The sequence below is a fragment of the Zootoca vivipara genome, chromosome Z (assembly GCF_963506605.1).
Source record: "Zootoca vivipara chromosome Z, rZooViv1.1, whole genome shotgun sequence".
NCBI lineage: Eukaryota > Metazoa > Chordata > Lepidosauria > Squamata > Lacertidae > Zootoca > Zootoca vivipara.
In genome coordinates, this window is record NC_083294.1 from 14,535,518 (window position 1) to 14,800,258 (window position 264,741).

The following is a 264,741-nucleotide window of genomic DNA, read 5'->3' on the forward strand; positions in this document are numbered from 1 at the left end:
GTAAGCTTCATTCATTTAATAGTAAATCTGCTCCTGCCTGCTTTTGTTGTTGTTGTTTAGTCGTGTCCAACTCTTCGTGACCCCATGGACTAGAGCACGCCAGGCACTCCTGTCTTCCACAGCCTCACGCATTTTGGTCAAGCTCATGTTGGTAGCTTCAAGAACACTGTCCAACCATCTGGTCCTCTGTCGTCCCCTTCTCCTTGTGCCCTCCATCTTTCCCAACATCAGGGTCTTTTCCAGGGAGTCTTCTCTTCTCATGAGGTGGCCAAAGTATTGGAGCCTCAGGTTCACGATCTGTCCTTCCAGTGAGCACTCAGGGCTGATTTCCTTAAGAATGGATAGGTTTGGTCTTCTTGCAGTCCATGGGACTCTCAAGAGTCTCCTCCAGCACCAAAATTCAAAAGCATCAATTCTTCGGCGATCAGCCTTCTTTATGGTCCAGCTCTCACTTCCATACATCACTACTGGGAAAACCATAGCTAGAAAGCATCAAAATTTGAGTACTATAATGTGGTCTGTGTTGGGCTCCCCTTGTGCCTAATCAGGATGCTTCAGCTGATGAAAAAACTGCAGCTAAACTATTGATGGGGACAGCCCATCGCCAGCGCATAACAACAGCGCTCAAAAGTCTGCCCTGGTTGCCTATATTCTACTGGGCCAGGTTCAAGTTTCTTAATTCATGAGGCCCTTAGCATCTTGGGTCCAGGATACCTCAGGGGAATAGTGGGGGAGCAGGGGGTGCTGTTGCCCCAGGTGCACAATCTAAGGGGGCACGAACCAGCCCCCTCATGCTCTGCTTGCAGCGGGATCTGGAGAGCACAGAGGATGAAGATCAATGATCACATGAGTGCTCGCCCGTTGGTGGTGGGGGCTGGGGAGTGCAGAGGGTGAAGAGTATCCTCTGTACCCCATACCCCCAGCATGTGTGCAATCCTCCCCTGCTTGGGGTGTGCGCATGCACACTCGCCCGGGACACTGGCAAGCAGCACTACGCCCCTGGCTGTTTGTGGGTCCCCTGTGACTTGGATCCACAACTCAGGAGTCATGCTGCGTTCAGTATTGTAGGTCCAAGTCTGTGGAACTTCTTCCCATCTGAGATCAGACAGGCCTGTTTGAAAAACACTTATCTATTTCAGCAATGGGACGCAGGTCACACTGTGGGTTAAACCACAGAGCCTAGGCTCGGGCTTGCCAATCAGAAGGTCGGCAATGTGCTGCTCTGGTTCACCAGAAGCGGCTTAGTCATGCTGGCCACATGACCCGGAAGCTGTACACCGTCTCCCTCAGCCAGTAAAGCGAGATGAGCGCCACAACCCCAGAGTCGTCCGCGACTGGACCCAGTGGTCAGGGGTCCCTTTACCTTTACCTAGTCCAGCAAGGTTTTTTTTTAATTTGAAGCCTGGTTTTATATTTTGAACTTATTTTTTTACCTTTTTTCTGCACTGTTTTAAATTTTCAGACAACTGAGATAAGAGGCAGGATGAAACATAACCCAGATAAATGGTTATTATTTTGAATTACGAGGGTGCACTATAATCTTTTCAGTGTTTTCAGTGTTCCACTGGCCCTGGAAGCACACCTAAAGTTGGAGAAAAACAAAGGGGCACCTTTTAAACTTTTCCCTGTTGACAAGTGATCTTCTGAGTGATGCTTGAAATATATACCGTAGTAGGAAAGCCACCCCCTTCCTGGCTTTCCATTTTAACCATTTCCTGCCCACCTGGTCTGCAAAAATAAAGACCAAGAACTACAGCAAGATTGTTGTCCTGCCTGGGGTTCTGGATAAGTTTAATATTCTCCAGTGAATAACCCAGAGAGTTTGAGGTGGGGTAGGGGTAGGGCAGCAAAGTTGAGTGATGAACCCCAGACAATGGGAATGGCCCAGTTAATCGCTTTGGGGCAAAAAGGACACCTGCACCCAGGGATTAAGAGAGCCATCCAGGAGGGACAATGAGAGATCAGAGGCTTCATGCTCTCCCCCTCCCAGCTAAAAAAACTAATTGAAAGAGGATTTCCCTCAGAGATAAGGGAAGGGGTGGAAAAGGATTTCTAAAGCAGGAGGGGTTGTGTTTGTGTGTGGGGTGTGTGTGTGTGGAATTAAGAGATGGGTACAAGCACTTTACAGAATGTACCAAACTGTACCAGAATCTTTCATCAGTTAATTGGTTAAAAGTTTGGGGCTGCATCCGGCAATGTTTACTTGGAGGAAACCCATTGAAATTAATGGATCAAATATATGAACATAAGAAGAGTCTGCTGGATCAGGCCAATGGCCCATCTAGCCCAGCATGCTGTTCTCACAGTGGCCAACCAGATGCCCCAGCAGGGAAAAACTCAAGCAAGACCCATACAGAGCAATTATCCTCCTGCTGTGGCTTCCTGCAACCGGTATTAATCTTTTCTGCCTCTGACCTTGGAGACAGAGCACAGCCATCCTGGCTAATAGCCATTGATGACCCTCTCCTCCGTGAATTTGTCCAGGCCATCTAGACTGGTGGCCGTCCTTTTATTCTGTGAGAGTGTTCCAAAGCTTACCTAATGGGCTGCATGAAGAACTTTATTTTGTCTGCCCTTAATCTTCCAAAGTCCGGCTTCATTGGATATCCATGAGTTCTAGTGTTATGAGAGAGGAATGATAATGTTTTCCCATCCACTTTCCCCAGGCCATACGTAATTTTCTAAACCTCTATCATGCCAGGTCTATCATGGTATCCACTTCTCACAGCAGCCAACTAGATGCCTATTAAGGGGAAGCTTACATGCGGGTGGCGCTGTGGTCTAAACTAATCAGAAGGTCAGTGGTTCAAATTCCCGCAACGGGGCAAGCTCCCGTTGCTTGATCTCTGCTCCTGCCAACCTAGCAGTTCGAAAGCACATCAAAGTGCAAGTAGATAAATAGGTACCGCTACAGCGGGAAGGTAAACGGAGTTTCCGTGTGCTGCTCTGGTTCGCCAGAAGTGGCTTTGTCATGCTGGCCACATGACCCAGAAGCTGTACACTGGCTCCTTCAGCCAATAACGCGAGATGAGCGCTGCAACCCCAGAGTTGTCCGCGACTGGACATAATGGTCAGGGGTCCCTTTACCTTTACATGCAGGACCTGGGTGGAACAGCACTCTCCCTGCTTGTGATTTCCAGAATCTGGCATTCAGAGACATGCTGCCTTAAACACTGCAGTTTTTAATTTTTTTTTATTTTAAACTATTTGGATATGAATGTTTAGATTTTTTATATATGCCGGTTTGCACACATACAATGCAACCTTTGCAAAACAGAGTGAGAATTTTTCATTGTGATTACATTCAGTTTCGCTTAAGCACCCACTGCTCTGGTAGAATCTTGCCCAGCTGTTTTGCCTTTCATGTCATAAAGACGAGTGGAAATACACATATACACACCCCAGCCCAAATCGTTGTAGAGGAAAGTGTTGGTGAATGGGTGTGTGTGTGTTCAAACCCCCCTCCCTTGAATCCTATCAATAAATTATAAATACGGTGAAGGGAAATAAGATCCCAATAAATCAGTGTATTGTCAAATGAAAATACTTAAGAGTTAAATAATGCTTGGGCCACCAGCAGCGAATCTCTCTCCCCCACCCTGAGCTATACTTTGCTAATACAAATTACTGTAAATAAGAAGGGGAGAGCGAGTGTGATTTAAGCACACAGGTTGCTTATGAGGAGGCATGCAAGGGAGGAGACCTATCTCCTTTCGTTTAAGAATGACATAGAAAACCTATTTTCATTTCAAAGAATGTTTGGTACATGACCCACACTGTGAGTCTCTTCATGTTTGTTTGGTAGTAAATCTGTGTGCAGCAGGGATTGCTCCCATGCAAGGCTGTGATCCTTATCCAATCTACCTGGGAGTAAGCCCCATTGACTTCAATATGGCTCATTTCTGAGTAAGATCCAAGCCTTTGGCTCTTCAGATGTTGCTGGACTAAAGTTCCTATCAGTTCCAGCAAGCATTGCCAAAGGATGATGGGAGTTGGAGTTCAGCAACATCTGGAGGCCCAAGGGTTCCTCACATCTGATCTACCATATCTGAATGAATTCCATGGGGCTTACCGTACTTACTGCCAGGTAGAGGGAGAAATCTGAAGCAGTTCTGTGCTTAAAAGCCTCATAAACTTGAAAGCCTTGTTATCTCTTGCTAGAGTAAAATGGGTTCATAAATTACCTTGGTGCTCTGGAAGTAAAGGATGTGGGGTGGGGAGAACTGAACTCAATTCACATTTAAAGGTGAACCCACCTAATTCACACTTTCTGAAACAATACATAAACTGAAAAGCAGGCATCCTTTGGAATTCACAATTCTCAGAATTTTGCAATGCAATTCTCTAGCCAAGTAGTGTGCACAAAAATTCACAAACAAGGGTACGGAATGCAGATAAACACACCTGTTAGGGAAAATAAATGTACAAAATACATTTTGCTAGGGAAGAACTGCTTTACAAAAACTGTGTACTGTATATTGGAACTGCATACAAAAATGTGTGTTGGGGGAAATTCAAGTTAAAATGATGAACATTCATGAGAATTTTTTTTTTTTTGCAGAAACGGAGCAGGAAATGTGAAAAACTGAATTTAAGATTGAAAAATTGAGTGGGGGCAGGAGAGATGGATTGGTATATTCAGCACCACTCCTGTGCGCCTGGAAAGATGGCTTAGAATTGCAACCTCAGGCATCAGTGAACCCTATCCAGAGATGTGCGCGTCCAAAAGGACAGGTGGTCAGATGTAGACGCCCAGAGGATGGATGGACGTAAAGATAAATACGACACAACTAAAGTTTGATTGTATAAATGTAAGTTTATTTGAGAGGTGCACAGACTTGTATGTTTGTTTTTATTTCTGTATATGTATTAATTTTATTGCTGTATGTACCTAACTCAGAAACATTTAAATAAAAAATGATATTGTGAGGGACAGGGGATATCGCGAAGTCCCTCCCCTCCTGAGTTCAAGCCCGTCCCCGAGCAAAGGGGAAAGCAGGGAGAGTTCCGATTCCAGTGGGGAAGCAGGAAGTCGTGTCCGAGGCTCAGGCAAGGTAGAGGAGCCAGGGTCCCAGGTGGGACAGGAAGGGGCAAGTAAGGGGGGAAGACCCATCCCCCCAACTCCAGAATTACGCAGGAAGAGGAGGGGCAAGAGGATGGGTCTGCCAAAGCTTTTGTGTTGGAGAAAGACGCGCCAAAAGCCATTAGGAGGTTCTGAAACCGACTGACAACATCGCTCCGTGTAAATAGCAATGACTTGAGCACTGTAAATACGCAGCACCAATAAAAGAATAAAATGCAGAGCTGCGTAGCGTCGTTACTCTGAAGTAGTCCACTCCGGCCACTGTGACAGCAACCTCCTAATCATTTTTGGGCTACTTTGGAGTTGCCGGGATGAGCGTGTCAGAGGCGGAGAAGTGGCGGCAGATCGCTGAGCAAGCCCAGCTAGAACTGCAACAGCTGTCGCTGCAGGCGCAGGGAGAATTGAAGGCAGCTAAAGAGGAGACTAAGAAGGTCCAGGACGACCGGCTACAACTTGCGGAACAGGTGAGAGAGCTCCAGGAAAAAGAGCAGCATTTAAGGGCGGTGGCGGTAGACCTCCAAAACAAGCTGGATGCAGAGAAAAACAAGGCGGGAGGGGCACCCCAAGTCCAAGTGCTGCCAGGAAGGAGAGCCGGGACCCTAGTAAGCAAGTTCAATGGAGACCCGAAGGAGTTTCAGGGCTTTGAGACTGAGATTGTGTATGCTCTTGAGCTGCACCACGATGAGTTCCCTGATGATGAGCACAGAGTAGCGTTTATTGTGGAGCACCTTACAGGGGCGGCCAGGGAGTGGCTAAGACCGTTAATTGCAACAAGGAATCCTTGCATGAAGAATGTCAAACTATTTCTAGAAGGTTTGAAAACGATGTATTCGTCCGATAGTCATATGGACCAGACTAAGGAGGAACTTCATAATTTACGCCAAGGAAATATGACAGTTCGCGCGTATTGGGCGAAATTCACCATGCTGGTGCACAGATTGGGGTGGGATCTGGAGTCTGCCCCAATGCAAGCGGCGTTTTACTTGGGGTTGCATGAGGAGGTGAAGGATGAGCTCTCGAGAGGTCCAAAGCCCAGTAATATGGATCAACTGAGCAAAGCGGCTCTGGCGGTGGGGGTGAGGCAGGAATCCAGATGGAGCGACAAGCAAGCAACGCGCGCAAAGCGGGCTTGGTTCCCACGGTCGCAGGAGAAGCCACTCCCTCAACAACCCTTTCAAGCCACGCCTGGGGCCAGTCAGGACCAGGAACCCATGCAGATTGATAGCGCGCGCGCGCGGGCTTTTCAAACCCCAGCGGCGCCAAGACGCAAGGAGGGAAGGGGTGGGAATTGCTTTCTCTGCAACTCCCCCCAGCATCTCGTCAGAGACTGCCCACATCGCAGGGAGTGGCAAGGAAAGGCGGGAACGGTTGTGCCCTCCCCCACTGACGCAGCACCACAGCAGGGAAACGGGAAAGCCTGGCTGCAGGAGACAAGGGGCGGCAGCCAGGCACAGTCAGCAGACAACAGCCCCAGCCCACCCACCCGCACAGAGAGGAGCAGAGCCAGCCCACCCCTCCCAGAGCAGGAGTGGTTCTAGAAGTGACGCTCACGCTCCCAAATGGCTATCCATTGACGGTCCTCGCCCTAATTGACAGTGGTGCCTCAGCCAACTTCTTCTCGAGAAACTTTGCAGAAGAGCACCAGATCCAGCTTCTGCAGCTGGATTTTCCTCTGCACGTGGCAACCATTGACGGCAGAGAGCTGCTGGGAGGGGCCATCACTCATCAAACCCCCCCCATGAGAATGACGGTTGGAAGGCACTCAGAGACACTGGCATTCAACGTCACCACCATCTCAGACCCCCCAATCGTTTTGGGCATGAGCTGGCTGGCGCGCCACGACCCCTCCATAAGTTGGCATCAGAGATGCATCACTTTTGGATCGGACTTTTGCCTGGAACATTGCATGCAGCACCAACCAGGGGAGGGGCCTCCGATAGCCACGGTGGCCACCATGCACGTCAAAGGGGGTGAGGCGATACCCAAACCATACTGGGACCTGCAGGAGGTCTTCAGTGAAGCGGAGTCCGACCACCTGCCCCCACACAGGCCTTTTGACTGCCAGATCAACCTGGTGCCTGGGGCAACTATACCCCCAGCCAAGCTGTACGCCATGTCAGACCAGGAACTGGAGGATCTGCGCGCTTTTATCGACAAGAACCTCAAGCGGGGGTTCATCAGAGAAAGCAAGGCAGCAGGGGGCAGCCCGGTCTTCTGGGTGGACAAGAAAGACACGCAACAGCGCCGTCTTGTGGTGGATTTTAGACGGCTGAATTCGGTGACAGAGCCAGTGGCTTTCCCCATGCCCAGAGTGGATGATCTCCTGACAGCGGCACGCAGAGGCAAGATTTTCACCAAGCTAGACCTGAGGGGGGCGTACAACTTGATCAGGATCCGGGAAGGCGATGAGTGGAAAACCACGATGTTCACGCCTCTGGGCTCTTTTGAATATCTGGTGATGCCCTTCGGGTTGCAAGGGGGCTCAGCATGCTTCCAGGCCTTCATGCACCACGTCCTGGGGTCCCTACTCTTCAGGAAAGGCTTGGTCTTTCTGGATGACATCCTTATTTACTCCAACGACCCAGTGCAGCACGTGAAGGACGTCAGGGAGGTGTTACAGCGCCTGAAGGAGAACCACCTGTATGTGAAGCTGGAGAAGTGCAAGTTTCACACCAAGGAGGTGGACTTCCTGGGCTACAAGCTGTCAGACAAGGGGCTGGCAATGGACAAGGACAAGGTGCAGACCATCCTGGACTGGCACAGCCCCAGGACGCGCAAAGATGCCCAACGCCTACTAGGCTTTGCCAACTTCTACAGGAAGTTCATCAAGAACTTCTCTCGAGTTACGGCTCCCATCACTGACTGCCTGAGAGGCAAGCAGAAGTTCAGGTGGACACCAGAGGCGCAAGCAGCGTTCGAAAGCCTCAAGAGGGTGTTCGCCTCAGACCAGAACCTGTTCCACGTGGTTCAGGACGCGCCCCTACGCATTGAAACAGATGCTTCTGATAAGGCTGTGGGCGCCATTTTGTTGCAACTGGACGCCAACAGAGAGTGGAGACCCTGTGCCTTCTTCTCCAGGAAGTTGACCCAGCCCGAGCGAAACTACACAGTTTTTGATCGGGAACTTCTTGCGATCCACGCGGCGTTCCAGCACTGGAGACACTTCCTGGTGGGCGCCAAGCACCCCATCCAGGTGTGCACAGACCACAAGAACCTGGAGTTCTGGAGAACTGCCAGGGTGCTCAACCAGCGGCAGATACGGTGGGCGGAGTTCTTCTCGAACTTCAACTTCTCCATACACTACATCCCAGGAGAGCAGAATGTCAGGGCGGATGCCCTCTCCCGCAAGCCAGAGTACATGGAGGAGGAGGCGCCACCAGCCCCAAGGCACATTTTCCCCCCGTCGGCATGGTCCTGCGGAGCAGCAGTGGTGAGCGAGGCAGAACTCACAGCACTGACGGCAGCGGATGAATTTGCCAACCGCATCTTCAGAGAACTGAGAGGGGGGAGGGAGCAGGCAAAAGACTTTGCAGAACGCAGAGGGCTGCTTTTCTACAAGGGTGCGCTGTACCTACCCACCACCCAGCTTCGACGTACGGTCCTCAAGCAGATGCACGACAACCCTACAGCGGGGCATTTTGGAAGGGACAAGACCACTCACCTAGTCATGAGACACTTCTGGTGGCCAGGGGTGAGGGAAGATGTTCGAGACTATGTAAGGGGCTGTACCACCTGCCAGCGGGCGAAGGTGGTCAGAGCAGCGCCACCAGGGTTGCTGGAGCCCTTAGCCACACCACACAGGCCGTGGGAAGTGGTGTCCATGGACTTCATCACGGATCTGCCTTCGTCCAGGGGTAAGACTGCAGTGTTGGTGGTGGTGGACCTCATGTCCAAAATGTGTCACTTTATACCGTGTGCCAGGGCAGTCTCGGCAGAAGAGACAGCCAAACTGTTTGTTGATCACATTTTCAGACTGCATGGATTACCTTTAAGGGTTATTTCGGATCGTGGCCGCCAATTTGTTTCCAGGTTCTGGCGGCGGCTCATGAACCTCCTGCAGGTGGAGGTCAGCTTGTCGACGGCTAGACACCCGCAGACCAACGGACAAGCGGAGAGGGTCAACGCCATTCTGCAGCAGTACCTGAGATGCTACGTCAGCCAGCGGCAAACGGACTGGGTGGATCGCTTGCCACTAGCAGAATTTGCCTACAACAATGCAGTGCACGTCTCCACAGGGGTGTCGCCCTTTAAGGCCAATTACGGGCGCGACCTCAGATCTTTCCCAGAGAGGGAGAGGGAGGAGGAGGAGGAGGGCCCACAGGCTGAGGATTGGGCAGAGGAACTGGAGACGGTGCACCAGCAGCTCAGAGAACACTTGGAGAGGGCCAAGGAAGCGTACAAAAAGGGGGCAGATCGCCACAGGCGACAAGGGGAGGTCATCAGGGTGGGGGACAAGGTGTGGTTGTCCTCGGAGGGCCTTCCCACCAGAGGGAGGTGCAAAAAGCTGGCACCCAAATGGCTGGGCCCCTTCACGGTCACGCAACAGGTCAACCCGGTGGCATACAGGCTGGCACTGCCAGAGGACATGAGGGTGCATCCAGTGTTTCATAGATCGCTGCTGTCGCCGTACAGGGAAAGCAGCAGGCTCAGAGACAGCGAACAAACCCCCGAGGGAGGGGGGGAGAGGGAAAGCAGGGAGCAACTCAATGAGGCCACGGCCATCCTGGATTCAAGGTGGGGGGTGGGGGGCCTGGAGTACCTCATGGCATGGGAGGATGCTCCACCGTCCCAGAATGAATGGGTTCCCGCCACTCAGATACAGGAGGAATTCTTGGTGGAAGAATTTCACGCCCTCTTTCCCCACAGACCCAAGCCCTGGCACATGGAAAGGGAGGGGGAGGAGGAGGAGGCACGGGAGAACAGCTCACCATGGCGCTGGGAAGCGGAGTTTGAGGAACCAGAGGATGAGGTATGGGTGTCGCCAAGATCCACCCAGTCAGAGGAAGGAGCAGCTTGGCAAAACATTTTTACCCCCACCAGCTCTGACGCCACGGACTTTTTGGGATTCCCGTCCTCCCAGGCGGAAGGGGGGGGCTCGCAGGACTGGGGGGAGGTGTTCACACCAACGGGCTCGGAGAGCACCGAGTTTTTAGGCTTCCAGTCGTCACCGACACATGGGGGGGGCCTGGGGAGGGGTGAAGGAGAGCTTGGGAGGGGGGTGGATGTGAGGGACAGGGGATATCGCGAAGTCCCTCCCCTCCTGAGTTCAAGCCCGTCCCCGAGCAAAGGGGAAAGCAGGGAGAGTTCCGATTCCAGTGGGGAAGCAGGAAGTCGTGTCCGAGGCTCAGGCAAGGTAGAGGAGCCAGGGTCCCAGGTGGGACAGGAAGGGGCAAGTAAGGGGGGAAGACCCATCCCCCCAACTCCAGAATTACGCAGGAAGAGGAGGGGCAAGAGGATGGGTCTGCCAAAGCTTTTGTGTTGGAGAAAGACGCGCCAAAAGCCATTAGGAGGTTCTGAAACCGACTGACAACATCGCTCCGTGTAAATAGCAATGACTTGAGCACTGTAAATACGCAGCACCAATAAAAGAATAAAATGCAGAGCTGCGTAGCGTCGTTACTCTGAAGTAGTCCACTCCGGCCACTGTGACAGATATGATAAAAAAAAAGAGGATGGATTCCATCAGCTTTCTTTCAGTCCGAGAAATATTTATTCTTGCAATGTTGACAGAACAATATCCAAATGAAAGAATATGTATGGAAATATCCACTTAAAACGAAGACTAGAGCCACAGCAGTTAGACAGAGAATATAGAAGGTCCCAAGATCAATTCTGAATGACATCACCTGGTAGGACAAGGAAAGCCACTGCCAGTCAGTGTAGACAACACTGAGCAAGATAGACCAACGGTCTGATTCAGTGTAAGAAAACTATCCCATCTTTGGTAAATTTATTTCATCCCACTGGGCACACCTTATAAAAATCCAGAGAGGAGTGGCTATCGGCCATGGTCCATAACTGAGCTTCTGTGGTTAGAGGCGGCAGCTATCCTCCAAAGATCAGCTGATGTTGCCTTTTATGTTCTGAGGAGCTGCTTCCCAGAAGCTTAGGTTTGTATGCAGTAGACCTTTGCTCCGAAGCAGCTAGATAGCTCTTATGGAGGAGCAGATAAATTGAATGGCGGGAGTTTGAGAAGATGCTGTATTTATCAGCAACTGCTAATCTTGGTACCCACCTGCTACCTACCTGCTGCTAATCTTGGTATTCCAGTGGAGGGTGAAGAAGGCGCTGCCCCACTGACCTCAATTCTGCCCTCAGCTGGTCTCCACCTGCCTGCCTCCTTGCTTACAACCAATACGGGAGGTGGCACAGCCCATCAGCTTCCTCCTCCTCCTTAGTCTCATTGTAAGAAGAACCTGCTGGATCAGGCCAATGGACCACTAGTCCAGAATCCTCTTCTCACAGCAGCCAACTAGAAGCCCCCATGGGAAGCCCACAAGCAGGACCTGGGCACAAGAGCCCTCTCCCCACTGTAGATTCCAGCAACTGGTGTTCAGTAGCATTGCTGCCTCCAGCTGTTGAGGCAGAGCAAGGCTTTCCTGGCTGGTAGCCTTTTGAAAGCCCTCTCCTCCATGAATTTGTCTGATCTATTTTAAAACCATCCAAGATAGTGGCCACCACTGCCTATTGTGGAACAAGTTCCATAGTTTTAACTCTTTGCTGCATGAAGTACATGTTGTGTGTTGCCCTCATAGAATTCCACAGGGAGAACGGAAGCAAAACCAGTCTCCTTAACCTGTTCTGCAAGACCCAATTGAATTACCACCTTTTGCATGGAAGCCTCAACGAGGATGGTCTTCCTTGCTCATTGTACAAATGGGGGCCACCAATAGGGCAGTTGCATGTATGTGAACTTGTGGCCCTTCAGATGTTGAACTACAACTCCCATCAGCCCTGCTGTTGGCTGTGCTTGCTTGGGCTGATGGGAGATGCAGCTTAGCAATTTCTGGAAGGCCAGAGGTTATCTCAGTCATAAGAGGTCCACAGTTCTGGGGCCACCACTGAGCAAGACAACCTAACGTAGGCAGCCAAGGAGGACCCCCCCCCAAAGTAGATCTTAGCAAATGCACCAGGATTAAGCTGGTGAAGGCAATCTACAAAATATAGAGGCTACAGCCTGCTTCAGGGATTTCGAGCTCTGCTTTATCAGGGTTCTTGTTCATAAAAATATTGGAGAAAGCTCATTGAAGGCACTGATACTGGAAGAACTTGACAGCGAAAGAGATGGGGATTTTAAACATAGAGCTAAATATAGTTTTAATTTCCAGAACATCAGGAGAAAGTGTAGAGAGGGCTGTAAGAAATGTGGGTGGTGCTGATGGTAAGGATGGGCGTAGGAGTAAACATTAATGGAAATATACGGTTCTGTAAAAGCGAAACCATCCAGAGTTGGTTCTGGATGCCAAGTCCCCCCCCCCCGACTTTCCTGCAGCTCTTAGTGCAGGGGTGGGGGTGGCAGAGATAAAGAGATGAAAAATCGATTGCTCGATTTGGTAACATTTCAAGCACTTAGAATACTTATTCCCTGACACCAGACTGCTTATGAAAAACCCGGCTCCAAGAGGCGCCATTCTTAATGGCCGGCCCAGTTCCAAGGGCCTAGCGAAAGTAGGTTGCCCCACCCACTCGATATTTAAAGGGGGGGGTGAGTGGGAGAACTAGGGCTGCATGAAAGCCAGTTTCCATAATTCATATTATGGACATTTCCACTAGGGAGCCGCTATCTCATGTGTACTTACAGATACATTTAAGAAAATGCATCCTCCCCAGCTTCTCTCCCTTGGACCATTTATGAGTCTCGGGTTGGACGAGCCACAATGCTCCTGTCTTCAATTAAAGGACACCTTTGGGTTCATTATCACACAATTGCTCCCTGAGAAACCTACCAAATGCTCTTTTGGCAGCAAGCTTGGAAGATGAATTAGGAGGAAGTCTTCTCCGTAATGTCCTCCCCCCCCCTTATTCCCCATCATCAGCATTTATACCTCCTCTTCCCTGTTGCATACCAACCGTCCGTCATCATCCCCCCCCCCCCGGCTTTTCTTCTCTTCTGCCCAAGTGGCTATTACCATTCCCATCTTTCAATATGTGCCTCTCGATTCTCTGGAGGTGTATTGAGGAGATGCCATACCCAACCCCTCCTTTCTTCCGGCTTTCAACCGGGCCCCCGAGTTGCCACTTTTGCAGATGGGGTCGTGTGTGTGTGTGTGTTTTTAAAAAGAGTGAGTGAACAGATGCCAGGCTGGTTGGGGAGGTAAATGGGTGGGGCGGGGGGGGTGTGTGGAGAGAGAGAGGGGAGGATGAAGCTTGATAGTGGTTTCATTCTTTTCTTTCAGAAATTCAGGGTATGACCTAATCTGGGTTGGGAAACCAGTTGAAACTTTCTCTAATCCCAAAAAAGAAAAAGGGACAAATTCAATCTAGTTTGACAGAAGGGGGGTATTTTTTTTGGGGGGGGATAAATAAGGGGACAGACAGGCACACACACATGCACACACACACACATACATACATACATAATTTTATTTGTATGCCTCCTTTCCATAGGTCAAATCATGCTCAAGGTGGCTTACAATATGAACAGAACACACCACAAGATAGGAAAAGTAGTCATAAACAAGAAATAAAACATCAAAAAAATACACAACCAAATCCATTCATTCTCTCTCTCTCTCTCTCTCTCTCTCTCTCTCTCTCTCTCTCTCTCTCTCTCTCTCTCTCACACACACACACACACACACACACACACACACACACACACACACAGAGAGAGAGAGAGAGAGAGAGAGAGAGAGAGAGAGAGAGAGAGAGAGAGTGCTACTAAGAGTGGTAATGGTAATCTTCAGGAAAGAGTTTTATGCCAAGAACTCGGGGGGAATACAGCAGCAGTTTGCAGCATAATCTGAGCCACAACCAACCCATGGAGGAAGCCTTATTGGGTTCAATAGGGTTTACTTCCAGGTAAGTGGGGCTAGACCTGAAATTAGGAGGGTTCTGGCTGGGAAAGGAGGGAGGAGAAATTAGAGTGGTAGGCAGAAAAAATGCCACCAAGCTTGAGATGCAGAGAAGAGCAGCAGGAAATCATCTGAGGAGTTTTGTTTTTTTGCTTATAACATGCCTCCTTTTAGCGAGATGATTCTTTGCTCTGGGGCTGTTTCATACTTTGGGGAGGGGAAAGGAGAGACCACCTTTGCAGCTCTGCAGTTGCAAGATACCCTAGGTGTGAAATTTCGGCACAGTTCCGAAAGAATGAAAGGTCTCTTGATTGGGAGCTAACAGCACTATAATATAGCTTTTTAAAAAGCTAGTCACACACACAAACCCACAAAAAAGATAAAATAGAGAGGATGGGGAGGCATACTTTTTTTCTTTTTTAAAAAATGCTGCTTCTGAATGACATCTTCCCCCCCCCCCCGTACTGTAATGGAGCAGTGATAAAAAACAGACTTTTAATACTTAACCCACAAGTTTCCTTGTGGATTTGCTTTATTATAGAGAGAGTGTAAAATGCAACTGTCAGTCAAATAAAAAGAACAATTTTTCATTTGTTTAAAACACATCATGCTCAATATTATCCAATTGCATTTACCTATAGTTAGACATTTCAAGCATTATAAAGAAATCAGGGAGGGGGAAGGATCCTAGAACAATAACTTCAGTACAGTTCAAAACGGAATGTCCCGCAGGTCAATTAAAAATGTCAAGAAAAAATAGCTTTACTTCCCGTTATTATTATTTTTTTCTCCTTTAAAAATACACTGTTATCTGTACAAGAAAACACTACAAGTAAACATTGGAAACCATAATATCCCTTTTATTAAATCAAAAAAGTATTCAGCGGCATACCTGGGGTTAATACTAGATTTATTTTTTTATTATTTCTCTAGGTAAAATTTCGACAAATATTAAGATAAGAAAATACTTATAAACGAAGAAAAAATTGAGGGGGGTGGGGGAAGCAAACACACACACACACCCTGGAATTAAAAAATAGTTACTACTATTTCATATGACTTAATGTTCCACAGTGTTTGTTAAAAGTACTAATAATAGCAGTTTTATCTTAATATTAAAAATAAGAGTATTTCTGAAATAGACAAAAAGTATTTTGTTTTTGTGTGTTTTTCGTTTTAGACAAAGCTTGGAGGTCTTAGATACACAGATGCAACCAGAAAATGGAGAACATGGAAAGCAGAATAAAATTGCTAAAAAAAATTAAAACACATCTTTTTATATTACCCCTTTAGATCTCTAAAAATTATACAGCCCCCCCTACAAAAATTCCCCCCTTGATAACCAGCCTGACAGCAAACAGTAACTGTCTTGATAAAAGAATTCACACAATTAATTACAATAACATATCATAGTTCAGTTTCTTTTCTTTCTTTTCTTAAAAATGCAATAAAATAAAAAAGAGCCAAGATACAAGAAATTAGAAGTCATATATTTAATGAATTTACATATTTAAGAATATTTAAATACTGTTTTTCAAAAATTTCTTTTTTTTAAAATTTGTTACATATCACCTAAGACTTCCAAGCCTTTTTGTTGCAACAGAAAAGATTAAAATGAAAAACACAAGGTGGAAGAAAGGGAGGTGGAATACACACAATAAGGGGGGGGGGACTAAAAACACTTGTTGAAATGTCACAGCTCTGGGGTAAGATTTGATGACGGTTATTCTCTGGCTTCTCCCCCTAACCCCAAAAAAGGAACCTGGAGTTTTGCTTATTTTCTTACTCTCTCTCTCTTCTTTTCCTTATAAAATTTGGAAAACAAACAAAAAGCCCCCCCCCAAATAATTAACATTCCCCCCAAACAGATTACCCAGCAAAGTCCATAAAGTTAAGTACATTACTAATTGTTCCTGATTCTTAGAAAAAAGTTCAATGTAGATTATCCTAACAACTAGTGTTTCACCAAAAAAACCAAAGCAAGATTTCTTCATCAAAATGGTGCAAATCTAGAAACCCTCTGTTACAAAAAGGTTTGTTTCCACAATGATTCCGAGAGAGCAAGAGAGAGAAAGGGGGGGGGGGAGGGGGGAAATAACAAACAAAGAAGAGCCAAGGATGTTGTTCTACTGCTCCTGCAAATTGGGAGAAGGGGGGGCAGGGAAGAGAGAGACAAAATGAAAAACCACTGTTAAGAAAGAAAACTTTCAAGAACATCTTAGAACACAAGAACCACCTGGCTGGATCAGACCGGGAAGGCACACCTAGATTAGAGGTGGCTAACCAGTGTGGATTTCCAGATGTCGTTAGGCTGCAATTCCCACCAGTCTCCAGTGAGTATGGCTGGTGCTCAGGTGTGATGCAGCAGTTAGAAGGCCAAAGGGTCGCCCTACCCTGATCTGAGAAGTAGCTTCCCTGCTGCATGCAAGAGGTGGAAGGATGCCTCTATTTGGAAGACATTATTTTGCGGGAATGGCAGCAGCTCCCAGCCCCACGTGGAGATGCCAGTGGGGATCGAACCTGGGAACTTCTACATACTATCTGAGAGCCAACTCTCTGACTTATAGAAGACACCTGAAGGCAGCCCTGTATTGGGAAGTTTTAAATGTCTGATGTTTTAGTATGTTTCAACATATGCTGTGAGCCACACAGAGTGGGTGGGTTATAAATTAAATTAAATTAAAAATTCAAAGTAGATGCTCTACTACTGAATTGCAGCCCCTCAGGGTGGGGGCTGTAAGGCAGGGGAGTGGGTAAGAGCACCCCCTCTTCTCCAGTTAGCAGACTCCTACCTTAAAAAGCTAAAGTGTAAGAGCAAAGTGTAACTTCAATTTCAATTCAGAGGAGTGCAAACAAACCTCAGCTCTCAGAAAAATGGGGAAAACAGAAAATCAGGTGCTTGCCAGCAGGGAGCCCATTACTTAGAAACACAAGCTACACCATTAACAATTCTGGCCTTTGCTTTCACCAGGTCCAGAAGAGGCTAAGACAAGTTTGCAAAACTTCACGTAATAAGAGCCAGCTGAATGAGGCTAATGGTCCTTCTAGTCTAGCCTCTGGTTCACAGTGGCCACACGGATGCCTGTGGGAAACAGGATCTGAGCACAAGCCCTCTCTCCTCCTGCAGCTTCCAGAAACTGGTATTCAGAAGGGCCACTGCTTCTGCAGAGGCAGAGCATAACCATCATGGCAAGTAGCCATCAACAGCCCCTCTCCTCCACGAATTTGCCCAATCCTCTTTTAAAGCCATCCAGGTTGGTGACCATCACTGCCCCCTGTGGGAGTGAGTTCCACAGTTTCACTATGCCCTGTGTGAAGAAGGCTGTCCATGAGTTCCAGTGCTATGAGAAAGGGAGAAAAAGCTAAGTTTCGAGTTTTAAACTAAGTTAAACTTTGGTAAACTAGGTTTGGAAAGCAGTCACCCCTTCCAGAAACCCAGGCAGAAATTGTTTCAAAAACTGGGAGGTGATTCTTTGGGAGCGGGCAGTTGCTGATATGTCACAAGCGATCTTGTAAGATACACAGGGCTGGTTTTTTCTGTGGAATTATTTCAAGACTAAACTATGCAAGGAAACAGCTATCAGGAAGAAGGGTGTAGATACAGCAGGAAGAAGTGAGACCCACCTGGTTGTGGGCCTGGCCTTGCCCTAATGTCTGCCCATAATAAGCAGCCTGCTGTCTGTAATACTCTGCCCAGGCCATCGTGTAGTCAGGCTGGGAGCTGGCTTGAGACACAGCAGTGGCAGCATGACCTGGAGGGATAGGAGGTGGAGAGAGAGCAACAAAGAGTCAAGCATCAGAGGAAGCAAGTAAGAAAATACTCAAATGCACCCACCAAACCCTGATCTCGCCCCTTTCCAAATACAGGACCCAGGGCAGGCATCCTTTAATCATGATTAGCCCCCCCCAACAACCCCCAGGGTTAAGATCCCAAACATGCACAGTAAAGCATGTCCTCAGCCCAGAACCCTGGTGAGCTACTGACAGTGTCTGACTCAGAGTACATCCGCTTCTTATATTCCTACTTAAATCAGACTCACAAGGACTAGATTCTTTATTTTTAGGAGAAAGGCTACAACACTGTGGCAGAACATCTGTTTTGCAATACAGAAGGTGCTAGGTTTAATTCACAATGACTCAGGCCCCAAATACCTGGAAGATTACCTCCATACCCTACCTCCATACCCTACAGATTCTTTCTTGGGTGCCAAGACTGGCTGCAAGAGAAATGCTGAGAGCAGAGAAACCCCTTGCACATTGCATTCATAGACCTGACAAAGGCATTTGACCTCATCAACCAAAGACTCTTTACACAGCTTAACAAGACAGGATGTCCACCTAACCCCCACAAGATGACTGTGTCCTTCCACAAAAAACGGGTGCAGCACCGTCCAGAAATCCAGCTCATCCTCCAGTGACTTCCCTATAAAGAGTGGTGTGAAGCAGGGCTGTGCTCTCAACCCCAACTCCCTTGGACATATTCTTCTTCTTGTTACTCTCAAGAAAAAGCCATGACTTTAGCTCAACTGCAGACGGTGTGTACATCCACTCAAGGAGCAATGGGGGTTTGTTCACCCTGGCAAGTCTCTGCGCCAAGACAAAAGTGGTGCATCCAAGATGTTGTTTGCAGATGATGCAGCCTTGACAGCGCACTCTGGGGAAACTCTACAGAAACCACCTACCATTTTGCCTGAGTCTGCAGGGAGTTCGGCCTCACCATCAGCCTAGCAAACACCAACATCTTGGGTCAGGATGTCACCAGCACTCCATGCATCAGCACTGGCAACCACAGGCTTGAGGTGGTAGATGACTTTGTCTACCTGGGCTCCACCATAACCAGCAACCTCTCCACTGATGCTGAGCTAGACAAGCGTATTGGCAAGGCAGCTACAGCAATGGCTTGCTTCTCCGAAGGGATATGGGAGAATATGATGCTAATGTCCAATACCAAGATGAAGGTCTACCAAGCTTACATATTGAGCTTTATGGTAGTGAGACATGCACAGCTAACACCTGCCAGAAGTGCAGCTTCAATGCCTTCCACATGCACTACATCAGGAAGGTTTTAGGGATCACATGTCCAGCAGAGTCTCAAAAGAATATGTGCTCTTCCAGGCAGGCTCCCAAAGGACATGCTCTACAATGAGCTGGTTTCATGAACCAGGCTTGTTGGCAGACCAACTCTGTGTTACAAAGATGTCTGCAAATGTGACATGAAGGCTGACAACATCAACCCTGCCATGTGGGAATCCCTTGCAGATGACCACAGTGCCTGGAGACAGTCAGGTCATGCATCAATAGCAGTGACCAGAGGAGGAATGACCACTGGGAGGAGTGAAGAGAGAAGCAACGCCCTGGTGCATCTGCAGCAGCACAACCAGATGCATTCATCTGCCCCAGCTGCAACAAAACATGTCTCTTCTGTTTTGGTTTCTACAGCCACAGAAGGAGCTGTAACTCTCCAACAGTTTGACTTCACCCCCAAAGGAGCACTCCTTCATTGTCTTCTGAGGTAGACTGGGTGCCAACAAAAATGTTGTAGATGAACTTCTTCATCCTGGGTTTTGACACTTTAGATGTATATTTTTGGAACCCAGCTTATTTCTGTAGTGGCAGGTTGCTTTAAAGTGCTTTTAATTTTGTGTTTTAATTCTTGTAACCTACCCTGGGACCTTAGGGTGAAGGGTGGGTAAACTAGTAATAATAACAGCCCACCTGTCCCTGTAACCTGTGAGGAAGGTTAGGCTGAGAGGTAGCAACTGGCCCATAGTCACCTAGTGAGCTTCATGGCCAAGTGGGGATTTGAACCCTGGTCTCTCCCAGGTCCTAGTTCAACACTCTTAATTACTGCAACACACCCACTCCACTCCACCCCACCCACTCATTTTCACTCACTCTGTTTCTTGTAATAGTCTTCCCACGCCTTGCTGTAGTCTGGTTGGCTGTTCTGCTGTTGGCTCTGTTGACCTGTACGAGACACCGTGGAGAGAGGAAAGAAGGAGAAGAAAGAATAATGGGTGGGAGGTGCAGAGAACAGTGCTTCTTGCACTTGGGGGGTGTTATCGGGTTGTTGTTTTATTTTGATTATGTATTTTGTGGTTTTATATTTTGAGTTTATTCTGTGAACCACTCTGAGACCTCAGAGTATAGGGCAGTGTATCAATTCAATAAATAATAATAACAACACAACAACACAACAAACATACACAACACTAGCCCTGCATGATAGGCAAGTAGGCCCCCAAAGTAGCTCATGGTGAACCTTCCTCTAAAAAAGCAAACATAGTTCTGATTACAGGTAGGTAGCCATGTTGGTCTGACGTAGTCAAAACAAAATAAAAAAATCCTTTCAGTAGCACCTTAGAGACCAACTAAGTTTGTCATAGGTATGAGCTTTTGTGTGTATCTGAAGAAGTGTGCATGCACACGAAAGCTCATCCCTATGACAAACTTAGTTGGTCTCTAAGGTGCTACTGGAAGGATTTTCATAGTTCTGAATAAAGGGCTGAATTAAACAGGAGCACAGGAAGCTGTTAATGTCCGGCCACTGGTTCATCTAGAGCAGCACTGTGTACTCTGACTGGCAGTGACTCTCTGGAATTTCAGACAAGCATATTTCCTAGACCCACCTGGAGATTGAACTTGGGACCTTTTGCATGCAAATGATATTCTCAAATGCTGAGCTACAACCTGACTACCAGTCAGGAGACATGTCCGTAACAGAGTTTATGAAGAAGGCTTCCCTCTATAGAGCTGGCATTCTTGATTTTTAATGTAAAGGGGGCAATAAAAATTAATAGCACTTTCTGACCACCTAACTACCCCGCACACACCCTGTTGCAATGGGAAGCTTTTGAAGCAGGGGTGGTTGTGTGGTGGTGGAAGAGGAGGACAGTGATGTGCAGGGCAGCAAAGTCCTAACTTGAAGAGTGTTGAGGGCTTGACCAAAGCATTCTCTTCCAAGGAGAGTGACACAGAGTCTGCAGCAAGGCTGACGGGACATGCTGAAACACCATGTTCCATGGCAAAGTGTTTTCACCCCACCTAATTTACTGAAGGTGGGGAAATTAAAATCTAGAGGAAATGTGCGGGAGGGCTGTGGAGAGGAGAAGTGCCCCCTCTGCTCAGAGGCAGAAGGGGAAAGAAGTGGGCACTTGTTGTTAGTTCTGATGAGCAGAGCTCTGAGCGCGATTCAGTCTCGATCTTAAAGACAATGGAATTATAAGGGTGGGGAAGTGGGAAGCCCAAGTTAATAGGTTGCTACAGATATGCCTAACACGCAAACCTGAGCTCATGGTTTGTCTTGCTCCAGACAAACAATAAGCTGTAGCCAATTTTTGTTGGTGGTGGACTATTGGTGGTTTGGCTGGAGTGGCACAAACCACCTAGATTTGGACATAAGGTTAAGCTAAACCATGGCTTCGTTGTGAGTTGTGTGGCAAGCAGGATGACCAGAGAGAGAATGGGAAGGAATTAAGTGGTTGTGATTTTAGCCAAAGTTTAGCTAAAGTGCTAGTAGAAAACTGGGCTGCTGCATGACAGGGAACTCCAGATATTGTATGTTTGAAGTCATGCTTCCTTTACGAGTCCCAGGGTGGGCAACCTGTAGCCCTCCATATGCTGTTGGACCATGACTCCCACCCAGCATAGCCAATGGTAAATGGGAGGTGGTAGCCCAGTGACATATGGAGGGTAAGAGGTCCCCCACAGCTGAGCCCAATCAACTTAAATGTGGGCGATCCTTGCACCCGTCAACCCCTGCAACCTCTACAATTACAATACACTTACTTGGAACCTGCTGCCCAGGCTGCTGCCACGTCGGATAGGTGCCACCCCAACCCTGTGTCATGAACGCCTGAGGACCGCTGTGGGAGACAAGGCCATTAGCAACAGAGGAGTGAAAATGAGGTGGTTGGTGAGTTGGGATTAATGTTTGTTGAAAAGTGCTGAAACTGAACATGCTGTGTAAGAGATTAGGTGTGGATGAGTTTCACTACTGACATATTGGTATAAAAAGGCACTGGTTCCAGTGGAGCATTTTCTTAGAACCTTTCCCATGCCCAGATGCTGCTGTACTACAACTCCCATTAGTCCCAGCAAGCATGGGCAATAGCCAGGAATGATGGGAGTTAAAGTCCAGCAACATCAGGAGAGCTAAAGGTCTCCCACCTTGATTTAAGTCAATGGTAAGACGGCCTCCTGCCCAAGCAATGATCCAATGGAAGGAACCAATGAGATTTATGACAGGGAAGGGAAGTCCATGCTATGATTATCAACCTTCTAAGGCTGCATGTGCCTACAGGCATCCCAGTAAAGCTTGGGAGGGCCACAGTCCTTGCCCCCGACTCCCATCCCATCTCCCAGAGCCTCAAAATTACAAGCTTTAATTAAGTTCATCAGGGCAGTGCACAGACTTCTTGTTCTTCTGCAAAAGCATTGAAGACCAAGGATGCTGCTCAATCACACATACAATCCTATTTGAGGGCAGGGGAGCAACCTAACGGTGAAGGGAAAGCAGGGAAGTAAACTACTTACTTTTGGTGAGGTGTAGCAGGTGCCTGATTGAAGGGGCTCTGGCCAAAACCTCCAGGACCACCCAGACCAGTACCCTGGAGAAAAAACAAACAGGTAATTTATTCACCACTCTGACTGGACTTAGTGAGACTGCACCTGAGATTTAAGGTGCTGAGGAAGGCTTCTCAAAATGGAGAATTTAATTCTCTTACATGTTTACAGATTTATAAATAGCTTCGTTCTGAGGGGGTACAAGATAAAAGTAGGGTAAGCAATGCAGAGCCCACTTTATATATATAAAAAAGCAGCAGTAGAATCATTCCCTGAAACCTCTAAGAGCAATACAGTGGTACCTCAGGTTAAGAACTTAATTCGTTCTGGAGGTCCGTTCTTAACCTGAAACTGTTCTTAACCTGAGGTACCACTTTAGCTAATGGGGCCTCCCACTGCCGCCATGGGGCAATTTCTGTGCTCACCCTGAAGCAAAGTTCTTAAGCCAAGGTACTATTTCTGGATTAGCAGAGTCTGTAGCCTGAGGTACCACTGTAAATCCCTATATTACGGATTTTAGAAAAACAGTAAAAACGCTATCTGCATATATGCAATTAATATCACATGAGGGATTGGGCCGCCCACTGGGTAAGGCCTTCTGAAATAAATATGCATTCAAATGGGCGGCTGAGCATTGTGACGTTAGTTGCCTCTCTGATTGCAGCTGGCAATTAATCCCAGAGTTCTTATGCAAGATGCACAGGACGTGCTGAATGGGGCTGTTGGGTTTCCCCAGCACTGGCTCTAGGCTTCAGAACAGTTTTTGTATCTGTACACTGGGAACAATGGTGCCCCACGTCACTTCCTGGGACTCAGCATCCAGCAAAAACGCCCACCATCTTTGCAAATTAAAAAAAGCCTCAAGTACTGAAGGAGAATGACCATGGTGGATGTTTTGATCCTGGCGGGGGGTTTTTTTTCTAGACCAGGCACAGGCAAACTCCTGCCCTCCAGATGTTTTGGAACTACAATTCCCATCATCCCTAGCTAACAGGAGCAGTGGTCAGGGATGATGGGAATTGTAGTCTCAAAACATCTGGAGGGCCGAGTTTGCCTATGCCTGTTATAGACCAATTGGATGGTGATTTGCAAGAGGTTGGACTAGATGGCCCTTGGGGTCCTTAATCCAACTCTACAATTATATTATTCTATTATTTCAATACTTATCACTTCTTTCTAGCTGTATACTGTAACAGTGACATTGTTTTGCTAGTCTTGTTCTTCATTTGACTGCAATTTCCAAAATAAAAGATGATGAAGAAGAAAGTAGATGGGGAAGGGAGAGCAACTTACACCAACTTTCTCATCTATGAGATGTCTCGCAAGCTCAATCTGCTGGGAGATGCCCCGAATGGTGAATATCCGTACATTAGGGTCCGTGTTGGGAGGCGGGTTTCTCTGGAGCTCTACATGGGCTCCAGAATGTTGGTTTATGCTCTTGATATTCTCTCCCCCTGCAAAGAAGAAAGAGGGGAGAAAGAAAAAGGAGATGGAACCTGATCAGACTTTTACTTTGTATATTCAGCAGCAATCATGAGTGCATGAAAGAGAAGCAGGAAGATCCAGCCACATGGATGAGATCTGTCCTCATCACACTGCCATGTCCTTCAACTATCTTGGACTACAACTCCCACCATGCCCCAGTAGCAACAAACACACAGTGATAAACCAGCGTTTCCCAACTTTTTTTGGCCCACCACCCTGCTCTGTGGTTCTATAAACTCACCCCAGTGCCCCCTATAAAAAGCATTATTCAGAATAGCAGTTTGCACAATCCACTAAGAGAGCTAACAACACAATAAAATTCAAAACAGTAACAATTAATGGCACATTTATTCAAAACACAGTTAAAACTATTTAGTTTTAATTTAACCAACGTAATTGATTAGACTGGATCCAGTGATGCCCCCCCCTTTTCAAATAGTCACTTACATCTCCAGCTCCCACTGCCACCCATTTGCCTCTTAGTGCCCCCCTGAATCTGGCGTGATAGTAAATTAAAGAAGGGCTGTTTGCTCAGTGGCAGAGCACCTTCCTTGCATGCAGAAAGTGCCAGGGTCAATCCCCAGAATCTCCAGGTAAGGCCAGAAATGTTTGCTGCCTGAAACCATGGAACAGTGCTGCTGGCAATAGGCGTAGGTGGACCAACGGTCTGAATCAGTAAGGTAGCTCCCTATGTACCATATTTAAATCGGCCCTTAATTCAGAACCACGAGGACTGGAATCTTAGTTCATTTTTAGGGGAAGGACCACAGCTCAGTGGCAGAGCAGCTGCTTTGCATGCAGAAGGCCCCAGGTTCAATCCTCACTGGAATCTCCAGGTAGGACTGGAAACATTCCCTGCTTGAAACCATGCTGCCAGTCAGTGTGGACAATACTGAGAAAGATGGACCAGTGGTCTGACTCAAGCATAAAGCAGCTTGCTATGTTCCTGAATCGGTAGCCAGTGCAAATTACAGTGGTGCCTCGCTTAACGAATGCCCTGCTTAATGAAATTTCCGCTTAACGAAAGGATTTTTCGAGCGGAGGTTGCCTCGCTAGACGAATCCGTTTTATGAAAAATTCGTCTAGCGAATCGCGGTTTCCCATAGGAATGCATTGAAATTCAATTAATGCATTCCTATGGGCAAAAAAAATAAAAAAAATTCAATGCATTCCTATAGGATTCGCTAGACGAATTTTTTGTTATAAGAAAAGAATTAAATTCGTCTAGCGAGGCACCACTGTAGAAGGAAAAAGTAAGGTTAGAAGAGAGCAACCCCTCAGGGGACCTAATCTGCAGCTTCCTTTTGTAGGTGAATAAGCAGGTGAACGGGCACTGGTGCAATTAGCTGCTCCCTCAAAGTGAAATCATGCACCCAGAGCACAATTTATCCCAGCAAATTCCCAGAAGAGGTCTTTGGTTATCTGAGATAGAGCTGGTGGGATGTCTGCTGATAGCGATGGAAACTCTGAAGATGCTACCTTTGTTGTTGTTTTTTTTTTAAAAAAAGAGTGTGAAACAGTAGCAGCTTGTACTAGGGTGGAGCAAGACTAATGAAAGTTTGGTTTGACTTGGCGGGCCAGGAGGAGAAAAAGGCAGCAGCACACATACGCTCTTGGAGGAGGGTCTCTGTCTCTTAATGAAATTTGCTTAACAAAGGCAGCGGCTACAATGGGCCAATTCTTCTTCTGTCGGAATTTCACACAAGAGGGGAGGTTAGCCTCAGCTTGCAGAGAGGGAGACAAAAGGGGTGGGGAGTTGTGATATGCTTGACCCCTCCTGGTCCTGGATACAGCCACCAGTCAAAACCCAAGGCAACAGGGTGGAGAGGGCACTCTGGCGATCCAAGCGGACAAAACCAATTAGTTGAGCATCTGCGGCAGCTTGCTCTGTTCTGCCAACCCCCTTTCCGATGGGTCAGCGCAAGTAACTGGAGCAAATCCCAACCTGGCAGCTACCAGGCATAAACACGTACACTGAGTTGATATCCGTGCAAAGCAAGCAATTCCACCTAGCACAGAACGAAACGGCTGCTGCTACTCCCGACTCTTAAGAAAACCATCCAATCTGACCAAATGTATAATAAGAGGCTCACGGCCGGATCAGGCCAGCGGTCCACCGAGGCTAGCATCCTGTTCTCACAGTGGCCAACCAGATGCCTCAGTGAGGAAACCCTCAAGCAAGACTCCAGCACAAGAACATTCTCTCCCCCTCCTAGAGTTTGCAGCAACTGGTGTTCAGAAGCATTGCAATCAAGTAAATGGTTAGAAAAATCTTCCTGGACTATAACCAATTCAGGCTTCGAGCAGTAGATTAGATGTTATTTTATTACAATCATAACCTGCCCCAACTCCCAAAAGGAAGCCAGGGCAGCAAACATACCTGTGATTAAAAATAAAAATGAAAAGAAAATGTAGGTAAGAAGTTTAACAACTTCTACAAAGATTAAAATGTCTAAAAAACACATTTACGAACAGACTTTACCAAATCATTCCTCTCTGGGTAGGCCTGCCGAAATGGAAAGGTTTGCATGGAGATGGTGCCTGCCTAATGTCAAGAGACAGGGAGTTCCAAAGACTCCCACACTAAAGGAACAACTCATAATGAATGCAGAGCAGAGACTGTGTGGCTGTTGTAGAAGTGGAAATTCTACAGACTGAAGGGACTTACTTGCCACACTTCCATTTACATCTTTTATACACACAAATGCAAGCTTGTGAAGGAGAAAAGTTGAAGCAACAGCCTCTTCATGGGCATGCATGCTTTTTTCTGCATGTACAATTTAAAAGATGGTGGGGCAAGTATTGTAACTGTAAATCCCCCCCCAAGTGATCAACAGGCACGGCTAGCTTTACGTTTGGGGGAGTCTTTGGGCAAGGCTGCCTCCGCGGGGGGCCCTCCTTCAGTGAGTCCGCCTTCACACTGCATTCAGGATCCCTCTTTGGTTTGTTACTACCAACACAGTTCATTCGTAAGCAATACAATTCCAAAGGGACTTTGCTAAAAAGAAGACTTAAGGCATTATCTTGCAGCTCAATTTACTAAGTCATCACATCGCTCAAAAACAGCCCGTCAGTTAAAATTGGCTCATAATGAAACGCCGCCAGCGAGCCCACTATTTGAAATAGGTTGTTAGGACGTTAGGATGTCATGAAACTTAAATACACCATTATCCTCTTTCTTTTAGGAAGCTTCTTGTTTGGATGTTAAATGTGTAAGCGAGCGTCACCTTTTCCCCCCTCTGCCCCTTGAGAAGTCCACCCATCGGCCTTGGACCTTTTGCCCTCCCAGAGGCATTCAAAAGGGGAATCTCACTCCCAAAGACATTTCCTTCGAGGAAGGAGAAACGAGGACAGATAATTAGCCAGCTACTCAATAAAACGCCTGCTTATGCCTCTCAGTGCCGCGTTAATTTGAGTATGAGATTCTTTGAAAAGAAAACAGGGGGAAAAAGAGTGTGGTTCTCCGTTTCAAAATAATTAAATTCTATCTAAGGGCTAGGAGTGAGGAATTCTGCGAAGCTGGCTGGGGACGGACTACTGATCTCTCAATAGAGGAGAAAAGCGGTACAATGGAGGCAGTGATTGGTCACAGACTCACTTTTGTCTGACCATTGCCTCTGGTCAAAACCAAGTTTTGCAGCGTTCTCCCCCTTGCCGCCCAAAGCACTACAAAAACTGAATGGAGGAAATATTTGTTGCTGCAAATATGAAAACGCACCACAGGCATTGATAGTGAGTTTCAACTCTCTGGGAACGTCTAGCTTCCTCCCATCACCATTCTGAGCAACTCCCAACCCACACAGAGGAAGCGCCTTCAAGGGAAACACAATTATGAGGGGGGATGACATGACGTTGTGCTGCCCAATGCCAGAAGTTTCACCTCTGTTCACGAGCGAGGGTCACCCGCTTCGAACATGGCGCCTTTCTGCACAGACCCATTCAACAGAAGAGCTTCCATTCTTCCACCTGACCACGGATGCATGTGGGTGGGTGGGGGAGCGACTGAGCAGGCGAGGCCCCCCGCAGCTGGACGTGAAATTGTAAAGCAATTAATCAAACGGGGCTAAAAGGCAATGTTGACAAGAGAAGGGGCTGGCCACGCTATCTGTCAAGACTGCTGCGTTTATCATGGAAATCCAATGGGGCCCCGGAGAGGCAGCTGTCTGTCTCTGCAGCAGTGGCACACACAGGAGGGAGGAAGACTTGACCACTGCAAAACGGGCTGACCCCAGACCTCACGCCACCATTACCCTTTTAGACAAGAAGGACCAGGAGTAACGATTATATAGTGAGGATATTTAAAATATAGACCAATAAATTGGAAACTGATGCAGAAATGTAATGGGCTGCAGACTGGAAAAATGAGAGAACGTAACTGGCAGCTCCAACTGGTCCATACATTCACCTGATACATTTACAGTCTATGTTCCGCAATCTTAAAGGGTTGTGAGCAAAGAGGCAGTCTCGCTGCCTGCTATTGTAATACACTGATTCCTTTTCCTGGGAAACTCAATGCCCAAGTCTAGGCGTCACCTAGAAGCTCTGGAACTGCTGCTGCTGGGCAGCGGTCACAGTGTTGGACTTAGGGGACCTAGTTCAAATCCCCTCCCACCCACGAAGCTCACTATCTTGTTTTATAGGGTTCTTATCAAAGGAGGGGTGGCTGTTTCATGTACCTAAGGCTCCTCTGAAGCAGAATGAAAAGATAGCAAATAGTGTCCCAAAAATGTATTCTTAGAGCAGCAGAGCCTGAACCCCATGAAAAAAAAGGAGCCAGGCAGGTCACTCAAGGAAGGGAGTTTCACAGAGTTTGGGGGCCACCACAGAAAAGGCCCTGCACATTGCAACTCTGTCAGCTGCCTGGTTTTTTTTAAAAAAAAACAACAACAACCCCAGAAGGCAGTTTGAGCATGTAGGCCTGTTTCCACTGGGGGAGGGCAAAGAGATGCTATTGATTGATTGCCTTTATATCCTGCATTTCTTCCAAGTTGGGATTTGGCTTCCAACACTTAAAAACATCATTATAAAATACAGTAGCCCCTTGGCCTATTTTACCCTCGGGTAAAGTAAACTTTACCAGCAATTCAAATCCAGTTTGCCCCAACAGCAGCCCAGTGATCAGCATCACCTACTCCTGAATTTCCAAAGGTCCATCTGAGCAAGGAAATATTAGCTTGCCAGTGGAAGGAAAACAAAGAGGGAGTTAGTCTGACCTCTTGGGAGGAACTCCGCAATATGGAAGCAGCCACCAAGTCTCCCTCTCGTGTCACCACCAACCATGTCTCTGATGCTGATGGAAGACTGAGAGAAGGCTGACATCAGAACACTGGGAAAACTTCCAATATCTGGTAATGCAGAACCACCTCCCACTTTTAAAGTACTGAGTTTTAAGATTTCCATGCATTTAGTTCTGTTCCCTACAGTCAGTTGGACTAGACGCCACTTGGGTTCCTTTCAACTTTACAATTCTATGATTCATGCTGCTTACCTTTGCCTATGACCAGGCCGCATTTGTCAGCTGGCACTGTGTAGGTGATTTCATGCATGCCCCCAGGGGTTCCAACACTCCAGTCTCCGCGGCTGCGCCCTCTTCCCCGAGCCACAGTGAGGCTTCCAAAACCATCACGCTCCTTGAAGAAGAAAGAGGGCACACCTGTTAACATGTTTACGGTCCTCCTGGGACTTGTCATTTGCTGCATTGCCATACACTCAGACAACAGCCTTGCTGCCCAATGGATCTGTTGAGCTGCTTAAAATCAGAATTTGCCAACCTGGTGCCTGCCTGATGTTTTGGTCTACAACCCCCATCAGTCCCTTCTTTAATAGCAAGACCCAGTGAAACCCCAAGGATTCTACACACAGCCACAATATCTGTGTTTACAAGTCCCTCCTATCCTGGATAACGGGCAACAAGTCTGTTGGCCTTCTGTGACTGTGGTGTGGACCAGCTACTCTCCAAGGTCTTTATTTCTGACAGAAAGTGGGTTCATCCTCCTTTCCAAGTTTCTAGTCAAGGGAAACAGGTTTGAAAATGGGAAAGCAGTGTCCAAGTGCTGCAATTTTTGGACAGGTATTTTGCCGAAAGATTTTCAGACTAAATTTACCGCACCAGCATTCACCAGGGCCAACTTAAGGACGTGTGAATTTATTTGCTCTACTAGCAAGTCTCTTGATAGTATGCAGAAGAGATAACAACATCCATGTTTCTCAGCTTCAATATATGCAAATGAATGAAAGGTGGTATCAGCCAACCTGATAACTCACCCAGCTAGTGAATTCCCCCCCCCCTCAAAAATCACCACTTAAGTATGTAACTACCTACACTACCAGCGCTTATAGGAAAAGGGTCATGGCTCAGTGGTAGAGCACTTAGCTTTGCATGTAGAAGATCTCAGGTTAACTCCCCAACATCTCCAGGCAGGGCTTGGAGTGACTGCTTGAAAACCCCATGAGCGGCTGCCAGTCAGTGTAGACAATACTGAGCAAGATGGTCCAGTGCTCTGACTCAGCAGGTTGGTTCTTTTTTAATTCAACCTTTTATTCAGAACTGTATGAGGACTAGAATCTTAGTTAATTTTGAGGTGAAAGGCCATAGCTCAGGGGTACAGAACCTGCTTTGCATTTGGAAGGTCCCAGCTTCAATCCTAGGCATCATCTCCTGGTGGGACTGGAATGAATTGTCCAGTCTAATACTCTGGACAACTGCTACCAGTCAGCATGGATAATATTGAACTATAATATTGAGCTACATAGACCAATTGTCTGATTCAGTGTAATAATAATAATAATAATAATAATAATAATAATTTATACCCTGCCCATCTGGCTGAGCTTCCCCAGCCACTCTGGGTGGCTTCCAACAGAATATTAAAACAGAATAAAACACCAAACATTAAAAACTTTCCTAAACAGCTTTGTGTAGGGTTAGGGCCACAGTTAAATAGCAGAACATCTGCTTAGAATGCAGGAGGTTGCAGTTTCAATCCCCCCAATGGCATATCCAGGTAGAGATGGGAATGTTCATCTGCCTGAAACCCTGGAGAGCTACTGCCAGTCAGTGTAGAAAGCACCAATCCAGACAGATCAGTGGCCTTACTCTGCATCTGAAACTTTCCTATGTCCCACCTACCTGCGCAGTGATAATGAGTTCGTTGATTATGTGAGCTGCGTGCTGACACCGATCTGGAAGGCCCATGACCTGCGCAACTCTTTCCGGACTAATCCCATCATCTGTGGAGCAAGAGGAGACAGACCCTAAACTAAATACAAATACAAAGTGGGAAAAGGCAGGGATACAAATACAAAGTGGGAAAAGGCAGGGAGGAAGGAGCTTCCCATGAGAGAAGGGAAATAAACAGGCCACATGTCCACTCAGTGCCACCAATATATGCACATCTGGCTCATACAAGACTATATGGAACCTCCATTCTCAATAAAGATGGAACTTAAAATGGGAGAATACTTTTATTATTTGCAAATGGAATCTCTGTCTGTGTTAATACTTTATCATCCCTTTGGAGTTGTGTTGTATCTTTGTAATTTGGTCCTTCAAGGCTGTGACACTTTTAGGGTTTAACTTTTAATTCTTCATTTTAGTTACTTTTTGTTATGTCTGCATTTTTGTTGTTAACAAATCAATAAAACCAACCAATCAATAAAAAAGGAAATTTTAAAAAGGGATAAAACATGCCTCCAGGACTATAGCTGAGGAAGCAATATTTATATGGTGGCAACAAGAAACAGGGGCAAAATCTCCCAGAGGAAAGGACTGCCACATCACATGAGGAATTTAAGGCTATGCAAGCTGGCACTGGAGAAAAAACAAAATACGATACAGTACCTTGGAACAGAACCTGCCCTTGCCCCAGGCATACAGACTTACAATTTTGTAATTGTTTTAACATTTTTATTGTGTGATGTTATTTAATGCTTTTATTTTAAAATGCAACATACGCTGGTGAAATTAAGCTCCTGTTGCTTTGGACTGATTTACAGTGCCCCTCGCCAAAGTGTTCCCTTGTGCTCTGATCTCCTCCCCAGATCTTTGGCTGTGGGCCTTGCACTGAAATGAGATGGGGATGTGACTGTAAGCTCAGGGGTGCAACACCTGCTCAGCATACAGAAAGCCCCTGGGTTCAATACTCCTGCCATCTTATAGGCAGGGCTAGAAAAGACACCCTGCAAGAAGTCCCTGGAGAACTGCTGCCATTTGGTGGTGGCAGTACTGAGTTCAGTGAACCGACTTTATATAAAGGCTATGTTCTCAACTTTGGGAAAGGGGCATAGCTTGGTGGCAGGCTCAATTCTCAGCATTTCCAGATACAATTGAGAATATCCCCTGCCTAAAACGCTGGAGAGCTGTTGCCAGTCAGTATACAGACACTATCTGAGCTGAGTGAAGCAATGATATAAAACAGATTCCCTGGGAGGGAGAGAGAAAATGGTTGCCAGTTACAGGCTATACACTAAAAAATAGACAGACCTGGTTTAAATTGAATCCTAACACCAGCATCATTCTGGATCTTCTTTATCATCTCTCCATTTCTTCCTATTACGATTCCCACTGCAAACCTAGGCACTGAGACCTAGCAGGAAGAAAGAAAAGCAGTGAGAGGAAGCAGACCCAGAAAGGTAGCACACAAGACACCCCGTTAGCTACATCAGGCAGCTTGAATACCAAGCCAAGAGACACATTCACATACTTAAGAAAAAACATTGCTACCACTTTCTGGAACAGAAAGCAAATCATCCCATGTTAAGTCCAGCTCTGCAATTCCCAGAGGCAGTCACGCACGTATCAGGAAGGGGGGAAATCTAAGCATTGTTTGCCCCACTTTATACCTCAGATTTGAACCCTACACTCCACATCCAAAGCTGCACATTCTGGGGATGGGAAAATGGGAAACCTTAAAAGCCTAGTAGTTAGATGTGGCCCTTTCAGGCTTCTCTGTCTGACCATTGGGACATGCTGGCTGGGGCTGATGAGAGTTGTAGTCCTAAACATCTGGAGGGCACTGGGCTGGGGGAAGACTGTTAACACTGTTTCGTGCATGTAGTGCAGCCTCTTTACCAAACTTTTTTTCTGTATTTCTGGAAATTTGAAGGGCTGGGAAGGCAGGATGATGAACCCAGAGTAAGAAGGGAGGTCAATGCCTCCTTGTCCCACCGGCACTGGCTGATGCTCCTCAGGGAGCATATTCCTCCAGACTCAACCTTGGCGATCCAGTGGAAGTCAAAAGGGTGACAAAGTCCAGACAAGGATGAAGTTGACATCACTGGACAAGATGAATGCACCAAGGGACTGGCCTACTACTACATTCTTTTGCTTAGCATTTGCTTATACTCTATTGCACACACCCATACCCCAAAATAGCAGACGTTGGTGTCATCAGCCCAATCCTGCAGAATCAGGTCTTCCGATAAGAAATTCAGCCAGTGTTTTCTATTTTAACCTTCAAAGGTTTGCTTTAAAATTGTCTTGGCCACCAGCCTTATGCTGACAATTAAGAAAGCATGTTCTTTAATAAGCTAGCTGATGACAGGTTTAAAATTTTTTACTATGGTTTTTATAATTGTTGTTAACTGCACTGATACTTATTTCTATGAAACTGCAGTAGAGAAGCATTTTTTATACTGTATATAAATGTGAAATTTTCACAGCCACCTAAAACTATGCAAGTACAGTAACACTCAGCAAATGAATGAATAAACATGGTGATGATGATAATGATAATAATAATAATAATCTCCCCACTCCCTATTTTTCCCCAGGGAGAAGATTCCTACTGCAGGGTGTTGAACTAGATGACACCTTGAGTACCTTCCAACTCTACAATTATATGATTCTGTAACATACAAGACATGTCCATACCTCTATGCTGCCTCCACCCATTCTGGAAGTAAAGTCGTTGCGTACGCCTCTGAAGTCCGCCTGGTCTTTCTCTCGAATGATCTCCAGTACCATCTCTCGTGCTTGCTGTACAAATGCAGGAAGAGGAAAACAAGCTGATTACAGATTCTTTGGACCCTAGCAATAAAATGTGATCCCTACCTCCTAACAGGAGTGGCTTCTCCACAAGCTAACCACTTCCCCCAAAGCAGGGGTATTCCATTCCGCCATTTCTCTTCTGACACACTCAACATTCCATGACTATTGCGCATGCTCAGTCAACCCTGTTTGGGATGCTGTTTCTTCCCCTTCCCTTAGAGCAGCGATCCCCAGACTACGGCCCGTGGGCCGGATACGGCCCAAAGGGCTCATTTATCCGGTCCGCAGCGACCCCCGCTGCCCACTCTTACCGGCGCGGCTGCCCACTTCCAGATTGCAGGAGCGCCGGAAATAGCACATGCGCAAGCATCATTTCCGGGTTGGAGGAGGCCCGTGCGCATGCGCACAAGCTATTTCCAGTGCTCCTGTGACCCGGAAGTGCGCCGGAAATAGTGTGTGCGCACACATATTAGCGCATGCGCAACCACCCTCCGGCCCGCCGCGTGATCAGCACTGCAGGCACCAGCCCGAAGCCCGATAAGTTTGGAGACCCCTGCCTTAGAGCTTGGGGTTTTGTTTGGTTTGTTGTTCTGGTTTTGCCAGAAGATACCTCCCTTTTCATTCAGTGGCTTCATCTGCATCAGCCCGTTACCACCCGTGTCAAATATTTACAGCATGCAACAACACTGCCCCACCCCCACTAGTTGAGTAGACTCTTGCAAACTTGCAAGCTCTAGTTTCTGGTGGCGGCGGCAGGAGGGGGGGGACTATATCTAACTTCCTGAACTCTCTCTTAAGCTTTCATGAACAAAGCAAAAGTTTGTTTCTAGACCTTGTGGAGGTACGTTTAAAAATATTCAACATCCACAAAAAGCTTACACTGTTTAAGAAACTGAGCTTTCAGATTTGGCCCTCCCTCAGGACCACTTTTCCAGGCCACCGATCCGTAGTTAACCTCCTGCCATAACCTCACTTCCATTTCCAAAATGCACTATCACTTTATTCGAGATCCAAAGGCCTCTTCTCAAAAAGAAGATCACACCTATTACACTTCTCTCCTGCTAATCTCCCAAGGCTCTCAAGGCAGCATATATGGATGGGTTCCCCTATTTTTTATTATCCTCAAAGCAACCATGTGAGGCAGGATTAAGAATACAAGAAGAGCCCAGCTGCTAGTCGAGCACCCTGCCGGCCAACCTATTGGAAGCCTGCAAGCAGGACATGAGTGCAACAGCACTTTCTCCTCCTGTGGTCCCTGGCACCAGCTATTCAGCATATGGCCTCTGACAGTGGAGGTAGAACACAGACTTCAGGGTTAGGTTGGCCCAAGGTTCTCCAAGGAGCTTCGTGGCTGAAGTGGGGAGTGATCCAAACCTAGGGCTCCCCTCACCGAAGAACATAAGATGAGCCCTGCTGGATCAGGCCAAAGACCTATCTAGACCAACATCCTGATCTCACAGTGGCCACCCAGATGCTTCTGCGAAGCCTACAAGCAGGACCCAAGCCCAAGAGCAGCACTGTCTCCACCCTGTGATTCCAGCAATGGATAACCCCAAGCCTGAAACAGTTTTCCAGCACGCCACACTCAGTTTCTTTATTGCAATTTCATGAAGCATGCAGAGGCAGCTTTATCACCGCAGTGCAAGGATTTTCATACTATTCTGTGCCCAAGCTCTAATTGTGTGGGTCACTAATGTAAAGGCAGGGTGGGTGTGGGGGGTGCACGATGTAGATGGGGAAAGAACTGTTGGGCCCATAGGCTTGAGATGCCCCCACCCAACTCCATCGTACACACACACACACACACACACACACACACACACACACACGATACAAGAGACTGCAGCTCACAAATACTGCCAACTGTGCCATTGTTCCAAATCCTCCTAACGTTCCATCAGCACAACGGCAAATCCTCTTTGATACACACCTGTACTTTAAAAGCATCGCCGGTAATCCGGAGAGGTTTATCCGCTCCAGTCGGCAAAGGGCCATCTTGGATCATAATCATTTTCACGCCTGTTCGTTCCTGCAGACGTACCAATGGCGATGGGGAGGGAGAGAGATATATATAGTGCCACAAAAAATAAATGGAAATGCCAAAACAGGCAGAAAGGCTAAGAAAATAGGAAAGGAGGGGGATATTAAAAAGCACAGATAAGCAATAGGAGCCCCCCCCCCCGCCCCAACCACCGCTGCAGCTATGGACATTTATGTAGTTAAGTGGCTTGGTCTAGCCAGGTTTTCCTGATGACTCCATAAAAGAAATGCAAGCAATCATGAAATGAAGAGAGGAAAGCAGACAAGGAAGCCACACTTTACCACCACCACCCAAACACATGCAATTTCACTTTGACCATTAAAAAGCTAGTGGTCATGGTGCATCCATAGAATTGTAGAGTAGGAAGGAACCCCCAATGGTCATCTAGTCCAGCCCCTTGTAATGCAGGAATTCAATATATTTTATATAAAACTCTGCAGGGGTGGAAACATTGTTGCCAACATAAACTGTTGCAGGTACCAAACAACCCAAAATAAACTGCACACTTATACTGGCTATAGCTGAATGCTTCCTTCTAACCTTGCTTTGTGGGGGTGGGGTGGGGGATCATGTGGGTGCACCCACACACAGGCACACCCAATTCAAGGTGCTGGCTTTGACCTAAACAGCCTTATTTAGTTATAAAAATATGTACTGTATATACTGCCTGCTGAATTTCTATCAGCAAAGCAATCCACTGGACTTGGCTAATTACACTAAAGGCTTGGTTTCTCTTTATCAAGTGAACCTCGCTAATTCAGAGAATGATTAACAATGCTCCTGCAGATGATCTCAGTGATCAAGTGTTCAGGGTATCCCCGAGATACCCCAGACGTAACTTGTTGCCCGGGTTTTGTGAATTAATAGATTGTGTAGCTCAGGGCATCAATGCATCAAGGACTGTCTCTCTGTACAAAATGAGTGGTGTCTGAGGCCCATCTAGATCAGCCTGCTGCTCTCTCGGTGGCTAACCAGATGCCCACTATGGGAAGCCTGCAAGCAAAATAGGAGCACAATAGCACTCTCCCTATCTGCAGTTCCCAGCAACTGGTATTCAGAGACATCCTGTCTCCAACAGCGGAGGCAGAAAATAGAGCCACCATGGCTAGTAGCCACAGACTCCTCCTACTAGCACCTGCCCGAAGCTGCATCCTGCCCACCTGTAGCTGCTTGATGGTTTCTCCACCTTTGCCAATGACGAGGCCCACTTTGGATGCCGGAATGAGGATCTCTTGGATTGTGCTGTTGCCGTCCACGTCGTTGTGGAACCCAGGCCCATTCCGACAGCGGTCCACAATCTGCCCCAGGAGCCGCTTTGCTTGTCTTTGGGGGGTGGGGTGTGTGGAAGGGAGAGAACAGAGGGGGAGAGAGAAATAGCCTCTAGGAAAACAGCTATTATATTGCAAACACCCCCATCTCGCTGGGTGTAAGGGGTGGGGACTACCACTGGAATACAGGAAGATTGAGGGGGCGGGGGAGGAGAGGGGGAAAAAAAGAGAGAAATGACAGGATACAGAAGGGAGAAAATAACCAGCGGCCATGATGGCAACTCTCTGCTTTGGATCAGATTCCCCTCTCTCAGGCACACCCCATTTTGGAGTAGGAGAGAGTGGAGAAGGAGCTCACAAAGTCCAACCAGCACCTCAAATGCTTCCTTTTCACTGAGGTGGCTTTTCCTACCTGATACACCTTCCCATCACCTTGTCCACTTGTAGCTCAAGTGGAAGAGCATCTGTCTTGCATGCAGAAGGTCCAGGTATGATTCCCTAGCATCTCCAGGAAGCCCTAGAGAGACCTCCTGCCTGAAAGGCTAGAGAGCCACTGCCTGTCAGTGTAGACCACACTGGGCTAGAGTCAGTGTTTAAGCTTGCTGCTTAAAATCATTCCTTTATTTAGAACCACGAGGTCAGGAATCCTTTTGTTAAAAGAGAAGGGCCACAGCTCAGTGGCAGAGCACTTGCTTTGCATGCAGAAAGTCCCAGGCTCAATTCCTGGCAATTCCCAGGCAGGGCTGGGAAAGTCCCTTTGCTCTCAAACCTCTCTAGCCACTGCCAGACAGTGTTGGCAAAACTGAGCTAGATGGAGCCATGGTCTGACTCTGTATAAGGCAGCTTCCTGTGTTCAGTCCCTGATGCTTCTGGTCCCTATGGCATCAGTTAGCCTCTGGTGAACTGACACCTAGCTCACCCAGCAGCACACAAAAGGAGAAAGACACCATCCTTCCACCTTTGCATTTGTGCAGGTTTTGAACAGGATGAAACTCAAGTGAGTCACTTGCAGCAGCAAAAGGAATGCACTCTCTCTCTTCTCACTTAGCTCTGAAGAAACAGACCTTTAAGCAGAAAGCCACAAAGTCTCCGCCCAGGTACTCTGTGCAACAAATGCATAATGCACCTCAATTTTTCTGGATCTTACAGCTTCTTTGCCTTACAGTTTTCCTTTTGCTCCAAAACAAAAAATACTGGAGGAAGGGTAGAGGTGAGATGGGAGCCCACTTCAGTACCAGCACAAAATAAATACGCAAAAATTCCAACCAGACTGCTTTGCCCTCTAACATGCACCTCTCAGTTATATTTATCCTTACAACTACGGAAGAAGAAAAAGAAAATCCAGGAAACCTCAATGCTTTTTTTCAATCATCCAAAAGCAACTGAAAAAAAGGAAAGAAAAGAAAGATCCCAACAGATGGATTTGGAAAAAACCCACCTACCCAAAGGCTGCGGGAGAGAAAGAGCAGCTCCATATGGCTAAGTGGGTTCCTGTTAAAGCCAAAGGCTCGTGGCTCCAAGTCCCAGCGGGGAGGTGGTCGTCAAAATGGCTTGGGAAGAGGCAAGCTCAGCTCCTGGGGAGGGGGAGGGAGGAAACACTGACCCTAAATTTTTCTATAGGGCAAGAGAGAAAGAGAAAGAGAGCAGAATCCCCACCCCCCACCCCCACCTGGGCTGTTGGGTGGAACATACAGTACTTGCAAGGGGCTTTGGGAGGGGCAGGAGGTGAGGGGGGAAATAGCCAGCAGCACCTAGGAGAATGTCTCACACCAAAGGAAGTGGCCGGTGGTGATGGTGGTGTTAACTGACACATGCCCAGCCCCAAATGGAAGCATTTTGATCTGCAGGTTTCTGCAGAACCAATGCCTCATAAGTTAATAACCACTTAAGAAGAGCCTGTTGGTTCAGGGCAATGGCCCACCTAATCCAGCTTCCTGCTCTCACAGTGGTCACCTAGATGCCCCAGTGGAAAGCCCCTCACAAGAAGGATGTGAGAGCAACAGCAACTCTCCCAGCTTGTGATTTCCAACAACTGGCATTGAGAGGCAACCTGCTCTTGATACTGGAGGTATAAAATCAGAACAGCCATGCCGGATTCAGGCCAGTAGCCTATCTGGTCCAGCATCCTGCCCTCTGAATGGTCAACTAGATGCCTCATGGAAAACCTGCAAGCAGAAGCTGAGTGCAACAGCACTCTTCCCTCCTCCGGTTTCCAGCAACTGGTATTCAGACTGCACACAGGCAGACCATAGCCATCAATAGCCTTCTCCCTCTGATGAGGAGGATAATTAGTTGATTGAGGCATGTTTCTGGTAGTGCCCTTTTTAGACTGAGAAGGTAGATGAAGGAGGCCACTTGGGCATGCAGTCATCCTGGGGAAAACAAGAACACCCTCATTTGATCAGATGTGGCCAATGAAAACTAGCCACTAGGCCAGGGGTCCAAAAACCCATCCACCTAGGCAAGTGTTTTTCACACTCGAAGAACTGGGGTTGCCAAAGCAATGCTCCCACCCAGATGTCTCTTGGGACTCCCATTTCCCCTCACCTTTGAGGATTGTCCTTACTGGCTTCTGGGTGTTAAATACTCAACAACATCTGGCGAATGCCACACCGTCTGGAAGGATACATTTTCTTCCCCCAAGAGAGCAGTGATTAAAGCATTGGACTAAAGACATGGGAGATCAGGCTTCAAATACCGACTTGGATGGACCTCCAGTAAAAAGGAATGGTGGATTGTCATTCTACCAGAAGATAAAATTATGTGGTGATTGATGATACTCAGACAGACATTCTGGATATTAAATCACTCTGGAAAATAAGGGTGACTGAGTGGGAGAATCCTCATATGCTTTGATTGAGGCTGTTCTCTGCTATCTGTGCCTGGGAATTGGACAGGGGTCAGAACAAGCTGAAGAGCGAGTACCTGACACTACATAAGACGTACACCTTTATTAGTATAAAATCTGTATCCTCTCTTTCTTAAACACTTTCAGGATAAGAAAAACTATCTCGGATAGATTTATCTGTCTGCTGGTGAAAATCTGCAATTGGAAATCCTGTAAAAACTACTTTCTGTCGTTAAGAGTAACAAAGGGAAAATGGGTCTAAGCTTGATTTATGGATGACAATAAAGATTAAATGGATGAGGCAATTATTTCTTTTCCTTCTTTTGGGGGAAAATGAAACTGAAAGTAGAGAACCCTCAGTGGGGAAAGAATCTTGCTGTGGCTGTGACAGTGCTCTTAAGGTGGAACCTTAAGGGGGAGTTGGAACTTTTAAAGAAAATGAGTTACAAATAACATCAAAAACATCAAACGTATCCAGTACAGCAAATATATCTTTGACTTTTCCAGTGACTGTTGGGATCATTCAAAAGTTGTTGGCTGAACAATTAAAAATGATCAGATCAATGTTTGATGAATCAGAGGGTGATGAAATAGAAAATATCCAGAGACTTCAGACCAAATCAATGAAAAGCTGGCAGGACTGGATGATGAAATAGTAAAATGGGGGAAAGCAGATGATGAAATGGGATTGCCTTCTATCCAAGGATTTGGAGGAGAGGATGGAATCATTAATAGAGAGATGGAGAGTCACCTGCATTTGACACTGATGGCGCTGCAAGAAAAATAAGCCTATGGAAAACCCCAATCCTGGCCTTTCTTCAGTTTTAGCAGAGAGAAAGTATTCTGCATATGATTTGGAGTGAATTTAGAGAATGATGCTAATAAATTCATGGTGCTTTCTCTGGAAAAAAATGAAAAGGGAAGCTCCTAAAGGAGGAGATCCAGAAACTATCGTAAACATAAAATGGAAAACAGGAAATTGAATTTGAACACATGGAACTGGGTATGAATTGAAGAATATATAGTATGGGGAGGGGGAAATTAATTTTATTAATAGGGATAAAGTTAATTATTAGTAATAATAATTTGGGAATCCCTCCTGAATATTTCATGGGAAGAAGAAATGAATGATTAAGACACTTTGACTTAGAATATGGTTTGACAGAAAGTGGAGATGAATATTAACACTGACGGAATGTCGTTAATAATCTTTTTCTTATGTAACCAACAGACAGAAAATTGGAAGTTTATTTTCTCTATCTTTAATGTTTCTTTCCCCTTTGTTTTTCCCCTCTTGTCTTTTCTTGTTTCCCCTCCCCCCCTTTTTCTTCATGTTTCTTTTGGAATACTAGGTTTGGGGGTCTTTATTAAGCTCCAGGAATTAAGTATTTATGGGGTGGTGGGTGGCTGATGGAGGACCCTGGGTGGAATAAAGGGAAGTGTTGGTCTCCCAGGGTGAGAGGCTAGGAGGAAAAAATGAGGGATTCCAAGTGAGAGCTAGGAGGGACTGCTATCCTCTATAGGTGGTGGGGGCTAAGAATCGCCTCCAGGAGAGGACTCAGTATTCTACTTGGTTCTCTTTGTAGTTTCTGTAGCTATTATCTTATTGATAAACAATGTATTCAAATACCCACTTGGACATGAACTTCACTGGGTGGTGGCCTTGGGCCAGCCACTGCCACTCTCAACCTATCTCACGGGAGTGGTGTGGGGATTAAATGAAAACTAGGACCTGGGAGAACAGGGCTCAAATTCCCCCCTCAGCGATGAAGCTCACTGGATGGCCTTAATCTAGTTACTTCCTCTCTCAACTTAACCTACCTCTCGGGGTTGTGGTGGTGGGGAAATGGGGAGCAGGAGACAATGTATGCCACCTTGAGCTCCTTGGAGGAAAAGTGGGATATAAAAATGTAATAATAATAAAAAACTCTTGCACCTGCTGTCCCCCCCCCATTCCTCTGCTGCTGCCTTTCCTTAACCGATTGTCCTCAACGGCAGAAAGAGGTTCTCTTTGCTCACCAGGAGTGTGTGTGTGTGGGGGAGGGCTTGGAAATGTTTCTTCTCTTCAACAAACCACTGTTCAAGTGAGCCAAGACCTTTGGATGCCTCTGTAACAGGCTTTTTTATAAAAAAAAATTACACAAAAGGGAGAGAGATCCTTTGTGCTGCTCTAGGAGGTTTGAGAGAGTATTGAGGAGTAAAAGCAGGAACGAGACATGGCTGACATGCTTCGAGAGGTCCAGACTATGGGAAGCCCGGAAAAAAATAATAATTAATAATTAGGATTACAATTTGGTTCTTTTCTTTTAGTTTATTGTTTTCAATTGGAGTATGATCATATATTAATGGGCAGTTTGTACTGGAAAATTAATAAAAATGATTTTAAAAAAGAGAGAGAGAGAGAGTATTGAGGGGCCTCCCCTCATTAACACTATAGCTTGAAGATGGTGAGCCACACCAGTCTTCGGGAGCTTCTTTTCTTCATCAAGCTACAATGCAAGTGAGAGAAGACCCTGGGTGTCTCACTCAAGCCCCCGGGTGTCTCTCCATTTACTTTCCCAATACTTCGGTGCAAAAAAAAAAAAAAGAGGACTTGGTGGGCGGGCAAGCAAAGTAAATAAACATGAGCATAAAAAGAGCTTGCTGGATCAGTCCAATGATCCATCTAGTGCAACATCCTGCTCTCTCTCATAGTGACCAGTCAGACACCTGTGGGGAAACCTGCAAGGAGGACCAGAGCTCTAGAACACTCTCCTCTCTTGTGGTTTCTAGCAACTACGATAGTATTCAGAAGCACTGTGGAAGCAAAACAGAGTCATCACGGCTAGTAACCATTCTCTTCCATGAATTTGTCCAATCCCTTTTTAAAGCCATACAATCACTGCCTCTTGTGGAAGCAGGTTCCACAGTTTTAACTATGCGCTGCATGAAGAAGTCCTTTATTTTATCTGTCCAGAATATTCCAACAACCAGTTTTGTTGGATGTCTGAAAGTTCTCATGTTACAAGAGAGGGAGCAAAACTTTTCTGCATCCACTTTCTCTATGCAATCCATACTTCTATAAATCAGTTTTTATCAACAGAAAGAGAGGCTCCCCTGAAAGCTGAACCCTCCTCCAAGTGGTGCTGCTCACCACTTGCCATTAATAACAAGAGTTGCATGTCAGAAGGCCAGTTAAATGCTTCTCTGGGGTCTTCTCTGCAACACCAGGGTAACTTTTCAACCCTTAAAAGGGTGCCCTCGTTCAAGCAAACTCACTTGAGAGTTTTTGTAGAGGACCACAAAGTCAGTCTACGCTGCGAAATGGAGGTAAACAGCCCTTCGATGGGCCAAACTGTTGAGCTATTATGTATGAGATAGAAGTTTTTGGAGCAGAGTGAGTCTATGCTGGCTATAAAGAGGATAGCAAGCAACTGAAGAGAAGAAAGGGGGTAAGAGAAAAACAAAAAACGAAGAGGGAAGAGGACTAAGGGGGAAAAGTGGAGGCAACCATTGTATATGCCAATTAGAAAAAACTCACTCAATGCTCTCTGGCGTTCCGGTCAGCACGCAGGGTCTCTCTGGCATCCCGCCACTGTCTGTAAAAGACAAAGCAAAAGAAAAGAAAGATCAACAGGTACTGGGTATCTGATAATTCTCAGCAGCCTATCAGTTTCCAGCTGGTTGAATAAAAAAGGCTTGATTACTTCAGTGCATTCTATGTTGGGCTGCCCTTGGGCTTGGTTTAGAAGTTCCAACTGGTGCAGAACACAGAGGCCAGGCTGCTCATGGGGGCACCTGGCTGACAGCATGCGACACCTTTGTTGAAACATCTGCACTGGCTGCCCACCCACCACCGAGCCAAGTCCAAGGCAAATTAGTCTTGTACTAATTTACAAAGCCTCAAATAACTTAATAAACTTAAATAAATAAAGCACACACAGAGACACTCTGCCTGGCTATGTGTAAAACAGACTTTGGCTTTTGGAAGCACAGAATCTTGAGTTCTGTCCCCTGTATAAATCATCCAAACAAGCAAGCAAATTCTGCACACATTCCCTTCAGTGTCCTTGTTTTAGACTCGATATTGTTACTCATGGGGAACAAAGTGATGCCAGGCTTATACTAAAGCTCGCGTGTGCAACGAAAAAAACTCACCTGGCATTGAACAACTTAGGACCGAGGTTGCTATATCCATTGTCAGCCCTACTCAAGAGTAGACCCCTTGAAAATTAATGGACCTAAGAGAGTTGGTCAAGTTTATTGATTTATCAGTCAACTCTGAGTAGGACTAACAATGGCTGCAACACCATGGATCCAAAATTGTTCAGGGCTTTTAAAGCCGTCTCTAGATTGCCCCCTTCTATGGAGAAAGGAAAGTACTGATTTTGGGAGAGGAATGTGGGGCATATTTTTTCCCATTGGGATTGATCCTTCTTGTGAATGGAGAGGGAGAAGGCTCTGGCCCTGGCAAGAAGCCTTGCAGAAGAGTACTTTTGGAGTCTAATAGGATGTTTTACAGGACATTTCTATTATTCTAGCTTTTAAGTTGGTCAGGCCATTTTATATTTAATATACCAATGTAAAAGACTAACAGGTGTGTGTAATCTTAGTGCTGCCTTGGTTCTTTGGGAAGCTGGAGGTGGTGAGGGGGTGAAATAACCTTACCTGGCGCAATCTGAATTTTGCAGCCTGACTCTGCCTGAATCCGAGAAATCTGCTCACCACCCCGGCCGATAACTGAAATAAAATTTGGAATTGATCAGGATTTTGCTGCTGCCAACAGAATAGAATATTGCTGGGTTTTTATTATTTCAAGAGCAAGATGTGAACAAGCACATGACTGAAGTTTTGCATTCAACTATGTAGGGAGCATTTGTAAACTTAAATGTCTGGAAGAAGATGAGATGAAGATGCAATGCTCTGAAATCACAAGTTTCAGGTCTCCCGCCCACCTATCTGTTAAGTAAGTGCAACACCTTCAGTCAACAAAAAAATGACCACTCCCAGTCAACTCTGCTAAACCAATACTGTAGCTAAGTTTCAAATTCTGCTGGCAGGCCATCCTGCTTGTGGCTTTTGGGGCATCTGGAGTGAACAGGATGCTGGACTAGATGGGCCTCTAGCTTGATCCATCAGGGCTTCTCTTAAGTTCTACATGCATGCCTGGAAGCAGGATGCCTTTGAATACCAGTTGCTGGGAGTGCACTCAGCTTGATGACTTCCCACAGGCATCTGGTTCATCAGTGCGAGATCCAGATGCTGGACAAGATAAGCCACCTTTGGCTAGATCCAGCTGCAGGGCTCTTCTTACGTTCTACCACCACTACCTCCGAGTACTAGTTGCTAGGAACTACAGGTGGGGAATGTGCTGCTCAGGTCCTGTTTGTGGGTTTCACAGTGTGGGTGTCACAGTGGCACCTGGTTGGCCACTGTGAGAACAGAAAGCCAGACTGGGTGGGCCCCTTTGGCCTGATCCAGCAGGGCTCCTGGGACCCTGAGCAGGCAAGCACATGCTTCACACCACCAAGCTGCACACCCTCCCCCTTGAAATAGCCCTTCAATGGTATATCCTACCCCCCTACATACACCCCAAACCATTTCTCCTCTGCTCACCCCCTCCAACCCCCACATTACCGGCAAAGTTGGCCATCAAGGTCTTTAACTACAGGCCACTGTAGCACTCAGGAAGTAACTAAATTATCCTCAATTGATTTTAAGGTTCACGTGGAAAGCATTTCCCCCGAAATTGCCACGTTCTCAGCAGCATTAACAGAAATCCACGCTGTTATGCTGAGCACTACCTATCATAATATATATTAGTCTTCAGATGGAAGGAGTGTTCACAAAGGCCCCGTATGAAGGGAAGAGAAAAATTGCTGCAAACTGGAATACTTACTGAATCCAACCATTTTATCAGGCACTTTGAATTCTTCGGTTATTACCCTGAAGAAAAGAGAAAAGGGAAGACTCATCATGACAGATAGACATCGTCGCCTTTTCCAATAACATCAACTGTCACAGGACATTTAGGAAATTGAGTTTCCATCCCCAGAAAGTGAAGTAGGAACTAGTTCCAATATTATGGAAAACTGGGTGATGAAGAATGGAGCTTTTAGCCAGTAGTCCCTACCAGCTTCCTACAAGGGTGACTGGAAAGGTGCCCCCAAACCAGTCAGCCCATGCCTTAAGTGCTGTCGGGAAGGGCTTGGTCTTGCCCCATCTCAGGGCATGAAGCACATTACAGACATGGGCATGGGCTTTTCAATGTGGTGGTGCACCAACTCTAATGTGGTGGCCTTGGTACCAATGCTGCTGAGTTTACAAGGCCAGCTGAAAGGACACTTCTTTGCCCAGGATTTTGCAGGGGTTTGATTCTGTTTGGCTGGCTGCAAATTAACAGCTAGCCCATCTGTACTACTGAGGAGGAGAGGAAAGTAATATAAAACATATATTGCTGATTGTGGAAAAACAACAACCTGAAAGTAGGTTGTGCCCAGGATCCTATTCCAAAGGCAAAAACTAGGCTGGGGTCCAAAAAGGCAGGCTGTTTTTGAGTATACATCTGGTGGGTGGGGGATGGCTTTGGGATTGCAGTTCTTGAATACCACCAGAACACACATCATGCTACACGGCAACCTGCTTTCTAAACCAACTGGGAAGGGCCACAGCTCTCCCAACAGCATTCTCCAGGTAGGAATTTTTGGTAAACCACTTCAAGGGTTTTTATACAATCAAGCAGTGAACAATTTCACCAAATAAGTAACTCAATAATAGGACTAGGGAAGTCCTCTGACCTCACACATGTGAGAGCTGCTGACAGTCAGAAAAGGCAATACTGAGCTAGATGAATTAATGGTAAAAGGTAATTTCCTATTTGGAAAGAGACATAGCTCAGTGCCAAAGCACCCACGGTGCATGCAGAAGTTCTCAAGGCTCCAAACCTGACAGCATTCTCATGTAGGACTGGGAATGTCCCCGGTCCCAATCCTGCTGCCAGTCAGAGTGGACAATACTGCACTAGATAGATAACTCGCCTGATACTGTGCATACACATACAAACACAACACTCTTACTGATAGCCTTTCAAAAGAAGCCTATGCTTTGGCACAAAAACCTGTTGTTTCAAGGTTTTCGTGGGTTTTCCCCCCAAACTCCATTTGGTTACCCTAAGCAGCTTCATGAATCTCGGCCTGACACAACGTTTAAGTCAATGCAGACCGTCCTTTCTGTGTTACCCACTGCGTACGCCTGCCTCATCTCTATCCAAACAAATGCATGCAATATCCAGGAACACAAGCAGAAAACTTCAGTCTTGGGGCGGGGGGGGGGAGGGTGTGGGAAGAGGAGAAACTGAGCCTACGCAGTTCTGCCACGTTCTCAACCTCTGACTCCCTAACACTCCAGTACAGATGGCAGATCAATAAACAATTAGAAGTGATCAATAAATAATAAAACATAACCCACTGCTTACCTTTGATGTACCAGGGCCCCTAACTGGTTACCTACTGTGTCGGAGAAGAGAGAGAAAAGAAAAAAATCAAAGCATTAGTACGGATAAACTAACTTCATCTCTATAGCGGGGGGAAAAAAGAGTTCTTACCATTTTCATCAAGGGGGGAAAAGAGAGCGAGAGAGAAAATAAAGGAGAAGCAGCGCTAAAAAACAGCAATTTAGGTTCAGTGGCTGAAATGTGTTACGTGGAACAAGAAACAGGAGGGGATTTCTTGATCAACAACAGCGGAGAAGCGAAGTGTCCAGCTGAACGCAGGATAGGAAATTGATCCGCCTTGCTCCCATGTGGTGAGAGGCATGGGGAGGGGGAGAAATCCAGCACCTCAGGATCCCAGAATCCCTAGAAAAGTGCAGCCCACCCCAACCCCCCCAAATTAAACCCAATGTAAAAAATAATAATAAAAGATCAAGCAGATTGGTACAGCATTTAAAAGGTGGGGAGAAGAAGAAGCCATAATACACAAGAGATTTGGAAGGATTTAGTCTAATCAAATGCACTGAGAGAGAACAGAGAGAGAGGGAGAGATTGAGGAGGGGTTTGGGAGTGGGGACTTGCAACATACTTCTCTGGGTCTCTCTTAACTGTGCTCCATGGAGCCAATTTACCCGAAGACCTGTTAAAGGAATAGGGCTGTTAAAGAACCTTGCATCATCACCAAGTTTTATGTGCTATGACATTTCTATTCAATACGACCAGGGGAAGAGCTATGTGCAAGGTTGTCTTCTGTGAGCGCACACATACCCCAATCAGAAAGTTTCCATTAGTTGTTGTCACTACAATTTATTACCTGCCCTTCACCCTAAAGCCCTTGGTTGGGTTACCATTATTAAACCACAACCTTAATGCTAAAACACAATATTGCATGATATCAGAAACAGTTTAACACAACTTAAAATTACAAAAAGAGGTGTATCCTAAAGATGTACATGTCTCAAGTATACACAACTTATTCTTGCATTTGCAGCAGGGTTGAATAGATGACACTTTGGGTCCCTTCCAACTCTACCATTCTAAGATTCTATGTGCCAAAAGCCAGGGTAAGGTGATGCGTCTTCTGCATTTGCCGGAAGATGCATAGTGAAGGCACCATATGCACCCACAACTTGGAAGCTTAATACCAGGGAGAGTCTGTAAGGAAGGATGCGGTGTTTCAGGTATTTGGGGTCTATGCTATTTAGGGCTTTAAACACTAAAGTGAGCACCTTGAATTAGGTCCAGAAACAAACCAATACATCTATTTAAAAACAAGGGTTATAAGAGATCTGAAGGGAACCCCAGCCAGCAATCTGGCCACTACATTTGAGACCAACTGAAGTTTCCAAGTTTCCAATGTTTTAGGCAAATAAACACAACAGGCGAAAAGATGGCCAATCTATTCCTGCTCTACATCAATCACTTCCTGACAATACAGGCCCCCAAAGTCATTGACCAAGTGCCGATATTTTTATTGCTCTGCATCTCTTAGAATGGGAGCTGCCACTGAGCAATCAACACCCTGATATGCTATTTGAAAGTTCCCATTGCAAAATGAAGGAGCTCGTATTGGCTTCTGATCAATCTCATGGGAGCAGCGTATGACAGAGCGGGGAAGCCGGTGGCCAGAGCAGAATATACGAGTGATGCAAACGTCTTTTTTAAATTGTGGAGAATGAGAATGCTGGGATTGGGGGGGGGGAGAGCTTGCTAGCTGCCATCCCAAATCCATGTCTGCTCTTCTCTACCCTGGACTGCAGAGGTTTAAAGGGATGCTCTGGACTGTCTTCTATCCACTAGAGCAGTGTTTCCCAACTGGGGGCCATATCCCCCCCCAGGATATTGGGACCACAGGTGAAAACTGCATAAATTGGGGGCACAGAGGGAAGTAAGAAGTGAAGGGGGACGACGACATTTTTTAAAAAATCCTCATTGGCTACCTATCCACTTGGCCAATCAAAGGTGTGTAAGGGGACAGCCCACCAGGGCCTAGCACTCCTTTTTGCCACATGCATTTTCTTTGAGCAGCCCTGGTTTGCTTCTGAACTGTGCCTAGCCGAGCAGGGTTGTCTGCTGCTGCTGACTTGCACCTAAATAAATAAATAAGTTTCTACTCAGCAGAAAGCTGCATTGAGTTCAGTGGGCCTTACTCTGAGGTAACGGTGTGTGGGGCTACAGTGTTTTATCTAGGCAGCCGGGGCTCCTCCGGATGACAATATCTTTTTGCACCAGGTCAGTGAGGACCACTTGCTTTTTTATTTTTCCCAATATATACATAACTCTCTTTGCACCTTTTGGACTGTGTCTGCAGGTTTCCTCCTCTGTATCAAATAACTAGGGTCACATGAGTGTTGCTTACTTTAAATAATACACGGAAGGTGGATCTCCCTCGGAAGGTTCTGGACTCTCCTTCCTTGGGAGGGTTCTAAGCAGGGCTTGGATGGAGACCTGGCATGGATGCTTTAGCTGTGTTTCCTACATTGCAGGGGGTTGCACTAGAAAGATGACCCTTGGGGTCCCTTTCAGCTCTATGATTCTATGTTTTTGTTGCTTCAACAATATTTCGTTATGTTCCTATCATTTCATGTAATTGTATTTTGTAGAAATTATAAAAATTATAAATAAAACATGTTCTATTTACAAACAAAACATTTAAATAGCATCCTTTCTACCAGTAAGGGGGGGGGCAGATGGCCGTAGCCAGGATTTTTGTTAGGGGGCAGAACCTCATATTTGTATTGATTTTTACTTATGGGGTGCAGCTAGTCCTCTCCCCCCCCCTTGGCTACACTGGGGGCTGGGCACAGGAAGGAAACAAGGTTGGAAGAGGGCTATGGTCAGAAAAAGGTTGGGAAACACTGAACTAAAGGACAGAGGGGCTCTTACGCTAGCAGCTTAGTGAGTTTCAATGCTGTGCAACACAGAGATGCAACACTATGATGGCACTAAAAGAAACTCATCCAAATGGTGCAATCTACTGGACAATCATCACCTGTTTATGCGCACTCTAGTGCAATGATGTTCCTTTGGGACAAAATGTTTTGCTGGTGGAACAAGTATTACATACACACACAAACACAAACACCCCACATCGATTCTTGAAACAGACTGTGGGGAAAATTTGAAATTGCTAACATTCTACTACTGATCCAAGAACTATTCAGCAATATAGAAATAACAGTCCGAGAAGGTTTAAATGGCGATATGACTGATGCTTTTAAAATGTCATGAGGAGTGAAACAAGCTTGCATTCTGGCTCCCACTCTTTTAAACTTTCATATTAATGATTTGGTGCCAACGCAAATTCCCCATCCCTAGTAATTAGGAACAGAAATATCTCAATATTAATGTAGACAGATGATTTAGTGCTCCTTTCCCAACTGGGCCTCAAAAATCTCTTGGAGGTGTTCAGCACAAAATGTAAACAGGAAGGCCCATCTATAAATTACTCATTATGTTTGGCAAACACAGTCCTAGGTATAAATGGTGTTCAAATCAAGAAGCCATAGGACAACTTGCTCATTTAGATGCCCGGGTGTACTCTTGAGTAAACTCCTCGGTTGGAAGTGTCAAATGGAGGCAGTGCAATTTAAAGCACTGAAAACCATAAGGACATAGATGAAGTTTTATTACAATAAGGGAGGGCAGCTGATTGAATCTGCCCTAAATATATTTGGTAGCAAGTGCTTGCTCAAATGTTCTGTATAGCACTGAAATCTGGGGCTCTGATTTGAACTCCATTAAAGTTTTGGAAACTGTGCAAAATATTTTTGGGGGAAGCTATACTCTCTACCAGACCTTTTTTTCCAGCTGGAACTCACTGGAACTCAGTTCTGGCACCTCTCATGTGGGCACCATTGCCATTATAAGAGAACAAGGGAGGCATTCTTGGTGAGTCCCAGCACCTCTTTTTCTAGAAAAATAGCACTGCTCTCTACCATCAGATCAGCAGCTCTTTTTCATACAGAATCCAGGTAGTCAACAATTAAGGCAAGAGCAGACTGCACTCAGTTAATCTTTTTTTTAAAAAAAAGGCTTCTATGGCTATTGAGCCTCTTCCTGCGTTGTGCTATACAGAATTGGGTGATAACCAACTCCAGAAAGCAGCTTGTCAAGGTGTTTTGGACTATTACTATTTTCAAGAACTGAGCTCTGCATTGTCAACTGAGGGATTGGCTCTTCTGAATATAGCAATCCAGAAGGGACCTACAACTAATTAGAAACACAATTTTTTTTCCTTGGTACCCACACTTGCGAACTAGAGCTAGTTATCTAACTCTGACTAGTTTCCTTAAGAAATGCTTTCATTGAACTGTGTTTCTAAGTGATGCCCACAGCAGTCTTGGATGGTCACTACAACAAGGTCCCATACACAGGGAGATTTTGCATTTGTATTCATGTCACGTTTGCAGACATGAAGGCTGGCAACATCAACTCGGCCAAGTGAGAATCCTTTGCAGACAGCCACAGTGCCTGGAGACTGACAGCCAGGTTGTGTATCCATAGCAGTGTCCAGAGGAGGAATGACCATTGAGAGGAGTGCAGAGAGAAGAAATGCCACGGTGCATCTGCAACCGCGCAACCAGATGCCTTCATCTGCCCCAGCTGCAACAAAACATGTCTCTCCCATATCAGTCTCTACAGCCACAGCAGGCACTGCAACCTTCCAACAGTTTGACTTCAACCCCAAAGGCACACTTCTCCACAGTCTCCCGGGACAGACGGATGCCAACAACCAGAGGCACCAATAAGCTCATCCAGTGTGATTTCAGATTAAACTTCCAAATCACTACAACAATTTATAGTGATTTCATCTAACTCCCCTTTCCCTGATGTTTTCTTCTCTCTAGTATAGCATGTATGTTGGCAAATTAGGTTTTAAAAAGGCAAAATATTGGAGCTGTCAGAGAGGGAAACTGTTTTAGTGCTCAGGAACTTGGCAATGTCTATTTTTATTATGGATTATTATATCATGGATATATGTTCTGTATTCTTTTATTAATACTATTACCTAATACAAGTTTGTCATGGCCTTTGGCTAGAGCAATAAAATATGAACTTGACCAACGAGGGTTCTACAGGTTTCCTATAATGAATGAGAAGCAAGTGATGGGTATTGTATCCAACTACTGGTAAGTTTTGCTCAAAGTAGACTTACTGAACTTAATGGACGTAAGCCTACATATGTACATATGAACAGATCATACTACTTCAACCCACAGTTGGCTCATATTTTTAATGGACCATAGATTTTTAAATATTGGTTTTTTAAAATTGCTGCAAGTAGAAAATAAGTGCATCAAGGAACAGAAGGCTGAGTCAGAACCAAAACTACAGTTTCCTACTTGCAAGAGCATCTGTCTATTCTCATATTTGAACAGGGTAGCAAAGTCCACTATCTCATGTCAAGGTTCTGCCAGAATTCAGAGCAACCTTACGCAAAACATGTTCAAAAGATCACCTTTTCCCTCACCTCTATAACACAAACCCTGCAAGACATGGAAGCATGTGCAAGCAGTTAAGACTAGAAGGCAGTTATCCTTCCTGACAGCCCTTGTGGAGGAAATAAATTAAAAGAACATCAGAGCCCAAGGTTGCAAGGTACAGACAATCTAAAGCTCTATTTGCTGTCAAACAAGCCCATTTTGCTCTGAAAAGAGTTAGGCTAATAGAGAAGCAAACCTCTGGCTTTTTTTTTTTAACAGGGAGGGGATCGTTCAGAATGCAAGCTGCCATTTACTATCGAGGCAGAAAAAAATTTCCCCATCAGCCTCCAAAATAGAAGGGTCGGCTGAACTTGCAGCCCCCATCATCGTGTATGCGCTCTTTCCCCTCCCCACTTTTACATCTAGCGGGCACAATTTTAAGTTTAACGGCTGTCATTTTACTGCAAAATAAGGGAAAACGTTGCATAAAAATCGGCCCCATTTTCCAGGAGCAGCCCCCATCATTCAAAAAAAAAAAAAGTCTGAGTCTACCTCAATTGAGATTTACTCTGAAGAAAAGACAATCAACATCCATAGGATGGATTCATTTTTGTTTTGTCTAAATGAAAACATTTTTGACAAGTGTTGAAAAGAGGTCAGTGGCCAACCACAGCAGACTTGGACCACTTTGACCTTCTCCTATCTTCACTATGGGACATAGTCGCAGTGGCCTTTGAGGCTCTTAGCTCCTGCTTGTTTCAAGACATGCAGACAGGCACATTTTGCAGCACATAATTTAAAAAGGGGGGAATCTGTTCTGTGTTCCCAGCTCCATTACAAGCCCAGGTCAGTTCAGCCAATTCCAGCTACTGCTGTACATTAAGGATACTTTAAGGGAAGGAGGTGGGTGTTAAGACTGCATCTTCAATATGGCCAATAAAAACCCCTCCACTCTCTCTTCTCCCCTTCCCCCAACACCCTAAGAACTTGTTACAACCAGCACACTGCTGTTAAGCGCCTCATGCATAATCCTCCATCAATCAGCTGCCCATTTACAGAAATGGATAGGTATGCTGTTAAAAGTCATATCTGACGCTGAAGCTCATTGCTGCTCATCCCAGCCATGGTTAGGAAAGCCGGCCCAAGAATATGCACGAGTAATAGAGGTGAAGAAAAGGAACAATGAGATTTCGAATGCAAGCAAGACAAGGGCCCCCTTTTTCTCTTGTTGTCCCCCTGCCCCCCAGACAGCTTCAGCAGGAACAAAATAGGTAAATGTCAGTTCAAAAAGTTCCCAGAACTTTTCCCACTGATGCAAAAAATTCAGGCTTATTTGCACTGGGGGGAATATAATTTAGCATGCTTTAATAAATGAAACTAAAAACTTTGAAGCACTGCCATGCTAGCTAGATGTACTTAGGAAAAAAAGGTGGTTCCCCCCCCCTCAAAAAGGAGAAAACAGAACATCATAATAATCTCCCAGTTTAAGAAATTTCCTCACCCCACATGGTAGCTCAATCTTCATACAGCCAGGGGTACTTCCTAGTTAGCTCCCTGCCAGCAACGGGGCTGCTGTGGAACCTTCTCTATGGCCCTTATTTCTCTTTCAAGTGAAGATCTTCATTATACTAGTCTGTATCTTTCTTGCAGTTACTTAACTCTTCTTATTTAAGGAACTGTTTGTTTGCATACTACATTGTGGTGGCAACCATTTTACTTGTTTTATAATTGTATATATTGTTGCAACCTGCCCTAGGGCTCTATGGCAAAGGGTGGGCAAGAAATCATGCAAGAAATCAAATAAATAAATGAATAGAACAGGGATCAGCAACAGCCTCCAGAAGGCTTGGGATCTGGGTGAAAGGGGTGCATTGTGTAGCAAATTCTCTACATTTTCAAAGCTAAGCAGGGTCAAGTATGGTTTCACATTGGATGGGAGACAGCGTATTGAGATTACTACATGACACTCAACTTCTAACTCTACAATTCTATGAATTCTGAATTTTGCAGTTGCATTAATGGTTTTTTAAAAATCAATGTTATTGTCAATTGTTATAAAATGGTTATTGATTGCTTGAGTAGTCTGTTGACTGCAAATAAAATGATGGTAACGGTAAAATCCTTAATAAAATCAAACAAATCGGGGGCCGTCTTCTCCCTTGCTGAAATCAGGCTTGAAAGAAGAACCTGTAGCCAAGAGGTTGCAGAATGCGTGCTTGGCTGCACTGAGTGCTTGTCGGGCCCACAACCGTCTCTCCTGTTCACAAATGTGCCCAGGAAACCTTGATGAACACAGTCATAACTGAACAACTCCAGGGCCACCAGCTGTTCCATGTGACAACGAAAGTTAAAATGTAGAAAGCACATATAGCTGACTGGTGCTGAAATGTATTATAATTTAAGTCAGTGCCTAGTTGGGTAGTCTGATACATTTGTGAAGTTTTTGTTTCAGAAATAATTACAGGGAGCTGCTGCCCACAAAAACACTCAAAATGTCTTTTTTGCCAAGCATGAAATGGAGAGCACATTGTAGCAAGCCAAGAGGGGGAAGGGGGGGCTCACCCCATAAAAATTACAGTATTTTGTTTGAGCTTAGAAATAAAGTAAAACTCACTACAAATGAAGAAAAGAGACAAAAAGAGTTCAGAGAACGCACCTCCTTTCAATGCATTTAGGATCTCACAGTGAGCTAGCAGAACATTTGCAGTTAGCCTCAGACAACAGGGCAAAAGCATTTACACACCATGAACTTAAATATGCCTCAAGCATTCAGGAACTAATCATAGAGGAATACAGGTTTGATGGGGGACCTGAGACCTGCCAGTGACCTATAACTCCCATCATCCAGGTTGGTTGCAGCTGACAGGAGTACAGCGTTTAACAATATATGGAGGGTGAAACAGTCCCCCAGCCCTGATCTAAAAAGAGGCATCCTGCCATCCCGATTGTACCAAGGAATTCTGTTACTTAGATCAGATATGGGGATATATGTGGCCTTCCAGATATCGCTGGATTCCAACTTCTATCATCCCTGGTTATTGGCCACTATTGGTGGCTGCAGGGGCTGAAGGGAGCTGGGGTCCAACAGTATATGAAGGACCCACAAATATCCCCCAATTCTTGTTTGCACTAACTAAACTTAAGCATTTTGAAAACCTGTAACAGGGCAGCAATATCCAGAATTTAGAACATTTAAACATTTCACTTTACATTCTGAAACCACTCTTATTTTCCCCTCCAATCTTTCCCAAACTCACTAATGGTTCCAGTATTGGGCAGGGTGTGTGTGTGTGTGTGTGTGTGTGTGTGTGTGTGTGTGTGTCAGATGTGGGTATGTATTCTCATTTTTAAATCAAGGTTTCCAAGCACATACCAAGCACACCCCCTATTTGGGGAAGGGACTCAAATTTAAGAAAATGGGGGAGATGGCCCAGAGTTGTTGATCTTTATTTGCAGAGGATTGCCCAGTGTTGTTGAGCTTTTTAAAGGTGGGATTGCTGAAAATCGCTCACCCGCACGAGCCACAAAATCTGCCTCCCATCTGCCCCATCACCTTCAGAAGCTGCCTATTGCCCGCCCAACTGACAGAGCATCAGCCAATCAACACCACCCATTGATGCAGCAACAAATAACACACACAATAGCTACTGACAGCCGCGGCAGCAACCAATCAAATGTCCACCCTATGCACTACCCATGTATAAAGTGACCCCCACTTCTTGGCATGATTTTTAAAGAAAAAAGCATAGCCTTATACACAGAAAAGTACAGTACGCTGATTTGGCCAACTTATTTCTGATTGCAGCCCCTCATGTGGCTGCAGTCAGTGGATGCCACTCCAAGAGGGGTTTTCTGGGAATCCCCGGATGCAGAAAAGTCTCTACACACCTGGCTCTTTGAAACCAGCCAATAAGATAAAATCACAGCAGGTTGAACAGACCACATTTAGTCAGGGTAGTAAGCTTTCAAATACCAATCTCAGGAGGGGAGAATTGTTGCATGCAGCTCCTGCTTGTGGGCTTCCCACTGATTTGCTACTATAAGAACAGAAGGTTGGACTAAATGGGCCAGGGCTCTTATTATGTTCTGTTCACTTGGGTTAACATGAGCCAGTTCAATGGTGTTTACCAGCCAACCTATCTATGGTCCCACACACAGTCATGCTAGTCACATAATGAGTTAGGGGTATATCAGCCTATGGAAACCAACAGACTAATAGGACATACCTAACTCTGCAGCCATTGAGTTTGAACCAGCAGACTCCTGCTGCCCTCTCCCCTCCCCTCGCTTCCCAGGCACAGCTTCAACTGAATTTCACCATCAATTAATCAAGGGAACATTCAATCTAGCGTCATCAGCATTGCCAAAACCTACTTGTCATTTGACAAGCCCTGCCAGCCAGGTGCAAAGTTTTGATCAGTAATGTTTAACTACCACGGTTCTGTTTTTTCTGGGAAAAGAGTAAAGTGGCTTTCCAGACATAGTGACTGTGGAAGACATTATTCTCTTAATCACTTCTGGCATTCCAGTGTTAATCTGCTTTAAAAAAAAATAATTTTATTTATAAACTTTAACAAATAAACAACAATTCAAATTTAGCAATCCATCATTCCTCCTACAACTTCCCCTCCCTCCCTCCACGGTTCCCTCAAAATTTCAATTTATGCTGTATACTCTATACTTTCACCTTATCTCACAATAAAAACAAAAAGTTCTCCCCTACTGCTGCTCTTACTCAAATCCTATTTGCGTTAACATTTTTACACTGAGTTTAAAAGTATTCTGCAAACATTTTCCAATCTTCTTTAAAATCAGTCTCTTTCTTATCTCTAATTTTACATGTCAAAACTTGCCAATTCTACATATTCTATCCATTTCAGCTGCCAATCTCCTTTGGTAGGTACCACCTCATCACACCCTTTTTGTGTGTATAAGATGCTACCATTCCGTAAAGAAATAGATTGATCTGTTTTGGAGTGGGGGGGATATCTGCTCCAGTTATCCCTAGTAAAAAAGCTTCCGGTCTTTTGGGGAAAGTTATCATAAATTCTAACTCATTATAAATCATCCTTAGGTACTTTGCATATTCACCACATGTGGCAAAATGAACCATCTTTATACAGGGATGTCCAACAGGTCAATTGGGATTGACTGGTCGATCCCCGGGAGGTTCTGGTCGATCGCTGTTGATCATGGGCTCCTTTTCCTTTGCTTTTACCTAACAGCAGCCGCCTCCGCCCTCCATTTTCACATGGAACGGAAGTCGGAGTTTTTGCTGTGAGGCAGATTGCTTCCATAGCTATATTTGCTGAAACCCCCAAAAAGGGACATTCTCTCCTAAAAAAAAAGCTCAGCAACTTAGACCCAAGGGGTAGATCACTGTTTCCTTTGAGTAGATCGCAGTCTCTTGGGAGTTGGACGTCCCTGTTCTACTACAATGCTATTCTATTAATTTGCGATAAGCACTCTGGCAGTGGACATCATGCCACCAAACCCCTCCCCAAAATATTATGAGTAATAGCAAGTATCAAAAGGCAAAACAGAAGAAAACAGAGACTTACTTCCATCATCCAGGGGCCGTTTTACTCCGTAACCGTACACTGAAGGGTCCACAAGCGGTGTGGAATTATTCAAGTGAGGGATCTCACCAATTTTAGCAGCCATTTGCTGTAGAGAAAGAAATAAGAAGTTTGGAACAACACGAGCAAACTAGTTTACTTCTTATGTGGCTGAAACAGCAAGAAACAGCTTTTACAGCAATATATATATATTGCGGGGTGGCGTGGGGAATCAAAATTTCATCGTGCTAGAGTGTGACCAAAAGACACACGATGCAGCATGAGTGAGAGACGGAATCCAAGGCTATGCAGATGGCGGCAGGTTTATAAAGGCAGGAGAAGGAACTGATTAGTTAATGGACTGAGCCAACCAGAGCACAGTACGGATTACCTGGGACCTTGGTGGGTTTGCTCCCATAGATGACGCAGATACCGCCAACAAAGACATAACAAGTTGCACCCCTCCAGGGCCACTGCAACATCATACTCTCCCGCTGCTCGTGCCCATTTTCCTGACTAAATTAATTAGAGGTGCCTGTTCCAAGATTCTGTTAACAGTTGAGCAACAGGCTGAAAGCAACACCCACAGAGATGCTTTAGGAGCACATAGGACCATGGTCTGGCTCACAACTCAGCCATGATCAGCTGGAGGTCTCCTCCACATGGGAGGTGTACAAGTCACAACTGTGGTGGGGTATACAGGGAGTGTCCACCCAGAGGGTATGGTGCAGCAGTGAGGGGCTATGGGAGCAACATGACACAGTTTCACTTATGTTTCAAAGGGCAACTAGTGCAAAGGAACAATGCCATTTTGGTGGCTCAGCCAGAGGGAACCAACCCCACACTGGCAACCAAGAAACTGAATTGATGTCACATGCCGAAAAAAATACTAGGAAGCCCAGCTAGTCTCAACCAGAGACTCCCCAGGCACCTTGGCTACACCAAGGGGTGGCTAACACGGCACCTGCAGGCACCAGTGTGCCTGTCACTATCTCCAATGGCACCCATTAACAATTTCAGTAAATACCCCCTCAAAAATCCAAAATGCATTTAAGACTTTTTGCTCTCCTTGCTCAGTTCCTGTTTGCACTGACTCAGCCTATCAAACATTAATGTCATACCCTACCCACCCACAGCTGTCATTCTCCCAATGTGGAAACCCATACATGCTGCTCTCTCACCCCAGAACAGCCACAACACATCATGTGTCAGGATCAAGCTAATAGCTGACAAATCCTGAGCATCTTCTAATACCAGAACACACGGGGTGGGGTACTAAGAACTCTCCCTCTCTATATAAAATAGTAACAGGGCTAAACACATTTTTACAAATGCAGTATTAAAATAGAAGACTTATTGGAGGTGTCAGGAACACAAAAGAGACTTGCTTATGATGTTCTTAAAAAAAAGGTAAAGGACCCCTGATAGTTAAGTCCAGTCACAAACAACTCTGGGGTTGCAGCGCTCATCTCGCTTTACTGGCCGAGGGAGCCAGCGTTTGTCTGCAGACAGTTTTTCTGGGTCATGTGGCCAGCATGACTAAGCCACTTTTGGCAAAACTAGAGCAGCACACGGAAACACCTTTTACCTTCCCGCTGGAGCGGTACCTATTTATCTACTTGCACTTTGGCGTGCTTTCGAACTGCTAGGTTGGCAGAAGCTGGGACCGAGCAAGTGGAGCTCACCCCGTCGCCGGCAAGCCCTAGGCTCAGTGGTTTAGACCACAGCACCACCCGCGTCCCTTACGATGTTCTACAAGCACATAAAAACAGAAGCCACCTTATCACACCAGGCAACCCTGAGAACTGCAAAGCTGTTGCTGAGACATCTCTTTTTCCACTTTAATTTGTCCCCCCCCCTTTTAAAGTATGGTAGTAATGAGAAACCTGCGACCCCTGGGATGTTACGGGGAATCCAACTCCCATCAGCCCCTGCAGCTAGCATGGCCAATGGTCAGGGATGGTGAAAAGTGGAGTCCAGCAACATTTGATCCCTGATCTAGCTTGCAGCATCATTCCCTACTGCTCGCAAGAGATCGAAGAAGCCCTCTTATTTAGAAGATGCAATCCTCATGAGAGAAGAGGTGACCTCTTCTTAGATCAGGGAACTGTGTGGCCTTCCAGACCATGTTGGGACTCCAATTCCCATCTGCCCCAGACAGCATAGCCCAGCCCAAGCCCCAATACCTCTCCAGCTCACACAACCCAGAGGGGCATTAGGGCTTCCTTAAAACTGCTCAGCTGGGGGAGGCAAGCCTCCCGTTCCCCAGCTGAGCAAGCCCCCATATCACTCTGACTCAAGCAAGCTGGTGGGACAAGGGGCTTCTTCAAAGGCTTAGGCAGGCAGAGCCTGAGAAGTGCTTGCTGTGGCTGGGAAATATATCATCCAAAACCGATGTTAAGTCCATTTTAGTCACTCTTTAATGACCCCTTGCACACTCTTTGAATACAAGTGACAACCATTTTAGGTCCGTCCAAATGATGTATGATCACTAGCGCACAGGTCCTTTTGGACATGGAAGAGGGAAGCATGTAGTGGAATGGGGGGAGGGGCAAAACACATTTATGCGAGATCTGCCAATACATGTGGGGGCCAGGAACAGAACCCCCATGTGAAATGGTTGTTGCCTATAGAAACGTACATACCGGTATAACCTTTCCTGACTTCTCAAACTATGGTTTACACTGTCTGCTTCCCACTGTGTTAAGGCTGTGTTAAGGCTCACATTAAACCACAAGGTATCTGAAGAAGTGTGCATGCACACGAAAGCTTATACCAAGAACAAACTTAGTTGGTCTCTAAGGTGCTACCGGACAATTTTTTAAAACGTCAAACCAACATGGCTACCTACCTGAATTAAACTACAGTTCCCTGTTATAGCTGGAGAACTCTGGCTTAGCATTGGTTTATGAATGAGACAGATAAAACCAGTATCTCCTGTCCTATTACAGAATCATAGAACTGTAGAGTTGGAAGGCACCCCAAAGGTCATCATCCAATTCCTTGCAATGCAGGAATCTCAACTACCCTGGTTAGATGAGATTAAACCACACCTCCCCACTTGCAAACTGCCCTTGCAGTGAGAATAGAATAGAGACACAAAGGGAGTGAGGAGTGAGCAGCACAGCCATGATACATCAGTAGTAGCAGGGAAAAGAGCTTACATAGACAGAGACAGACCCATAAAATTGCTGCCCCAAACATCTGCCTTAAAGTACATTCCTCTAGGAAGAACCCCAACCTTCTGATCCACCCACAAAAAAGTCCATACCAACAACATACAACCTACATTCGAAATCAGCAAGAGCAGCATCGTTCAGGCTTCCTAAGAAACAAGAGTTATGTCAGCTAACTCAATTATCTGAGACTTGTGATGTCCAGGATAAAGGGGGGTGCGGGGGAGAAAAAGACTAGAAGTTCATGAGTGCCTGTCACAATAGAGGACGGCTGTCACAATGGAATTGTCACAAAGGAATGAGCTGTGGGGTCTCCCAAGGATCTGCTCTGGGACCTGTGCTATTAAACCGGGTTCAAAAATAGTGTCAGAAACTCAAGATATATAAGCTGGGCGCCAAATGGCTCCTTAAACCAAGGTTAGTTGCCAAAACAAAACATCTAGTTGCCATTTATGGGCAAGATGGCTCTAAAGTCTTCTTTTTCATAGACTGACTGTGACTGATCAGTTAAACATCTGGCTAGTTCTGATGACAACCCTGGGCTAGGTTAAGAACTTTGAGAACTTAAAGAAGAAAAGTCATTTTATCCAGGGACAGTCCACATATATATTGGTCTATTCCTACCTCTTTTTCTTAATGGCAACATGGACCATTCATAATATAAGAATATTCTTCACAACTGAGAGCAAAGTAATGGGGTGGGGTAAGTGCAGACAAGCTACTTTTAGTCCAGCATCCTGTCTTCACAGTGTCCAGCCCAGGTGCCCATGGGGAACCAGCAAGCAGTTCAAGCACAAGAGTTCTCTTCTTTGGTTTCCAGCAACTGGTATTCAGAAGTACTGCTGCCTCCAATGGTGGCAGCACAGCATAATCATTGCAGCTACCGGTAATAGCCATCAATAGCCCTCTCCTCCATGAATTTGTCTAATGAATTTGTCTAATGAAAACAGTGTTGTTGTTTTATTAAAAAAACAGGATGGTGAAAACTCAACCAGACTATGAAGCACTCTAAAGGACCTCTCTGAACTAGATGAACAGGTGTCAAAAATAACAGATTTTAAGTAAGAGTAAAGTAATGCATACCAAGCAGTAGTAAATCCCTAACTCAACTTACACACTGATGGGGGTCTGAACTGAGAGTAGTTGACCATGGAAAAGGATTTGGAGTCATGGTGAATAATACCACCATTATCATTATTTAAATAATTTATAGAAGAAATACTTCTGAAATTCATTTCAAAAAGAAATGCCAAAGCGCTTCAATAAATAGTTCAAGGAAATCAAAGTTTGCATGTTGGTATTTGGCAAGATCACCACTACGATTATTACACAGACTCTCAGAATCACTTATTAATGAAACATTTTTGGCAAGCCTAGTGGATACTAGGGGACTCAAACCCATACCTCATCCACCACCTATCTGCACATTGTGGGTTGAGCCTGAGAAACCCTGGTTTTCCCATAGCCAAAGATGAAGGAGTTGAAACCCAAGTTTCTCAAGCCACCTCCCACAGATTATGTGGCCTCCTCAGCTACAATGCAGGTCACTGATAGAGGTCAAGTATGTATGTGCAACATACCAGTTCAAAAGCACAAACCTGCTGTCAGAATAGAAAGCAGTTTTATGGCCCAACAAGATTCTAAGGCAACTCCATACATCTTTTCACATACCCTCTAGAGCAGCAGCCTCCAACTTTTACAGACGTGGGACCCACCTTTAACCCAACCACAATGCTCAAGGCCGCTTGCAATATGAATCATTTACATGATTGCAAACATAACAGAAGTAGCCATAAACAAGAAATAAAACACATCAAAGGGTACACAACAAAACTGAACAAATTCCCACATAATTCATTTTAAGATCTAAAAATAAAGATACAATAAATAATATCAATGACAACAACAACACCCCACTAAACAATACCCCAAGATTCTGTTCACCTCCCAGGTCAGATGGGGAAAGTCTTGCAAGGTAGGGAGCAGGTCTTCCAGACCTCAAAGCTAAACATGTTTGGAGACCCATTCCTTTTTTTCTACCATAGATGCACTGTGTTAGGGCTGCTGATCCAGCCCACCTTAGATCAGTCCACGAGTCTTTTTTGGATGGAAGGAGGGTCTCAACACATCAGCTGAAGAACAGTGCTCTAGAGAGCATGGGTAGGCAAACTAAGGCCCAGGGGCCAGATCCGGCCCAATCGCCTTCTAAATCCGACCTGCGGACGGTCCAGGAATGAGTGGAATGTGTCCTTTATTTAAAATGCATCTCTGGGTTATTTGCGGGGCCTGCCTGGTGTTTTTACATGAGTAGAATGTGTGCTTTTATTTAAAATGTACCTCTGGGCTATTTGTGGGGCACAGGAATTCGTTCATTTCTCCCCCCAAAATATAGTCCAGCCCACGACATGGTCTAAGGGCGGTGGACTGGCCCACAGCTGAAAAAGGTTGCTGACCCCTGCTCTAGAGTCCACAAGGGTCCTTTCAACCAAAAAAGTTATTTAACACACATACTATGTGGTATCAGCCAGGCATTACATAGAAGCTGACACGTCCCAAGAAGGGCAAAAAGTAGCAGGAAAAAATAAAAAAGTTCAGATTTCAGGGATGCAGGGGGTTGGATTAAATGAGCTTTTGGGTCCCCCTTCCAACCCTACAATTCTATGAGGTTTATCCTCAGTTATACTGCCACAGAGCTTGGGGGCATATTTGCAGTTACAGAACACTACTAGTCCTCCAGCATTTATCATAATGTCATCCACTGTAGACAGTGCACTCACCCAAATCCCCCTTTCACCCTCTCTACTTTCAAGAAGATCATTAAGAGGCCTTAAGGAGTTCCCAGATTGCTGCCCCCTCCGCAATGGATAACAGAGGGCAAGGCACAAGAACTTCAATCTCTGCTGATTTCCACTTTCTGTCTTCCCATCTTTCATTTTCCTTTCCAAAACACCAGACCAGACCAGATCTCTTGAGAAAGATTCTAGACTGGTTTGTGCCCCACAAGCAGTTATGATTATGAAGCCAATATGTCTTCTGGCAACTAACAGATATTTGGTGGCACAACTATTCACAGGCCAGAGCAGAAATTGGGAGCTCCCCAGTTTTCTACAACTCTCATCATCCAACCCTAATTGAACATGCTGGCTGAGGCTGATGGGCTGCAGATTCCCCTTCCCTAGCCTAGAGTCTATTTCCTCAAGGTGTGTGAAGTATTACAGTCAATTAACAATGATATTATGTACAGCACCCTCCCCCCCCAACACCCAAAAATAGAGATTACTGGGAATTGTAATGTAAGCCAGGTAGAATGCAGCTCTACCATTCTCAAGCAAACAGAAAGATCTGTTGAAACATACATGTATGGCAGAGATATAAAGCAGAGCCTTTTGTGAGGTAGCACAAAAGCAATATAAATCTGCTCTATGGGAGAGAGGCCCGGCACCTTATGCTCTTTCTTAAGTAAGGTAAAGGTAAAGGGACCCCTGACCATTAGGTCCAGTCATGACCGACTCTGGGGTTGCGGCGCTCATCTCGCATTATTGGCCGAGGGAGCCGGCGTATAGCTTCCAGGTCATGTGGCCAGCATGACAAAGCCGCTTCTGGCAAACCAGAGCAGCACATGGAAACACCGTTTACCTTCCCGCTATAGCGGTTCCTATTTATCTACTTGCATTTTGATGTGCTTTCGAACTGCTAGGTTGGCAGGAGCTGGGACCAAGCAACGGGAGCTCACCCCGTCACAGGGATTCGAACCACCGACCTTCTGATCAGCAAGCCCTAGGCTCAGTGGTTTAACCCACAGCGCCACCTGGGCCCCTCTTAAGTATGGAGGGCCAAAAGTTGAACGGGTGCTAAATACAGTACTGTACTGGTCAACACATCAACTGGTGGTGGTGGCTTAAGAGTTTGGCATAGGGTTGTCATGGCATAGCACATGGGGGGGAGTTTAACCCTTTCCTGCCCTGCCCACAGTCCCAACCAGAATATGTCAATGGAAAATAAGGCAAATTTATTTCAGGAACTGTTTGGGCTCTATTGAGAATCTGATCACACCCACAGCATACATTTAAAGCACAATAAACCACAAAACTGGTCCCAAAGAATTTTGAAAACTGTAGTTTGTTAAAGGTAATGGAACGTGTAGAACTGTGAGGAGTATAGTTCCCAGGATTCTTGGCTGTGTGTGCTTTAAATATATGAGGTGTATGAAGCCTGACTGAGAGAACTGCAGTCCACAAAAGCTTATACCACAACAAATCTGTCTTTTAAGATGCCACAGGAATCTGAGCTGCCACAGATGCTGGACATCTCCTAGTTCTGACCCCTATCATCTGACCCCTACTCTCTCCATTTCTCTCCAGGAGCCCCCCCCCCCAAAAGAACCCAAGAATCTCTGACAAACACATCCCACTCACCCCCTGAAGGGATAAAACCAAATGAAAACAGTGAACAGAAAGACAAAATTGCCAGCATCTTAATTCCATTACACAAATCTGTGTGCTGAGGCCCAACTCAGGAATACTGCTTACAGTTCCAGATGCTGTATCTCAAGGAGGATACAGCACAGCTGGAAAAGACATAGAAAAGGACAACTCTTCTATGAGGAAAGGCTACAATGAGATTATTGAGAATGTTTGTCTTAAAAAGTATATGCGTAATGTGCAGGGAGAGGGGAGATACCTCCACTGTCAGAGGCAGTAAACCTCTGAATACCAGTTGTGAGGAATGGCAAGTGGTGTTTGAGTATTGTTGCACTCGGGTCTTGCTTATGAGCTTCCCAAAGGCAGCTGCTTGACCATGGTGAGAATAGGATGCTCAACTAGATGTCACTCTGCCGTAACATAGGTTTAGACTCACAGGGGGTGGGGAGCTAGCAATAGCTACTTGCCATCTTGGTTGTATGGCAGGGGCAGCAAAACTGTGGCCCTCCAGATGTTCTTGGATTCCAACTCCTATTAGCTCTAGAGAGCATGGCAAATGGTCGCAGTGATGGGATCATAGTCCAACAATATATGCGACCCAAAAATTGAAGAAGGCTGGCTAAGGGGGTGGAAGGTACACCACATGGTTTACAATAACAAAGGCCCTGCGAGGGCATGATTTCCCATTGATTACCCCACCCACCCATTCCCTAGGGAGCTACCTCACTGTGTCCTAATGGTAGGGCCAGCTCCAGGGTCAATGCTCACACATTCCTAACTCAAGAATTCAACTCAGCCACCTCTGCTGTATGTTACCTCCAAGTTCAGGAGAGGTACTGTACCAGCTTGCTAAGAAGCAACATCAAGGATACTACTGCCTTCATACAGTATATTTCTTTGCTTCCCAGAGACATCTTGGGAAGATATCTAAAGAGCAAAGCATCTGCCTTGCATGCAGAAGGCCCCTGGTTCAATTTGCAGCAGCATCTCCAGGTGGAGCTGGAGACAGAATCCTGTCCAAAACTCTACAGAACTGCTACCAATCAGTGTAGACAAGACTAAATGGACCACTGGTCTGACTTTGTATCAACCAGCTTTCTATGATCCCAGGAAGGGCTCTGGCTCTGTTGCAGAGCATCCACCTTGCATGCAGAACATCCCAGATTCAATTCCTGGCATCTCCAGGTAGGGCTGCAGCTTTCTACGTTACTGCCCACTGTGAGAAAACAGGCTGCTGCTCTTGTGTCCTTGATCCTGCAAGGCTCAGTTTTTACTAAGCCCTCCTAGGAACAGAACATTCATGTCCAAAGGCAGTCCACCTGGCAGGTGGATGTGGCAATAGCAGAAAAGGGTTGCTGTTTTCACCCCCAGGTTATAGGGCTCCCCAAGATGCTTTGGTCTTACTGGTTTGGGTGGAGGGGAAAATAGAATGCCTGTTGATTCTATGTCCAGCAGGACTCTTTTAGAAGTTCCTGTAAAAACAAACAAAAAACCAAGAGAGACATCTACTTCCTCAACTGGACGTTTACATCTGGCTGCAGAGCAAAAGCAGAGGAGCCCAGCAAGGCAATCCCCCCGTTTCTGCATAGAGACCAGCAGTCTTTGGTTCCCTCTCAACCGTCACCCAGTGGCAGCTTGAAACTGTTATATTCCCACCCACCACCCATTCTTCTTTCCTCTTGCATCATGTATTTTCGATAGCAAGCCTGTGAGGGTAGAGGCTGTCTTACTACTGACCTTTGTTAAGTTGCTCTGTGAGGCTGCCCCCCCACACACACACAATGGAACAGGGTAAAGAAAACTCTCTAAATAAAATAGATGAAAACATCAGCGGCATAATAAAACTTTCAGTTTTATTCAACAAAGCCCTTTTGGTTGTATTAACCATAACAAATGTTATGTTAACTGTCCAGAGGCAGTGTACCTTACAAAAAGCAACTGCTGGAGAGGGCCATTGCCCCTTATCTTGCCTGGGGTGGGGCTCCCAAACAGGGCAATGTGGTGGTGCTATGAAAATTATTATTATTTATTAAATTTGTATACCCGCAGGTCGCAGGGCGGTTCACGTAATAAAATCACAATATAAAATCACAAAATACATAATCAAAAGAAAAGCAAGAACAACCCAATAATACCCCAACACATTTTAAAAGGGCATTGAATATCATATTGGCCACTGTCATGAAAACCATGACACTGCCCAATATAGACATTTTGGGACCAAGCAAGCAAAGCTCCATGACAGCTTTTTTTTAGCTACAACAAGCAAAGACTTCATGCCCACAGGCAGTCTACCTTTGGAGAACAGTTGCTGAAGGAGGGAAACGGGTAGAGAGGGAAGCCACGTAAGGGAGAAGGGCCGATTTTTTTTGGGGGGGGGGCTTCCCAAAAAGCACCTGAGCTTGAAAAAGAGGCTGCTGGGCTAGTCCTCCATGTCAGAGGCAGTCTATCAGCAGCGCGGCGGTGGGGGGGGGGGAAGCTGGAGGTGAGGACATGCAAAAGAGAAGGAACACTGCTTCAATTCCTGCATTGCCGAGAGCTGGAGTATATGACCTTTGGGGTTACTCCCAACTCTACAATTCTATGACTCTATGAAACATCCTGCTTTGGGAGGGGGCTTCCAAAGTGGAATCTGAGTTGGGAAACATGGGGGGGGGGTAGTGTTAGAAACTCAAATACGTAGGATAATTGCCAAATGGCACCTTAAACCTAGGTTATGGTCACCACAACAGAATATCTAATGGAAAATCTAATGGCAGTGGAATTTAGTACAGTAGTAGTAGTATTCATTTCATTTCTATACTGCTTTATATTTTAATGAAAAAATCTTTAATGAAAAAGTCATTTACAACACATTAAAACATCAAACAAAACAATCCAGAATACAACAAATTCAAGTTTCAAGGAAGATATTTCAGAGCCTTCTCTAAGTGACATTTTGCTTTCCCCATATTTATTTATCTACTCATAGCCGCCCCAAGGCAGAAGTACTCTACCATGTCGGACTAGGACCTGAGAGATGATCAGAGTTTAAATCCCCACTAAGTCATGATGCTCACTGGGTGACCTTGGGCCAGTCACAGCCTCTTAACCTACCTCATAGGATTGCTGTAGGGATTATATTGGGGGGGGGGGTGAACCACGAAGAACAAAGTGGGATATAAATGCAATAAATAAGCTCTTCCGCTTACCTGCTTAAGAAAGCTGGAGCGGCCTGTCAGATGGAGATGTCAGTTACCAACCTGACATCCAATGATTTCCACATGGTCACAATTGGACCTGCACCAGTTGCAAAATGCACATGGCGAATTTCTAACATGGGTATGTGTGGCCAACATTAATTATACTCAGGGTTAGACCCACTGAAAATTATTTGGCATGAGTAGCTTGACTGATTTCAATGAGTCTGCTTTGAGTATTATTATCAATAAATTGTAGTTAAGCTTACTACCAATCCTTCACCAGCAGGTCCCAGATTTGGTTCAAACAATTTAAAAATCAGAATTAATAACAATTAAATTGTAAACAATATTACAATCACAGTAATGGGGTGATCACCCAAAGGCCACTTAGGCAGCCTACAACATCCTAGGCCAAAGAGACCCACAGCTGGGCTCTTCTTGGATTCTTAACTTGAAAACCTGGAGAGCTGCAGGTAGTCTGTGTAGAAAATACAGTGGTACCTCTACTTACGAATTTAATGCGTTCCGAACACACATTTGTAAGTCAAAAAAAAAACTGTAAGTCGAATCCCATAGGAATGCAATGGGAGAAAACATTCGTAAGTCGAAGCAACCCTATCTAAAAATTCGTAAGTAGAAAAAATCCTATCTAAACCGCATCCAAGATGGCGGATGGAGCTCCATTTGTAAGTAGAAAAATTTGTAAGTAGAGTTATTCGTAAGTAGATGTACCACTGTACTGTGCTAGATAAACTGCAAAAGTCTGACTCAGTACAAGGCAGCTCCCCATTTAATTCAAAACCCTGAGGACTGGAACCTTGCTGTAACTTTAGGGGAAGGGCCCCTAAAGTTCATCATCAAAGCACGTGCTTTAAAGGTCCCAGGTTCAATCCTCAAGACATCTCCAAGTAGGACTGAGAAACACTCCCTTCCCAACACCCTGGGGAACTGCTGCCAGTCACTGTAGCTAGACCAAGGGTCCATGGCTCAGTGACAAGAGTATGCATGCACAAGACTCCAGGCTCAACCAAAGCAGCATCTCCAGGTAGGGCTGGGAACTCTCCCCTGCCTGAGGCATTACTGAGTTAAGACAGATCACAATACAAGGCATATCTTCCTGTGTTCCTAGTTTTAAAACCATGACCCTACTCCTATGCAGTTTGGTCACAAACCGAAAAGGCTTCTCCACACCTGACACACAGCATTAATATATGTCACCCTTTCCCACACTGGTCTCCCATCTCGCAAAAGGAAGCACGACAGGTGGCCTCTGCCTTCTCCCATATGCCTCGTCCAGGCCTGCCCCAGACCAGCCTTCTGACCTTGATGGACCAACAGTCTGATTCAGTATAAGGCAGCTCTGTAAGTCCCTCTTCAAATCAGCTTTTATTTCAGAACCATAAGGACTGGAATCTTAGTTCATTTTGGGATAAGGCTGCAGCACAGTGTTTGAACATACAGTATGTTTAAAAGCAGGCATCCCCAAACTGCGGCCCTCCAGATGTTTTGGCCTACAACTCCCATGATCCCTAGCTAACAGGACCAGTGGTCAGGGATGATGGGAATTGTAGTCCAAAACATCTGGAGGGCTGAAGTTTGGGTATGCCTGTTTAAAAGTCCCAGGTTCAATTCCCTGCAGCATCTCCAGGTAGGGCTTGGAACTGCTCCCTGTCTGAAACCCTGGAGAGCCACCCCCTGTCAGTGCAGACAATCCTATCCAATACTACCCTAATAATCTTACTGTAAGGCAGCTTCCTATGTTCCTATATTATGGGGAATGGTTGTAAATCGGTTGCATGCAGAAGGCCCCAGGTTCAATCTTCAGGAGCATCTCCAGCCACACCTGGGAAAAGACCACCTGCCAGAAACTGCTGAAAGCTGCTGCCTATCAGTGTAGACCAAGATAAACAGACTCCAATGTTCCAACTCAGGAAGTTACCTTATGCCTCATTGTGTACCATGGGGGAAAATGTTTCCCCACACCTGACACACATCCTTTCCCACAATGGCTTCCCTTCTCCCAGGAGGAGGTGTGATGGGCCCACCTTCCATATGCCTACTCCTCCTCCTGGCCTGGCTTAGCCTACCCCAGCCCAGCCCACTGAGCTAAACAGGACAATGTTCTTACTTGGTAGAAGACAGCTTCCTCATGCCCCCACTTCTCATCCCTTTATTCAGAACCACAAGGACTAGAATCTTGCTTTCCTCTTTAAGAGAAAGAACTGTGGCTTGGTGTCTCCAAGTCCATTCCCCCATGCCCACATCTCCAGGTGGGGTTGCGAAAGGTCCCTGCCTCAAAGCCCCGAAGAGCCACAGCCTGCCAGTGTAGGCAACGCCGAGCTAGAGGGCCCCCGGCAGTCTGCCTCCTTTGGGAAAAGAGGCCACAGTTCAGTGTCAAGAACGTTTCCTTTACAAAGGACCGGCGAGTCCCCCCCCCCAACACACACACACACCAATCCGCCTGAAACGCTGGACAGCCTCTGCCTGCCAGTGCAGGCAACACTGAGTTAGATCCACGCCAGAGAGCTCGGGAAGTTGCCTCGCGTGCCACGCTATGGCCCCTGGATGGGTTGCAGTTCGGGGCAGACCCCTGGAAAGGACCAAAAACGCCTCCCCGCGCCGGCCTCCCTTCCTCCCACACACCCCAGGAGGAGGCCCGAGGGGCTACCTTTCCCCACTTCTCCATATGCTGCCTCCTCCTGCTGCCAAGGCCGAGGCGCGCGGGGTGGCGAGGTGAGGCGAGGGGCCGGGCCGGGCCCTCCTCGCCGTCTGCCATGCGGCCTTCGCCCCCACCCACCCGATCTTACCTGGCGGACGCGGTGCAGCGCGTCGACGAAGCCCTCGCTCTTCCCCGCCCCCGCGGGTGCCGCGCTCGGCCCCAGAGCCAGCTCCGCCATGACGCGCGCGCCGCCGCCGCCTCGGCCCAGGCCTCCTCCCGCTGCCGCCGCCGCCTCGACCTCCTCCTTCCTCCTGGGCCTCCTCCTCCCTCCTGGGCCTCCCCCCGCCCGGCCGCTCTTGCTGGCCGCTCACTCACTCAGCCTCTCCTCCGTCCAGCGCCCGGGGGCTCAATCTCGCTTCGCCTTCCTCTCCCTCCCCCCCTTCTCCCTCTCCCTCTTTCTCTCTCCGCCTGGGGACCCGTACCCGGAAAGGGAAATCCCGCCCCTCGCTTCCGCCCGATACAGGAAGTAGAAGGAGGGAGGGGCAGCCAGGGAGAGGAGCGACAGGCCGGGAAAGAGGCGCGGCGCTAGCAGAGCGAACCTCTGCTTCCGGGGGAGGCAGGCGGGAGGAGGAGAGGACACGTGACCAGGGCGGGCTCCGCGTGGCTTGTCAGGAAGGGCCCAGATAGGAGGAGCCTAGGAGAGGAAGGGGAAGGGAGGAGACGGGAGGGGGAGGAGCCTTAGAGAGGATCCTTCCCCCTCCTTTATACTTCACATTACTATGCATATGTATTTGCGGTACTCAAAAGCACACCCACTGTGGGCTTGTTGTTTTTTAATCTAGTTTTAACGTTGACCACGTTTCTGTTTGCATGATCCAGGGCAGCTGCAGGACTCAGGCCTGTTGCAGCGCTTTCAGTCATCTTTTATATTTATATGATGATAATGATGGTGGTGTATTCAACCTACAGAACTCAAACTTTGGAATGACATCATTTGTATACTGTAATTTAAATAATAATATTTATGCCAGCTGAGCTGCAGGGCTCAGACTTGTTGCAGCTTTTGTATTAACATTTTATATTCAGGTAATTTAAACAACAAGAAGAACAATATTGTTGCATGCTGCCCAAGTCACTGAGCTGTGCAAAATTCCAAGGGTTCCAGGTGCTTATGCCATGTTCGGTTTCCTTGGAAGCAGGGATGGTGGATACTAGTGTTTTTAGGATATATGGGTAAATTTACACAAATTTACCCTGGTCTACCAAGGTTCAACACTGTAGCCCAGGGGTCAGCAAACTTTTTCAGCAGGGGGGCGGTCCACTGTCCCTCAAACTTGGGGGGGGGAGACTAGTTTGTCTACCCATGCTGTCTAGCCACAAACTTTCCTCCCCAATCAACCAAAAGAAATGGTGGGGGGCGTAATTCAAATGGTGTACTTCAAAAGGTGGCAAGGTGACCATCCTGCTCATTCCACTGAATGGAGTTCTGGGCCCATTCACTAGTTTTTGACATAGCTCCTCCCCCCTCGAGTCACAGCACAGCTGTGAGTGTTCACTTAGGTGCCTCACCCTGCCACTTTTCAATGGGTTTTTTACCCTTCTCCTAACAAACTTACCGGTATATATAAATAACATCCTTGCCAGCCAGCTCCCCCTGCCACCCCCAACTAACCCCCCAGGGGTGAATGCGGGTGAAGATGCTCCCTCAGGATTACAAGGACAAAGTCATTTAGGGCTTTAAAGGTCAAAACCAACACTTTGAATTGTGCTCAGAAACATACTGGGAACGTATCTAGGTTGGTGGCCATCATTGCTGTCACGGTCCGGTCGGCGGGCGTCAGGACCAGAGGCAAGATGGTGGTGTAGAAGCAGGAACAGGTGCAGGGCTGAGGGTCCAGCAGCAGGCAGTCGCAGGGTCAAGGAGCAAGGCAGAGACGAAGGTCCAAGGAGCAAGAGGCAAGGCGAAGGCTCAAGGAGCAAGAGGCAAGGCGAAGGCTCAAGGAGCAAGAGGCAAGGCGAAGGCTCAAGGAACAGGAAGCAAGGCGAAGGTTCAAGGAACAAGAAGCAAGGCGAAGGTTCAAGGAACAAGAAGCAAGGCGAAGGTTCAAGGAACAAGAAGCAAGGCGAAGGTTCAAGGAACAAGAAGCAAGGCGAAGGTTCAAGGAACAAGAAGCAAGGCGAAGGTTCAAGGAACAAGAAGCAAGGCGAAGGTTCAAGGAACAAGAAGCAAGGCGAAGGTTCAAGGAACAAGAAGCAAGGCGAAGGTTCAAGGAACAAGAAGCAAGGCGTCGGCAAGGCAAGGGTCCAAGGAGCAAGGATCAAGGCGTCAGCAAGGCAAGGGTCCACGGAGCAAGGATCAAGACGTTGGCAAGGCAAGGGTCCACGGAGCAAGGATCAAGACGTCGGCAAGGCAAGGGTCCACGGAGCAAGGATCAAGATGTCGGCAAGGCAAGGGTCCATGGAGCAAGGATCAAGACGTCGGCAAGGCAAGGGTCCACGGAGCAAGGATCAAGACGCCAGATGCAACCAGGCAGGGATAGCGTTGTTGTGGCAAAGAGCTGAAGGGAAATGCGGAGCTTTTATCCCTCCCAGCTCCTGCCACCAGGTGCAGTGAGGTATCAAGTGGCATCACCTGAGTGACCACTCCTTGCCTCTCCAGCACAAGCTGAGGCAGACCCCAGTCCTGCAAAGCACTACAGGCCCCAGAGCCTGACTCCTGCCCATACTCCTGACAATTGCTTTAGTCTTCCAACATTCATGGAGTTGCCCTTTAGTTCAACATTTTTACTACAGGTCTTTTCAGTGCTGTTTTTCTAGAAAAAGAGGTGCCAGAGCTCACAATGAACTTCTCCCTTGTTCTCTTAGAATGGCAATGGCGTCAACCTGAGAGGTGCTGGAGTTAAGTTCTGGTGAGCTCCGCCTGAAAAAAAAAAGCCCTGTGTCTTTCACAAAGCATGTCAGATACAGTAAATAGTAAAGGTTGGTGCCTATTTCGGCTGCTAGGGTGGAAAACAGGGAGCCCAAACAGGTGGAGCCAGAGCCAATGAGAGGGAGGAGCCAACTAATTCTAGTTTGGTCCACATCCTCCTCCCTAGTGAGCAACACTGAGACTATGGAGGTGGAAGCCAATAGGCCGGTCAACCCCTGGATGAGATGTAAAAAAAAGAAGGCAACTGGTTGGGAGCTGGCTGAGGGCAGACAGGTTGGCAGGGCAATGCTCCATTCACCCCAACGGACCAGCCTCCACTGCAGATAACCAATCAGGCCACTCTGCCAAACTATAGGGTGGCAATGACCAGGGCCAGAATAATCCTGGTCAGGCCACGCAGGAGAGCAAGAAGAACTCCATTTTGTATATTCAATTCTAAATCTCTCTGTTTACAGGCACAGCATGTTTGCACATCTAATGCAAAGATCTAACCACACACAGCACTTCTAAGAAATTCTAGCATAAACCACAAGAGCAAGAGGATGCAGCCCACCGCAAATTCTAAGTAGAGCACAACCACAATTGTGCCTGTAAAATTCCACATAGACACGTGTATGAAGGTACCAGGTACATAACGCCACCTAGTAGAGTTGGGCGGGTGACTTTGCATCTTGGGGTGCTCTCTCTTGATTGGTTGATGAAGTACTGCAGAAAGGCTGATCTTCACTTCACTCTGTCAAAAAGGTATAAAAGCACTCTGTGTATGCCCATGGGTTGGGCAGAATGAGAAACTCATTCTCACTGCCACCATTTATTGCAATAAATGTTTTAATAAATCTGTTTTATAATATGTACAACTGCCTGAGATTTCGTCTGGTCAATTTGGGAAGCCAATCATCCATATTACATTTCTGGTGTCCTAACATTTCTGGTGTCGTGCGTGACTCGGATGAGGGCATTTCCCTGAACCAGAGGCAGTCCCCTTTTGCCCCACTGGACAGGGCGCAGATTCCTAACGGCGCCTCTGGTCTGGTGCACACCGGCAGACTTTTTCCGGAGGATCAGAGGTGGCCCTTGAGTTTCCGTGCCCTGGACGAAGAGGCAAAAGGACCGAGGTTGGAAGGGAAGAACAGGAAAAGCCGGCTGGGGTAAGTAGAAAGGGAAAAGGTACCTTGAAGGGAATTGGCCCCCTTTAATGAGGGGAAGGGAGATCCTGATCACATCTCCAGCGTGTTGGTAGTACTCAGTTAATTAGAGGTCAACTGGGAAAACCATGCGCTTTGGGTAAGAGGCAAAGGGAGGAGGAAAATGTGTATGTTAGTAGCCAGTAGGGAGGAGGTCCCCTGACAAATAGATACTTAGGAAACAAGGAAAAACTGGGAGGTAGAGTGTGGTAAAGTGTCCAATGCATGGTATGTGTGGCAAAGTTTGCAGTGCATGCTCTGGTTGAATGAGGGGATACTTTACAGGGCCATAAATGGGAGGAGTATGGTCAAGAGGAGGGAAAAATGTGATTTCCCTAGAATTCATGATAGATAAATTCAGAATGCTATAAAAGAAATTTAATTTACAAGTCCTGCCAACAACAAGTTCAGAGAAAAAAAGGTGGTGCAAACCAGTATTCCCCCAAAGAGAAGAAAGGCATTGTGAGAAAGAAGATGAAGAGAAAGGCAGTGGTTAAACAGCAACAAATGATGGCTCAAGGACCAGTGAGGAACCAGAAGGGGTTCAAAGGTCACTGGTGAAGGTCAGTTGCTAGGACGGAGATGTCTCGGTCAATGTAAAAGAGGAAGGAAGAGTGTTTGGAGAAAGATGGGACAAGGGGGTCCCAGCAGAAGAGAGTTCGTCGGTTTGGCAGGCATGGCAAGGAGCCATGGTCAAGGTGACTTAAGAGTTACCTGCATCTGGACTTTGTTATAAACATAGGCACCCAGTATTCTGTTTTTAAATATCCTTGAAACAGCACCAAAAAGCCAAAAGAAGCATCAGACTGATTTTATGCCTAAAAGGGCTGTACAAACAGACAGCGGAGGATTGGTTCAGAAAAAATCATCTCTGCAACCTTTAGAATGCTATTCACCACACTAGAAATGAGGCTACCCCCCCCCCCCCACAGGAAACTGACAAAATGCCAGTAACGGTGCTCAGAAAATGTTTTCACATGCTGCAGCTGGCTTCAAAAGAAAAGAAAAGGGGAAAAAATCATGTACTTAAGTAGTTCACAACGCAAGAGACAATAGATTTTATTTGAACAATTAACATCTTTTCCCCAAGTCCTGTTAGAACTGTGCAGACTTTAGTTTTTGGGGAAACTTACAAGAATGGGGAAAAAGAGACATTTGAGTCCTTCAAAAAGCAAACTACGTTTAAAGGGTTTAACCCTCCTATCTGCAACCCCATTTCATATGTTTTTGTGACAGCAACATGTTGGAAAATTTGTAGAAGTGCATATTTTAATGAAATGGATGTCTGTCAACTAAAGAATTTAGGATAAGGTAGAAGGAAGTTATATTGAATTGAGATTTGTGTGTAAAGACATTGTTTGAATCTAACACTACGTTGGAAGACAGGCTGCAACATCTCAATAACTCTCAAACCTCCGGCAGAGATGTGTGGCGTAACCCCCCTTATTTGGTTACACAAGCGATTCTGCATGATTTGTATTTGCACAACTTGTTTTCTCCTGCAACCTGCACTTAGAGACTGTGGCTGTGCCTGGCTGGTGTTGCCATTTCGGACATTCTATTGTGTGACATTGTGTGACCAAAGACCGTTGCTGTGAAAGTAGGGAGAAAAAGATGTTATGCTTTGGAGGTCCACGTTTCAGCTTACAAAAACACTACTGCTCTAAATGCTTTGACTTTAAAAAAATTTATGTCTCACGGAAACAGCCCGTTGCTACAAAGCAGCTGTAAGTTTTTTCTTCTTCTAGAAACCACAAGACTTTGCATAATTTGAAAAACAGGCTTCAGTATCCTAGCAGAACTCAGCCGTCGGCAGCTGGATGGGAGGCAAATACGGATTTAAAGGACCCCTCCTTAACCCTGCACATGCATGAAGTTCTGTGGAAGGAAAGAGAAACCACGGGGAGATCCTGAAAGATGGACCAGACGTGGAACCCTGTTGCAAGCCTTGTGAAATTCGGCAAAGACTGCTGTAAGGCACTGCTGCTATATCCCAGAGATGACTTCTCAACTAACTGCTGCTACATCCCAGAGATGACTTCTGTGTGCCAGACACACCTCAATGTCCAATACGTGGGACACACTACCTCGGAGAGTTTGGTGGTGGACTAACCAGCAAGAAGTTCTAAAACAGCTGCGGCAGCTACAAGGACAATCTCTCTCTCCCCCCCCCCTCCTTTGTTTTTTATCTACAGGAAATCACTCGAGCGAACAGCGTGTAGCCTTGCGGAGCCTGACACGATGGTTCCAGCCTGACGCTAGCGAGTCCCTGAGTGAATCCTTGAAGGAAGGGAGACGAGACCCTCTTCATTCCTAGGTGGTGAGGTATCCATTCCATCCGGTGAAAGTGCCTGAGATGACCCCCTGGATCCACACCCTGCTGTACCTAATCAGGAGTGGGTACCCAGCGCACGGTGCACCAGTTTCCCCTTGCAGCGTCTGACCGGCAAAAGACGCCCAGCGCATGGGAAACCGAAGTAGCCCCTGCTGTGACACTCCGGACGCTGTCACTCGACGCACGGGTTGAGGAATGTCCATCTTATGCAGCACCAAACATCAAGGAGACAAGGAGACGCAGTAAATCTTAGACCCTTATATATGTATGTATGTATGTATATTTGTATGGGAGGCATCAATTGAGTGGGACCCACAGTAGAAGTCTACCTGCCCCCAAAGCAGTATCCTTAATTTGGAAGGAAGGGCAGTGTACCTGCCTCACTTGAGTGAACAGACCCAAAACAGTTTCAGAAATTGAACCATGGGGTGGGTTCCAGCAACTCCCTAGGTCATACAGATATTGGGAGGGTTCCAGCAACTCCCTAGGTGATACAGGGCTATAGCTGGGTTGGGGATGTAACTGGAAGAGTTGGCCAGGTGCACCCCTCAGTTCTGGCTTTGGAAATGATGGTAGCCCACTGATGTCTAATGTAAGCCTCTCCTGACTCTGGCAAACTGGAACAATAGCCATTCTTTCTGTAGCCAAATGCTCAGCTAGGACAAACCTCCAATTGTTATATATATCTTCCTGGCCTTTAGAACTGTGTAGGAACTCTTGAAACCCACTGATTTGCATTGAAGCCCAGTACTGAGCTGAGAGAGAACTGTGTATTTTCCTGCTGACATAAAGTTTTGGAAACAGTGGCCAAAGCCCCTTGGCTTTTAGATTTCCAGCAACTATAGTTACACACCCAGTATCTCTGAAGACTAGTGTGGCCATTATAGATTCATGGCCCACCTGAGAGAAAGAGCCCTTTGTTGCCAAAAGTCTGTATTGTGATTTCTAGGGGAGTGGGTGAATCACTATTGGGAAAAATCTGGATTTAAAACTCAGCTTTTGTTGTGCCTCTAATGGAAATGCAATGTAGTAGAAAGTGGCACTTGTGCTTCGACAAAAATGATGTTTGTATAATGCAAAAATGTGTTTCCAGTTAGGTCTAACACGAAGGCTAAAAAACTTCAACAGAAAATGCTTAGGAGTTATGGAAATAGATTAATCAAAAGCTGAACCAGGCTTAAATTCAGCAAGCATTTTTACTCTGGTTTATAGCATCAAGCTGAAGCAGGAAAAGAAAAAGAAAAAACTTTCATGGTTATTTTACACTGACAGTTCTGCAGACTGAATGCCTTAATCTACAGGCTCTCAGAGCTTGTGTATAGCCCTATGAATTAGCTGATGGTGTCTATCCTAACAATGAATTATCCTTTCCCCCTTAGGAAAGTTTCCAACCCCATGTGTATGTGTGGTAGCATTTTTAAGAAACTGCTTAGTAATGCACGTTATTCACAAGTTTTAGAAACACTAGCTTGTATACCTTAAATTAAGAAGTTTCAAAATGAAGGTCTGAATGTGCCAGGTAACAAAATTTAGGTCTGTTTGTAAAATATTTTGCTATTTGATTTAAGAAAAGCAATGTACTATGTCTTTAATGACTGCTAGTTCCTAGCACCTTCTTAGTTCTGGTGACCCTAAGAAACATTTAACAGCCTTGGTCAGGTATTTTAATTGTTCAGTAGAAAAGGCAGCCCCCACCCCAAAGTTCTCTATCTGCCTTGCACTATTTCCCTGGAAGTCAAAACCTAACATTTGAACAAGCTTCCAGTTAGCCTTCTTCTGCCCTACATACTTCTTTGAAGTCCCTCAATAAAGCATGAGGTTTTGGCCAGACTCTCAGGACTAGATGTAGCTGGCCAGGTAGCCCTTCTGAACTCCTCCTGCTGTGTGTACATCAATCAGGATCAACGCGTGGTGACCGATATTGGACGGATCAGGGAACTAACATCGGTATACAACCAGAGTAAACATGTTGAGAGTGATGTTAAAAACATTAAGAAGCAGGCTGACTTGTACCACAAGGTTAGCCTAGACGGTGAAGGTCTGCCCAGTGTATGGAGTTAGATTAGTTCTTGGCTCCCAGGTTGGTCATAGTTAAAAGAGATTCTGCTCGTAATATCAATTTTCTTTCTTATTGTCTTAGCCCTATGCAGAACCTTGGTTTGTAAAAAGCTTCTGGTAACCCTTCTGAGACAAGCTGAGTAACAAGCTGGGAAAAGTCAGCAGAAGCTTCCTCACTTACTTTGCTCTCTGTTGCCCATCCTTTGGCCTAACATTGGAGCATGGGAAGCTGCTGGCTCCTCTGTAGAATCATAGAGACCACAAGGGCCATCCAGTCCAACCCCCTACCAAGCAGGAAACACCAGGAAACACTGTAGTGCGATGGGTCAATCAAATGGAGATGCAGAAACACACCTGTTCTTCATCTCCATATTGAAGAGGAGGGAATATAGGGTGGCAATGACCAGGGCCAGAATAATCCTGGTCAGGCCACGCAGGAGAGCAAGAAGAACTCCATTTTGTATATTCAATTCTAAATCTCTCTGTTTACAGGCACAGCATGTTTGCACATCTAATGCAAAGATCTAACCACACACAGCACTTCTAAGAAATTCTAGCATAAACCACAAGAGCAAGAGGATGCAGCCCACCGCAAATTCTAAGTAGAGCACAACCACAATTGTGCCTGTAAAATTCCACATAGACACGTGTATGAAGGTACCAGGTACATAACGCCACCTAGTAGAGTTGGGCGGGTGACTTTGCATCTTGGGGTGCTCTCTCTTGATTGGTTGATGAAGTACTGCAGAAAGGCTGATCTTCACTTCACTCTGTCAAAAAGGTATAAAAGCACTCTGTGTATGCCCATGGGTTGGGCAGAATGAGAAACTCATTCTCACTGCCACCATTTATTGCAATAAATGTTTTAATAAATCTGTTTTATAATATGTACAACTGCCTGAGATTTCGTCTGGTCAATTTGGGAAGCCAATCATCCATATTACATTTCTGGTGTCCTAACAAAACCTCCAAATTACTGCCCCCCCATCTCTATTTTTTACTATTACAATCAGGATTTGGGCCCTAAAGTTCTAATCACCCTCTGATGATTGCACTAAGGAGTAAAGGTTGCCATATATCCAGAATTCCCCTGATATAGCTGATATTCGGCCCTAGTAAACAGCATCCGTGTTGAAATCACTTAAATGTCCGGAAAAATCCAGACATATGGCAGCCCATGTCAGAAATGTTGTTTTTGGCAAATTTCATTAAAAATAGCTGAAAAGCTCAACAACTTTGGGCAAAATAAAAAAAAGCTCTAAATGAACTTTTGTGTCACTTTTTTGAAATATGGCAACCCTACGATAGCTATGAGTACTAATTTGATTGTAATTGACATTGATAGCTCTGGGATTTGGTACCAACATGCCAATGTTGTGCACACCAGAAAATTCAAGCCACAGACAAATTCTATGCAGTCTGGTTAAGTTTTATTTCTTATGCAAAGATTAATGAACATGGATAAAAACCACCAAGTTCATAGAGTCTTTTCAAGGTCTTTTCAAAGACTTTTAACATATCTGCACTACACATTTAAACTATACATTGGCCACCTCATGAGAAGAGAAGACTCCCTGGAAAAGACCCTGATGTTGGGAAAGAAGGAGGGCAGAAGGAGAAGGGAACAACAGAGGACGAGATGGTTGGACAGTGTTCTCGAAGCTACGAACATGAGTTTGACCAAACTGCGGGAGGCAGTGGAAGACAGGAGTGCCTGGCGTGCTATGGTCCATGGGGTCACGAAGAGTTGGACACTAAACGACTAAACGATTAAACAACAACATTTAAACTGCTCTTTTTCTATAAAAATTGGTGCCGGAACTCACCATGAATGCCTCCCTTGTTCTCTTAGAATGGCAATGTCACCTACCTGAAGGGTGCCAGAAATGAGTCCCAGCAAGTGCTGACTGAAAAAAGCCCTGCGTTTAAAGCACATTTCATGAGCATGGCTTCCCCCACAAAATCTTGGGAACTACTTTATTCATTGCAGAGAAAAAAATCAAGTACTCTTAGCAAACTAAAGTTCTTGCAATTCTTTGGAGGGGAAGCAGTGTCCTTTAAATCGGCTTTAAATGTATTATACAGATGTGCCCATGTTTTGATACATACTTTTGTGGGAATTGAACACTGCACATTCCCATTCATTTTGTTGCATTGCTTGGTTTTTGTAAACTCAATAAAAATTGTTATAAAAATACATATTTATTACATATGTTATATATGTTTGTAATAAATGTGTATGTTATATACCTACATGTTCAAAATGTTTATGTGGAGTGTATGGGGTGTTAGAGGAGGGGTAGAATCTCTGGTGGGGGACATGTCATACTCCTGGGGTAGTCCCCCTTTGGTCCGCACCCTGCGCTCAGCTCTTACCTGTAGCTCCTAGAAGCTGTCAGCATAGGACAGCGGTCACACCCCAGTAACGTCTTTGATTGGCTGGCTAAACTAGGAAAGGGTTTCCATCTAGAAGGAAAACTCTGAGATCCTAAACCCCTGCTGCCTTGTGGTCCAGGACCTCTGTACACACTTCCCAGGTTTGCACCCCTGGGAGCTCACTTCAGTGCTGCTAACACAGCTGTTTGACTTCAACCTGGAGGAGCACTTCGTTGTTTCTCGAGACAGATGGATGCCAATAAAATATGTTTATATATTTATTTTGATTTATTTATGACACTTATTTCTTATCCATAGCCTTATGTATAGGGCTGAAATCATGGTGGCCATTTACCCATTGTCCCCCAGAAAGGAAGTGCATCACTCCTGAAAGAGGAGCACAAATCTGCACAAAAAAATTATGCACTCATTTATATCTATAGTTGCAAATTAGAAACAAATACTATAATGTAAAGAGAAATACATTTCCCTGTAATGGGGAAGAAAGTGACCAGGTGACCCATAGGCTTGCACTGTCTAGGTGAATTTCAAGCACTCTGATCTCTTTTCTTATCTTTAAGCTGGACTTGCACAAGGTGGCCTTCAAATGGAGAACACTTTGGAATAACAGACTGCCCTGTAAAAAGTCCTGGGATATGGTCTTGAAGGCACACAAGACCAGCATCTTGCTGAAGTTAAGCAGCTCTGGGTCTGATCAAAATCTGAATGGCAGACTACCTGGGAACTACACATACATCACCTAGAAGAGGAAGAAGAGGAAGAGGAAGAAGAGGAAGAGGAAGAGGAAGAGGAAGAAGAAGAAGAAGAAGAAGAAGAAGAAGAAGAAGAAGAAGAAGAAGAAGAAGAAGAAGAGTAGTTTGGATTTGATATCCCGCTTTATCACTACCCGAAGGAGTCTTAAAGCGGCTAACATTCTCCTTTTCCTTCCTCCCCCACAACAAACACTCTGTGAGGTGAGTGGGGCTGAGAGACTTCAGAGAAGTGTGACTAGCCCAAGATCACCCAGCAGATGCATGTGGAGGAACAGAGACACAATTCCATGACAAAAAAGGTCTAAAGGCAGAGCGGGTGGAGCAGGAAGAAAAGGAGGGGACTCGTTTGTAGAAAATTACTTGAAGAGAGGTTAAGGAAAGGCCTTGCTGCAGAGAAGAAGGGTCTCTGTGTATGACACTTTCAGATTTCTGATGGCAAGGTGGAAGAGGGGAGGAATTGGGTAGACGTAAAGGAGGAAGGGAGAAAATATGGTTGGGAGGGAGGTAGATGGGTGAGAGACAGTTTAGGGTTCTGGGGATGAGAAAGCTTGAGAGGAGAAGGAATTGGGGAGGGCAAGGAGGAAATGGATGGAGTTAAAGGGGACATTTCCAGGACTGTAGAGGAGCAAGAGGGGGCACTAAGATAAATGAAGGGGAATATGTCAGTGTCCTTTTCTTCCTTGTCTGTTCCTTGGCTGCTTCATAGGAGAGTGAGAAAGGATGACGAGCCCTCACTTATTCTGTAAAAGCTGCACACATTGCATTTTCACACCGGCACCATGTGTTGTGAAAATGAAGTCCTAGATCAGGGGTCAGCAAACTTTTTCAGCAGGGAGCTGGCCCACGGTCCCTCAGACCTTGTGGGGAGCCAGACTATATTTTGAAGGGGGTAAAAGAACGAATTCCTATGCCCCACAAATAAGCCAGATGCGTTTTAAATAAAAAGATACATTCTACTCATGTAAAAACACACTGATTCCCAGACCATCTGTGGGCCAGATTTAGAAGGCGATTGGGCTGGATCCAGCCCCCAGGCCTACCCATGTCCTAGATCAGGCATCCCTAAACTGCGGCCCTCCAGATGTTTTGGACTACAATTCCCATCATCCCTGACCACTGGTCCTGTTAGCTAGGGATCATGGGAGTTGTAGGTCAAAACATCTGGAGGGCCGCAGTTTGGGGATGCCTCTCCTAGATTCAATGTAGTAATTTAGAAGAGGTGTTTCATTAACTAGCAAATACCCATGTATGTACAACATACTTAACAACACAGCTCATACCCTCCAACCGCCCCAGTTTTTGTGGGACATCCTGGATTCACAGAAGCATTCCCAGCTTCTGTTTGGATCCGAGAATGTCCCACTTTCCACCTCCATAACCGCCGCTGCCGAGCTCGGGAGGAGGATGAGCTGGCAGAGCTTCTCCATGGCCACCACTGCCAGCCTCCTCCCTACTGCCAGCCTTCTCCATAGTGGCTGCTGGAGAATGGGCAGAACAGAGGTGTAGCTGGGGGCAGGGGGGTGCACTGGGTGCCAATCACCCAGGGGGCGACACTTAGCACGGGGCTTGCAGTGCGCCCAAGCCATGCATCTCTCCTAGGAATGACGCAATGGCTTGGGTGCCTGTTGGCTCCGTGCTGCCCAAAACAGCAGCGTGGGGCTTGCGTCCACCCGCCACATCCCCCTCAGCCGCCCTACAGCTGAGGGAGAGGAGGTCAGTGGACTGCATTAAAGCTCCGTGCTGCTTTTTTGAGCAGCGTGGGGCTGACCTGACTCAATACAAGGCAAATTCCTGTGTTCCACACCAGGCCTCAATTTAAAAAAAAACATTCCCTTTTTGCTGGCCCTGAAGTCTGAGTGGAGTGAGTTTGTACAGACCTAAAACATAATTCTTAGCACCTTCACTGAACAGTAGGTCCCAGAATCCTTTGCAGGGGGAAGCCATGACAGTTAAGCTGTATATTCATAGTGTAGATAATATGCACTACTAGTTGCAACCAGACAACTTCGAGTTACTTTTTGTTGTTTTGTGAGGAAAATGTGATGTCAAAAAGAGAGCTACAACGGTTGGCAACACGTGTTGAGACATATAGAGGGGCAAATGTGCATCAGGCAGGAAACTTGAAGCGGGAACCATGGCCACTTTCCAGGCCACCTTCCCCAAGAAACTCTGTTGTAAGGCAAGAGTGCTGTAAAATTACTTCAAGATCAGGAAGGAAAACGATCTGGCATTTGGGCACTCTTGACAACCCCAGGGCCTGTGGTGTGTCTGAAATGGATCAGCTAGGCAGCTGACAGCTTAAAGCTGACAGAAAGATTGACTGCGTTTTTGTGAGGAAAGAAAAACAGCGGCAAAATGAAGCTCGGGTGTGTTTGGGGGGGGGGAGCTGAGGGAATCAGACAGCATCAAATGGTAATTGAAAGAGGAGGAAATTACAGTTCTTAAACACTCCCCAGAAACAAATTTTTGATGTAAATCTTTTTTCTCTCATATATATATATATATATATATATATATATATATATATATATGACAAGAAAAGAAATCTTGATTCAACAACACTCTTCTCCTCACAAGAGCTTGCGCATACAGACATACACACCCCTTCCTCAACACACACACACACACACACACACACGCATTCAGGAGAATCAAAATTAGTTGTGACAGCTGAAATTCTGTACTCATCTAAGGACATTTTGACAGGGTACTTTAAAAAAATACACATAAGAAGAAAAGAGGAGAGTGGTTCGGCGTAGCGCTAGGGGGTGAGGGGGATGTGGGGGGGGATTCAAAGTGATACAAGACGCATAATTCGAACCTCCTTGGATTGCAAAGCTCCTTTTACCTAAGGGGCCTGCTGCCTTATTTTTATCCAAATGGCTCAATTACCTCAAAGCCCCACAGAGAAAATTATGGATGCTGGCCTTTATTTTCTCTCGCTCTTCCTTCCTTCCTTCCTTTCTCTCTCTCTCTCTCTCCCTTTCTCTCATCTCAACAACTGTAGATATTTTGTTTTCTTTACATTCTCTTTCGTTTTTGGGGTGTTTGGTTCCCCCCTGTCTCTCTCTCTCTCTCTCTCCCCTTACCCTCACAGTTATCAGGGAGGAGTGTGTGTGTGTATGTACACACACACACACACACACACACACACACACACACACACACACACCTTAAAGGTGTTCTCATATAAAGGTTTAAGAAATTTCAAGAAATTACGAAAATTTGGAGGCGAGTGGTAGGGGGGGCAATGAGTTGTGGAAATAAAATGAAATAAATAAATAAATAACGTGAAGGCCAATTTTTCTCAGGTAAATGTTCCCACTGCACCTTCTCCCCCCAATCCCCTCTCTCAAATCCACTCACTCATTTTGCACAGTCACCCCACCTCTCATTTTCATTTTCCCCACCTCTCTTTTCACTGCCCCCCTTTTCCCACCACTCCATTTTCTCTTCTTTCGTACACCTCTTAAAGCCCCGTAATAGTAGCCTGTTTGGCACTTCACTCAGCCTCAATGAGAAAATATCCCCTCTCCCCATCGACGGCTTCGTTATTTCCAAACCCTGCAATAGCTCCTTTGCAAAAGGGCCACGGGGAGTAGCCATTTTTCGGCATTTTCCTTTGCCTCATGTTTGTCATCCTTCGAATTACCACTCCGGGGGGTTCTGCTCGGACCAACACTGGGCCTCGCTATTCACGCCTCTCCTGCTCCTTGAGATCATGCAGGGAGAAATTAGTTATTTATTTTGAGCGCCCGCTGCAATTCGTTTTATCTTCAGAAGTGTTTGTTTTGATTACTGGCAGGGGGAGGGGAGCAAAAAGAACGAGGCTCAGCAGGGAACAGCTTTGGAAATGCTGAGCCGTGGCAGCCTCACGGCCCCTCCGCACCCAGCAGGGAGTGCTAGAGAGAAGTGTGCAGTGGATATGTAGTGTGTGTTTGTATATATAACAGACAGACAGACAGATATGGTTGCATATGGGGGTGAAGAATGGTAGCAGAATGAGTGCAATGAAGCAGATGGAGTCCAGAGAAAGAGAAAAGTGATATTACTTCACCGATGTAAACAGGAGGATAGCTGCAGTAGTTTTTCACAAGGGGAGTCATTCCATTCAGGGCCAGCCCACTCATGAGGCAAGGTGAGATAACTGCCTCAGGCAGCAGGATCTACCAGAGCAGCAGATCCTAATGCCAATCTCCCTTCCCCAGTTGTTCCTGATGTAGATCTTTCCTCACCTTCTCCCCTGGTGGGAGGTGGTGGGAGCATTTCGGGTTCCACCTCAGGTGCCCGAATGCCTTGGGCTGGCCCTGGTTTGTGTCCACTTTGTCATCACATCCACACTTAGCAGGTGGTAAGTGCAAGGAATAGGGCTGGGCCATAGGCAGGAACACTAAGTCAGAGCTAAGTAAACTGGCCCTCCAGATGCGGATGGACTCCAATTTCCATTAGCTCCAGCCAGCTTAGCTGATGATCAGGGATGATGGGAATTGTAGTACAAAAACTTTGAAGGTCCACAGGTTCCCCATCCCTGGTTCAGAGGAGGAGGAGGAGACACAGACAGGTGGTAATAGTGTCTATATCTAAGATATTCTAAGAGACCAGAAGATAGACATAAGATAGATTTTCAGACAGTTGGCATATTTTCTGACTGGCCTCTCCAAATGGAGAGTTCTAATGAAGCAGCCTTCTCATTGACAATCAGGCCTGGGGACTTTGGGATTTTTTTTACTTCTGACACTGACAGATGGGCAGTCCAACTGCAAACCTATAATCCTTTGATTTTTCTTCGTGTTCAATGTGTTTAACTCCTCCTTCCCTGAAAATGCAGGAAGCCCCTTGGAGTCATAGAGTTATAAAGAGCGTAGTAAAGGGTCAAGACCAAGAGATGAAATGCAGCTACTTCCTCCCTAGAGATGAAACTGGCACTGATATCTATTTACACACTCTCTCTCTCTTTAAATCCATTTGAGCTTTGAGGCAATGAGTGTTGTGGGTTGATTTGTTAAAATGCCACATTCTGTTTTGTTATTTTAACTGATCTCTATAAGTTCTGTATCAGGACAGCACTAATTCCTTTAAAGGACAAGTGGAGAACCTCAGATCTGGGGCCCGAAAACGACCCTCCAGGGCTTGCTATCTGGCCCTTGAAATTCTCCCTAGGCCACACACCCCTCTCCCTAGGTCACACCCTTCATCACCATTCCTTTGCACCCTCCCCAATCGTCTTTCTCTACTGGGATATGTCCTTGAACTGTATCTTGCTTGCTTTGATGGAGGATGGGATGTGTTTAGAAACATCTAACCTGTTAAGGGATGTAATTAAAAAAATCAAAGCAGTTTGCAGCAATATAACATAAAACTGTACAATAGGCCTAGCAAAATGGAAAACTTTTCAGCAGGTGTTTAAAAGTTGATACAGAAGACACACACTGAATCCTACTGGCAGAATATATTCTGCAGGACTGGGCTGATGACCCGAAAGGCTCAGTTTCTTGTTAAATGAATGAACAACTACCTTCCTGCAGATGATCTAAGTGTTTTCACTGGGATAGAGATAATAATAATAATAATAATATATTATTATTATTATTATTATTATTATTATTATTATTATTATTATTATTATTATTTATACCCCACCCATCTGGCTGGGTTTCCCCAGCCACTCTGGGCGGCTTCCAACAGAATATTAAAATACAATAATCTATTAAACATTAAAAGCTTCCCTAAACAGGGCTGCCTTCAGATGTCTTCTAAAAGTCTGGTAGTTGTTTTTCTCTTTGACATCTGGTGGGAGGACGTTCCACAGGGCGGGTGCCGCTACTGAGGAGGCCCTCTGCCTGGTTCCCTGTAACTTGACTTCTCGTAGCGAGGGAACCGCCAGACGGCCCTCGGCACTGGACCTCAGTGTCAGGGCAGAACAATGTGGGTGGAAACGCTCCTTCAGATATACTGGACCGAGGCCGTTTAGGGCTTTAAAGGTCAGCACCAACACCTTGAATTGTGCTCGGAAATGTACTGGGAGCCAATGTAGGTCTTTCAAGACTGGTGTTATGTGGTCTTGGCAACCACTCCCAGTCACCAGTCTAGCTGCCGCATTCTGGATTAGTTGTAGTTTCCAGGTCACCTTCAAAGGTAGCTCCACGTAGAGCGCATTGCAGTAGTCCAAGCTAGAAGAAGAGTTTGGATTTGATATCCCGCTTTATCACTACCCGAAGGAGTCTCAAAGCGGCTAACAATCTCCTTTCCCCTCCTCCCCCACAACAGACTCCCTGTGAGGTGGGTGGGGCTGACAGACTTCAAAGACGTGTGACTAGCCCAAGGTCACCCAGCAGCTGCATGTGGAGGAGCGGAGATGCAAACCCGGTTCCCCAGATTATGAGTCTACCGCTCTTAACCACTACACCACATTGGCTCTCTAGAGATAACTAGAGCATGCACCACTCTGGCGAGACAGTCTGTGTGCAGGTAGGGTCTCAGCCTGCGTACCAGATAGAGTTGGTAAACAGCTGCCCTGGACAGAGAATTGACCTGCACCTCCATGAACAGCTGTGAGTCCAAAATGACTCCCAGGCTACGCACCTGGTCCTTCAGGAGCACAGTTACCCCATTCAGGACCAGGGAGTCCTCCACACCTGCCCACCTCCTGTCCCCCCAAAACAGTACTTCTGTCTTGTCAGGATTCAACCTCAATCTGTTAGCCGCCATCCATCCTCCACCCACCTCCAGACACTCACACAGGACAATCACTGCCTTCACTGGTTCTGATTTAAAAGAGAGGTAGAGCTGGGTATCATCCACATACTGGTAAACACCCTCCCCCAACTCCATGATGAGCTCTCCCAGCAGCTTCATTTGGTGTTGAAAAGCATGGGAGAGGATAGAGCTCTGAGGCACCCCACAGGTGAGAGCCCAGGGCTCTGAACACTCATCCTCCAACATTACTTTCTAGACATGGCCCAGGAGTAAGAAGCAGAACCACTGCATAACAATGCTCCTTGCTCCCAACTCCTCTAGAAGCTCCAGAAGGATATCATGATCAATGGTATCAAAAGCTGGTGATAGATCCAGCAGAAAGTTATAAGGTACCAGTGGAAGGTACCAGTTCTACAGGTTGCCTTCATTGGTGGGAGAGATTATTATGTCTCACTGGTCAGTTGCTGCCCACCTTTAGCTGGATAGTCTCCAGTAAATAAAGTGTTGACCTGTCACAGTCCACTTGCTTCAGTGGGTGCTTGGAACTCAGAGTATCACTAAACAAGTAGACTGAACTGCTTCAGACAAAAAGAAAGAAAGAAACTGTCTTGTGCCTAGCTAGCTGGAATGTCAAGACCATGTGTCTGGGCTTGTCCACCGATCTGTTGCAGGTCAATGTTTCATGGAAGATGGCCATCATTGACCATGAACTGAGAATGCTCAACATTGATGTTGCCACTCTACAGGAGACCAGACTCACTTCAAATGGCTGCCTCAGAGAGATAAACTACACCTTTTTCTGGCAAGGAGGGCATCCAGAAGAACCATGTATTCACGGTGTAGGCTTCATAACGAAGAACTCCCTTCTGTCTGTGATAAAGCCGATCAGGGGCTCAGAACACTTGCTTTCCCTCCACTTCTCAATTGCCTTCGTTTTGGTTAACATCTTGAGCATCCAAGACAGACGGATGTCAACAAGAACCAAAACTCAGGCATCCTTTGAAATTTGCACTTCTCTGAATTTTGCAATGTGGTTTTCTTGCTAAATAATGTGTTTTTAAAAATGTATATACTGAGGCAAAGTGCCCATAAAAAGTAATCCCCCCTGCCATGAAAATATCATATGAAAATGCTTTAGGGCAAATGGCTTTGGAAAGATGTGTCTATTAGGGGAAATTGCAGCTTGTAAACCACTTAAAAGTTCTGTCAACAATCAAGCGTTATATGCATTATATACATTTTTAAAAAATTAAAATAAATCAATGAAATAGAAGGATGTATAGGTTGGCAGAAATTTGCATTGAAAATGTTGAACAATGTTATTTATTATCTACTTATCTGTTGCATTTATATCCCACCTTTTTCTCGTAAGGATCTCAAGGTGGCATACATAGCTCTTCTCTTCCTCATTTAACCCCATGAGGCAGGTTAGGTTGAGAGGCATTGAATGGCCCAAGCAAGCTACATGGGCTAGTGGTGATTTGAACCCTAGTCCGACACTCACTTCACCTGGACCTTTCATAAAAAGAAAAGGAAAGAAATTGCAAGTTGACGTAGAAATGTTGAAAACCAAATTTAAAGTTGGAAAAATGAGAAATGAAATTGAAAACTTCACCTCAGTGTGCCATTGCTTGGAATTGCAAGAGGGGAGAGTGCAGGGTCTGCTTGTGAGACTTCTATTAGGCCATTCAGCTGGTCATTGTGCGAACAGTATGCTGGGCTAGCCTGGCCCACTTTGGCATCATCTGGCACATTCTTATGTTCTTAAAAAGTTTTTATTTTTAAAAAAAACTTGCTTCACAATCACATTCCACAAATGAAATCAGAAAACAAGTCAACATGTGATATGTCTCACTCACATCTTGTTAACATCTTGTTGAAATTTAAACGGGTCTGAATTTTCCATTCCAGCTCTCATTCAGAACCCTCCCTGGCAGAGCCCATTGCATTGGGGTTTGAGCCTCCTGCAACCAAATATACAAGCTCTGCGTCTACTGTAGGCTGACACAGACCTCTATGGGGCAAAACCAGCTGCTTTGAAATTACTGAGGCTTTCTACTCAGAGAGAGAGAGGGAGAGCAAGGGGCCTCTCTGCCTTGCCATACTGCTTTTGCCTCAGGGCTTAAGCTAGGCGTGTCCATCATGATTTCTGCAAAGCTATCTTTGTAAAAGTTAATGTCATGAGTATCTGCTCCTCTGTTTCCATATCCTAGGCCATCTGCTGCATTATTAAAACTCCCCCCCACCTCCTGCAACCTTAGAGAGCTCAACTCACCACACAGGATTTACTGCCACACCTTAAAAACCATGTTATTAGTGCCATGTAGCTTAGGGGTCAACATGTCACAGTAGACCTTCATTGATTTGGTTTATTATTTTCTTTTTCTTTTTTAAAGAGACCTTTCCCCACGGCTAAAGCACTTTGCCTCTCAGAGTGGTCTCAGGCTTCACAGGCCTCTTTCCCCTACCTTCCATTGACTGACCTGAGCTTCTCTGAGGGGGTGGAGGCGAGAGGGAGGGAAACCTCAATCCAACGCTGAAGGCCATCAAGTGTTTCTGAAAACATGGCTGGCGGGGTAAAAAACCAGCTGGGTGGTTGAACTCTTGACCCTTGAGGAAAGATGTAACATGTCTCCCTAGTTTATTTTAATCAATACCTCTATAAAATAAAGCCGCATGAGGCTGGCTTTTGAGGGCTCTCTCTGAAATCCCAGGGCACCTTCTGCTTGTTTGCAAAATCAGAAACTGCCATTTCTGGCTTTTGGTTTAGTGTTGGGCAGAATGGCAGATGGCCCACAAGGTTTTGGGGTGGGGAAAGGTCAGCGGACCTTGTAAGAATCTTCCAGCGGTCCTCAGATGAGATCTTCACAACCTTCCTCAGTGGGGAAAACAGAAGCTCGCTGCTAAAATGGTCGCTTGGGACTAGAAAGGCCCCGATAATCAGGACCCCATCCACAAGAGCTTGTATAGGCTATCACAGGGATGGCCAACTCCCAAGAAACTGCGATCTACTCACAGAGTTAAAGACTGGCAGTGATCTACCCCCTTTTGGGGGGTTCAGGTCAAAGTCGTTGAGCTTTTTTTAGGGAAGAGGGAAGCCCGTTTCTTGGGTATTCAGGTCAAAGTTTTTGAGCTTTTTTATTAGGAAGGAAAGCCCTGTTGTGTGGGGTTCAGGTCAAACTTGTTGAGCTTTTTTTAGGGAAGAGGGAAGGCCCGTTTTGGGGGGGGGTGAAGGGCCAAAATGTTGAGTTTTTTAGGGGAGCCCAAGTTGTTCAGCTTCTTTGGGGGGAGCCACTGATCTACCAGTGATCTACCACAGATGTCCAGTGATCTACCGGTAGATCACATTCTACCTGTTGGACGTGCCTGGGCTATCAGGTCAGGTATAAGGTTCTTGTATTAACAGGTACAAGCCCCTTAACAACTTCAGTAACCACCTGACCCCTTATGTCCCTGCCCAACCCCTGAGGACTTATGGGGAGCCACTGTTAGTGGCCCCCTGTGACACAGACGGCTTTGTTTTCCCTCCACTGTTGGAGGCAGCAAGCCTCTACCATTTTCTGGGAATCACAAGTGGGGAGGAGAGTGCTGTTGCACTTACCGTAGTTCCAGTTTGCAGGCTTCCCATTGAAGCATCTGATCAGCTACTGTGAGAACCAGATATTGGGCTAGAAGGACCACTGGCCTGATCCAGCAGCGTTCTTCTTATGTTCTACCTCTATTGTTGGGGGTAATTTTTACCCCTGAATACCAGTTGCTGGGATTAGCAAATGGGGAGGAGAGTGCTGTTGCACTCAGGTCCTTCATGCAGGCTTCCCAGACTGAGGCAGCAGGATGCTTGAATAGATGGGTCTTTTGCCTGATCCAGCAGCCAGGCTCTTTTTTATGTTCTGCCTCCATTGTAGGAGACAGTAATTATTCTGAATACCAGTTTCTAGGAATCGCAAGTGGGGAGAGTGCCGTTCCACTCATGTCCTACTTTTAAGCTTCCTGTTGGGACATCTGGTTGCCACTGTGAAAACAGGATGCTAGTCTAGATGGGTCACTGGCCTGATCAAGCAGGGCGCTTCTTCTATTTTTATGGAGACAAGACAGATACTGTATAAATATTAATACTGGGCTGAATGAGGCAGCTGCCTGAAGTAGCAAGCCCTGAGAAGTGTGTGTATGGTGTGGCAGGAATACGTTGTACTGTAGTTGTAGGCTGTGTGCACCACACTGCCAGGCCTGTGCCCTCCAAGCCAACCTACTGCCCTCAGGTGTGGAAAAGAGCAGCGTTGTAATAACACTCAGCCAGCATACCCTCCAACATTTCTCCCATGAAAATAGGGATGTCCTGTTCCATAATGATAACTTTACTACGTATTTATACCCCACACATCTTACTGGGTTGCCCCAGCCACTCTGGGCTGCTTCCAACATATATAAAAGCACAATAAAACATTAAACATTAAAAAAACCTTTCCTATACAGTGGTACCTTCTCGAACTTAATCTGTTCCAGGAGTCTGTTCGACTCCCAAAAACCATTCGAAAACCAAGGTGCGGCTTCCGATTGGCTGCAGGAGCTTACTGTACTCAAGTGGAAGCCATGCCAGATGTTCAACTTCTGAAAAATGTTCACAAACCACAACACTTACTTCTGGGTTTGTGGCGTTCGTTCCTAAGGAAAACTGGGACATTCCAGGATCAAATAAGAAACTAGGATGGCTTATCTAAATCAGGGACATCCCTGGAAAATAGGGACACTTGCAGGGTTTGAGCCAGTACCAGTCCTGTCAGCTCCTGTAGCTGAAATGGCAGACACCTTGTTTTTTACCTCAGGCAGCAAAATTTCTTCACCTGGCCATGACAGGAGGAAGTGAGGAGGAAAGGAGGTATCCCGGTAGCTCTTAACCCTCGCTTAACAAAAGTGGAAATCCATATGTGTTAACCAGGGAGGGAGGGGCCCCTCATACCTCTCTGTCACAAGTCATGGGGTGGTTTAGTACTCTCCAAATGGGAGTTTGATATCCCATGATGCATAAGTGCATATAATATAATAAATGTCAGAATGTGTACGTGGGGCATATGTGTGTGAGTGGGAGGAAAAACTGAAAATATGAGGGGTGGGTGGAAACAGTCTCCAGTTGCTCCCTAGATAATGGAATAGGGATACAGGGAATTATGAAATGACCTCACTTCCCATTTTGCCATCCACACCAGCTGGGGTTTCTCACATTGTCCGATCTGATGGGGGACTCTTCAAAGTGTGAGTGAATTTTCAAGGCAAGACAATAGCTGAGGCACTCTGGGAATCGTGAGGGGAAAAGTTAGGGTTGCCATATTCCCAAAAGGGGGGGGGGTTCTTTTGAGCTGCAAACTGGTGGGGAGGGGTTGCCCTGCCAGGCATAGCACTGGAAGAGCCCAGGGGGGGCTTTTCCCGGCGCTGGATGCCAAGGGAGGTGGAGCCTCAGGCTTCCGGTGTGGGGAAGATCAGGTAGTGGAGGGAGGGCAAGCAGGTTGGCTGGCTGCACGCGCATGTCTGTGCACGTGCCCAATGAGAGCTTCTCCTACACACCAGCTCCTTGCACACTCACAAACACCCGCAGCCTGTCAGCAGAGGAGGAAGAGGAGATTTGACCTGGCAAGACAGTTGGGGGGGGGTTGTTGCCCCTCCTACACACACGCCTCTCTCTATAGCAATGTGCAAGGAGTTCTATGTTATTGGTGGTGGTGGTGCACCAGTAATTTGCACCCTAGAGCTGCGAGGGGAGGCAGAGGCTGCTGGAAAGTTGCCCCTGGCCTTCCTGTAGTGTCCTTCCAGTCTTCACTGCTGGCTGCAAGGTCCGCTTGGAAACCTCTCCTTAGCAGGCACTGGAGAGATGATGAGGGACAGCAGCCAGCACTTGCCTCACCAAGGCCGTGTCTGCATGCTGGAGGATGGGTTGCTGCTGCTGCTTCCTCCAGAAAAGAAAGCCACTGCAGTCATTTGAATCCTGCGTTGCTTTTGTTTTGAGAAACATGAAATTGGTTGAGGCTGTTTTTGGATTTTAAAAGCATTTTTTAAAAAAATCATTTAAAAATATTTTTCTTTTTTTAGTCGTCCTACTTGCCATACACCAGAGTTTTCGTGGACATTTTGGCAATTCGACAAAAATTTGCCTGGATGCCATTTTGTCAGTCCGATTCCCAGACATGTCCAGGAAAACCTGGACACATGGCAGCCCTAGGAAAGTTCCATCCAAACCAAACAACAGTCAGTTTTGTCTTTTGAAGGTTTTGACACTGCCTTTCAGGCCTTGAGACAGACAACAATAATTTAGAACTGATCAAAGGTTAAATATCAAAGGGAACCACAATGGTGACAGGCAGCACCAACTGACCAATAGTGATTGCTTATTGGACTAATTAGCGCTGTCCCAATATTTTGTTCTCTTATTTTTCAACGGTTTTCTTCCTCTGCAACAGAAGCTTCCATTTTTCTGCCTTGTTTTCTGTTTTTCACACTTGTGCATACGTAGCTCCTGGAAGAGTTACACTAAGATCGTAGCCCCAATCTATATTGCAAGTCCAGGGGCTGGGTGCAGTGCTCTGGGCCTCTCTCTCTGGCCCTTTGAACTCTCTCTCTGACCACACCCCATTTATCCAGGCCACACCCCTCACTGGCCCTGCTTTTGTACCTGAGTGTTTTTGCCTAGCTGAGGGCTGCTTCTCAGTGGTGGGTGGGGCCAGAGGCAAAAGTGGGTGGAGCAAGAAATGCCTTAAACACCCATCTCTTTCTATCATCCATCCAATACTTTTTTTACTTTCCTGGATGGACGATAGAAAGAGATGAGTGTCGAAGGCACTTCTTGCTCCACCCACTTTTGCCTCTGGCCCCACCCACCACTGAGAAGCACCCCTCAGAAGACTGTCCAGAAGGAAATGTGTTCCTATCCTCTACTGGTTGCTTGAATATTAAACCCAAAATTAATTTCTATCCGTTAGCTCAAAAATATGTTTCTTTTTTTCAGTTTATCTTCAAAGGGCAGCTTTGGGGGAAAGAAAGGCAACTGGAGATGACAGATGGTACCTTTCCCTGGACTGAACTCCTGATCCAGAAAATGGACATTCTGGGATGGGGGAAAGCTGTGTGACTTTCTCCAGATGCAGCTGGTAGGACTGTGCATCCAGTGAAGGGTTATGTTTTATTTGGGAGACAGGGAAAGAAGAGCTTCTGAGCTGGAGCAGTTTATCTGAGCCAGTGTGGTGTAGTGGTTAAGAGTGGAAGACTCGTAATCTGGAGAACCTTGGGCTAGTTACACTTCTCTGAAGTCTCTCAGCCCCACTCACCTCACAGAGTGTTTGTTGTGGGGGAGGAAGGGAAAGGAGAATGTTAGCCGCTTTGAGACTCCTTCAGATAGTGATAAAGCGGGATATCAAATCCAACCCCCCCCTCCTCCTCTTCTTCTTCTTCTTCTTCTTCTTCTTCTTCTTCTTCTTCTTCTTCTTCTTCTTCTTCTTCTTCATCTGAACTTGGGATTTCAGCAGCAAGACCTTTTGAAGGCTCACACAGCTATTCTTTTCAGTGGCCCCACCTGCTGCCTATCACTTCCCCAGCAGGGATCTAACTCAATATGACCCTTTCTGAACACATGCAGCTAACAGTTCTGGTAGAGTTGAGCCTCTGAGTTTGAATTGGGTGGTGCGAGGGAGGGGAAGATGAAAGCCCTTAAAGAAATCTACAAACCACAGTTGGAGGCAGTAATGAATACCAGTCGCTTGAAACCACAGGAAGGGGAACGTTGCTGTTGTGCTTTCAGGTTTCCCATTGGAGCAGGATGCTGGATGGGACCCCCTTTTGCCTGATCCAGCAGCCAGGCTCTTATGTTTTCCCTCCACTGTCAAAGATAGCATGAATGCCTCTGAACACCAGCTGCTGTGAATCGCAGGAGGGGAGAACACTGTTGCACTGATATACTCCTTGCAGGCTTCTGCTGGGCTATTGGACTAGATGGGCAGTGGTACACCAGAACACCAGAACTGAACTAGATGGGCAGTGGTACACCAGAACTCTTCTGTAATCCATCTGTCCCGTCCCGTCCCCCAGCTGTCACAAATAATCCTCTTTGCCCAAATGAGCTGAGTTTCCTGTAATTCAGTCACAACAGTAGATGTGTATTTTGTCAAGTTGCGCCGATGGTTTGTCGATTTTCAATATAAAATATCTCTCTCTCTCTCTCTCTCTCTGTGTGTGTGTGTACACACACATACACAAACACATATTCCCTGTTCCCCACAAATTCCCTTTTTGCTCCTTACTGGTGACTTTTGTCCTTGATGGGTTCAGCATCTGAATGAGACATTATTATATCACATAGAGGGAGCTATTAAGGAGAAAGTGGCGCCCATTCTCCCCTAGACAATGCCAGGTTTTGCTAATTCTCTCCTGTGTTATCCGCGTTTGGGTCCCATCTGGCTGGCACAGTTTGCTTCAGTCCCTCCCGCCATTATGTTACCGCTTGCCTGTTTGAATAATATTGCCTCCCCCTCCCCTTCTACGCTTTATCCACCTTCAGCCTCCCTCTCCCCTCCTCTCCCTTTTCTTCTCTCTTTTAATAGTCTCCCAAAGGCCAGAACCGAACTTGCTTAATAGAGTAATGTCAAATATGTTCAAAACAGACCAATAAAAAAAAAAACTAATGCATTTCCTGCTCTTTGTCTGTCAATCGCTCTAGTGCCTAACATTTTCCACTCTGAAAACCACTTAAAACACATCTACAACAATCCCTCACAAAACAGCCACTTGTTGGCTAATTGTAGGAACCTCCCTCCTCATTCCCCCCACCTCTACTGTTCCGCCTTTTCCTCATCTTTTGCATTTGGAGGATCAATCCTGACCGGAGCACTGCAGAGTGCCTCTGGCTCTGAACCAGAGTGCCACAGCAATTCGGGGTTCAGGGGTGTGTGTCTGTGTGAGGCTCAGCACCTGAACAGATTTGGCCTCTTCCTTTCAACTCCTGGCAAGAGGGGAGGCCACATGCATTTGGGGCCTTCCGATCTGACGCTACTGAGTCACTTTGGTGACCTTGAGCATGTTGCTTAAATGCGAAATTGTGTTTTTAGGTTGGCTGCCTGCTTTATATTCGTTTTGCTTTTTTATTTATTTTTTTTAAAAAAAAGGTTGGTGGGGAGAGAGGGAGGGGGGATGTATTTAAGTGTTTCAAGCAGCCTTCCTGCAGGGCTTCATTATAAAAAAAGAAAGAAAAGAAAAGACAAAGAGTATTTTCTATACAGAGATGACATCCGATTGGCGGCTGCCATTGGGGAGTTATAGAACTACAGTACTGCTTAAGCAATGGAATAAGGGGCAAGGGAGGGGGGGAACCACAAGACTACCGGGCAAATGCAGCCCACCAGGCCTCTTTGTTCAGCTCTGGAAACTCTCCCCAGGGACATACCTCTTTCCCCCAAGGCACACTCCTAACTGGCCTTGTTTCACCCCTCAAATATATTTATCCTTGACACTGCCTCTAGCTTGTTTGGATGGGGAGCAGAGGGAGAACAGCGTGTGAATTTGTCAAAAACTACCCTAATTTCACATTCCTTACTCCACCCACTTTTGCCTCTAGCCCCACCCACCACTGGCACATGGTCTCAGAAGGTTGCCCAAAAGGGAATGGAGCCCTTGGACACTATCCCTGATTTAAAATAGAAGGACCCCAGGCAATTCAAAGTTGGTGCATTTGGTATTGTTTACATCAAGGATGGACAATTGGTTACCATCTAGATGTTTTGCAAAGCTATTTCTAATAATATAATTCATTTTTTGTATGTTTGTTTCACTAATCTATGCATTTTCATGCACACACTACCCTGGTACATGCATTTATTTACATTACTTGGTTGGAGAGTGGCATTGCAAAATTCGGAGAACTGCACTTTCCAAAGGATAGCAATGTTTCTGTTTACATTCTTTTGGAAAATGTGTATTGGTTAGGCTTGACTTTAAATGTGAACTGAATCAAATTCCTCCCCTTTCCCTTGCCTGGAAGGATCCATGTTTCCATGCACTTACTAAGAGGGAGGACAATGGTTCCTGTCCCTCTCTTCTGAACTGGCTTAGTCACAATGTGAGAATTGGCAAGCAGGGAATGCAAAGTGAGAGTGGGAAGCATTGTTTTTGCTCTGAATGGTTATTAAAGCAGAAGAGGAAATGATGGTGTGTCCAGCCAGTTAGATGGGCTAGGAAAAATACTTTGCCCCTGTTCTTGGTGGCCACAAGCATGGAGACTTAGCTTTTTGCAGTCTGTAATTAGATATTGCTATTTATACAGAGTACAGGCAGCCCCTCGTTTATCCAGGGGTTACATTCCGAGGCACTATGCATGTTGGTGAAATCATGTATAATGGAAACCCACTGATAAAGCCTGTGAACAACCTGTTACGCCCCTGCCTCAGATCCACCCTTTTAGTGACGTTTCAGGGACATCTTTATGACGTTTCCAGGTCACTTCTGGGTTTGTTGTGATGTGCACATACACAGTCGCACACTTATTGAACGTGCATAAATGGGCAGTTTATAAAGTAACCTAAGCAGGAAGGACAATGCCTCCAAAGGGTTTACAATCTAAATGCTAAGCCAGAGACAGAAAGGTTAAATGCAACCCAAGACAAATTGAAGCAATGCAGTTAAGCATAGCAATACAGAAGTTATTTTGTGGTTCTTTGTTTCCAATCCATGCCACACAATTAGCTGGGGAAACTAAACAACAGACTTGTAAGGTAGATCAGTGTTAACTGTCCTCACATTGCAAATGGACATACATTCAGGTTGAGAATCACTTGCTTAAGACCACCTAGTGAACTTAAAAGGAAGGGCTTGTAAGTTAACTCACAAGGAATCTCAGGAAGAATTTGGGGAAGGGCTGTAGCGCAGTGGTAGATCCTGCATGGCATGCAGAAAGTCCCCGGTTCAATCCCCAACATCTTAAAGTAGGGCTGGAAGTCTTCCCTGCCTGAAATCCTGGAGATATATAAGGCCACTTCCCTTGCCCTGTGAGGACTAGAATCTTTAGTTTTACTGTACAATGGATGACAGTAATTCAATGACAGAACACGTTTTGGACCAAGGGTTTGACTGTGTACAAAGCCACTTCCTATGTTCCTAGCAAGGGTCGTAGCTCTGTAGTACAGCATCTGCTTTCTATACAAAAGATCCCAGGCTCAATGCTCAGTGACATCTATAGGTAGGACTGATAGAGACCCCTGCCTTAAACCATGGAGAGCTGATGCCAGCCAGTGTAGACAATAGACAATACTGAGACAAATGAACTGCTCAGTAGAAGACAACTTTATATGAAGATTTGGTCCTGTTCATCTCTCTCTCCCCCCCCCCCACTTTTGCAGGTTGTCTCATGACCCAGAAAGGCTGTCGGGCCAACAGCAGCAGAGGGGCAGATAATGTCAGCGTCTAAGTGAGCATCTCACATAACCGAAGAGGTCACCCTCGTGACCTCCTCTTCCCCCCCTTTTCTACAGAGAGAAAAAGTCAAGAGAAAAAGCCAATATCTTCTGTTATGAGGGTCCAACAAAACATACCTGTCTTTTTGGATGGCCTCCTGGATATTTAAGCCACATTCTCAATTTGGATGATGGGGAAACAGGGAGAGGTGTTCAGGCCGAAAGGAGACCCCACAAAGGGCCAACTGACCACTGCTATTGAGTGACCAGATGGGTGTCCGGAGTTCCTTGTGTGAGTCCCTTGTCTTTTCCTTTTACGGCGGTGAGGCTTTGAGGCCTAGACCCCTCAGGGCAGCCTTTTGTAATTGCCATGCTTATCTGCCCTCCCTGGTTTTGTGATCCCGCCTGTCCTTCTCCCTCAGGTGGTTCCCATGATGGCGTGGACCGTCAAGGAGGAATAAAGCTCCCTTTCAGCAATCGCTGGTGAAGCTTTGGGAAACTCCCGGGGAGAGATGCAAGGCAGATCCATGTGAAATACAGAGACAAAGCCACCTTGTTTCGAGAAGTTTACAAAGGGAGCCCATCTCCTCCTGGGAAGTTTTCATCCAAAGCCTCCCGACCTCAGCACAAAGGGAGTCTTCTCGGCCAAGCTGGGTGTATTTAATAAACTTACTAGCAGTAGGCAAGGGCCCACAGATGGTTCTTGGAAATGCTGTATATGTTTTTTCTCTGTTGTTCTGAACATTTTGTATTTAAGAACAGAAGAAGAGCTTGGCAACTGGATCACACCAAAGGCCCATCTAGTCCATCACCCTGTACAGACAGTGGCCAACCAGATGCCCCAGTGGGAATCTCACAAGCAAGACCTGGTTCCAACAGTGCTGTTCCCACTAGCAATTCCTGGTAATTGGTATTCATTCAATCAATCAATCAATCATTTTATTTGTATGCTACCTTTTCAAAGTTAAAACAATGCTCGAGGTGACTTACAACATATAAAAATTACATAACTACAAACTTAACAAAAGCAGTCATAAACAATAAACAAACAAAAAATCAAAAAGTATACAACCAAAATGAACAATTTCCTCATAAGATCCCAAATAAAGACACAAAATATTAACAACAGCCACCCCCACCATGCAAAAAATACTCCAGCCCAAAATTCTGTTCAGCAGCCTCAGCTATTGTAGCTTGAGTTAGTCACGGCCCTGCCCTGCCCGGCCAGGTAAGAAAAGGCCTGCAAGGCAGGGACCAGATCTTCCAGGACTGACTGTCAAACCTCCTCTGACAGTAGAAGTGGAACATAACCATCCTCGAATGATGCATCTGACAAAGTGGATTCCAATAAAGCTTATGCCATAATAAAAAGAATGGTTAGTTTTTTTTTTTTGTTTAGTCGTTTAGTCGTGTCTGACTGTTTGTGACCCCATGGACCAGAGCACACCAGGCACTCCTGTCTTCCACTGCCTCCCGCAGTTTGGTCAGACTCATGTTAGTACCTAGCTTCGAGAACACTGTCCAACCACCTCCTCTGTTGTCCCTTTCTCCTTGTGCCCTCAATCCTTCCCAACACCAGAGTCTTTTCCAGAGAGTCTTAAGGCACCACAAATCCCTTGTGGGAAACTCAGAAGCAGGACCTGAGTACAAGAGCCCTCTCCCTACCTGCAGTTTCCAGCAACTAGTATTCAGAAGCATTGCTACCTCCAACTGTGGAGGCAGAGCATAGCCATTGTGGCTAGTATAAGGTTACCAGCCCTCTTTTAAAGCTATCCAAGTTGCCACTGCTGTCCCCTGCTGGAGCGATTTCCATAGTTTAACTATGCACCGCATGCATAAATTCTCCCTTGTGTCTCTTCTGAATCTTCCACCATTCAACTCTGCAGGGCATCCATGAGTTCAAATGTTATGAGAAAGGGAGGAAAACATTTCTTATCCTATTCAATGCATAATAGTATAAACCTCTGTGATGTCTCCTCTTCCTTGCATTTTCTCTGAACTAAAACATCCCTAATGCTGCAACCTTTCCTCATCTCTCTCCCTTAAAAAACAAAACAAAACAGCTGTTTTTCTCCCAATATGGCTCTGCAAGCAGAACCAACACACACACACACACCACAAGCAGAATAGCAGGCTTTTATTTTTATTTTTTCTCAAAGCCTGCATTCAAGGAGAAACTGAAGAAGATGGGGAGAGTTCAGCTCATCCTCCTCACACCCATGCTGTGTTGTAAACACCCCCCCCCACAACTTTGGAGGTATTTTGGATGACCCCAGTTGGTGTGGCCTTGTGCACCATCGTCTCTTTACTGGGTTAATGATGTCGTTGAGCCCTCAGGGACTGAATTAACCCTGCATGTGGTTCCTTGAGGTGGCTGTTTATCTGCCACAATGCATTATTTATTACACTTTACGGCGCTAGACTCTGCTTCCGAAGGGTCTCCCTCTGCCTCCTTCACTCAGGGAGACGGATGTCACATGTATCCCTATGGAGGAACATATCACTTTTCCCTCACTGTACTGCCTGCTCTGCCACAGCCTTAGGGCTACAAAAGTGGGGTGTGTTTAGTAGGGATGGAGAACCTGCAACCCTCTAGATCAGGCATCCCCAAACTTTGGCCCTCCAGATGTTTTGGACTACAATTCCCATCATCCCTGACCACTGGTACCGTCAGCTGGGGATTATGGGAGTTGTAGGCCAAAACATCTGGAGGGCCGCAGTTTGGGGGTGCCTGCTCTAGATGTTGGTCTCCAACATGCATCAACTGCATCCAATACAGCCAACTGCCAGAATGACAAATGGGATAGGAGTGAGGGGAATTGGAGTCAAACAACATCTCGGGAGCCATAGGTCCCATGTCATTGATCTACGAAATACCATTCTCTTCTGCATAATGGGAGAATGCTTACATGCAGAAGAAGCTGTCATGAGAGAGGAGGGAATGCCTCTTGTTAGATCAGGTTCCCCACTGCTGATGTAAAAAAGAGACATTCCCTTCTCAAAGGATGGGTGAGTGCAAGTGATGGGAAAATGTCTCATGAGAGAGGCAGCACCTTCTGCATTCAAACCTGGGACCTTCTGCATGTAAAGTGCAGCAAAGGCAGTATCAAAATGACATTTCACCTGCCAACACGCCACCCGCAAATGCAACAGGGAAATTGTCAGCTACAAAAAGAGGAGCAATTAGTGACTCGATAAGTCAGGGAGAAGCTCAGGCTTGGAAGCTAAAGGCAGTTTTCCAGGACTCTCTAATCTGGTCCTCAGCACTCTCCCTAGGCCACACCCCTCACCAGCTCTGAATCACACCCTCCTTGACTGTTTTTGCCCAGCTGGAAATGTGTCTTTGGAACTGCAATCGTGCATTTTATTTACCTGGAGGGGAACAGAAGGGTGGGTGGGTGGGTGTGGATACCAACCTACTTACATTCATTGCTCCACTCACTTTTGACTCTGGCCCCACTCACCCATTGGCATGTGGCCCCCTGGTGCTTGCCCAGAAGGGAATGTGGCCCTCAGGCTGAAAAGCCTTCCACATCTTTCCACTAATTGAAACGTAGCTTCCTATCCAGGGACTCTCCTGGCTTTGTTGCCTCCTGGAAATGTGGGAAGTGAACACACGATGGACTGCGATTCATGGGCTGTAGGGGTGGCCTGGCCCACTCCTTCTATGACCCCTAAGCTGTCCAGTTTGCCCCAGCCGGTGAAGATCTAGCAATGAAAAGCGAGTCTCTGTGCCTTTAAAGAAAAGGGTCCTTTTCTTCCTCTTCTTGTGTGCTGCCGTTGGGGAGCCCAACGGTGTGTCGGGAGGAAGATGCCAGAGGCCACCTGCAGAGATCCTGTACAGCTGGGGAAGATTAGCCTTTTCCACTAGACCAGAGCCATTACCTTCTTCCAATATGCTATCACTTCCGCTAGGAGAGCCTGCAGATGAGATATCGATTGACAGTGACCCTGGAGGAGCCCCTGCACTCCTCAGCCTGAGAGGCGTACAGATCAGCCCTTGCTGGCAACGCAGCACGTCCGAGGCGGAAGCTAACGGGAAGGGTCATCCAACAGCTGTCCGTTACCCAGAGACCTCTGGGCTTGGCTCACAAGGGCTTGCAGCCGAGGGCAAGAGGAGGAAGGAGACCAAAGAAGGCTGCATGGGAGGAGTTTCAAGGGAGGGGGAAAGCCATAGTGATGCTGCCAATGTTATCAAACCAACGTTTCCCAGCCTGGCTTGCACACACAAATAACGCTGGTTTGGTAAGGGTGCCCATTCAGTGTTTTCGGGGGGGGGGCTTGGACAAGACTCCCTGGGGATGGAGTGACTCTGCTTTGAAGAAATTTTGTGGTCAGTGCTTCCCCCCAAGTAAATAGGTGCCAGAAGTCACCATGAAGTTTCTGGGCAACCTGTGGCAGTCCTGAACAGATGCCGGTTTGACAACAGCCACATTCACCACCTGTAGATGTGCTAAAAACTACAACAAGCTATCCCCCTAGCTGGTTTGAGGGTCACCACTGGTTCTGGTACAGGTCAAATAAATGTGCCCGCACCTCCCTCATTGTCTTAGATTTAGGCAAATGGCTAGGGCAGCTCGGAAGGACATTCACACAAACATGCTCAGACCCTCCAGGTGTCCCCATTTTCCAGGGATGTCCCTGGTTTAGAGAAGCTGTCCTGCATTCTGATTTGTTCATGAAATGTCCCGGTTTTCCTTAAGATGTCCCTATTTTCATTGGAGAAATGTTGGAGGGTATGCATGCATGCAAGCAATGATAGAGGCCTGGCTGCAAAGCTTAAAGCCTCCCCCTCCTGTAACTGCTTGGGAAGGACCCTGGAGAGGAGAAGGCTTAGAGAGCAGTGGGAAGGCAACTGCCTCAAGGCAACAAGACCAAAGGGAAGAGTTGCTGGGATCACTAGGCCTGAGCTGTTTGGACATCTTTGGATAAAGAGTTAACTTCTTCCGGATGCTAAAGAAAGAGGTGGTTTCGCCAGATTTGAAATTATATTATGAAGCATCTTCCCTTTGTTTGTTATGAGATTGGATTTTGCTAGATAACACGGATTTATTGGACCTGGAAGGTCACACAAACAGATTTGGGTGGCACGCGTATTTATGGTATGATAAAGTGAAAGTACATAAAGGATTCTTGAACCAGTGGGGAACCTGATCTAACATGAACCACACGTTGAGAAAATCAATCTACGAGGTATGGGACAGATATAGAAATGATATCTTTAAAGCAGATTTGAAAATGGCTTTGATACAATAAGATCAAGGTTTGAAATAGATCTGTTGGAGAATAAGGTGAAAATATTTATCAAACTTACTTTTGGAATGACATACAAAGGATGAAGAAGTTAAGGCAGTCATGATACACTGGGCTAGAGATTTTGGATATAATATTCAGTTGCCATCTTGGGAAAAATTATGGAAGGAAGAAATGAAATTTACTGCATGCTGCTCGCTGAAGGAAAATATTATGAAAATGATGTATTGGTATTTGTATTGGCAAAATCGCAAAAATGTATAAAACGAGTTCAGACTTATGTTGGAAATGTAAGGGAATAGAAGGTATTTTTTACCATATGTAATGGTTACATGACAAAGTAAAAGACTTCTGGGAGATGATTTATAATGAGTTAAAGAAAATGTTTAAGAATACATTTATTTAAAAAAAGAATTAGGTACTAGCTGGCCCTGCCACGCGTTGCTGTGGGTTATTTGTGTGATTTCCCCTACTCTGTTCCGATCCATGACATATCCCTGTGATTCCCCCACTCCTCCCCTCACCCCCCAGCTTATCCTGTGATTTCCCCCCATCCTCCTCCCTCATCCCTGTGAATCCTCCAACTCTGTCCTGATCCAAGCCCTATTATGCCCCCTCTTCTCCCCACCCCCGGCTTATCCCGGTGATTTCCCACTCTCCTCCCCCTAACCCCCCCACTTACCCCTGTGATTTCCTTCCTCTCCAGCATCCAACCCCCCTCCGGGTTATCCCTGTGACTCGTTCATTTTGCACACAATCATTCCCCCAATGCGCATGTTCTGTAAAATTTTGCCCTGTCCCAACCCTGACTCCTCTTTCCACGTGTGTTATGTGAAATAACATTTATTCTACCCAAAGGCACAGCCCTGTAAAAAGGCCCATATTCAGTTGATTCTATGCTGCAGCCTATTTGGCCCCCCCACCCAGGCAGGCCCCTAGTCTTTAAAGCCGAGGTGAGATACTGTGGAGAGGGCAGGTTTCATCCCTGTGTCTCCCCCCAGCATGTTCTGACCCATTACCTGTCCCTGCCCCCTATTTGCCCCCCCATCCCCCCACCCCAGGCAGGCCCCTACCTCCCACTTGGCAATGTTGGGCCTTGTTGCTGCAAAAGGCCTGTTTTCAGTTGGTTGCTGTGATATTTTGTGATGTCATCTGGTGGCATGGCTTTTGAGGCAGCAGTGGCCGATCTGCTTTTCTATTGGATGCTGCTGAAGTCTTCAGAGTTTCTGCTGGTGACGTCTAATTTGGACACCACTTTTTGTGTTTAATCATTATTTTAGGTGTGAAAGGTGTGGGGGTTTTTTTTTGGGGGGGAAATATGCCAGATCCCTCCCTGATGGGCATGGAACGTTGTGGCCAAATTTGTTACATTACAGTTCAGCGGTTACGGAGAAAGGCTGTGACCTCCGCGCGCAATGCCTACATTTTTATATACAGTGGTACCTCGACTTACAAATTTAATGCGTTCTGAAGGCACATTCGTAAGTTGAAAAAATTTGTAAGTCGAATCCCATAGGAATGCATTGGGAGAAAAAATTCGTAAGTCGAAGCAACCCTATCTAAAAATTCGTAAGTCGAAAAAATCCTATCTAAACCGCATCCAGGATGGTGGGCGGAGCTCCATTCGTAAGTCGAAACATTTGTAAGTCGAGTCATTCGTAAGTCGAGGTACCACTGTATATAGATTATAGGTAGATAGATACTGAGAGAAGACAAGCAACTATTTTTGTATGCAACAGCAGCAGCGAGAGTATTACTAGCCCAGAAATGGAAGCAAGATGAAGTGCCATCGAAAGAGGAGTGGCAAGCAAAACTGATGGACTATGGGGAAATGGCGAAACTGACGGGAAAGATCTGAAACCAGGAAGATCATGCATTTGAAAAGGATTGGAACAAATTTGTACTTTATTTAAAAGATCACTGTAAAAATTTAAAGACACTGGCAGGAATGTGAAGATACTTGTAATGTGAAATTTATATTTATATAATGATTTGGAAAACGTAAAAGATGCAGTTAATTATTGGATAAAGAAAGAACCCATAGAGGGGTGGAGGGAAGTTCAAGGGTTCAAAAGAACCTATTAAGAAGAGATGAAAAATGAGTATTGTAAGGATGTTAAAAATGTGGGGAGGAAATATTATAACAAAAAAAGAGTTAACTTTTTACTGCTGAGCTACACTTGACTCCAACTCCTAACAGTAGCACACAGATCTCAGCAGCTCCTGAAGATCATCTTACAAGAGTAGTCCTGGTGTGGCAGGAGAGGACGGCAAGTGTAGTGGGAAGGTTCAAGGCAAAGCAACATGTAAACATTGCAGTATGGTATAGTATCAAAATAATTGTTTTATTTGCAGAAGATGCATATAAATCTTTTCAAAATTAAGCACTGCTGGGAGTTGTTAGTTTTTGTTTTTCAATGATATTTATTCTCAATAAAAAATTTGTGCTGCACAAGCAAATTTTTATTCTGAAAAAGTGTGGCCCAGAGAAAAAAGTTTGAGAACCACTGTCGTACGAAACCGAACAAAGGGTAGGGAGAGGCGGACAAAGGAGTGAGGCTGTTCAGATTATAACAGATTTCCCTAATTTATTGTTCCTCTGTTCTTCAGTTCTGGTTTGTAAAGTATGGGTCAAAGTGAGATTTTTCACTTTCAGTCCTCACCAAGTCAAAGCAGGATGTTAATAAATGTCCCCCAAAGTCAGATCGCAACCCCCCTTCCCAAGTCCAGAGCAGCTTTGCATTGCTTCAGTACATTTTTGTACCTGTATAACTGTATGTTATCCTAGTTCAGTTGTTCCCAACAGGTGGTCCGGGGACCCCCAGGGGTCCGCGAGCTATGCCAGAGGGGTCCGCAAGATGCTATTAGAATAAAAAATATATTAAATATATTTCGTATGATAACAGATTTTTTGTTTTGGCCGCTTCCTGCATGAGCAGAGTCTAGCGCAAAACTAGAATTAGATAGAGGCAGTAGTTCTGCTATATGCCGTTAGGTGGCGCTTTACAAACACTACTGTTTTGCAAAGAGGCAGCGCGCGCATTCTACTAACACTCACCTCCCCAAGATGCTTTGCGTGCGTCGGCTTCATTTGTGCGCTACTGCGCAGGTACCCTGTCTTCTCCATTCCCCTCCCTCCTCCCTGGCGCGCGCTGCCTCTTTGCAAAACAGTAGTGTTTGTAAACAAAGCGTTGTTTTCGCGGAAGCTACAGTTCGCGTAGTTAAAAATGGACCGTTGGTTAAAAAGTGGTTCATTAAAACGACAAAGGCCTACAGATGAAGAGGAAGAACTGTAAAAAATGTATAAATATAAAATATAAAAAAACTCTTAATTTGGCTCTCACTTTTTAATTTTAGGAGTAGGAATTAATGGGGGTCCTTGTCACAATGGCGGCTCGATGAGGGGTCCTCGAGAAAATTTTGTTGGGAACCCCTGTCCTAGTTCTCCATTTCTGTAGGTCCATGGGGTTTGCCAAAAGTGAGGCTGTCTAAAATGCTGCCTGTGGAGTTTTCCATTTTTGTTTTTGTTTTCATTTTAAAAAGTAAAAATCGTCTGCTGTGCTTTAAGTTTAAAACCTTCATTTAGTGCTTTTTCGTGTTTTCGAAAATATTTTAAGTTGTTCAGCTTTATAAAGGAGAACTCTGCAGGCAGCTAGACAGTGTCAGGCTGTAAGATCCATCAGAAATGATCAAACACCAGAAATGCTAGTATAAAATATGCAAGCGAGAATATACACCACTCAGCCAACTTTAAATTATTTTATAAAGAGCAACCCCTGCTCCCCACCCCTTTGAAATTCTGAAGTGTATGGATTTTGAAGTTTTAGCTGATATAATAAAAGTATTGCCCTAATATGAATTATGGAGGATAGTTAATACAGAGGGCCATGGCAATGATTCAGTTGACACTTAAAGGCAAATCTATGAAATTTCATACATTCCAAAACAAATTGAAAACCAAAACACAGACACCCTTCAAAATCTGCAGTTCTCCAAACAATTGACGTTTACAAAAAATGTGTATATGAGGGGGAAAGTGTGCATAAAAATAAATATATCTGTGAAAACTCGCAGACAAAGATGCATTATCTTAAAGAACATTGCTTGCAAAAATGTGTACACGAGTCAAACAGACAAATTTGCACTAAAACGTTAATGAATTTTCATGAGGAATTGTTTATTTGTTTATTTGAGCATTGTGGAAAACTAGATTTAAGAACAGGAAAATGAGAAACTGAGAGACTTGGAAATGACTAATCTTTCCATCCCTATTCAGGGACAATGGGAGCTTGAGTCCAAGAACACCTGGAAAGCTAGATTACCCTCTCTTGGTTTTACACCATTGACATCAAGCTCAATATCTGCCGAGCAGGATATAAGTTTTCCTCTAAACACACTTTTGTACCTTGCAGTAACACAAGCAAATCTAATTCTCATGGGTTTTTCCTTCTATCTTTCAAGCTCTTCTGGAACCAGTTCAAGTCCACAGTTGACGCTGCAAGTGGAATATTGAAAAATTCCACATTCCCCCAGCACGCAACCTTCTTTCTCCATTTTTCTCTATCCTTTTTTACCTTGATTTTTATTTTCAAACTGAAGCATCCCTGTAAGGATGTGGGCAGCAGGGGGGGGGTGTTTGGAGGGCAAAAACAAATTGAGAAATTCATTTTAATAAAGGGTCTTTTTTTAAAGGAGACCTCGTTGCAATTAATGCAAAGACAAAGAAAGCAGTGCTCTTAGTGGTGATCAAAATGGAACGAATTATTTTATTTCTTCACCTCCCTCAGCCACCCCCATTCCATTTTCCCTTTAGTCTCCCCACAGGTGGAGCGATGGGCTTGGGTAGAGTCCAGGGCCCACTTTCCTTTTGCTGCTTCTTCCCTCCCACCCACAAAAAAAGCAAGCCCAGCCCAGCATGTCCTTCAGATGCACTTAAACTCATACGAAAGGACAAAGACTAAAGCTTGGCAAAACAGCTTGGCTGAATAAGTGCGAGGGAAACAGTCAGAAGCAAAAGAGAAAGAAAGATTCATTAAGATTCCAGAAATAATGGCACATATATTTTAATAACATATTTGTGTGCAAACTGACAGAAGTGGTGATACACCCTCCTCTCCACCAATCACCTTTTTCTTGATTCCATTTCATTGGTGCCACTAAAAGACTGTAACAAAACCATTGTGGGATCCCTCAAGGCACAGGGAGATGAGTAACCGTTACTAATTACTACCGCAATTAGCGGTGAGTGACACATAGGTGTGTTAGCTGGGTGGGAAAAGAAAAGGCCTGCAGCCCCCACCCCCCACCCTATTGTATTAGTTCTGCTGTGCTTTGACCTTGCATTGGAGTCGATGGTATTCCTTCAGCCTGGAAATCAACAGAAAGGAAGAGAAAGAGAGAGAAATTCATTCTGAATTAAAATTAGTACTGGGCAAAGTCAAGACAAATAAATGAAACGAGCGGGGGCAGGGGGATAAGTGCAAGGTGCATTACTCGAGAAATGTGAGTTTTTCTAAATTTTCCTGTCTGCTGCTGAAAAACTCATCATTGTATAATTAATTTATCCAAAGGGAATAAAACAGTATACATTAATGCACAGGACAAAGAAGTTAACAGGCTGCTACTGGGGGAGAGGTGGGGCAAAAGAGCCCATTAGGTAAATGTGTGTCATCGTCCTCCCCGATTTCAGAAGAAGGGTGTGTGCATAAGACAGATTATGTAAAAACCCAAAACAAAATAGATGATTGCGGATGGCATTAATTAGCTGGGCTTTCTATTCCTGGAAAGTTCCATTAGCTAATCAGTTATGGCCATCTGATCCTCTCCTTTATAGAATCCATGACTGTAAGATGGAGGCATACTGCATTCAGAAGTCCAGTGAATTAGGGAGAAATGCAGTCTTTTGCATGGGGTGTTAGGTTTCTCTGTATGCAAGGAAATCTTTCATTATTGGGGAGCATGTAATGCCCCCACCCATACTCTGAAATGGAAGGACTCAGCCATGCCAGTAGGGTCTGGTGGCCACTGAGACTGTTGGGGTGAAATGTAGGGAGACCAAAGAGGAGGTAGAGCCATCTCACTCTAGTTTTGTCCCCATTCTCCTCCCTGCTCCTCCTCTAAGGAGACCCCAGGTCCCACATCTGGGCAGGGTAGAAGCCACCCCTCTGCTTTTCATCCCAGGCTCAATATCCACTGTTGGGGGACAGATGTCTACAGGGGCCCTGGGACCCATCCAGCTGAGTGGCAGACCTTGGGTAGGAAGAGGAAAAGGTTGGAATTACCAGGTAGGGTTGGAGATGTCACCTCACTGGACAGTGGCTGCTAGTCAGTATAGCAATACTGAGCTATATTGACGAAGTGTTCTGATTAAGTAGATGGCACTGTCCTGGGTTCCTACTTTAATTCAAAACCCTGAGGATTGGAACCTTATTTCATTTAAGGTAGGGGATCTTCCTAAAAAAAGCTTTGGGGTGTGGCAACCCTATTTTAGGGGAAGTGCTATTGTGCAGAGGCAAATCATGCACTTTGAATGCAGAAGACCCTGCGTTCAATCCCCAACAGCATATCCAGTTGGGGCTAGGAATGCCCCATACCTGAAACCCTGTACAGCTGCTGCTAGTCAGTACAGAAAATATTGAGCTAGATAGACTAATGGTCTGATTCAGTATAAAGCATCTGCCTAGAACATTGCTAAGCTTCTGAAACTATAACGCTTCAATACAAACCGAAGGGAGTTAATGTTGATAAAGCCGGTAGCGTCAGATGGCTCATAATCGCCCTGGACATCCATGCTGCAGGAAAGAAAGGCAAAAGAATGATTTGGCAGCTATAATAAAGACCCGAAACGCAGTGCCAAGGTTGGCTTTCAGCAGTGGAAAGGCAGGCATACCTCACAACTTCTAGAGACCAGGAGGTGTGGGGGGGGGGATCACTTCCAACTCTGCATTTCTATGATTCTATGTTTAAAGAAGGGGCAAGGAGTCCTTTTCAGTCTAAGGGCCACATTCCCTCCTAGGCATCCTTCCAGGGGCCACATGCCAGTGGTGGGCAGGAGCAGAGGCAAAAGTGCGCAGAGAAACAAATGTAAATTTTACTTTTGTTTACTACCAGTAGGCTTGTTTCTACACATACCAGCACCTCTTCTCTATGTTTTATCCACCCAGAGAAGCAAGGGCCACTGGATGTACATGTGCCATACCTCTGAAGCAGGGCTCCTCAAACTAAGGCCCGGGGGCCAGATGCGGCCCAATCGCCTTCTCAATCTGGCCCGCGGATGGTCCGGGAATCAGCATGTTTTTACATGAGTAGAATGTGTCCTTTTATTTAAAATGCATCTCTGGGTTATTTGTGGGGCCTGCCTGGTGTTTTTACATGAGTAGAAGGTGTGCTTTTATTTAAAATGCGTCTCTGGGTTATTTGTGGGGCATAGGAATTCGTTCATATTTTCCCCCAAAATATAGTCCGCCCCCCCCACAAGGTCTGAGGGACAGTGGACCGGCCCCCTGCTGAAAAAGTTTGCTGACCCCTGGAAGCACATTTTTCCCACTGAAAATAATCCTGAGAACTGTAGCTTCAGGAAGTAATAGTACCACTGTATTCTGCTCTGGTCAGACCTCACCTGGAGTACTGTGTCCAGTTCTGGGCACCACAGTTCAAGAAGGATACTGACAAACTGGAACGTGTCCAGAAGAGGGCAACCAAAATGGTCAAAGGCCTGGAAACGATGCCTTATGAGGAACGGCTTAGGGATCTGGGTATGTTTAACCTGGAGAAGAGAAGGTTAAGGGGTGATATGATAGCCATGTTCAAATATATGAAAGGATGTCATATGGAGGAGGGAGAAAGATTGTTTTCTGCTGCTCCAGAGAAGCGGACACGGAGCAATGGATTCAAACTTCAAGAAAGAAGATTCCACCTAAACATTAGGAAGAACTTCCTGACAGTAAGAGCTGTTTGGCAGTGGAATTTGCTGCCAAGGAGTGTGGTGGAGTCTCCTTCTTTGGAGGTCTTTAAGCAGAGGCTTGATAGGCATATGTCAAGAATGCTTTAATGGTGTTTCCTGCTTGGCAGGGGGTTGGACTGGATGGCCCTTGTGGTCTCTTCCAACTATGATTCTATGATTCTAGGTCAGTTCTCAGGATTCTTTGCAAGTATGGAACATGTTTTAAATGCACTTTAAGTGTATGGTGCATATGCTGCCAGGTCAAGGACATGTTCCAGCTGAGCAAAAACACTGGGGGGGGGCTCTAAAGAGCCAGTGAGGGGTGTGGCCTCAGGTATTCTTAGGGCCAAATAGAGAGGTTTAGACTGAGGGCTGTAATTGTCCCCTGGGTTTACCACCCCCATCAGTTAAAGAACACAACCCTGACAACTCAAAATAACATATCACACACACACACACACACACACTTTCAAAATGACCCCTAGGTGCTGCAGTGCACTGTGGGAGGCATAATGTGGTTGTCCTGGAGTTCCAAGCTGGGTGACAAAGCCCTCTCTGTTTCCTCCGTAAACTGCAGAATCAAAGGCTCTGAGCTTCTGCAGAGAGGGGAGCCCCCTCCATGAGCTTAAGTCCCCTACCTTACCAGTGATCTGTTTCCCTGCAAGTCTATCTAAAAAACCAGGAGCCCCATTAAAGGTGCTCAGAAATAGCCCCCTTTGTTAAACCAAGCACAGTCCCATTAATTATAAAACAATAAAAGATACCCTACAATGGCTTAGTGCCCCCAAAGTCTCAAAAGTAACCCATTTTCCCTCTCCCCCACCTCCCTGCATCACTTCCACTGCAAGAAGATGGTTTACTTTGCAAAATATTGGGGGGGGGGTGTCAGTGTGGGTGTTTCACCTTGGCACCAGCCTCTTAATTTGACCCCACAGCAGATGTTTGAGATCCAGGGCAGAGCAAAGAATGCTGCTCCCTCTCAAAGCTATATTTCAAAAAGTCAAAATCTGGACACAAAAGTTGTTGAGTTCTAAATCTCAATTCCCCCCCCCCAAAAAATTAAAATCTACACTTGCGACATCGGTTGCCATATGCCTGAATTTTCCTGGACATTTAAGCGTTTTCCTCCTGGGCACTGTTTCTGGTGGACGAATCCCTGCTATGTCCGGGAAATTCCAGACGTATGGCAGCCCTAAGAAAATGATATGATGTGTGTATGGTAAGGCTGAAGGCTAAGGGTTGGCACCAACCCTAGTCCTACTAAGAGTAGACCCAATGAAATTAATGACTATGATGAAGGCCACATTCGTGCCGTATATTCAAAGCACTATAATACTACTTAATGCAGTCACGGCTTCCCCTAAAGGATTCTGGAAGCTGTAGTTTGCTGTGGGTGCTGGGAGTTGTTCGGAAACACACACAGACACACACCCTCCAACAGAGCTACAATTCCCAAAGTTCTATGTGGAGAGGAACTGGTTGTTAAACCACTTCATTGCTATCCTACAACTGTGGATGTGCCTGACCATTGTCCATGATGGCTGCAGAGGCTGATGGGAGTTGGAGTCCAGCTCAACTTGTTCAGGCCCTGTTTTTAAGCTTCCCACAGGCACCTGGTTGTTGGCTACTGTGAGAGCAGGATGCTGGACTAGATTGGCCACTGGCATGATCCAGCAGGCTCTTATGCTCTTACATCATCATTTCAAATCCTCTCCCATGCAACAACAACAAAAAGACAGCATATTTTCTGCTGAGAAGCCTCCATCAGATCCATTAATAGCAGCAGCTATTCCATCAGACTGCAACAGAGAAGGGAAGAGAAGCAGGACCACTCCATTGGCACAGCTGAGAAATCAGCAGCTTTTGGCCTCCTCTCCTTGGGCTTTGCCACAGCAGCCGGTTATTAAAGGAACTTGAAGTGGTACAAAACTTTGCTCATTTCCTCCTCTCGGCCAATTCATTTTTTTCTTTGGTGCTGTGTCTTTTCTTTGTTTAAGAGCATAAGCCTGCAGACAGGAACTGCCTGATTTTAGTGACCTTCTCTGAGAGCCTTTTTTGGCCAAAGAGCAGGATTTAAAATACTGGGTTGTATCCAATAGTGGTCTTACTCAGAGTAGACCAACTGAAATTATTGAACTAATTTAGGTCCATTAATTTCATCGGATCTACTCTGAGCAGAATCCAATTGGTTACACTTCTTTAAATATTTTTCTCAAAAAATAAAATAAAATATTCCCTTACATAAAACAAACCTGTAATTAGAAACATGCATTTTAAATACTCTCCTTTGTAAAAAATAAATAAATAGAAATAAATCAGAATACTGAAAACTTTGTCAGGTAAAAAAGCAGCAAAATCTGCAGTTAAGAGAGTTGTGTTTTGAGTGCTCCCGGGTGTGAAAAAACAAAAGCTTGCTATTAAATGTAGTTTTCAATGCTCCCCTGGATTTTAAAAATAATAATAAACACCATCATATTTTAAGTCTGAAGGGAGGCACATTCTGGCCTCTGCTGCTAGCCAGGGGTTCAAGGGCCACACCGGAAGTTAGCACCTCCAGGGAAAACATCATGGCAAGGGGATAGCCACTTTGGCCCCCATCCATCAATCAATGAAGGTCCAGCTACCGTAAATGTAAGAAACTTGGAGGTTCATCTCTTCCAGCATTGTTAACTGGATTCAGTGACCAATCTAATGCCCATGGAAGTAGGGCCTGAGCACAACAGCAATATTCTTTCCTCAAGCAACTCCTAGCAGCTGGTATCCATAGGCAATGCAGCCTATAATGGTGGAGCTGCTCCAACTCTTGATTTCTTCTTCCCACTTGTCTACTAGACAGTAGTAAGCCTGTGATCAGAGACGGCTTCATTTTTTAATACCTGTATAGCACTTAGCGAATTGCAGGCACTTCCTAAGTGTTAAATCATTTTTTTTAAATAAATAATGCTTCCTGATGTTAAAAGAAAGAAAGAAAATGAAACACAAACCCTTTAATTAGTACAGTAGCAGAGCATGAAGCGTTGCCATAGCTCTCCGGGCCTGATCTGCTAGTTTACAGCATGCATGGGATCTTTTTTCCCCTGCTGAGGAGTGGCCTTGAATCTTATCAGCTCATTTTGCCTAATCCGCAGATTGTCTCAGCACTCAGAGCCGGGCAAAGGACGTCAAGGGGCTCATTGCAACCATGGCATAATCAGGGGGCTCTAATCACACCCTGTTAATTATTTTAATTGTTAAATATGGAACTGGAAAACAAGGATTGGGGATTAATGGCCATTATAGCTCTTCATTATCCGACACAGCAGTTTCAGTTTCCAGAAGGGGCAGGACAAAAATGGAAACACTGGCAGGGATCGTGATTTTGACAAAGCAATCACCTGAGTAAGGCATTTCATTTTAATTGAAAGTGCTACATGCTGTTGCTTGCTGCTGCCACCATGAGTTTTTATTGCTTTAACATATACCCCGAAAGCCGATTTGAGGGTTCAGTCGTGGTATGCACATCCATACACCCACAAGATTGAGGCGCTTAAGATCACACACGGTGATAGAGCAGATAAGGAAAGGTTGCATTTTTTCTCTCTCCTAGCAAAAGAACACCCGATGAAGCTGAATGTTGGTGGTCCACCTGCACATTTTCAGGGGATGAGGTCATGGATGCAGACAAGGTATGGTGGTTGGAGATGGTATGGTTCTCAGAGCCAGCCCTGGATAGCTCCAGGTAAGTCCATCTTGACAGCATGTCTCCAGCCTGAGGAGGTCACATTGTCCTCCTCTGACTCCAAAAACCTCACCACCAAAGCCCCAGCAGAACCACAGTCTCCCTGCACCCCTGGAGTAATTGGCAGTTGAAGCAGGCTACTGTTCTTTAACAGAAGATACATCTCCCATTGGAGATAGGACAAGCCCCATATAAGGCTCTGTCTGAGGCTGCCTGTTGCTGAAGCAACATTTGAGCTGTGCTCTGTGCTCTGTCCAAGGTCCTGTCCTCCAGCCTTGCCTTACTTTGACTTGTCTTGATTTGCTTGGGGCCCCAGATGTAGCTGGACTACAACTCCTATGTCTCTAATCCCTGGCTGAGCTGGCTAGGGATTATGGGAGTTGGAGTCCCACAATACAGGGAGGGTCGCACAGTCCCTGATCTATCAAGAGGCATTGCTTGCTGGATGAGTTCCTAACTGGCCGACATAATTATTTTAAAAGAAAACACACTTGGCTTTAATAACTGTGAGAATAAGACTGTGCATACACCACACATTAATCCACATTGAATCACAACCTGGGAGAAAGAGGTGTTATGCATATATTAAATAAATAATGTTAAAGAACCCCAAGAACTTTGGGAACTGTAGTTTACCCTGCCGGTTCCCAGCACCTGTAACAAACTACAGTTCCCAGGATTCTTCAAGGTGGGTGAGAAATCTGCTTTAAATATCCTTTAAATGTCTGTGTATGCAACAAACATTTAACGCACCCCACTCAACGAATCCCAAGAACTGTAGTTTACTCCACAGAGAACTTCAATTCCTAGCATCCATAATGAACTGCAGCTTCCAAAATTCTTTGGGGAGGGTGGTAAACATGGTTTAAATGTCCACGTCCACACCATACCTTCAAAACAATAACCCCTATGAATCCTGGGAACTGTAGTTTACCCCAGAGCTCCAGTTCCCAGCACCCATAATAAACAACAGTTCCCAGGATTATTCAGGATGGATAGGTAAAAATGTACATTGAATGTCCCTGTACTTACCATACATGTAATCTTCCCCATGAGAATCCTAGGAATTATAGTTTAACCCTCACGGAACTTTCATGCCCAGCACACATAACAAACCACAGTTCTCATTATTCTTCAGGGTGAGCAGGAAGTGCCCTTCAAATATCCTTTAAATTTTTGTGTATACATCAAACATTTAAAACAGACATCCTAAAGAATCCTGGGAACTGTTGATTATCCTACACAGAGCTCCCTTTCCAGGCACCCACAGCAAACCATAGTTCCCAGGGATTCAACAGAGTGGGTGAGAAATGCACTTTCAATGTGCGTTTAACATATGGAGTATATGCCTCAGTACAAAAACCCCAACTGAGCTAGTTCCTTGCCTCTGAAAATTGGGGGGGGGGGAGACACCCCACACGTATAACTCTGTTCATTTTCTAAAAACTGCAAAGAAAAAACAACCCTTTTTATTATTATTTTGGGGGGGGGGAGGAGAGAGAGAGAGAGTTTACAATGATGGTACCCCCCCCCCCTGACGGGCTGCAGAAAAACCTCTGCGCTTTTATTTTTGCTCAGCCGAGTGGTTCTGACCTGCTCTATAATTACGTTACTTTCTACCTACTGCGCGGAGGCATTTTTGCTGCGATGCACCTCGTTCGGCTCCCTCGCGGGTCCCCGCCATGCCGTCACTCAAACGCTTTTCAAACCAGTGATGTAGAAATCAAAAAAAGGAACAGGGGGAGGGGGGTAATGGGCTAAAGACACACTGGGAGTAAGTGCTCCTGTTTCAAACCCCCCTCTCTTTCACTTTCTCTCTCTTTTTTACCTCCCCTCTCTGGCTCCCCCATAAAAAAAACCCTCTCTCTTTTTTTAAAAAAACGTTATTCATTTAATCTCCACCGCATGAGAATGCAAACGATAATGAAAGGTTGGGGGACGGATTATTAGGAGCTGTTGATTTCAAGAGGGAGGGAGGGAAAGAAGCCGAGATATGGGGGGAAGAGGATAATTTGACATTTACTCTGACTGATCTAAACTGATTTGGGTATATTTATGGCTTATAAAGTGTTTAGAAGGATTGAAAGAGGCTGAAAGGAGGGGTGGGGGAAGTAGTGTGAGAGAGGCAGACAGCAGAATAAAAGGGGGAAAGTGCAATGTGGGGAAGAAAAAATAGATTTGACTTTTAAACAAGACCTTTGCTTAATTTATTTATTTATTATTATTATTTAAAAAACAGGTTAGATGAAGTACTTGCTCCTAAGTTATTCATGGGTTATGTCTGTGGGGAAACTTTCTCTGCCTCCACTTTTAGCACAGGGGGTGTAAGGGGTGTTGATTCCTTGAGTCAGTTGATTCCTACAGCTCAGGGGTTGAGCAGCTGCTTTACATGTAGAAGGTCCCAGGTTCAATCCCCAGTCGCACCTCCTGGTAGGGCTGCAAATGACTCCCATCCGAAATGCAGTTCTTGTTTAAAAGTCAAATCTACAACCTCCTGAAATGTTGAAACAGCTACCTAACCCTAGTACTTCGGAGACCGGTGCTACAGGGAAAAGGAAGAACCACAGTTCTTATAGGTATTGGGTTTGTGGAGACCAGTGGCAACAAACCAGAGTACAGAATTTGCGGCAAGGTGTCTCCGAACAGTGCCATGTTGCCAGCAAAAATGTGTTGTCATTTTTTTTGGGGGGGGGTCTGTCCAGAACTCAAGATCAAATGGACTGATTTCTTCAGAAGGAAGTATGGTGAACTTACACAAGCCCAGAATGTCATATCCTACCACTCTAAAACAGTTAACGAAAAGGCTTTGATGGTGGTCCTACTTAGTCAGTTACCAATTTGCCCAAGCTGGCAAAGGCCATACCATCGCTGAAAACCTTATCAAGCCTTGCGTAAAGACAGAGTTGAAGGTATAGTGGATGGAAAAGGTATGAAGCTAGTAGGCACAGTTCCTTTGTCAAATAACAGAATCTCATGAAGAATCGGGGACTTAGCAGAGGATGTGAAAGCTACTTTACTTTCACAAATAAAATGCACTGAATTTTAGCTTCAAATGGATGACTCAATGGATGTGGTCGGGTTAGCAATTCCAATAGTATTTGCGCACTACCATTACCTGAAGTGTTTTTCAAGAGAATCTGCTTCTCTGCAAGCTGCTACTATCACAAGTGGTACTGAAAATTTTCAACTTAATAGATGATTTTTTCACATTGAGGGGCATCCCATGGGATAACGAACACGGAAGTAATTAATTTTATCAAATCATGACCTAAGAATACAAGGCTATGCAAAATGTAGTGTGGCGACATGGGGAGTTTCCAAATATATTTACTTCATTACACAGAAGTAAGGTGGCTTTCTCACGGCAAAACTTTGACTTGACTCTTTGAAATGAGGGCTGAAGTCAGAAGCTTCAGCCCTCATTTCAAAGTCAGATGATCACTTTGCTTCGGGAGACAGGTTGCGTGAGAAGCATTGGCTCATAAAATTGGCATATTTAGCAGATTTTTTATTAAAAAGTTAATGACTTAAGTCTCTCACTTCAAGGAAAAGCAATAACTTTTTTATATATGTCAGTGATAAAGTACAGTGGTACTTCTACTTATGTGCCCCTCTTGTTATGTATCCTTCAGGATACGCACATGGCAAACCCAGAAGTATATTTCCATGTTTCACTGCGCACGCATGCGCAGTAGCACTCAATTGTGCAGCGTGCATGGGCAGAACAGGCACTTTCAGTTGCGGAAACCTTGGGATCTGACAGGAGCTCCAGAATGGATCCCGTCCACAACTGGAGACGCCACTGTACAAACATTTAAAAGAAAATCAAGTTTTGGGCAGAATCGATGAAAATTTGAAATCTAGACAGCTTCCAAATGGTAAAAGAATTTAGAGAAGAACTAGATTCTGACACGCCTGGAGAAATCTTAAATGAGTTTCACATTCACCTGCTAAGTTTGCTTGATAGTTTCAACTGTTATTTTCTGGAAGTACTCCATGAAAAAATTAAAGAAAACTTTTGGGTTGTAAACACATACTCTGCTGTGTCAGAAAAGCCAGTATGTCTGTCACTGCAACAGTAGGAGTGCTTGATCAATTTGACATCAGATTCTGCGGTAAAAGATCGTTTTGAAACTAAGAAGTCACTATCAGAATTTTGGTGTCAGCTAAAAGCCGAATTTAAAGTTTCGTAAGATAAAGCAAAAATAATCCTGCCCTTTGCAACAATTTAGTTATGTGAATCAGGGTTCTCTACCTATGTGGCTACTAAAACAAAATACAGCTCTCATCTTAATGCAAAGCCTGGTATTCGGTTGCAGATGTCTCAGATTCAACCAGATATAGCCACATTGTGTGAATCAAAACAGCCCCACCCCTCTCATTAGAATCTAAGTTCCAGGGCTATACTTTATCATTCTTTTTTTTATGTCAGGTGACATTTCTTTTGCTTTGCAACTGTAAAAATGGTTTTAAATACCATATGAGTAACATATTGTGGATTTACACTGCTTTGAATTCATTCTTAAATGTTTACCTTACTTTATGGTTGTTGTTTTTTGTAGTTAAGTAAGTTTCCTTTTCTCTGAAATTAGTGGAGAAAATAACATTTCGAATGAAATAAAATGATATTTAACATGTCCAAATGCAGAAATCATTAGACCCACTACTGGCCTTGTTCACATGCAAGGGAAGTCCCTAATTCACTGAGAATTTGAGACACATTGGCCACCCTCACCATGCTTACCTCACTAGCTCCTCATTGTACAAGGACTGTGTGGACTCCCTTCCCAAAATGTAGACCTTGCCTTTCAGGACAGAGACCTGTACTGTCCCTTCCACAAGTTCTTGGGATTGGACAATGCAATGGCGGATGTAGTCACACTCTGGGCTGTACCAGAAACCTGCAGCAGAAAAGGAGAACAGACAGGTTGAAAGTCATCAATGGCACCCTCATAAGAACACAAGAATGTAAAAAGAGTCTGCTGGATCAGTCCAGTGGCCATCTAGTTCCGCATCCTGCTCTCACAGTGGCCAACTACCTGTAGCATTGCTGCCTTCAGCTGTGGAAGCAGAGCATAGCCATGGTGGCTTTTAGATACCAATTGCATCCTCCATGGATTTGCCTAATCCTCTTTTAAAGCCATCCAAGTTGGTGGCCACCACTGCCTCCTGTTGGAGTGAGTTCTACAGCTTAACTATGTGCTGTGTGAAGAAGTCCTTCCTTTTATCTGTCCCAAGTCTTCCAATACTCAGCTTCATTGGCTTTTATGACTTAGTCAGCTCCTCCTGCACAAGGCAGCTTATCACACTCAAGATCTGATCAATCCGCATAAAGTTTCAGTTGATATTAGGTCCCAGCAGAGAAACATCTTCAGCACTAATGGAGCTGTCCAAGGTCCTAGTGTCACCAGCCCTCTGCTTGTGTTGGGTATTGTCTGCATCCCATGCTAGTCTCATGTTCCCATGGAAGTGAATACTTCAGGTTGTGTGTGGAGGGTTTGGCTTCCTTTACTACCTTAAATAAGGTGGCCCAACTTCAAGCTCTGGCCCTCCATATGTTGCTGAGCTACACAGATAATATAGGACTTCACCCTTGTTGATCACATAGGAAGCTGCCTTTTACTGAGTCAGACCACTGGTCCACCAAGCACAGTATTATCTACATAGACTGGCAGTGGCTTTCCAGGGTTTCTGACAGCCCTGGAGACAGAGGAACAGATATGACACTTACCTGGACAGAGGAACACATACGACACTTCGTTACAATGGGTGGTATTCAGGCCATACAAAAGTTTATAATTAATCTCAAAACACACCCTCTCTATCCAAAAAAGCAAGAGGCATTATCACAATTCAAGGACACATTCCAGCAAGGAACTGCTGACCACTACCACGTGTGGTAAGCTGCTTTGCTGCAGGTTCTCTAGTGAAACACCAGAAGGTTGTAGACCAGAGCCAGTGAGGAGGTGTGGCCTGAAGAAGTGTGGCCTGGGGAGAGTCATGAGGGCCAAATAAAGAGATACGCAGAACCACGTTTGCCCCCCCTCACTCCTTGAGTAAAAACAAATAGAACCACAGAACTTTAGATCATAGAACCCCCTGCAATGCAGGAATCTATGTCCACCAGTGGTAAACACTCATAATGCAGGGAAGCTAGGCATGGATTTAGGGAACGTAGGGAGGGTCCTGCCATCCTGCCAGTGCTGGATGGTGGGAAGAAGTCAGGAGCTAAGAACCAGAGGTCAGGACTGAAAAGCAACCACGACTGAAGGATCTGAAGAGCAATGTTAGACATATGAAGTGTAGGTGGGTTCCTATGAGGTAAGACACAGTGATAACACCAAGAACTTTTATTGAACTACATAACTGGGAAACAGAGGCAAAGCAACTACTTATATACATTTCTGAAAGCCTGGGCCACTCCCACTCCCAATGTGATTGGCTGTCTACACTTCCAAACTGCGAATCATGACTCAACAGTTCAAGGGCCAATGACAGAGGCCAAAATCTTGAAAGGTTCTGTGATTGGACAACTTGTATTGAATCAGAACGCAGGAGCTTAGAATCCTGAGTCTTGAGTCAAGCTCAGGCAAACACAGATCACTGAATACATAACATACACACATGCTTGAAGTCAAATAAAGCTTGTCAGGATTTGCCACTGAGGCAACAAACCCTGTTAATTCTCTCTGCCTAGGAGGAGTCAATGGCCAACCTCGGTGAAGTCAGCCAGGAACGTTCTTTGCTGAGAAACTGCAGTGATAAGGTTTGCAACAAGGGAGCCAGCTGTTCCTGGCTCTTCACGGGACAAGCTGCAGTGATGCAACTTGCCACATAGGCCAGTGGTCAGCAGTTTCTGTTGCCCCCATCTTTTCCACTCTCCATCCCACGCCTATCCATCTTTCTTCACCAATCTCCAAAATCTTTGCCTCAGCTTCTGAAATTGGGGGCATTGAGTTGCTCCCGACTCCACAAATCGCATTCAGGAAAGAAATGAGGAAGGCAAAAGTAATGGAGACACCTTCTGTCTCTCCCAACATTTCCAAAACCCTTGCAGTTCACTGTTGGAACATGACAAAGAGGCAGAACCTTGGTAATCGGCAATAATATACATGTAACATTACCAAAGACCATCTGGGGGGAATCACCTGAAACCAGGCAGCTGTGGTGCCTGGAACAGATGGCAGAAAGCATTCAGGTGGGTATGCATTTCCATGGGCAAGGCTTCCTGACTACACAGGGGGAAAGGAGCAGCAGCAACAAATTCAATCTCACAAGAGGAACAGGAGCAGCTTGAACAGAATTTGGACCAAGAGCTGGAGATGACCAAGGATGGGAATCAGAAGACAGGAAACAAAGCCTTCTCAAGCCATATTTCCCTGTGGAAACCACTTTTTAGCAAATGGCAGAGCAAAGGGCAATTCGAGTTTAGCACTAAAAGAGCAAGTTTTCCATGGGAAAGGAGCAGGGCAAGGGGAAAACCACTCAGACCCATGCCTGGAAAGCATGGGTCAAGTAGAAAACCACTCAGACCTGTGTTTTCTAGCCACAGGACTTTGAACAGGCATGAATTTCACCAAAGAATCCTGGGTGCAGGGCATTGCTGAGAGACCCCTATTCCCTTCCCAGAGTGGTTTAGCAATCACTCCTTCTTCACAAGGAACTCTGGGAAATGTGCGGGGAAGAGGGATCTTCTAACAACTTTCAGCATTATTATTACTTATTATTATCATTAATAATAATAATAATAATAATGATAATAAAATTTGCATACCACCCTATACCAGTAGGTTTCAGGGCAGTTCACAAACACAAAGTTACCATATAAAAGCATAAAATACATAATAAAAATAATTTAAACAAATACTAATATATACAAACTAATAAAAAATACTCCAGATCCCACAATTCTTTGCGGGAAAGCCATGCCTGTTCAAAGCGGCATGAAAATGCTTAATCCTGGGAAATGTAATTTGTTAAGGATGCTGAGAGGTGTTAGGAGGCCCCCACTTTCTTCTCACAGAGCTCCAATTCCCAGAATTCCTTGGGAAGAGAGATTGACTGTTAAGCCACTTTCCCCTAAACTAAAAAAATCCCAAATGCTGCAACCTTTCTTCATAAGGGGAAGTCACTCCATCCCACCTTGATCATGTTGGTTGCTCTTTTCTGAACGTTTCCATATTCTACAATATCCTTCCGGAGGTGAGGTGACCAGAACTGTACACAGTTTCCCAAATGCAGTTGCACCAAATATCTGTTCCTCAGTCCCAACCACAGACACAGACTCTTCCTCTGCCATCAAGAAGTTACCTTTGAAACAGAATCCCTTGGTGGTGCTATCCGCCCCCCTCCTCCAATCTGTTGTGCTTCTGCTGTCTTGGAGGCAAAACTGAGCGTGGTAATTGGGCTTCCTGACTCTGAAGAGATAAGGCCTTTTGGAGCAAGTGAACTTTTTACAGAGGGTTCTCTTCAGAGCTCAGGGGTCTTTATCAGGCTAGGAGATCAGGGCCCATCTGTCACAGGTGGGCTCACCTTCCCCATCTCTTTCATATATCAAGTAACCTCATGCCGTCACTCAAGCAAGGGGGGACAGTCTCACCTTTCCCTACAGATCATGGCTGAGGGGGCATCTGTCTACCCTGAGCTGCCTCCTTGCCATTGTCACCAGCCCTCTGGTGGGAGGGAGTTCAGACCCTGGAAAACACAGGACACAGGATGGAAAGTACCTTATCCCGAGTCAGGCCATTGGTCTATCTAGCTAGCTCATAATTGTCTGCACTGACTGCACACAGCTCTCCAGGGTTTCTTGCAGGGATAGCCTCTCTCATCAATGGTAGGACCAGCCCATCTTCTTAATGCTAAAGACAGTCCTCTTCCTGAACGCTGCCCTGGATTAGTTGCTACCCCTGTTGCCAATTAGTCCATAAGGCTGCCAGAGGAACAGCCAGAGGATGAAAGAACTATCCTATTTCACTGTTTTTGGGGATCAGGACAGTTTATCCATTTAATCCCTTTGCACTCTCACATACACACAGGTGGCTTCCTCGCTGCCACCGTCCTTGGCTTTTCATTCCCAGCTGGCTACAAGTGCTGATGGAGTGAGCAAAACATGTTTGCCTAGGCCACACAGTAATTGCTTTTATAATTGCATTGAATCAAAGGTGGTCAACCTGTGCCTGGGTTAATACAGAACTGCAACTGCAAGAAGGGATTTGCATCTGCTGTAGTCATTTAAATACATCCCCGCACCTAGAAATCTAGCATGTGGGCAGTAAGACTAGGCTTCCTTTCTGAGAGCACAAAAGTTCATCATGCAAGCCCACACCTAGTCACTGAAATGCAAACCTCAGACACAGACTTATTTTATTACCCAGATAAAGGTAAAGATAAAGGGACCCCTGACCATTAGGTCCAGTCATCACCGACTCTGGGGTTGCGGTGCTCATCTCGCATTATTGGCCAAGGGAGACGGTGTACAGCTTCCAGGTCATGTGGCCAGCATGATAAAGCCACTTCTGGCAAATCAGAGCAGTGCACAGAAATGCCGTTTACCTTCCCGCCGGAGCGGTACCTATTCATCTACTTGCACTTTGACGTACTTTCGAACTGCTAGGTTGGCAGGAGCTGGGACCGAGCAACAGGAACTCACCCCATCGCGGGGATTCGAACCGCCGACCTTCTGATCGGCAAGCCCTAGGCTCTGTGGTTTAACCCACAGCGCCACCCGTGTCCCTATTATCCAGATAGCATAAAATACTATGCATTCGGGGAAATGTTGGAGGGTATGCTGCCTGACGTCAAAAGGCAGAGAGTTCCAAAGGGCAGATGCTACCAGACTAAAAGATCGATCTCTTACAGATGCAGAATGGGCGTTTCAGAGGCACCTGGAAAGGCACCTGGAAAAGTTCCAGTTCCACTGACTGAAGTAGCTGATTGGATAGAGATGAGCTAAGGTGACCTTGCAGGTAAATTAATCATTATGTATTAATACCCTGCCTTTCGTAGGTGCCGCCACATGATTATTTTGTTGATATATATGAAATCAAAATAGTTTCACTTGCTTTTGCCTCTGGCTTTGCCCACCACCAGCACATGGCTCCCGGAATGCTCCCTGGAAGTCAAAGAGGCCCTTGGGCCTAAAATCTCCCACCCCCACCCCCACTTCAACACAATCGCTTCCTTAAAACACCATTCTCCTTTTTTTCCATCCGCTATTCCTCCCCCCGCCCCCAATCTGCCCCTTCAAAGCAAATTTCCTATTCAGTGGGACGCTGCCCCCCTTTCTTAGTCACCTTCCCACTTTGTAAGAGTAATTCCACTCCTAATCCTCGCAGTGGAGGGGCCGTGGGAGAGATGGCACCATTTCCAACACCTGGCTTCTACCTGGCAGCGAGAGAACAAAACGGGGGAAGTCTCTCGCATTTGCCGTGCCACCTTTCCCACAGCACGATGGGGAGCAGGGGAGGGGGATTTTGCGGGGGGGGGAGGGAAATGACAACCGCTAATTGCCTTAAATTCAGAGAGACTAGTTACAATAATTAGGTGTTTAAGGAAGACAGGGGCATGAAAGCCTGGCCTCCAGCAGGTTCCCTCTGCTGAGTGGAGTCCTCTGTGATCTGCAATATTGTTATTTGGCCTGTGTTTATTTTATTTTATTTTTAGGAAAGAAAATGCTTTAAAAAAAAATATTCTCTTTGCCTAAATGGTTTATCATCTTGCAAATGGTTTCTGTTCTTAGAATGGAAAACGTCATAAGCCTGGAGTGGGCACGGCTGTGAGGGTTGGGTGTTGTTGTTTTTAAATTAAAAATAAAAACCTAAATGGCTTTTTTTATTTAAAAGAAGAGGTGTTATATGCTGGCACTGAACTTTGATTCTCCGAAGGTATGTTCCCACCCTGTTGCAAAAGCTCAGGGCAAGCTGCAAATGATAGCACCTGTTCTGTGTCAAATGTTGTCCAACAGACTTCTTAAGAAAAGAAAGAGACTGCTGGATGAAGCCAAAAACCCATCTAGCACAGTGTCCTGTTCTCACACTGGCCACCCAAATGTTTGCGGGAAACCCACAAGCAGGACTCAAGCACAACAGCCTTCTCCCCTCCTGTGGTTTCCAGCAACTGGCATTCAGAACCATTACTGTCTCTGACCATGGCGGTAGAATATGATGGGACAACAAACAACAACAACCCACAAAAAACTGCTTGAACACAGCAATCTCAGACCTGTGCCTAGAAAGCAGAGCCCCGAGTAAAACAGTTCTCTATGTTCCTATTTAATTCAGCCCTCTGTTTAGAACAATGAGGACTAGAAGCTTTTTACATGAAGGACCACAGCTCAGTGATACAGTGCATGCTTTGCTTGCGAGAAGGCTGCAGGCTGAATCCCTGACATCTCCAGGCCAGACTGGGGAAAGGCTCCTGCATTAAACCATGAGGAGCCTCTGCTATCAGTGCAGACAACATTGAACTAGATGGACCACTGATCCAGCTCTGTTTAAGGCAGCTTCTTGTGTATTTTTTTAATATGGGAAACAGACTGAAGAAGGGCAAATAAACATAGATCTACCACCCAGACCCTCTCATAATGGAGGGGGCTTCCCATGCCAGCCCCCATCTGGAATGTCACAGCCTCCAGCACAGCCATTCTTTCTGCCCCTCCTTTTCTTTTCACCCTCCAAATTGCAGCAATTCTGTAATAGCTGGCCCTGCTGACCACAGGACTGGTTGAAATGTCAGAGGTAACAGTCTCCTTGCCTCCCCGCTCCCACTCTCTTACACACACACACACCCAAAAAAGCCTTCTCAGAGCTACCTTTGCAAACCAGAAATTTCACCTGCCATTTCCCATGGTTTGCTCATACAAAAGATGACCAGATCCTTAATCATGGGGAGTGAGGGGGAAAGGGGGATGCACAGTGCCCCAGTGTGGGCTCAGCATCACATAGCAGGTTTCCTTCAAGAGGGAAAGGAGCAACAAATTAAACCACAAAGATCCAACAATATTTTGCTGGAGCAACAACAAAATCTGCTTCTTAAAAATCCTACCTAGATTATCTCCAATCAAGCATCTCCCCCCAGTGCACCAAATTCTGTAGTACTTCCAAAAAAAACCTTGGGCTGATTGAACTAAGTCCTACTCACAGCACACCCATTGAAAATAAAAGAGTCAGAAAAGGGCAATGAAAATGATCAATGGGGTGGAGCAATTCCCCTATGAGAAAAGGATGTAGCATTTCAGACTTTTTTAAGTTTATAGAAAAGGCAAGTTAGAGGCAACATGAAAGCTGTTTGTATAAATGATGTATGGCATAGAGAAAGTGAACAAAGAAAAGGTTTTCACCCTCCCTCCTAACATTAAGGACTCAGCTGCACAGCTCCAATAAAACGTTTTAAATGTCTTGTAAAGAGCAATGCACAAACGTGGCACTAGATGGTAACAGTGAGCTATGCAAAATTCAACGTATTTTTCAAAACTTTTTTTTAAAAAAAGCATTTTCACACCATTTTTAAAAATTCGTGTGTAGATTCCACCTAAAACTTGTGGACATCCAATGGAGATGAATGTTGGAAGATTTGGGAGAAATAAAAGGTAGTCATTCTCCACACAGCAAAGAGTTATGTAAACTATGGAACTTGCTCCTGCAGGGAGTGGTGATAGCCACCAACTTGAATGGCTTTAAAAGAGGGTTGGACAAATTCAAGGAGGAGGATAAGGCTGTCCATGGCTACTAGCCACAATGGCTATGCTCTGCCTCCAGGACTTTAGGCTGCAGCAATGCTTTTGAATCCTAGTTGCTGGAAAACACAGGAGGGGAGTTCTCTTGTGGGTTCTGCTTGCAGGCTTCCCACAGACATCTGGTTGGCTACTGTGGGAATATGATGCTAAACTAGATGGGTCATTGGCCTGATCTAGCAGTACTCTTATTATATTCTTAAATTAATGGACCCACGTTAGCCATGCTTTCAGCCTGCAGGGAAGGGTTGGGAAGCCTGTGGCTCCTCCATTTGTTACTCGACTACAAGTCCTATCATCCCTGACCACACTGGCTGATGGAAGCTGAAGTCCAATCAGCATTGGGAAACCCTCAGGCCTGCCTTTCCTACTGCAGGGAACTTGGAAAGACCTGGGGGAGATGGAGCGTCAGCAGGGAGCTGTCCAGCAGCAAGAGCAAACATGTTCCACTCATAGAGTGCTTGATAGTTTCCAAGAAAGCAAGACTACGGGAGGGGAATCAGGTTTTCGGGAACCCAGAGAGCTGCCAGGGAAGGCAGATGCTGATCCAGCTCAACTAAAGCCTTATGGTCTCATGCAGGCTTGATGCTAGTGTCTCGTCTCTCAAGCACAGCTGCTTTAAAGGGGTGGTGTTCTAATGCAGGCATCCCCAAACTGCGGCCCTCCAGATGTTTTGGCCTACAACTCCCACGATCCCTAGCTAACAGGACCAGTAGTTGGGGAAGATGGAAATTGTATTCCAAAACATCTGGAGGGCTGAAGTTTGGGGATCCCTGTTCTAATGGAAGGAAGCCAAGCACTTTACTACTGTAGGAATGGCCTCTGGTTATTGGTGCTCCATAACACTCATTCTCCAATAAACTGATCTATTAGCATAGCAGCACACAACCTTTGGAACTCCCTGCCTATTGGCACAAGACAGTCACTGTAATCTTTCCGACACCTGCCAACAGAAACATTTTTATTTAGGCAAGCCTCTCCAGATTGGCAGAATGTGGACAGGCATTTCAATGTGGTTTTTAGATTATCAATCATTTTAGTTGTTATTATTATTATTTGAATGTTTGAAACAATTGTTTTCAAACTGCTTTACTGAAATTTCATTGTTTCACTTGTTTTGAAAAACCTGTATTTTTATTTTTATTTTTTAAAAAACACCTGTATGAAAAACATGCTGGAGCTGCTATGTCACCAGACGAGAACCACTCCCTATACAGTACCCATCCCATCTAAGCTCAAGAGAAAATAACTTTTTGCTCTTGTGGGCCACATTCCCTTCTGGGCACCCACTTGAGGCACAGGTGCCCGTGGGGCGGGGGTCAGAGAAAAACAGGGTGGAGCAATGGGATGCTGATTTGGGGTTGTCTCCAACTGAGATCAACATAGATCAGGCCCATGGACTATGCAACTTAGATATGCCTAGCAAATCCAATGCGTCTGAATAGGACCGGGACTGGTGACAACTCTTTACCTTTGTACAGCAGGCTAGTTTCTATACACACGACTCTGTGTCCTCCATCCAGCAAGCTAAAGGCAGGACACACTTTCTAGCCAGACTAAAAACATGTGTAAAGGTAAAGGTAAAGGGACCCCTGACCATTAGGTCCAGTCGTGACCGACTCTGGGGTTGCGCGCTCATCTCGCATTATTGGCCAAGGGAGCCGACGTACAGCTTCCAGGTCATGTGGCCAGCATGACAAAGCCGCTTCTGGCAAACCAGAGCAGCACATGGAAACGCCGTTTACCTTCCCACTGTAGCGGTTCCTATTTATCTACTTGCATTTTGACGTGCTTTCGAACTGCTAGGTTGGCAGGAGCTGGGACCAAGCAACGGGAGCTCACCCCGTCACAGGGATTCAAACCGCCGACCTTCTGATCAGCAAGCCCTAGGCTCAGTGGTTTAACCACAGCACCACCTGGGTCCCCTAAAAACATGTGAGGAAGGCGCAAATCAGAGCTGGTAGGATTGTGGCCTAGGGAGAGGTCAGAGGACCAGATAGAGAGTTCCAGATGTGTTGGGATGTCAGAGTTTTGTGGGTGCAAGTCACCCCTAATTCTTAAGGAACAAAGCAGAGTAAGGTCAAGAGAGATCAAAGACTGCAGACAAGGAGGGGAGGAGCCCTTCCTCCAGCTGTGTGCTGGTAGGCAGAGACCAAAGTAGTTTAGGATTTCAGGGTGGATGATGTAAGCAAACAGGAGGAGAATGTTAGGTTTGCAAGCAGTTTGGAAAGCAGAGAAAGGTGGGGCAGAACATGATGTTGGCTGATGGTGGCAAGCTGCTAAAAAGGAGGCAGAGAACATGGTTTTTAGCTGTACTTTGAATCCAGTGCTGTGCATATGGAGGGTGCTAGGGCCTCTTGGGAAGTGAATGCTCTGCAAACACTTCATCTAGGTTCAGGTTGTATATATGTGTGAATAAACCATATATCATAAAGACACCACAGTCTCTGCTGTGCCTCATTGTCTGAAAGGAAACATGAGCTCTGGGTAAAATCCACCTGGAATCCTACACTGCTGGAGAAGATAGGGGTGGAATGTAACAATAGCAAGTGTGTCAATTACACACAGAGACTCAGGAACTACATCAGTTACTGATGGTGCTCAAATCTAAAGCTGTTTCAAATATAATATTTGCAAATGCTTAACAGGAGACGTGCGGTGAGCACTTCCAAGATATCTGCAGACCCCAAGATCCAGGCACTTACCTAAATTCATATTTAACACCAAATTTTTAGCACAAAATGTTAATATCTCAATGTATGCATTTCTAGTCCTGCCAACCTAGCAGTTCGAAAGCACGTCAAAATGCAAGTAGATAAATAGGAACCGCTACAGCGGGAAGGTAAACGGCGTTTCCATGTGCTGCTCTGGTTTGCCAGAAGCGGCTTTGTCATGCTGGCCACATGACCTGGAAGCTATACGCCGGCTCCCTCGGCCAATAATGCGAGATGAGCGCGCAACCCCAGAGTCTGTCACGACTGGACCTAATGGTCAGGGGTCCCTTTACCTTTATGCATTTCTAGATGCATCTTATCCCCCAAAATACAGATTTTAACACATGTTGGTCCTTTTGTGTGTGTTTTAAGCCAAGGACTGCATTGCAAGATTCAGAGCCCTGCAAAAGGATAGCTGCATTCCAATCTTCACCCTAGTCGAAGAAGCATTCACATCAAAATTGAATCTCTCAACTATCCCAGGTGGGGAATTACGACTTTGTTCTCCAGGTGGTGACTTGTGGCTGGGAATTACCTATTTCATAACTTGGTCACTGGCTGTGTCAGGAGGGGGCGTTGTAAAGAGGGAGGCCACAGGTTCAGACATGGCCCCATGTTGCAGATAGGAAGATTTAGTAAGGCTGTTAGCCAATCACTGAAATCAAAGTCTGATTTTGAATTGTTCCATCAGTATTGCACTTGCAGATGTTGGATAAAAAGAAGAGTTAGCAAAAAGCATGCTTTTGTCACATGCTCAGATATCTGAACATGATGCACATCCTCATGAGAAGAGGCATCCCCTCTTATGGAAGGAAGAGAAGAGGAAATGCCTCTTTTAAAAAATTTCTAGTTTTCCCCTTTTTTCTTCTTCCTGTACATCCTCCTCAAATTGCCTCCTTGAAAACATTTCATTGAAAGTCAGGATAAACAAAAAACAAAAAAGAATTAGCAAAGAGCAAACAGTTAAATACAAAGATGGTGATTGCCTTCTTTGGTTTTTAGAATCACTTGTAATACACACAAAAAAACACACATAAATATATATATACACACACACACAGTGTGTTTCTTCTAGATAAACAGGTGCTAGTACAGTAAGCGCCACATTCTTAACCAGTGCTTTTCTTCGAGAAAAAAGGGGGCTAGTAAGGTGTACATTTGAGTACCCCCCCCAAAAGCACTCCATATATGTTATGATTACTTATATTTTTTATAAAAAAAATGTGTTTGTTTTTAAACTGACTTATTGTTATATTGTTGCTGTTGTTGCTTTTGTTACCATTTATTATCTGTCCTTCACCTTAAGGTCTCAGGGCAGATCAAAACAACTGAAATATGATGTTAACCTTAGTAGATTAAATTTGTGAGCCCTCCCCCCCAAAAAGAAAACCTAACTAGTTAATGGAACAAACGTTATGGGTCTGCGATTTCCTTATTTCATATGAAATCTGGAAAGAAAGATGTAATATGAAAGTGTTGCTTATAATGTAATATGAAACAGTTGCTTATACCTTCAACTCTCTAACTCTCTCTCTCTCTCTCTCTCTCTCTCTCTCTGTGTGTGTGTGTGTGTGTGTGTGTGTGTGTGTGTGTGGTGAGGAGAGAACTAGGTTAAGTTTATCTGGGCAACTGAGCCACCCCTGAAATACAAGGAATAAGCGATGATAGTGAGCAACACCTAAGATGCAGACTTCCTCTGTTGCTTTATACCAAAGCATAAATGAGAAACAGAGAGAGGCACTCTTGGAAGGAAAATGATTTTTGTTTTGTTTGTTTGTTTGTTTGGTGCTACATACCGTTGTACACCAGTTCAGCAAATTTCAAGGCCAGCGCTTGCTTAATTCTTCTCACTTCCCGGTCCATGGTGAAGGCCTCAATGTCTAAGTGAGCGTGGTACAGGATGGTCCCCGCCGGGGTCTCGTAGATACCTAGCCATTTCAAGAGGCGGGGGGGGGGGGGGAGAAAGAAAGAAGATGGGGGGGGAGAAGAGAAGAGGGGGGAGAGGAATGAATGAGACCCAAACTGTCAGGAAATGACAAAAAATAATGATTTGGCTGACAGAAGGAGCCGCAGTCCTGGCTCCATTCACTCTCAGCTTGCCGTAAAATGCATGTGTCATTATAGTCATGCTGGGGCCGAGACAGTCCACTCCGCACCTTGCGGAGAAAATTTCTAGATTCCCTTCTTTGAAGAGGCACTCCAACGAGGCTAAATGACAGGGTTTTGGAGGCGACTCCCCCCACTGAAGCAAGCCCACCGGTCTGTGCCTGAAAACCTGTAATTAAACAAGCCACGCGGGGCAAAGTCGTGGGGGTTTGGAAGAAAACCTTCCCCCTCGCTTCCCCCGCCCCGCAACATGGTTCCACTGAAGAAGAAGTGAAAGCCCCTCTCCCTTCTCAGCTGTGACAAAAAATGGAGGGTACCTGAGAAGGTGGGGGGGTGGTAGTTTTAATCTACCTTCACTTGGGGGCTGCCAAACCAGACTGTCCCCGCCACAATCTGTTCATCGCCAAGCTTAACTCAGTTTAGGGGATATGGGAGAATGCCCATTCAGAGTCCACATTTTAACATGCGGTTTACTTTGTGTTCTGTTTGTAGCCAGATGATGCATAAAACACAGCTTTCCTTTGAAATCCATCGATGCAAAGCAGGTTCCATGACCAGAACGAAATAGAATAAATGTGTGCAAATAATGCATCAAAATGCATGGCGTGCAGAAGGGGGAGTTGCTTGCAAAAAAATTACAAGTGGCAAAAGTGTGCATAAATAACAGCCTTGAGAAAGGCATTCTATGGAGTGAGTTCCATAGTTTAATTATGAGCTGCATGAAGAAGGACTTTCTTTTATTTGTTCTGAATCTTCCAACATTCAGTTTCATGGGCTGCTCTGGTTTCTCTTCAGACCGTACAAATCTTTCGCCTTTAAAGTTCCATGGGATCTCTACAAGTTCTAGCGTTATGAGAAGGGGGTAAAAACTCCCCCCCCCTTCTCCATGCCCTGCATCATTTTATAAATGTCTATCCTGTCATCTCTTACTTGCCTTTTGTCTAAAGCAAAAAGTTCCAAATACTGCAACCTTTCTTTACTCCTAAAGGAGTTGCTGCATCCCCTTGGTCATTTTGGTCACCTTTATCTGTATCTGATGGACAAATCTTGAAGGAGGGTCCTGCAATTCAGTTTGCATTTTGTTTCAGAAAGTGCGAATTAGGTAATTTTGCTTTTAGATGTCAATTGGATCATATTTCTCTCCCAGCTCTACTCCTGGTTCACTTTCACCCACATCTAGCAGAAGAGTTCCTATCTAACTCAGTACTTTCCTCACTGACTGGCAGTGGCTCTCCAGGATTTCGGGGAGGGGTCTACCCCAGCCCTACCTGGAGATGCTGGGGATTGAACCTGGGACATTCTGCATGCAAGGCTCTGACAGTGGGCTGTGATCTTGCCAACCCGGAAAGACTAGGGGGGGGGGCTGACACCTTGATGCATCTCTTTTGAGACAGACGAAAAAAAGAAATTCATGCCATGGACAGGAGATCAAAGACCTTTCATGTCTCACAGGTTGGTTTGATGGGGAACCAGCTGGACACACCAAGTCTTGATGGGTCACAGATTTTCACAGCCCAAGAAGCTAAGAAAGTTTCTACAGCAGGGCTGTAGGAGCCAATTGTGGCCCTCCATGGGTTTCTACCTGGCCCTTGGAAGTGTCCCCAGGCCACACCCCTCAGTGGCCCTGCTTCACACCTCCAGGTGTTATTTGCCTGGATGCATGGAAATCTCCCTGAACTCTGACCCTGCCTTTTGCTTGGCTTGACGGAACATAGGAAAAGGGTGCGTTAGCATGTCTAGAAACTAGCCTACTGTACAAAGCCAAAAGTTACATCCATTGGTTCACCCACTCAGGCCTCTGGTTCTACCCACCACTGGCTCGCACCCCTCAACAGGTTGCCCAGAAGGGAATGTGGTCCAGAGGCTGAAAAACATCCCACTTCCCTGTCTCACAGAGGTAGGAGGAATTGGTCTTATCCAATGATGGCACTGGCCAGGGTCACAAGATTATATTAATCCTGGGAGAATGGAGAGGGCAGTGTGGTAACCACAGGAGCCACTTAAAGAGGAGCTCCTTGGGAAGGAATATGGTGGGTGGAAAGTAGGTGGACACACACTGTCAAAGGAATCCCACTAGAAGGTTTCCAAATTCTCCCCTCAGCATTTGCAATTCCAAGTGAGCTTGCAATGTTTGGCAGTGGTTAAGTGACAGGGCTAAGGACATATGGCAGACAGTTGCACTGGTGCAATGCGACAGAAGAGAGGAATGTGGTGGAAGGGATAGACAGACAGAGAGAGGGAGAGGGAGAAAGAGACCATCCTTGTTCCTTAATCCCTTGAGTGTGCAGCAGCAGAATAAAAATGTTCTTCTAAACCACAGAGGGCTTTTTAAGAAACAACAGCATAGAAACAAAAATAAGGTATCTGTGGCAAGACAAGGGTAGCCTCATATCACCAAATCTGTGCAATAACCCTAATCCACTCCAATTAATCTGTCTTCTCCTTTCCTCAGAAGATGTTAAAGTTAATTTGGACAGATAAAAAGCTTGGTTTTCTCTCTGTGTGTATATATAATCTTTCATCCACTGGTTCCTCCTCCCTGGGCAGCCCTCCCTCTCCATATTGCCCCACACATTTCTCTGAAAGAAAAAAAGGGAGTGCTAGAAATGGATTATTTTCTTCTGTCTGTCTGCCTCCCCAGTTCTCTCTCTCTCTTTTTTGTTTTTGTTTGATTTGTGGCAGGAACCCGAAGCCACAAAGACTGTAGGCCTGGAAGCTGGGGGGTTTTCTTTTTGACAGTCGAAGTACGATCCACCGTGCGTGGGGGAGAGGAAAATGACAGGCGCCCGTCCTGCGTCGCCGCACAGGAGACAAGAGCCACCTTCAAAGTGACACTCACCGCCGCTCAAAGTGTCTATTTTCATCTCTCCATGTTTACAGGAAAAAGACAGAGGTGTCAGCGACGCATGGCTCACGGCATTTCAATCACGCCGTAATTGCTGCCGTGAAAGTGGACGAGGATTTGGGGGGGCTGATGGGAGGGGGGGGGGTATAAAAGACAGCTGCCGCTACTTAAAAATTTCTAATTTGTAACCTCGGCTGTCTGTTTACCTCCAGCAAAGCTGTTTCGGCTGCCTTGACAGCAATCCACCTGTGACACTCTGTAACCAGAGGTACTAACTCCAGCGCACTCCAGAGCATGAAAGGAGGGGAAAACCTCTCCCCTTCCCTACATGAAATCACGAGAAGAGCCTGCTGGGTCATGCCAAAGGGAATCCATCTAGTCCAGTGGCCAACTAAAAACCCTAAAGGGAAACCCACAAGCAGGACCCAAGAACAAGAGTATTCACCCTTCCTTTGCTTTCCAGCAACTGGTATTCAGATCCATTGCTACATCTGACTGCTGGTAGCCATTGGTAGTTTTCACCTCCCATCATGTGTTTGCCGAATCCTCTTTTAAAGCTATCCAAGTTGGAGGTCATCTCTGTCTCCTATGGGAACAAGTCCCATAGTACAACCATAGTACAACCACCATTAAAAAAAAATAGTAACTTGTGGACATAAACAAATCAATAAAATAGAAATAAACAGAATTACAAAAAGGCAGCATAGTATATCTGGGAGAGACTTAGCTTGCCAAACTACTTAAGACCATCAGGTAAGCCCAATTTCACATTGTACTGAGGAGACAATGTCCTGTGCATCCCCATTTGTTGTTTGTGAGATAAAATCCCACCAAAGAGCCTAAGCATTTTGTTACATGTAATTTATTATTTGTTGTTTTTCCGGCTAATGCTAAAGACCACATATTTTTATACCAAAGCAAAAGTCACAAATCCTGCAAGATTTAGGGGCAAGTGAGGTTCTGGCAGCCCCTAGCACTCATGTCAAGAATTCGTAAGAGCTTAAATGTTTCTGTCGTTTAATTATTATTATTATTATTATTATTATTATTATTATTATTATTATTATTATTTATACCCCGCCCATCTGGCTGGGTTTCCCCCACCACTCTGGGCGGCTTCCAGCAAATACCAAAATACATTAAAATATTACAGATTAAAAACTTCCCTATTAGTTTCCTGGGTCTCCATTAAGTCTTTGTGGTCCATATGAGGCTCTCCTCCAAATCACTCCTTCCCACACTTTTCGCTTCCTCAATCCATGTTTTCTTTTTCTCTATCCTTTTTGAAGTATTCTTGGTATGAGAAAATCTGACCGAGAGAAAAGAGTTGGGAAGGCAGAGATCTGGAGGAACAACTCCCCTATAAAGAAAGTTTGCATGACCCAAGAACTCATGGGCATTCAATGAAGCTGAATGTTGGAAGATTCAGGACAGATAAAAGAGAGGACTTCATCATGCAGCAAATTAACTATGGAACTTGCTCCTGCAGGAGGCAGTGATGGCCACCAGCTTGGATAGTTTTAAAAGAGGATTGGACAAATTAATGGAGAAGAGGGCTATCAATGGCTACTAGCCATGATGGCTATGCTCTGTCTCCTAGGCTGGCTTAACAGTCAATCCCTCTTCCCAAAGAACTCTGGGAATTGTAGTTCCAAGAGGAGAATAGACTGTCTCCTAACAATTCCAAGCACCCTAAACAAAGTACAGTTCCCAGAATTTTTAGGGGGAGCCATGGCTGCTTAAATAGCTGAAGCTGAGGCTCCAATACGTTGGCCACCTCAAGAGAAGAGAAGACTCCCTGGAAAAGACCCTAATGTTGGGAAAGATGGAGGGCACAAGGAGAAGGGGACGACAGACGACGAGGTGGTTGGACAGTGTTCTCAAAGCTACGAACATGAGTTTGACCAAACTGCAGGAGGCAGTGCAAGACAGGAGTGCCTGGCATGCTCTGGTCCATGGGGTCACGAAGAGTCTGACACAACTAAACAACATGGCTGTTTAAAGTGGTACCACAGTGCTTTAAGTACACAATGCAGATGGGGCAAAAAAAAAGCAGTGTCGAAATAGCAACAGGTTTGAATAACATATCTTTTAAAAGATTTGGGTTTTGTTTTTTTTTACGAAGAATTGAAAATTAGACTTCTCCCCAAGCACACACATACACACTACTGCCAAAAGCAGTAGTTTCCATCCTGAAACATTCTCCTCTGAAAACCTTCACCTCTAGGGGGCACCCACATAAAAGAGACATGTCATTCATGATTCCTGCAGCCGCTCCTAGAGATCTGAGGGGAGTTTGGTAGGAGAAAGGGAGAAATTGTTTCAAGGGAGCTGAAGGATCTGCAAGAATGGCACTTTCTGAGTTGCAAGCATTACTCAACATCTGCTCCTCACAAAGCCCATTCACGATTGTTGATACAGTATTGTGGTGAGCGTTCACACCACAGTCAATGATACCTTCAACCACCACCCCGCCTTCAACTCTTTAGAATCACAGAATCATAGAGATGGAAGAGACCCTGATGATCATCTAGCCCAACCCCCTGCAATGCAGGTATATGCAGCTGTCCTATATAGGGATTGAACCTGCAACCTTGGCATTATCACCACCACGCTCTAACCAATTGAGCTATCCAGGCTGTCAATTTTTTTATTTCTTTTATTAAATTTATTTAATGCATTTATAGAACACCTTTTTCTGCTCGGAAGTCAAAGCGGCAGATGTGGTTCTTCCCCTCCTTAATTAATCTCCACAACAGCCCTGTGAGGTAAACTATAGGCTGAGAGGCAGTGACTGGCCGAAGGTCACACCCAATGAGCTACGTGGCCAAACGGGGATTTGAACCTTGGGCTCCCAGGTCGTAGTCCTCATTTAATCCCCATAGCAACCCAGTGGGGTAGGTTAGGCTGAGCTTCAATGGCAAGTGGGAGATTTGAACTCTGGTATCACAGGTCCTAGTCCAACATTCTAACCACTACACCATACTGTTTCCAACCTTTTAGGAGCAATGATTGGAACAAACTGCTCTAAGTTTTGAGGGACCTCAGAAAAGAAGATTTAGACCAGGGATCCCCAAACTTACCTGGCTTCAGGCCAGATGCCCACCGCGCCAATTGCGTGGTGGGCCGGAGGATGGGGGAGAGCGTGCGGGGGTGCGGGGGCGCGGGGCTGTGCGTGCCCATGCCCATGCGCAAACGTTATTTCTGGCACACTCCCAACCTGGAAAGCGCCAGAAATAGCTTGTGTGCATGTGCATGTGCAGAAGCCTCCTCCGACCTGGAAGTACACTGGAAATGACGCTTGTGTGTGCACACAAGCTATTTCCGTTGCTTTTCCGGGTTGGAAATCGGCAGCCGCACCGCACCGTGCCGGTAAGAGCAGGCAGCGGGCGGCGGGGGTCCCCGGGAGCCGCATAAAAGAGCCTCAGGGGCTGTATGTGGCCCCCGGGCCATAGTCTGGGGACCCCTGGTTTAGACAATGCCTCTTGTCTGGAGGAAACACAGGAAGCTGCCTTATACTGAGTCAGACCATCTAGCTCAGTATTGTCTACATTGACTGGCAGCAGCTCACCAGGGTTTCAGGCAGGAGATCTCTCTCAATCCTACCTGGAGATGCTGGGGATTGAACTTCAGACCTTCTGCATGTAAGGCCAGATGCTCTGTCACTAAGCTATGGTCCTTTCCAAGGTTCAGGAAAGGAGCAAATGGAAGTACAGCTTGTGTGTTACTAGATTATAGCCAACACCAGCCCAATAATTAGGCAAGGAGTGGGGAACCATTTGGTCCCAAAGGACCAAATGGACCAAATCTCCAACCAGATTTAAACATCTCAACCGCTTCCAAAAACTTAGGCAAAGAGGTGCATCTCAAAGAGGTGCATGATTAATCAACCATGTTGTACTACCATGTTGCTAGGCCCATCTCTAAAGAGTGGGCACTTCTTGGGCCTACCACCAATAAGGCACTCCCATACACCACGATCCATGGGCCTCAAAGTGCAGTGGCACCATCAGCAGGGCCTCCACAGATGATCCTGACATCCAGGCAAGTCCCTTCCGATATAGGGAGCTCAAATTAGTTGGGGCTTGTGTGTCAGGTCTGGGTTTAGCTGCAGCTTTGCAAGTCCAGAAAGAACAATGCTTACCTCGAGACTTCATTCCGATGAACCGGTTCTCCACGATGTCAATGCGCCCAACACCATGCTTGGCACTATGGAGAGGAAGGAGCCGAGAGTTAGTGCTCACAGGCATGGGACAGACTCCCACAATACATGCTGGACTCTCTTTTCCTTGGAGGTTTATAAGAAGAGGTTGGATGGCCAGCGGCTATGTATGATCTATTTGAGATTCCTGCATTGCAGGTGGTTGGGACAGATGACCATTGGGGTCCCTTCCAACTCTAAAAAATTTCATGGTTCTATGTTTTTCTAAACCTGCAGGCAAGGCAATGCAAAGCACTAGAAGCAAAGGGTGATGGGAAAGGGCAAAGGTTTCTCTCAGGATGGCTGGGTACAAGGGTTTTGACCCTGTTTGGACAGATGACTTAGCCACTGTACTCCATGCTCTGGAAACTTCCAGATTGAATTACTGCAATGCGCCCTGCGTGGGGCTGCCCTGGAAGATGACTCCAACACTTCAACTGGTGCAAGGTTCAGTGGATGTGGTTACATTTAGAACTCACATACCCCTCCTCCTATTTTAAATAAGCCGCACCGGTTGCCAGTTTGTTTCCAGACCCAATTAAACATTAGTGTTTAAAGCCCTAAACAACTCAGGCCCCAAATACCTGAAGCTCACCTCCTTTCCTACATACCATCCCAGGTACTAAGACTGGCAGAGGGGGGACCCTCTTGGTTGTTCCACCACCCTCATACACCCAGAAGAGGGCCTTCTTTGTGGCAGCCCTTAAGTTGTGGAGCTCCTTCCCCACAGAGATGTGTTGGGCACTTTCACTATACAGCTTCCAGTGAATGCTAAAGACACACCTCTTTATCCTAGCCTTTGACACCTGAGGTGTATATTTTTAGGGCTCACTGTATTTCTATGATTGCAAGTTGATTCGAACTTGCATGTGCTTTAAATGGCTGTAACCCATCCTAGGTCTTTAGGGTGAAGGGCAGGTAATAAACAAGAAAGACAAGGAGGGACATGTATATTTCCTCTCCCTCTTTCTCACAGGGACACTGCCTTATATGAGGTATATCTATTTTGGACCCACCTTATTTTTGTGATTGATTATAAGTTGTTTCAAACTGTTATAAATATTGCGTTTTGACATTTTAATCCAGGTAATATAATGCATTTTTGTATGTTGTTGTTTAGTCGTTTAGTCGTGTCCGACTCTTCGTGACCCCATGGACCAGAGCATGCCAGGCACTCCTGTCTTCCACTTCCTGTCTTTTGTATGCTATCTTCAGTAAATATGTCCCTTTTCTTACACACGCTTTATCCTATTTGATGCATTTTGGGGCACATTAATTGGCTGGAGAACCGCAGTGCAAAATCGTTCCAGAAAGCGCAAATTATGGTAGGTGAACCAAACGTGAACCAAAATGAGCTTCTCTCTCCCTTCATTCTTCCGTGGGGCCAACACAGATGGGGAAACTTACGCAATTTCATTCAGGTAAACGAAGAGTTCGAGGGACGAATGGTGGACAGTGCCGTATTCAACATTGGTGACCTTGATGGGGACACCTGTCAGGCAAGAGAAAAGGGACATGGAGATGGACGGGGTGGGGGAGAGAAAGTCGGCACAGGAAACAGACGGGCAGGGAGGGTAACAGGGGAACTGGACTTTGAAATCCCCTTATTAATGTCAAGAGCGCCTCTTTAAAACATCACCCTGGACGTGTTAAATAGATGTGACAGATATGAACTCTAAATAACTTCTTAAAAAGGCATGGCTAAGCTGCTCCGCTCAGAAGGCTCTAGTGGTTTTTTTTTCCCCTTTAAAAAGCGGGGTCGGGTGAACCCTCACACAATATGAGGCCGAAAAAAAGCCCTGAGAGAAAAGAGGTGGGTTTTTTTTAAGGCAATAAAAGTTTCCCCCCTCCCACATACAACTGCCCCTTCCCACCCGTCCGTCTATCCCCCCCCCCGCCTCTTTTTTTGAGGAGCTTGAAATTGTGGGTAAGGCCTCGACTAATTAAATTTCACGCTCCCTCATTGTCTCAGCCCGTCGCACCTTCTGTTCCACCAGCCACCGAGGCTCGGCCCCGGTGGACAAACTCTGCACCCCCACCCCACAATTAAAAAAGGAGGAGGAGGAGAAAGGACGGGAAAACTGAGGCACAAGTGAAAACACAGCACACGGCCCCTGTTAACATCCATTTGGCGGACAAACGCCGCGCATGTCCCTAGTTATCCACCTGACAGGAATGAATAGGGAACCTGACTCGGGACTGTTTGTGGCCAAAGCCCAAGAAGATTCTCAGGGAATTCAAGACCACACTTACTTTCATTTTATTTTTAAGAGGGTGACACTGAGGGGAAGTGGCCGGAACCCCCGAGAAGGCCAGAGGTGTGGCAACCAAAACGGAAAGAAATATTATTTTCTGTTCTTTTTAAGAGCATGAGGGAAAGACATGAAGAGCCTTGGAGGGGAGGGAGCCCAAGGTGGCAACTGAAAGAGAAAGAAACCACTCTTTTCTTCTCTCCCCCCCCCCCAGTATGAAATGAGCAATAAATGTATATGGAAGCAGGACACAGGGGAGATGTGTGGGGAGGTGGAGAAGAGGGTGGGAGACCCATAAAAGAAAAATAGGGGGGAACTGGGCAGTGGGGGGAGGCCGGTGAGCCTGTTCAGAGGCTAATCTCTCTTCCATCTGCCCTCCTCATTACCATATAGAGCTTTATCAGTCACTAATCAGGATTCAATAGCTTCCTTTCTAGTCTTTATTACAAAAGGCCCGCTGTGTGGTGAAGGCTGCCTGTCAGCGTCTCCATTCTAAACCCATTTATATATTTTATTTTTTTGTTGTCCCCCCTGCGCCTTACACACACATACACAGGAAAGAAAAAGTGGGCTAGGAGACTGGAGGGTTTATGAATTCGGCTGTAAATGACTATTAAATGTAAGCCCCGGCGATAATGAACCCTAAATCTCTTTTTGGCCAGCACAGCCGTCAGCATCTCCTCGCCATCGTCTTTCTTGGTCTATTGTAGCCTTTTCGGACAGCGATCGGACGTGAGCCGCCTGGAGGAGTGCGGGCATTGTCCAGGAAAGCTGCTTATCCCTTTTAAAATAGTTAATAATTAGATTAGAACTTCAAATAAATTAACTAGGGGGTAAAACAAGGATGTGTTTGCAGGCAAAAGGAGGGGAGCATGTGGGTGTGGGGGGGTTTCTGTGGGTGCCAGAGCATGCCTTTCTCTAAAAACACAGAGTGAGTTATTAAACCTCACCGCATCACTCTGTGTCGTCCAGTAGGGATGCTGGGGGGGACACATGGCGATGGAGGGAGCCCTCGCTTTCCCTACCGGTTAATTTATTTGTGCTTTTGATCAGGCTATTAACTATATTGTACCTTGGGGTCGTAGTGGATCGCTTTATGAAAATGTCGGCCCAGTGCACAGTGGCTGTGGAAAAGGGAAATTTCATGCTAGGGATCGTTAGGAAAGGAATTGAAAATTAAAATGTGGATATAATGCCTTTATAAAAATCTATGGTGTGATCGTGTTTGGAATACTGTGTACAGTTCTGGTCACCTCACCTCAGAAAGGATATTGTAGAATTGGAAAAGGTTCAGAAAAAGGCAACCAAAATTTTCAAGGGGCTGAAGCGATTCTCCTATGAGGAAAGTTTGGAGCTTTGGGGTTTTTTATTATTATTATTTTAGTCTAGAAAAAAGGCAGCAGGTTAGACAATGATAAAATTATGCATGGCATGGAGAAAATGGATAGAGAAGAGCTTTTTTTTCTCCTTCATAACACCAGAAGTGGTGGATATCCAATGAAGCTGAATGTTGGAAGATTCAGGGCAGATAAAAGAAAAGGGCTTTTCATGTAGCACATAGTAACTCTGGAACTCACTCCCACAGGAGATAGTAAAGGCTACCAACTTGGATGGTTTTAAGAGACAAATTCATGAAGGAGAAGGCTGTCAATGGCTAGTAGCCACAAAGGCTCGGCTCTGCTTTCATGTTCAGAAGAAGCAATGCTTCTGATCCCGTTGTTGGAAATCACAGGAAGAAACAGTGCTCTTGGGTCCTGCTTTGAGTTTTCTCAGAAGAGGCATCAGGTTGGCCACTGTAAGAACAAGAAGCTAGACCAGATGGGCCACTGGCCTGATCCAGCAGGCTCTTAGGTTCTTAATCAGTAGATCAACCCAACGAAAGCTTGATTTCCCGTCATCTGATTACTCTGTTTGATGGCCTTTGGATGGATATGTTAACAAACTCTACTGAAAAGCACCAAAAGCCTCACCTCAGAGCTTGCTCCAAGCCCCCTGACTATTTAGAGCAGGCATGTCCAAAGTCCGTTTTGGGGGCCTACTCCGCTGCACCAGTCAATGTAATCTAGTATATGTCCTGGGACAAAAGCTCAGCAACTTCAATCCTTAAAAAAAGCTCAACAACTTTGGTCGGCCCTCATGCATGTTCACTTCATCAAATCTGGCCCTCTTTGAAAAAAGTTTGGGCACCCCTGATTTAGTGTCCTTTTCTGCACCATTTCCAAGCCTGCAACACATTTTTATTTTAGACCATGGGTAGGCAAACTAAGGCCCAGGGGCCAGATCCAATCACCCTCTAAATCCGGCCCGCGGACGGTCCGGGAATCAGCGTGTTTTTACATGAGTAGAATGTGCCCTTTTAGTTAAAATGCATCTCTGGGTTATTTGTGGGGCACAGGAATTCGTTCATTATTATTTTATCCAAATTACAGTCCGGCCCCCCACAAGGTCTAAGGGACAGCTGACCGGCCTCCTGCTGGAAAAGTTTGCTGACCCCTGTTTTAGATGTTGTGACCAGAACTGTACTCGCTCTTCCAAATGTGGCCACAATGCAGCATTACAAAAAGACTGTGTTACCCTTCTTGAATTCAATCTCTAAGATGTCTGGAGTGTCTGGGGCTGTAGCGGGGTCTCTTGTCCTTGTGTAAAGGCCAGGGGGTGCCTGGTTCTGTAAGAAAAGGAGAGGGGGAGGGGGAGAGAAATTAGTGTTAGCAACATTGGATTCAACTCACCTAAGCCCAGTAAATTTGGGAGTGAAGACAGGAATGGAAGATGCTGTTTGGAAAACCCCTCCTGGCATACACAGTACAAGCATACATTTGTTTCTGACCTAGGGTGAGCTCTGAAATCAGTTCAAGGTGGCTTTGATCAGTTCAAACCAGGGGTGAGGGGAGAGGTGACTGTGCAGGCACCTACTGGCTAGTGGCTGTGTCATCTTCAACACATGTCCACTCATGATTTGTTGTCAACCACACACAAGGACTGCAGGGAATGTTCTGCTGAATGCAGTTCATTTTCAGGGGTAAAGGAGTGAACGAATAAAATTGGGGGGGGGGGTTAGAAAAAAATTCTCTTCTGAGAATTTTCAGCAATGTTCTGTCAATAGCAGACTTATGGAACATGACACTGGTTACAAGCAGAAGCAGCTTTTCCTAAAAGTATTGGTTAAATAGATAGGGGAAAGGAACTATTTCTAGAAACCAGCCATGAGACCTACCAGCAAAAACTCTAGTTTTCAAAGTTTATATAACCCTTGACATACTAGATGCTGGGAGGGAAGAAGGTGTGAATGATGGGCCTGTCACCTTGCCTCTATAGCTTCTGGTCAGTCACTGTTGGGAAGGAGAATACCAAGATGGAGAGAGAAGTTAATTGGATAGCCAGTGGCATAGCATGGATTGCCAGTGCCCGGTGGCCGCACGGAGAGTAGGAGGGAAACAGACAGAGTACACATGCCCATTCAACTGCCTAATGGCATCTGTATCACCCAGGGAGATTGCGGCTGCAGATGTAAGAAAAAAAGCTGTTCTGTCATCTGGAAAGATCACTTCCTGGTTTGCATGGAGAAGCCATTTTCAACGGAGCTCAGCTACGGAAGCATGCAGCTGTATTGAGGGAGCACCAAGTGTTGAAATTTTGCACCCCTAACAATTTTGCACCTGGGGCAACTGCCCGTGTGCCCCCCCCCACGCTATGCTGCTGTGGACCCGCATGTCCTGTGTTCTCACATGGTCCTGCCTACATTACAACACTCCCTGCAGGCTGTGGTGATGGCTACCAACTAGGATGACTTTAAAAAGAGTATCATACAAATCCATGTTCTTCCTCCATTGTCAGAAGCCTCTGAATACCAATTGCTAGGAATCACAAGTGGGGAGAGTGTTTCTGGTGCAATCAAGTGCTTGCTTGTGGGTTTCCCACTGGGGCATCTGGTTGGACTCTGTGAGGAAGTTGGATTAGATGGTCTCTTCTTATGTCCTTACATCAGTGGCTATGGGCAAGTTGGGACAATCTGATGTTGTAGAGTTGCCTTTTAAGAAACTAAGCGTTGCCTTGGCTGGATCAGACAAAGGTCTAGCCAGCAGTCTCTCCCCAACAGCAGCCCAGCTTAATACCTCTGGGATCTCTTGAATAAACCACAAGGCCTTCTGAGCATGGTAGTCTGGCATCTTGCCTCTGATCATGGGAGCTTCATTGGAGCTGTTAATGGCTTTGACATAGGAACATAAAAGCATAAGAACCACCTGCTGGACCGGACAACGGCCAATGTAGTGGAAAAGCAGGTGCCGGTGGAAAACCCACAAGCAGGATTTCAGCAACTGGTGTTTGGAAGGACTGCTGCCTCCAGCTATGGAGGCAGAGCAGAGTCACCATGGCTAGTAGACATTGATAGCCCTTTCCTCCATGAATTCGTCCAATCTTCTTCTAAAGCTACTCAAGTTGGTGGTGTCGCTGCCTCCTGCAAGAGTGAGTTCCATAGTTTAAGGATGTGCTGCTTGAAGAAGGACTTTCTGTAATCTGTCCTGAATCTTCCAACATTCAGCTTCATCAGATGTCCACGAGTTCTAGCATCGTGAGAGAGTGTGATGGCCTGGCATTCAGAGATATACTTTCCCTGAGCATGGAGGCTTCCTTAGAGCTCTTAACAACTTCCCTTTGACAACTTCCCAGCCTCCTATGCATGCAAGCCGCAAACCTTTACACACACACACACACACACACACACACACACACACACACACCTCTTTTAAAAAGCCTAAGACTGCTCAGGCAGCAAAATAAGAAACCCTGCCAAAAGAAGGGTTGGGATTTTTTATTATTATTTTGCCACCCTTTGCAAAATGAGAGCACCGGAGGTGTTTGGGAACAAAGGGCCTTGTGGGGAATCAGACAATTTTTTCCCCTCAACTTGATCTCATCTTTTCCTTTGACGCCCCCACAGCTGGAGGTGGAATAGCTATGGAGGAACAAGTCAGGCAGGGAAAACGGCGGAGGGTGGGGGGAATGCGACTTTGGCAGAGAGGGAAAAGACAGAGGCAGAACCCTATACACTTCCAGAGAGAGGGAGAGGGAGAGAAATGGGGTTTATTCTGCACTGACCGAAAAACTAATGACTAGCCTTGACCCCAGCAGGTGCTCTGGGAGACTGTGCATTTTGACGGTGTCCCCAAGGTTAATACACCCAGGGGGGAAATAGAGGAACAAAGCAAAAAAGCCATTTCAAAACACATCAACCTTTATGTATATATATTTTCCACCCCCCTCCCCAGATTTTTACAGCACAGGGGTGTCTTATCTCTTAAAACCGAGCTGGTGGGAAAAAGAGCAGCAACATTCCCATAATTAGTTTATGCCTCGGGGGCTTCTGATGAATTTCCACATTTGCGGGCATGCAGTAAGTGGGGGTGGAGCCGAAGAAGAGAATGGGGGGGGAGAGAATAAGGGAATCTCTCTGGGCATGTGGAAATAAATTCCTCTGTCTACTTGCTGGCTTTGCAATTTCACAGAGTCCAGCTCTTTCCTGGGCCAGCCTCTGTCTCCGAGGCATCATGTTACGCCAACGGCAGGAGAGGGGAACTGTGCAAAACATCTAGGCCCAAATGCAGGATGGCTTGACGTTTACAGGGGTTTGAAAAGATAAATTCAGTTTGAGCAAGGGTGGGTGACACCTCTAGCTGTATAAACTGTACAGCTGACACAGGTTTGCATCAAGTCCACTGAGAAACCACTTGTGTCCCATCTCATCTCCAGGGGCCTAGCGATGAACCAATCTGTCCATCTTGGTTTCACTCCCCTCACAATCTCAAAAGTTTAGTTTGCCACATTTATGCATCAGTTGCCAAATTTAAAGATGCATTTTTAACATGTGTGTACTATATATTTTTTAAAGTGGTCTGCCTGCCTGTTTGTCTGTCTGTCTGTCTGTCTGTCGTTTCTCTATGCATTTAGATGGCTCTTGAGATATATGCGGCATGAAGGCGGGAGTAGGTGGCTTTTGTCAACATGTCATTTTGAATCAAGATGGTGGACCAAAACTTGACTTCAGCATGACTTTGCCCAGTTTTTGGTGGGACAGTTCCAAACTCACAAATTAAATTCATTTTTAAAATCACAGTATTTGTTGGTTCCCATGCAGCACTAGACAATCCATAGTAGTATATTGCATCATGCACATTTATGCAAGCCGTTTTCTAGAATGATACTAGGAAATGCTCCCTAATAAAGATTAATTTTCGCCAATACATGCATTTTCATACACACTTCCTTATGCATATTTTCGGACACTTTGCTTGCCGAACCGCACAGCACAGAATCTGTAGACACACATATTTCAAAGCATCATTGTGCTTCTGTTTTCAGGAAGTTCAAATTAGGTAGATTTGCATTAAAATGTGAGCTCAACTGAACCTATTTTCTGTTCTTGTCTTTGCTGGAAGCCCCACATTCCTTAAAGAGTCACAGATGAAGATATTTTTTAAAAAAACCAGCCTCCTTTGTCTGCTTGTTCATTAACTACTACCTCTCCACAAACGTTGCTCAGAACAGCTAACAGCAATACAATATCATGAAACAAATTTTAAAAGTATTAAAATGTGGGCATGGCTTCCAAAGAAGAATCCTGAGGGTTCTTTTTACAATAAGATAAGCCCAAGCGCAGTAGTAGGTCCATGGCTGGCTGGCTAAAGGAAGTATTTATTCTGCATGGTGCATGGTTAAGAAATCCCCTGTGAAATAAGGGGGCTTCCACCACTGGTTGAAATGGTTTAGACAGATGCACTGGAGATCAAGCCTGTCAAAAGCTATTGCAATGATAACTAAATGAAGACATTACATTCTTACCTGTTGCTGGAGGCAGTTCCACTGCATTATTTAGAATAATGCATGCAGGTTCAATCCCCGGCATCTCCAGGTAGAGCTGGGAAAGACTCCTGCCTGAAACTCTGGACCAGAGCTCTGATTCAGTATAAGGCAGCTCCCTATGTCCCCATTTAAATCAGCCTTTCATTCAGAACCATAAGGACTAGAATCTCATTTTTAGGGGAAGGCCTGCAGCTTAATTGCAGAGAGTTGTGTTGCATGCAGAAAGTGCCAGGTGCAATCCCCAGCATCTCCAGGTAGGACTGGGGAAAGACAACACTGAACTAGATGGACCCAATAGTTTGATTCAGGAAAAGGCAACTTCCTTTGCAGGAGTGGCAATTCCCCATTTCACCACTGAAGATGGAATGGGAAGGTGCCTCCCTTGCGCAGGTTGTGTGGCAGTGCCAGCAAAGTGGAGGCAGCAACCGTAGGTTCCGGTGAGTTTTCCCGAGGTCTTACTGGGTCAGAGCTGTTGCTGGAGGCACTTCTCTGCCAACAGCAGAGGTGGTGATGTGGGCAGGGTCCCTGCAGGGATGCCGCCTCTTGGGTTTCCGCCACCTGAGGCGCCTGGCTCAACCTGCCTCATGGGTGAACTAGCCTCTTCCTATGCCTTCCTATTTAATGGTGGAGTGTCCAGTCCTTCTCTAATTGAGAAGGACTGGATGCTCTGCAAGGGACTAGAAAAGTTGGTTGTTCATGAAAGCTGACCTACCACTGAGGTATAGTTCTTCCCCAAAGGTACTGTGACTCAACGTTAGAGCATTTGTCTTCCACTCAGAGAGTCCCCAGTTCAGTCCCTGGTTTCTTCAAGGTAGGGCTGGGAGAGCCTCCCTGTCTGAAAACCTGGAAAGCCATAGCTGCCAGTCAGAACAGGCAATACGGAGCTAGATGGACTGACTCAGTAATACAGCAGCTTCCTATGTCCTTATTCAGTGTGTGGGTGTGTAGGGTCTTCCAAGGAAACCCCTCATATACTCACTGTTCAAGTCACTGGGAAAGGCTTCCACTTAGTACAAAGAGCCCCTGGCTGTGGTCCAACTAGAACATTTATCCCATCAAGCAGACACCATCAGCAGATGGGAATGCCCAAGGAGAAGGCTAGGGGGCAGCCATAAGGGGGGGAAATGGAGCAGTGGGGAGATGTGCAACTTAAATTATTTAAACATTACAGATTGAACTTCCTCGTCAACAAAAAGTGGGTGCAACTCCATTTTGGTCAATGAAGCTCCCAATGGAATATATTCCCAGTACTGGAAGATAGGATCTTTTCCAGGTTTCTCAGGTAGCTGGGATGCAGCTGAGCTCAACAATTATTTCTTTCTTTATAGTAATAATTTTAAAAAATACCATCAAAAAATCGGAGCAGCTTGCAATGACGATATCTATATACATTTTTAAACAAAAATAAATAAATTTAAAAACCACTTTAAAAAAATCAGAGATTATCAATTCACCATAGAAAGAAACTTCCTTAATAGCCTACAAAGGCCGGGCAGAATAGGAAATGTTTCAGCAGGCATTTAAAAGTTAAAACAGAAGGACCCGGCTGAATGTCTATTGGCAGGTAGTTCTAAGGGGCTGGGCCCATGACACTCCAGGCTCAGTTTCTTTTTGTTTTCAGATGAAACTCAACAACTCAGGAAATGACCTGCAATGCTCCAGCAAGAATGAGTGATCGTTCTGGGATACAAATGTTCAGGCTGTCCCCACTCCCCAAGGTACTCTGGACCTCAGTTGTTCAGGGCTTTGTAAATTAACAACTTGAACCTGGCTCAGTCGTTGATGGGCAGCCAGTACAGCTGTTCTAACAAGGGTGTCCCATGTTGTTGACTAGGTGTCCCCATCAGCAGCCTGGCTGCTCCATGCTGTACCGTACCATCTGGCCTTTCCAAACCAGGCCTGCATGAGGCCCTACCTACAGCACATTGCAGTAATAGAGCCTTGAGGTTGTAGTTTGAGGCTTCCCCCCCCAAACTGCATCGCAACTGCATCATTGCAGGCCCAGAAACCAAACGTTGCTGAGAAACAGGGTCTCTAAACTTCCACCGCCTGCCTTCTCCCTACTGTGGGGCTTTTTATACCCTCCAGGTTTCTGCACCCTTCATTCTAGCTGAGGTCCTGCAACTGGGGCCCTTCCCTACCATAATCTTGGTGAATGGAAAGAGCCCCACCCTGCTCCTTCCAACATAGGTGGAGCCTCCTGGTGGTGTCCAGATATGGTCTCCTCAGGAGCCATTGCCTGGTTGGTGCTTGGTGGTGAGGATTGGGGCCTGCAAAGGACCATCGAGCCCCTCTAGACCATCACACACACTTCCAAGTTCCAGTGCTATTAAAGGACAAAAAAACAAAAACAAAACCTCTTTCTACCACCATGATAGAAAGCTTCTTTACACCAACACCAAATGCTAGAATGAAGTGCCAACAAAATTAGAGGTGAAAGGAGTCCACAGAGGACAAAAGGAGATGTATTGGCATACTTTGGGGGAATCTAAGGTGTACCAAGATAACATCTGTGGGGCTAAACATTCACCCCAAATCAAACATGGGCCCTGAATTCAGTTCTCATGGGATGTCATTTTGGGAAATAAAAATGGTGAAAGGATGTCTGCTTAAGCAGCAACAGTTTATAATATCTTGGAGGGGCTAATGGCTAGCGAGAACCCTAAAGAGGAGCACTCCTGCAAAAAGGGAAGTGCATGCTGCAACATTTTGTGGCAGGCCCCACTTTTAGTTAGCTCAAAATCTGCGACAGATGTCCTTGGGCTTCTGGGGACCCATGAACAAAAAACAGTGGGCTATATCCCCTGAATGAAGCTGGAGTAACGGCCACACAATCCTGCCTTTGTTTCTCTTTTGATTCATTGCTGGGAGACATTTTGGGAAGCTCAATCCCTGGAAGCACTGGGGTCCAGCTCACATTTTAGGAATTTCCCTCTGGACATATTGTCCTCTGGAGATCACAGCTTCACCAGCCCCTGGTGGTGGGCCAGTCACTGCTGGGCTTGTGAGCCCCAGGCTGGACTCTGAACAAGGCCCAGATGCTGACGTTGGCTGCACCATAACCATCCGAGAGAATGTCAACCTAGGTACAGGAACGTGTGACAAACACGCCTCTCTCTTTCCTATATTTCAGGGATCAGGGATGGAAGGAGGGAGGGATCAGTCAGTCATAGCTGCCAAGTTATCCCCTTTTTTAAGGGATTTTCCCTTATGCTGAATAGGCTTCCTCGCGAGGAAAGGGAAAACTTGGCAGCTATGCAGTCAGTCCTGGTTTTCTCAGTTTCTCACTTTTCCAGTGTTAAATTCAGTCCTCTAGATTCCTGCAGCAATTTGCAATAATAATAATAATAATAATAATAATAATAATAATAATAATAATAATAAACCATCTCCTGAAAATTCACCAGAGCTGTGAAGGGATAGGGGTGCAAAGATGAGGTGCAAAGGGAGGGGCACTGTGTTGGCAAGGGGTGAGATTTTGGTAGAGGGCAGGTGGGGTTGCTGAGCAATGTGAACAGGGGCAGGAACCCACAGTATTACATAATTTTAAACATTAGTCGGTTGGAAAACTGCACTGCAAAATTCAGAAAGTACAGATTGAAAAGTTCGAATTTTGAAGGATGCCTGTGTTTGCAGTTCACACACTGCAACTTTCATAGCTTAGTCTTTAAAAGAGAAAAGAATCCAATTTCTTCTCCATCCCTAATTGTCTAGCTCCGGGGGGGGGGAGTCCAGTTCCCAGCATCTCTGACCATTTGGCCATGCTGGAGTCCAACAACATCTGAGAATAAGAACATATGAAGAGTCCTGCTTGATCAGGCAGTGACCCACTTAGCCCAGCAACCCCACAGTGGCCAACTAGATACCCCGATGAGAAGCCCACAAGCAGTACCCAAGCACGAGAGCCCTCCTCCCTCTGGTAGCTTCCAGCAACCGGTGTTCAGCAACATGTCTGCCTCCAAACATGGCAGCACTCCATCATGGAAGAACTCCAGCTTCTCCACCCCAATGTACTGGTGTCCTGACTGTAGAGCATGTTGGGGTAACTGTGAGCTTTCCAGCCCTTGTTGGACCATGCTTCCCCCCCACCCATGGCTGTTGGCTAAGCCAGCTGGGGCTGGCGGGTGCTGCCGCCACCCTAGATCTCCATGGACCAAAATAAACGGCGGGTGTTCAGGCTACTTCCCCCCCCCCTGAAAACCTCTCTCTGTTTTGAGTTGCAGCTGGAGTTAGATTGTTGGGGGGGAGGAAAGAGAGTAGAGGGTGCTGATATGCTGACACCCTGTCCCTTCGTCTTCTTCTCCTCCTCCACCCCCTTTCGCCATCATCAACCCCCCCCAACAGACATGAACCCCCCCCCTCCGACCTGACAGCCGGAGGGATTTGAAAACAGATGGTTGAGCTATTTTCTGCCTCTGTGAGGCCCGATTGAGGAGCAATGAGGCAGCTAATACCTCGGAAGATAGAAATTTACTTGCTTTAACTTCATATGGGTACCCTGAAAAGAGTTCATTCAGTCCCAGGCACAACAATATCAACCCTGGATGAATAAACCATTTGCAGCATCGATAGCTGTACATCACACTTTAGTTCATGGACCATTTACTTCCAATTTTTTCCTCTTCTTGCCCCACTCCCTGATTCTTCATGCACACACACCCTCCCCACAATCACCCAGCCTCCTCCTTCCCTCCCTCCCTCTCTCCCCCCTTCTTTCTTTCCCCATTGCCCCTTCATCCCTTTAAAGATGACATCCCAAGACCAGCCCTCCTATGGTGTGGGATAAATAAGGAGGCATTGATATACTATAGCAAACCTCTATCCTGTTTGAACTGGGGCATTTTCCTTCTTCTTCTTTTTAAGGGGGGAATAGAATAAGCCAAAGCATGTACCCAAATGATGGAATGAAGCCCCTATTGCCATGTCGATGCCTTTATTTATTTATTTATTTATTTATTTATTTTAAAATCTATTTAGTTGTTTTATTTAACAGCCCTGGTTTAGGGAATTGCAACTACAGACCCAACTTTGCTTTCAATATTTAAAGAGTTTTAAATATTTCAAATACAGATGTGTGCCTTTTCTGGGCACTCAAGTCTCCTCTGCCTTTTACCCAGTGCTTTTTTTTCTTTTTTAAAAAAATGTTCAGGGGTACTCTCATTTTCCTACTCATACTGAAATACTGCCCCTCAATGAGGCCCAAGTTAAGATTCACAAAATGTTTAGGGGTATGCGTACCCCTGCGTACCCCAGAAAAAAAGCACTGCTTTTACCTCTCCCACCCGCCTTCATTCTGCTTCCCTCACCCCCCACCCACCCCACCAACCTGGAGTACTAAAGTTTTTCATGATCTGAGCACAGGTTCTTCCTTGCTTTCCAAATAAGTATGATCAAGCCTTCCTGAAAAGCACAGCCAGAGTAAAATTGGAATCTGCCGCCCGTATAATTTGGGCTTCTGCGTTTACGCATTTTGAGTACATGTGTGTGTGTTGTTAAAATAACAGACCCATACATGAAAATGCAGCATTTTTTTCCTTTGATGTAAAAGATATCGTTAGGAAGGGGGAAATGGAGCGAAGGGGGAGGGAGAATCCAATCTCCCTTGCTTTAGAGCGGGTCATAACCTTGTTTCATTAGGTTTCTGTACAGATGGGCTTGTTGCATGAGCGAGAGTGTGTTTTGAATATAGACATTTCTGTATATATACCCTAGGAACTGTTTTTTGTTTTGGGGGGCGGGGGTGGGGCAGGGACACAGTTAGAAACTTAAGGTATTCTTATGGGCACCAGAAAATGCCCATTTCACAGGAGGAAAAACAGGGGGTCGTTTATTAATTAGGTTTCTTACCCTCACTCTTCAGCACAAGATTCAAGGGCGGACTGGAGAAAGGGGGAAACGCAACGGAATTCACGTAAGCTTCACTCATAGTGCACCTATTGAAATTAATGGACTCGAGACTGTCAGAAAAGCCTGCTGTGTCAGGTCAATGTCCCAGCTACTCCAGCATCCTGTTCTCACAGGGGCCAATCAGATTTCCCAATGGGAATCCCGCAAGCAGGATATGAGTGTGCCGGCGACTCTCCCCACTTGTGATTCCCAGCAACAGGTATTCAGAAACACCCTGCTTCTGACAGTGGAGGGAGAGCATCAAAAGGGCCTGGGTACTGGATTAGGCCAAAGGGCTATCTAGTCCAGCATTTGGTTCTCACAGGTAGGAACCTAACAAAGAAGACATGAATGCAGCAGACCAACTTAGTCGTGTTTGTTACTTTCTATAGGGGAAACCTAGCTGAATACCACCCAATATCCAAACCCAGTCAAAAACAACTTGCCTGGGAGAAGTGAATTCTATCTGTCTTTATTAAAATTTAGAGGTGGTCCTCTGACTTTACACACACACACACACACACACACACACACACACACACACACACAGGCTCAGTTTTCAATATCTCCACACTCAGTTAAGCCCAGGTCCCACTACCTGAGTCCCCTACTTGCACCTGCCTTTTCAATTAATTGGTGACAAGCCTAGAGCGCTGACTTGTGCAGAGATTCAACAGGCAGCCTCCTCTGTGAGTGGCTAAGTCTGCTGGAGGAGGGGGTGTGTGTGGATGAAATGATACTCAATACCAAGATGCTGCAGAAATGCCTATCCTCAGCAGGGGTTGGCAAGAAGCAAGCAAGTCCAGAGCAGAGACTCATGCAGGGATATGACGGGCAGCTTTCTCTTGGGGCAAATTATTGTGCTCCACCTCTCTGCATTGCTATGATCAAAACAGAGATCCAGAGCAGGCACACGATAAGATTATGCTATATGTTGTTGTTGGTGGTGGTGTTAAGTTGCATTCAATGCAAGTCCTACTCAGAGCAGATCCATTAAAATTAATAAATGTAACTAATGTCCGTTAATTTCAATGGATCTACTTGGGATAAACCTTAGTTGTATACATTTTACTAATTTTAGGCAGGTGGCTTCTGTTTTAACTTTTAAACTCCTGCTGAAAACTTTTCAGGCCTATGCAGGCAATTAAGAATACATATTCCCATAATGGTTAACCGATGTATGTTTTTAAAGTTTTTAATGGTTTTAATGTATGGTTTTATATGTTCTTGTTGTAAGCTGCTTTGATTTTTTAAAAATGAAATAGGAGTCTATAAATGTTTTTTTTATAAATAGATAAATAAATTTACTCGTTGTTGGGTTGTATTTAATGATAATCCTATTTAGAGTGAATCCATCAAAATTAATAAACATGACTAACTTATGTGCATTAATTTCAATAGATCTACTCGGTGCAAACTTTATTTGGATACAATTAGTTGTAGTAGTAGTAGATGTATTTATTATTATTTACCCACCCTTCGTGAGATGCGGGTGGCGCTGTGGTCTAAACTACAGAGCCTAGGGCTTGCCGATTGGAAGGTCGGCGGTTCGAATCCCCACGATGGGGTGAGCTCCCGTTGCTCGGTCCCTGCTCCTGCCAACCTAGCAGTTTGAAATCACGTCAAAGTGTAATTCGATAAATAGGCACCGCTACAGCGGGAAGGTAAACGGCGTTTCCGTGTGCTGCTCTGGTTTCGCCAGACGCGGCTTAATCATGCTGGCCACATGACCTGGAAAAACTGTCTGCAAACGCTGGCTCCCTCGGCCTATAGAGCGAGATGAGCACCGGTGCCGCAAACCCAGAGTCATCTGTGACTGGACCTAATAGTCAGGGGTACCTTTACCTTTATCTTACCCCCCTTCACAATAAGGTTCCATGGTGGGTCCCAACCATTTCAAGTACAATACTATGCACGATTTACACCAAATTAAACTTCCTGCCCAACCTCTTTCAAGTGATGTTTCATTGGGAGGGAAGTAATCATGCAGGGACAAGACAGCACCCTCCCTTTGGGGGGTAGTTGGTGCTTGCAGGAGCCTTTCATTTTACATCTAGCAGCACATTAGCAGTCCTCTATGGCAGGAAGCTTCAGGAAGCAATAGTCTAGGGGATCATCCAGTTACTAGAACCTTTATCCCAAACACACACACACAACTTTCTCACCCATCATCACCTCTCCTCCCCCCCTCATCCCCGGCCAACCCTCCGTGCCTGATTGTCTAATTAGTGCTGATGGATAGTTTAAGTAGCTCCCCTGAGCGTGGCAAGTCCAGCAGAGCATAAAGTGGAAGCGATTAGGACCAGCAGGCAACAAAGCCATCCACCCCCATTAAGATGCAGCGAGGGCCATGCCCAGGAACTCCAGAGTGACATGCAGCGCTGCCAGACAAGGAGGACAGCACTTGGAAGTGGGTAGGCAGTGTCTGCTGGGCCTGCCCCCTGTAGGAGCGCTTAAGGAGTAATATCCACATGGGCTCAAGCAAGGAGGATCTCTGGAAGAGGCCCAGGTCCAAGGCCTTGTGGGATGCTAAGGTGGCTTCCCCCAAAGAATCCTGGGAAATGCAGCTTGTTACAGGTCCTGAGAGTTGTTAGAGGAGTCCTCCCCTCCCAAGAGCTACAGTTCCCAGAATTCCCTGGGGTGAGGGCTTGAGTGTCAAACCACTCTGAGAGTTAGTTGGCTCTGCCTCTCATTGGCTCTGCCTGGCTCCCCCTATTGTTTGGCCTTCCTGTTTCCTGCCCCACCAGTCTCAATGGTCAACGGCCACCACGGGATTTGTGCAAAGAACTTGGCTGTTCTGATCCCATCAAGCTCTACCCACATCGGACCCCACCTCCTGCACGGAACATATGCCTGAGCTATTCATGTATTTTAATGCAGAATTATACATGGGGAATAGTATATTACAGACCCCCGCTGCCCGCTGCCACCACCCGCTCTTAACGGCGCGGCATGGCTGCCCACTTCCAGGTCACCAGTGCGTTGGAAATAGCTTGTGCGCATGCGCAAGCGTCATTTCTGGCGCACTTCCGAGCTGGAGGAGGCCCATGCGCATGCGCACAAGCTATTTCTGGTGTTCTGGCGACCCAGAAGTGCGCCAGAAATCGTGTATGTGCATGCGTATGGGCGCACGCTCCGGCCCGCAGCGAAATCGGTGCTGGCGGCACCGGCCCTCGGCGAGGTAAGTTTGGGGATCCCTGGTATATTATAACTATGGGACCACCATTCCTAACCATTGGGCATGGTGGCTGATGGGAGATATAGTCCAAAGCATCACATCAGCTATCCCTGCTTTAGGAAACCTATTCATATGCATATAATATTGTATATATAATAATGTCTATAAATGAAAGAATTTTGAGAAGTGGTAAAAACAAAAATCGTTTTGCTTCTTGTCAAGGCCAAGGAGTGAGATGGGAATTACGAGGAGAGGTGTGGGGGGGAGAGTTTTAGACTTGATATCCCGCCTTTCACTCCCCTTAAGGAGTCTCAAAGCGGCTAACAATCTCCTTTCCCTTCCTCCCCCACAACAAACACTCTGAGGTGACAGGTAGGTAGCCGTGTTGGTCTGGGTCGAAGTAAAATAAAAAAATTCCTTCAGTAGCACCTTAAAGACCAACTAAGTTTTTATTTTGGTATGAGCTTTCGTGTGCATGCACACTTCTTCAGATACTTCTGTGAGGTGAGTGAGGCTGAGGGACTTCAGAGAAGTGTGACTAGCCCAAGGTCACCCAGCAGATGCATGTGGAGGAGCAGGGAATCGAACCCAGTTCACCAGATTAAGAGTCTACCACTCTTAACCACTACACCACACTGGCTCCCTGACTGGCAGTAGCTCTCTGGAGTTTCATGCAGGGGTCTCTCCCATCCCTACACAGAGATGCCACAGGGGACTGGACCTGGGGCCTTTTGCAAGCAAAGGAGGTGCTGTTCCGCCAAGCTATGGCCCTTTCCCATATCCCCTCCGATTTTTCTTGGTAGGCACTGCTTACCTTAGGGTTCTCCAGGATCCCAGCCTCATAGCTTTGGAATATGGAAATCAAGCAAGGGAGAAAAGGAGAAAAGTTTAATTAGTAACTGAGTCTCTTGTTCTCCTGAGCCGCTTGTGGCATAGGGCTGACCTCTGTCAGAAACAGGACACTGGGCTAGGTGGCCATTTGCTCTCAAGCAGCAATAATAATAACCAACAACAACAATTCTATTCTTTGTACCCCGCCCATCTGACTGGGTTGCCCAGTCTGGGTGGCTTATTGTCTCACCTGATGTGCATAAGGTTTTCATCCATGCTCCATGGATTGGTGGGCGTCACTGGAATAGGGATACCATGCTCCTACAGACAAGATAAAACGAAAAGAAAAGGGGAGAAAGAATTAAATCTGGGAAACAGCATTGCAGCACCAGGAGAAACAGCTTTTGCTATGGCAGACAGACAGCAGTGCAACCTGTTGCTTCTGCCTGCTTCTTGCTTTTCAGATCATCAGTTGTCACAGGATATACACCCCTTTTGCAATATTCCTGGGGCCATGAAATAAGCAATGTTTTGGGGAAAGTTAGCTGGAGCAGAATTGTAGAGTTGGGAGCGACACCAAGGGTCTTCTTGTCCAACCTCCTGCAATTTAGGAGGGAAGCTCTTGGATCATGTGAGGCTGAGTCCTGCCTATTATTTATTTATGCATTTCAACCATTTATATACTGCTCAATCACAGTTGTCAGTTGTCCAAGGAAACACAATGCACAATGCAAATTAAAATCAGTTAAAAATTACAAACTCAGAGTTCAATTTAAAAGCCTCCTAGAATATTTTTTGTTAAGTATTCAGTAGGTGCCAGAAGGATACTTAACATCATGCACTTAAATTACAACATTCAAACTTTCAGCACACTAGTTAAAGTACCTACGGGGTGTTGGTGTTTTAGCATTTTCCTGTTTAAAATCATTTTCAGCTTTGCAATTCAGCAGGGAATTCCTATCCACACATGAACAGAGGGTAATTTGATTGGGTCAGTTGATATCAAAATTTGCAAAGACCAAATCCCTCAAACATTCTTAATTGCAAGTGAAACATATTCATCATCACATCTATGAACCCAGGGAAGTCTGACCGTCCACCTGTCTAGCTCAATACTGTCAACACTAACTGGCAGCAGCTCTGTCCAAGGTTTCAGGCAGGGAATCCTTCCTACCCTTACCTGGAGATGCCTCTGGGGATTAAATCTGGGAGTTTCTGCATGCAGTGCAGATGCTCCGTCAGTGAATCATTGTCACTAAAAAATACAGTAAGGCTCTAGTCCTCATGAACAGAAGATGCTGGGGACTGCCCATGGGATCTTCTGCGTGTAAAGAAGACGGTCTACCACTGAGCTGTGGCCCTTCCCACTAGGTGTCTCTCCCTACAGAAGATTCTCATGTTTGGATTTTATTCAATCCAAATTTTTAAGCAAACTGTCCTGATTATCACATGCTGGACCAAGCGGACAGATCACAGCACAGTTAATATCCTTCAGTTAATAGCCTCTCCAATTTTTTGAAGTCCAATTTTCATCTTTCAAAAAAAGTCCAAACAAAATATAGCTTTTATACTAATGCTGTGTGCTTTTTATATATACTTTCTAAAGTGCTCAGAAACCAATTTTGACATTAAGCAATAGTTATACAAATAAATCACAGCAATTTGCCAAATATTAATTTTATGCAGTTTTTTTTTAAAAAAAAAGTTTAAAAGTGCCTACGTAGATTTATGCAGAAACAGGATAGAAAGGTCATACGCATGAACACATGCCAGGCAGACAACAGACCAGAAATGGAATTATCCATCCTTATCCTATAAAAAGTTTCACGCTGTCCCTACCTGCCTTTCACAAGGCCTCAAGATGTTTCCTCCTCTATTAATCTCCTTATCCTATCTCCCCCTTTCTCTCTCTCTCTCATTCCTGCTCTCTCTCTCTCTCTCTCTCTCTCTCTCTCTCTCTCTCTCTCTCTCTCACACACACACACACACACACACACACACACACACACACACAACACAGCATATAGATAGTCATAAACCTCAGCTCTGTTACGGGGTCACCCACTCAGTCAATTAGCCGGCGACATTTCTGTGGGTGAAATGGTCTGTGAAAACTGGGTGACTTACACGACGGGCATGGAATTAGCGGGAGATGTAGCAATGACATGGTTCTCAGCCTGACAAACGACACAGCAGCGGGGTGTTGATCGAGGGGGTGTTAGGCTCTGCCAGGGAAAGGCAAGACTCCACCAGCGTTTTCTTAACTTGAAAGATTTGACAATTGGGACAATAATTTATTTGATTTGCCAGAAGAGATGTTTGCTGTTTTTTGTTTGTTTGTTTGTTGCAAAGTTGCAGAGAGGGGCATGCAATTCGTGGACAAATCCAGTCTGCGGATACTGACGTGGGGCTTGTTCCTTCCTGCATTACTAAGTCTTGAATCAGAGCCTGGGGGACCATCTGTTAAGGACAGCTTCCAAGTCTAGGTCCTTTGCATTGAGGAGGGTGTGTGCGTGCCTGTTAATTTATTATTTAGTTATTAAGAGATTTATTACCCAACCCTTTGCTGCAAGGTCCCAGGGTGGGTGACAACAGCCATGTCACCATCCAATACTGAAATCCAAGAAAACACTTTAAAGCCACAGCAATGGCCAAAGAATGTACCTCAGGCCACAGGCCGTCCTACCTCAAAAAAGGGTATTGTAGGGTTCGAAAAGGTTCAGGAAAGGGCAACCAAAATGATCAAGGAGGTAGAGTGATGGCTGCACTAAGGAGAAAGGTGGCAGCACTGGGGGGGGGGCTTTTTAGTTTAGAGAAAAGATAAGTAACAGATGATGTCACCGAGGTTTATCAAATGATGCATGGCTTGGAGAAAAAGAACACAGAAGAGTTTTACTCCCTCTCTCATGACAATAGAACTAGTGGACATCCTATGTAGCTGAATGTTAGGAGACTCAGGACAGGACTTGTTCATATAGCAGAGTGGATGAGTGGAACTGACTCCCATAGGTGCCAGTGGCCACCAACCTAGATGGCTTTGAAAGACGATTGGGCAAATTAATGGCGGACAGGGTTATTGATGGCTACTAGCAATAATGGCTGTGATCTGCCGACACAGCAATGCTTCTGAATACCAACTTCTGGAAACCACAGGAGGGGAGAGAGGGCTCTTGTGCTCAGGTCCTGCTTGTGGGTTTCTCGGTTGGTAGAGCATGAGATTCTTAATCTCAGTGTTGTGGGTTCAAGCCCCACACTGGGCAAAAGATTCCTGCAAGCAGGGGGGTTGGACTAGATGATTCTATGAACTACAATTCAATGTAATCCATAGCAGCCAGATTCTACTTATGTTCTACTGCCACTGTGAGAGGAAGTGACTCTGAATACCGATTGCTGGGAATCACAAGTGGGGAGAATGCTGTTGCATTCATGTCTTGCTTGTGGGGCATCTGGTTGGCCACTGTGAGAACAGGATGCTGGGCTGGATGGGTCACTGGCCTGATCCAGAAGGCTTTCCTTACGTTCTTATGATAGAGGCTATCTCACAAAATTTCCTGCAAATCTTCACTGTTGAAGACCAGTGCTTCCAAGTTTCGGCAGGGAGGGACATGCCTTCCTGTTGCTTCCATGAGGGTGGCAGAATAATTAATTACTGGTACCCAAATCATTAGCATTGGCATTTCTCTTGTCGGGGGCTGGAGCACCTCAGGCCCAGAGGCCAAATGTGGTCTTCTGAGCCTTCCCCCCTCCCCTGGATACCTCACCCGTCACCAGCCCTGCTTCCACACCCTCCTTGAGTGTTTTAGCCTGGCTGAATGTGTCCTCGAAATCTGGTCGTGTCCAGGCCCGGCTCTAGGTAGACCCCCGGTGGCGCAGGGCACCATGGCACCGGCCCGCCAGAAAGGCGCCGCGAGCTGTGCCCGCCCGCTGGCCGGCCGATCCGCCGGTCCGCCGCGCAGCTGCGCCCACCCGCCCACCGCGCTGGGAAACGGGGCGGGAGGGCGCCGGAGAGATCCGGCGCACCACAGCGGCAGGGGCGTTTAAGATGGCCCTGGTCGTGTCTCTTGCTTGCCTGGGTGGACAATAGAGAGGGTATGTTTGTAGAAACTAACCAGCACCGAGGGCCTTATGGCAGTGCCCTCACTGCGAGAAGAGCACAAGGCCCGCCTTGTGGAATGCCCTCTCCCATCAGATGTCAAGGAGATAAAGAACTACACAACTTTTAGAAGACATCTGAAGGCAGCACTAAATAGGGAAGCTTTTTAATTTTTAATGTATTTATTATGTTGTTATATACAGTCATAACTCAGTTTAAGTACACTTCGGTTTGAGTACTTTCAGTTTAAGTACTCTGCGGACCCGTCTGGAACGGATTAATCCACTTTCCATTCCTTTCAATGGAAAAGTTTGCTTCAGGTTAATTACACTCATACTTCGGGTTAAGTACGCTTCAGTTTAAGTACTCCGCGGACCGTCTGGAACGGATTAATCCACTTTCCATTACTTTCAATGGGAAAGTTCGCTTCAGGTTAAGTACGCTTCAGGTTAAGTACAGACTTCCGGAACCAATTGTGTACTTAAACCGAGGTACCACTGTATGTTGGAAGCCGCCTAAAGTGGCTGGGGTAACCTAGTCAGATGGGCGGGGACAAATAAATTATTATTATTATTATTAGGCAGATTTCATATTATTTGCTCCCCCCACTTTTCCTTTTGGCACCACCCACCACTGGCAAACAGTCCTCAGGAGGTCACCCAGAAGGGAATGTGGCCCTCAGGGCTGAAAAAATGCTCCCTGCTGTCCCCCACGTCTTTCAGCTCACAAGACGCTCTTCCTGGCCTGCTGTTCTTTTCTCACCCATCCATCGGAGTGAGGCAGACTGCGCGAGCGTATAGTTGTCCACGCTCCGAGTCCTGTGAAAGGGAGCAACCCCCCACCCACCCCCTCACCCACTTCACACTCCAGCGGCCGCACTGGTCCATTAGCTTTGAAGAGCTCGTTAGTCAATTAAAGCTCCCCTTTGTTTATACTGAATGGGCTGTTATAAGAAGCGGAGGGCAGGCTGGGGAAGCTAATTCTCTTTTTATGACCACAAATCTCTCTCTCCCCCACCCCACCCACCATTCCCCGTCCTGGAGCCCACCCCGGAGGCTACGCGAACACACACACACACACACCAATGAGCCTGTGAAAAACATGGATTAGGTGTTTTATGCAACCATGGGTTTTAAAAGAGGCAGCAGTTTAAAAGTTTCAGATAAATAAAGTGAAGCAAAACCCAGGTCATTTTCATTTCTGTTAGTGGCACTCTGAAAATGCTCCAATTCCACCTGTGTTTTAAATGAAGTTAGACTAAATTTTATCTTTAATCACAGGAATACCTGTTAGGGATTCAGGAGACTGAGCACTCTTGAGCCCAGTATTGCTTGGTAATTCTTAGAAACAACTCTCCCCCCCCCCAAAAAAAATATCTGTGCAGTTTTGAAATCTGCCTAAAATCAATTCAGTTTTGAAAGGTACAGTTTGCAATCTTGTTTCAAAACGGCATCCAATTTTATCCAAACATAGCTGAAACCTGCTCCTTAGTCGAACTGCTGTGCAAAATTTGGTTATGTCATCTCAAGAGGTATCCAACTGCAGAGTGAACAAGCAGATAAAATATCCCATAGAGAAGGGGTGGAGAACCTTTGCCCTAACCCCCAAGATCTTGCTGGACTACAACTCCCATCAGCCCCAGCAAGCATGGTACTTGCCCACAGCTGGTGTAGAAAATAATACCAGCCATAGGACAGTAATAGTACCAGTGCAAGAATCTTTCCAGCCCTTCCTGGAGATGGTGGGTATTGAAAGCGTGAACTTTGGTAGTGGAAGATTCTGGGTACTAATAATATTTGTTGTTGTTTAGTCGTTTAGTCGTGTCCAACTCTTCGTGACCCCATGGACCATAGCACGCCAGGCACTCCTGTCTTGCACTGCCTCCCGCAGTTTGGTCAAACTCATATTCGTAGCTTCGAGAGCACTGTCCAACCATCTCGTCCTCTGTCGTCCCCTTCTCCTAGTGCCCTCAATCTTTCCCAACATCAGGGTCTTTCCCAGGGAGCCTTCTCTTCTCATGAATAATAATAATAATATTTACTGAATTTATGTCATTTGGTACACAAGCAAGGTCTCCAAGTGACTTGCAAGCATTTTCAAGAGGCCTGAACACTGCCCAGCCACTCACAGGGACAGATGCAGCAGGGCTCTTAAAGGTGTGCCACATCTGTCCCTGTGAAAGGCTAGCCGTATGAAAGTTTTGTACAGTAGGGCTGGTTAGGTACTGGATCTGTGACTTTTAACATATAGCCTGTAGGCTCCACCACTAAGTGATGGGTCCCTTTGTATCATCACTAAGAACATAAGAGGATAATGACCTAAGAGCCTGCTGAGTTAAGCCAATAGCCCACCTAGTCCAGCATCCTCTTCTTGCAGTGGCCCAGCTGGGAAAACTGTAAGCGGGACCTGAGCACAAGAGCATGTTCCTCCTGAAGCTTCCAGCAACTGGCATTCAGAAGCACTTCTGCCTCCAACTGTGGAGGCAGAGCACAGCCAGCATGGCTAGTAGCCATCGATAGCACTCTCCTTCTTGAACTCATGCTAATTCTTTCATATAGCCATCCAAGTTGGTAGCCATCTGTTGCTATTCAAATTGGTAGCCACTGCCTCCCTGCAGGAGTGAGTTCCATAGTTTAGCTTTGCACTGTGTGGATGAGACCTTTATTTCCTCTGCCCTGAAGCTTCCAACATCCAGGAGGAAAAACTTTCCATTGGGGCATTTGGTTGGCCCCGTGAGGACAACAGACAGTGCAGGGCTAGGTGTGCCAGTGGCCTAATCCAACAGGTTATTCTTACGCATGCGTTATTTTTTCGACTGCCTTTTAGTCTGGCTCTCTAAGCATTACAAAACCCTGGCTGAATCTGCTGGACGGGAGATAAAGGAACAGTTTGCTTGTGGCAGGACAGGCTCTCTAAAAGCTCTCCAATACCTCATCCAGCACCTTAGCTTCAAAGAACAATACCCTGGTGGTGAATGAACACAAACAAACACACACAAAAACCTCAGGTTGTGCATCCATTAACCAACCATTTCCCCTTCCCCCCTGCCCTTTCCCTAACACACGGCCACGGTTTGAAAAGTCTGGAACGCAACTCTTTTCGTCCACATTAATTGCTTTGAGCAGGGGCCCTCTCCTCAGCTTAGAGCTGTGGCCTTTTTTTTTCATTGGGAAGAGAAAAGGCGCACACTTCAGTTTCCCATACAATAACAATTAAAATACACACACACACACAAACAGAGAGAGGGCGAAGTTAATAATTTGACCGTTTGACAACATATGGGAGGCTCTTGGAAATTGCCTACTTAGGAATAAATAACAGATGGTAAAAGACGAGCGTTGGGAAAAGCACGTGCCTCTTTATTTCCAAAATATAAAATTTTTAAAAGGGAGGCAGAGAGCGACAGCATCCGGTCTCAGAACCCTCTGCAGAATAATTATTTCTGACTCAACACAGCCTTGGATCTGCTTTGGATGGGCATTGTTGTTGGGTGTTTTTATTTTTTATTTAAAAAAAAAGAACTGGGGAGGAGAGAGAGAGAGAACCTCAAGCAATTTTCTGGTTTATACACCGAACTGCTCTTTTCCTCTTGATTGATTGAGCCCAGTTGTCAAGCATTTCCATAAAGTCGCAGGGAAAGAAAAGGTCCCCTGGTGGGCAGCGAAGGGGCTCTGATGCAAAACTTCTAATATGTTTTATTGAAACTTGTTCTTCAAAAAAAAGAAGAAGTGGGGAATAAAAGGCATTGGGGAGGGGGGGGACAAGAAAGGCATTTACTTTGTCTCTCGAAGGAGCTATTGAAGTGGGGACAAGTTTCTGCCTTCAAAGTGGATGACAATTAACATCTAGGTAATTACGGGCCTTTAAAAAAAAAGGAGAAGGGGAAACTATCCTTACGCCCCAAAAACCAAGGATACGTGGAAGCCTCCTGCAGGGGGTGCCTATAATTGCTGCAGTAACGAGCAGGCGAGATTGCGCTCAGCTAAAATCCAAAGTGGCCTCGAAGGTTAGAAAATTAAAGGTTCGTTGTGATGAAAGAAGGGGGGAAATGACACGTTGTGAACAGTGTAGAGAGAGAGAGAGAGAGAGAGAGGAGGCAGAATGGACGGCGGTTTTTTAAAGCACTCTGGAAGGTTTCAGTCCCACCCACCACCACCCCCCAAGGGACACAAGCAAAGCAACCTCAATTTCACAGGAACTGTGTTCCAAGTTTGAGAAGGGGAAATGAGCTGGCCAAGTCATAGAATCATAGAATTATCGAGATGGATGGGACCCCAACGGTCATCCAGTCCAACCCCCTTAATGCAAGAATCTCAACTAAAGCATCCATGACACAGGTGGTCATCTAAACTCTGCTTTAAAACCTCCAAGGAAGGAGAGCCCACAATTGCCTGAGAGAGTCCGTTCCACTGTCAAACAGCTCTTACTGTCAGAATGTTCTCCCTGATGTTTCGTTAGAATCTCCTTTCTTGTAACTTGAAGCCATTGGTTTGAGTTTAACCCTCTGGAGAAAGTTTGCTCCATCTTCCATGTGACAGCCCTTTGGATATTTGAATATCCAAATATTTGAATATCCAAATATCCAAATATTGAATATTTGTCATATCTTCTCAGTTTCCTCTTTTCCAAGCAAAACATATCCAACTCCTTCACATATTCCTCATAAGGCTTGCTTTTCAGACCTTTGATCATCTTGGTCGCCCTCCTCTGCACACATTCCGGCTTGTCAATATCCTTCTTAAATTGTGGCGCCCAGAATTGGACACCGTACTCCAGTGGTGGTCTGGCCAAGGCAGAACAGAGTGGGACTATTACATTCCCTGAACACTATAGGTGTTGCTGCAACGTAGAATCGTATCACCTTTCTTTTACCTTTGCATACAGTCCCGCAATAAAAAAATATGAGGGGGCAAGCCCCCACCAAAAAACTGAGGGGGCAGGTGCCCCCCCCAAAAAAAATATTGATGGGTGAATTGCCATTCAAATGCAGTGCATGCATCACATCACGATCAATTATGCAGCGAAGGGCTTACCTCCCTTCCCCACAATATTTTATTCAGGTTGGCACCCCTGGCCTTTGCTAACCCTGCTCTGAGTTCAAGACAGACAAAGGAACAGATTTCAAAATGTATACTCTGAGTAAAACTTATTTGAAGACTGCAACGAGGCTGCAGCAAATTTTCACATGGAAGCACCTGCTGAGAATCTGAAGTAGCAAAATCCTGTTCATGACCCTTAAATCCAGCTGCAACCAGTCAGAGGATGCAGAGGCATCAGCTATGAAGCAAGGCCAGGTTTAGAACTTCCAGCCAGCAGCTGCAGACCAAGTGAGCACAGCGCCCTGGAAGAATGTCGTGCACTAGGAAGGCTGAGAGCTCCATTGCTCAGAGGCCCCTTCTTCCTGTGGGCCTGAGAAACCAAATGCCTCTCACATTGCACACCAGGAGGCGGGCTACAAAATAGAAAAGGGACATCTGCCTGGCCTTTTAAGAACCTGAGGTTCTTCTTCTGAGCCTAGAAGAGGCACAGGCTTAAAATGCCTCAGGCTGCTCTCAATGGCGACGAGAGCAAGTGGCTCATTTATTACCATATTTATTATTATTATTTATATACTGCCTATCCCCCAAACTGGGGCTCAAGGCAGCTTACACAAATTAAAACAACACAGATAAAAAACAAAAAAACTAAATTAAACTAAATAAAAAAAATCCTTCCAGCAGCGCCTTAGAGACCAACTAAGTTTGTCATTGGTATGAACTTTCGTGTGCATGCACACTTCTTCAGGTATCTGAGGAAGTGTGCATGCACACGAAAGCTCATACCAATGACAAACTTAGTTGGTCTCTAAGGTGCTACTGGAATGATTTTTTTCATTTTGTTTAAATTAAACTAAAGACATATAAAAGACCATTATTTTTAAAAGTTGTTGTTTAGTCATTTAGTCGTGTCCGACTCTTTGTGACCCCATGGACCAGAGCACGCCAGGCACTCCTGTCTTCCACTGCCTCCCAAAAAGTAATGAAACCCAAATAGGATAAAAACAATATTTAAGAAAAACCCAAATGTATTAAAATACAGAGGACAGAAACAGCACAGCACTATTTAAAGCCCCATCCTTAAGAAACAGTCAATTCTCAAAGAACAAAACAGTCATTACCTGCCAGTGGAAGGACAAGGAGGGAGCCAGGCTGGCTTCTCCAGGAAGGGAGTTCCAAAACTCCACAAGAACCATACCTTTAATTGCATGAATTAACAGGGGTACAGGAACGAGGGGAAAAGGACTAGTGCTGGAGATGGGAGAATTCTCCTACCTTGGCATATTCCATGAGGTCACTTCGGCCTCGAAAGCGGTTGTAGAATTCTGGCATTCTCCAAGGAGCAATGATCTGCAGAGAGTGATGGGAAAGAACTGGTTATTCGGGGGCAGGGGGGTTGTCAGCAAATATGAGTTTGGTAGAATCGGGTTCCAACATAAAATCAAGGACAGAGTAACCAGTGGCTACTAGTCTCAATGTGTTCCATCCCTTCCTGTTAGAGGCACTATGCCCCTGAATACCAGTTGGTGGGAATCACAAGTAGATGGACCACTGTGAGAACTAGTATGATGGACTAGATGGGTCACAGGCCTGACCCAGGAGCCAGGCTCTTCTGATATTCTTCTGCCAGAAGTTGGAGTTCAAGGACAGGATCCACATTTAATCCTCCTTATTCAGAGGACATTCATTCCAGTGAGTGTACTCTAAGTAGAGCTTGGTAGGATATAACCCCAGCAATATTTGGAAGATACGTTATAGGCCACTTTCACACCATACATTCAAAGCACTAGGATGCCACATTTAACAGCCATGATTTCCCAAAATAACTATTGGAGCTGTGGGAGCTATTTTCATGATTATATGCATTTTTATGCACACTTTACCCTAGTGTGTGCATTTTTATTTATTTTGGGGGGGCACACTGCTTGGCTGGAGAAGGGTAGATTTCAGAATGCAGTTTCCAAAACGTGCAAATTTGGGTTGCTTCACCTATAAATGAGGCCAGAGTTGTATTTCTCCTCCTTAGACCTGGCCCACAAGGTGAAGACCAGCCCCTTGGGGGCAGTGGGGTTACCTGCTAAGACACAAATGGATACTTTGAAAAGCTGGTATCACTGGATCAAGGTCATCAGTTTTGTTGAGTCGAACTAAATAGTTTTAATTGGATTTTCAATAAGTCCTAATTCATTGTTACTGTTTTGAATTTTATTGTGTTGTTATCTTCTGCCAACCTAGCAGTTTGAAAGCACGTCAAAATGCAAGTAGATAAATAGGAACCACTACAGTGGGAAGGTAAACGGCATTTCCATGTGCTGCTCTGGTGTGCCAGAAGCGGCTTTGTCATGCTGGCCACATGACCTGGAAGCTATACGCCGGCTCCCTCGGCCAATAATGCGAGATGAGCGTGCAACCCCAGAGTCGGTCACGACTGGACCTAATGGTCAGGGGTCCCTTTACCTTTACCTTATCTTCTTTAGTCATGCAAACTGCCATTTGCAATAATGAGTTTATGGAACCAAGGTGATAGTGGCCTGAAAAAAATTGGGGATCACAGCTCTGGAGACTTTTCCCCAAACCAGCTACTAGAATGAACTCTTGCCTGGAGTAGAGAGAGTTTCAAAGCTCTTTTGGATAGCCAGGAGCACTGGCCATTAAGCATCCCCTACTCTCCTGCATTAATCTCACCAAACAATGGTAATCCAAGATGCTCTCAAGCTGTTACTGTAACTTAATGACCTGCCCAAGGCAAGGTGTGATTCAGGTGTCCATTTCGCCTTCTCCAGTTTGGGTTAAAACAGGAGGCCGATTAAAAGATCAGAACAACCCATTTGAAAGCCAATAGATTTGACAACCAATTTTCTGGTTTTTTATGTAACTCATAAGAACTGGCTTCGAGTTTCAGTTGTTCGGCTGGGAAGGGACATCAGCTAAAATAGGATTGCCTTCAGATAGGTATCAGCAAAAAAGAGGGGGGGGGAATTGCGTGTAAGACAACAGAATGGAATTGTAGAGTATATTGAAGCTTCAGGGTTCAGGCGATTAACAGGTTAACAATGGTTCCCAAACTTTTTCTGGCTACTCTTGGTTCCATACACTCATCTCCAATGCTCCCTACCTTATAAAATAGCAATATTCAGAATAGCAGTTTGCAGGCCCCGCTAAGGAAGATAACAGCACAATAAAATTCAAAATAGTAACAATTCATTGCACATTTATTCAAAATCCAATTAAAACTATTTCGTTGAATTAATTCAACAAAACTGCTAAATTTGATCCAGTAATGCTAACTTTTCAAAACCTGGTGGCCATTTACATATCCACCAGCACCCTCTGCTGGCCACTTGCCTCTTAGCACCCTTACAGGTAATCCTACTGCCCCCCAGGGGGGCAGTATTACCCACTTTGGGAACCACTGGGTTAGACTAACTGAGGCCACATTCGCACCATACATTGAAAGCACTATGATACCACTTTAAACAGTTATGTTTCTGCGCCTGCAAAGAATTCCAGGATCTGTAGTACGTTATGGGTGCTGAGAGTTGTTAGGACCTCATCCCCTCCCAGGGCTACAGTTCCCAGAGTGGTTTAAACAATGAATCCCTCATCCTAGAGAAACTCTGGGAATTGTAGTTCTTGGGAGAGGAACAAGGGTCTTCTGCAATCACCAGGGAAAATACCCCCCTCCCCATCTCATGCTATGAATCAGCATCTCAATTGAGGCCCAATTCAGTTTGATTTTCTATTCTCCCCTAAAACAAATGCCCCGACCGAGAATTTATCAACTTTGTTTTGATGGGAGACCATCAGTGCACTGGTACCGCTCCTTACCTTGATCTGAGGGCAGATGGCATAGTAGGTGAGCTCAAAGCGAATTTGGTCATTACCCTAAAAAGGATAGAAGAACACAGAGTACTATCAGAAAACTCCTGAATCGCAGGCAGGTTTCAAATCCTGCCATGCTGATCAAGGGCTAGCCATTTTTTTCTGTCCCGCTGTGACTGATTGGCTGCAGACCGACTGAGGTTCACTAGGAAAGAAAGGCCAGCTCTTCATGAGAGCCCCCAACTGCTTCCTTTTGCCAACTTTAAAGCTTCTAGTCCTCATTGCAACTTTTGAAAAAGAGCTTTACGGGGAGATAGATCAATAACTCTTGATTTAATACCTGTACAGACCTTCTTTTCTCTAAATTAAAAAAAGGTATACTTAAGGTTTGGTTTACACTGGCATCCTATAAAGGGGTCTTTTAGCATTTAGGGATGGGCAAATATGTCAATTTTGGTCTCTTATTTATCGGATAGTCGACATTTCCATAGAAGCTGGCAGTTTTCTAGTTTATGCCACTTTAAACAGTCATGGCTCCCCTCAAAGAATCCTGGGAACTGTAGTTTGTTAAGGGTGCTGAGAGTTGCTAGGTATCCCTGTCCTCCTACAGAGTTGCAGTTCCCAAGCGTTCCTTGGGAAAGGGGATTGGTTGTTAAACCACTCTGGGAAATGTAGTTCTGTGAAGGCAATAGGGGTCTCCTAACAATTCTCAGCACCCTTAACAAACTACAGCTCCCAGAATTCTTTGGGGGAAATTATGACTGCTTAAAGTGATATGGTACTGTTTCAAACAAAGCATTAATCAGAAGAATGGAGGGAAGAGGCTACTGGTAATTAGCATCGTGGCACATGAAGGGGGAGGAAGGTTAGCCTGTTCCAATACCTGCAGGAAAGTTTCAAGTGCATTCTGGATATTTGGGTTTATGCACATAAGGCAGATTAAAGTGTTCCGTCACCCTGGCTCTAAAAGAGAGAGACTTTTGCAGTTAGGAAAGCGAAGAGGAAATGCTTGAGAAGAGTGGGGTGAAGGAATGATTAATGGGAAGATGTGTAAAACCCTGGCCAGCAAATCCAGAGATTAGCAGGATGAACACTCCTTTATTGTACACCCTCATTGCAAACAAACACTTCTATATTGTATAGCCTCCCTGGAAACAAATGAGAAAACATACTCATTAAGGTCTGGGCATAGCCCAACCTCTCCATTGGTTTTGTACAAGCAAATCAGGAGGATATTCAATAAACAGGTCATCTGGAATAGTCCAGAGTTCCCACTTTGCGACTCACAAGCCGTAGGAAGAGGTAATAAGTGTCGGGGAAGGAACCTATGTTTTAATGAGAACTGTAGCTAATGGCTTGATGGGCTCCCTCTGTACATCAATGGGCATGGTACACCCCCAGACAGTGTCTTTCTCTAATTAACCTTCTCAGTGAGCGTGTAATCCCTCGCCCATCTGCTTACCATTATTGCAAAAGGCAAATACTGGCACAAAGCCATCCCAAAGATGGATCGTTCCAGTCAGTTATCAACCAGCAGGGCTGGGGTCTGGTCTGTTTGATGTCACCAGGTGCAAATACATCCCACAATTTCCGAAAGCAAAAAGTGTGTCACATTCCAGGGGGGATTAGCGGTCAAAGTTTCTAGCCCCTATGGGACACTTGAAAGAGCTTCTAGGCATCATGGTTCAAAATTAAGAGCTGATTTAAACAGGAACACGGGAAGCTGCCTTCTCCTGAGTCAAACCGTGGGGTCCCTCTAGCTAAGTGCTGTCTACCCTGTCTGGCAGCTGCTCTCCAGAGATTTCAGGCTGGGAGTGTTTACCCAGCCCTGCCTGGAGATGCCCATGGGGATTGAACCTGCCACTTTCTGCCTGCAGAACAGGTAGCCTACAGCTGAGCTAAGCCCCTTCCCCTAAAAGTTAAGATTCCAGTCGTCCTGGTTCTGAATAAAGGATGGGAATTATACAGGGACTCGGGAAGCTGTCGAACCATTGTACCACCAGTATTGTCTACACTGACCAGCAGCAGCTCCTCAGGGTTTCAGGGCAGGGAACTTTTCAGCCCTACCAGGAGGTGCTGGGGATTGAACTTGGGGGGGGGGCTTCTGCATGCAAAAGCAGGTGACCTCCCAGCCTTCCTGTCAATGAGAGCTAGTGTGGAGTGTGGAATAGTGGTTAGAGTGTTGGACTAGGACCTGAGAGACCAGGGTTCAAATTGCTGCCTGGCCGTGAAGTTCACCGGGTGACCTTGGGTTGCCACTGACTCTCAGCCTAACCTGCCTCACAGGGTTGTTGTGGGGATTAAATAAAGAGTGTGAGGATCCTGTATTCCACCTTGAGCAACTTGGAGGAAAAGATGGGATTCCCAAAAGAACAGTCCCTTTACACGGTTTCAAGGTGAGGAGATAACTCAGAAGGTCCATAGCAGGGTTCAGCAAACTTTTTCAGCAGGGGGCCGGTCCACTGTCCCTCAGACCTTGTGGGGGGCCGGACTATATTTTGGAAAAAAATATGAACAAATTCCTATGCCCCACAAATAATCCAAAGATGCATTTTAAATAAAAGCACACATTCTACTCATGTAAAAACATGCTGATTCCCAGACCATCCACGGGCTGGATTTAGAAGGTGATTGGGCCGCATCCGGCCCCCTGGGCCTTAGTTTGGGGAGCAGTGCTTCCCAAACTTAGCAATGACTGCATACTGCTTTTGAGAGTTTATAGCCTTACCATCACACCCCTTCTTGGGTGGAGACAATTGGGGGGGGGTTGTTGGGGGGGCATGACCTTGGACCTATCACTGTCTCTCAGCCTAGACTGCCTCACAGCATTGTTGTGAGGATGCAAGTGGGGAGTAGGACAATGATGTGCGCCATCTTTGAAGAAAGGCAGGGTATAAATGTAACCACAAGTAATAAACAATGCCCATGGAAATTAGGTGGAGATGTTCTTGAGGAGAGGGCTGGAAAGAGAATACACATGGATAAACTTGTTCCTGACTGCAGGAGCCTCCAGGGACTATTACAAAACACTCTGGAGGAAATACCTATTAGAACACTAATTTCCCTTGCAGGCCCCAAACAGCCCCATCTGCTGCCCAGCCACAAGGTCCCGCAGGTTGCACACAGTGAATTAAAGAAGTTGGCATGCAACCAGGGGATGGAATGCTTTGGAGAGGGGGAATAAGGTTACTGGTTCTCCTGGCCTCCCTAGCCATTCCCCCTATGAGAGAATGGTTGCAGCCATTTGGGACATTTCTGTTTAGAGGAAAGACAATTAAGAGGTGACACAACAGACACTTATGAAATTATGGATGACACAGAGAAGGTGTATAGAGAGAGGTTTCTCTCCCTTTCTCATAACAGGATTTCCCGAACTTGGGCCTCCAGCTGTTTTTGGACTACCGCTCCCACCATCCCTAGCTAGCAGAAGCAGTGGTCAGGGATGGTGGGAATTGTACTCCAAAAAACAGCTGGAGGCCCAAGTTTGGGGAAACCCTGCTCTAGAACTTGTGGCAACCCACTGAAACTGAATGTTGGAAGCTTCAGGACAGATGGAAGAAAGTATTTGTGCAGCGCACAGTTAAACCATGGAACTCGCTTCCGCAGGAGGCAGTGATGGCCACCAGCTTGGAGGGCTTTAAAAGAGGATTGTGCAAATTCATGGAAAGGAAGACTATCCATGGCTACTAGCCACAATGGCTGTGCTCTGCCTTTCACAGCTGAAGGCAGCGGTGCTTTTGACCACCGGTTGCTGGAAACCACAAGAGGAGATAGCTGCTTTTGTGCTTGAATCCTGCCTGCGAATTTCCCATTGGGGCATCTGGTTGACCACTGTGAGAACAGGGTGGCAGTCCGTCTCCCCTGTAGGTCCAGGGAGATTTTTTTTACTATTATTATTCTTTTGACTCACATAAGCCGTTGTTTATTTCATTCCTCTCAACACCCAAGCAGTGGAGTTAATGGACTGAAATTAAAGGGAACAGAGATCAGAGCAGCCTTTAATGGCCACGAAAAGCTTCACCCCTGATTCATGAAGAGTCCACAGGCACTCCTTGGAAGGATGCTAGGGGTCCATTCCACAGTCTCTCTCTCCCCCTGCTGGATAGTTCCTGCCTTGTCAAGCCAGAGAAACTCTGAGTCAGCAACTTTAGAACGGGAAGGAAGCGTTTTTAAAAGCACGGTTTCATTGCGCCCTCTTGTGGAAAGAAGCCTGCTATACAGCTTTCTAGACCAACAACAGAAATAAAGAGCACTTATTATTTCCATTTTGATTTCCAAATTATTTCCAAAGTGAGACTGAGAATGAGCGCTGTAACTTCACTAGAGTGAGGTTTGAATGGGTGGCTTCTTATTTTAAACCCCCTCTTTTATAATTTTATAATTTGAAATTATAAAACAGATATGGTAGAATCAAAGAATTGTAGGGTTGAAAGAGACCTAAGGATCATTTAGGTCCAGCCCCCTGCAAGGCAGGAACGACAGCTGGAGAATCCCAGGTTGCTGGGAGTCAGAGGATGGGAGTTTGCTTTTGTGGTTGAATGTTTGTGTTTCCCACACACATCCGGTCAGCCAGTGTGAGAACAGAATGCTGGACTAGATGAGCCCCCTTTGGCCTGGCCCAGAAAGCTCTTATGTTTTTATGTCCTGGGATTAAAGGATCATCTAGTCCACAAATAGAGAAACTGTGTAGTTCTCCAGAACTTGTTGGACTATAACATTTTGTTGGGCTACAATCCCTGATTGGGCACCAACTCCCATCAACCACCAGTCAGCATGGCCAATGTCCAGGGATGATGGGAGTTGTAGTCCATTAACATCCCGAGGCCTCAGGTTCCCACTCCCTCTGCTCCCACCCGATTGTGGCATTCCCTTTCAGCTGAGTTGTGCACACCACTGTTCCAGCTTCATCAGAAGATACATTCATTTCTCTGGGCATTTGGAAAAACGGTACTGGGGTTTGATGGGCCAGGATTTATTGTCTGTGCAAACTGTTCCCCCTGAAGATCTCCACATTGCAGAGCAGGTGCCCCAGGAATCTTGGGGTTCCTCAAGCGGTTGCTTAGCATGCTTCCATGGTTAAATAGAGGAGCCAGCCAGCCAGCCACTCCAGGGCAACAGATGGACTCTCCCCTCTGCCGGAAAGCAGCTTAATTTTTAACCGAAAAGGAAAACAGGCTGTCCAGATTTGCAAAAGCATGGCATCCAGTCTTCTTGAACAACCCCAAAGGCCATAGTCCGAAAAGGCTACATTGTCTTCCTCCCACACCTACCCCAACCTGGGATGGGTTTCGTGAGAATTCCAGGTCTAGTTTTGTTTTTAAAACAAGCTTCTAGTTCTCATGTTTGTGCAGTGCCATTTTAAAAGGCTGTATTTTGATTCAATAAGGCTGCATACACATTTAAAGCACTTTTAAAGCAAATTTCCCGGCAGCCTAGTTTATGCCTCACAGAGCTATAATTCCCAGTAACCATAACAAATTACAGCTCTCATGATTTTTTTTTGGGGGGGGGGTGTACTTTAAATGTCTGGTGTGTACACAGTCTAAGCGTTGATTAGGTTGCTCTTCCATGAAACCTCCCAGTCCTAAATTATGGACTGTTTTTGGCAGAGCAGCTGTTTGACATGTAGAAGTTCCCAGGTTCAGTCCCTGACATCTCCAGATAGGAGCTAGTAAAACTCTGGAAAGCCACTGCCAGTAAGTGCAGACAATGCTTAGCTAGAAGCATCAGCAGTCTGGCTCAGTATAAGGCTGATTTATGTTCCTATTTAATTCAGTCCTTTATTCTATGAGGACTAGAATCTTGGGTCACATCTACATCATACCTTTAAAGCACCCTCAAGCCCTTTGAATAGGCATGGCTTTCCACAGATCCTGGGAACTGTAGTTAGTTTGGGCTGCTGGGAACTGTAGCTCCATGAAGTAGTCTCCAAGCAACTCTCAGGCTAAGCAGTTGAGGCCACTGAAAGAGCTAATGGGGCACTGCTCCCAATCCCAGCCAATATGAACATAAGAAGAACGTGCTGGATCAGGCCAAACACCCATACATCATGTTCTCACAGTGGCCAACTTGATGCCTGCAACAAACCCGCAGGCAGGACCTGTGGCCAAGGGCCCTCAACTCTCCCGTGTCTCCTAGAAACTGTTATTTGGACGCATTGCTGCCTTCAACTGTGTAGGCAGGGCAGAGCCATCATAGTTAGTAACCATTGATATCTCTCTCCTCTACAGATTTGCCTTATCGTTATCTAAAGCCATCCAAGTTAGTGGCCTTCACTGCTTCCTGCGGTTGTGAGTTCCATAGTTTAACTATGCACTGCAGCGCTCTTGTTCAAGAAAAACATGAGGTTGTTACAGTAAGTCGCTGGGCGACTCAGGGCAACTGTGAAGAGATGTTGGTTTGACAACAGCCACATTCACCGCCCGTGGAGGTGCTAAAAAATTAAGTCAAGCTGTCTCCCTAGCTGGTTTTTTGGGGGGGTCACCCCTGGTTCTGATGCAGGTCAAATAAATACGCCCCTGCTGCCTCCCTCGTTCTCTTAGATTCAGATGGATGACTAGGGCAGCTTGGAAAGGCCTTGCACATGTGCGCAACAGTAGAGGCCTGGCTGCAAAGCTTACAGCCTGCTGCCACTACACGGGATAATGATTGAAGAAAATGAAATACAAATTCGCCCTGCCCCATAGCTTGACCAGTCACGGCTAGGAGCTAGGTGGAGTCATAGATCTAAAAAAATGTGTAGACCTACTGACACATGCCGGCTTGTTTCCGTTTTGACCTGAAATGTTCGTTTTGGGCTTCTCAGAAGTACATAAAGGCAAGAAGGGCAGGGGGGACATTGGCCCACAATGGCACACTCCTGAGAGGTGCTGGAACTGCACTCCAGCAAGCTCTGGCTGAATAAAAGCCCTGGTGCACTGCATGAAGAAGTCCTTTTTATCTGTCCTGAATCTTCCAGTCTGTGCTCAGCCAGCTCTCACCTGCCTACAACCAATCCAACGAGTGGCACTGCCTGGCAGCTTCCTTGTCTTCCTTAAATCCTTGTAGAACTCAGGAGAAGAAAGATGGGGACAGAACTGGAATCAGCTGGCTCTGGTGCCACCTACTGCTGGGCTTCCTGCCTTACACCCCACCAGTCTCAATGAGCACCAGCCGTCAAATGCTTACCTTGCCTGTAGCTCCATGGGCAACATACTGGGCACTTTCTTTCTGCGCTATTTCCATCTGCTTACGGGCAATGCAGGGCCTGGCCAGTGAGGTGCCCAGGAGGTACCTGTCCTCATAAATCGCGTTGGCTTGGACCGCCAGCCAGATGAATTCCTCCACAAACTCTCTGCTGATATCTTCAACGTAAACCTGAGACCGATGGAGAGGAGGAGAGGGGGTGGGATTGTCCCCAGTTATTTCTCAGAAGCTGGAAGGGATGCACGTTTTGAACTCAGAACCCTGCCAAGGGGTGGGGATGGGGGGGCAAGTAAAGCCTGCTTCAACCATTACATTCATCGTCTGGCACCCTGATTCAGGTGCCCGCCCTCCCAGCATCAGAAAGTTGGCAATCCACTCAACAGCTATAGAAATACAGTGTTAAAACTGTAATCCAAGGCTGTATTTTACAAAAGAATAAACTACAAAGAGTGCCTAGTAAGTATATCTTGGGAGTTAATGCATAACTAAGCTGTGCTCAGTGATCCCAAGCGCAAACTCTGTGGTGCAGGGCCAGCCCAAGACATTCTGCTGCCTGAAAACAAAAACAAAAAATTGCATCCCATTCCCCGCTCCATGCATCCTCTTGCTAGAGCAGAGTGATGTCAGCCTGGGGCTGACTTTGCCTGGCTACAGCTCAGGCAACAGGTTTCCAGTGGTCCCCTTCAGTGGCACTAACCTGAATAAAATATTGGGGAGGGGGGCACTGCCCAACACCCAACCGGAAGGTTGGCAGAAGGAGGGAGGGGGAGAGAGAGGCTGGAGCCAGGTGAGTGCAGCCCAGAGAGAGGCTCCCAGCCCAGTGTAGCCCCCCTCCCTTGCCCAGCACTTCTGAGGCCCAGGCAGTCAGGCACCAGGCATGGGAGGTGACACTGCCCAGGCTGGGGCCAGTGCTGAGAGGCTTGTTGCCAGTGCTAGGGTTTTGGGTTGTTGTCTTTTCCTTGCCTGGCTGCTGTTCATCACACTGCAATTGGCATGGCCCCCTATTGGCAGCCCTGTGAACTGCAGCATGATGACAATCTTAGATTTTATGTCTATAGGGAGATTTATACTTTGAGAGTATTTCTGTGCTGCCATTGTAGGCAAATTCCTCCCAAGCCATCATTTCATATGCATAGCTGTAGAGGCAACTTTCCAAAGAATTCCCAGAGCAATCCACTTGCAATGCTTCTGACCTGTTAATATTGCATGCATAAAATTCTCTCCCATCCACCTGACAAACTAACCCTGCAAATTAGGCCAGCCTGACAGCTCTGTGGATTTGCAACCCATTTGATTGACTGTCAGCATGTGGGGGGTGGGGGCTTAGGAATCACCTTTTCGGCTCCCAAGGAAAGTGCTTTCTTTCTTGCCTTTTCAAAATCATCCTCTTGTCCAATGTTGGCCTGGAAGTGTAGACACCATGCATATATTAATATTTGTTTTGGGGTAAAAGGGGTGGGGAGATGGAAGACACACATAGATCAGATTCTTTTTTTTTTTTTTTTAAGTTTTAAAAACAAACTTTATTGAATCTTCCATTAAAAACATTACAAATACATAAAAAGAAAAAATATCTGTACAACAAATCCACACATATAAGATCACTTCCCAACTCCTGACGTACTGCTTGATTCTCATATTCCCCTTAATCTTGTGTTGTCATTTCATTACAAATATCATAAACATATTACTTTCTTCATATCTTATAGCTTCTTTAAAACAAATCCCTGTACTCCTCTAGCTAAGACAGACCCTTAATTCCGTTTTAACATTCTTTTTTTTAAAATATTCCTCTACATATTCCCATTTTTTTATCAATTTTTGCTTCGATGTATTTCTTATAGCGGCAGTCATTTTGTCCAAGTTCATAAATTCGACTAATCTTATCTGCCATTCTGTTATTCCAGATTCTTTGCTGAACTGTGGCTAATCCAGAATTTCAACCAGAACCGACCCAAGATTTAACCAAGTCTTACTGCAAAATAGAAGGAGGAGGATACTGCGAAGTTGGAAAAGGTTCAGAAAAGAGCAACCAAAATGATCCCCTATTGAGGAAGGATTGCAATGTTTGGGACATATTTGTTTAGATAAAGTGGATAGAAGGGGGGGAAAGACATTTCCCCCTCTTTCATAACACTAGAACTCATGGATCTCCAACAAAGCTGAATGTTGGAAGATTCAGGACGTTTTAAAATATGTCCTTTTTGCAGTGCAGACTATGGAACTTGCTTCTACAGGAGGCATGGATGGCTGCCAACCTAGATGGCTTTAAAATAAAAGGTAAAGGTAAAGGGACCCCTGACCATTAGGTCCAGTCGTGACCGACTCTGGGGTTGCGCGCTCATCTCGCATTATTGGCCGAGGGAGCCGGCGTATAGCTTCCAGGTCATGTGGCCAGCATGACAAAGCCGCTTCTGGCAAACCAGAGCAGCACATGGAAACGCCGTTTACCTTCCCACTGTAGTGGTTCCTATTTATCTACTTGCATTTTGACGTGCTTTCGAACTGCTAGGTTGGCAGGAGCTGGGACCGAGCAACGGGAGCTCACCCCGTCACAGGGATTCGAACCTCCGACCTTCTGATCAGCAAGCCCTAGGCTCAGTGGTTTAACCACAGCGCCACCTGGGTCCTAAAATAGGATTAGACAAATTCATGGAAGAGGATAAAGCTGGCCACAATATCAGTTGCTGGGAACCACAGGAGGGGAAAGTTGCTCTTATGCTCGGGTCCTGCATGGTCAGCAGCATAGCAACCCCCACTGGCACCTGGGAGAGACCAAAGTTGTCGAGTTTTTTTAGGGCAGCCATCAGAATTCCATAGCTGCTGATTTCAGGGATGGGAAGTGGCTCTGCCCCCCTGCAGAGTCCGAATTTCCCCGTTACCACCATGCCACCCTTCAAGCTCCCCTGCTGCCCAGAACCCCACCTCCAGATACACAGCATCCACCGTGCCGCACTACAAACCTCTGTGCTACCCCTAAAGACCCCCATGCCACCCTACACCCCCCCCCCCACTTGGTGCGGACTGCCCCCATCGGCTAGCTATGCTACTGTGCTTGCTGGTTTCCCACAGGCATCTGAGAGGCCCCGGTGAGAACAGGATGCTGAGTTACACCTGTAGCCCTTCCTCTCCTGGATCCTGCTTGAACCCCACCTTGTCTTTTTTTAAAAAAAAAAATTAAAATCTTTATTTGAATTCTTTAAGATATTACAGAGTACAGAGAAGGAAAAAAATAAGAAAAATAAGAAGATAAAAACAATAATCACAAACCAAATGAAATAATAAACATAATATATAAAATGTACATACTTTTCAAGCAAATAACAGATAAACAAATAATATTGACAAAGAAAAAGAAGAACCAAATCAAAACTTAAAGAAAAAAATTCATAATTTTTTTTTACTTCCTATTGTTTGTACACCACTTCCCTTTTATTTAGCTTTCTTTTATCTTGCTTTATCTAAGTTACTATTTACATATGCTCTCTACCTTTCCCTTCGTATCTTTCAACTCAGTATTTATATTTTATTTAATCAAATACAGTAGTCCTAAACATATTTCCATTCATTTTTGCATTTCTGTTTAGGGATATTTCTAATTGCCGCCGTCATATTGGCAAGGTTCATAAACTCCACCACCTTTTCCTGCCATTCGAGGATCGTTGGAATTTTTTCTCCCTTCCAATTCTCCTCAATGAGAAGTCTAGCTGCTGCACAGGCATAAAGGAGTATGTTCTTTCTATCTTCTGGGATGTTCTCCGGCCCCATGCTCAACAGAAATAATTACGGTTTCTTTTCAAAAGTTATTTTTAACATCTTTTTGAATTTTTCATCTATTATATTCCAAAATTCATAATTTTTTTGCACATTGCCACCAGCAATGATAATAACTGCCAATTTTTTCCTGGTTGAACCCCACCTTGTCAACTTACCAAGTAGGCGATGACCTTGTAGCCTTGTTCCTTCAGCCAGACCAGGATGCACGAGGTGTCCAACCCCCCGCTGTAGGCAAGGACCACGACGCCTTTGCTCTGAGACATTGTCTCTATCAGTAGAAACAGAAATGATTCCCCACACTGGGTACCAGAGAGAGGTTGGGACAAAGACTCTTCAGTCCCCTCCCCCCAACAACGACAGTGGTCTTTTCAGTGGTGGCTCCGGAACTGCAGAATGCTCTCCCCAATGAGGTGCACTTTTCTCCATCATTATTAAATTTCAGGAGGAACTTGAAAGCCCCAGGGAATTCAGTGGCTGAGGAAGACTCTTCTTGGCAACCAGAAGATTGGCCTTGGGGACATCCCTATTTCATTGAAATTTTTATCCCAGGGATGGGAAACCCCCTTTTTTTTTCCTGCCTCAGGGCCACATTCCCTTCTGTGCAACCTCCCAGGGGCCAGAGGGAAAAGTGGGTGGAGCAAGGAATGCAAATTTTACATTTGGATAGTAGGCTAGTTTCCATAGACACAGTCTCTCACATCCGTTTCTCTAGCCTCCATCCAGACCAGGAAGAGGCATGATCAGAGTTCAAGGACACATCCCATCCAGGGAAAGAGGCTCAAGGAGGGTGGGGGGCAAGGCTGGTGGCGAAAGAGGCATAGGGAGGTCTGTGTGTGGCAGAGGAGGTGGTGGTGTAGCCTAGAGAAAGCCCCAAAGGCCAGAAAGACTTGGAGGGCCACATACAGCTGTGATTATTAGACCATGAGACCCCTGTTTTAGACACCCAGGTCACACCGGCAACATGGACTATGATACCACTTTCCCTGAAACCGCAGGCATGGCTTTCCCTCAAAGAATCCTGGGTACTATATAGGTTGCCAAGAGATGTTAAGGAATCCCCCCCCCCCAAAATAAAAATCTCCCTCAAAGAGCTACATTTTCCAGGGTTCCTTGGGAAGAGGGATTGGTTGATAAAAGCTACTCTGGGAACTTCAGTCCTGTGAGGAGAATTGGGGTCTCCTAATGTCTTTCAGACCCTTAACACATTACACTTCCCAGGGTGCTTGGGGAGAAGCCAAGGCTGTTCAAAGCAGTACGAGGATGTAGCCTCTGTTCCAAAGGCCAGTTCAGGGCCGGCTCTAGGGGAAGGCTGGGTGGCGGGGGCGCCAGGGGGCGCCCTGCAGCGGAGCCACACGGCAGCCGCGCTGCGCCCGCCCACCGACCGACCGCGGCAAGAAACAGGGCGGGGGCCCCAGAGCGATCTCCGCACCAGGGCGCCAGGGCGCCTGACATGCTTAAGACGGCCCTGGGCCAGTTTGGACAATAAAGTTCTTAAAAGACATATGAAAGAAAGCAGGGTGAAATCAGACTGCAGGCCATTTGCAGCCCAAGAACTGGAAGGTTTCTGGCTCTGCTTTAGAGACCCATGAAGCTGTTTCTACCATCATTTGTCCAATTAAAAGTTGTTGTTTTTGCCCATCAGTGGGCTTGGCACATTGTGTTGGTAGCCTTGTTGGCACCATCAGGCCTGGCATCAGCATAAATGATTGAGAAGACCAAACAAAGACCGCCACAGTTCCTGTTTTGGACAACCAGCCTGGACTGCATTTTCAATTCCCTCTGTGTGCAGCCTGGGTTTTATTTGGAGGAGGGGAAGAAGAACGAATAGGGGTACCAGTTGCAGATAGAACAAAAGAATAGCCACAATCCACAACTTTTCTGGGTTTGCTTTTTTGCCAAGTATTTGAGGGCTTCTGTACAAGCCAGCTCATGCAGCATGGTGTTGGGACCTGGGAGATTCAGGTTCAGTCATAAAACTCACTGAGATGCCCATGATCTCTCAGCCTAACCTACCTCTCAGGATGGTTAGGAGGATAAAAGGTGGACATGTCCTGAAGAGTCAGTGGGGTGTAGGGGTGAAAATGCTGATTTGTTTATTTCTAAAAATATTTATATACCACTATTTCATATACAGTAGTACGTAAAACCACACAATAAAAACCACTATAAACATGTAGGATGAGAAATCAGCAAGCTATTGTGGAAAGATGTGTTTTCAATTCCTTGCATAAGTCTGACGGAATAGAAAAGTTTTCAGCAGGTGTTTAAAAGTTGGCATAGAAGACACCCACTGAATGTGCAGAGGCAGGGAGTTCCACAGGACTGGGCCAATAAAACTAAAGGCGTGGCTCTTTCTTCTTGTCAAATGAGTCTCACCAGCTGAGAGAATAGCTAACAATGCTTCTGTAGAGGATCTCAACAGCTGAGCTGGGATATAAGGGTTCAAGTTGTCCCTGAGGTATACCCTAGACCTAAGTTGTTTATGACTTGGTAAATTAAAACAAGGACTTTAAAACTGGTTCAGTAATAGATGGGCAGCCAGATTAACCTAGATTAGCCTACTTTGTTGGCATGGGTGTAGCTAAGGGGGTGGGGGCAGCTGCCCCCCTAAATCAATACAAATCAATACAAATCTGAGGTTCTGCCCCCCCAAAAAAAAACAAAAGCCTGACACCCCCCCCCCCCCAACAAAAATCCTGGCTGTGGCCATGTTTGTTGGGCAGCATAAAATGGGGATAAAAGAAACAAAATATTCCATTTCCAGAATCAAAACTGGCTACAAACAGATGGTAGTTACTGTGAAAAGTATCTTTCTCCCCACCCCACAATTTGCTGGATTTAAATTCAACCCATCCACCATCAGAACAGAAGGCAAATACAGTAAGTTCATTACGAGAAATACAGTAAGTTCATTACGAGAAAGCTCATACCAAAATAAAAACTTAGTTGGTCTTTAAGGTGCTACTGAAGGAATTTTTTTATTTTACTTCGATCCAGACCAACACGGCTACCTACCTGTAACCAGAACTATGGAAGGCACCACATTGAGCCGCATGAAATGGAAGTCCATCGTATCTGAAGAAGTGTGCATGCACACGAAAGCTCATACCAAAATAAAAACTTAGTTGGTCTTTAAGGTGCTACTGAAGGAATTTTTTTATTTTACTTCATTACGAGAGGCTTCCTTTACTGAATATAGGGCAGAGCTGCTGGCGAATAACATTCATCAGAAGTTTTTTTGTTCCTTTCCCCTTAAAACTCAATAAATGTTTGCTATGGAGGTCTCTACAAACAGCCCTGCAAGGTAGCACCTGTTCTTTGTTAATGCATTTTGTGGGCACGGGGGGGGGGAGCTTGAATCTGAGGCTTTGCAGGTCATTCCCCTTAGTGGCTATCATTCACCCCCTTTCCTTACACCTCTATGATACAAAAGCTACAGCTGTCAAGTTTCTAGTTCCACCTACTGCATAATGCATAGCAGCCCTACTGGCATTTATGTGTGGCTATCTGAGGCTAGGTTTCAATGAGGGACTGAAGATGCCCAGTCATTGGGGGCTCACAATGCTCCTAGCTGCCCTAGTGAAAAGCAAAAGCCCCCAAATTACTCACACATTTTCAAACAGGTTAAACATATACATGCAGTCCTATTCAAATTATTTTCCCACATTGCATTTATCCACTTTAAAACACAGCCTTAACTCTTCTTTCCTTGTCTCCCTGGATCTTAATCTCCTCTTTAAAAGAACACCACCCCCTTTGCAATTTATCTCCTTCACCTACTGTAAAATTTAGAAAACCCTCACTCACCCCACTACAGGGAATCTGCCACAGATGGAATAGTACCACTCAGCACACAAAACTATGTGTGCCTCTCCTAGAGAGCCACCCCAGATTATAAACCACAGTCACTTGTTTTGGGTGGGAGGAGCCAGGAATGACTGAGGTGTGTCTACACTCAAAGGGACTGCTCTGCATACTGCAGACCTCCCTCTTCACTCGTTCACAATTTCCTCTCTAAATTGGGTTATGGAGTGAGGAGGGTTTTAAAAAGGCAGCCTTCCGCAGGGATTGAAAGGCCCCAACAAAGACCTCCATAGTTCCTAAGGAAACCAAGACTTATGAGGAACAGTTGAGGGAGTTGGGTATGTTTAGACTGGAGAAGACAAGACTGAGAAGTGATATCTGAAGGCAAGTGTGTTTTCTGCTGCTCCAGAGGGTAGGACCCAAACCAATGGATTCAAATGACAAGAAAGGAGGTTTCAACTAAACATTGGTAAGAACTGTGTGATGGCAAGAGCTGTTCCACAATGGAACAGTCTCCCTTGGAAGGTGACGGGCTCTCCTTCATTGGAGGTTTCTAAACAGAGGTTGGATAGCTACCTGTCAGGGATTTTTCAGATGGGATTATTGCATTTCAGGGGGTTTGACAAATGGCCCCTTGGGTCCCTTCCAACTCTACAATTCTGTGATTCTGTACTTTGGACAACAAGCCTGACAGAAGGTATTACGTATATAAGAACTGTAGTGCTGCCAACTTTGGTGGTGGGGGGGCACTCTTCTGCCTTTAACAGGAGCCAGGCAGGTGAGCAATTAGCTGCAAGTGATGCTCTTCCTGGGATAGAGAAAAAATGTGCTGAAGAAAACTATATTTTCTGCATGTCTGGCTGTGGGTTTAAAGACACAGAAACAGGGTCAGGACCAGAATTTGGTAAGCCCCTTGTCAACAGAAGTTCCATGGCTCGTGATTGGTGACACAGAGATATTTGCTGACTCTGCATTCTTCACAATCCAACCCCCCTTTCTTATGCAGTCTTGTGGCTTCCAAACTCTGTGTGCTGAGTCAGCAGCAGACAAAGCAAAGGGCCAAGGCACACAATCTTGCCTATTCTGGATGCAGCCACGGGACATCCCCTCTGTAAACACAGAAGGATTGCCCTCTTGGATCAGACCCCAAAGTCCATCCAGCTCACATTCCAAAAGCAGAACATTTGATGCTTCAGGAAGTTCAAAAGCAGGCATAACTGGAAATAGCCAGCCTTCTCTCCACCCCACCCCCCGCCTGCCCGCCCGTTCTAGGGGTGCAGAGGTAAGGAATTCAGTTTACAAGGAGACAAGTCTATCTTGTACTTGCAATATGCAAACTGAAATGCCGCTATTCTTTGAAATTCAGACTTATCCAAATTTTGCAATGCAGCTTTCCAGTCATGTAATACATGGAAAACCTCATGTGTTAAGTACTGTGTTGTTCATTAAAATGTACACATAGTGAAAATAACATGCAGAACGGTGGGTGGAGTATCACTGGATTCATTTCATTGGAAAGAGAAAATTCCGAAAACTTTATAATACCAGGTTATTTACTGGTATATAGATTAAGTAGGTGGGAACTTTACCATTATTATTATCACAGTCATAGAATTATAGAGCTGGAAGGGACCCCCAAGAGCAGGGCTGGGTTTAAGTTTGATGAGGCCCTAAGCTACTGAAGGTAATGGGCCCTTTATATGTCCAGCTGTCCTTTGTCAACAACAAATTGTCACTGTTTTTTGTGTTGAATATATGCAGTATATATTATAGACCTAATAGGTATCTAAAGCCATTTGCCACTGTTGCTGTATGTAGGTTTTATTTTATTTGTTTTTTACCTTATATTTTGGAAATGTACATCCAGGTGTTTTTTCCCTTTAATTTTTTTTTGGGGGGGGGGCAAGATAGTGGGATCCCTAAGCTATAGCTTGTTTAGGTTATACGTAAATCCAGCACTGCCTAAGAGCCATCTAGTCCAATCCTTTGCAATGCAGGAATCTCAACTAAAGCATCCGTGGCATATGGCCAGCCAACATCTGCTTTAAAACTTCCAATGAGAGAGAGAGTACAATCTCCTGAGGGAGACCATTCCACTGTTGAACAGCTCTTACTGTCAGAAAGTTCTTCTGATGTTCAGATGGAATCTCCTTTCATGTATCTTGAACCCATTGTTTCAGGTCCTTTCCTCCCAAGCAGCAGAAAACTAGCTTGCTCCATCTTCCATGTGACAGCACTTAAACTGTTTGAAGATGGCTATCATCTCACATCTTAATCTTCTCTTTGCCAAGCTAAACAGGTCCAACTCCCTAAAGCATTCCTCCTGAGGCTTGGTTTCCAGACCCTTGGTCACCCCACTCTGTGCACCTTCCAGATTGCCAATTTTCTTCTTAAAACTTCCAGGCATGGAAACTCAGGTGAAGCACATCTCAGTCCTTCCCTGCAGATGTGCCTTTCTACCAAATTTCGTTTAGATACCGAGAAACATCAGCACATTTTGCAGATTTGCAAATGTTTACCTAGGGTAAATTTGTGAGCGTGTGTAAACCCCATGGCCATAAAAGGCGGAGGTTCCTTCTATGCTTTTTTCCAAAACTGTTGTGAACCGCCTTCTGATTTTCATTTGAAGGGTGGTATACACATTTAATTGATTATGATGATGATGACAGTGAAGTGTTGCCTAGAGTAGGAATGGTTTAACAATGAGGATACCTTAGAAAGGTGGCTGAGGACAACCCCAACTGTGCAACATCTAAATAGAGTAGAGTCCTCCTCAAGTTTGAACTGTGACCCTGAGGAAGCAGACATGGAACATAGGAAGCTGCCTTATACTATTTGGTCATTCCAGCTCAGTATTGTCTACAGCAGGCATGTCAAACATGCGGCCCTCCAGATGTTTTGGCCTACAACTCCCATGATCCCTAGCTAGCAGGACCAGTGGTTGGGGAAGATGGGAATTGTAGTCCAAAACATCTGGAGGGCCGCATGTTTGACATGCCTGGTCTACAGTGACTGGCAGAAGCTCTCCAGTATCTTTGTGAGGGTGTCTCTCCCAGTCCTAACCTGGAGATGCCAGGCATTGAATTTTGGACCATTTACATTCAAAGCAGATGACTGAGAAGGTGAAGGAAGAACTGTTGGAAACTGGTTTGGATTTAGATGGGGGCAGCGAATCACATTGCTTACTCCAGGGAGCTTTCTGTTCTGGAGCTGCTGAATGACTTCCCATCATTCAAAGCCACTTCATAAAAGCTGTCCTCTGTGGGGTCTTGCTGAGCAAAATGAAATATCCTTTCGCTGCTTGGGGTTGCTGATGTGTGGCACCAGGCAACACCACAACGTCAGTGGGAGATGCAGTTGCCTAGCAACCCCACGGATCCATCTCCTGCTAGGATGTGAATCCTGAATGAAACAGCAAAGACACATGCTCACCAGCCAACAGCACTGAAGCACCTTGTGGATTGATGGACAACCCATTCCTTGCACCTTACGTTTGGCAAAGTGAAAGCCCAATTAATGTGTTACATGAAATGAACCATAATGTGTTACAAATGAACCAGAGGGGGGCGGCGAGAACTTCCAAAGGATGTCAGGTCCTACCACTGGTAACTCATGGAGACCAAAACAGGGTCTTGTGATGCTGATGGTAGCTTTATGTATGGTACTGAAGGGTGTGTGGGAAGTGTCCCTCAAAACTAGATCTTCTACAGCCAGCCTTCATCATTATACCTCCTGTGCTATCAGAATTCTGGTCTCTCAGGAAACCAAAGGCATTAGATTACATGTGCCCTATAAGACACCACAGTAGTCTAGTGGCAAATTCAAAAGTGCAGGGTCCCTTCATGATACCCACAGCAACATTTCTTCCTTGTCCGCCGTTGCAGCCCTCAATGTTCTTCCCATGTACTTTCTCCAGAGGGACCCTAGCAGCCCGTCCTCAGTGGCTGACTTTCATTCAGATTGGCACCAATGAGCACAAAGGGTGAGAAGACATCTTCTCAGGGAGCAAAGAGCTGGCACCTTGAAGCCACCTTGAAGCCAATAGGGACACACCAGGCTTTATAAAAGCCCTCACACCCATGTTAGTTCTCAGTCAGAGTAGCTACAGGTGGGCATGCCTTGCCTCTTCCAGAATCTGATCCTGCCCCAACCTCCCAGCCTACCTCTGACCACATTTAATTCTGGCCCTGTGGGAACTCTGATGTTTGCAGGGTCTTGACAATGAAGCAGGAATAATCTGACCTACTGTTATGTAACCTGGCAATGTGTCTGCTTCAGGAATACTGTGTGCTGTTCTAAAGTGGGCCTTCTCAAAATAGGGTATTTAAGTGCTACTGTGTGTGTGTGTGTGTGTGTGTGTGTGTGTGTGTGTGTCACACACCCCAACCCCACCAGTAAATAAAACTGCCAGAGGGCTGGAACATTTTTTTTTCTGACTGAAAAAGGTTATATGAACTCTAGCCTAGGGGTGGGGAACTGACTAACAGCACAAACCTATCCTTGTCCACTGGGTGGGAGTCGATGTGAGAAGATTGGTGCTCTCACAAAGGAAAAGTCTTTGTGTAATGAGGAACACAGTTGGGTGAATAGAGACCGTGTTGTCTCTCATGCACACACAGAAGACAGTTGTGCCCCGATTCCTAGAAAAACTTGGTGGTGTGCTGATGAAATAATGTTCTCGTCCCTGTCTGAATTGGGGGACTCAAGCAGTCCCCCCAACCTGCTGTTTTCAGTAATTGGCTTTCAGAAGCATTGCTGCCTCCATCTGTGAAGGCAGAGCAGAGCCCCTGTGGCTAGTAGCCATTGATAGTCTCATTCTCCTCCTCTATGAATTTTCCCAATCCTCTTTCAAAGCCACCTGAGTCAGTGACTAGGATTGCCTCTTGTGGGAGCAAGTTCCATAGTTTAACTATGCATTATGCTCTTTTAACACCTATTGGTGTGGTCATTAGGGGGTTTGGAGTGAGGTATCATCTATATGCTGATGACATCCACCACCATCTCCCTGTAACATCTGAATCATTCAAATCCTGACCTGGCGTCTGGATGAGGTGATGGGCTGGATGGCAGCCAACAATCTGAAGCTGAATCCTAGCAAGATGGACGCCCTGTGGGTGCATGAGATAGGTCAGTTGCCTGTTTTGGACAGGTTTGCAATCCCCACCCTACCTCCAGATCGGGGTACCTTCTAATAGTTTTTGCTTATATGACAGCTACAACTATTCTTGGGCGGGGCAGCAGCTGATCTCGGAGAACTATCACATCCCACCACTTTCCAGTCAGGATCAACCCAGAGCTTGATTATACCCTCATGGGGAAAAAGAGGAGCCTTCCAATCTTCCAGGATTACATACAGGATCTGAGCAGGCAACATCTCCAAATAGAGGCCCAGAACTGAAAATGTCCCATTCCTGAGAAGAAAGTCAGACTCTTCACATCAGGTATATACAATGTGCTGCCCTCCAATGTTGCTGGGCAACAACCTGCATTATCCCTGACCATTGGCTGTACTGGCTGGGACTGATGGGATCTGTAATCCAGCAACAGGTTACCTGTCTCACATGACCAGTCAGCTATAAAATTGTTCTGTTTCATGTTAGCCATTCATGTTAGCTGCTCCCTAGGCAGGTATGGAATTTGGAGCTCCACAGTAGCAATGGCAGGAACAGGACTAGGCCTGGAGTTGGGAATTTATCCTTGACACAAGATGTGAGCCTGTCGCCCTGCAAATGATACTGAACTACCAGTCCCAGCAACCCCTGCAAGCATGGCCAATAGTCAAGGAAGATGGGAGTCAGACTCCAGCAACATTCAGAAGGGCACAGGTTCCCCTTCTCTGACCCAAGAAGGAACAATTATTTATTAGAGGAATTGAAGTTGAAATCTATGTTTAGTGAAGCCAGCTTCACATGCACAGGATTATGGCTTGACCACAAAATGAGTAAGAACCAATTTTGGAGGGGCCTAGTTGAAAGTTAGAACAAAAAAGAGCTCCAGATAAGATGCAAAGAGGCCTCTGCAAGTACAAATTGGGCTGGGCGACATTTTCCAATGACTATGGTTGGCTGAGGTGCTGGGGTGAAAGAAGAGGGCAGAATAAAGTATGTTTCATAATGGAACGTTCTCACAGACTTTTTTGAATCTGACCTGTAATGCATTACTAAGTACGGCAAAAGTCTAATTGAGAATCTGGTTTGAGCCTCTGTATTGAACCCCTAAAGTGAATTTTCTCCCACAGGATCCATTTGCCACCATGTCATTATAGGGTTGTGCCCAAAGTGAGGTCGCGGCTAATTCTGAGGAAAGAATTCTGAGGAAACTCATAAAAGTATTTAGAGGAACTAGCTTAAATTCCCCAGTGGCAATATTAGCCTTAAAACAGAAGAGAGTTAGAGAAAGATTGTATGCTCTCAACAACAAGTAAGAATCCAAACGCCCACAAACAAACAAAAACAGAGGTACTATTATCACCATCGTCATTCTTATTACTTCCTTTCAGAAAGAACTGTGTTTTTGTTGTCGTTGTTTTTTTTAAAAGCTCCAACAAGATTGGCCACATTAACACTTCTTTAGTTTCATGCAGAGAGAGAGGAAAAAAACTTGGGGTTACTGGATTGTTTCATCATTCCTCTTTTACAATATAGGCAAAATGGCAAAATGAATGCAGGGCGGGGGAGAGAAAATAAAGAAATACAAAAGAGGTGGGGAGACAGCATTCAGAGGGGGTGCTGCAGACATCGCAAGTCCCAGATGCAAGGCCTGCCAAGAGCAAGAGGTTTTGGGCCTTTTGGGGTAGGGCGATGAATAGATGGACGAAAGACAACATAATCAGAGGGCACATTGACCCCCTTCTACCCCAGCCAGGCAGCATAGCAGACATATATAAGTTGTGGGGATCTTTCTTTCTTTCTTTCTTTCTTTCTTTCTTTCTTTCTTTCTTTCTTTCTTTCTTTCTTTCTTTCTTTCTTTCTTTCTTCTTTTTGGCTTAGGTTTCTTCTGTGAGGGACAACACCCCTGCAGCATGAGTTTTTTTTTGTTCTTTTTCTGAGACACGAGACAAAAAATTATACAGCAGCTTTGACACACACAAAACGGCAAATAAATAGCTACCGATTGTTCAGAGGTCATTCAAAAGAAGAAAAAGCGTCTCACTTTTCCATCACGCACACACACACAAAATGAGAGCGTACAATAACAATGTCACATCATCATAATAATGTGTGTGTGTGTAGCATTGCAATTTGAACCACAAACCCAAATGAGGATGGACATCAATTTCAAATGGATTTTTAACACACACACACACGTGCGACACCCCCAGGATTTTAAAAGCAAAAGCTTAGCTGCGATTAAGCCATCCACTCTGACAGTTCCAGGCCGGTCCAGTGGCGCCCTGACACAAGACGTCTTAATGGGACCCTAAATCTCCAGTCTGCATGATTCTTCCCCCCCCCCCCAACCAGTAAGAGATATTTTAAAATGGTGCTCGTTCTTAATCCATTCGAAACAAACAAAACAGAATATTAACATGTGAGAGTATTCTTCATGGCCCCAAGGAAATGGCGCTTATCTTTTCATCATCCTCTTCATCGTTGCTTTCTCCTCCTCCTCCTCCTCCGCCCCCGCTTTTCTTTTCTTTTTAAATCGTTGTTAAATGCAGACGCTGGCAAATGGAGATGACGAGCTGGTTTTTGAGCACAAAGTGGTTGGGTTGACGTCACGCTCCAAGCACACGCCTCTCCCACGTTTTTAGCGCAATGAGGGGCTGGGATACGTCAGGCGAGAGAGTCTGGTCTGAGGTGGGTGTTTGATGGCACTGGAAGGGGGTTCCTTCAGGTGTGTCTGAAAAAAAAAGGGAGCAGAAAAGCAGTTAAAAGGGGGACAAAATTGGTACATTTTGACTTGATGGACATTCCTATGCTTACAGACTAAGGCAACATTCACACCATACATTTAAAGCAGAGTATCACTTTAGGCAGCCATGGCTTCTCCCAAAGAAATCTGGGTACTGTAGTTCATTAAGGGTGTTGAGAGCTCTTGTGAAAACTTACTATTCTCCTCACAGAGCTACAATTTCCAGAGTTCCCTGCAAAGAGGGACTGGTTTGTTATACCACTCTGGGAACCCCTCTATTATCACTCTAATGGCTGTCTGTTTTAGGTTTTATTAGTTCTAAATCAGATTTGGAAAGCACTAAGTTGGTCTCTCTAAATGGTCTGTTGATCCTTGGTGGTGTTTGCTGACTCTACTGACAGAACAAACCTGAAATATGGACATCAAAAGCTTGTCAGTTATTTGACCTCACAGGCAGAACCCACTCCTGTGACAAGATTCCCAAACTCCCAGCACTTGCATTGAGGTTGATAAATGTGTTCTCTCATTGGATATCCAACTCAAAGGAGACCCACTGATATTAATGAACATGGCTTGCTTAGGTTTATTACGTAATTACAATGGGTCTGCTCATGAGCAAGCTAGCTGGATAAAACCTAATGCATTTTGACAAGCCACTACTCAGTAAATTATTCACAGAATGGATATCTTGCAAATTAGACAATGGGTTGAGTAATACTATCCTCATATTCTACCTGTTCATTGATTAAAATTGGGATTTTATCGAATTCAAGAACCCTAAGAACAGCCTGCTGGATTAGGTCAATGGCCCATCTAGTCCAGCACCCTGTTCTCATAATGGCCAACAATATGCCTCTAGGAAGTTTTGTTAGCTAAGAACTGGAAATCTCATGAACTACCAACAGGGGATGACTGGCAAATGAAGATGATGGAGTACATGGAAATGGCTGAGATGACCGGAAGAATTCGCGATCGGGGAGAAGAAGCGACAGATGAAGAGTGGAAAGATTTTAAAATTTATTTGAAAAAATATGCAAAAAAATTATATTAAGATTAGATTTAGAATTGTATAGAAGCTGTGGATTTAGAGCCTAAGTAAATAGAAAGGATAGATTTGAAATTTTAAGAAATTTATATAAAAATGTATTGGAAATTGCTAAAAGATAAAAATGAAATGATGCGCAGAGGGAAGGAACTCGAGGAGGTCCCTACACACAATGTTAAAGAAACTTAGAGTTGTATTTAGATATTTTTTTTCATTTTTTGTTATGTTATTGTATTTTAATGTGTTTTATTGTTGTTTATTTTTCTGTTTTTTTCTCTTTTTTCTTTTTTGTGTGTAAAAAACTAATAAAAAATATTTTTTAAAAACAAACAAACAATATGCCTCTAGGAAACCCCCAGGCAGGACCTGAGCACAAGAGCACTCTCCCCTCCTGAAGTTTCTAGCAACTGGTAGTCAGAGGAAGCATTACTGCCTCCACCCATAGAGGCAGGGCATGGCCATTGTGGAATTAATTTGTCACCTCCTCTTTTAAAGCCACACAAGTTGGTGGCCTTTACTGCCTCCTGTGGGAGGTCCAAAATTTAATTATGCACTTTATAAAATCTGTCCTGAATCTTCCAATGTTCAGCTTTTTGGGATGTCAATGATTTCTAGTGTTATGCAAGAGGGAGAAAAACGTTTCTGTATCCCCTTTCTCCACGCCATGCATAATTTTAAAAAACTTCTATTATGTCACCTCTTCCTCACCTTTTATCTAATCTAAAAAGTTCCAAGTGCTGCAACCTTTATTCACAATGGAGTTGCTTCTTCCCCTTAATCATTTGGGCCGCCCTTTTCTGAACCCCCTGTTAAAGAAATCTGAGGATGTATTCCCCATAAATCAGGGAGGAGGCACAGCATCTAGATGTTCCCAAAGCAACCCCTCATCCCTATAGCCCCCCTCTATCTTTTTTTTATTTTAAAAAATGCACCTACTTACCAAAGCATAAGACTGCAAGCTATACGAGTCCGTCATAGAGGGAGAGCGCCTGAACAATGGAAGGGTCAGCCTTGGAGCCCTCCTGGAACTCTTGCAGGGTGAGTTTTCCATCTGAATTCTAGGACAACAGAAAACAGTGAGGGATCAGAGAGGATAATCACAACAACTCTGTGAGGTGTGTGTGTGTGTGTGTGTGTGTGTGTGACTGGCCCATTATGGCTGAGGGAGGATTTGAGCTCAGGTCTCCCCATCCTCACATTTTCTACCTAGAGATGCTGGAAAGTGAACATAAGCTGTGGTTTTGCTTGCTCTCAGGTTCAATCCTCAACCCAAAATATTGTACTGTATTTTGTATGGAGTCAAGCCATTTGGGACTACCTAGCAGTACTGTTGACCCTGACTGGCAGCAGCTCTCCAGGACCACTAGGCAGGGTGTATTTCCAAGCCTTAATTGGAGATGATGGGGCCTTCTGCATTTGAAACAGGTGTTCTACATGTATCCCTTTAGAGCCAAAGGCCTCAATCCCTCGTGGGAAATCTTCTGGAGACCAGATGGTCGTGATAGGTGGGACCATATGCAAAAGAGGGCGGAACAACAGGTGTTGTTTTGTACATTTGAACAACCAAAGTCAGAGGGTTGCACCCACACACCTCTCTCTACCCAACATGCAGGAAAACAAGAGGTATGCATGATCAGAGTTCAAGGCTACATCCCTGCCAAGCAAAAACACTTCAGGAAGTTCTGAAGTGAAGCAGATAAGGACAGTGGTCTGAGGAGAGCCCCGAGGGCCAGATAAAGAACTGTAGAGGACCAGAGTTCCCTCTCACTTAGCTACAATTCTCCCCCCTCCTGCAGAGACTGTCCATGCAGATCTTCAGATCCGTTTCTGCCCACAGGGGGAGTTTGGTTCATGTGGGAATAAGCCTGATGACAGGGTGGAGGAGACAGCCTGCCTTCTGGGCCCTCAAAAGGCACCCTCAAATTCATTGAAGCAGGGCATGGGGGACATTGGTTGTGATCTCTGGTGTGGGAGGGTGGCAGGGAAAATGGGCCTGGCAATTTCTGAATGGTTGCCTCAAGGTGAGACAATGTCTGGGTGCATCTTACTTTATCCATCATGGCAAAAATCCGGTCCACCCGCTTCTCTGGGGTGTTTTCCTCTTCAGGGAGCTCCACAGTGTTCCCCTAAAGAGAAGAGAAGAGAAGAGAAGAGAAGAGAAGAGAAGAGAAGAGAAGAGAAGAGAAGAGAAGAGAAGAGAAGAGAAGAGAAGAGAAGAGAAGAGAAGAGAAGAGAAGAGAAGAGAATAGGGGTTCAGTCTCTGCCTCCTGGCCTGGAATGAAATAAATAAATAAACAAGCTTCTCCCAAAGAATTCTGGGAATCTGTAGTTTGTTAAGGCTGCTGAAAGTTCTTAGGGAACCTGCTTATTCCTCTTATAGAGCTACAATTAATTTCCAGAGTTCCCTGTGAATATGGACTGCTTGTTAAACTACTCATAACAAACTCCAGTGCCCAGTAGGGGGACCCTTTGACCCTTTAAGTTGGTATCATAGTGCAGTGTTTCTCAACCTTTTTTGGGCCACGGCACACTTGTTCCGTGAAAAAAATCACGAGGCACACCACCATTAAAAAAGTTAAAAAAATTAACTCTGTGCCGCCCTATATTATAATTATGACTGTAAGAAACACTTGCCAAATATTGCTTTCCGGCGGGTCAGTGTTGCGTATTGGCGGCTGCCAGGCTCGTTTGCACTGAGCTTTGGGAAAGAGGAGGAGAAATATTGCTTTCCAGCGGGTCAGTGCTGGTTATTGGCGGCCGCCAGGCACGTGACAATGCAAACCGCCCTTCTCGTCACCGCACGTCGCGGCACACCAGCCAGCGTCTCGCGGCACACTAGTGTGCCGTGGAACAGCGGTTGAGAAACGCTGTCATAGTGCTTTAAAGGTATGGTGTGAATTTGGCCTAAGACTACAAAAGCCTTTAGAGGTTTTACTCACCCCAAGGAGTATAATTTGTAGCAGCCTGGGGGGGGGGAACCAACATAAACTCCCAACTTCCCCCATTTACAGAAGCATCCAGACTGGTCGCCTGGAAATGGTTTGCGAATTACCCAGGTGATGAAATTTTGCTCCTCCAGGGTGGAGCCTAGCATTTGCCCTTCCCTCCACCTGGTTCCTCTTTCTATAAATAACAGCTGGAGAATTACTCATATTGCATCCTGCTCTTTCAAACACTCACCACCATCTGGTAAATGGCATCAACAATGTCCAGCATCTCATTCCTAGTGATGTAGCCATCGTTGTCAAGATCATACAGCTTAAAGGCCCCTGAAACCACAAGTAGAAGGTTAGGGAGAGCTATGCCGACCTGCGGCTTAAAAGTCCTAATTACATGTTAGCCCCGCCCCCATCTGGGCATCATCTGGATGCCTAGATGGTGTGTCTGTGTGCATGCGAATGTGCGTGCTATGTACAGTCCTGGCAGAAGACTTTCATAAGCTGCTATCTGAGAGCAAGAGGGAAAGGGGCAAGATCCTGAGGGTGCCACATGCCAAAAAAGGAAGCCTTAGCTCACATTGCAAAGGTCAGTTTTGCTCGGGGATGGATTGTGGGAACTGAGCCCTAATTTAGAGTGTTGAATGCTGAAAGGACCAGTTTTAATTGTTAAATCCAGTTGACCACTTACACCGCAGTTTCTCATCCAACGTCCCCCGGGAAGTGACCGACAAGGCTTGGATAAACTCGGAAAACTCAATCCTTCCATCCTGAGAACAACAGAAAAGTGATTTGGTAAGGCTGGAGCCACCTAGAATGGCCCAGGGCAGCAGGCTATCTCCAGAGAAGCTCCCTGTCTGAAACCCTGGAGAGCTGCTGCCAGTCAGTGCAGATGTGATTGAGCCTGATGGAACAATAGCCCTGACTCTTATAAGGCTGCTTCCCAAACAAGGTAGTTCAGGCACCCCCAAACTGCGGCCCTCCAGATGTTTTGGCCTACAACTCCCATGATCCCTAGCTAACAGGACCAGTGGTCAGGGATGATGGGAATTGAAGTCTAAAACATCTGGAGGGCCGAAGTTTGGGGATGCCTGAGGTAGTTTGTGATGACTGGGGAAGTGGGTGGGATCTCACAGTAGGAAAGAGCACCATGCACTCTCTTGCATTGCAGCAAGGGAAAGAAGCCTCAATCTATTTCTGCTCCACATTAATTCCTCACACGCTCTTTCAAAAATCTATCCTGTCCTGCATCCAATTTAATCTGTGCTTGTTTTGAAAAAACATGCACAAAAATTCCTATTTAAATACATATTTCAGGAAGCATTTTATCCCCAAACAAGATGTTCCTAAGTGGAGTTTAAATTCTACATACACATTTGTAAATGCATTTTATTCCAAACTGCACTCAAAGAATTTTCACATGTTTAAATCTGTTGAGCCGAGAGCTCTGTGTGTAATATTCTGGAGGATGTTTCAATCCACACATCTAAGTCCAGGAGCTGCAAAATCCATGCCAGTTCACTATGGGAGACACAGAAATCAAAATTCCTAAAGCACCTGGAAATACAGCATAGCTGGGCATTGCTACAAAGGAGATTCTGCTGGAACTATCAAGGACAAGCTTTCCCAACTGCCTTGCCCCACTCCATGCCTAGTGTGTGTGTGTGTGTGTGTGAGGGGGGTATTTTTGCCGCTATGTGGATGTTTTATATTTTATTGCCAGGCATCATTTCAGTTGTTCTTAGTGTGAGATGTTCGTTTGCCTTACAGACATTTTTTTTAAAAAAAATTGTGATCTGTTTTGTATGCTCCACCGCCACAGCTGGGGCACTAATGCTTCTGAATGCCAATTGCTGGAAACTGCAGGAGGGGAGAGTGCCCTTGTGCTCAGATCCTACTTTTTGGCTTCCCACTGAGGCATCTGGCTGGCGACTGTGAGAACAAGAGGGTGGACTAGATGGGTCACTGGAGGAGCAGGAGGCTTGAGGTGGCTACTAGCCACCATGGCTGTGCTCTGCCTCCCTGATCAGAGGCAGGAAACACTTCTTCATCTTATTAGATTATATATGGCCTTTAATGGGCATTCATTCCAATTTGTTTGCAGGGTCATACAACAGGAGCATTCTTCCTGATTTGTTTGAAAGGTGTTGGCACACCTCCCCGTTAGTCATTCATTCATCTCACTCTTTCCTATGCATATCTCCATCATTCTCCAATACCAACAGTCACTGGGAGATCCAAAGGTACCTTTGCCAAAGTGGTTGCTTTTGATGTGTTGAGTGCTATTAACAGCTCAGTCTACCTTAATATTTCCTAAAGGTCACAGCTTCTCAGAGGAATGCTGGAGTACTGGCCAATTAACTTTCAGTTTCCTTAATGACAAAAAGCAGAAAAGGGGGAAAGACACGTCACACCAAGAATTCCCTTGTCCATTTAAGATTTATTGTCAACCATAAACCAGGCTTTTCACTCTGTCTTAGCCAGATGGGCAAGATATAAATAATAAATTTGTTGTTGTTGTTGTTATTACTTTAACTACCAATTTTCCTTCTGTTCTTCTTAATGACAGAAATTCGTTACTCCAAGTTTCTGGACTATAGATTTTTCACCAGGAGACAGATAAATCTCTCTAGTTTGCAGTTTTTCCTGTCCCAGAAATGTTTAAGAAAGAGAGGGTGCGAATATTTCTACCCATGGAGGGTGTTTACATGGCATTCTGGCACAATGTCACTCCTTAGCTTGCCAGCTCTTTCTAGCTCCCGTCCAAGCCCCCAGGTGTGCAGACAGCAGAAAACAGCCTTGATCAAAGCATTCAAGGTACTCCCTGATCACCCTTATCTCCAGAGTGATTTAATAGTCGGACTATCCATCTGACCATCATCAATCACCACATACTGTAATTATACTGTGTTAGTGGCAAGCTAACAGAGAGACAGCCGAACCACCATTCATCTCCCTGGAATCCCACAATTCTCAGCACTCTTAACAAACTACAGTTTGAAAGGTTCTTGGGGGGGTGGGTGTTATTGTATGTATAGTGTGGATGCAGCCTAACGGAGGAATACCTTTTCTAAGATGGGACCTTCATAGGTACTTTCCTTAAGTTAAATTATTCAATATATTTCTAGCCCACCCTTCATCAGATCACCCTCATCAAAATAACCCATTCAAACAGTAAACACTTGTAAATATCAGTTGCTAGAAACCGCAGTAGGGGAGAGTGCCCTTGTACTCAGGTCCTGCCTTTGGGTTTCCCATTGGGGCATCTAGTTGGCTACTATGAGAACAAGATGCTAGACTAGGTGGGCCCATTGGCCTGATTCAGAATGCTCTTCTTGGGTTCTTAGGCTCATTCTTAGGTTCTTATCTTGAAATGTTGTTGTATCTTATTCTGTATGTTGCTATGAGTCACTTTAAGCATGAAAAATGAAAAAGTGGCATACATATAAACTGATTCACAGTGGTGATGGTGAGCATAGCCAGGTGCTGGGCTCCTCCAGTTCCCTCCCTACCTAAAAAGTTAAATAATCCACGGTTCTGCAAAGATGCCTGCAAGTGTCACGGCTTTGCTCAAGGTGGGAGGGATGTTCCTCAGTGGGATAAACCTTATTCTCTTGGATCCCTTTTGGAAAGGAAAAGGGGAGCATTAAAATGCCAGAGGAGGAAAGTGGTTGTGGGGAGCAACTTAGAAAAGAGCAGGTTCCTGATTAGCATTTAGCTTTACTGCAGCTCTGCTGGTTTCGAGATGGTGGGGGTGAGTTTAATCCAGCCGGCGAAGTTTAACCAGATGGATTGTTTAATTCCTGCTACTTTTACTGGATGGGGCGGTTGTCCCAGCAGAGGGTTTCCACAGTTGCATAACATGTGTTTCCTGCTTGGTGTTTCCTGCTTGGCAGGGGGTTGGAAAGGATGGCCCTTGTGGTCTCTTCCAGCTCTATGATTCTATGTCTTGCTTCCATCCCTCCTGCTTTGAGTGTTGCAACTATTATTATTATTATTATTATTATTATTATTATTATTATTATCCTGTCTTTTTTGCAGACTGCTAGTCAAGTTGGGTTACACAAATTAAACAATCTCAGATAAATATAATTTGCGGGGGTGGGGGAATGAGACACAGATCATTCTGTGATGCTGTGAAAATCAAATCTGACAGATCCACCAGTCCCTAGTGAGGGTTCAGACTAGGAATAAAACTATTTATCCTGCCTAAATAAGGCTACTGAAATGAAAGAAAGCTGATCACACATGGTTTTCTGCTTATGGCAGGACTGTGAGCTTAGCTCAGTTCTGTAACTGCGAACAAATCTCTACACCCAGAGTATGCTCAGAGGCACCCTTGTCCTTTCATTTTAATGGCATGTCTTTTGCACCTTGGAGCTGGTATTGGTAGATGATATTATTATTATTAATTATTAAATATATTTATATTCTGCCTTTTTTCCAGACCAGGACTCAAGGCAGCTTACAGAAATTAAGACAAACTAAGATAAAAGGCAGAAGGCTAAAAACTTTTTAAAAGTAATTAATAGAATTAAATTAAAAATATATAAAAATAAATCTAGTAAAATACAGATAATAAAAACAGCACAGCACTATCTGAAGGCCCTTTCCTTAAACAGTCAGTTCCCAGAGGTCTGTTGGAAGAAAATAGACTTTACCTGCGGGTAGAAGTTCAACAAGGGGAGAGCTGGTCTTGATTTAAAGAGGGAGTTTTACTTAATCTCATTTCCTCCCTAATAACAACAGACCAATAAATGGGTAAATAAATAAATTCACCCCTAAGGACTTGAGCAGGCAACCATTTTCAGCCACCATGGAGCAAAGGGATGGATTTTCCTCCCTTCTGAGACCAGCTGCGCTAGAAATCATTATGGTTTGGAGGTGGGACATTGGCCCAGGGTTTGTCAGATCAGGAGCATCACAGACCCTGAGATTTCAGGGCCCAAATCTGAAACCAAGGTGTTGTCACAGGGGGCAGTGATGTCATGCGGGTGGGCCCTAGACCTAGAGGTTAATTGGGACAGGGAAGCAGAGGAGGGCAGACCCTGTCAAACATCTACACTGTAATTTGCAGCCAGCTCCTGCCAGGCTGTAGCTTGCAAGTTGCATGCACAGTCCTCTTAATAATTTTGTTTATTATAATTAAAGGCCCTCTCACCCACCTGGAGATTCAAGCCCTCTGCCTGCCACCTGGAGGCAGCCAGGCCAATCTGGAGACTTCAGTTGACACCTGGCAACTGTGTGTGTGTGTGTGTGTGTGTGTGTGTGTGTGTGTGTGTGTGTGTACATGCTTTCTAACTGGCAAGCTCCATTAATGCTTCAGAGGGGAAGATAAGGATAAGGAAGTGAAGGGGGGTGAATCACAGAGAAACGCAGTGGACTTACTTTGTTCTCGTCGAAGACGTTGAAGACGAATGTGGCAAACTTGGTCGGGTCCCCAAAGGGGAAGAACTGCTTGTAGATCTTTTGGAACCCAGCAGCATCCAGCTGCCCACTGGGGCAGTCCTTGATGAAGCCTTTGTACCTGCGCAAGGAAGAAAGGGGAGGAGAAAACAGCTTGAAGGTGCCCCACAGTATTGACAAGGCGCTACAGATTCTGTTCAAGGTGGCTCTGATGATACAGCCTTGAGCAAGTGAGAAAGCAAGGGACATGGAGTTGTATCCGACTTGCCCTTCTCAAGAGTACACGACTGAAATTAACGAGACAATACCTTTGGTGGGTCTACTTTGAGTAAGACTGGCACTGGGTGCTGCTACCCATGGGATCCAACTCCCAGGAAATATCAGGTTGTACCTTTCCGGAGTTTATTTTGCCAGCTGCACTTGGCGGCCATTTTCCTTTCCCAGCGTGCCCTTGGTTAATGTGTGGCTTGAGGGCATTCCTGGGGGACAGGGAATGGTGGCCACCAGAGGGGGGGCACTTTTCTCCTCCTCCACACTCCATGGCATGGAATAACACAACGCCCAAGACATACTGGGGAATTGTGAAACATCTCCCTTGCCTAACATAAACACAATAGAAACCCTGAGAGTGAAGGCAGCATAATAGCTCAAAAGACTGAGCTAAAGTCAGCCATAAGTTCATTTCTTGCCTTTGCCATGAGATGAATAGGTTGGTCTTAATCAAGTCCCTCCCTTAGAGCCTTACCTCCAATGTAGGGGAGAAGAAGATAAGAAGACCCCTGAAGCGGGATCGTGACAATTGGCCCACACCTACATGATGTTAGTATTTGTAATGTAATTTCATTGGGAATGTATTTCACAAAGAACAGGTGGTATTGGGGAAAGGATGTGGCAGTAGGCAATTGGCAGTTGAGAATTGGTAGTTGGCAATTGAGGGTTGGTTGGTTATTTCTGTTAGTTCTATATTGACTGTGAAGGTGAGAGGTGTGGGGACTTCTTGCATATGCTGCCTGGAGGAGTTTGGAAATAACACTTGTTGTTCAAATGTTACCAACCTAACAAGTAAAAAGATTTACACTCAACTATTTGTGTAAAGGGGTAGGTGGGTGGGTAGGTGGGTGTGTATCACACCGGCCTCCTGTCCTCACAGTGGCCAACAAGATGCGCCAGTGAGGAGCCTGCAAACAGGACAGTTGGAGAACAGCCTTTACCAAAGGTGTCATGGGCTTTGAAGAAACTTGATCTCAGGACGCAAGGGAGAAACGTGCTAAGAGGAAGCCATGCTTGGCAAATCCACACCGTGAACAACTCCAGCCTGGAAACCAATGTCCCCACTGTGGAAGGACGTGTGGATCCAGAATTGGCCTCCACAGTCACTTACGGACCCATTGTTAAATCCGTGCTTATGGAAGACAATCTTACTCAGCTACCGGTATGAGCGATCGCCAAAGAAGATCCCTCTTTTCCATAAATTTGTCTGATCTTTTAAAGCCATCTAGCTAGGTTGGTGGCCATCACTGCCTCCCATGTTCCAGCTGGCCAAGCTGGCCTGATCCAGCAATGTGGTCTCATTTTGCACCCCCTTCATTCCACTGTGCTGCAGCCAATGGCCCATCTAGTCCAGCATCCAGGTCTCACAGGGGCTAACCAGATAGCCCAATGGAAAACCCATAAGCAGAATCAGAGCACAGTTTTCTCCTGTGGTTTCCCGCATCCAAAGGGAGGTGAAACACAGTGGAAATCCATCTTACTCCCTTGAGTCTGTGGTGGGAGCAACAGGAACAAATGGCCAAAATATTTACTAACCAGCACCCTGTTCCCCCAGCTGTTATTTCTGACTTAGGTAACACGGCAGCAGGAGTTATAATAATATTTACAGGAAAAGGGACCGTGATGGATGCGGCAGCTGTCACTGTGGGATTCTGGATTACCTTTCCTATCCACGCATGAGGCTTATGGGTAGGCTGGCTTGATCAAAGCATGCCATTAGAAGTTTGAGGGTTTGTTTGTTTTTTAAATAGGTAGCTCTTCTCCATATAAGCCCACTTGCGGGGAGGGGGGGGAGCCTGGCTGGCACACCTCTCCTCTGACTGGCTTGAGAAGGCGCCTGAGCCTCCCTAAATGATTACAGGAGGTTTGGAGTCCCAGGGATGATTTCACTATTGCCCTATATTGTACGGGATCATCATTCATATCACGTGTGAAGAAAGTAGGTAGAGAAAAGTTTCTCTCTCATAAAACTAGAACTCATGGGCATTCAATTAAGCTGAATGTTGGATGCTTCAGAGTGGATGAAAGAAAGAGATATTCATGCAATGCAAATGTAGACCATGGAACTCGCTCCCACTGGAGGCAGTGATGGCCATCGCCTTGAATGACGTTAAAGAGGACTGGACAAATTCATGGAGGAGAGGGCTATCAATGGCTTCGAGCCATGATGGCTGTGCTCTGCTTCCACAGTTGGGGGAGCAACGCTTCTGAATATCAGTTGCTGGGAATTACAAGTGGGGAGTGTTCCTATTGTACTCAAGTCTAGCCTTTAGGCTTCGCACAGGCATCTGGTTTAACCACTTTGGGAACAGGGTGCTAGACTAGATGGGCCAATGGGAGCAGCCTCCCAAGGTTTCAGGCAGGGGACATTCCCAGCCTTACATGGAGATGCTGGGAATTGAATCCTCTTTTAGGACCATTCAAGCTGGTGGCGATTGCTGCCTACTACACATCAAAAGGCAAAAGAAAAGGTCTCTGCCCCAAGGAACAAGCTATCTAGATTTCATCAGTGGGAAGACTGGGGAGACAGTGGGAAGACTGTCAAGATGGCCCATGGGGAAGGTTCCCTCCCCTCTCCCTGTGTGTGGGAGGTCTCTTTCTCAAAAGACACCTTAAGATACGACAAAGGGCGAAAGCAAAGACTGAATCCATATCCCTTTTCTCATAGACACTGTAAGATGAGGAGAGAGAGAGAGAGAGACCATTCAACCACAGCCCCCCAAACTCTGCTCTGAAAGAGCAATCCAAGATAAGCCACAGGGAGCCCTTGCATTTCAGGCACCCAGGGGAATCTGGGCTGATCAGGTCAGAGATCAGGTGCTTTCCATGAAACCAATCCCTCTGACACACCTCAGGCACACAAAAGGAACAGCTGATGATACATTTGCAAGGGCTGCCTTCTGCTGGTGAAGGCGAGGTGAGGGTGACCTGGTTTCAGACCCTGCTCTCCACTTTAATCTATTCCCTGAAATTACCTCCACAGCAAAACCTCATAATCGTCTACCTCCAAGAGCATTTAGCCAGATTTTCAGCAAACAAAGAGAGGCTAGCACCACCTACACCAACACCTAATCATCAACCTGCTCTGCAGACTCAGAGCTGTTTCACCCAGATGAATCTATGAATTTATTAAAAAGATTTTTTTTATCGTTTTCAGCACAGCTGATCCAGAAGGTGGTACAGTCCTAATACTGACAGAATGGACTGCACCACCACAGATGGTAGGTGGGGAGAATATCATTTTCAAATATTTATCTATGCTGATTAACATTTAGAAAAGGCATCTCCCCACAAATAGAAAAAGCGCTAGCTAGAATCTTGCTGTCTTGCTCTGCTACTTTTCTTCTGGCAGGGAGCTTGCTTACTTACTTACTTGTTTGTTCCTTTCTTGCACGTATATCCCTTCTTTTCCCCCATGGATGTTAAGGTGGCTTACATGGTCCTCCCCAGTGTTGGAAAAGGTATTCCCCTCTCAAAGGAAGGGTGAATACAAGATACGAAAGAATAACTCTATTTGGAAGAGGCATTACTCCATGAGAGAGAAATGCCACTTCTGAGGTCAAGGATGAGGAACCAATGACCATTCAAATATTGTTGGACTCCACCTCTCATCCAGCACCAGCCGACATGTCCAAAAGACAAGGATGGGAGGAGTAGTCCAGCAACATCTAGATGGCCACAGGTCTCCCAAGTCTGCCTGAGGTACTGGCGTAAAGTTGGCACGGTTGTGCTACTCATTGCGGTTAACAAACCCACTTCAAACAATGGTTTCCCATTTTGGTTCAACCACTCAGATGCAACACTGAAACTGCAGCTACGCTCTACATTTCATCTACAGAGTACTGCACTACCAGAGTCCGCCTTCAGTTCTCAATCTCCTAAAACAGATCACACTATCAGCCTACCTCACAAGGTCATTGTGAGAGATGGCCCAAGAGAAAGCTCTTTTCTACTTGATTTAATTTAATGCATTACCTATAAGAGAATGTCAGATTCTTTCCCACACACTCCCTTTTTCAGTTGCAAGAAACTAAATTGAGGTGGGGATTACTCCCTCTCTGGATACCATGGGCATAGCCGGGGGGGGGGGGGTAGGGAGGGACAGCTGCCCCTCGATCAATACAAATCAATAAAAATACATAGCAAACTGAGGTTCTGCCCCCTCAACAAAAGACCTGCCCCCTCCTAACAAAAGGCCTCCCCCCTCTTAAAAAATCCTGGCTACTCTCATGCTGGATGCTGTTTAGTTTAACACTAGTTGAATTCCCCACTTTTACAGCCTGTTCTGATGAGGAATTAATCCTCCCTTCCACAAAACAAGCTGTGCGGGAACCATCTCCTTCCCACGAGCCAAGATAAAATGGGAATAAACAAGGAACAGGAAGGGGGGGGAACACAGAGAGAAACAGCAGATGGGGGTGGAGAAGTGGGGAGGGGGTGAGATTAGGGGAGCATTATGCAACAGGGCCACCCAAATCTGTCAAGTATCAAACTGAGCAGCAAGGGAAGGGGGGGGAGCACTAAGATGAAACTGATCAGGAAATATGACAGGGAAAGAGGCAGCATCTTCTTTCCCTCATTGCTGTCCATGACACAGCAGGAATCAGAAATGGGGCGGAGATGCATTTGAGGGCTGTTGGAACAATAGAGAAGTGGGGAGGGCGGACACCTTTGAGGGAGTTTGCAGAGGGGGTAGCACGAAATCAGGAACACAGGAAGATGCCTTGGAATCACAGAACTGAAGAGTTGGAGGAGACCCTGAGGGTCAAACCAGGGCAATGCAAGAATTGTTGTCCTATATGGGGATCGAACCTGAAACCTTGGCATTATCAGCACCACGCTCTAACCAACTGACCAAAGAACATTAAGATGATCCCACCTAGTCCAGCATCCTGTTCTCACAGTGGCCACCCACTTGCCTGCTGGAAACCCACAAATAGGACCCGAGCACAAGTGCACCATCCCCTCTTGCCATTTTCAGCAGCTGGAGGAGGAGAGGGTTCTTGATGGCTAGTTGCCACAATGGCTATGCTCTGCCTCCATGGTCAGAGCCACATAGCCATCGTGGCTAGCAGCCATCAATAGCCCTCTCCTCCTGCATGAATTTGTCAAATCATCTGTTAAAGCCATTGAAGTTGGTGGCCATTACTGCCTCCTGTGGGAGGGAGTTCCACAGTGAACAATGAAATTATTCATTATTGTTCATTTATTAGTACTAGTAGTAGCAGTAATATCCTGCCTTTCTCTTGAGACGGGATTCAAGGCAACATCCAATATTTAAAAAACAACCTTATATAATGCAAGGTAATAAAAAGAAACTAATTGATAACAATAGTTAAAACACACGCGAACACATTTAGAGCCAGCCTTTCAAATCCAGTTTGCTGCAACAGCAGCCCAGTGATCAGCATGACCTGCACCTTACTTTCCAAAGGCTCGTCTCAACAGGAAGGTCTTAGCCTGCAGGCAGAAGGAAAGCAAAGAGGGAGCCAGTCCAACATCTCTTGGGAGAAAATCCCACAATATGGGCGCCACCACAGAAAAGTCTCTCTCTTTCTCTTGTGTCACCATAAACCATGCTTCTGATGGGACCAAGAGAAGGTTCTCACCTGAGGATCTTAGCACATTGGGCAGGTTTGTAGAAGGAGATACAATCTTTCAGGTAAGCCTGGGCCCAAGCCATATCAATCATGTGCTGAGCATGAGTGAATCACCCTCCTGCCCCCATACAAGTTCACTTCCCATTCACCAAACCATTCCCTGGAAGGAAACTGAGAAAGGAATAGAATGGAACATCCATGCCCAGCCATTTAACGCTTAGCCAGTTGATTAACTATAGGGGGCGGGAGGGTTGTGGGTGGACTTTTTCTTTTTCAGGCGGATGCTGTTCTCCTTCCCAGGAAGAACGAACTGTTTATTCTTCTGTGACTAACAGTGCAATTTGTTGTTCAATCTGGAACAAGCCAGGCCTGTTAGCTGGCCACACTCAACAGTGCAAATAAGTGAGCATGTTTGCATTAGCAGAGGGAATGCGCAGAAATGTTTCTGTGATATGCTATGTGCTAAGAAAGGAATCTCTGTACAGACTAAGGGTGCCTCTCCTCTCCATTTCCTGGAGCAGTTATTGGTAAGAGTGTGCGGTGATGGCCATCCATGTGAATTGCTTTAAAAGAGGATTAGATCAATTCATGGAAGAGAATATCAGTCGCTACTAGCCACAGTAGTGATGTTCTTTCTCCCACCATTGGAAGCAGCATGTCTCTCTCTGAATACCCATTTCTGGGAATCTGTTGCACCCAGGTCCCGCAAGTGGGGCATCTAATTGGCTACTGTGAGCTGAGTGGACCCCAATGGACTGATTTAATAGAAGGAAGGATAGAAGGAAGGGTCTTTGCACCTTTTGATCATGCCTAGTAGTTATTGATTGGGAGAGCGGGTGGCGCTGTGGGTTAAACCACTGAGCCTAGGGCTGCCGATCAGAAGGTCGGCGGTTCGAATCCCCACAATGGGGTGAGCTCCTGTTGCTCAGGCCCAGCTCCTGCCAACCTAGCAGTTTGAAAGCACATCAAAGTGCAAGTAGATAAATAGGTACCACTACAGCGGGAAGGTAAACGGCGTTTCCGTGTGCTGCTCTGGTTCGCCAGAAGTGGCTTTGTCATCCTGGCCACATGACCCGGAAGCTGTACGCCGGCTCCCTCGGCCAATAATGCGAGATGAGCACTGCAACCCCAGAGTGGGTCACCACTGGACCTAATGGTCAGGGGTCCCTTTACCTTTACCTCTAGTAGTTATTGATAGCCTCATCCTCCATTTTGTGCCTGAATGCTTTTCAAAGCTGCCCAAGTTAGTGGCCGTTCCCAGTCCAGTAGGAACAAATGTCCATCATTTTATTTATGCCCTATGTGAATGTACTATTAGGTCTGTCCTGGATCACTGACCATGTTCTTGCTCCACAGCCTGAGGCAGTAATGCTTCTGAATACGATTACTGGAAACTGGGAGAGAAATTGAAGGGGAGAATGCTCTTGTGCTCAGGCCTTGCTTGAAGGTCTCCCATTGAGGCATCTGGTTGACTACTGTGAAAACAGGATTCTGAACTACCGTAGATGGGTCTTTGCTCTGATCCCACAGGGCTCTTCTTAGCCATGGTAACTAAGTTTCTCTGTTCAAATGCAGTCTATCTCTGCATACCAGTTGTTGGGGGGCAACAACTATTGTGCTTGGGTCCTGCTTGTGGACTTCCTATTGCAGCATCTCACTGGCCACTGTAAGAACAGGAGGCTGGACTAGATTGCCATTGGCCTGATCCAGAAGACTCTTATTATGTCTTACCTCCACTGGTTGAGGCAGTATATCCCTGAAAATCAGTTAACAGACATCACAAGGTACTACTTGTGGGCTTCCTACTAGGGCATCTGGCTGGCCACTGTGGGAACAGGAAATGCCACTGGTTGGATCCAGTAGGACTCTTCTTAATTGCAGTTGCCATTTTGATGACCCAGTTTGGAGAGATTCCTTTGGAGCTCTCTGCAATCACCCCCTTCTATCCTTATGGTGCTGAATAATTTGATGTCTTCTGTAAACTTGGTAAAGCTATAGCTCTGTGTTTTCAAATTCTGGTATTTTAGTGTGGGTGGCAATTTACAGAATTGTTGCTGTTTTATTAATTTAAAACATGTTTTACCCTGCTATTCAGCAGGAAAGTCTCCCCGGGCAGCTTAGAGGTGAAAAGTCTCTATGTATATGTACAGTATGTATGTATGTATGTATGTATGTATGTATGTATGTATGTATGTAAAGATAGATATGTATGTACCGGTATGTATGTATGTATGTATGTATGTATGTATGTATGTACAGGGGTACCTCGACTTACGAACGACTCGACAACCGAATTTTTTGACTTACGAATGGGGCAAATGGCCGCATGCTTACGAATTTCTCGACATCCGAACAGAAACCGCGGCGGTTTTAGATAGGGTTTTTTCGACTTACGAATTTTTAGATGGGGTTGCTTTGACTTGCAAATTATTCTGTTTCCAATGCATTCCTATGGGAAATCGCGTTTCCAATGGCACTTTTCGACTTACGAATTTTTCGACCTACGAAGGTGCCTTTGGAACGGATTAAATTCGTAAGTCGAGGCACCACTGGATAGATAGATAGATAGATAGATAGATAGATAGATAAATAGATAGATAGATAGATAGATAGATATGATAAAATATAAAGATAAAGAGATGGGGTGTGGGTGTGGGTGTGTGGGTGTTTACCCTGTTAGCTATCTAAAAGACATCACAGAAAAGGGAAAGGGGGGGGAGCAAACTCAGGCAGCAGCTCTTAAGATAATGAAAATTCCTATAGAGAACTGGCTGTGATGGAAACAGATTGAGGGTTTCCAAGTTTCAGGCAAGGGATGTTCCCAGCCCTACCTGGAAATGCCTGGAATTGAATATTCTGCTCTTCAGCTGCATTTGCATTCCAGGCTGTAAACGGTGGTGCCTGTCTTGCCCTGATAACAGCTGGATGCCTTCCAAAAAAACCCAAAAAAACTACAGAGGTTTGGGGAAGGAGCCAGCCTTTCTAGACTGTATGTATGCCCTGGAGGGAAGGCACCATTGATGGCACAACACAGCCATTTTTATTATTTTTAAGTGCTATCTACAAGATGAAAATATAATGAGAAGGTTTTGCAAATCAGATAGATGCAGGGTTTTGTTCAAACGGGGGGGGGATGGGAGCTTGTGCAATCCTAGCAAAGAAAAGAGAGCCTCTGAGAGAGTACAGAGCATTTTTCCACCATAAATGTAGTACATAGCAGCCCTTGTTTCTTGAGCTACATCAAGTTTCTCATTGTAGATGGACTCTTTGCACCCTAACTTCTGCCAAAAGACTGATATTGATTTATTGGAAAGATAAAACCATGGCCCGCTTTAAACAATTGATAGAAGATACAACAACACTCGCAATATATGAACAGATTGCATTTAGAAGTAGACTGTGCATGAATAAATAAAATGATATTTGGAATGCAGTTATAAAAATGCACATGTAAAAATTGTAATATATTGTAATTGTAATATATTGTTAGTAATTTTTCATTAGTTGGAATAACTATATTGCTTATATAATTACATATATCACAATTTCAATTTTTTTTTGCTTCTTCTTTAATTTTTGTTTTTGTTTTCTTCTTTTCCTTTTCTTCTATTCTATTCTCTAACTGAAAATTTTCAATAAAATAATAATAGTCTCTCACTGCATTTGGTTTCTGACTATACATTAGGCAGAACTGTCAGATAGTGAGAGCTGTTTGACAGAATGTAGTGGACTCCCCTTTACTGGAAGTTTTTAAACAAATGTCGGAAGGCCATCTGTCAGGAAATCTTTAGCTGAAATTTCTGCATTGTAGGGGGTGGACTTGATGGCCTTTGGGAACCTTTCCAGCTCTCCAGTGTTATGGTTCTATGTTTCCTTACAACTAACACAGCGGGAGTCAGAGGCAAAATAAGTGGAGCAATTAATGTAAAAAATTGCCTTTGTATAGTAGGCTAATTGTTGTTTTTCTCTCTTGCGCGCGCTCTCTCTCTCTCTCTCTCTCTCTCACACACACACACACACACACACATGGTGTCTATAGTATCCCTCCAGGCAAAAAAGAAGCACTATCAGAGTTCAATGACACATTCCAGCCAGGCAAAAGCACTCATATACCTGAAGGAGCGTCTCCACCCCCATCGTTCTGCCCGGACACTGAGGTCCAGCTCAGAGGGCCTTCTGGCGGTTCCCTCATTACGAGAAGCCAAGTTACAGGGAACCAGGCAGAGGGCCTTCTCGGTAGTGGCACCCACCCTGTGGAATGCCCTCCCACTAGAGGTCAAAGAGAACAATTACCAGACCTTTAGAAGGCATCTCAAGGCAGCCCTGTTTAGGGAAGCTTTTAATGTCTGATGGATTTCTGTATTTTAGAATTTCTGTTTTTTTGGAAGCCGCCCAGAGTGGCTGGGGGAACCCGGCCAGATGGGCGGGGTATAAATAATAAATTATTATTATTATTATTATTATTATTATTATTATTATTATTAAAGCAGAGTCAATGAGGGGTGTAGCTGGAAAGTGGGTGTGGCCTGAGAAGAAGGGGAAATGGCTTAGGGAGAGTTCCAAGGGCCAGAGAGAGAGGTCTGGAGGACCGCATTTGGTCCCCAAGCTTGACGTTCCTCACCCCTGCTTTGTTCCTCTGCCCAGTCAAGATTTCATTCCTCCCAAATTATCAGGCCTACAGATGCTACATTCCATTCCAGAAATTGCACTCCACAAACGAGACAAGAAATTATAGAGACCAGCAGGCAAGCATATAACATGCACACCTGTGCAATGGTAGCAGCGGACTCCCCATTTCGCTTTTTTCATGCTCACGAACACAAGTGTGCATGCTTGTGAACTCACAAGACTCCAGAATAGCTCTTGAGTACTCACCACTGCTGGACCTCCTTCTCCGTAACTGGAAAAAGAACAGAGAAGGAGAGTGTTTATTGGTCATTCAAAGAAAAATGCAGTTTTGAGTTCTGTGTTCTGAGTTCTCACTACCTAAATGTTTCAACCTAGTTCATACATTCTGACTCACTGCTTTAAACTTGATTCAAGTACCATTGCTTATCAGCAACTGAAGCCTTGTTCACACTTTATGGTACAAGCTGCCTCTACACACATGCAAGTGTTTCTGTGAAAGAGAAAGAGTACAGCTCAACTGCCTGGGTACACAGGCACAAGGACCCTACACTCCCCTGAATGTTACATGTGAATAAAGTGAACATCTCAAATGTTTGTGAACACAAATTAGTCACTCATTGAATGTAACCACACCAATTTGAACATTCTGCCAGTGCCGCTGTTGCTGCTTCTAATGTTGAAGGCAAGCAGTGAGTGTCAAGAGCTCTGGAGCAAAAGAACAGTGGGATATATCAACAACACATCTTTACAACAGCAATAAAATCTAAGGGGCAACCCCTCCCCCCAATACTGTATAATAAAACTCAGTCTAATAAGGATAGTGCTCAGCAGCCAAATAACATTGAATGTCATTTAGAAAAGAAAAACAAGATGGATTGGGTCAGAACGAAATAGAGCCATGTGGAAGAGGCTGTGGCTGGCTGGCTAGCAGGCTAGAACCTTAAAGAAAAATAGATTTTATTAAAGCTTTTTCATAATGCAATAAAATAAAAAAGTAACTAAAAAACAAAAACAAAGAGAAAAGGAAACATCAAAGGAAAACAAAAAAGAAGAAAAAGAGAAGTAAATAAGAAAAGTAAAAAGGACTTTTGATTTTCTGTCAGTTACATAAAAGAAATTATTCAAAATATTGACTCTAGAGTGACACGCACCTGATCTCCTTTCTGTTACACAATATTTTCCCAATCTTCTTACCCAAATAGATTAATTCATTTTCATTTTTACACAAAAGGTCCAAAAGGATTCTCTAATTATTATTAATAATAATAAATGTCAGCAATAGTTTTTCTCTAATTAAGAATATTAACCTTGTCTCCAGTAACCTCAACATTCCTCCATATATTAAATAATAAGTCTTTGTCCACGCAAGATTCTCTCCACTGTGATCATATGAAAACAATATTCCATAGTTTTTTTTACTCATTTTTTACTCATTAGTTCGCACCCAGTTTCACATCATCTGTTCCTATTTACTGTTATAACTCCTGTGGTTTTCTATCTTGATTTTGGAAAAAAAATTTGCTTCTGTTTACTCTTTACAGCCATTCCTATTCCAAGAAAAGCGCTAGAGGTTTGATAGCTTTTTTTCTCTAAATTCAAACTGCATACAGAGTCCTTTCTCTCTCTCAACTCTATCTCTGCCAGCTCAGGATGTCTCTTAATCTGTCCATCCATCCCTTCATTCCACTCCTCCACAACTTTGCTATTTGGCTGTTTCATTCCTGTAACCTGTGTGAAGGATGTCTCCACCATCTTTTGCTTCCAATTCTACCATTTCACTCTCCTTTTTTGGCAATCCTTCTGTTTTCTCTTTAATTCCACTGTCCATTTCATCCTTCTCTGGTCTGCTTTCATTCACAATTTCATCAATCTTAGAGCTCTACGGTAATCTCTTTTATTTGGTCATCAGACAATTTCTGAAGAATGCCAACAGTCAATGGAATGTCCAACAATGTATTTGCCATAAGGAATATTCTTTATCTTATCAACAATTCAGTATCCACCTTAAAATATTCACAGTCTCCACCTTAATAACTTCAATCTCCACCTTAAGATCTTCACAGCATTTTCTCTTATCAAACCACATTCCTTTCTGACACATGAAATGGGAGGTAAAAAAATACTTTTATTTAAAGGCAGCACTTTCATCAGGAAAACAGATAGTGATGATGATGATGATGATGATGATAAACTTAGCATTCAGAACTCCCTTGATCATTTAAAACTTTCTTGGTTCAAACAATTAGAACATGCTTCTTGTTCTACCTTCAGTATTTTAATGATCAACAGGACAGAGCCCCCAATAGCAGAGTTTAAATACACAAAAGTCAAGGAGTATAGTGTTAAGAATATAGGTTCCTAGTTTAGGCCACATGCGCCTCTCTTTCTACCCCTCTTGCAATGAACAGACCACACTGTTAAATAAGTTTAAAATGATTTACTTACAAAACCTTCCAAAGGTCAAATTCATGCATTTATCCAAGCAAGGAGAATAGAGGCAGAATACCCTTAGGTAGAAAATACAAAAAGGTAGCTTCAAACATGTGCTGGGGGGGGGGCAGCTGCCACTCTAGATCAAGTAAAACAATAGAAATACCTAACTAACTGATAAATCACATTGGTTCTGTCCCCACTAACAAAAGTCCTATCCCCCCTAACAAAAATCCTGGCTACGCCCATGTCCCCATGTCTGGTTTCAAAGGAGAGAAGACAAAGCCACTGGGGCAGAATGGTTAGAGTGTTGAGCTAGGAAGCCAGGACCCACTTGGCTATGACGCTCACTAGGTGTGGTCTTGGGTCACAGCCATTGCCTCTCAGCCTATAACATACCTCACAGGGGTGGAATGGGGATTAAATGAGGAGGGAGAGAACCAGGTACACCACCTTGAGCATCTTGGAGGAAAAAGTGGAACATAAATGCAATAAATCATCAACACCATCAGAGAATTCTGCACTGGTTATACTGTGCCTCCAGGTTTAGGCCCAGCATATCTCTGTGGGGGATGCGGGTGGCACTGTGGGTTAAACCACAGAGCCTAGGGCTTGCTGATCAGAAGGTCGGCGGTTCGAATCCCCACGACGGGGTGAGCTCCTGTTGCTCGGTCCCTGCTCCTGCCAACCTAGCAGTTTGAAAGCACCTCAAAGTGCAAGTAGATAAATAGGTACCGCTACAGCGCTTCCATGTAAACGGCGCTTCCATGTGCTGCTCTCACTCGCCAGAAGCGGCTTTGTCATGCTGGCCACATGACCTGGAAGCTGTACGCCAGCTCCCTTGGCCAATAACGTGAGATGAGCGCCGCAACCCCAGAGTCAGTCATGACTGGACCTAATGGTCAGGGGTCCCTTTACCTTTACCTTTACCTCTGTGGGAGGGATGATCCCTTATTTGAGGGGATGTGGCCTGGAAAAGTAGTGCAGCCTTGGGAAGGCCCTGACGACCAGTGAGAGAGGTCTTATAGGCCTCATTTGTCCTGTGGCCCCTTGGTTCTCCCCTCCCCCCAAACACACATCTTGTTTTCATTCAGACATTTCTGCTGATGATCAGAGACAAGATATAGTCATTATTGCCTGTTTCACTTGCTGGAGCAGGGAGGGCACACCACCATTATTATCCTGGCCCATCTCACCGTCCACACTGATTGGGCAGTGAAACTGTGGAATTCCCTGCCGCAAGAGGCAGCGACTTCAATGGCTTTAAAAGAGGATTATACAAATTTTTGGAGGATAAGGCTATATATGACAGTGGCTGCAATATGCCCCTGAATACCAGTTGCCGGGACTCACAAGCAGACAGAAAGCTCTTGCTCTCATGTCCTGTTTGTGGGCTTCTCATAATGGGCACCTGTCCAGCCACTGTGAGAATAGGATGCTGGACTAGCTGGGCCCCCTCTAGCCTGATCCATCAGCCCATTCTAATACCCTTATCATTCTAATATTCTTTTTCATACTTCATCAACCTGTCCCCCTCCTTTACAAGATGCAGTGATGACCACCAACTCGGATAGCTTTAAAAGAGGATTAACCAGACATGACTTCTATCCATGATGGCTACGTTCCTCCTCCTCCTCCTCCACTAAGGCAGGATTTCGAGTTGCTGGGAATCATACGTGAGGAGAGCGCTGTTGTGGATTTACCATCTGCTTGGCCACCGTGAGAGCAGGATGCTGGATTAGATGGCCCACTGGCCTCGTCCAGCATTGCAGGACCTCTTCTGGTGCTCTAAAATTAGGAACTGACTCCCTGAACCATCAGGATTTCTGGACAGGGCTGGCTCAAACCTACAATGCCAGGATTATCAGCATGAACGCATACAAAAAATTCTATTTCCACCCACCACTGGTGTAAGGGTGATCTGAAAGGGGAAGACGACCCCTTTTGCCAGGTATCATAAGAACATTAGAAGAGCCTACTGCATCAGGTCAATGACCCACCTAGCCCAGCATTCTGTTCTCACAGTGACCAGCCAGATGCCCCAATGGGAAACCCACAAGCAGGATTCGAGCACAAGAACACTTCCCCCCTGAAGTTTCCAGCTATTGATATTCAAAGCATTGCTGCCTCCAGTTGAGGAGGCAGAACATAGCCATAAAGGCTAGCAACCAACAATAGCCCTCTCCTCCATCAAACCAAGCTCACGCCCCCCCCCTCTCTGTTAGAATCATAAAAGCGTAGAACTGTAGAGTTGGAAGAGACCTCAAGGGTCATCTAATCTAACCCCCTGCAATGCAGGAATCTCAACTAAAGCATCCATGACAGGTGGCTATCCAGCCTCTACTTAAAAACCTCCAAGGAAGGAGAGTCCATCACCTCCCAAGGAGTCTGTTCTACTGTTGAACAGCTCTTACTGTCAGAAAGTTCTTCCTGATGTTTAGTCAGAATCTGCTTTCTTGCAACTTATAGAACTGTAGAGTTGGAAGGGACCACGAGGATCATCTAGCCCAACTCCCTACAATGCAGGAATCTTTTTCCCCGACATGCTGCTTGAACCCATGACCCTGAGATTAAGAGTCTCATACTCCACCAACTAAGCTACCATTGGTTTGGGACCTACCCTCTGGAGCAGGAGAAAACAAGCTTGTTCCATCTTCCATGTGACCACCCATTAGATATTGGAAGATGGCTATCATATCTCCTCTCAGTCTCTTCCTCACCAGGCTAAACATGCTCAGCTCCTTCAACTGTTTCTCATAAGGTTTGGTTTCCTGACCCTTGATTAACTTGGCTTCAACCTCTCGACTCATTCCCTGACAATAAATTTCCACTTGACTGTCAATTGGCAAGAAAAAGAAAATAGCATCTACCGGTAGATCTAGGGAAGTAATAGTACCACTGTATTCTGCTCTGGTCAGACCTCACCTGGAGTACTGTGTCCAGTTCTGGGCACCACAGTTCAAGAAGGATACTGACAAGCTGGAACGTGTCCAGAAGAGGGCAACCAAAATGGTCAAAGGCCTGGAAACGATGCCTTATGAGGAACGGCTTAGGGAGCTGGGTATGTTTAGCCTGGAGAAGAGAAGGTTAAGGGGTGATATGATAGCCATGTTCAAATATATAAAAGGATGTCATATAGAGGAGGGAGAAAGGTTGTTTTCTGTTGCTCCAGAGAAGCGGACACAGAGCAATGGATTCAAACTACAAGAAAGAAGATTCCACCTAAACATTAGAAAGAACTTCCTGACAGTAAGAGCTGTTCGGCAGTGGAATTTGCTACCAAGGAGTGTGGTGGAGTCTCCTTCTTTGGAGGTCTTTAAGCAGAGGCTTGACAGGCATATGTCAAGAATGCTTTGATGGTGTTTCCTGCTCGGCAGGGGGTTGGACTGGATGGCCCTTGTGGTCTCTTCCAAGTCTACGATTCTATGATTCTAAGAGAAATTAATCTATATATCTTTCCCCTGCTATCTCTAAGTCTTAAAAGCACGTAGGACTGGATTATTCTTCCAGGAGGGGTTTTAATTAACCTGAAATAAATCAATATTTATTCATTACTTGACAAGGAAGAGAGAAAGAGAGAGAGGGAGAGATTGTGGAGGGCGGTGTTGTTTTAATCTGCGCGGCTTTGGGAGATGGATACAGCAAGGAGCTGGCTTGAGCATGTTAGCAAAGGCTGGAAGGACAAAAGGAGCATTAGCCGAGTGATGGATTGACATACACATGCCTAGCGGGAAAGAGGGTTTTCTGCAGCAGAGGCAGCCACGCCGCAGTGACCACGCTCATCACACTGGTGAATGGAGAGGCAGGAGAACCATGCACTCCCTCTGCCAGGGAGTTTCAGCAGTGTTTAGGAACACGAGAAGCTGGCTTGTGCTGAGTCACAGCATTGGTCCATTTAGCTCATTGTTGTGTGCACTGACTGGCAAAAGCAGATTTCCGTAGTTTCAGGCAAGGGTCTCTCCCAGCTCTACCAAGAAATGTCATTGGAGATTGAACCCAGGAACAAAGAAATCTTCCTTATACTGAATCAGAAATATTGGCCCATCAAACTCATTACTATCCATACCGACACGGACTGAACCCAGGAAATTCTGCATGTCAATCAGATACTCTGCTGCTGACCTAAGATTCTAGTCCTTATAGAGTAAGGGCTGGATTCAATAGAAACATAGTAATCTGCTTTGCACTAGCAGATCTATGTGGTTGTCATGCTGACAGCTCTTGGCAGCCACCATAGCAATGCCATCCAACTGTTCTCTCTCACACACTCAACTCTCTCCCCATTCACACAAAATGCGCCATCGCAGCTGAATGCAAGCGCATTTCACACTTCTCTGCCCACCCACCAGCACCGCACTCCCGTCAGCAGCATTTACACTTCCTTCACAAGCAGGGCAAAAGTAAAAAATAAAAACTGGCAATGCTCAATTATCATAACTTAAGCCTCTAGCAGATGGTGAAATAATGCAGGAAGGTGGGGGGCAAATAACACGTAACATTGAGGGCTGCAATGGTCAGTTTTGTTTTGTTTCGTCAAGTAGTTTCGCTTGCATAAAGAGCTGGCTTTGAAAGAATTGAACTGGTGCATGCTTCCTCCCTTCAGTGGTAAAAATAAATAAAACTGATGACACACTTTCAAAGAGAGCAGGGGCAGCTGACCGGCCTTCTTGATGCTGTTGGAATACAACCCTCACCATCTGAGAATGTTTGCTGGGCAGGGGCTCAGGCTGATGGGAACTGGAGTCCTACAACATCTGGAGGGCCACACGTTCCAGAGAAGTGAATCAAGAAGAGGAATTATCCTTTGTCATATGGGAATGCCTCTCCCAAATAAAAGCAGTCTTCCATCTCTTGCATTCATCCAACTCTTGAGAAGGGAATGCCTCCTCTTTGCGTTGCAGAGGGTTGGACTAGAATACCCTTTAGGTCCCTTTCAACTCTACAATTCTATTATGCTATGATCAGCAGTGGGGAAGCTGATCTAAGAAGAGGCATTCTCTCAGGAGGAATACCTCTTCTATTTAGAGGCAAGAGGTATGGCCTTTGGAGAGAAGGGGTGTGGCCTGCAGAGAGTCAGGTAGAGAGGAACTGAGGGCCTTATCTAGAGCCTGGACTGGACTATTCCCATCCCTGATTTAAATCCTCATCAGAGTTTTGACTTTGCTGTATGTGCTTTATCTTAGAATGCCAGTCTCCTACACCATGATCAGTGACAGAAATGTCAGTGCTGGAAAACAAATCCTCATCCACTGACAGCCCTGCCTGTCATTCTCACTGAGGCTGTAAATCCATGTCTGGACTGTACTGCTTCAAATGGCAGAAGTAGAGTGGGGGAGCAATCCCGTGAGTGGCAGCTGCTCCTTCCAGGTTAGGTCTCAACAATCAGCACAGGCAGGGCTATGAAGCAGCAGGAGCTCATCTTTAAAAAATTTCCCACAATGCATCAGAGTGATGCTAAGCTGGGAGTGTCATGGGAGATGGAAATGGTTTCTTGGTGGAACATCCAGTGAGGCTCAGATAAAGGATCAGAAGTGGGGCCTACCAGGGCACGGGGTCCCTGGCAGTCGCCACAAGCTTCCAAGTGCTGCAGTCAACACTGTTCATATCCCCCACTACGATCTTGCAGAAAGGCTCAACGAGGATCCGCAGCAAATTTCGTAGCATATTTGCAGGATGTGCATTTTGCTGAACTGAAAAGTTTGCTTTTTCAGGCCCAGGCTTTTGGAAATGAATCGTGCAAAAGCTTCTCTGTTAAAAAGCAATCCATAGGTTTCCTGCATCTGTGTCCTGGGGACACCAAGTACGTCCAGCAGGCTTATATCAACTTCATGTCAGATGTTAGCTCCACATACACAAACACCCACCTTCACAAAACTTTGCAAACCCATAAAACAGGCTATTTCTCACCCCAAAAAACCCTGTATAAATTCATAATTCTAAAATTGATTATTATTGAGAACTGAGATCCTGGCAGTGATCTTAGCTTCTTCTTTTTTTTAATGCTTTTTGGTTCAGTGATTTCCTGCCCCATCAAAATTCCAGCAATTCGAGTTACGTAAACATTAAAAGTGCAAAAAATAAGTACAGTATGTAACTCATTCAAGTCCACATTTCGCTGAGGTAGTCAACCTACACCTGGGCTTCAGGTTACAGTCCACAGGTGCATGCTGCTCCATACAGCAACAACAAAACCCCTGCATGTCAGGATAGCCTTCTCCCTTACACACTAGGTCTTCCTGCTTTTTGTGTATTGCAATGGCTTTTCAATGTATTTAGAGGTTCTAAACTTTAAAAAGCTTTAGATTGTTTTAAATGCTTTCTAAATGCTTTAAATGTGTTTGTTTTCAATCTAATTTTAAATTGCGCTGTTTTAACAGTTTGCTGCTTGATGCCCTGCGTCCCTTATGGGAGGAAAGGTGAGGCACAAATTTAATAAATGAATAAATAAAAACCTAAAACTATCTGCATACACCCACCCACACACACACACAAAACCCCTATAAATATAAAAACAGTTGTTAAACAGCCACAGTAAGTGTGTGCTGAATATGTGTTTGACACCAGTATCTATTGCATTTCTATCCCAACTTTTTCTCCAAGGAGCTCAAGGTGGCTTACATAGTTTTACTCTTCTTCATTTAATCCTCACAGCAACCCTATGAAATAGGCTAGATTCAGAGGCAGTGACAGACCCAATCTCACCCAATGAACTTCATGGCCACATGGAGGATTTGAACCCTGGTCTCTCCCAGGACCTGGCTCTCATTTAAACCCTACAAGAAGTCTGCCCAGTAAGTCAGGCTGAGAGGTAGCAACTGGCCCACAATCACCTAGTGAGCTTCATGGCTGATTGGGGAAATTGAATCATTGTCCTGGTCCTCATTTAATCCCCAAAATAACCCTGTGAGGTAGGTCAGGCAAGAGATAGTGACTATGACCCATACAGCAAGCTCCATGACCTGATTCAAACCCGTCTCCAACGCTCTAACCATTACACCACTACCAGCTCTCATATATGTGTGTGTGTGTGTGTGTGAATGAGACAGTGACTCCTCCCACTTCCAAATCTGATCCCACCCACTCCCATTTGGGCCCCACCCTCTCCTGGCATGAGGCCAGGGATGTTGGCAGCCGTCAGGAGTGCGGTAAAATGCTTCCTTGCCCTCCACTGAACACCTCATTGGGAAATAGGCCAGAAATTTCTCTCCCCACCCTCCCTCCTCCCCAGGCTTAAATATGAGATGCCGACTTTCAGAAATTTGTTCCCAAAGGGGATTTGCAGCTGGCTTCCTTCCAGCACTGATTTGTTGCTAGGCCAGTGTCACACGACAGGGAGGGGAAAGGCGGCGTTGACGGGGTGGAACCTATTGTTGTGCGGGGAGCTGGAGAATAAAGAAATCCCTGGCACTCCTGAGCTTATTAAAACAATGCCTACGCCTCTTCAATCCTGTGCCACCTGAATGATAATCAGAGGAGAGGGTCTCTTCAAAGGCTAGCAACATTTTAAAAATTTGCTTCAGCAGAGCAGCATGGAAGATCCACCCTCCCCTTCCGCCGCCCAGCTCACCCACCTATGCAGAATTTCTGCTCCCTTATGGAGACCAGGCCAAGCTGTCAAGATACAAGGCTGGGTGGTCAAGACAAAAAAAAACACAGAACTAAACAACAACAACAAAATCTGCTCCAGATTCCTCACTGCTCTCCCAGCACCCAGGAAGAGTGGGTGGAAGAGCTGCTTATTCTGAGACTCAAGGCATGACACCCATTCATTTCTAGAGTCAGTGGGCTATTTGGCAGCTGTGGCTTCCCCCCAAAGGATCCTGGGAATTGTAGTTTGCTATTACATGCCAAGAGTTGTTAGGAAACCGTCACTCTTTTCCCCTCACAGAACTACAACTCCCAGAGTGGGTTAGCAATCCTTCTTCTCGGGGGAACTCTGGGAATTGTAGCTCTGTGGTGGGTAAGCTGTGAGCCTCCTAACAACTCTTGGCCCCTAACAGCAAACTGAAGTTCCCAGGATCCTTTCAGGGAAGCCATGGGTGTTTAAAATGACATGGTTCTGCTTTAAAGGTATGCTGCAGATGGTGCCTTAGTGGACTACATCCTGGCGTTGCTGCTGTTGATTTCTTAAAGGTGAATGATAATAATTTTCAATAACTGGTATTCCGAGGCATCTTGCCTCTGGCAGGAGAAGCAGAATGCTACAAAGCCTTCCAAAACGGAGCCCAGGGCTGGCAAATGTGGAAGTAAGTTCCCAGGTCTGCTGGAATATTTATTTTATTTTTAGGCTTGCTTCCTAAGAATGCAGCAACCAGTCTCGCCACTCCCGACACCCTAACAAAAGGCCTCAGAGCAGACTCATCCCATTCGCCCACCCCCAGGGACAGCAACAGAAAGTTGCGCTAATTCGCAATTAAAATCTCTTCAGGTGCCATTAAATATTGAAGAAAAGGGACTCGGTAGGTTTTGGGAAATGGATTCAGCAGACAGAAGTCTCTGAGTCAAGATTGACAACGTATGGTGATAACTGCAGGGAGTGGCCTTAAATCAAATCACACCACAGGATCCATCAAGCTCAATACTATTTGCACTGAGAAGCAGGAAGCAGCTCCCCAGAGTTTCAGGCAGGGAATTTCTCCCAGCTCTAACTGGAGTGGTCAATATCATCATCATTATTAAAATAAAAAAATTCCTTCAGTAGCACCTTAAAGACCAACTAAGTTTTTATTTTGGTATGAGCTTTCGTGTGCATGCACACTCCTTCAGATACCCAACACGGCTACCTACCTGTAACCATCATCATTATTACTACTACACTGGGGGATGCTGAGTTCAGATTCTCCACCCCCAGTGCCAGAATGTCAGCACCACACTCCACCTGGCTTCCACCACACTTTTGATGCTGTTCCCTTTCCAGCTAGCCACTGCCCCCTTTGATAACCTAAATTTCTGTCCTCGGGACTGAACCCACTTGTGATTCCCAGCAAATGGTATTCAGTGGCTGGCTGCCTCTAACAGAGGAAGCAGAATGATAGGTTATCCTCAACCTTTGGTGGCAAGCTGGCTTGCTGGGAAAGCAAAAACAGTATTTATTTTACACATTCCTTTCCAGTAGGCCGCTTTCCACCAAAGTTGACAACAGTCAACAACAAACCAACCCTTCTATCAAAATAATGTGGCATTTAAAACACAGCATTGCAGCATAGCTCTTCTCCCCAAAGGCGGAACATGCAGGAGGTCTGATCTTCAATCCTCAGCATCTCCTATTCAGAATCAGGAGGATTGGTTTCTTTATTTTTAGATGAAAATAATAATTAGAAAAACTCATGGAGGAGAGGGCTATCCATTGCTACTAGCCACGATGGCTATGCTCTTCCTCCACAGTCAGAACAGGAATGCTTCTGCATACCAGTTGCTGGAAGCCACAGGAGGGAAGAGTCCTCTTGTGCTCAAGGCTTGCTAGAGGGTTTCCCTTTGGGGTATCTAGCTGGCCAGTGTGAGAACAGTATGCTGGACCAGATGCACTCCCTTTGGCCAGCAGGCTCTCCTTATGTTATTAAGGGCCGGACTAAGTACAAGGCAAAAGGGACCCAGGTGGCGCTGTGGTTAAACCACTGAGCCTAGGGCTTGCTGATCAGAAGGTCGGTGGTTCGAATCCCTGTGACGGGGTGAGCTCCCGTTGCTTGGTCCCAGCTCCTGCCAACCTAGCAATTCGAAAGCATGTCAAAATGCAAGTAGATAAATAGGAACCGCTACAGCGGGAAGGTAAACGGTGTTTCCATGTGATGCTCTGGTTTGCCAGAAGCGGCTTTGTCATGCTGGCCACATGACCTGGAAGCTATACGCCGGCTCCCTCTGCCAATAATGCGAGATGAGCGCGCAACCCCAGAGTCGGTCACGACTGGACCTAATGGTCAGGGATCCCTTTACCTTTACCTTTTAAGTACAAAGCAGCTTCTTATTTTCCCTCCAGGTCACTTTTGAAATTCTGGGTTAGCAGAGGGACCAACTGGCACCCCATTAGATTAGGCTCTGGGGACCACTAGATGTTGCCTACCGCCCCCGGACTGGGGCAGACTGTCAATCCAATCCAGCAGGACCAGCAACCTGCCATGCATTCTTTGGAAAGACGCTGTCTGCTCTCTGAGCCTTCTTGAAACGGTGCTGGCTTTTTAAGGGTTGTGCATTGCACCACTGTGCAGGGAAAACACATGAACCTGTGGCGTCCTCTTTGATTGCCTTTTTGGGTAAGCAATTCTGTGGACTGCAGCAGAGGCGGCAACAGAGGGAGGGGAGGGAGGATGAGAGTGAGCACACCTTTGCCTGGGTACGTGCTCTGGATTCAACAGTTTTGCCAAAGCTGGAGCCTCGGACTCAATCTGCACATTTCCAAGGCGAAAAAAAGGAAGGAGGGGCAGAAACCCCACACTCCTTGAAACGTGCCCCCAAATCTCCACTTAAAAACAGCTCCACCTTTTTTTTTCTTGTCAAGAGAATCGCCCCATTCAGAGCAAACTGATCATGCCAAATAGAATAAGTCAGTGGCTCTGTTTAACACTGCGAAGCATGTTAAACGGGGGGGGGGGGGGTGAGATTCCTTTCAAAAGACAGATTAGCCCAAAGATCAGTAGAGGATGGAAAGAGAGCCTGTTGGGCATTGTCTGAAAAGTTCATTTGTACGACATTTACGACATTAAGAAGTGTTGTGTAGGGACAAAGCTGTGGTCTATCTAGGGCATTGGTCTTCAATCGGTGGTTCGGGACCCACTAGTGGGTCACGGCCAGATCCAAGGTGTGTTGCAACAGGAGCACTACCGCGGCTATGCAAATATATGAGGAATGATTTAGAAATGGGTCCCAGATGCATATTCGGGTTAAAAGAAGGCCCTGGATCTGGAAAGGTTAAACACTGTTGATCTACCTGATGTTCAAGATCCTAAGAGCTGCCAGCCAGACATCTCCAGGAAGCCTCCAAGCTGCTACCAGTAGTCCCCACTGACTTTTATCGGTTTTTATCCTAACTAATTCTCAAACATGACTCAAGGTGGCTAACAAATCCAGAGCTTCATATATATATATATATATATATATATATATATATATATATATATATATATATATATGAGAAACAATCCACATGCTGACTCACATCACAAGATCATAATATTATAAAAAAAAAATCCCAACAAACAAACCCAGGGCATCCTATATAATAAAGTCCAAGTGTCTCTGCGTCCAGTCCCTGTGTCCCTGGGTTTGCGCTACTGCGCATGTGCCCCACGGACAGCCATTGGGACTTGGAGCGCAGAGACTTTGGACGGGATAAACCAGGACCGTGAGAGAGATTACATGCTTGCATATACACAACCATACAAAAAAAAAGTGTGTGGCTTCCCCTGCGCTACAGAAGGATCTCTCTCTTTCCTCCTGGTTTCTTCTCCGTTAGAGGGGAAGGAGAGGAGGCAGGTGTGTGCCGGCGAAAGGGAAAGGGAGGGTAGGTGGGTGTGGATAGAGAGAGCGCATGAGCCGCAAGTGATGCGGCTGCTGGGCTGAAGGATCGTTTAGCCGTTACTGAGGGGCGAAAGCAGGAGAGTGGGCGGGTGGGCGCACCCGCGGGGGAAGGGGGAATTAGTCCCTGGAAGTGTGTGTGGATTTGGGGGGGGGGGTTGGAAGGGCTGCTGCAACTGGGACCAGCGAGGGGAGAGAGGGGGGGGGAGAGAGAAAAGAGGAGTAGAAAAAAGAGGGTGGGAAATGGGGAGGGAGAGAGGAAGCTGAGGAGGCAGCTGGCTGGGGCGGGGGGCGGCGAAGGGACTGAGTGAGGGGCTGAGGTGGTGGCGGTGGGTGAGTCATCGGGGGGGAACCCCACTAATTAATTCTAGCACGCGTTAATTTAACGGGCTTCATGATACTAGTCAATAATAAAACATCAAACCAGAAAAATAAATCAATAACCAGTCAATAGCCTTTTATAAACATTTTTTGATTTTTAACTAACTCGTTTTTAAATAAATAGAAATACGAGAAACAAGTATCCAGCATTACATCTAATAGTGTTTTTTTCTATCCATTGACTTTAGACATAGGCTTACACACTCAATGTGTTCAAACATTTTACTTACTGTAACCTCTCGACTAAGTATATTGAGTGGTTGATATAATTTTGGTTGTTAACATAGTTACAGAAAGGGGCCCATGTTTGTTGTAGGGTGTTTCTATGCATATGTCCTTAATTGTCCTCCTTAGACTTTGGTGTATTCCATATATTATTTCCCCATATGCTCAGGGGTATTTCAGTCTGGTTCTTCCATTGCTGATGAGCTATTGCTAATTGTGCTGCAGTCAGAAGCTGTCCAGTTTTGTGGTGGAGAATGGAGCCCAAGTCTATGTCCAAAGATCATAGGGCTAAGGCAGGATTTGGAGAAAGGGGTTGGCTTATCATGGAGAATACTCTATTCCAAAAGTTTTTAACATGGAGACATTCCCACCAAACATGAATAAATGACCCCAGTTCACAACAACTCTTCCAACATGAAAGGGAAAGGGAGGGATTAATTTTTGCAAGCCTGACTGGTATCCAGGGCCACCAAAGGATGACCTTGAGCAAGGCCTCCTGTAAGCAAGGAGAGGTGGTTTTAAGGCAGTGAGGCAGAGGGGTGTCCAGCTACCCTCCCATTTGTGATCTTCAGTTGGGTAGCCTAATTCCCATTTTAAAAAAATGAAGGCCTCTAGCATCTCCTGCTTTATGACATTACCAATTGCTGTATATTAGGAAAGCAGCACCCTTCCGGTCATATGCTGACTTGCTGTAGAAGGATTCAAACAAGGTAAGTGTGCACAAGCCCTCTCCTCTGCTCTCTAAACAAAGCACAAAAGAATGAGCCTGATTTACCTAAAACCAGGTAGTACAAATGCCTTTTTATTTAACCTGCAGTTTCTTTTTGGATATTGCTTTCGCTCTGGGAAGCAGGGCATGGATTGTGTAAATGCCTACATCTTCCCAATCCTTAAACAGTTGATATTTATCTGTGTGGATGAAAGCTGGATGATCCAGGAATGGGACCAGTGGTGAGGGTCAGGGCCCAGTGTTTCACTCCATGTTCTCCACACCATCAGTACTGATCTTGTAAATGGATTGTCTATTTTCCTTACCTCCTGCATATACAAAGGTAAGAAAAGGTGACTTCCCATTGAAGGTGTGGAAGAGAGCATCTCATGTTGGACTCAAGGGTCCTCTGTTCTTACCCTGAGCAATGGAATCAAGGATTGGATTTGAAAAGCAGCAAAACAGAACACTTTCCACTCCTCCTTTTGTTCTGTGTCTACAGAGCATTGTTGCTTATCCTAGATTTTTTGCCTCCCAACACAAATGCATTGAGTTTGTTTTGCCATCTCTTTAGATGAAGAGGAGGGATTAGAATAGGCAAACTTGAAAGAAAAAAAAGTATAAGCGTTTAGGTAACATTAACATTTAGACTACGGCTATTTGCCTGAGCCAGCTAATGCTAAGATGTTTCCATTTCCTAAATTCTTTTTATACAGTCCCCTATAGTTTCTATGTCCCAGTTGTCTTGTGTCTACAGTAAGGTTAATACTTAAGTATTTAAATCCTCCATGTGCTATGGCAAATGGAGAGTTAACTAGCAACCAGTCTCTTGTAGTGTTGTCTAAATTGATAGGAGGGAGCAGGGATTTACAACAGTTGATTTGCAATCCTGCTACCCTACGATACATTTCTAACTGCCGCTTAAGTGGATTTTGCAGAATTAAGAGGGTGTCATCTGCAAACATATTCATTTTGTGTACCTCATCCTCTCTATAAAAATCATTGTGCAGTTGAAAGGCTAATGCCTCTATGACCAATGCAAACTGCATAAGAGCTCGATAGCCTAAGCATCGAAGCCATTGATTGAAATGATTGCTTTTGATTTGGAGTATCATTGCTTAATGAGGTGCAAGGACTTAGATCCAAATTTCAATTCGCCTTAGCAGGTGTGTCAAAACCAATGAATCAGTTCTATCAAAAGTCTTATAGGCATCAAGAGATATTAATATGCCAGCTCTCTTCTCCCTATTCAGCTCATGTGTAACATTTAGTGCCCTTCTAATGAAACTTGTGTTGCTTCTCTTCTAGCCAGCATGAACCCTGTTTGATCTGGAGATATGTATTGATTTATAAACGTATTTAGATGCTTGACCATTATTGATGTGAACAACTTTGTGTCTACATCAATGAGAGCTATATGACTCAAAGTAGCATCTGTTTTGAAGAACACCATGTTTGCGATGCTTCCCGCCCCCGCCCCCTTTCTAGTTGTACAGTTTGGTCAGCCATGGGGGGAAAGCTCATTGCAAAAAGCTTTATAAAACTCTCCTGTAAAGTCATCCAGTCCTTAGGACTTTCCAGATTTAAAATTCTTAATTACCCCTAGGACTTCTTCCCAAGAAATGGATTGGTTTAGGTACTAATATTAGGTCTAGGTGACATTGACTTATGGGGAAAAACATGAGAATTCCCTGCCTTCTGGGTGTAGTGCCTGCCAGGGGTCTGCTCAGTTAATATTTCCACCTAGCATGGGTTGCAGATTTTGTTCAGTGCCTACTTCGGTCCTTTGTGTCATTGCTGCAGCAATTGAAGTCTCTACCTATTGTGGTTTGTCCTCTTTTTAAATGGTCTAATTATGTTAGCATCTTCCGGAGAAAGTCGTCTTGTGCTGAGTTGGGTGCATATAAATAAGCAATGGTGATTTCATGGCTGCCTGTGACACCTTGAACAAAGAGGTATCTATCTGCCTGTCAAGTCTTCCCAACTTTCCCCAACACTCAGAGGGCAGTGCTTGCTTATCAGGACAGCCACAGCTCTGGCTTTCCCAGAGCCGGGGGCTTGTACTTGCTCGCCTACCCAGCAAGGCAGCCCTCTGGTTCATCTCCTGCAGGAGAACAATGTCTGGATGTTCCCTTTGCAGGGCTGCCTCCACTCTGGCTCTTTTGATTCGTGGCCCTAGCCCTCTAATGTTGAAGGAGAGAAGATTTATACGTAGTTTGGCTTTGAGGAATCATAGTAATGTTGGTAGAAATGTGGATAACAGAGGGTTAAATGCTAGGTATGTAGTTCCTGCTCTATTAAAGGTGGAATTTTTCAAGAAACTCAGTTTTTCTGCTGGACTTCTATAACTTGGAAATCAAATGACTTAAACCTAAAACTACATACACAAATGCTAGGGTGTGCATCCCTGCTTGCCAACAGGAACGTGGGAGTGGTGGAGATCTCTCCCATGGTACCCAGGATCAATTAGGGGGGCAGGCGGGGGCTTGTTGCTAAGCTGCACACACCTCCTAATGCCCAAGGACAAAGGCTCTTCCAATTTACTGTTGTGCTTGTTAGAGTGGAGTCCAGATGCTTTTCATGTATTAAAATAAAATAAAATAAAATAAAACAGTTTCTTACTTTCTAATTGGAGTTGCCTTATTTCTTTCTGCCCTTTTTGGTTGTCCAGCCTGAGGTGGTGTTCTTGTGTGCTTGAGCTGGGGGGTGATATCTCCTGCTTAGAGCTGGAGTTCTTTCAGCATGTTGCCAGTCTGCTGGTTATCACTTGCAACCCAGGTTCTGCTTTTTAGCTGGACTATCAACTTAAAAGGGAAACCCCCAGCAATATGCTATGCCCACTTCTTTTATAGCCTTATGTATAAGGCTGGAGAGTCCTTTGCCACCACAGTGTGGCTGGGCTGATATCCTGAAATATTTCAGCGGTGGCTTCGCCATATTTTAGGTTCCTAACATTCCTAACATAGGGGACCCAGGTGGCGCTGTGGTTAAACCACTGAGCCTAGGGCTTGCTGATCAGAAGGTCGGCGGTTCGAATCCCTGTGATGGGGTGAGCTCCCATTGCTTGGTCCCAGCTCCTGCCAACCTAGCAGTTCGAAAGCACGTCAAAATGCAAGTAGATAAATAGGAACCGCTACAGCGGGAAGGTAAACGGCGTTTCCATGTGCTGCTCTGGTTCGCCAGAAGCAGCTTTGTCATGCTGGCCACATGACCTGGAAGCTGTCTTCGGACAAACGCCGGCTCCCTCGGCCAATAATGCGAGATGAGCGCGCAACCCCAGAGTCGGTCACGACTCGACCTAATGGTCAGGGGTCCCTTTACCTTTAACATTCCTTAGTGCTCTGAAAATTGAGTATTTGAGTCTATTCTGTTCAAAAAGAATTACCACTTCTCTTGGGGCTTCCCCAGTTTTGCTTCTGCCTCCCGGAACCCGATGGGCTCTTTCCATGGGGGACAGTGGTATGTTTAAATTCAAGGAGAGTATCTAGTCAATAATGAATTGAACCATGTTCCCGCCCCTCTTCCTGGTTCTCCAGTAGGCGTTGTAGATGAAAAAATTTTCCTCCTATCCCTCTCAAATTGTTCCTTCAGCTTCCTAGCCGTCATTTGTAAGAGTTTGATCCCACATTGGTTAGTTAGAGCAAGATTGTGCGCATCATTTGTTGTTTTAGAAATATATGACAGTTGATTAGATAGCACATCAAATTTCTGCTGAAATAGCTAGGGCTGCTCCCCAGTCCAAGACCAGTCCTTGCCTTATTTTATTAATGTACTCCTCTGAGTCTCTGTCCTCTTCCATTGTGACAGCTACTGTTCTTTCTTTTGGGGCCTTTATATTGGCTTTGGTCATGTCAGTGTCTGAGGCCTCCTCCGAAACCTCAGTCAGGGCTCTGTCTATTTCTTCTTAAGATCTCGCCTCACAGATTTGCTTTTTGGTTCCCATATTCCTTAGATCATCACCTTGCTGGGGCTGTATAAAACTTTTTATTTAGATGTCAAGATGATCCATTCTGCTTAGATTTTGTCCCGGGGCAACTGGAGACAAAGAAATATGCCACCATTTAGCTTTCCAGGTACCCCCCGCAAACCTTTTAAAACCAACTACTTTTTAAAATCAGCTGCCTAAAATAGTAAAAGCATAAGATGAGCCTTGCTGGATCAGGCCCAAGGGGGTGGGAACCATCTAGTCCAGCATCCTGTTCTCACAGTGGCTGACAAATGGCCCAATGGGAGGTCAGAAAGTAGAACCTGAGAGCACCAGTGATTTCCCCCACCTATGAATCCCAGCAACTGGTATTTAGAGTCATTATTGCCTCTAACAGTGGAGGGAGAATACTGCCATTGCGGCTAGCAACCATTAGCCATATCTTCCACAAATCTGCAATTCTGTTTTAAAACCATCCTAGTTAGTTGTCATCGCTACAACACCATCGGCCCCCAAGCCCTCAGGGCCAATTCTCATGGGTGATGGGAGTTGTAGTCCAGCAGGATCTAAAGGTCAGCTATCCCCTGGCCTAAAGGTAAAGGGACCCCTGACCATTAGGTCCAGTCGCGGACAACTCTGGGGTTGCGGCGCTCATCTCGCGTTATTGGCCGAGGGAGCCGGCGTACAGCTTCCAGGTCATGTGGCCAGCATGACAAAACCGCTTCTGGCGAACCAGAGCAGCACACGGAAACGCCGTTTACCTTCCTGCTGTAGCAGTACCTATTTATCTACTTTCACTTTGACGTGCTTTCAAACTGCTGGGTTGGCAGGAGCTGGGACCGAGCAACAAGAGCTCACCCCGTTGTGGGGATTTGAAACGCCGACCTTCTGATCAGCAAGCCCTAGACTCTGTGGTTTAAACCCCCCCCCCCGCCACTCCTTTCCTGAGAACCAGGTGGACTACCTAGCTGGGTTATGTCAATGGATCCATCCTGTTTACCACTGCCTTCTGAAAAGAACCAGCCAAAGACCTCTGCAAACCTCCCAAGCAGGGCATTAAGCCAGCTAGCCCTCCCAGGTCATCTGTCCCCACCATCTGTCTGCACAGGCTCCTTTTAGCCAGACTGGCTAAAAAATATTTATAGAACAAATTTAACAGAGGACTGGGTTAAGTCCTCTTTTTAAAAATCCAGGGGCTGGCTATCCACACATCTCATATCAGCGTTAATTCCTTTAAAATAACTGTGTTAAAAGAGTCTTTGAAGACTGGTGCTCATTGGGACTGATAGGGCAGAAGGCAGAGTGCCCAAGCAGAGCCAACAAAAGGCAGAGCTAAATAATTCTAGTTCTGTCCCCATCTTCTCCCTGCCTAGTTCTACAAGGGGCAACACTGAGACTGAGGAAAAGGAGGAGGAAGCTTGACTGGTTATAAGAAGGCAGGCAGGTACGGATTGGCTGAGGGCAGTCTGCGGTGGTGGTGGGGGGAAACAGTACCCCATTTGCCCTAATGAACCAACCTCTAACTGTATTCCATTCATAGAATCATAGAATTGTAGAGTTGGAAGGGACCCCAAGAATCATCTAGTCCCTGCAATACAGGAAATGCAGTTGTCCCATATGGTGATCGAGCCTGCAACCTTGGCATTACAAGCACCACGCCCTAACCAACTGAGCTATCCAGGTTACATCTGTTCTGAACCTATGTCAATCAGATTTAACTGGGAGACAGCCACACCCTCACCACAGACTCCCAGCATCACGGGCACATTACATTTTAGGTGCGCCCAATTGGCAAGCGATCACAGACATGCAGGTCCTCTTGGACCTGGGAGAAGGCAGAACAGGGGGCAGGGAGGAACAGAACGGGGCAGAGATGCTTATAGTCACTCCTGCCAATGCACACAACAGCTGGCTGTATAAGAGAGAAAGATCTGTCCATTAGCCCTCTCCATACTAAAAGTTTGGTCAATAAGAACATATAGAAAAGTTGCCTTATGATCAATCATACTATCGGCCTATTGAGAACAGCATTGCTGACATCAACCTGGTGCTCTCCAGGTGTGCTTGGACAATAGCTCCCATCAGCACCAGTCAGCATGGCCAAAAGGTTCTGGGAGGTATTGTCCAGTGGCATTTGAAGGCACCAGGTTGGGGAAGTCTGGTCTTCTCTAACTGGCAGTGGCTCTCCAGAGCTTCAAGACTCTTTTCCCAGCCCTGTTGGGAGATACCAGTGGGTTTGAATAAACAAAACAAAGTTATAGTCCTCATGTAATCAGGAACATGGGATGGACCCTACCTAGTTGAAAACAGCAAAACTCTTTCAAACCCCAGCAATGGAAGCAGGAGACAATGGCATGCCCTCTCTAAAAGTCAGCTACCCACATTGATAAATATTTCACATACATATTTTCAGCAAACAATTAACTGATAATCCCGTGCAGTTCAATGTACTGTCACACACACACAACCCTTCTGAAAAGGTAGCACAACACAATAAACAACGGATCAAGCACAGCCCAGAGACCCAGGTTCAAATCCACACTCAGCCACGGACTCACTGCCTGACCTTAGGCCAGCTCCTACTCTCCTTCCAGGCTCATCTACCTTGCAGGGTTGTTGCGGTGAAAAAAATAAGGATGCAAGGAAGGAAAGCACTCTTGAGTGCTTTAGAAGAAATAAGGTTTTTTTAAAAAATACAACTTTCATAATACAGAAATAATACTTCCAAAAAGTTATTTTTTTAATTTTTTATTTACTATGCCAAGATAGGGCACAGACAAGACAGGAAAAACAGGATCCCGCTCCCTGAAAACAACTCTATGGAAAATGGGATGGGAAGCCAACAAAAATAAAAGAAAAGATGAAATTGTGTTTCGACTGTATACGTTAAAAATGTTGAAACTTAATAAAGTATAATTGTGAAAAGGGGGCAGGGAAAAAGAGAAGCTGAATTCCTTCAAACTAAAATAACCACATTCTGGCTTTATCTGTGCAGCAGGAAACCACCCCTAAAGAGCAGAGCAGCTCTCCAGATGACTTGAGTAAGTGAGCCAAACTGAACAGGCAGAAAAGTGGAAGCAATCTCCAACACAGTCCCCAGCCTCTTGTTTTCCCTGAGGAAAAACAACTTGAAACACAGAAATCGCAAGCATGAGTTAAGAGCCGTCTTCCCGCCACCGCCATAGGAAAAGTCACTGCAGCACAAATCAGCGACCCACTTTCATTATTAGAAAGGCATTTTGCTTCCCTTGCACTAACACAATAAAGGGAGAGGAAGGTACAGAATCTCAGAACTCCAAGGAGTGCTTTCCAGCTAAAATTCAGGACTTTGCGCACAAAGCTCCATCAAAATACCAAAGGAAACCACAAATGGACCAAAAATATATACAAGTTGCCTGCCACATTTGTCTGCTTAGAGTAGACCCATTAAAATGAACGGGTCTAAGTTAGCTGTGCCCATTGTTTTCAATTCAGGGGCTGGCCCCTGTGAAAACAAGATGCTGGGCTAGACCAGCATCTCATCTGAACCAGCAGGGGTCTTTTTATATTATTAATGGGTCTACTCTGAGTAGGACTTGCATGGGCTAAAAACAAATTGGTCTGATCTGAGTACCACAAACTATAACCCCCCCCAATGGGGCTGCTTTCAACACTGTAAGTCTAGAGGAAACCCACATTGAACATGATGCACATGGCTACACCTTGGATCCTCCTTTGCACAGAACTTGTATACAGGCATCCATCTTCACCTAATGCCCTTTGTTTTATTTCTCCACATACACATTTCTCTCTCTCTCTCTTTCCTTTTCCAGATTGTTAAATCTCTCCCCGCCCCACAATGCCCAGTTTCAGGGTTGGCAAAAAGACAAACCGTTCTGCCTTTGCCACGAACCACCACCCCCCTTCTGAGCCCCCCCCCGGGCTACAGCGGGCTATCAGCTCCCCAGAAATGAATCAGGAGGAGGTTTGGCTATTACGTTCCCCTTCCTCTCTCCTCCACACATGTGAACTCACACACATCCATCCTGATTCCATACCGGCTCACAGCCAGTCCCCACCCCCAGGAGAAGCTGAAGGGGGGGGGGCGACACCCGAGAGCATCTCAACACTACATGAATCACCACAGAACATGTGAGCCTCCTTGGCGGAAGAAAAAGAACCTGCTTGCCTTTTCTATTATTGTTTTTACTTTGACCTATGGAGGCAGGGTTCTCCTTGCAAAAATTACTCCCTCCACGCCCACCCACCCTCACTCCCAGTGCCAGCCTCTCGGACCACCACCCCGCCTCCCTGCCTCTCCATCGATGCAGCAGATTTTGCACCACTCAACTACAGGCAGGCTTGCAGACCCCATATCCTGCCACTAAACTCCCCCCCCCAAGATCTCCTGGCCAAAATCTTTGTGTGTCATCACACAAGTGCACCCCCTATGCCCCCCCAGCCCTCCCCCAAATCCCCTACAACCAACAAAGATCCCCCGTCCTCTGCAGTCCAAGGCCTTCTCTGCATCCTAGCTGGCTCCAGTACCTGGGAAAGTTGTACCATTAAGAGAACCCAAGATTATTATTATTATTATTATTATTATTATTTTGCTGTTCAAAGTAAATTTTTAATTAAAAAGAGAGAGAGAAAGGAATGGCTTACAGTATGTCTTCCTCGTCAGTTCTTCCACAACTTCAGGCTTCAACTTGCTGTTCGATTTCCCCATCTCGATCTGGCAAGGTTTGTCCACTGGACTTTTTAACAGGGCATAAATTTCTCTCAAAGCCCCTTCCTGCACTTAGCGGAGAAGCATATAGGAAGCCAGTGGGGTGGGCAGAGAGATCCGATGTGAAGGGTGGAGGACGACAGAGGAACTGTCTCAGTTTCAAAGCCAAACCGGACCCTTCCGATTTCCTCTAAGTAGCGCTAACACACACCCCAAAAAATGGGGGGGGGTGGAAAGAGGTGGGGGGGAAGGGGGGAAGAGAGAGGGGGAGAGAAAGAGAAACAAGGGGGTAATAAGCTTTATAAGTTCAGCTGCAATTCCAGTGTCCGGAGTCCCAGAGGAGGTTTACGTCCCCTTATTTTCTGGCATCCACAACTCAGCTCTGCAAAACAGTCACAAGCAGATGGCGAGGCGGTCGTCTCCCTCCATACCGGCTGGTGTAAAAGGGGAAGGTGGGGAGTGAGAAGACAGAGAAAATAACCTTTCGTTATTATAATTATTATTTCCCAGTGAAACAGGGAAGGTCGTTTTGTTAATGTTTCAGCAGGGCCCTCCTGAAATAAAAAAAAATGACGAGATTTCGCCAAGCTCACTTGCCTTTCCTTTTTTTTGCAAAACAGAAACGGAAAATTCGTGGAGCTTTTTCCTCTCTGCCTCTCTCCAGACAGCCTTTTCTCCTTCTCCCCTTCTTCCTACCCGTTCTCTCTTGCTCGCTCCTCCTCGCTGGAGCCCAGTGGCGGTGTTGCTGCTGTCGTCCCTGGTTACAAAACTGCCCTCCCCTCTCCACCGCTGTCTCTGGTGCTCTGGGTTGCCGTAGCAAACGCAGGATCAGCCTCTGCACTGATAAGGTGCTAACTGGAATCTGCCAGTCAGGCAGTGGGGGGCGGGGGGGGGCTGCCTAGCAGGCTCTTCCTTTTGTCTTCTCTTTGCTTAGCCTTTTTTTAGATCAGTCCTTTGGGTGTGGGGAGAGAGAGCAGGAAAGAAATTGGGGGGGGGAGAGAACAGCACAGATGAATAAGGTTTCTCGTGCAAGGCAAAAGCACTTTTTATTTTGCTTTGATTTTTTTTAAAATCATGTTTTATCTTGTTCTTTAAGTCAGCGTTGCTTTGTTAAAAGAAAAAAGAAAAAGAGAAAAGGAAAGAAGTTTATGCATCAACCTGCTCCAACCCTGAGGCCCTCCAGATGTTTTTGGACTCCAACTCCCATCATTCCTCTCCATTGCCCATGCTGCCTGTGGCTGATGGGAGTTGAAGTCCAAAGCAGCTGGAGCACAGAGGGTTGGGTAGCACTAGCGTACATTGTTGCTAACAATAAAAAATGTGGGTTGTTTTATATATATATCTCCAGGCCAATGTCAGGAATGATTATGCTTCCAGCTGCTTTTTGGATATTTACCTACTGAAGTGCCTTGGCAAGTGTTGAAATTTTCCAGCAGGCAATGAAAAGGAGGGATGGCATTTGGGGAATGGGCAAGGTTTTGGAAAATGATGGAGGGGCTTGGGGGTTGCCTCTAATGGTAGTCCTAATTTAGTCTATTAATTTCAGTGGGTCTGCTCTCAGGAGGCATAGGCTTAGCTAGGAGCCATAATAAATAAATAAATAAAATAATGTATACAACTCAGAGTAGATGCACTGAAATTAATAGGCCTTAGATAGTCCTACTCAAAGTAGATGCATTGGCTTGCATCCAACTAAATTGACAGTAAACACATTTTGAAATTAATGGGACCTAAGTCACATTCGTTAATTTCCATGGGTGTATGCTTAGTAGAGCTAACATTGGAGACAACCCAATGTTCTAAACTTGGGAATACATATGAAGAATACTCAGTGGTTCTGGAGACCAAAAGGAAACATCAGAGAATGCTTGCAGTTGTTGATAAATCATTAAATGCTTTGGGCTAATGCCCAAATTCCATTCCACTTTTTATCACCCATTGGTAAATATCAACATTTAACAAAGTAAATGTTGGTAAATGTTCAAAATGCAGCTAGAAGCGTAATAATTTCTGACACTGTCCAGAGGACCAAACTACTACTGTTGTTGTTGTTGTTATTGTTGTTGTTGTTGTTGTTATTTCTTAAACCCAGGAGAGCTGCTTTCAGTGAACAAAGGCAATATGAAGCTAGATAGACCAATAGTCTCCCTCGGAATAAGACATTGCTTCCTGTGTTTCTGTTTAAGTCAGCCCCTTCTTCAGAACGATGAGGACTAGGATCTTAATTTCCAGGAATGGCTGCAGCTCAGTGGCAGAGCATCTGCTCTGCATGGAGAAGGTCCCAGGTTCAATTTCCAGGTAGGGCCGAAGATATCTTTGCCTGAAACCCTGGCAAGCTGTTGCCAGATACTGTGGACAATGCTGAGTTATGTGGACTAATGGCAGCTCCCTATGTTCCTAATGCTGTTATGTGTTCAAAGAACGCTTTCTAATGGGAGTCAGCTCATACATTCAGCAGGAAAGTCTCTAAGTGGTGACCTCATCGGCCCTATGAAATCATGCCTCAAGGCAGTTATTAGGTAACCCATCAACAGAGCACCAAGTCAAAAGGAGAGGAGATAGGCAAGGGAAAGGCAGACTCTTGAATGAATTGTAGAGTTGGAAGGGACCCAAGGATCATCTAGTCCAGCCCCCCGCAATGCAGGAATGTGTCAAGAGGACTTTGATCATGTCTCTTACTTGCCTGAAGGACACAGAGGGGTGTGTAGAAACAAGTCTACTGTACAAAGATAAAATGTGCATTCATTGCTCCACCCATTATTTCCTCTGGCCCGACCCACCACTGGCATGTTGCCCAGAAGGAGAATGTGGCCATCAGGCTTAAAAACACTTTCCCACTAATGACTCCAGCGGTGATACCCAGAGCAGGAAGCCAGTCTGATTTAGAAGCTTTTCCACGTGGCCTGTAGATATCATGTGACCCACTCCAGCCTATCACGGTGAAGAGTCCTTGTCTTTGGCCACATGGAGGGTGGTGCTAAATTCCTTCCTCACCTCTCCAAGGTCCTGGGTTCTGGAGCTGCTGGTACCAGCTCTCAGGCCTAATGCCTGCCTGGGCTAGTATTTCCAATCTCCACTAACCTTTTCAGGAACCCAGGCAAGCAAGATTCCTGAGATCCTGCATTATTAAGATCATAGCTACTACAGAAATTAGGGTAGCTCGGCTTTAGAGAAATGCAGGCCTTATTTCCAAAGCAGACACTCCAACTACCATGTGGAAAAATAAGAAGCTTCCTTAGTCAGACCTTTGGGTCTATCTAGCTCAGTATCATCTACACCAGGCACCCCTAAACTCGACCTTCCAGATGTTTTGGGACTACAATTCCCATCATCCCTGAGCACTGGTCCTGTTAGCTAGGGATGATGGGAGTTGAAGTCCCAAAACATCTGGAGGGCAGAGTTTGGGGGTGCCTGATCTACACTGACTGGCAGTAGCTCTCCAGGGTTTCAGACAGGAGACCTTCCCAGCCCTACCTGGGGATGCCTGGGATTGAACTTGGGACCTTCTGCATGCAATGCAGGTGCTCTACCACTGAGCTATGGCCCTTCCCTTTGCTCACAGCCCAGGTCTTCGTACACACCACAACCCCATACTCACTACTAATAATTGTAAAAGTGAAAGAGCCTGGCATCAGACACAGAATTCAGCTTCTTGTAAACCTCAACTTTTTTAAAAAACAAACGAACACATACACATTCAAGTTTCTAGTCCCCTTGATGGCAAATACTACAGCACTTTTAAGTGAAATCTCAGCTCCCAGAGGGGTATCCGAATACAGCGTAAGAAGAGCTTGCTGGATCAAGCCAAAGGCCCATCTAGTCCAGCATGCTGTTCTCACAGTGGCCACGCAGTGGTAACTAACCCACAACTAGCTCCTCCTGGTGGCTTCCAACAACGGGTATTCAGAAGCATAGGAATTCCAAAGGGGTTGTGGGAGAGGTGCCGCTGCCTTTGCCCCCACCAACCTCCCACTGATTATGTCAAAGCACTCAGATCGCATAATATATACCCAGGTTGCGAAATTCCACAGGGCATGGAGCAAATACACACACACACACACACACACACACACACACAGTACCACAGTCCTGCTCACTGCTGTCACCGCTATGAGTTCCTTTTCCTTTTAGTGTGCTAGCCATCTACCCCTCCTGCTAAATCCCCATGTCCTTTGTTCCATAAGCCAGTTTTCAATTAATGCCACTCTGTTACGCCTCAATTAACAGAAAAGGCAACTTTCTGTAAGTAGGAGAGATAAGAGGGAACCGTGTACAGATGGGATTGATGCAATGTCTGGGTAGCAGAAAGGCTTTCTCAAAATGAAACACGTCGTCATCTTTTGTTTGCCAGGTCTTGGCAAAAAGCCATCTGTCTAGTCTCCACAGAGGCAAGATTAACACCACCCTGGATGAAATGATAGACTCTTAGCTTGGCCAAAGAATCGGTCCCTATAGGAATCCTGACCCAACGTCACTTGTATTATTATTTACTTGATGCATTTATATCCCACTTTTTTCTCCAAGGAACTGAAGATGGCATATATATTTCCCCCCTCATTTAATCAGCACAACAACCCTGTGAGGTAGGTTAGGCTGAGAGGCAGTGAATGTCCCCCAAGATCACACCCTGTGAGTTTCATGGCCAAGTGGGGATTTAAACCCTGGTCCTAGTTCTTGTTCAATCCCCACAACTACCCTGTGAGGTAGGTTAGACTGAGAGGCCATGACCCAACCAAGGCTTCACGACACTTGCTCTATTCCCAATTGAGCCAAGAGTTGAGGTGGATTGCAACGAAAATTAAAACTGCCCCCCCCCACACACACACACATCAAAAGTTTCAAAATCTATTTTACAGAAATACTTTTATTAAGTCAACTGAAACGGCAAAAGCCCTTGTGGTATGGTGGTTTGAATGTCAGATTAAAAATCCCCACTCTGACAGGAAGCTCAATGGGGAACCCTGGGCCAGTCGCTGCTTCTCAGCCTAACCTACCTCACAGGGGTGTCGCAAGGATGAAACAGGGCGGGGTAAGAACCATGTATGTCACATCGAGGTCCTTTGAGGGAAGGTGGAATACAAACGTGATAATAAAATAAAATAAAATGCAAACGAAACCTTGCTCTCCTGTCTCTGTGGGAGTAACTGCAGGGTTTTATAATTCCGAGCACTGGAAGGGGGTGATCACACTGTTCTGTGACCCTTCCCCTTGCCCCCAGCCTTAGGTACAACCTGAAACCACAGGAATTTTACTGGGGCAATGGGGGAGTGGACTGGTTCTTCACCTGCACATTTTGCTTCATGTCTCAGTTTCATAGAATCATAGAGTTGCAGAGCTGGAAGGTATTCCAAGGGTCATCTAGTCCAACCCCCTGCAATGCAGAAATCACAGCTGGAGAATCCCTGACAGGTAGTCAACCAACCTTTGTATAAAAACGTCCAATGAAAGAGTCCATCACCTTCTGAGGTCGTTCACCCCAATGCAGAAAAGCTCTCATTGTCAGAAAGTTCTTCCTAGCGTTTAGTTGGAATCTCCTTTCTTGTCACTTGTATCTGTTTCAGGTTAATTTCGTGTGCATGCACACGAAAGCTCATACCTATGACAAACTTAGTTGGTCTCTAAGGTGCTACTGGAGGGATTTCTTATTTTTATTTTGACTGCGTCAGACCAACACGGCTACCTACCTGTAACTAGGTTAATTTACAGTTTACCTTAGAATTAATTATTGGTATCCAATATAAGTCCTACTCTGACCATTGGTTCCGGAAGTCTGTACTTAACCTGAAGCGTACTTAACCTGAAGCGAACTTTCCCATTGAAAGTAATGGAAAGTGGATTAATCCATTCCAGACGGGTCCGCAGAGTACTTAAACTGAAAGTACTCAAACCAAAGCCTACTTAAACTGAGGTATGACCGTACTCACTAAAGCTAAAGGTAAAGGGACCCCTGACCATTAGGTGCAGTCATGACTGACTTTGGGGTTGTGGCGCTCATCTCAGGTTTATTAACTGAGGGAGCCGGCATACAGCTTCCATGTCATGTGGCCAGCATGACAAAGCTGCTTCTGGCAAACCAGAGCAGCCCACAGGAACGCCGTTTACCTTCCCGCTGTAGCTGTACCTTTTAAAAGCATTTTTGGTTGGACAAGCCTACGAAGATGTTTATAAACTTGAGGCAAGTTTTAATCTGTTTTAGTGAATTGTTATTTTAACTTTTTGAAAGTCTTAAATTATTCTTATTAATCTTTCTTATGGATAATTTTATTGTTTTATATTTTCTGTACATTGCTTTGAGAGTTTTATTTAAAATCAAGCAATGTATATATTTCATGAAATAAAACAACAATGAATAATTTCTAGCGATGTGAGCCTGGCAGTGACTTAAACAAAATAAAAACTGCTAGAGAGGACTGCCTGGGTGTTTTTTTAATCTACAGATTGGGGACTGATTTTTTTTTTCTGAGAAGCAATTGAAGTAGCAATGAGATCAGCTAGAAAACATAGCTGAATGTTTCGTTGTCAAGAACCGAGCTGATCATATCAGATTTTCAGGTGGGCCCTGGATGAAATTAAACTTTGATGAGAGCAAACTCAAGGACTGGAGGTTCAAATCATTTCATGATTTCACTACTGCATTGCTAATTTGATGCGTGATGCACAAAAGTGTGAGTGTTATGTGAGAAAAAGGCTGCATCTTTTGGGGCTTCTTATCATTTAGGAAAGAGGAGCTGCTGCAGACCTCAGAATACACCAAGAGGGCTGTGGAAGGTGAAGTGATGGTGATAGGTGACTCTCTACTGAGGGGCAGGTAACAGGATGCCTCAGGAGGTGTGTTGTCTTTCATTGCAAAGATTCATGATGCGACAGAGAAGTTGCCAAGCCTTAAAAAGCCCACTGACCACAACCCCTTCCTTCTGATTTATGTGGGTACAAACAATACCGCCACGCAAAACCTTCAATGTATAGCAAAGGGACTATGAGAAGGCCTCGGGACACAGGTGGTCTTTTCATCACCCCCTCCCCATTGAAGGTTGTGGTCCAGGAAGAGAGAGGGAAATGCCGAAAGCAAACCACTGTGCAGGTGGTGTAGTCAGGAAATGTTTGGCTATACTGGCCACGGCGGTCATGCTCTGCCTCCACAGTCAGAGGCAGTAATGCATCTGGATATCAATTGCTGGAAAACCGCAGGTAGGGAGGAGTGCTGTTGAACTCAGGTCATACGCAGGTAAAATGAGCTTGCTGGATTGTGCCAATGGCCCATCTAGTGCAGCAGATGTGTGTGGGGAAACCAGCAAGCAGGATTCAAGCACAAGAGCACTCTCCCCTCCTGGAGTCTCCAGCAACTGGCTTTCAGAAGCATGACAGTTGCTGGCAGAGCACAGCCAACTGATAGCTCTCTCCTCCATGAATTTGGCCAGTCCATGTAAGTTAGTGGCCATCACTGGCCCCTGTGGGAGCAGGTTCCATAGTTTCACTCTACGCTGCCTGACAAAATACACCCATAATGTAACTAGAATAAAAACATACAGGATAACATAAACCCATTTGTGTTACTTGGAACCTTGTGGTGTTAATTTATTATGCTCGGCTTTTGTATGGAAATTTGTTCCTATATGTTTGGTTCTAGACGTCCCACTTTTATTTTATTTTTGGAATCTGTTATTCTACTTCATTAGGTTTTTTATTATAAATATACGTAAACCATAAAAACCATTTCTGTTTGGCCACACACCCCTGGCAATTCCATAGCCCGTGGGTTATATACAGGTATGCTTCTCTCACCTGCTACATCTGGGCTGCTCTGACACAGAATTTCTCAAATTATTAGCACCCAGCAAAGAGTCCAAAAGGCATCTCTGGGAAGAGACACAAAGCCCATCCTGCAACTTTGCAAAGGCAGCAGCAGTTCCTATTGTTACCAAGAAGTGGGTGCGGGGGGGGGGCTCTACTGTAGGAGTGAAGAGCCTTTGAACTTTTTTTTTCCTGCCAAGGACTGCACCCAGCTACAAATATCCAATCCATTTATTTTTTTCCTGCCGAATTGAAAGTTACCTGTCACTCCGATTGAAAATTAGTATGGCAACTGAGGGCCAAGTGAAGGCATCTCAAGGGCAGGAAGTAGGGTTGCCGTGACTTTGTACACCCCCCCCCCAATCCCCAACCCAACCTGTCGTTTATTTTGTCTGACCTGTCCTATATTTTGCCCGACCAAAAGTGGGAAGCCTACCCAGAGGTCTGATTAAAATTTAGTGTGGCAACTGAGGGACAAATGAAGCCATCTCAAAGGAGGGTGGCCATTCGCTCAGTGGCCCAGTTCAATTAAGTATGGCAACTGAAGGCTAAACAAAGGTATCCAAAGGGAGGGTAGATCTCAGCTCACAAGGCTGATTACAAATTAGCATGGCAACTAAAGGCCAAGTGAGGGCATCTCAAAGGAGGACTGGCCTTGGCACAGAGGCAGGGGCGGAGCTAGAGGGCATAGGGGGTGGGCCACCCTGGGTTCCACTCTGGGGGGGGTGACAGTCGCCGCCCCACCCAGCGACTCCCAAGGCGAGCCCCTCCAGCCTCCCAGAAAAAGCCCACCGCTGCTGCGCCAAGCAAGCTTTTTACCTAGAGGCTGGAGGCTCGGGAGTCGGGGGGCGCCAACTGTCATCCCCATCCAGCTCCAGGGTGGCACCCATCCGCCGCGCCAAGTGAGGCTTTCTACGCTGGGGGCTCTGTTTAGGCTCCATTTTGAAGTCACGGGGGGGGACACGATCCCCCTCTATATAGCACGCTGCGGGCACGCTGCGGCAGTGGGCTATCTACCTGGAGCCTAGATGCTCCATTTAGGCTCCATTTTGAAGTCACAGGGGGTTGCGATCCCCCTCTACGTTGTATGCATGCGTCGTTATGTAGCGGCCCCCCCCCCGGGTGCATGGCAATTTGCCGTCCCGGGTGTCGTGGCGGCTCGCTCCGCCGCTGCACAGAGGACTAGTTTAAAATTTACTATGGCAACTGAGAGCCAAACAAAGGTAAGTCAAGGGGAGGGTAGATATGAGATTGGAGACCTGATTCAAAGTTAGCATGGCAACTGAGAGCCAAACAAAGATAGGGCAGGTGAATCTCAGCTCAGAGTCTAGCAATCACTCATCCCCTTAAGAAAGCTTAAGATACAGTCATCTCTTCATGCAACACAATCACAGTCCCGTAAATTGCAAGACTGTGTTGGTTTCTTCAAAAAGGGGCGAGGATTGGTTCTTATTACCCATACAGAGTGATTCCTTTCCTAAGGAAAAGAGGCCTCACAATCAATCATCCAGGGACATATTCCCTTCAGCAGCCATTTGAAAAATACATAATCTGCTATTAGCCAGTCTTCTGAAAACAAGCTCATTAAAGCATCAGTGCTTAAAAACAGAGCACCCGTATTTGTCAACATGTCTCCGGAGCAGGGAATGGATTTAAATAGGCTGAGGCAGGGAAAGTGAGAGAGAGAAAGAGAGAGACGGGTAATCAGAGGTAGAGCACATGCTCTGCATGCAGAAGGCCTGAAGTCCCAACCCCATTGGCATCTCCAGGCAGAGATAGGAAACTCTGGAGAGCTGCTGCTGCCAGTCAATGTGGGCAACACCAAGCTACATGGGCTAATGGTCTGATTCAGAAAAGGGCAGCTTCCTGTGTTCTGATTTAAACCAGCCTTTCAATCAGAACCTTACTTTAAGGGTAGCCCAGCAGTTAAGCATCTGTTTTATCCTACAGAAGGTCCCAGGTTCGATCTCGCCTGAAACCCAAGAGAGCAAGTTGCCTGCCAGATGGACCAACGGACTGACTCAGGAATCTGTTTTTGTTTTAAAAAGCCCCTTATTCAGAGCCACGAGGACTAAGACCTTAATTTTACAGAAGTGTTGTAGGTGAGTGATAGAGTACAGTATCTGCTTTGCATAAGGCAGCTTCTTATGGTCCTATATTTGGAAGATGCTGTGCTATAGAGCTTCCACATGACATTCGTGTGTAAGCATACCCAGAGATCATGTTCTTGTCCTAGGAGACAGGAAAAGTAAAGGTTGGAGGCAAAAGCTGGTCGAAGTTTGCTGGGCCACAGATGGCCACCAGTGAGCAACCAAGGTTGGGAACAGACTGAGGCATTTTTTTGCCTCTGGCCCCACACGGTGTCCTCCAGGCTCCAACCCTGGAACCTCAGGCCTGAAGACGGGCACTTCTCCTCCCTCCCTCCTCTTACACTCTGGGCACTGCCAAACTGGCTATGTGTGGTGGGAGTCACCTAATTCTTCAAGCTCAGGTGGAGGTGACCATGAGGGTCTCTGGCCCCAAGCTCCCAGCCCTTAGGGCTGCCAATATATATGTGCTTGAAAACACAAGGGCAATGTGGGGAAAGTTGACTACTAGCCACAATGGCTGTGCTCTACCTTCACAGTCAGAGGCATTAATGCTTCTGAATACTTATTGCTGGGAACCACAAGAGGGGAGAGAGCTCTTGTGCTTCAATCCTGTTTGTGAGCTTCCCATTGGGGCATCTGGTTGGCCGCTGTGAGAAGAGGATGCTGGGCTGGATCAAGAAGGGCTTTTATCTTACTTTATTTTTTTGCATTCGCACCCCATCTTCCTTCCAAGGAGTTTGATGTGGCAAACATGGTTCTCCCCACTCCCCCATTTCATCCTCACAACAAATCTGTAAGGTAGGTCAGGTTAAGAGGTGATGACTGTGACCCAAGGTCACCCAATAAACTTCATGGCCAAGGGGGAGGATTTGAATCCTGGTCTCCCAGGTCAGAGCCCAACGCTCTAACCATTACACCACACTGGCACCCACCCCTGCAGACTTGGTGTAGGGTAAAAAAAATTCTAGCCACCCTTGGAGACCCATCCTATTCTGCTTTTGCCACATACAGAGGCAGAGGTGGCTGAGAATCAGGAATAAAACTTCTCACCCTCTGCACATTTGCAGAATCATGCTGTGTCGTTTTCTACGCAGGTCACAGAATTTTAGGTTTCCTCTGGTGCAATGTTTCATTTTGGTTTTGCCAGAACCAGGCAGGCAGAGGCAAGGTCCTGACCTGCCTGCAGCCCACAGTGCATCAACTGACTTGATGCCAAAAGAGAGAGAAGATGCAAACTGATTTGTTCTATTTTAAAACCTGCCCTGCCTCCGAGATCTTGTGGCCAGAGCATGAAAGTCACCAGAAACAGCATAAGTCAAGGCTGATTTACTCCCCCTTCCTAATTACAGGATTTGGTTCATTCCTAACGCCAGGAAGCAAAACTGGCAGCATCAGGCGTTTTGAAGCTCAGGTGCACAAGGGATGGACAGCACAACCTAAATAGTACAGAATTGCAAAGAGACCCAAAGCATCATCTAATCCAACCCCTGGAATCACAGCATGAATGAGTCAATTATTATTATCACCATCTCCACAAATTAAATGCCTTGTGGTTGCCTTTATTAATATTATGCCTTAAGGTGCCTTAAGGGACCCAGGTGGCGCTGTGGGTTAAACCACAGAGCCTAGGGCTTGCTGATCAAAAGGTCAGCGGTTCGAATCCCTGTGACGGGGTGAGCTCCCGTTGCTCGGTCCCAGCTCCTGCCAACCTAGCAGTTCGAAAGCATGTCAAAGTGTAATTAGATAAATAGGTATCGCTCCAAGCGGGAAGGTAAACGGCGTTTCCGTGTGCTGATCTGGTTCGCCAGAAGTGGCTTTGTCATGCTGGCAACATGACCTGGAAGCTATACGCCGGCTCCCTCGGCCAATAATGTGAGATGAGCGCGCAACCCCAGAGTCGGTCACGACTGGACCTAATGGTGAAGGGCCCCTTTACCTTTTTAAGGTGGAAAAACTAACTCAGAATTGCCTAGTTACAGGTAGGTAGCCATGTTGGTCTGCCATAGTCGAAACGAAATAAAAAAATTCCTTCCAGTAGCACCTTAGAGACCAACTAAGTTTGTCATTGGTATGAGCTTTCGTGTGCATGCACACTTCTTCAGATACACGGCCATGCACATGAAAGCTCATACCAATGACAAAGTTGGTCTCTAAGGTGCTACTGGAAGGATTTTTTTTATTTTGTTCAGAGTTGTCTACACTGACTGGCAGCAGCTCTTTGGGGTTTCAGGTAGGGGACATTCCCAGTCCTACCTGAAGATGCCAATAATTGAATGTGGGACAATATTCTAAATCTCATGCTTCTGAATAAAGGGCTGATTTAAATAGGAGCATAGGATGCTACCTTATATGGAGTCGGACGCTTGGTTCATCTGTTTCAGTGCTATCCACACCTACAGCAGTGGTTCTCCAATGTGTCAGGCTGAAGCCTTTCTTCAGCCCTACTTGGAGATGCTGGGGATTGAACTCAGGACCTCCTGCATGCAAAACAGATGCTCTACCACTGAGTGAAATGCGCTTGTCCAGAGATCCACCAGGTGCCAACTTCACGTTCTCCCCAGCACCAGGTTAAAACCCAGTTATTTACTCTAGCTTCCAAAGTCATGGTTAATCTCACTGTTGTATTTTGAAACGAACATTGCTTGGCTTTTAAAACTACTTCTGCTTTTTATCCACTCCTGACATTGCAGATAGATGCATGTATTGTTTTAATTGTTAGGTGTCCCCCACTCTGAAACATTTGGAGAGGGGACGGGCTGCAATAAGCATTTAAATAAATAAAGCATTGAAAATAAAATCTTGCAGATGCGCCGGTTCAGATACCAAGTCACTATACGAACTGCAGCCGGCTCTGGGATGAAGCCTCTGGTCTCAAATTTCTGCGGCTCTTGTTACCTCTCTCTCCTTTCCCATGATAACTGCAATGTAATCGGGAAGCATGCCAGATATTTATTATTTTTTCCTGAGTAGCAACACCACACAACCCCAAAAGCAACAAAAAGATATTTGAAACCCGGCAGGGGCTGCACTGAGCTTCCTATTCACATACACACAAACACTCATCCTGCTCATTAAGTGACTGTTGGCAACATACGGCCACACACCTTCTGTTCACCATATTGCAAGCTACTAGTGTGAAAATGTGCATGTATAGATTTGTCACCTCTGGGGCGCGGCAAGGCTAAGAGAGAAACAGAGAAGGAGAGAGAAAAATTTGATACTTGAAAACAATAAAAACTCCTCCAAAGCAGCTACTTCAATAGTCCAAATTGGGCCAGTTGCCAACTCAGCCTAACCTACCACACAAGGTTAATATGGAGATCAGGAGGGCCATGTACACCATTTTGAGGTCTGTTGCATGGGCGTACCCAGCATGGGGCAGGGAAGCAGCTGCCCCCCCTAGAAGCAGGGCAGCTGGGGAGGACAGGCAGGGACGCTGCCTGCTGTACTACCCCTTCAGCCTCCACGGCACGCCAAATGAAGTGCCGTGGAGCATTGTGGGGCAGCACTTTCTGTGCTGTGCTCGCTGTGACTTGAAGGAGTGTGGGCTGAAGTTAGCCCAGGTCCAGGTCCAGGTTTCCTTCAACGGAGGCAGCTTCGTTGCTGCTGCCTTCTTTTAGTCACCTCTGCCATTAAAGGAGCGGCCGAGGCAGGAGTGCAAGCGTGGGTGGCTCCGTGTGCTGCTTTGCAAACGGCCCCCTTTCCTCTGGGGAGGCGTGGATGTTGACCATGCCTCCTGGGGGGATCCTGGCCACATCATTGCCAGCTAGCCAATCGGGTGGCTGGGGGGCATGGCTGGTGTGCCCCCCTAGCTTTGATCCTGGATACGCCCATGGTCTGTTGTAAATACAATTAATTAATATTGTAAATAAAAAGGTAAAGGTAAAGGGACCCCTGACCATTAGGTCCAGTCGTGACCGACTCTGGGTTGCGCGCTCATCTTGCGTTATTGGCTGAGGGAGCCGGCGTATAGCTTCCAGGTCATGTGGCCAGCATGACAAAGCCGCTTCTGGCGAACCAGAGCAGCACACGGAAACGCCGTTTACCTTCCCGCTGGAGCGGTTCCTATTTATCTACTTGCATTTTGACATGCTTTCGAACTGCTAGGTTGGCAGGAGCTGGGACCGAGCAACGGGAGCTCACCTCGCCGCGGGGATTCAACCGCTGACCTTCTGATCAGCAAGCCCTAGGCTCAGTGGTTTAACCCACAGCGCCACCTGGGTCCCATAATATTGTAAATACAATTAATTAATACAAGAACCTTGAACATGGCCGGGTAATGCATGAGCATTCGGAAAAAGCTTCTGAGCACTGGAGCTATGCTCTTATGTGCAGAACATATCATTGCACCTGCCATGGGCATCAGAGCTGTCCCACCTCCCACTCTGGCAACTGTGGCCACCAAATGTCTTTCTTCCAAAGGCACATGAAATGCAGATCCGGCTTGCAAGCCCCTTTTGCCAGTGATGCTAGGAAGGCATTTTAGGTCAAAAGGCTGCGCTTCGGATGCACAATTTAGTCATTACGTCCAAATTGCAGATGCAGGAAGCAGAATGCACTCAAGACAGTCTCTTAAAAGGATGGCTTTGGAAAATGGCATTGTTTGTGCATTTCAAAGTAGCTTATATAATAAGATTATAAGGACTATTCCCCTTCCCTGCACTCTCAGCATATGTCCCTAATTAACTAGCATCTCCAGTAGGGCTGAGGGGTCCCTTCCTCTCTCCCCCCCCAAAAAATAATAATGTGGAGAGCTGCAGCTGTAAAATGCTGAGCTAGGTGGACCAGTGACCTTACTCAGGATAACGCAGGACCCGTAGCTCGGTGGTGGAGCATCTACTTTGCATGTAGAATGTCCCTGCTATGAAAGAACCAGCTTCCTATGGAACCCAGGTCTTCATTAAGAATTATGAGGAGTAGAATCTTGCTTTGTTTTTAAGGGAAAGGCCATAGCTCAGTGGTTAAGCAACTCCAGTTAGTTAAAACATCTCCAGTTAGGGCTAGGAAAAGACACACACTCCGCCTGAAAGCCTGGTGAGCCCCTGAAGCCGGCCAGTGCAGAGAGTAGCCTACTGAGCTACGTACACCAAGGGTCTGACTCCGGGTAAGACAATGCAAAGCGAGATTCCCAGCCTTTGATGGAGGAAAGCCTTGGTAAATGGGCTCCCATTCAAAAATGCAGGCTAGGAAGGGAGGGGGGGTGTGCAGGCGCAGAAGGAGGCGCCACGTGGATCCCGATCGAAGCCCGCTCAGGCTACTCACCGCTGCGGAAGATCTCGGCTGCAGCTGCCGGGAAACCTCGGCGTAGCTAGAGGAGGAGGAGGCCGCGCAGCGGAGGGAGGGAGCACGCGCTGCGGCTCCGAATTGGCTCCGCTCCCAAAAGGCGACGCGCCAATCCGAATTCGCCCACTCCGCTTTCTAGGATCTGGGGTAGCGTGGGAGGCTTGAATCTCGCGAGTCAGGGGTGAAGCCGCTTCGGTAGTAAGAACTGGACTGGGCTTAACTCCCGACCACCCCGCCACTCTGCAAGCGCGCTTCGCTGAGGATCGCGGCTTCCCCCGACTGGCCCCTTAATTCGGGAGGAATTGAGTAGGCAAAGAGACAGGCAGTAAGGTCCGCGGCAGTCAAACGGACTTACCTGCGAGTAAGGGCTCATGGGGTCGGTCCTCCAGCCTTAGTCAATGCGAATTTGATTTAGCAGTGCAGCCTTTAACACGGCTTATTCCGCAATAGTTTTGCAATGTTAAATTACCTAATTTGGTCTCCTTTTTTCTCTTTTATTGAAGAAGAACAGGGTGTATTTTAATGTCATCATCATCACAGAGGTGTCTGTGGAGGGGATATGTTGATTGAAAATGTCTAGCAAACTGGATCGGTAGTTAGGTTCCTATTGAGGGTAAAATAAAAAAATTCCTTCAGTAGCACCTTAAAGACCAACTAAGTTTTTATTTTGGTATGAGCTTTCGTGTGCATGCACACTTCTTCAGATACAGTGAAATGGAAGTTTCCAGGCACTTATGTAGAGAAGGGGTGGGGAGGGGTGGGGATGGGGAGGGGGGATCACTCAGAAGGGTGGTGGAAATGGGTGATTGACTGACTGATAGCTGTTGATGACCGCAAACGACTGCAAATGGTTTTGCATGAAAAAGCAAGGGTTGAGATGGCTGAAGATCGCTTATCATGTATAATGAGATAAGAACCCGATATCTCTGTTCAAACCAGGTCCCTCCATGGTTTTGAGCTTGGTGATAAGTTGCAATTCAGCAACTTCTCTTTCCAGTCTATTTCTGAAATTCTTTTGTAGTAAGACAGCTACTTTGAGATCTTGTATAGAATGTCCTGGGAGATTGAAGTGTTCTCCTACTGGTTTTTCTGTCTTCTGGTTCCTGATGTCAGATTTATGTCCATTTATCCTTTGGCGTAGGGTTTGGCCTGTTTGTCCAATATAGAGAGCTGAAGGGCACTGTTGGCATTTGATGGCATACACAATGTTAGAGGATGAGCAATTAAATAGTCCTGAGATGGTATGTTGGATGTTGTTGGGGCCAGTAATGGTGTTGTCTGGGTGTATGTGGCAGCAAAGTTGGCATCTGGGTTTATTGCAGGCTCTATTGAGGGTATTCGACAAGCCAACGTGACAGTGATGCGGCATTGAGGATCGGAGTGACCATTCTGTGATACTAAAGCAGTGGACAAAGGTGTATTGTTACTTTTGAATAGATGTTTATTAAAAATAAAATAAAAAATAAAAATAAAAGGGACCCAGGTGGCGCTGTGGGTTAAATCACAGAGTCTAGGGCTTGCTGATCAGAAGGTCGGCGGTTCGAATCCCTGCAACGGGGTGAGCTCCTGTTGCTCGGTCCCAGCTCCTGCCCACCTAGCAGTTCGAAAGCACGTCAAAGTGCAAGTAGATAAATAGGGACCGCTCCGGCGGGAAGGTAAACGGCGTTTCCGTGCGCTGCTCTGGTTTGCCAGAAGCAGCTTTGTCATGCTGGCCACATGACCCGGAAGCTGTCTGCGGACAAACGCCGGCTCCCACGGCCTATAGAGCGAGATGAGCGCCGCAACCCCAGAGTCGGACACGACTGGACCTGATGGTCAGGGGCCCCTTTACCCTTTACTAAAAATAAAATACCTGAGCGGTTCAGATTTCTCACCTGCCTCAACCCAAGGAGACAGTAGGACCCTAAGAAGAGAGGCAGAATGGTGCAGTGGTTAGAGCATAGGACTAGGACCTGGGAGATCTTGGGGACAGTTACTTTCTCTTGGCATATACTACCTTGCAGGGTAATGGGGAGGAAGGGGAACCCCAGGCACCACCTTGATCACCTCCTAGGAAGAAAGGTGGGATATGACTGCAATAAGTAAATAATAAATAAGAGCCTTGCAGCTGGGTCAGGCTAAAGGGGGAACCATCTAGTCCAGCAACCTCTTCCCAGGGATGCTCCAAAGGGAACCCCCATAAACAACAACACTCATTTGTATACTGCCTTTCTGTCAAAAACAATGCTCAAGGCGACTCATGGGGGGGGGGAGAATAACATGAAGTTGCAAAATGTAGCAACATTTTTAAAACCAGGCAATATGTTAATGAAAACATCCCATTAAGAAATATTTAATAAAATTAAACAATGCCTTTATAATTCATAATAAGGCCTAACAAATAAAATAAAACAAAACAAAAAGACAGACAGCCCAATGAGGACTGAGTGTACTAAGTTGTTGTTGTTTAGTCATTTAGTCCTGTCGACTCTTCGTGACCCCATGAACTAGAGCATGCCAGGCACTCCTGTCTTCCACTGCCTCCCGCAGTTTGGTCAGACTCATGTTGGTGGCTTCGAGAACACTGTCCAACCATCTCGTACTCTGTTGTCCCCTTTTCCGTGTGCCCTCCATCTTTCCCAACATCAGGGGCTTTTCCAGGGAGTCTTCTCTTCTCATGAGGTGGCCAAAGTATTGGAGCCTCAGCTTCACAATCTGTCCTTCCAGTGAGCACTCAGGGCTGATCTCCTTCAGAATGGATAGGTTTGATCTTCTTGTAGTCCATGGGACTCTCAAGAGTCTCCTCCAGCACCATAATTCAAAAGCATCAATTCTTTGGCAATCAGCCTTCTTTATGGTCCAGCTCTCACTTCCATACATCACTACTGGAAAAACCATAGCTTTAACTATACGGACCTTTGTTGGCAAGGTGATGTCTCTGCTTTTTAAGATGCTGTCTAGGTTTGTCATTGCTTTTCTCCCAAGAAGCAGGAGTCTTTTAATTCCGTGACTGCTGTCACCGACTGCAGTGATCAAGGAGCCCAAGAAAGTAAAATCTCTCACTGCCTCCATTTCTTCCCCTTCTATTTGCCAGGAGGTGATGGGACCAGTGGCCATGATCCCCCCTTTTTTATGTTGAGCTTCAGACCATATTTTGCGCTCTCCTCTTTCACCCTCATTAAAAGGTTCTTTAATTCCTCCTCACTTTCTGCCATCAAGGTTGTGCCATCAGCATACCTGAGGTTGTTGATATTTCTTCCAGCAATCTTAATTCCAGTTAGGGATTCATCTAGTCCAGCCTTTCGCATGATGAATTCTGCATATAAGTTAAATAAGCAGGGAGACAATACACAACCTGCTCATCCTCCTTTCCCAATTTTGAACCAATCAGTTGTTCCATATCCAGTTCTAACTGTAGCTTATTGTCCCACAGAGATTTCTCAGGAGACAGATGAGGTGATCAGGCACTCCCATTTCTTTAAGAACTTGCCATAGTTTGCTGTGGTTGATGCAGTCAAAGGCTTTTGCATAGTCAATCAAGCAGAAGTACCGTAGATGTTTTTCTGGAACTCTCTAGCTTTCTCCATAATCCAGCACATTTGCTATTTGGTCTCTGGTTCCTCTGCCCCTTCAAAATCCAGCTTGCACTTCTGGGAGTTCTCGGTCCACATACTGCCTAAGCCTGCCTGTGAAATGTGCGCAATTGTGTAGTAGTTGGAGCATTATTTGGCACTGCCTTTCTTTGGGATTGGGATGTAGACTGATCTTCTCCAATCCTCTGGCCATTGCTGAGTTTTCCAAACTTGCTGGCATATTGAGTGTAGCACCTTAACAGCATCATCTTTTAAAATTTTAAATAGTTCAGCTGGAATATCATCACTTCCACTGGCCTTGTTATTAGCAGTGCTTTCTAAGGCCCATTTGACTTCACTCTCCAAGATGTCTGGCTCAAGGTCAGCAACCACACTACCTGGGGTGTACGAGACATCCATATCTTTCTGGTATAATTCCTTTGTGTATTCTTGCCACCTCTTATTGATGTCTTCTGCTTCTGTTAGGTCCTTACCACTTTTGTCTGTTATTATGGTAATCTTTGTACGAAATGTTCCTTTCATATCTCCAATTTTCTTGAACAGATCTCTGGTTTTCCCCATTCTATTATTTTCTTCTATTTCTTTGCATTGCTCGTTTAAGGCGGCCCTCCTGTCTCTCCTTGCTATTTTTTGGAAATATATTTGGAATCTGTACTAAGTAGTCATTGATTATGAAGCACTTGTGGATGGAAGAATAGAGAACTGAACTGGGCATGTGGGAGAGCTGACAGAATAGCATATATTGGAAGAGGGCATAGTTGGTTGGCTAGCACCCTGAACACCCACACTGCAACATTTTGTGGCAGGTCCCAACTGTATCTCTCAAAGTACTATTTTGGGTGGGCAGCTGTTGAGTTAGGGCAGTGCTGTTGAGCAGGAGGGACTCGATGGCCCTTTGGGATCCTTCCAACTCTAGAATTCTATGAATCTATCATCTCAAGGATCCACTTGAGGGCCTTCAGGGCAATATGCAAAGCCTGTTTTTGCTGCCCTCTGATTTTTTTGAGAAGTGGTTTCTTTGCCCGTTGAAAGCTCCACCTGGTCTCCAATCTGCATGCACGCCATTGATCCACTCTTTGGCTGGCAAGGCACAACCTCACAGAAGGGCTATTTTAAGATTGCCCCAGATGATTCACTTCCAGAACACGGCAGCCAGAGACGCCTTCAGCAGTCCTTCCTGGCCACCGGGAAGAAGCCAAGGACAGCACTGGCAGAGTTCGCTTCTTTTGCAACATTATTGTATCTCCAGGCATCCCAAAGACCTTCTGCAGTCGTAAGTTCCCTTCTGCTGGGAACTGTCCCCCAGAACATTGGTGTGGCACAAGCCCCTGTTTCCTCCATATCCCCCTTGCCCTGAATTTTAAATTAAGAAGAGCCTCCAGGGTCAGGCCAGTGGCCTATTTGTCCTCACAGTGGCTGACCAGATGCCCCAATGAGAAAACCACAAGCAGGACCAGAGCACAAGAGCACTCTCCCTTCCTGTGGCTTCCAGCAACTGGTATCTGTGTGACTAGCAGCCACTGATAGCCCTCTCCTCCGTGAATTTGTCTAATCTTCTTTTAAAGCCATCCAAGTTGGTGGCCATAATTGACGCTTGCAGGAACAAGTTTCATAGTTTACCCATGTGCTGCATAGGATCATAGAGCTGGAAAGAATCACAAGGGTCAATTTGTGCAACTCGTAGCAATGCAGAAATATTTTGCTGAAGGTGGGGCTCGAACCCACAACGCTGAGATTCCGTCTTGTGCTCTACTGACTGAGCTATCCCAGGCTCATCAAAATAGGCAACGCCCAAGCAGGGACTTGAAGAAATGCTTTGTCTGTCCTGAGTCTTCCAACATTCAGCTTCTTAGGATCCCCACAAATCAAGTATATAAGAAAGGAAGAAAAACTGTTTTCTATCCACCTCCTGCATACCATGCATAATTTCAATCACTATCTGCAACATTTCCTCATCGGGTCACTCTATCCCCTTGACCAGGTTTGTATTGAAGATTTTACTATTTTACTTTTAGAAGACAACTGAAGATGGCCTGTTTAGGGAAGTTTTTAATGTTTGATGCTATATTGTTTTTAATATTCGGTTGGAAGCCGCCCAGAGTGGCTGGGGAAACCCAGCCAGATGGGCAGGGTATAAATAATAAATATTTATTATTATTATTATTATTATTATTATTATTATTATTATTATCTTGGTTTACAAAAGTACATACAGCACCTCTGCTTTCAGTTCATAAGAGTCTTTTCTACAGATCAAGTTATATTTGACGTGAGGCTTTAATGTTCTATACAGTATCAGGTTGGGAGAAAAGAGATGTGTGGAGAGAGAGCAGGGGTGGGGAGAGAAGCAGGGTAGAATCATAGAACTGTAGAGTTGGAAGGGACCCCAAGGGTCATCTAGTCCAACCCCCTTAATGCAGGAATCTCAACTAAAGCATCCATGACAGATGGCCATCCAACCTCCATTTAAAAACCTCCAAGGAAGGAGAGTCCACCACCTCCCGAGGGAGTCTGTTCCACTGCTGAACAGCTCTTACTGCCAGAAAGTTTTTCCAAATGATTAGTCAGAATCTCCTTTCTTGCAACTTGAAGACATTGGTTCGAGTCCTACCCTCCAGAGCAGCAGAAAACAAGCATGCTTCCTCCTCCATGTGACAGCCATTTAGATATTTAGAGATGGCTATAATATCTCCTCTGTCTCTTTTCCAGGCTAAACATACTCAGCTCCTTCAAGCGCTCCTCATAAGGCTGAGTTTCCAGACCCTTGATCATCTTGGTTGCCCTCCTTGCACACCTTCCAGCTTGTCAACATCCCTCCAAGTATGGTATGACTGAGGCAGAATAAAGTTATACTATTACTTCCCTTGATCTGGACACTACATTGGTACCTCTGGTTAAGAACTTAATTCGTTCCAGAGGTCCGTTCTTAACCTGAAACTGTGCTTAACCTGAGGTACCACTTTAGCTAGTGGGGCCTCCCACTGCTGCCATGCCGCTGCTGTGTGATTTCTGTTCTCATCCTGAAGCAAAGTTCTTAACCCGAGGTACTATTTCTGGGTTAGCGGAGTCTGTAACCTGAAGCATTTGTAACCTGAAGCGTTTGTAACCTGAGGTACCACTATATACTGCTGTTGATGAAGCCTAGAATAGCATTAGTTTTTTTCTTTCTTTTTTGCTGTGTTGTTGACGCAAGTTGCTGTGTTGTTGACGCAACTGTTGACGCAAGTTAAGCTTGTGGTTCACCAAGACCCCTAGATCCTTTTCACATGTACTGCTAGTAAGCCAGGTGTCCCCCATCCTATATTTGTGCATCTGGACGGTTCTTCCTGTCTAGGTGCAAAACTTTACGTTTGTCCCTACTGAAATTCATTCTGTTAGCTTGCACCCAGTTCTCCAATCTGTTAAGGTCATTTTGATGTCTTCCGCAGCATTAGCTACCCCTCCCAGTTTGGTGTCATCTGCAAATTTGATGACCATCCCCTCAATTCCTTCATCCAAGTCATTTATAAAGATGTTGAACAACAACGGGCCCAGGACAGAGCCCTGTGGCACCCCACTTGTCACTTTTTTGCAAGATGACAAGGATCCATTAATGAGCACTCTTTGGGTTCCGTCAGTCAACCAGTCAACCAGCTACAAATCCACCAAATAGTTACCTTGTTCAACCCACATTTTATCAGCTTCCTTGAGAGAACATTCATTATTTTACATAGTGCATGTGCAATGTTTCTGTGTCAGTCATGTGGGCAGGTTCTATTTTTTTGTTGCTTTTTTATGAGCCTTTTCAAAGCTAGTCAAAGCTTGAGTGTTAAGCTAATGAAGGTGGAGACCTGGCCCTGTCCTCCTCTGTAAGGTTTCTGCTCGCATTAATGACACTACCTAAAGAGTAATATTAGACAAGTTCAACCCAAGAAGCAATTGTGCTAATCTCATATCCAAAGGACCAAGACCTCATACTGCTGTAACGTGACTCCAGAGTAAAGTACAGTACAGACATTTCCCTCCCTGATCAATTCTAACTTCTGGGAACATCTAATGTCCTTCCTTGTAACTCAGTAATCAAGGCTCTTGTGAAATCGACCACCTGCCAATATCCTGACTCGTAATCTGAAGGATTCGACAACCAGCTGTGTCATGTGTCATCTCATGACACAATGTGCCATCGCATTGTTGCGATGACTCGTGACTCCAG

At 45.7% G+C, this 264,741-nt stretch overlaps 3 protein-coding genes across 10 annotated transcripts; all 3 read right to left on the reverse strand.

Annotated features, from left to right (window-relative positions):
• Positions 1–14,587: 14,587 nt before the first annotated feature.
• Positions 14,588–72,756, reverse strand: FUBP3 (far upstream element binding protein 3). 8 transcript variants are annotated; one of them, XM_060270199.1, is made up of 19 exons: positions 72,665–72,683; positions 58,748–58,853; positions 48,350–48,400; positions 47,746–47,779; positions 46,171–46,217; positions 44,940–45,011; positions 43,813–43,870; positions 37,337–37,499; positions 36,066–36,164; positions 34,019–34,123; positions 32,630–32,732; positions 31,277–31,377; positions 29,636–29,777; positions 23,956–24,116; positions 22,633–22,706; positions 21,886–21,962; positions 19,993–20,064; positions 17,722–17,849; positions 14,588–16,232 (listed from the first exon to the last, which is right to left on the reverse strand). In XM_060270199.1, the coding sequence occupies exons 2-19, from the start codon at positions 58,848–58,850 to the stop codon at positions 16,224–16,226; spliced, it is 1,599 nt and encodes a 532-aa protein (XP_060126182.1). In that variant the 5' UTR covers positions 58,851–58,853; positions 72,665–72,683; the 3' UTR covers positions 14,588–16,223. The 8 variants fall into 8 exon arrangements, with proteins under 8 accessions (XP_060126182.1, XP_034968872.1, XP_034968868.1 ...); XM_035112981.2 differs by having other exon boundaries at positions 72,558–72,678; XM_035112977.2 differs by lacking the exon at positions 72,665–72,683 and adding an exon at positions 72,331–72,474.
• A 38,464-nt stretch (positions 72,757–111,220) lies between these two features.
• Positions 111,221–190,267, reverse strand: ASS1 (argininosuccinate synthase 1). The gene is made up of 15 exons (XM_035113052.2): positions 190,191–190,267; positions 186,539–186,651; positions 183,941–184,009; positions 182,589–182,777; positions 175,428–175,484; positions 172,875–172,949; positions 162,721–162,791; positions 162,454–162,484; positions 148,292–148,382; positions 144,873–144,957; positions 143,409–143,473; positions 136,110–136,241; positions 123,614–123,770; positions 113,935–114,000; positions 111,221–112,576 (listed from the first exon to the last, which is right to left on the reverse strand). The coding sequence occupies exons 2-15, from the start codon at positions 186,644–186,646 to the stop codon at positions 112,525–112,527; spliced, it is 1,248 nt and encodes a 415-aa protein (XP_034968943.1). The 5' UTR covers positions 186,647–186,651; positions 190,191–190,267; the 3' UTR covers positions 111,221–112,524.
• A 4,587-nt stretch (positions 190,268–194,854) lies between these two features.
• On the reverse strand, positions 194,855–242,693 carry NCS1 (neuronal calcium sensor 1). The gene is made up of 8 exons (XM_035112984.2): positions 241,750–242,693; positions 218,174–218,198; positions 207,411–207,549; positions 202,714–202,792; positions 202,267–202,355; positions 201,135–201,212; positions 200,027–200,144; positions 194,855–198,029 (listed from the first exon to the last, which is right to left on the reverse strand). Exons 1-7 carry the CDS (start codon positions 241,811–241,813, stop codon positions 200,046–200,048), a joined length of 573 nt encoding a protein of 190 aa, XP_034968875.1. The 5' UTR covers positions 241,814–242,693; the 3' UTR covers positions 194,855–198,029; positions 200,027–200,045.
• Positions 242,694–264,741: the final 22,048 nt, after the last annotated feature.

What these genes read in the sequence shown, in the direction of transcription:
- FUBP3 (XM_035112980.2), bottom strand. Translation starts at nt 72,299, where the DNA reads ATGGCAGACGGCGAGGAGGGCCCGGCCCGGCCCCTCGCCTCACCTCGC. An exon ending in TGGGTGGAGGCAGCATAGAG is followed by an intron (nt 32,733 to 34,018) that starts GTATGGACATGT and finishes TCTTCCTGCTAG; the next exon opens with GTCTCAGTGCCTAGGTTTGC. An exon ending in CGGCCTGGTCATAGGCAAAG is followed by an intron (nt 24,117 to 29,635) that starts GTAAGCAGCATG and finishes TCTTCTTTGCAG; the next exon opens with GGGGAGAGAATATCAAGAGC.
- ASS1 (XM_035113052.2), bottom strand. Translation starts at nt 186,646, where the DNA reads ATGTCTCAGAGCAAAGGCGTCGTGGTCCTTGCCTACAGCGGGGGGTTG. An exon ending in GTTTACCTGAATGAAATTGC is followed by an intron (nt 143,474 to 144,872) that starts GTAAGTTTCCCC and finishes TCCTCTCCATAG; the next exon opens with TGCCAAGCATGGTGTTGGGC. An exon ending in TGCTGAACTGGTGTACAACG is followed by an intron (nt 123,771 to 136,109) that starts GTATGTAGCACC and finishes TTTCTGCTGCAG; the next exon opens with GTTTCTGGTACAGCCCAGAG.
- NCS1 (XM_035112984.2), bottom strand. Translation starts at nt 241,813, where the DNA reads ATGGGGAAATCGAACAGCAAGTTGAAGCCTGAAGTTGTGGAAGAACTG. An exon ending in GAGAAGGAGGTCCAGCAGTG is followed by an intron (nt 207,550 to 218,173) that starts GTGAGTACTCAA and finishes TTCCTTGCGCAG; the next exon opens with GTACAAAGGCTTCATCAAGG. An exon ending in GTTGGATGAGAAACTGCGGT is followed by an intron (nt 202,356 to 202,713) that starts GTAAGTGGTCAA and finishes TTGTGGTTTCAG; the next exon opens with GGGCCTTTAAGCTGTATGAT.